Here is a 288,358-nt window from a genome sequence, read left to right as displayed (position 1 = left end):
AGAGAAGAAACTATTAGAATAGAAAGCTTTCTGGCATTTAGGGACATAAACAGTGAAGGGGTGAGATCTTATTGGTTTGTCGGGGGGGTACAAGTGCAATGAGTTCATCAGAGCACATGGCATTAAAATATTTGTAAAACAGGACCAGTGATGCAAAATTGCGGCGATGGGACAGGGGCTGGAGTTTAATTGATAAAGTGTGACCGATTAGATTGTCAATTCTTTTTTATATTAATATTGATTTAACTACTATATATTAGGTTCAATATAATAATCGATAGAGAATTGTGACTATGATAATAAATACGTAATCTAGATGAAGTAGAATATCATATTTTAGTGTATCTTACGACCGGGAAACACTCGGTTGCCTGCTAGTTTTGTTATGATTTTCATTTCTTGTTACCTTTTTCATTCGGTTCGGTAGAAAACTGCTGGTAATTCGACGTGAATCATTGGACCAGCATAGATTTGATTGTCTGCTTAGCGCTGGCCATTGTTTAAAAAAAAAGGCTTAAGTTTGTTTATTTTGCGTAGCGGACAGTGAAAGAAAAAAATGAAACAAGAATAAAATAGTGGACGATAATGAGGAAAACAAAACAGGCAAGGGAGGTAATGCTGTTGGGTATTACGGGGCTAATAACAATACTGGAAATATTCAGATGGTGAGACGAATGGCGAAAAGGAGAGCCGAGAATGTATGTTCATTGTAATCATGCAAAAACTACGTCATCTGAAAAAGTCATGTATATATATATATATATATATATATATATATATATATACTAGCAAAAGTACCTGTCGTTGACTGGGTTCAAAAACAGCCTACAGAAAATGGACTCTGATTTATAAAAGTATGATAGGTTATGAAAAGGAAGGGTTGTAAAGAGATAGCTTCGAATTTGGGGGTATTAAAACCAAAGCAAAATATGATGAAAGTAAAAATAAAATAGATAAACCCCATAATTTACCATAATTTATACCATACCTGGTCACACTGAAACACTTATCACGATATTCTGTGAATCTATATTAAAAAAAAAACTTTGGTAAACTTTGTGACATATTTCCATTCTATGGAGGTCAGGCACGAACGAACACCCCATAATTTTATTATACCATATTTCTTCAGACTGAAACATAATTATCAAAGTATACCTACGTAGATAGATATGAAAAGTCTTTATTAAAGCTTGCGCCTATTTCCATTCTATGGAGGCTAGGCGCGAACGCAGACCCCACAAATTTATTATACCATCCCTATGTAAGTTAAAACATACTTATCAAAGTATTCTTATGTACATCTATATCGAAAACACTTGTAAACGTTTTTTTTTTTTTTTTAATTTTTTATTTCCATACTTTGTGCACTAGGCGCGTCCACAGCCCCCACAATTTTAATGAACCATCATTATGCCAGATCAAACATACCCATTCCTGTGTCTCGATACATCTTCTATCATTATATGCGATCAGTTTTCTCTAATAGTCAACCATATAGGAGCCTATTCGTGACCAGACACACACACACACACACAGACGTTCAGCTTTATATTATAGATATATATCGTTTTCACTATTCATCTCCCCTTCAAGTACTCGGTTCTTATTGTTGAGCACACTAAGTTGAAACAAGTCGGTCACGTAAGCTTACATGTGCAGATCAAGATATTATAATCGTAAGATTACTTTCGCCATCAAATCACATTTACGCTGTATATAAATGTTAATTTCAACTGTATTTCTCGCAGTTAACATTGACCGTCTGGGTTTTTTTTTTGTTTTTTTTTTTTGGAGGGGGGGGTCCTTGCTAATGGAGTCAGAGATGGCTCCGTGGTCGAGTTCGAATCTCCCGACCGGCTGTGATCGTAACTTAAGACATATAATCAAGCTTAATTGCCATATATATTTTCATAACTTACTACCTAGCTCTGCCTATCTATTGAGCACTGTTTCTCGTGTTCTTCGGGTATTAATTTATGTTATTAAATGAAGTAGTCACACGCACACACGCGCGCGCGCATATATATATATATAGTAAGTTATGAAAATACATATGGCAATTAAGCTACACAGAATATTCTGCGTTTCATTCACGTGAGAATTCGTCAGGCTTATATATATATATATATAGTTTAGGAAACTGTTTTCCATTGAAGAAAACATTGTTAATATAACTTATTTATATTGGAAGTTTTTTATTCCGCCCGATTAGATCATACTTGAAATTATGCATTCATGACCGAACATTTCTATCTCTCTGTTGTAGATATTTAATAAAGCAGCCCCTGTGTTAGGCTTACGTCAGAAGCATAGACGTGTCATTGAATTCCTGGCAAAAATAAAAATGCATAGAGCATGGTGGCGACTATGTAGAAAAATAAATTCTGGTGCACAACAGGTAACTCTTTTTAATGGTACTACTCCTGCCTTCGTGGCTCTTCCACATGTTTGGTTTGAAAATAGTTTTACTTTTAGAATGACTGTCGCACATGTGTATGTAAATATATGTAGTTGTATGTGTATACATACGAGACAGTTGTATATTGTGATCATGGACGGAATCAAGAAAATGGAGAAGAAAAGCGAAAAATGGCCATTAAATTTGATTTAATTACAGTTGGAAGTTACGAATGGAAAGAAAGAAGATGAGATGAACGTTAGCAGAAATAAAAGTAAAAAAAAAAAGAGAACCAAATATACAAACAGAAATGGTAAAAGAAAAACACGAAAAACGAAGAAATTCTAATGAAATCCAATCAACAACAGAAAATTATAGACAAATAAAGGCACTGAAATATAAAATATAAAACAAGCAAAATAAAAGAAAATGCAAAATTAAAGAAAAAATAAGAAATGAAAATCCATCGAAAATTTGATTTCGGAAAACAAAAGCAGATGCAGTCCAATATTGCATTTGCCGTGGCTTTTGTTTAGGTTGGTGGAGTTTTAAGATTGGGGAAATTGAGCCTTCATTGTCATTCATGAGAATTTAACCCCGGTCAGCGAAGAAAATCACATTAATAACAAAAGCTTCGTCAGACAAAATGTGACTCGATATCTGACAAATAGGTTCGGAATTGATGCCGGCGTTTAAAACCAACATTCCATTCCGATTTTATTTCGATATCCTTCATCAGGAAACAGGCGATTCCGGCGAGATCAGGAAAATTCATCAAAGTGTGAGATTTCTTTCAATAATGCATGGATCTTAGAATATATTCTTAAAAATGACAAAGTTTTTACTATGAAGGTCGTTCCAAAAAAAAAAGTCTCCTATTTTTAACTCGAAAAGTTGTAGAGTTACAAACGCGGGAGTGGAACCATTAAAACAAGCAAACTGTTTGTGCTTCAGAATTTATTTTTCTACATAGTCACCAGCATTCTTAATGCACTTTTGACGAGGATTCAATGGCGCATCTCTGCTTCTGACACACGTAAATGACAGATTTATTTCTTAGAGTCTCAGACTGTCAATATCTGCAATGGAGAGATGAAACTTTCGAATCATTAATGCATAAGTTCATTCATCATAACAATGCAATATTCAATCCCCCCTTTGATGCATCTGGGCGGAATAAAAAATAGGAGACATTACTTTTTGAAGGCCCGTCATAATTTCAAATGTAAATTGCAACAAGTTTTTCAACAAGCAATGTTATCTACCTAATTATCAATTAGTTAATTATCAACTAGTTAATGATCAATTAGCTAATTATCAATTAATTAAATATTACTGCATCCTTATATAAAAGATGTACTTTGTACAAATATGTAATTTCTTGCCATCCACCATTAATTGTAACAAGACGGACCGAGTGACTTCACCTGGTTTGATGCTATTAATTTATATACACACTTGAAATTTTTTTCGAAAACTATTTTCATTAATATTTAATTTTCTATCTTATCGTTTTTAGTAATTTTTGAATATTTTCATTACTACAACATAAAGATTTGGTAGACATTATTGGTTTCATTTGAAATTCATTATTTCAATTTTAGAATTTCACTACAATAACGAAGAAGAACCGTTTTGTTTTTACAGCATTTTTTTCAGATCATTTAATGCCGAATCTAGTAATTTTTGGAGAAGGTTTTATACTTCAAATTCTATATATATCTAAATATTTATTCATGGTGTTTGGTTTGGTTGTTTTGTAGAGAAAAATTGTTGCTTCTGTTGATTTTGATTGGTTGGGATTTGCAAAGAGAAAGGAAAAATTAATGTTTATGTGCTTTAGACTTAACATGCAACATAAAATTAGCTACTTTATTTTCTTTAACGCTCTCCCTCGACCTAGGACTGTACCCTAATAAACAAAGTCTCTGACAGCATAGATACAGCACTTTCCCTCGACACTAGCGCACAAGTGCGTGTATTTGGTGACTTCAATGTCCACCACAGCAACTGGCTTGGATTTTCAACTCACACAGACGTAGCTGGTACCACAACACATTATATCTCATTCCCTATCACAGATGGTTACGTTTCCAACCCGTTTCCCAGACCAGCATGAACAATACGTATCACTTCTGGATCTGTTTCTGACCATAGTTCCCGATGACTGTGTAACTAATGTCCACATCCCACTTCGGAACGCCGATCATACAGTGATAATGGTTGAAATAGCCCTAAACTTTAGAGCCAACACTGAAGAGTCAGTGCTCAAAACAACGAGATATTATAAAAAGGCTGACTGGGAAGCCATCTAATCAGGGACGCTCCAGTGCAAAATATCTTCTCACTTCCTACTGAACATTGCGCAAATGAGGCCACTGAATGGTTCAAAACGGCAATTGAAGCACATGTTCCCACGCGCAAATTTTATAGCAAGCCCCACTCTCCCCAATGGTTTACTTCTACTTATGCAGCCGCCATGGCGCAAAGGCAGCATGCGTACCGCAGATTTAACCGACATAGGTCCAGTTCAAACAGGCAGAACTATATAGAAGCCAGAAGTAACTGTAAGAAAGAAATAGCGACAGCTAAGAGAGAATTTACTGAAACCACTAAAAAACGCATCAAAGCACAAAAAATTAGGAACCCGTGACATCTGGAAAATCTACAACAGTGTAGTATATAATGCGCAATCAACAATTCCCCCACTATCCAACAATCATGAGGTTGTTTGCTCTACAACAGAGAACCCTAACATGCTTGCCGGTCCGTTTGCTTCCAAATCAACACTGGACTATGCCAACCACCACCTCCCTGGCTTTCCTTTGCGGACAGACGCTTCACTAGACGATCTGAAAATCACCCCTTCTCAGGCGCATGCTATCATAAGAAATCTTGACACTGCAAAAGCATGTGGACCTGATCTTATCCCAGCTGTGCTATTAAAAACGTGCTCAGCCGAAGTATCTCCAGTTCTCTCCAAACTTTACAACAAATGTCTTATTAACTTGCTTTCCGCTTTCCGAACTGCTGGAAATATGCTTCTGTAGTACCAGATTTCAAGAACTGACCCAGTAAATAATCGACTCATTAGCCTCCTCCCACTTTTCGCCAAAATATTTGAGACCATAATTAACCAAGCTCTAGTCTATCACCTTACAGATGCTAAACTTCTGACTGACCAACAATATGGATTTAGGCAAGCCCGTTCCACAGCAGACATCCTAACTGTAATCTCAGAACGTATATACCAGTCACTGGATAAAGCGGAGGAGGGCAGAGCGGTAGCTCTAGATATATCTAAGGCTTTTGACAGGGTATGGCATGAAGGTCTTCTCAGGAAAATCAGATCATATGGTATCACTGGAAGAATGCATAACATAATTAAATCCTTCTTAGATAAGAGAAAAATCCAGGTTATCCTTGACGGCCGTACATCTAAACAATATGATATAAATGCGGGAGTGCCTCAGGGGTCTATGCTTAGACCTCTATTATTCCTAATATTCATAAATGACCTCCCTGACAAAATTACCTGTGAGATGGGTATATATGCTGACGACACCACGCTCTATAACAGACACTACAGGAAAACAAATGAACACATATCTAAAGAAATGGCAGAAATATTAGAGGATGACCTCCGATCTGTAGTGGAATGGTGACATAAATGGATGGTCACATTCAATGCTGCCAAGACTAAACTAGTTTCCTTCAATAATTACAAGAAACTTTCTCTACCACCAATAGAAATGGCCAATGACTCTTTATCTGACAGTACATCTATTAAACTCTTCGGCCTAACGCTCAAAGGAAACATGAGTTGGAACAATTACTTTGAGAGTATCGCCAGGACCGCTACGAAGAAGGCGGGTTCTCTCTACCGTGCTAGACAGATACTAACGTCCGAAAGTATCCTATACCTCTATAAGGCCACCATTCGTCCATATATGGAGTATTGTTGTCATATTTGGGCTGATGCATCTAGCACTAGTCTCTCGCTCCTAGATAAGGTTCAAAAGAGAGTCGCCAATCTGATAGGTCCTGAACTGTCATCTAAACTTCAGCCTCTGCCCTCTCGACGAAACTTTGCATCCCTCTGCCTGTTCTACAAGTACTTTAACGGTGAATGCTCTGACGAACTGCAATCACTTGTGCCCCTTCGACGTAAATACCCCCGACAAACCCGACAAATAGCTAAATCCCACCCACACACAGTAAATATCCCTAGATGTAAGAGAGCCTTCTACTCGTAGTTTCTTCCCCAGAACAGATACTATATATATATATATATATATATATATATATATATATATATATATATATATATATATATATATATATATATTCGACCGGGTTACGCCGGGCATCCCTGCTAGCTTAGATAAATACTTTTGCAGTTTTAACAAAAGAGCTACAATGATATCAGATATCAGAGCGTCTCCATTTACGCTGAATATCTACCGAATGCCAACATCAATATATTACATATGAATGTGTCCCCTGTGGAATTTACACAGGTCCCGCTAGTAATAATGATACACGTGGTGTTTTCCCTCTCCGGCCTTTCTATCCTCATAATTATTTAGTGTGGCGTCAGCCGAGGCTATTACGACCATTTTGGGGGAGGGGGGCGGGCGCAGTTAGCTGAAATATACTCAGTCTCAAAAACTAGAGCTTTAAACCTATTCTATCAGTGTGGCACAATGCCTTCAGCTTTAGAGCTCATATGCTGAATTAATAAAATAATACTAACCCTTAAGGCATTTGATCTTATTATTGCTGCATTTCAATGTTACAGGCACAAAGACTTGTAATTTGCTCACCGTTCCATCTGTCATGGCTACTGTCGTTAAACTAATAATAATCGCAGTTGAATCTACACCTTAGTGATAGATAATTGACAAAACGTCACAGACCCTTTGTTCCGAATTTCTAATTGTTGCTCATAATACGTCATTCTCCGCGACATTAGCTTTTTCTATGAATAGGTGACAGCAACGAAAATCAAGTTATGTCTCGAGTCCTTCATCCAAAGTTGCCGGGTCAAAATGTCTCTGGGCTTGAAATTAAGGACCCCTGCGCTACGCGCCGACAAAAGGCGTCATTTCCGTTTCTTAGCAAGTCGTTACGATGGAGAGATTGTCGAACTAGCTCGTAATTGAATTTGAAATGCGAGAACAGCTTTATAGCCGAGGGTGTCTCTAGACAGGAAGTTAATGGAGTCTCTCTTTATGTGACACGAGACTCGATAGAACAACGCTGACGATTTTACATAACCAATGCATTTTATGAAGTTTTCTTTTACAAAAACAATAACAAAATCAGATAAATAGTTTTAAAATGTATTACTCGGCATAAGTTAAGCGAATGTCTCAAGGGATTATTTTAAAAAGGTTGACAGTTTTACTATATATATATATATATATATATATATATATATATATATATATATATATATATATATATATATATATATATATATATATATATATTGTATTTTGTGTAAAGAAAGTTGTTAGATGAAACAAATCATTGGTACCGTCGGTTTCAAGCCCGATAATAAGGACCGTTTAAGGTATCCTTATCAAGCTCTCTTCAGCCAATATTCGTCTATTTTATAACCGGAAGTGTGAAATACATACACCTCGCGAGTTCACGTTTAAATCTCGTTTTGTTAAATCCCACCCCCACCCCCCGTTTATTTATCAGATGATGATGATTTCATTAACTTAAAATCTAATTTCGAAAAAAAAATTTTCCTTACATTAATCGATTTTAATTTGTAACCCAAATTAATTTTAAAATCTAATTTTTCTTATGCATAAAAACCCTTAAAATTTATATTGGTATCGGTTAAAAACTTAAAATTTCGTTTAATTATATTGAATTACGTTTTAAAATTTCTAAAATGCGTTTAAAGTTTTTTAAAAATTTCGAATCTTTCGTTTAATTATATCGAATAACGTTTAAAAATTTCGAAATACGTTTAAAAAAATTTTTTTTAAGTCCAAATCTTTCAAGGTTTGGGAAAGTGAGTATTTATCTATCCTAAGTGATTTTCCTAGTATAATAATATATTATATTTTTTCTATAGTTTTAAATTCCAAATAGATTGTAAATTACATTTATAAAGTATAATTTTTTTAAATTTATATAATACATTAATTTAAAATCTATAATATAATTACGATTAAGATCCAAGTTTACCGACTATTTACAATTTTTTTCCTATTACACACACACACATATATATAGATAGATAGATAGATATTAGACATTAAGAGGAGATTATAGATAGATATATAAATTCCCGTTCACATACACCTTTCAAGATAAAGCTAGAACCCAGAACTAGATAGAATCGAGCAATTACATCGACAACGGACAACGCCAGACCCAAAGTGGGTTTCGATGTACTGCATCTCATCAATGACGTGCTCCGACATAGGCGCGAACCCAGGTCGTCGCACTCATGAAGTGTGCAATACTGACGACCTAACGATGTGGGCCATGGCGCAATCTATTGACTATGCCTCGATTTTTTAAATTCTTATATTCTACGATGTGCCAAGCAACGCGTCATATACAACTAAGATAGTTACTGCTGGTATGCAGGCGGTAGATATCACATCTACAAACATTAACTGAAATTAGCCGACTCCCCAGACACGATTACGGAACAACCTTATTTGTTGAGGGACATCACGTCCCTACGAAGGATGACCCGCCTTTTCTACATATATTAGACAGTAAGAGGAGATTATAGATAGATATATAAATTCCCGTTCACATACACCTTTCAAGATAAAGCTAGAACCCAGAACTAGATAGAATCGAGCAATTGCATCGACAACGGACAACGCCAGACCCAAAGTGGAGCCTATTCGTGACCAGACACACACACACACACACACACACACACACACACACATATATATATATATATATATATATATATATATATATATGAAATGGATTGAGACATTCCAACGAGGAAAAGATGTATATTTAAATGAGTTATATATTTTTTAAACTTATTTTATTATTTCGTATTTTTATTGTTTATTTTTTTAATTATTTATATAACTAGCATGGGTGCCCGGCATAGCTCGGGTGTTCGGGGGGGTGAGCAAAAAAACAAAAAAAAAGTGGTAGTAAGAAGGCAGGCTCGAACCCGTATCGCGAAGGGGGAAAAGAACGTGACGTCTTTGCTGTTACAACCACGGTCAAACCGGAAGTGACGTAGATTTAAATTAAGGCTAGACAATCGAAAATAGGGGATGACTTTCGAAAATATCGGTGAAAAAAGCGACCCCTCAATGTAGAAAAGTGCCCACTTGAGGGTGAGGAAATTAATATTTTTAGCCAATTTTTCGGTATTTGTCGTCTGCAGGGTCGAGCTCCAAAATGATACTGATTTTGTGAAAATCCGTCCCCTCTGTGGAAAGTTTTAGGTAGACATGCAAACATACATACATTTATATATTGGTAGCTCAAATTTTCGGCCCAAACCAATTAAAAAGCTTGCCCTATCTCTGAATACCCTTTATGTAAAATTTAAAATGTTTAGGTTAGAAATTGTCTAATTTGGTAGAGACCGCAGAGGTTAATTTTTTTTTTTTTACTTTGACTCCTATTATGGCCCCTTAACATTTATTGTTTTGGGGCTCAAATCAAGTCATTAAGTTAGATCCATGTCCAAGGAACCTATATCTAAAATTTCAATTATTTATATCCAAAATTGCCGGAGGAGTTTGGTAAAGTTCTGAAAGATCAAATCGTTGAAGTTTGACCCCTTAGCAGCCAATTTTCTGGCCGAAAACGGATTACAAATATTTTCCCAAATCTCCATACCCTGTATATCAAATTTCGAGTGTGTAGATTGAAAATTGACAGAGTTATTGTGTAGGGAAATGTACACAGATAGACACACACGCACACACACATTTATATATATATAGATTGTAATAATGTTTTTAAATCATTGAAATAGTTTTTAACGCATTTCAGACGTTCTGTGAAGCGTCCTCTTCAGAAAGTATCAAAAATGTAAAATATTTCAGATTTATTTAAAATGTATTTTAAATGTATAAGAGCATTTTCGGAGTCCATTTTGGTGACATTTTTCTAAGAGGTGGAAATATCTGTAAATGATTCTAAAGGTCTTCATGAGTTTGTTCCGCCTCTGCCCTTGCTTATTGGGGTTCAGATCATGGTCATTGCTGTCTTTTGCTTTTCCTTCCCTTTCTAAACGTTCTTCTCTTCTTCTCTTTATCTATTTTTTCTTCTTCTTACTTGAGTGGAAGTGTAGGGCACGTTTGTACATGGTCAAATAAGTGCGTCGCTGTGTGTGTGTGTTTATGTTTGGGAGAGGGTGTATAAGTACGCGCACGCACGCCGTTTTTAATGTGGAGAGGAAAACCAGCTCTCCTAAAACAAGGGGAATTGGTAGGGATGCTTTCATTCAATTTTGCTTTTGCTTTTTTTTTTTTTAGATTTTAATTAATTGTGATTTTCGTTTTAGTCTTAGTTGGTTGCGGTATTCATAATATTATGTTTGTTTACATAAAGAGGCATATTTATAGATAGACATGGGGAATTTTTTAGTGTTCCCATTTATTTGTCTCCCCACGTGCGCAGGGCCAGACATAGGATCGGTTTTCAGTATGGAGAGATCCCGCTCCCCAAAGCGGGAACCCTGGAAAGGCACAAGAATAAGAATGAGAACTGTCTCAGTCACGAAGGATTTCTCTTCCACTACCTGAGGATAGGAGGGGCGGGTGCAGTGTCGGAACAGATACTACACTGTGATTCTAGGTGTTTGTTAGTGTTGTTGGTTTCGTAATAAAGTACGGTTGATATTGTTCAATGTGCCTGTGTGTGTGTGTGTTTTAATGTGTCGGTTCTGATTTATGTGTGGGGGTGTACATGTATATGTATGTGCGTGCGAGTGTGTTTTGCATTTCATTTGTTTGTGTGTTGATATTAAGCTCTGTTCAATTCAGGAGTAAATCTTGTAAAGAAATCTTTTTTCCTGTGTAAGTAAATAAAAGTTCGATACCTTTACGTATTAGTAGTGGTGGATATCGCCTTTTCCGCAGTGTTATTTGCAGTTCATTTAGTCGAGTCGAACGGACGTGTTTGTCTTTGACTATGGTGCAGACTCTGCATATCAGAGAATTCTAGACAGGTTTTGGGATGGTGGCTTTCGAAGTGGAGGTATTGTTTAGTGTCTGTGGGTTTGTGGTAGATGTCGGTAATTATGTTGTTGTTTTTAATTGTTACTAGGGTGTCTAGAAAAGGTAGTTCTGTGGGGCTTGGTTCTAGGATGAAGTTTATTTTGGGGTGTAGATTTTGAAGTATAGTGTGGAGCTCTCTGATATCCCTCATGTAGTTTTCCAGAGGATAAAGCAATCGTCCAAGTATATTTTCCAAGATTTTATGAAGAGTATTTTGATATTGTGTTCGTATTCTGCTCTATCCTTTCATAGTCTCTTCGAGGAAGGTAAGTGTAAGGGTGGTATATATTGGTGCCATTTTTTCGTACATATACACCTCAGAAAACATAAATGCTTTTGCGTAGAAATTAAAAAAATGCATGACGATGTTCTGTCGGAATAAAAGAAAATTGAAAGACAATTCATAGAACACTCAACATCGTGTGATTGTTCCGACAGTCATATTGGTTCATATTATAAAACTAGACAAATTTTAATCCAATCATTTCTCTCTGATAGGTTCATAAGAGTAGTGGTTGATGTGCAAAAATCAGAAGCTCTCAGTATTAATGCTGGAGTCCCTCAGGGACCCATTCTGGGCCCAACTCTCTTCCGGATCTACATCAATGATCTTCCAAACTATATCCTTACATCATTGGTAGACATTTATGCTGACGGCACTACCATCTATTGTAGCATTCCAAAGACTGTAAACGACCAAGCTCTCTCTCTCTCTCTCTCTCTCTCTCTCTCTCTCTCTCTCTCTCTCTCTCTCTCTCTCTCTCTCTCCTCTGATCTTGAGTACGTAATACAGTGCGGAAAAGGTGGCTGGTTACTTTTAATGCATCTAAAACTAAGCTTCTATCTTTACATCATCAACGCTCTGATGCTAAGCTGTCATCAATTGAAATGAATGGCTCTAGTCTTGAGGAGGCTCCATGTTTTGACAAGCTTCTGGGCTTGACCTTTACTACTGACCTGAAATAGAACACGTATATCAAATCCATTGCCAAGTTCCTATGTAAAAACAAATATATATATCAACGTATAAATAAAAGTGTTTGGAATTTTTTTTTTAATTCTATAAAGAAATTATTATTACTATTATTATTATTATTATTATTATTATTATTATTATTACTATTACTGAGTTATACTAATACAAGCGAGTGAGGGGCGCCCGGCTTTGCACGGGCGTAAAATACGTAAATACGCATAAATATGATATTTTAATTTGTCCAGATTTCGTAAATATTATTATAGAGTCGTGATTTCAAAAGTAAAAAAAAAGTATTTAGGTGCCATCAGTTAGAATCGAAACTTTAGCATTCACAGCTGGTGACGTTACCACTGTACCAACCTGAAACGTATAAAAACCGATAAACAATTAAACATTAAAAATCAAAAATAAATTAAGATGAATGTACAAAGTGTTTAACGATTTATTTTCAATTTTGACCCATTTTTTGATCATTTAAAAACTATTTTAACCAGCTAAAGACCCATAAAAGAACGGCCCGTAAAAAATCCAAGGCTCTTAGCGCTGCTCTGCTACTTTTAGTTTCTGGCGGGGGGGATAGAGTTTAAAAATATGGAGACAGGCAGACAACAAGACCGATAAACAGACCGACAGACATATAACCGTTTATATATTAGATTTATTTTCTGAAATTTGTTACCCAGGGTTATATCTAGAAAGGGTTTACATCGAATGAAAATACGAAACTAATTCTGTACATTTGTTGCCTAGATTTAGATTGTTTGATAATTTACTATTATTAATAAGGTGTAGATATATGTATATATAAACATATCTATATTTAAAAGCATAATTGTATATCAAATGAATCAATATACTTTAATTAAGTTTATAGATAAGAAGTAGAAATTATTTCGTAACTAAGGACACAGGTTTCTGCATAACAAGTTACTCTGTCCAGTCATACATATTACAAACACACACACACACACACACACACACACACATATATATATATATATATATATATATATATATATGTGTGTATGTATGTATATGTATATATATATATATATATGTATATATGTATATACTCTTTATTTGTTTTCCCCCAGTAGCAACATAATACTGCTTATGTAAATAAAAACAAATGTAAATAAAAACGAGTAAAGAGTATATCCTGCTCTACTTCGGTATTGAGCACTCTTAAACTTACCTTGCTACACTTCATTGATTACTAAACCTCTGGAAGAAAATAACCTCAGATTATATATACGAAAGTATAGATTTATGCGTAAACTTTAAGTATTTACTTCAAAAGTGATTAATACGTAGGTAGAGCTAGTTAGTAATTTATAAAATGTATATGGCGATTAAGCTACACTGAATATTCCGCGTTTCATCCACTTTAGGATTCTTCAGGCTTATGCGTATAAGACTGAAGAATCCTAGAATGGATGAAACGCGGAATATTCAGTGTAGATTAATCGCCATATACATTTTATAACTTACTATTATATATATATATATATATATATATATATATATATATATATATATATATATATATATTTTTTGGGGGGGGTGTATTGATATTCATATTAAACCCCCTTCTTTCTATTTATTTAAAATTAAAATACAAAAATACGATTTTGTTATCTATGGCGCATGGAATTGAATCTTTCTGCAAATGATCTAGCTAATTTGCATATTTATTCATCGTAATTAATTTGCTATTAGATTTATCGGTTTTCTTATGGGATAATCATCTTTAGTAAACTCTTACGTGTAATTATATTCATGCAGATATTCTACATGATTTACACTTGCGTAATATTTGCGTAAAAAGCTATAGTAAACAAAAATCTTTATCGGTTTATACTAGCATTTCGGCCCGGCTTTGCCCTATGTACTGTTCATGACTTTATGTGCATATATATATATATATATATATATATATATATATATATATATATATATATATATATATATATATATATATATTACAAAGTTTGATTTACGTTCAGTTCACCTACATCTAAAATTTCAAGTGTTTAGACCCAAAATTGGCGGAAGAGTTTGGTAGAGTCAACTCTTTCAACTTTGACCTCTTGGAAGCCAAATTTCAGCCAAAAACCGTTTAAAGAGCTTTACCCATGTTTGAATGCACTTTATGTAAAATTTCAAATGTTTAGATAAAAAATTGGCTGAGTAATTTGGTAGACACCGCAGAAGTCAATTTTTTTTAACTTTAACCCCAATTTGAACCTTTTACCATTTATTGTTTTGAGCTACAACAAATTAAAATGTTTGATCCATGTCCAAGTAACTTACATCTAAAATTTTAAGTGTTTAGACCTAACATTAGCGAAGGAGTTTGGTAGAGTTTTTAAAGGTCAAATAGTTAAACTTTGACCCTTTGACAGACAAATTTCTGGCGGAAAACCGATCACAAAGATTTTCCCAAATCTAAATAGCCCTTATGTCAAATCTCGAGCCGGTAGAATGAAAATTTACATAGTAGTTTGGTAGGAAAATGTACACACACAAATATATAGATTTACGTATGCGTATATATATTTGTTCAAAAAATTTTGCCTACCAAACTCCTCTATCAGTTTTTAGTCTACAGACATGAAACTTAATATACGTGGTATTCTAACTCATGCGAAACTTTATATTTGCGTTTAAGCCGGGAAAATCAGTGCAAAAGTGTGAAAATTAAAAATGTGGAATTTACCAGGTGAAAGCCGAACGACGGCATTACGAATATGCATGCATAACGTAATAGCTATTGGTTCATGTTTTAACTTTTATATTTGCAGAAAACATGTATTTATAGCTCAGGCGTTAACGTCAAAGGAAAAGGTAAATTGTAAGCTAAACGTTTTGGTTTTGTTTCTCGGTGGTAGCATACGAGTCATTTTTTTAAACTTTTTTATATATTGGATCCAATATAATTTAATAATAAATACAAAATCTGCATTAATCAAAATATCATATTTCAGTTATTTTACGATATGGCGGCTTGCTAGCATATATGTATATCTACATATATCTCAGGAGAACAGGAAAACTTCTGGAAACTAAATTATATAGCAGAAACCTAATAAAAGGTATAAATACATAGGCAGTATCACTAGTAAGATACTCTGGACCGTTCATAGGGTGGATTAAAGAAAACTGAGACAGCTCGATCAGAAGACCATGAACCTCATTATCATGCACAACGTCCTACACTCGAAGGACGATGTTGACCGAGTCTACGTGAAAAGGAAAGACGGCGGGAGGGGACTGGTTTGTATAGAAGACTGTGAATGGCACAAAAATAGAACTAGAAAAATACATAATGGAAAACACTGAAAGAATAATCATGGCAGCAGCAGACACTGAAAAAAAATCAATAAAATAGAAAACAGAGAGACAAAGGATAAAACAAGAAAAGAAAAATGGGAAGAGAAAGAACTACACGGAAGATTCATAAGGATGACAAAAAGTGAGATTAACGAAAACACTTGGACATGGATGCGAAAAGGACATGTAAACCGAGAAACTGAATCCCTAATGACTGCAGTACGAGATAACTCGATGAGAACCAACCACATTAAAGCAAATATCGATAAAACACAAGAAAACAGCAAATGCAAACTCTGTGGACAATAAGACGAAACGATAAACTATAGTAAGTGAATGCGGCAAACTAGCCCAAAAGGAATACAAGAACATGCGCGACCAAGTGGGAAGGGCAGTACTCTGGGAATTGTGCAAACAACTGCATCTCGAATGCACAGACAAATGGTACAAGCATAAGCCAGCAACAGTAATTGAAAACGAGAATCACAAAATCCTACGGAACATGGACATACAAACGGATAAACCCATACAAGCAAGAAAACCGGATGTCGTAATAATTAACAATCGTAGACTTTGCTGTCTCAGCTGACCACAGGATAAATATCAAAGAAAAGGAGAACGGAGCAAATACACAGAGCTAGCCAGAGAGCTGAAAGGAATATGGATGATGAAAAAAAAAAAAATAAGACCTATAATAGTAGGGGCGCTAGGAACAATTCCGAAAAACTTTGAGAAGAGAATGGGAGAAATTGGAATCAGAAGAATAGCTGGAAATATACAACGAATAGAACACCACAGGTTGTTTTCAAGGAGAAATGACCTGTGTGAAAGCTCCTTGTAAGCCAATAATAATAATACTAATAATAATACTAATAATAATAATAATATCACGCATCCCCTTTCATTGTCTCATCACCGCACCCCCCCCCCAATAGAAAAGTGATACCAAAGAGCCGAGAAGGGTCAAGGAGGATGGAAAGACCGAGGAGAGAGCGCTGACCAGACATCCGCTGAACAAGCGCGGAGAGAACTGGACCTTGGGGAGGCTTAGTGCCACTCAAATTCCAGTATAGACCAATGGTCACTGTAAGCGGCTGTTGCGATGACGTAAATTTATTTGCACATACTTTTGAAGTAGGTGGAGAGAGCTGGACGTCTGGGGAGATGTTGTCACTCAGCTTCCAGAGAACACCACAGGTTTCTAATCAGATCGTTTGCTGACTTGTGTGAAAGCTCCATGTGAGCTAATAATAATAATAATAATAATAATAATAATAATAATAATAATAATAATAATAATAACAACAATAATAATAACAATAATAATAATAATTCAATTAATTATAATAATTTAATTAATAATAATAATTTAATTAATAATAATAATAATCACTAAAAACATGTTAAGAACGAATTCATGAATATGAATAATTCGCTGAAAGCTTCAGGATTATCTTGGAGAAATTTCCGTGTTGGGAATTAAGAAACCCATTGAAATACCCTGGAGGAAATTCCAAATACTAAAATCAAATGTCTTAAAGGGAATCATGAAACATCTTCTAAATGCCTCTAACTTTATTACAAATTATACCCGTCGCGCCAAAAACATCTGCATTTTATAGTGATGGTGTACAGAAGACCGTGAGTTCACCTTACTTCCTCCAAAAACTATCTGCGCAAAATAGTGTTTGTACATATAAATCGACGCAGTACATATCTTTTTATATCTACCGGATGGTAGATATAAAAAGATATTAAAGTATTGTTGTAATCTTATACTAATCAAAATCTCCCTTTAATAAGAATATCTTCTAGGGAGCTGCTCTGGATTTGTTCATAACTATAAAGGAACTAGCTGTGCCCTGCCACGCGTTGTTGTGGCTCAAATTGGCGCAATGAAAAAAGTTTCAAAATGAGAAAATGCATGTTTAATTTCCCATTTCGTATCGGTACACAGTTTTTATTGATCCATTTTCTTAGCTGATATAGAGATTTTCTGGATTGGTGACTCTTGAACACGTAACATAAATTGTCCATGTGAAAAAAACAGTCAGTGTGTAGCTGTAAGCCACACAATTGTAAAGATTGTTCCCTGGGCTTTGTTGATGGTGATTGCAAACGACAATGAAATTGGAAAGTGCAATTTCCTAAAGTGTAATGGTGTATCCGGTGGAATCATAGGAATGCGTGGAATGAATATATATTAATCTGTGAAAGGTCCTGTTATGATTGTTGTTTCTATGATATTGTTTGTTAATTTTTTACTGCAAGCCGTGTGCCATTGCAAAGCATGAATTGGTTTATATTTCGCAACATGATAATTAGTACGCCAGTTTCCAGTTGTAGTACATGCGGAGGCATCCCTGGCAAATCTAGCTGTTGGATAATTAACTACTTTATCTGCCTCCACAACAGCGTCAATGGATTTGTATTTGACTACCTCACTTGGAATTTTACGTTGAATAATAGCGTTAATTCATGGACGTTTTGTAATGAGCTGCAAGAATAGCTCGTTCACTCAGTCAAGTGGAATTTGTATAATTAATTTGAATATCTGGAAAAAAACATTAAACCAATTCTTTTTATGTAATAAAATTACAGAAGTTAAAAGTCAAAAAATGTCGCCCTTAACTCGGATCAGCCGGCACTTTTCCATACCCAGTTTCCCACAAGTTATTCAAAATTTTCTGTACGGATCGAGCAGTCTGCAACTTTTGCATATTCTGAGTTAAGTTTAATGTCTTCACATGGTACCAAAAAAGTAGGGTATTCGAGGCAAGCATTTATTTCATCTGCTGGTGTTGATTGAGGAATTACAGGTAACATTTGTCTGAAATCTCCTGCAAGCAATATTACTGCATTCCCAAATGGTCTGACATTGCAACGCAAATCTTGCAACGATCGACCAAGAGCCTCAAGTGATTTTTTTACGTGCCATTGTGCATTCATCCCAACCAATAAGTCTGCAGTTCTGCAATATTATGTTTTGGAGATGTTGAACATGAGATTTTTGAAAAATTGAATGTTTAATAGTAGTTTCAAAGTAAAATGAGTAGTTCTTCTACTTGGTAGCAAAATCGCAGGTATTCCACATGAAGCAAGAGCTAAGGCTATGTCTTTTTGTCACCGAATGGCTGCCAAAATCAATTTAATTAGAAGGGTTTTACCAGTTACTTCTGGTGTTCAAGGTAGTAGTAATTTCCAAATAACTTCTATTCTCATAGTAAGTTTTGACGATGCCTTATTCACTGTAATTAATTTAGGAGACTAAAATAGGATGCGGTATTAGAGAGTGATAGATAGAGAGGAGGATATAGAGATAGAAAAGAGAAAGTGAGACGGAAATATAGAAAGAGAAGGAGATAGAGATAGATGGAGGGATTGAGAGAAAGACAGAGAGGGAGCGGAATAGAAGAAAAAAGAGAAGGGGAGAGAGATAGAGGGAGTTAGAGAGAGAAAGGGGCTCAAAGAGACATAGAGAGGGTGATCTAGAGAGAAAGATTGAGAGAGAGAGGAGATATGGATAGAGAGATATTTTAAGAGAGGAAGAGATAGAGGGAGAGAGAAACAGTGAACTACACTTTACCGTTTTTTCCTCGATCAGTACAGGAGAAATTCTTCGAAACTGAAGCAATTTTTATTTTTGTTACTATCCAGAGTACCCTTTTTTCGAGAGCTAGATTTTCCACACATTAAAAAGCGACCGGATTATCTGTACTTACACCTAACAATTTAATAAACAAAAAGGTATTGTAAAACTTGAATTTAGTGTGAAAATACTATTTTAAAAAATAGCTCGGTAACATAAGTGCATAATCGCCACTTTATTTAAAATATTTCTTTTCCAAAGGACTGTTTGAATAAATCCACAATAATTTAAATTTGAAGTGTTATGTAATTATTTTCTCAGCGTTGGGCTCGGCTTTCCCCGGCGCATAACGTCAACAGCCGGATAAAGCCGAGCGTTGTCGATGAAATAATAACAACGCTATGTGAAAAAAAAAGTGAAGTCAAATTTTAAATGTAGAAAATTAACAGAAAAAACACACAAAAAAAACCTACCGTTCATTTGTATTTCTAATTAAATGTTTGTAGAAAATGTCAGTTTTTTATCAAATAAATAGATTTTAAGCAATTTTTGCAATAAATAATAGCAACGTCGTTAATTTTTACGACTTGCCCCAGCGTATTATAAACACCACAAAAACCCCATGTTAAAAACAGCTTTCTGAATAAACACCCCCAACCTCCCAATGTTAAGAACTGTTTTCGAGGTGGGGGGGGTGTTTAATCCGAAATCTGTTTTGAACATGGGGAGGTTGGGGTATTTATAATACGCTTTGGCCAGTCGTAAAAATTAACCAGCAACTCTCTTTTTAATGTATTTTTATAGTTTAGAAAAAGTAAAACACACTTTTTGTGTATTTTTTCAAGTATTTATGTAAACAACAAACAAAACTGGTGTGTGTATATATATATATATATATATATATATATATATATATATATATATATATATATATAGTAGAGGTTTAGAAGGCTATCACAATGCGAGGAATGAGATATAGCCGGTGTTGGTGAGAGAAGACGAAAACAAGTGGCGATTTACAAATCAATAAGTGCATAGATATATCTATATATATACATGTATTTATTCAGTTGTATTAAATACAAATGTCTTACTTGTTATGTCTGTGACAATATCCATAATATATTTCCGAAAAAATTCCCTTTTCAAATGGCGGACGTGACAGATCGATTTAAAACATGCTAGATGATGGAGCGAAAAATGAATTGAATGGCTGTGCGGAGCCTCGGAGCAAATGTAAGGAAGGGATTTATATGTATGGCGTGTTTTAGGTAATTAACATATTTCTTGTTCTTTTCTTTATATTTTTGTATATATATTTTTGTTTGTTTATAACTTGTTGCTTTAGCGTAAACTTTTTTTATTTTGAATATTCTATGTCTATTTCGTTGTCTTTATTTTTTCTGCTGCTATGTATTATTCATTTATTTGTTTAATTTATTTACGTCTTTGCTAGTTCAGTGGAATGACCTGGTGTATCTAGGTCACAAAAGTCGCTAGCAGGCTTGCACGGGTTAATTTTTGAAGGAGAGAAGTAGAGGGAGGATGTGAAAGAGGAGGTAAGGGTGTGTGCAGGATGGGGTTTTCTTAGCCAACTGTTTGAGTGTTTAGGTTATGGGGTGCGGTTGTCAGGAATAGAAAGATAGGTGGGAAGAGGGCACTGGATTGACTTTCCTTTGGAAATTGTTGTTTTATTTATTTTAATAAAACTATAAATGGTTACAGATGAAACATTTTTTATTTAATTCTTTATTATTGTTTGTTTATTTATTTATTTATTTATGTTTGTTGTTAGTGTTTATTTGGGTTTGAATAGGTGGGTTAGCTTAAATCAAAAAATGTTTTCCTTTATATTTGTTTATGTTACTTCAGTTAACTATTTTTTATTATTTTTTCGTATATATTCCTGTTTTTTTACTTATTTATTTAATTTCTTTTTATATATATAATTTATATGGGAGGGGTTTGTAGTAAAGCTCTGTCTGGACTGTGAGTTGATGCATGAGCAGTGTGCAGTGGTATACTTGTTCTAATGGGTTAGGGTTGTAATGGTAAGTCTTTGGTGGGAGCCGTATGCAAAGTTATATAATAAATGATGATCCGAGCTCCAGTCTATTGTTAAGTTCTGGCCGTAATTTGGATATTAGTAATGATTCCTTTATGCGAAGATTCCCAATATTGCGTTCTGTGGTTAAAATATCGACTTTAATAGATATATTGGTGTTTCTGCGGGTGTTGGGATGTTTTTGGAATGATGATGCTTATGCTTGTGTGTGTTCCTTGATTCTTATGCGTAGGGGTCTCGTGGTGCTGCCCACGAATAATTTTCCGCAGGCAGAGCATTCTAGTTTGTAGACTACATGTGTGCGGTGGCAGATGGTTACGGGGTATACGGGGCAATTTGTCAGTGTGCATGGTGGTGGGTCCTCGTTGTGCTTGCGTTTAGAAAGCTGCCGCCTAAGAGATGGTCCGGAGTAGCGTAGGTGCATATTGAGACCCTCCCTTCTAAATCTCTACTAAATAAATATCCCACACAATGTTTCAAGCAAGCTACATATCAATTCTATATATATATATATATATATATATATATATATATATATATATATATATACCAGTTTTGTTTGTTGTTTACATAAATACTTGCAAAAAAATACACAAAAAATGTAAATATATCTATATTGCAAGGTACGGGCAAAATGAATACCGACGCTCAAAATGTATAAACATTTTGACCGCTCCTTGACAAGAAAATTCACCAAAAGTTAGGAAATTAGCCAATTTTAATGAAATTTTCAGTATTTATCAAATAATAATTATTTTTATTTAAATTTTAGTGGAAATGTATTATTTTGTTTAAACAAAAAATACCTTCACTAAAGTTATGATTTTCAGTAGTAAATAAAAAAGCAAGACTTTATTTTTGCTTTTTTATATAAATAAAGCATCGTAATTTGTAACAATAAAAAAAATGAAATAATTATATAAAAAAGCCCCCAATGACTGTATTAATGAATTCGATATAAAAATGAATTTCTCGAACTACCGATATTACCATTGAATTAAGCATTGTTATATTTAATATTTTCACACAAAAAAAACAAATTATAATAGCAATTTTTTTTTTTAATTACAGATTTCGCATAATTTTTATATGCAAAATTTTAATAATTTCCTCGCTCGCAAGAATGTGAAACTTTCGGCGTAATATAATTTTTATATAATATTGTCCAGTAATTTTTTTTAAATTAATTTAAAAACAGGAACATAGAAAAATAATTAAATTAAAAAATGGTAAAATTTATACAAACATTTACAATAGAAATGTACGGATGCCCGTCTAGGGGAAAAAAAGAAACCCAACACCCCTCCTTTCTTTTAATTACATGATGTCATTCTCATGCAGCTTTTCGACTGTCTCAGATTTTGGGCCTCCGTATATTCCGTATTTCCAAAAGTATGGTTTGTTGGGGGGTTTTGAACGGCAAAAACACTTGGTTACTTCTGGTGTTCAAGGTAGTAGTAATTTCCGAATAACTTCTATTCTCACAGTAAGTTTTGACGATGCCTTATTCACTGTAATTAATTTAGGAGAATAAAATAGGATGCGGTATTAGAGAGTGATAGATAGAGAGGAAGATATAGAGATAGATTTTTTTTTGCAAACAAGGTGGGTTTTTTTTATTTAATTCAATATTTTAGGATTTTACTTTACTAATTATCTTTGAAATAGACCCAGAAAACTAATATTTATCTCTAAAAGGATTTTTACAATTAATTTATTTACCTTCAAAATTTAGCTGAATTGGTTAGCTCGCCGTGAAAACATTTTTCATAACTTTTTTTTCACGTGTACAAATATTTTTTTCCTTTGGGAAAATAAGTTTAGTCCTTAATTTTTCAAATACAATCAAAAAGTATTCGGAAACCTACAAAAAAATTATGATAAATCGGCTTCTAAACTAGGTCCCTCTATCCTTATTCGTTTATTTTTGCCCATACCTATATATTGCTGAATCTCTGCGAGTAGGTTTTTTTGTCATGCCAGTGAGGAACATTTTTCTCGGGAGGATGTATTTTAGTGGAAGGAAGGTTTCAGCATAGTCGTGGTTGTATCCACCGATCGAATTGTGTCTTTCTTTGTTTCTTTGTTTCTTTCTTTCTTCTCTCTTCCAATTGTTATCGGAATTCTCGTTTGATATTCGACGCGCGCGCACGTGCGTCGAGTTGAAATTCAGCGCGCGGCATTGTGATTGGCTGATCACTATCTTACGTCAAGCAGCAGCTAAACCCGAGTTGTGGACGTCATGTTCCAGAGAAATCCGAGCCGAACGCTGAGTTACGTCTGGTTCATTAAATACATAAGTACCAAATAATTTTACTTTTATTTATGCTTATATTTATATATATATATATATATATATATATAGAGAGAGAGAGAGAGAGAGAGAGAGAGAGAGAGAGAGAGAGGGGGAGAGAGAGAGATTAGCAGGGGTTGCGTAATCTCTAATCACACCGCTCCTGAGTCGGCATTGTCTGATTCCAGTGGCAAAGAAATGTCCAGAACAACTGGAAGCAATGCAAAGATAAATAGAGAGCAGATAAAGCATCTGGTATTCTTAAGTGAGTTTTGATACTCAATACCGTCCATAGCAAACAGTTAAAGTTCTTTGGCCATTTAATGTGAGCGAACGGCTTGGAAAAAAGCTTGATGTTATGAAAAAAAACACCGGAAAAAAAGCGCAAAGGAAGACAACGAACAAAGTTTATTGACGAGAGTTTCAACAGGTTCACTGGAAAGAAGAGTGTAGATCTTTTCAGAAAGGCCGAATGCAGAGGGGTCTGGAAAGGCATGATCATCGATGTCTGTAGTTACAGACCCGATACCTGAAAAACAAGAGTTCTCAAATGATCGCCCGTTTTATTACTGACCAGGCTCAATGTTGCTTAATTTCAGTAAATCAACCGATTATGTTGGGTATTATTATTATTATTATTATTATTATTATTATTATTATTATTATTATTGTTATTGTTGTTGTTGTTGTTGTTGTTGTCGTCGTCGTCGTCGTCGTCGTCGTCGTCGTCGTCGTCGTCGTCGTTATTATTATTATCATCACTATTATTATCATTCTTTTTCTTTGCTGCTGCTGCCCGACTACAAACTACTTTTCATAGTCTATCTTCTTTAGAGTCACCTCGCTTTTTTTTTTCAAGTGAATATAGTTACAGAGAAAAAAGCTACTTGGTGTCGGCTTCCTCTTTTGCAATCGCAAATTGTCAAGCGGATTTTATTTAATAAAAAGAAAAGTTTTTCACGATTTTATACTGCTTAGATTTTCATGAATTTTTTTTTTTTAATTTCACTAGTCGTAAACATTTCGTTGGGAGATTTAATCAAATTCATTTTACCTCCAGCCCTAAGTCCAAGTTGTAAGGTTGTAATCGCTTTAAAGTTTTATTTGATTATTTATAATTTAAAAAATCTATTCTAAAAACCAGTTTGATTTTCTTATATATTAATAATTAATAGAAGAGATGAACCCGAAATATTCATTTTAGCCACCGCCCTCCTAAAAACTGCTAACCTAAAATATAATGGGGAAATGGTTTTTGATAAACTCTGCTTGTGAATTTTCTATTTTAAAACCGGAAACCGTCACCAAGTAAACTTTTTCTGTTAAACCGTGAATGTAATCTAGTACACGTTGATAGTCAACCAGGAATACTATGTTGAGGCTTTAAGGGAATTCAGGAAGATGTCAGCACTCTTCAAATCGGGTCATTAGTATTTCCACCAGGGCAATGCACCAGTCCTTCTCACGGAGTATTAGACCAAGATAGGCATCTAGGCAGTTCTTTGCCATCTCTATAATTCAGATCTTGTTCTCTATAACTTTTGGTTATTCCCTAAGCTCAAGGAAAATCTTAGATGCTGTCGTTATGAGACAATTGAGGAGATGAAAGAGGCTGTGACGAGGGTCATTGGCACGCTCATACAAGAGGATTTCTATGGGTCCTTCCAGAAGTCGTTGGAATGGTACAACAAGTACATTGCAGCCGGAGGAGATTACTTTAAAAGAGACTAGAGTTTCATGTGTGTACTATCAATAAAAGTGGCCATACGAAAAAAGTCTGGAAACATTGAAGGCACCTTTTACGTTGGAGATCAAGTTTATCAAATGCTTTTGTGGGGTATTTCATTCCGGTTTCCGGATACTGTAGGATAAGCAAAAGAGAATATGCACCATTTCGGATCTTATTTCTTCCGGTAGACTTTTATATTATAAAGTTTATCGGCGGTTGGGGAGGAGGTTCTTGTGGGTTAATTCATTCTGGTATACAGATAATATCCCCTTCTTGGCCTTCGGGACAAGATCAAAGTGTAGTATCTGTTCCGGCAGATGCTGCACTTGAGATGGTTTGTGCCGGTCAATGGAGGGGAAACCCTCTATACTGGGACAATTATTATTTTTGGTAACCAGAGTGACCCCTTTTAGGGGAGCTGGTTTTTACCTCACATTAAAAACGGCCTTGTGCCTAATTTGCTCAGTGGGGGAGCAAATAAATACCATCTGTTCCGGCAGATACTGCACTTAAGATAATTTGTACCAGTCAATGGAGGGGAAACCCTCTATACTGGGACAATTATTATTTTTGGTAACCAGAGTGACCCCTTTTAGGGGAGCTGGTTTTTACCTCACATTAAAAACGGCCTTGTGCCTAATTTGCTCAGTGGGGGAGCAAATAAATACCATCTGTTCCGGCAGATACTGCAAGCTATGACTAGCTATGACTAGCAAAGACCAGATGTGGGGGCAACCCCACATGCCTGACCTTTAACCAGCTCCCATTTCCCACCTCTCGGGAGCTGGTCCCCTTTTTCCCTTCCCCCTCCCTTCACTCCTCACATTAAAAATCGGCCTTGTGCCTAATTTGCTCGGTGGGGGAGCAAATAAATACCATCTGTTCCGGCAGATACTGCAAGCAAAGACCATATGTGTGGGCAACCTCACATATAAGACCTTGGTCAATGTAGGGGCAACCCTTCATACCAATTGTCACTATCCAACTCCCCTACTCCCCGGGGAGTTGGTCCCCATTTCCCCTTCACTCCTCACATTAAAAATCGGCCTTGTGCCTAATTTGCTCGGTGGGGGAGCAAATAAATACCATCTGTTCCAGAAGATACTGCAAGCTATGACTAGCTATGACTAGCAAAGACCAGATGTGGGGGCAACCCCACATGCCTGACCATTAACCAGCTCCCATTTCCCACCTCTCGGGAGCTGGTCCCCTTTTTCCCTTCCCCCTCCCTTCACTCCTCACATTAAAAATCGGCCTTGTGCCTAATTTGCTCGGTGGGGGAGCAAATAAATACCATCTGTTCTTCAGATGCGGCACTTAAGATAATTTGTACCAGTCAATGGAGGGGAAACCCTCTATTCTGGGACAATTATTATTTTTGGTAACCAGAGTGCCCCCTTTTTGCCTACTTTTAGGGGAGCTGGTTTTTACCTCACATTAAAAACGGCCTTGTGCCTAATTTGCTCAGTGGGGGAGCAAATAAATACCATCTGTTCTTCAGATGTTGCACTTCTTTTTCTTGTTCTCTTTCGGTGGAAGAGAAATCCTTCACGACTGAGACAATTTTTATTTTTGTACCTTTTCTCCACGTTAAAAAACGACCTTGGTGTCTAACTCTGTCCCGTGGGGAGGCATAGTAAATAGGTACAGATAATATCGGGTCGTCATAAGAGAATACGAACAGTTTCGAGGCCTACCCTTCGATGGCTTTTCGCGTATTTGTTATCACTCTCACTGATCGGAGACCCCATTATCTAAATTGAATTTAACTGAACTGTTCAATAGACTAAAAACTGGACGCTTAATGATTTCAGCATATCCTGCCTCTATCAAAGGTCCTGTCTCAGGTGGAATTCAAATTTTCAAGGGCTGCGTCTCACACATTCTCCGAGTTAAGACGCGCTGGCATTAAAAAGAAAGAAGAAAAATAAACAACTAAATAAAATAAATAAATGAAATAAGTAAATAAATATATATATAATATTAATATAAATAACTAAACAAAATTAAATAATTATGCATATAAAATAAAAAAAATTAAAAATAAATAAATAATGATAACTGAAAAAAAGAAAAATTCCTTGCACATGTCTGTCATCTTCCTTTATCGTCTTTTTTCCTTGACTGGTATTTTCGTCGATCCTTTTTCGCTCTAAAAAGCAATACAAATTTTGTATATAACGTGACCGCATTCTTCCAACCGTTGATCAAATTTACCGGTAGAAATTCTGGGTTGTTTTATCTCACCCACTAGCCTAATTGCTTGGATATCCTCGGCACTGTGATTTGCGTCCGAGTCTCGATCTTCTGACGTCTTATCTGTTATAATAGAGCACTACGTATAAGTCATTAGATAATTAAAGCATCCCATTTTATCCTGGTGAATCATCATTCCTTTTCGGGAATTAGATTTCAATCCACAGATAGGTTGTTTTTTTTGTTTGTTTGTTTTTTTTTTTTACTCATTATACGTTGTTCTATCTGTGTCGTTTTCTCGCAGTTTATTTTTGATCCATCACCCCCCCCCCCCAACTTCGGTGAATTTGAAGTGAATTTTCTTGTATTTTTATGTGTAGCGTACATTTTATGAACTCTGGATTGCTGGCTCAACGAGTTCTTTTGGTCTTTGGCAATGTCTCCTGTTTTTCCAGGTGTCGCTGGTCTATCTCTAGTCGTCATCCAGTCTATTCCTGAAAGTACGTCGCAAGGAATATAAAACAAGTAATAACTCAACTCCTTTTTTTTTTTTTCGTAAAAACAACTTTATTTCCTCGTTCTCCCGCCATGCGTGACCTCGTTTTGGTTGTGACGTCACCCACGTCTCTAACATAATCGTCTTCTCTAACGTCTTCTCTCTCCTTTTTATAGCTTTCCCTTACAGTGACGTCATTTCGCATATCGTATGCATTTGCATACTCACGTCCGCGTTCTGTTACATGAAATCATTAATGATACTGTACATTTTTTACTTGGCAGTCACCACTCATCAAGGCCTGAAGGCCACTCCAGGATAACAGTTAATGAATATAAGCTGGTAGTGTAGTAATTGTTAATGATGTAAATTGGGTAGAATTTCATTATTTATGGGGATGGCTCAACAAGAAATATACATTGGATTTGAAGGCTATCATGCTGTATACAACCGGGAAGTAGGCCAGTGGAACAGTGTTCTACAGGCGGGCTGTTCTGGAAAAGCTTTGTTTATGGAATCAGCATTTAGATTTAGACACAGATAGAGAGTGTGGAAAATTGTTTATAGTGATTGTAGCTAGTCGAGTGGTTTTTGTGAAAGTTTGGCAAGAGGAACCATAGTTTGGAGTTCAGTCGAGCATTTGCCATGAAAATAACGATAAAGCAGAGACAGTCTTGCAACATATTAAAGATTCTAAAAAAAAGTAAATGATTCTTCATAGCGATCGGTCTATGCCGTCACTACTCAGAGATGTGATTTGCAGAATGGAGAAATGAAAAACTTTTGTGAAGAATTGAAATCATATATAATAATAGATAAATAAACATCTTATGCGACATGTCACCAGCTTTTCTGTGACCTTTCATAACCTCAAAAACGCCGACAATCTGATTTTGACAGTTGGCATAACTTATCACATCCTGAAATAGAAGCTTCATTAAAAGTGATAAAATTAAGATACTATAAACCGAAAATGAACAAATCAATACGAAGATGGTATTAAGCTGATAAGAATTATCAAAAATATAAAATATATAGTTTTTTTAAAATAAATATTAACAATTAGTTTTAAACTTATAGACCCTAGCGATACATGATTATGAAATCATCAGTGTATGAAGTGATAATTACTGCTGATCGCGAGATTTGTAACTCAGTTACAAAACCATCATTGACTTTGTAAACTAGTATCTTTCCTCTAGGCTATTAGCAATTAACACAAGAATTGGAGGGAATTAATTATTAATAAATGCAATATCGGCTGGCGTTTAGAGTAAATAGAGAAAAAAAAAGAAATATATATGAGGGCGAAACTCGAGTCTTGGACTTCCGGTTCTTTCACTGTCTTGGCTCTTGTGGGCTGCAACGTTGTTTGGCTGTGGAATTTATTATATACAATCTCTCACATTCTGAAAATCCTGTCATAAGTTGCTCGCTTGGTTAGTATTGCTGGATGGCATCGTCCTTTCGAGTTAAAACTCCTACTTGTGAGACATCAGCTTGGGGTTATTAGCTGGTTGGATGACCGCGTCCCTTGTTGAGACGAAGTAGGTTCATTTCACAGTCGGATTTCGGTGCGGTTTGCTTGATCTGTGTTGGTTAATTGAAATTCTTGTGTGCAGGGCGTTTCGGATGTGTCTAACTGATGAGCCCAAATGAGGGCGAAACTCGAGTCTTGGACTTCCGGTTCTTTGACTGTGGGCTGCGACGTTGTTTGGCTGTGGAATTTATTATATATATATATATATATATATATATATATATATATATATATATATATATATATATAATCTTAGATCGGGATACGATGGTAAAATAGAATATAAGAGGAGTGCAAACAGTAAAAGTAACAAACCTAACTACACAATATCGTACAACATGGCAATGAGAGCAAGAAAGAAACCGAAGATTAATAAAGGTTACATTAATAAGGATAAAAAGGATGAAAACACTGAGAGTAATATTAGCAGTGAAACAGGTAATCATGAGGTGGGTAATATTAATAAGAGAAACAGACGCAAGAAATCGGTTTGGTTTAATCCGCCGTTTAGCGTGCATATCAAAAATGATATACTTAGGGAATTTTACAGGATAATTGATAAAAATTTCCCACCTGAGAATAGATTAAGCAAAATAATTAACAGGAACTCGGTAAAACTATTTTTCTCTACCTCAGCCAACTTAACTAACACTATAATAAGCTCTAATAACAGGAATATAAGCAGAATAATTAATAATAACGAGTCAGCATCGGATGAAAGTGTCTTAGAGAGAAATTGTAACTGCAGAATACCTGGCAAATGTCCGTTGGATGGTAAATGCTTAACCTCAGAAATAGTGTACAAATGTGAGATTAAGACCGATAATATTCAGAAAGTATATCTTGGGGCCACGGAGTGCGTGTTTAAGGAAAGATACAGAAACCATATTGTATTCTTCAAAAATGAACCGGAGATGGAAACTAATAGAGAATATGTTAGTAATAGAAGCGGGGATGGTACAAGAATTATAATTAGAAATAAAAAGAGGAATACAACTGCATTAGGTGATTGGGTCAGGGAACTTCATAGAAACAAAAAAGATTTTGAATTGAAACGGTCAATAGTAGATAGGGGGTGTAAGTATAGACCTGGGAAATCAAAAAGTTGCAATCTGTGTTTATTGGAAACCTTCTATATAGTCAATACTAAAGAAGAAATATTAGATAAAAGGCTGGATGCTATACAGGGATGTCTTCATTCAATAGATTTTTGCTATCATGTCTTAAATGTAGCTGAGGTAAAAAAGAACATTCTGGGAAAAATAAGGGTTCTTAGGTGCAGAGCCAAAGTTTATATACCGTTAAATAGCTAAGAATTATGTAAATTGGTTGTAATGAATAGTTCAAATCTAGCAAGCAAATCTAGATCCATACATTATAAACATATTTTAGAAATAAAAACCATGGATTACTAGATAAGAAATTTAGATTTATAATAAGGATTAACAAGGATTAGCAATACTGTCTCGAAACTGGTAACACTTTTTTAGTCATATTGATAACAAAGTGGTTGATACCGTTTCCAGATAAATAACAAATAATTAGGAAAAAAATTAGTAATTAAGTAATTGGACTTAATTGATACTGTTTTTGGACCAGTAAAACTTGAAAAATTATAGCTTTTAGATATTAATCTATTGATAACCATTTTAATCCAAAAAAAACAAGGTTAACCCCCACTTTCATTGAAGTAAAACGTACATGGAGCTAAAGATTAGTTTTACTATTAGAATACTTATTAATGGGACATGTATAACTATCGGATAAGTATTTTAGAACTTAATTCCTGAAGCATTATTTTGTATTGAAGCCATGCATAACCTCAGCAAATTATGGTTTGTTGGCAAACGTAAGTTAATTTATGGTAATCAAATTTGTATCATGGTTAAGATATGCTTTTAAAACTTATATTTTGAATAAATTAGCATAGTTCTAATTGGATCCGTTGAATTAAAAACTAAATCATAAATGAATATCAGGAATTTACCAAACTAAACACACCGAACGGCCCTGGTTATTTCCCCTTTATCGTTAGGAATAATTATTAGTATTTGGTATTTTATAACTTCAATTAATTTTTTTTAATTCCGGACTTACAGAATTATCTCCCCTTCTACTTTTAAACTATTCGATAATCATAAATACTAACAGAAGAGGAAGAAGAAAAAGAGAGAAGAAAAATATATATATAATAAAAAATATAAAATTAAAAAAGATAAAAATAATAAATAGATCGAGGTCTTTAATTTTAAATGAAGAATGAAAATGAACTAAATATAAAGTAATGTTTAGACTTTATGTCCTTATTGAATGAGTTTTAAACTTAAAGCTGTCCTAAATCGGATAAATAAGCATGCAGATAATTTTGTAAATAAACAAAGCAAATTCCCGATACGAAACTTACGTGGTTTCGTAACGATTTAACTTAGTCGATTAATCTGATTTAAAAAATAATAAAATTAAAAATTAAAAATGGGAAAAGAAGAAATCAAGAAGGAGAGAAAAAATTACAAAATAAGTTTAATTAGATAAAGAAATATAGAAATCTAATTTAAGAAATCAATAAATCGTATTAATAAAACATATTTAATGGACATCGGTAATTAGTGGTAACATCGTTTGACATTTAGTTTGAAATTCGTTTTTTTAAATAAAGATACGAAAATAGGTACAGTATATAAATCTTTAAAAAGATATTTAGTTTTGAATTTTTTTATATAAAAATACGAAAATAAGTAAATATAAAAATCTTTAAAAAGATATTTAGTTGGATTTTTTATATAAAGATACGAAAATAAGTAGATATATAAATCTTTAAAAAATACTTTACAAAGGATTAGAACGTCGGCCCAGAGTGAAAATTCTTAATTTTAATGAGATGTAAAAGGGGTGGGCATGATTTTTGGATATAATATGTATAAAATCATAAGAAACATGGAAAAAAATTTCACAAGCAAGATTATGGTGCATTAATAAATAATTTTAATTTTAATGCACAAAAAAATGCTAACTGTTAAGTTGCCTTCGTACAAAAAAGTAGCCATTCAGAATACTTCTTTTATTTACTCCTTACAATCTACCAATCACAATCATCGTAGTGCGAGTTAAAAATTCAATATGGCTGCCTCCAATGAAGAAGAAATGTTTGTAAACAAAGACAAAAAAGAGTGCGTTATGTGCATATTTCCAACTAAAACATTGAATGTTAGATCTTTTTCAGTGAAGACATGGACGCGCTTTTTAGAATATGTTAAAAAATGGAAAGGTTTACATGGACCACAAGCAGAAATTGCGAAAAACTTTGACTTAAGCTGTGATTCAACTGAAATACCACCTCGTGTTGGGTTTCACCAAACTTGTTATGCACGTTTCACGGATTATCAGAAAATTGAAAGAATTCAGAAAAAACTAGAAAAGAATACTGATAACGTTTTCGAAGGTAAGTTTAAGCTTTTAATAATTTTTATTTTTATTGATACGTATTTGGAAAGAGACAATTTTTCTTATACTCCCTCTATTCACTTAGGCAAGTACGTGTGAACTGAACAGCATGAAAAATTTTATGGTAGGAAAAAATGGATTTAGAGTAACATTTCGTATATAAATTTAATGGAAAATCATCCTCCATTTCCTGGAGACTATTGTTAATTTTTTTTTACCATTAACCCTAAGTCTGAGTGCCAAGATTGTAATTTACCCCCTCCTCTCCCAATAAAAAAACGCACAGAATTTATCTTCACTAGAAAAAAGGTCAACACCTCTAAATTCTAAAATATATTTATTCAATTTAATTGATTTTTAATTTTTTTTTTTTTTTTTTTTTTTTTTGTAAACTTCTAAGTTGTACAATCTTTTTTCTTCTCGGGGGAGGGAGCGATTTAAATGAGGGTGTTAATCTACATTAATATCTTTTCAAACAATTGAATATGTACATAAAAGTTGGCATCTGTTTTAGAAAATTTCACTTGTAAAGAAAAAAAAAAAAAACTAGAGTTTATTTCTATTTACTTGCCTCCCCCACGAGAACATAGATACAAAACGGGGTTTTATTGTGGGTAAAATTTAGTTCACCAAAAATGTATTCTGATTGGAACAAAAATTACAATTGCCTCAGTTTAGAAAGATTTCTCCTTCACAAATCTGAAACAAAAGATAACCTGTATTATCAGAATAAAGGGTACACTTTGCTCTTAGCCAAATGCTGTTACTATTTAACAGTTTTCATAATTTCAATAATTTTAGCTATTGGTTTTAATCTGGAAATGTTTCATTTCTTTTATGATTCTAAATATAGATACAACTGTCTATGGTACCATTTCTTGATTCTAGCACTTCCACAATCAGTCACTTGACAATCTATTCCATTAACCTTTATCCTCGTGTGGCTTTTAGCCTTGATAAGTGGTAACTCACTAGTAAAATAAAGTGCATTGCATATTGAATTTACCTACCAATTCCAATGATAAATATATTGCATGATTTTGTAAACATCCCTTGGTCCGATTAATAAGGAGTCACCAGACGATTTAATTGTAGAATGTAAATTAATAACATACAATTTTTTCACAGAAGTTTTATCAGCACTATACAAAAAAAATCTTAAATTTTTAATGAAATGTTTTGGATTTATGAAATAATGATTGGATATTTTTAATTTGAACTTTTCCATATACTTTGTTATTTCAAATGCATATTAAACTCCTAAATATATTTATTTTTACAGGGTCCCCATCTCAAGAAAACATTGATGCGACTACTGCCGAAAATGATGATCCACCAGCTAAAAAAAGACGGGTTCTTCGTTCCAATTTTGATCGACCATCTTTGCCAGCTAGATCAGAGCATATTTTACCAGATGTTTGCATACTATGCCAAAAAGTAAAAACTATAGTGTGCAAAGGATCTGGCAAAAGAAACAGGGAAAAACTTGTCAGATGTTCGACAATAGAAGCTGCTAATTTAAAACGAGCAGCAGAAGAAAATGAAAATGAATCACTCCTCATGCAAATAAGGAATAAAGATTGTGTAGCAATCGAAGTGAAATATCATAACTCATGTTACCGTGACTTCACTCGATATTTAACCAAACCAACCAAAACCGAACACTCTGAGCAAACTTCATATGCTAAAGCATTTGAGGTCTTTGCGAAATTAGTCCAAACAAGGATTATCGAAAACAAGGAAATCATGAGACTTAAAAAATTGAAAGATTTGTTTGTCAAACAGATTAAAGAAACACATGGAGTTGATGCGCATTTATATAAAACAGGATATTTAAAACAAAGATTAATGAAAAAATTTCCTCAATTATGCTTCATCACTCCTAAAATGAGATCACAAGGTGACATCGTGTATGTAAATGACATTACAGTGTCTTCTCTTGTAGAGGAAAAAACAGTACTCCATGAGGAAACACATACCACAACTCCAAGTGAAACAGAGTCGTCAGAAAATGACACAAACCAACAAACAAGTCATGTACGCTCAGATCCAAATCCTCTTTCTAACTTGTACATAACAGCTATGGATCTGAGAAATATTATTCAACAAGTAAAACCTCCTTCGTTATGGCCGCCAACAGCAGAAACATTAAATTTGCAGGAGGCTGAAAAGATGGTGCCCCATATTTTATTTAACTTTCTTGCATGGATAGTTGGGGCATCTGAAGATTTGTGCACAGAAAAAATAATGGACATATCTGCATCCGTCTATAGAAAGATTTTGTCTATTTCACAAGACATTATATTTTTGTCTTCTAACGGACGTACATTAATGCCAAAACATTTATCACTTGGTATGGCTGTACGCCATCTGTCTGGATCTGCCCAAGTGATTGGTTTATTGAATGGTTTGGGACATTGTGTTTCTCATTCGGTGGTTTTAAATCATGATACAGCACTAGCTGAACTTGAAATCAATCGTGGAGAAAATTCTATTCCATCCACCATCCAGGCAGGTATTCCAACAACTTTGGTCTGGGACAATAATGATTTTGGTGAGGAAACTTTATCTGGACATGGAACAACACACAACACAACTGGGATAATAATACAAAATATGTTAGTCGAACCGTGTGCATCTAAGATTGCAGTAGAAGGACTCAAAAGAACACGGAAAAGAACATTGGAACCACCAGAAGTAAATTTGGCTACATACACCGGTGGAAGAAAAGATGGCCCACTACCATTTGCTGAACATGTTTCACTTCATTCAGATCGTGTATTTCTGCAAAATTCTCTAAAACTTGATATAGCGTACTATATCACAAAATTCGGCAGTGAAATTATATTACCATCTTGGACTGGGTTTAACCAACTCCTGTGCAAAAGGGAGATTGCATCAAAATCTACCATAGGTTATTTACCCGTAATTGATGTTAGCCCCACAGAAATGGATACAGTCCTTACAATTCTAAAAAAAAGCATTGACATTGCAGATCAACTCAAGTTAGAGTCTCTTGTTATTGTAATGGATCAAGCAATCTATTCAAAGGCACAATTAATTAGATGGAGAAATCCATATTTCATGAAGAGATTGGTGATTCGACTTGGTGCTTTTCATACAGCAATGTCCTTTCTTGGGTGTTTGGGAAAGCGTTTTCGTGATGCCGGGCTTCAAGATATTCTAATAGAATCAGAAGTTGTTGCTGTAGGCTCAATAAATGGAGTTTTCACAGGTAGACACTATAACAGAGCAGTTAGAGCCCATAAATTAGTGGCCGAAGCAATGCAGCATATGCGTTTGACAACCTATTTAAACAGCATTCCTGAAGAAAAGGCAGAAAAAGTGAAGCATTTAATGACATCCTTGTCACAATCATTCCCAGGACCTCAGTATGAAGAAATTCTGAAGGGAGAACATTTTCAAAGTTTTCTATCATCCTATGAAGAATTTATACAGGTTGGCAACAAAAAGCAAACTTTTGCATTCTGGAGTTCTTATATTGACATTGTAGAAATTCTTTTACTTTTCCTTAGAGGTATTCGAGAGTCAAACTGGGAACTTCACTTGGCAAGTGTTAGACAGATGTTACCTTGGGTGTTTGCATATGACCATGTAAATTATAGCAGATACCTTCCAGTTTACTGGTTGGAGATGTCTAATCTCGCTAATACTCATCCAGTGATATATACACAATGCATTGGAGGAGATTTTGCTGTTCAAAGAAGCTCAAATGCCTTTGCTAAAATTCCTTGTGACCAAACCATCGAACAAACTGCTAATCGTGATTCAAAAACAAAAGGTGGTATGACAGGCTTCAGCACAAACAAGAGAGCCGTCAACAGGTGGATATGGTCCCATCATGCGAGAGGGTCTATTACCTATGAATGTGAAACTATGGCTGGCAAAGGAGAACGAAGTGGAACACGATCAGATCTTTTACACAGTCGGATGAAACATGATAAGCTTGCTATTGGAAAGATAATAGACACAGTAAACAGTATGTTTAATCCATTTGAGTATGAACCAGCTGAGTTGATCCATATTGCATCAGGATTAGTTGCGACACAAGATGTTCAAAATGATCTGCAATTTGCTAAGGCAAGGGGCGAATCAGAATTTGAAAATTTCTGTGGGCAGCGTCTACAAACGGGAGAAGTTGATTTTTTTGCCCCGATGAAAAGAATGAATTTAAAAACATTCTCCAGTATGTCTAAAAAATCAAATCATCATGTCCACGGAAAGGATATCACTTTGGAAGCAGATAGAAATCTCCTAGCAAGATTGGTTGTGATTGGTAGAATCCGGAACATTAATCTTCAAGAATTACTGTCATATTCCTTAGGTCCATTACCATTGTCCCTTGCAAATTCACATGGATCGTTGGTTAAAACTAATAAAGCAAACTTACTTCATGCTTTAGAAAGCCATGCTAACAATCCTATTGTTGAGAACCCTATAGTAGGTGGCATATATATAGTGGATGGTATGTCGCTGATACACCAATTAAATTTGAACAAATTACAAGGAGAGAAAACATTTCTTAATCTTGCTCTTGTTATTTTGAAAAGTTTAGTGAACAGGGCAAAATCGAATCATTCTAAAGAAATTCATTTTGTTACTGATACATACCAGCAGATCTCTATAAAAAATATCGAGAGGGATAAAAGAGCTGCTACTAGCTCTCAGATAAGAATCCATGGTCAGCTCCTTCCTCAGCAATGGAAGAAATTTCTTTCAAATGGAGAGAATAAAAAGTCCTTAATAGAATTCTTGGATGAAACATGGTCTAATGTTTCAACATCAGAGCTTAGAGGAGTGAAGGTATTCTTGGCGCATAACAAGAAATGTCATTCCTTCTCACCTGGAAAAGAGGCAAGTGATATTGTCATCCGGTTAGAAGAGACAAAACTTTGTAGCTCACAAGAAGAAGCTGATACACGGATTTATTTGCATGCTTCTTTTGCAGCCAACACTAGTACGGATGTAATCATTATGAGTCCTGATACCGATGTGTTTGTAATTGGAGTTTCTTTACAAAATCTTATTCCCGCACATTTATACTTCCACACAGGAAGAGGAACAAATTTGCGAACAATAGACATCAAGATGATAAAAGACAACATTGGAGAGTCTGTCAGTCAAGCCTTGATTGGTCTACATTGTTTTACAGGATGTGATAGTGTCAGTTCATTTTACGGAAAGGGCAAAAAGAAAGCACTTAGTTTATTACTGAGAGAGAATGAGTTTTGTTACGCATTCAGTGATCTTGGTAATGAATTTTATGTGAAACCAGACACAGCAAAATCATTGGAAATGTTTGTTTGCAGGTTGTATGGCCAACAAAATGTCACAAGTGTTAATGAAGCCAGATACAACATGTTTAGATTCCAAAGAAAATTGGAAATCACAATGCCTCCAAATCAAGATGCCCTGAGTGAACACATCAAGCGAGCTAACTATCAAGCAGGTACGTTTTATAAATATTTAATTTCCAATTATATGTAAAAATTAAATATATGGAGTTTCATTGTTATTTGCTTATTAGAAAGGATGAAAATTATTCAATATTAATGTTAATTTCTTTCTTTTTTCAGGTGTCTATAAAAGGAGCCTCCATGCAAATCCTGATATACCATCCCCTGATTGTCATGGATGGAAGATAGAAAATGGAGATTTAGTAATCCATTGGATGAATCTTCTTCCTGCTCCAGACAGTTTAATGGATTTAATTAACTGCTCTGCCAAATGTAAAAAAAGTCATTGTAAAGACGTTAACATTTGTACATGTCTCCAAAACAGGGTCCCATGCACAGATATGTGCAAGTGTGCAAGAGATTCTTGTTATAAAATTAGTAAAAACATTGGACATGATGATGATGACACTGATGATGGTGATGACGACGACGATGATGATGAAGTGGCATAAGCAGTGATCAGTTTTAAATAAAAGCATATATGATCTTATTTACTAACATGTTGTTTGTTTAACTTTCATTAAAAATGCCTTTTTGTCCTTTAAATCTGTGTTATTATTCATAGATTCAAAAAAATACTTTTTAATGAAAATTGACAAACATTGTATATTTTACCAAGTTGATGTGTATAAAAAATGACACAAAATCGCAGCTCTACCTCAGGTTTAAACGACCTTGTTACATACAAAATATAGCAATAGATTTGTATGACTAATAATATTGGTAGACTATAGGTGTCTCTACATGAGAAATATCAAAATGTAAATCTATTTCTTTAGTTATCCACAGAAAAGATTGAAGTTGTTTCAAATAAGATGTTTGAAAAAAGCTTTTTTAGAAAAATATTCCCTATTTTGAAGCATAGTAAATATATTAAGTCCAATATTTATGTATTAAATGATGAAGAAATAAATTGGGAATAAAATGTGCTAAACTAGATGTCTGTATTGTTATAAGGTTTAAGCAAGTCATAATGTTCTATTTGATGATTGTCGGCCATCTTTAAATATGGCCGCCGTTTTCATTAATGCGCAACATTTGTGCTTGTGAAAAAAAATATGATGTTCAGGAGTCTATTGGCATTCATTTGACACCATTTTTTCTTCCACCCCCAACCGAGGTCACAGAATCAAAAATCTAGAGGGATTTTGACCTTTGGGCCCATAGCCTAGATGCGACAGAGGTAAAGTGTTCCCGCTTGTTTTCTTTTCCTCATAAATGAAATGTTTCTTTTCCTTAATGTTTCATTGTTAAAGTGTTTTTTATTTAATAAGTCTGAAGAAAGGCTGTTCTTGTTAAAAGTTTCAAACGACATATTGTTTGAATTTGTCTAAATGGTCTTAAAATAATTGTAACTAACAATGAAATACACCTTTTGTTGCTAATAACCCATTTTTTAAGTCTTGGTTTTTGTTAAAACAATGTATATATATATATATATATATATATATATATATATATATATATATATATATATATATAATTAACTTGAATTTATAAATACTTTCAGATTACAGATTGCATAACACTGTAAAATTAAACTTCGAAAATAATCTACAAATCATTCACGTACAGTTCAAGAATACCAAGAACTGCCGCTTGTAGCATTTCATAAGAAGGACATACTAAAAATTTTCTGTGAATAATTTATTGTACCTCCTGTTGTTATATGAATAGGATGTGCATTAGTGTCGTTCACTGAAGTAAATGTTGAGTGATTAGAATCCTTTGGCGTTCTTCTAGAGGTCGGGATGAGATTCTCAGTTGAATGAAATGGAAAATTACGAATTACTTAGGATTTCTACCTGGTCATGATTAAACGAGATCAAGTTGTCTTCGTGTATTAAATAAATTCTATAGTTTTTCCTTACGGATTCCTGAGTAATCTTATTCCTGAGTTCCATAGAAATATTCCCGAGTTTGACAATATACACCTGAAGAAGGCTGGAGGTTATATCGACCGAAGCATTATCAAAATATCACTTAAGATGAAAATAATAATGATCCAAATAATACGAATTATTCTAATCTAAAAAGTTCAGTCGCTTCTATGTGGATATGGTCGATCCTTTAAGTAACTTGACTTATCAATACTTCTCACGTTACCGATATTTTCTGACGTGTATTGATGATGATTCGAGATGGTTCAAAACATAGCCAATAACGGAAATAACATTAGAATCAGTACTTTATTTATGTGTGGATATCCATATTTGATGTTATCCATGAAATCACAGGGCTAGTCAATTCGTAGTTTTTCTCGACACTAGTGATGTTTTTACAGATCAAGAACCACTTCATCTCATCCGCAGGCAAAGAGAATCATTGAACGTTATCGACGGTTACCTTCATCAGAAAAGAATTGTTTCTCAGTTTTCTCTATCATTCATCTTGGTATCATATTAATAATACAGAAGGATTCTAATCACTCAACATTTGTAACCGACACTAATGCACATCCTATGCATATCACAATAGGATATACATAGAAAACTATTTAATATGTTGTTCTTATGAAATGATGTAAGCGACCTTTTCTGGCAGTTTTTGGGCTTTACATGAATGATTTGTGGTTTATTTTCATAGTAAGTCAATTCTTATCATTCTTATCATTTATATATTTCATAAAAAATGCAAATCATCATCTTATATGCAAGAAGAAAAAAACGATTACACATTATTTCTCACGGTACCAACAAACAAATATTCAATTTTAAGCAAGTCAAGGTGATGATATTTACTTCTCTCCTACCTAATGTTACACTAGGGATGGTAGGTGAGATTAAAAAGTCAGCATCCCAGATTAGAAGTACTCTGAATCTGCAAGATATGCTTGTTCAGCCCCGAGGGCATTCCCCGGTACAGACGCTTCAGGCGATTAGCAATCAATTAACCTTTTCTCAAAGCGAGAAGGTAAAGCATGGGAGACTGAACCTCCTAGAACTACACAGAATCAGCATTACATCGCAATCAACAGGTAATAGGTTATTATTATAGCAAGTTCAGGTGATTATACATCTCCCTTCTCTTTTTTATTTATTTTTTTTTTCAGAGGAAATATTTTCTGGGTTTTTTTTTTGTTGTTGTTGTTTTGTTTTTAATATAGCGTTAAACAATTTAATTTTAGCGCTAGTATTTTCCGTTTAATGCATTTCTTAATTTTACGTTTCTTTTTTCTCATATTTGTTTCCTGACTTTTCCATATTAGTTTTTGTAGTGTTTGGTAATCTGTTAGTAGCTTCTTTTATGAAATTATCCTTGTGGTCTCTCAACGTAATGAACGATTCTATCCTAGCTAGCTTCATATAGTATGTCTGTTTTTATTATTTGTTTTGTAAAATTTTCTAACTTAATCGATGGTTAATTTATTTAACATTTTTGTGCCGATTTTAGAATCTTTCTAGATTTTTCGGCTTTTACAATTTTTTTATAAATAATTTATACCCCGTCCCTCTACACCTCGCTGTATCTATTTTAAAGAGAGCATGCTGACGCGTCTTTTCTCGTTGAAATCTCGCCACCAAAGAGGAAGAAAATATTTCCCCCAAAAATGACATGGTTTCGTGACTTCCGCTTTGTGTCCCTCTGTGAATCTTGACCTGTAAAGTGTTCCACTCGCTATATAGCAATAATTATGGTGATTCAAATCACATGGTTTTGTGACTTCCGCGTTGCGTCCCTCTCTGACCCTCGCCGAGGAAAAATGAACATGGAAGAGAAAGAAAGAGAGATGAGAAAAAACGTTCAGCAGATGAGAGCGAGTTGACACGCTTTCTGACCTCTGTTAGTTACTAAGCGAACAAAGAAAGAAAGATAACGATAAGAAAACTACGGAGAAGAGAGAGGGAGAGAGGGAAAAATGGACATTTTGGTACACACACTCGGCTGACCCACCGAGCAGGGTGGACGTGGAAAAATTCCCACTCAACAACGGCAGAGAAAAGAGAACGAACCAACGTCGTCGATATATAGAATGTCTACTCTACGAATACGAGGGACACGGCTCATCAAAAAGACATCCAGCGAAGAATAACCGAAACAAAAAGAGATAGTGCCGACCATAAAATGACGAGGAAATGGCAAACTTTAAAATATATGTTTTAAACCGTCTGAAATGAAACGAAACGAAAAAAACAAAAGAAAAGAAAAACTGTAAGTCCCCTCTCTCTGCATACCTCTTTCTCGTATATGAAGTTGTCAAGTTCATTTTGTCATTGTTTTGTTTGTTTGTACTGATGTATTTTTTGTATCGATATATTTCTCGTCGGCATTTTCAGATAGTAGATAAAGATACCCCTTCCACACCCTTGTTTTTGTTTTTTTTTTTTGTTTTTTTTTTTTTACTTAATCTCATTCCCCATCCTACCATAGTTTAATTTTTATGATAAAATTAATTTTGAAACGTTATCACTGGTGTTTGTCTTCGTCACTTTCACGCGTTGTTCGTTCGTCTATTGTACATTTTCTGGGTTTTGAAAGAGTCTCTCCAGCCTTTCTGTTTCAGCAAGATGTATCGAACCCAGAGGGCACTTTGTTTCATTGTTCATTTGTATTTCATAAATGTCTTTTTAATATTTTTATTACCATTCGTAATAATATATATATATACTAATATAAAAAAAATCAGACGGATCACTCAAATAAAAAAAGATCCTCCTTATTCGTGTAAATGTACCTATTATCTATTTACATTGTAAAATAGTAGATTTATTTGTAAGAAAATTGCGTTAAAATAACTTAAACGTAATACGGAAATGAATGATGTAAAAAAATGCAGAAAGTATTAACAATTGTTTATTTGGATAATTTAAAACGCAAAAAAAAACAAATTAGGCCGCTGAAAACGTACACAGTAAAAAACAAAATACGTTGTCAACAGGTCAAATTTGATTTATTTGTGAGAAAATTGCGACAGTATAGTTGTAATACAGAATAGTTTCAAAACATCCCCCAAGGGGTCAGTATGTTATATTAGCTATGGAATTAATGTATGAGCATGACACTCGTGACGTAAAGAAAATAGTTTTTTTTGTGACATAACAGAAACATTTCTATGAAAGTATATTAAAATGAAAAAAAGAATATAGATAGATTTCTATGAGTCATTCTGTTTATAATTGTTTATTTTTGGGAAAAAAAAACTTACAGCCATTGAATTATAACCAGTAGTAGTAATAGTAGGTTAAGGAAGAGTAGTAGTAGTAGTAGTAGTAGTAGTAGTAGTAGTAGTAGTAGTAGTTGCAGTAAGAGAAGGCGTAGTAGTAGTTGTAAAGAGAAGTAATAGTAGTAGCAAGAAGAGGAGGCACAGTAGTATTAGTAGGAGGAGGATAGTGCGCAAGCAAACAACCAAGAACGACAGAGTTTTAGTATTATATTTTATAGGTGTATATATATATATATATATATATATATATATACACCTATAAAATTAACTTTTTTCTCGTTCTGACATTGATATTAATTACTTATTCATTTTTATGGTTTCTTATTAGATGATTGGTTTCATTTTACCCTTAATTCTATTTATGCATAGTTTCTACATTCTATATAATTTCGTAGAATTTAACAGCAAAACGTTCTAGTACACGTAAATACCATAATACCATATATATATATATATATATATATATATATATATATATATATATATATATACGACCTTGTAAATGTGTGTGCATGAAAAGTCACTACCAAACTTTTATCTGAGTATTTTGACTACACAGCTGAAATTCGATATATTTGGACATGTAGCACACTTTCTCTTATATTATCATGTACCAAAAAGGCACCAAAACTGTATGTTGTATAATCGTCTAAATGTTGATATGCGTCCTTGGGACGAAGGGTTCATCCTGATATTTATACGTGTCACTAAATCTCTATTGTTGGTGATTCTTCACTATTTGAACCCTGGAATTATGTTGTTGTTGTCTATTTATGATATATTCATATCTAATTGTTCATATGCGCGCGTGCGTGTGTGGGGGGTGTATATATGTGTGTGTGTGTGTGTGTGTGTGTGTGTGTGTGTGTGTGTGTGTGTGTGTGTGTGTGTGTGTGTGTGTGTGTGTGATACATGTATTTTGGACATATCTACACTTCATGCGTCGTTGATTCACCTGGAATTCATCTTGTTCTTGGAGGGGAAGCTGGTACCTGTTTGGCCGAAACACATTGACTCCATGACGATGATTAGTTTTATATAGTTTTTATTCACTTTCCAGGTTTTGATCGCAGAAGGATGGAAAGTGAATATCTTTGCTGGCGTGGTTACTTCTAGGTCTCTATTTTCACAAACGTCAGTTCACTCCCCAGTGAAGGGGGACGACCTGTTAAACCGTCCGCTCTGCTCAAAGTCACAATTCTAACTCTCTGATCTCCAGCTAACCTGTTCACGTCACTCACACGTAGATCCGATCAGCTGATCAGACCTTCCGGTAAACTTCGTCTATGATCTAGCTTTTCATATTTTGACAGGTTTTATAAATATTCATCATATCCATCTTTTGTCTAACTCCCCAGCTAGCTAGCTAGCTAGCTAGCTACATAGATAGATAGATAGATAGGTAGATAGATAGATAGATAGATAGATAGATAGATCGAGATGGACAGATAGATCGATCGATAGATAGATAATTCATTCTGTTCTACCTATTTCATAACATTTCGATTTTGTTTTTAACCTGAAAAACTGCTGGTAAGGAGTCACTCTCGAAAACAAAACATAGACCTTGGCCTGGTATAAGTCGATTTATACCCGGGGGGGGGGTTTCTGCGTATGGACTAATTGAACGTTATAGGTAAAACAACGTTTTTTTTTGCAGTTTTTGTATACGTATGGATTTAGGTTATGCGCTAACAGAACAAGGCTGGAGGGCTATATGTGTTTCGCTTCTAGCTGATAATTACACGTGATTTTTTTTTACTTGTAAAATCACTACTATATATTAGGTACAATATAATAATCAATGGAAAAGTGGCTTTATAATAATAAATACGAAATCTACATCAATTAAAATATAATATCCAAGCGTATTTTACGACCGAAAAACGCCGGGCGGCATGCTAGTACATGCATATATATATAATTTTTTTCTCGTTCTGACATTGATATTAAAAGCCTACTATTTAAAAAATATTAAAACGAACTTAATATACTCAGTTATGGATATTCAAGTTACTACATAAAGGTTAACTAATTTGCATATTGCTTTGAAAAAAGAGCGTTAATTAATTACTTATTTATTTTATGGTTTCTTATTAGTCACACACACGTTTTCCTTCCCGATATGGGTAGGATTCTAACACAGTTTTCTTTTCATTTTCGTATAGTCTATAATCATTTTCTTTTTTTGCATTTTTTCTTTTAATGTCATCTGAAATAGGGACGAAACATTGATTATTTCATAAATTCATTCGTTTTTTTTTTTTTCAAAACAATATGTATCTTTCGGAACTTGAGAAAATATATAATTCTTTACACAGTCAGACAACGTCGTAACTCACAAGATCTATGAAAACCAATAAACTGGAAGTCCAAGACTCGAGATTAACTTTCATTTGGACTCATCGGTTAGACATATCCGAACCCGTGATTCGAACCCCGAGCCTCTTGCATGCGAGGCAGGCACTCTGCCAACTGAGCAAATGCGCCATAGACGAGAAAGTCTATTAACTTACACAGATCAAGCAAACCGCGTCGAAATCCGACAATGGAATGAACCTACTTCGTCTCGAACAAGGGATGTGATCATCGCGACCAGCGTCTTTCGATTTGTAAAAAAATAGCTTCTACGTGGTCAAAATTAGAAATAAAAAGTTGTCCTTGCAAGTAGTAAGACGACTAACTTCTGAGTATGCGTATGTATCTATTTTTAGCTTAACCTCGCTTAATTATTGACCTTTTTATATCCATCTGGTGGTAACGACGAAAGTTGAACCGTTTAATAACGATTAAGGCTATAGTGCTGAATGTTTTGGTTTCGATTCCAACTGATAACACCGAAGTCATTTTATTTTTAAATCATTACTATATATATATTGGATGTAGAATTTGCTCTATAATAAAATATATGAAATCTACATGAATTAAAATATCATATTTAAACGTATTTGCGGCTGGGAAGCCCACTAGTATATATATATATATATATATATATATATATATATATATATATATATATATATATATATATATATATTTGCGTTCATGACTAGTTTTCATATTATGTTCCAATTTTTGCCATAACCAGCAAATTCATAGCTTCACTATAATTTTCATTTGATAATATCTTTCCTCTCGAGAGAAAAACTCATTTCTTTGAAACTCCGCGGATTAAGGAAATTTCAATATTTCTTATTTGGGTATCCTATCAAACAATATATTCATGTAAAATATAATTTACACTCTTAAATTTGTGTTCTTATATATACAGTAGTATTCATCGAAATAAGTAATAATTCGAAGTAGAAAGGCCAACAAAATATGTAGGATGGGGCAAGATTTCCCAACCAAATTCTTCTAAGAGATTTTGGGATAATAGTGCTATTTAAGGACATGATGGAAGATGACTCTCTTTTTTGTTGACTAATGAAGATCTTTTTCGCGTCAACAAAAACATGAATGATGCTTTAATAATCTGACAGAAAAGTTATAATTTGAAAATGGTGATAATTTAAGTACCGTATTTACTCGTGTATGTCGATCTGTTTTATAAGTCGATGTGCATTTTAAGATAAAAAAAAAAAATTGTGTCATTTTAGGTATTACCTGTGTATAAGTCGACTGTAGATTCTTGACAAGTTAAATGGTCCGTCTCATGGCGCTTTCTTGCACAGATAATTTCTTTTTTTTTTTTGTGTTTTTTGTTTTGTTTTTGTTTTTTTGTTTTTTGTTTTTTTTTTTTTGCAAGGCATATTATAAATTGTTTCTCACTATTCGCGAGCGATAAGACGTGCGTTTACGCATCTGCAGTCTATTCGATTTTCATATATAGAACCAACCCGCTGCACACTTACATGCAACGAACGCAAATATTGGTAATCAGACATTCTGATAAATGACGTTGTAGATTCCAGGCGCAGTTACTGTTTTTAGATATAATTTATGTCACGTACCATAATAACGTAAACGTATACATTGCCCGATCCGTAATACGCCGTAAAAATGTGAACGCATGCATTAAGTGCCATTAAATGGTTTCATTAAATAGTTGTCATTAAATTATTAAAACTTGTTGAGCTCAGGGGAGAACGACATATCAGAGACACTATATTTCCTAACCTACTATAAAAACGTCATATCATCACCGAACACATCATATCGAACTTATGCCTATAGCCACGTCTGGAGAGTAAGCATTGCGAGAGCTATTCCAATTATTATTAAGCCTCCCACTGAAAAACCGTGCATGTGCTTACATGCAGGCAAACACACTGCAGTGAGGTTCGGAAGGGGTGCGATTAATTACAAGGATTACCGGTATATAACGAGTGCACAAACAAAATGGCGTTTTCTATGTTATAATCGAGCGCCGAGTCGCTCTTTAACAACATTTTCCAAAACATGTATAAGTCGACCCCAAAAAATAACCTTAAAATCGTCTCTCATAAATTCGACTTATACACAAGTATGTACGGTAATAACAATATGCATAAAATAAATTACTATGATTTAAAATATTCCTACAAACTGACAAAAACTTTTACAGCAACCTAATACACATACTATATATATTAAATGATGTAGCTGATTATCTTATTGATTATTTAACACTCATTTTAATAAATATAGAGTAATAATTTATGATTCTTTGTTTAAAAACACACAAATTCGATATAATAAAATCGTCTCGATTTTCTCTTTCCACACTTTCAATATGAAAATAGCCGACCTCTCCCTTAACAAATTTACAGCACTTCCTAAACCGTGTTTCAATAAACCATATGTACACTTCATCCCCATTTTAAAAATTATTACATTTATTGCGAAGAAACTGATTCTCTAAAATATTTAGTCCTAAATTGAAGGTAGCAAAGACCTTACTCTGTCTCCATTGTCCTTTTACTCCACCTTTCTATGCTAACTTTTTTAAAGCATGTCTTTCTATGGGAAGTATTTTTTTTTTTTCCTTAGGTAAATCTTGGAGACAATTGTCTCCCTTTTAAAATAAAAAATGGTTATATACCCTTAAAAACGCTATTTAGTCTAGAAATTGGTGATAATTACCAGCTGGTAACCCGGAAGTGGGTGATAATTTTACCTTACATTTATGCGTGAAAGTAATCTCCGACTCTTAGGTTTAATATGTGGATTGCTTTAAATTCAATTTGCTTTCTTTTCCAGTGTTTACGTGTAATCGCTTTTAAAAAATGTAGAATCTTATTGGATAATATATGAAAAACATATGGCGTGGTGTTCCATTTTTACCGTGTTGTTGTTGTTGTTGTTGTTGTTGTTGTTGTTATTATTATTATTATTATTATTATTATTATTATTATTATTATTATTATTATAAATGAGATTTATAATTAGTATGAGTTTTAGATCTGCTTTGATTTAGAACACGTCTTTTTTCTTTTCGCCATATTCTTTCTTTTTTCGTTTTCTTTTACATGTCGGTTTTTATATTAGTTTGTTTTTCATTTTATTCTCGCTACCTTACCTCCTCCTTCTCCTCATCGTCCCCCCCATCCTTTCTGCATATCCTCTGTGTCCTCCTCCTCTTACTCCCACTTCCTCTTTTTGTTCACATCCGCTACCTCCTTCTCCCTCTCCCTTCTCCGAGCGTTTTTCTTCAATCCCTTCTCTTCTATGCATTACCTTAACGTCTCCATGACGACCATCGAAAAACAAACGCAAAAGAACCCAGCAACATGGTGGTCGGCCAATGGACGTCTTGTCTCCAATGACATCGCAATCCAATATGGAAACAGAATTTAATAGATTCAAATGCAGACGGCAAAGTTTACCTGAAATAATAATGTATGCGTTTCAGTTTACCGTTCAATTGTAGAATAGGGTCCATTGAAATATCTCACTTAACTAAGCTTACATTTTACGCACACGTTATAAATAAATAACACATCCTATATTATATTCCTCATTAGTTTGCATGATGTGGCTATATATATATATGTATATATATATATATATATATATATATATATATATATATATATATATATATATATTAATACAATAGCATATGTGTTATTTTGTGTGTCACGCTTAAATTATTTTTCTTTCGAGTGACTGTCGTTTAATTGTTATGAACTTCCATTTCTTGGAATAAATAATTTTACCAAGAATTCTTCATAAGTTTTGGTTTCGATTTCGATTATAGCTGATGGCTCTTGACTCATCTATTTATTTTTATAAATAATTTTAACATTATTAGATAAATACTTTGGCAGTTTTAACAAAAGAGCTACAATAATATTGGGGCGTCTCTGTTTACGCTGAACATCTACAGAATGCCAACATCAATGCATTACATATGAAAGGGTCCGCTGTGGAATTTCCACAGGTCCTGCTAGTCTATATATTAATACCGTAGTTCTTTTAACGTACATACGTACATGTGTCACAGTTTCCAGATTATAAATTATTTGAACGGGAGATCCTATTTATTAAAAAGGATCATAGAAGGCGATGCTATGATACGAACATTAAATTAGTATATAGATACGTAAACTTAATATTTGTAATATGTTATCATCTTTTATCCTCCTTTTTTAATAAATAGGATCTCCCGATCGCCGAAGACGCAACGCAAAAAAATAAAAAATAAAATGATGTTGCTTTTGGGCCGTACATGAAACTAAAATATACCTTTTTGGTCTTCTAACCAGAATTCAAGGTCGTATCTGTCTTGTCTAAAACTGATATAACGATATTGTGGGGTGTCCGTTCGCGTCGGTCGTCTATACAATGGAAATCTGTCACAGACTCCTATAAGGATATTAGAGATAAACCGTAATAACCAGATATATTCTGACACTATATCAACCAGATTTAGATAAATATTTTTACATTTTTAACAAACAAACGGTATTTATTCACGCTGAATGTCCACAGGATGCCTAGCAGCAATATATTATATATGAAAGATGGCTCTATGGAATTCCCACAGGTCCAGCTAGTGTATATAAATATATATGCATGGATTTGTTTTTTTTTTACAAAGAGAAAACAATACATTCATACTAGAAAATGACATTTTGGAGGGAAAAAAGCAGTACTCAATTTAGATATTTAGAGGTGTAGTTTTTTAGGATTGTACTCACTTTTTACAGGTGTAGTTTCTTAGGGGTGTACTATATTTTGTTGCTAGAATTTTTGCTTTTAATGGTTATTATTTGAAGAGAAAATAAATTAACTCTGTTATACATGCTCCAGACAGACTACTTTTCATTGTGTCAACGTACTGTACTTGCAATAACCCTTATCCCTGAGTGGCTTCCGGGCCTTGATAAGTGGTGACCACCGTGTAAAAAAAAAATAAAAATAAATCATTTTTTCGGTGTTGTCTCATGAAGAGATATGCCTAAATATTTGAAGAAATCTGAGGCGTGTACTTACTTTTGTGATACACTGTATCTATATGACGATATATCTATATGACGATATATCTATATGACGATATATCTATACTCGTAGTCAAATTGAATGCTGAAACGTTCATATATTTGGTTCTATGGAACAAAACTACATGAAAATGTGATGGCTTTTTGAAGATTATGATAATATTTTATGGCTAATATTTTATGACAATTGGTAAAAAAACGAACGTATATTTTCAAACCTATAAAATATGCCCAATTTTGCCTACATTTGTATGTATTGTATCATGGCAAGCCGGCTTTAGTTTTACTGCTTTAGGATGAATTTTGCTTATTGTTTTTTTTTGTTTTTGTTTTTTGCTTGATTGACTCCCCTGTGGCCTTGCTAAGCCACTAATATATATATATATATATATATATATATATATATATATATATATATATAAAATTTATTTAAACAAACATAGCTACATATGTGCATGCATGTTTCTGTAATCACCCGCGTTGGGGGATTACGTCTTCAGGCCAAGAATTATCGTCGAGAACTGATAGCTATCAATGTTTGTTTAAATAAATTTCATATACCTGCTCTGTTTACTCATTGAGCACTCTTTGGTAGACACATGTCGTTTCATTGGATGTACTTCTAGGAAACTAAATTCTACTGGCTAAATATATATATATATATATATATATATATACTAGCAAAGATACCCGTGCTTCGCACGGAGCTTTGTTGCGCACTCGGGTACCAAAATCTGTGGGCACCTTTCCAGTAAGTTGATGTTGTAAGAGCAACGATTGCATAAGGTGATTAACATTTTAACTACCTCTTGTAGTGACTGAAATTCAATCAGGAACTTCACAAAACATTTTCATCAAAAAGGAAGGTTACTTGATGTTAAATAGTAAATTTTTCATTGAAGTAATTTTCAACTCTTGCTTAAATTTTATCTTGCACATTCAATACTAAAAACTTACCACAATCAGATCATGTCAGTTTTTCCTCATATCCATTTCTCGAACTTTTCACTGAAGAGCCTCAGGGTAAACTACATTTCTGCTGCTTTGATTTGGAGCCAGAATGTAGAGTTTTTCTGAACTTCCTGTCCGGCTGATGGAGACATAGAACATACCGTGACTGAAGCAGTCTGATGTCAAGTCTACGCCAATGGTGTTAAATGTCTGACCTTGACTTTTGTTTATGCTCATTGCAAAACACACCTTCACAGGAAATTGGAGTCTCCGGAATTTAAATGGAAGTTCTGAGTCCGATGGAACTAAGGGGATCCTTGGCAGTAGAACGGTTTCGCCTTTGTAGGGACCACAGGAAATGGTGGCCTCAAGTACATTGGTGTGCAATCTGGTGATAACACATCTGGTTCCGTTTGTTGTTTTTGGCGGTTCCAAGGATCGAAGAATCATGATTGGCGATCCAATTTTGAGATTTAAAATGTGTGGAGGCATTCCAGATATCTCCAAAGAGTTTAAAAACTCCACAGGGTAGTGAACAGCTTCATATTCATTAGTAGCCGAATCAACTGACTTGTATTGCTTTGTGTCTCCTGGAAATTCATCCATTATTGAATTGTTCAAATGATTCACATTGCTGTTTAATGGCGAAATAATAGCCCTCTCAGCAAGCCAATCCGGTGATTTTCCATTGTTTTGCAGGTCTGGGTACACTTTGTCTTTCAGTTACTTCTGATTACCGACACATTTACCAAGCGCAGTTGGAATCTTAATTGTGTCAGGTGAAGAAGTGATAGGAAACTGACCATTACCGATTTGGAGAAGCAATTTTGAGAAGTCTGCTGCAGCTGTGTTATCAGAGATATAGGCTCTCATATTAGTAGTCAGTCTCTTCACTATAACGTGCCTCCAGAGATAGGATTGTTTCAAACTTGCATTGACAATGTTAGCCCTTGTGCCATTTTTAACCACTGGGAGGATTTGACGGAAATCACCGCAAAATAAGGTTGGAATGCCACCCATGGGATTCTTGTTTCCTGTGATGTCTTGCAGTGTTCGGTCAATTGCTTCATAAGCACTCTTGTGCGTCATTGGGGCTTCGTCTACAATGATTGCAGAGGTGTCTCTAATTACATTTGCCAAGGCTGAGTTACAAGTAATTTTGCAAACTGGCTGATCCATTCGATGAGTATCCAAGGGTACTTTAAAAGTGCTGTGAAGAGTGCGGCCACCTTGTAGTAGAGTAGCAGCAATGCCACTGAATGCTGTTGCAAGCACAATCTTTCTCATGGATCTAATCTTTGCAAGGATCAAATTGATTACAAAAGTCTTGCCCGTACCACCTGGAGCATCAAGAAACATCATGTTTTTGTTCATTTCACCTTGTGCTTCCAACATTGCCATGAGTGAATTGTAAACTTCTCTTTGAGAATCGGTCAGTTTTTCTTGCATATTTTCTGCTTGTAGGGAAAGTTCTTCAAGATTATAAGTAACTTCACGTTGATACTCTCTCGCGAGTCTTTCATCTCTCCCTTGCGTTGGTGCAGGTAATCCATAGCTTGCCAATGGTTGACCGCACATAAGGAGAACTTTTTCTTCAATTAGACAAAGAGTTTTATTGTAGATGTCCTCATTAAAATCTGCTTCTGGATTGTTAACTTCTTGCCTGTATCTGTGAAGAATGTCTTCAGATATTACATCACGAAAAGCCATCCAGATCTCAAGAGGATTTCTTGGCTCACAGGCTGTTAAAATTATCACAAATAGGCTTCGCAAATTTGAAGGTGATTGAGTGGCACTTGCCTCTCCTACTGCTTGATGCAAGTGATGGTCATTTTCTAGAAGGCCTCGAGCAAGGCACGCTGCTCTGTATGTTTCAAACACCTGACCATTGTATGCTCGCAAATTTTGAAATGAAGTTGGACCAGCAACCTCATTGAGCAACAGGCGTAAGAAATAACACTCCCCTGCTTTTGGACTAATCGTGTAGATTCTCCCAATGCATGGTGCCTTCCATACATCATCATTTTCAGTACCTTCAACTTGTACCCCACGCATTCTTCTCATCCATTTCTTTGTCGATTTGTTCCAAGTGTAAAACTCAGGAACTTCTGCGTATTTGAGACCCCTTGCAAAGTCATCCTCATGGCAGAGTTGAAAAAATGCTGTCAAAGTTGTGGCTGGCGGTGGACCTTGGGCTCGTTCCAGAGCAGTATCAGCTGAGAACATGACACGCTGCCCATTTTCAAGATGAACAGAAAGTTGTACAATTGGGAGGAAATGTTCATAGATGGGATGTTCCAATATCCTCCAGGCCGCCTCTGAACTGCCGACATACCTTGCATTCTGGAACTGCTGGATCTCATCCACAATGTGACTTTGTACTTGGCCTTGTTGGTTAGCTGCTCCATCAGTTCTTTGTAGTTCAAACACTGCTTGATCACATCCTTTATTCACGTATTTGAGGACATATTTGATGCTTTGGATCGAGCTGCAAATTTCTACGTTAATGTGAGCGTTGAACTGCTGAAGGAGGACCTTGTTGTACGGAACAATCCACTGGTTTGTTATTTCTTGATTAACATACCGACCATTTCTCTTCATCCTTATTGTACCAGTCTGGCCTCCATCTTCTGGTTTTCTTCGCCTGTACTTGGGGTAAGAGTCTTGGCCTTGCTCGGTACACTGAAGAAATTCTTTTGGGTATTTTTTGGAACATTTGTTGTCAATCATACATGGACAATTTGGATTAAATGGTCCACAAGGTCCATGCACCATATGTGCCATCACTTTAGCATGAAGATCAGGATCTTCCTCTTTGTCAGGGATCTCTGCAGATATGCAGAGATCCATTTTTTCTGGTAGAAGTTTGTCCTCTGGGGCCTGACAGGTGAGGATGTGTGCATGCGGCAGTCCTCTTTTTTGATATTCAATACTGTACAGGAAAGCCCTCAGCCTGCCAAATCCTCCCTTTTTAATAAATTCAAGTAACTTTTTTAGCTTCTGCCTGAAAACCCTGGCAACAATATCTGGACGATCCTGAGGGTCTTGCCCTTGAAGACAATTTTCTGTAATTTCTGTCCCCTTTGGATTTGTTGTGAACGTGATGAAGAGGTCGGCTCGGCCCATTCGCCGAACATATGCCATGGCATCACTTTGACGCTCAAACATGTATCGAGGGCCTCCTGTATAAGTTGCCGGAAGTACAACTCGTTGACCAAACTGTTCTGGATTCCCATCCTTCCTAAGAATTGAATCTCTCAAGTTGCTATAATTGTCAGCTCTCAGGGTCTGTTGCTCACGCCTCAGGAACTGTAAACGTTCTGTTTCAATCTTGCAGTACACATCCACCAGCCATTGTTGAAATAGCCTTCGGTACCAGAGAAAATAGTTTCCAGGCCAAGTCATTAAATGGTACGAATAAAATTGCTGTTGGGTAACTTTTCGCCCATTGGATGCCTTCATGTAGATGTTGTAAGATGGAGAACCGTAGGGGTACATTAACGGGTACATTAAAGTATCGTAGAGGGGATGTAGTTCGGAGATCCATTTTAATGTATCATTTCTAAAACGCAAGACAATATCCCGGTTAGCTGTTGGTTCATTCTCCATTAATATTCCAATCTCATACGTTGTTGTTGGAGCATTGAATCGCCGTGGATGCTCTTCTTGCGGCCTTCGGTCTTCCCTTATGACAACTTTATGTTCTACCAAGTGTTCTTCTTCAATCCTCTCCTTTGTTGTTTTCAGCTGACAAATAAAGCTGTTGTTCTCATGTAAAAATTCAGTCAGACTTTGGAGAATGTCTCTATTGAGTCTACTGTCACGTCCCCGATTATGTAGTTCCTCTTCCAGACTATCCAAGAAGTAGACTTGAATAAACTTTGCTGTTTCATCTTCAGGTGGTAAAAGACTCCCAATCTGGTGGCAAACCTGGCTTCGAATTCTAAAAGAAGGATTCCACCCATGTACTTCTGCAATTTTGTGACCAAATGATGTCATTGCAAAACAATTGTTATAACAGCGATGGGACCATTGCCGGAGAGCAAATCTTGAAGCAACTGAGGCAGTGGTGGAAAGCTATCAAGCACAACTTTGCCAGAAGAACAACAACAACCAGGGGTTTCTCCTTTAAATTTTACAGCTGAGCAATGTTGACATACTTTGTCCATTTTTCCTATATCAGCTGTAGTGAGAGAGTCATTTTTGTTGTAGAGCAATCCTTTTCTATTGCAGTGTTCTATTTCATGGTGTCTCAAAGCAGTCATTCGTTGTCTAGCTGCCTCGTTTTCTGTCAATTGCTGGGGCAAAGTCATACTCTCTCTCCATGCAGCCTCTCGTTGTTGCCCTTGGTATAGGCGAAAGCTTCGTTGGGTTTCCGATTCATTCTGATGTCGTTGAGCCACTCTCAACTGACCTTGTGTACGTCTACTTACCTCATATAATTCATTCGATCGTAATATTGCTTCTCTTTCCAGTGCATATCTTTGCCTTTCTTGAATTTCATCTTGTGATGAATTTAACCGCCTTACAGAATGTCTAGTTCTGTCAGCTTCACGTTGGGTTTCTCTTTCCAAATCTGACAGTCTTGCTCTCCTTTCTCTTTGACGTATCCTGTTAAGTTCTAGACGTCTTTCTCTATCTGAATTGTTTTCATTGGAGCGAATTGCAGCAACTCTTAGTCTATTAGCTTCCAATCTTTCCATTCTTTCTTCCTCACTTTCGTTTCTACTTCGTTTGGGTGGCATAATTTCGGTTTTAAACGGAATTGTTTAACGATATTAATGATTGTAAATTAATTAAGCGTAAAGGAAATGTATACAAACTGAAATGGACGAACTATAAATAATATTTCTGAATAGTACAATTATAAACAATTATATTGTACCTATTTACTATGCCTCCCCACGGGACAGAGTTAGACACCAGGGTCGTTTTTTAACGTGGAGAAAAGGTACAAAAATAAAAATTGTCTCAGTCGTGAAGGATTTCTCCTCCACCGAAAGAGAACAAGAAAATGAAGTGCAGCATCTGAAGAACAGATGGTGTCTATTTGCTCCCCCACCGAGCAAATTAGGCACAAGGCCGATTTTTAATGTGAGGAGTGAAGGGAGGGGGAAGGGAAAAAGGGGACCAGCTCCCGAGAGGTGGGAAATGGGAGCTGGTTAATGGTCAGGCATGTGGGGTTGCCCCCACATCTGGTCCCTGCTAGTCATAGCTAGTCATAGCTAGTCATAGCCTGCAGCATCTGAAGAACAGATACTACACTTTGATCTTGACCAAAAGGAATGAATAAAAGCGACCTACGTGTGACTCATTACTTCCGGGTGTAAACGTCACAATCTAAAAGTAATAATTAAAAAAAAAAAGTAAATGTAAAATAAATGTAATACCAACTTAGGTTAACTAAGTAAACAGTACAATTAAAACAGTTCTATTAAAACAAATAATTACTAAGATCTAGGTAATTGTTAGTCTCATTGTTATGGTTTTAAAGAAAAAAATGTGTAAAAAAAGTTCTGCTTTTGTGAGTACGTGTATTTCTTTTAAATTACATAACCTTTTTATTTTATTAATTATATCTCTTTTAAATTTATATATTTTGTTAGTAAACTGGAAGAAATTCAGTTGAATAAAACCTTGTTCGTGTTCTTTACGTTAAACTCATATTTTTATAAAAGGTTCATCCGGTTTAAAGAAAGCGCTAAGTTTAAATAAGACTGGAAATAACTAATTCAATATATAAATAGAAAAATGAAATAAATATAAGCTTTAAGTCTTAAGATAGTAATAATCAAAATGTAATAAATTATTTGTAGTTCAAATCTATGATAAGACAGGCTTTCGAAATAGGCTCGACCAGAAAGATTAAATTGGAACGAAATTATAATCTCCGTGCCATTTTCAAAACAACCCCACAAAAGTAACGATATCCTGCAGTTGGTTAAATGACAATGGTTGTAAGAAAAATGTAAAAGAAAATGCGCTTATCTGTTTATTTTGACCTGTTTTATTTAATTAAAAAAACATTGGCTATAACTGGAAGAGAGCGTTATGTTTTGGGGGTTGTTTAAAAAATAGAATGGAAATAAAGTTAGTTCCGTTTTAATTGTCTTTAATTGCGGCAAGCGCTAACAAAATCGAAAAATCACTGTTTACATTCGAAATGTTAACTTTTATAGGTTTACAGGTTTGCTGACAAGGCTGGGGGTGTTTAATACAATTATTTTACTAAATTGATTTTTTTCATTTAAAAATAAAATTATTTCTTTTTTAATAAAGTTTTATTTTAAAATATTTGTTTTTGTTTATTTATATAAAATTACGATAGTTGAATTGTATTCTTTCAATTATATTGGCAAGTAAAATATAAAAGATTAAAACGGAACGAACTTGAAATTTCCATTACATTTTCAATACAATCCCAAAACATAAAGCTTTCCTCGCCAATGAATTGTTTTGATAATATACGTAAAGTGAAATAAATCGAATATAAAATTAAATGAAAATATATTAAATAATTAAATGTTAAATAGATTTTGTAAATAGTACAGTTGAAATGATTAGAATATTTCCAATATGTAATAAGGTCGAGGTAATTAGTTAAAGAGATTTAATATAATGTGATATGCAAATGAGCATAAGTCATTCGATATGGGGGTGGTTTGTAGACTAGTATATAAAGAAATTAGGCATTGATTCTTATGTCTCCTATAACAGAAACATCCTAAAATGGGTTCTAATGTTTCTCTACCAGGAGAGATCCACCCTCTTACCTCCTTTATATTTCGTTGATGATGGAGAGCTGTACACACAGACAAAAACACACGAACCCTATTACTTTATAAAAATAAAGATATATATATATATATATATATATATATATATATATAAATCAAAAAAGAAAGAAAATGACGATATAAAACTATATACTAATATAAATAGATTTATTCATTTATTCAATAAGGTTATACGTCAATTAGGGGCGTAGAGTAAGTGAGAACTCTTTATACCATGATCCTTCCCGATAAAAAAACTATAACATCCAACAACCTGCAGTCGTTATCTAGCGAGACACCTAAGCAAAAACCACCCTATCTAACCTAGTAAGAAACTTAAAAGAAAATAACATAAATTTCTCCTTAAAATAGAAAATATTAAGAAAGTCTTGATCATACAGCTTAGGTTCAAAATACTGCCTCCTATGCAACGCTGAGGCTACAGTGATTATAAGAGGCACAAAAAAATTTTTTATGGAAACACCCTAAGCTCTGCCGATAACCTTTCTCCAAACCATGACTAATATCTGTATCAACTGTTGGACATAAACCCTACTTGTCTTCCTAATTACAATTTTCTCCATTGCTATAAACAGTTGACTAACCTCTTTCACATGCCCAATCTAGCATCCAGTATGTAACACTGGAACCCCCCCCCTTTTTTTAGTTAATTCAACCACTGTACACTTGCCCATCTATACAACCTCTACTTTGCCTATTATCCCACTAGACCTCAGCTATAGGGACTCTCTCCCATTCACTCCCTCCATCACAACATTAACTTTTAGCAACAAAATAGAAATATCACCAGAACATTCTCAGACCATCACTGAATACATTTTCTCCTTGTCCTATTGAACCTATCCAACAACCACCTATCTAGACTCATGTTGATATATATAGTAACGAAATATCCTTATACATCCTCTTTATGTATTCATCATCACTAATTAAATTCTTCCCAATACGCCTCCTAGACAGCTTTTACTCATAACTCCTTTATTTTCTTCACTTAAAGCATAAATTAAAATGTACCTGTGACCGCCGCCTCTCCTCTTCGAATAAATCTTAATATCTGAAAAAAATCATCTTGGTCTCCCCCTCTAGAATTTAACCTTCTCCTACAAAAAGACCTCATATAATTGCTATCTCTTTATACAAATTCAACATTAATTCTTAAAAGAGTTGGCCCATTCTAACTCGATATATTTTAATTATGATGGAGAATTCTCACAGTTACTACTCATGACATATAAATTCAAATATAAGCGGCTAAACCGGGGGGGGGGCAAAAAGAAAATCTTGATAACTCTCTCCCCTTAACTAAACTGACCTAAACTTTAAGATTAATCGCCTCCCTTTACTAGTGACCTTTAGCGCACTCTCTTCCCCACTCCTCCCTCATCTTTTTGTTCCTATCTTCACTCGGCTATTGATACTTTATAGTCCTGTTTCTTTTAACACGGCTCTCCCTACCTATTTTCCTTTCCTTCAGTTCCGAAATTTGTTGCAGTTTATTCCCAAAATTTTGGCTTCCGCTTTTTTTTTTTTATTTTTTTTACACAGTGATCACTACTTATCAAGGCCCGGAAGCCACTCAGGGATAAGGGTTATTGCTTATCTATAACCAAGAATTAGTCCAAAAAGTAATTATAACATTACTTGGATCTTTTTTGAGATACGCAAGTTGAAATCAAGAATACCTACATCATCAACCAAGTTGAAATCAAGAATACCTACATCATCAACCAAGTTGAAATCAAGAATACCTACATCATCAACCAAGAATTAACGAATTTTCACTTTGGACATGAGAAACTTGGAATCAAAAACTATACTGAAATCAATTGCCGCTACAAACTATTTTCTTCCGAAAAAGTGAGGTAATGCTCATTCGATATATTTTCATTCCAGCCTTAATATCCTAAAAAACTGCAAACTTTCCACCACAAACCGCAACACGATTCCTTTAATCATCATTTAAACTGGACGGAGGTTGTATTTTTCATAGATTAACTTCTATTTAATTGTTTTTGTTAAAAAAACATATTTTTTGATACCTCTTTGCATTCAGCAAGGACCTAAAAAAATCTTTGCAAATTTTTCACTTCTCTGCTTTCAAGAACTTTCTCCTACAGTATATTTTCTCTGTTGTCGTATTTTCATTTTATTTCTTTTGTTTTTTTTTTATTCTTTTTGTCACTTTGCTCTTTATATCTTTATACCTTTGTAGTCATTTTTTATATCTATTTTATTCCCTTATTTTTTATTCTATATTTAATAACTTCGTATTTCTTATACCTTTATTATCTATTATTATAATTTTATACCTATTTATCCCATACCCCCTTGTATTTTATCCTCTTATTCTACCATCTATTCATCCTCCATCTTATTCTTAAAAATCATTCTATACAATATCCCTTATAATTTGTCCCATCAGATTTATTTTTTATACCTTATTCCTAATAATTTATATTTCCATTCAAGTACTGTTATAATTTCAGATACCCCTTTTCTAAAACATACTGATATAGCATAAACCTCCTATTTCATATAAACCCCTTCCATGGCTATAACTCTCGGAAATCAACGCAAATGATTTGTTTATAATGGTGAGGGCTTTGTGTAGAACAAACCACAATTTTTGGTATTACTGCTTATCTTTGCCGGTACAGATTACTGCGACATGACAGTAGACTGCAGATTTTTTACATCAGAGTTTCCTTCTCCTAGATGCATGTCTTGATGAAAACTGGGGGTGCATCTTGCCCAGTGAATTAATGCGCCCCCAGATACCAACCTGGAAATTTCTACGACTCGGTGCTATCCATACAGCGCCCAGCCTTGCCAAATGGTCAACCATCACATTCACATACGAAGATAAGCATCCTCTGATGAACGACACACGCACGTACACACAAGTATATACACACTAATACCTACACATATACATACTAATACCTACACGTATACATACTAATACCTACACATATATCTGCAGCGTCAGTCTGCAATAAAAACATGGTGCTTGTTCAGATGGGCACTATAAATGGATTTAAAATTGAAGAAAATAAAGAAATGTCTATATGATGTGCAGACTAGTCACTGAACCAAGATGAGAAATTCCAATAATCATGTAATTTGGTACTAGCCAGGATTAACGTTGTTTAACTTCCGGAATCTGGCGAGAATTGGTGTGTCAATATATATATATATAATCCAGCTAATTCTGCGTTAACAAAGTAAAGTCTAGGTAAGTTCTACTTTTATTACTTGTGTAAATAAAAGTGCTCAATAATAAATAGAGTTATTTTCTAATCATAATTTTTTTATTCATGCAAACATTTTGGGTTACATAAATATAGATTTCTTGGCCTTTTGATCAAGATCAAAGTGTAGTATCTGTTCTTCAGATGCTGCACTTCCATTTCTTGTTCTCTTTCGGTGGAGGATCAGTCCTTCACAACTGAGACAATTTTTATTTTTGTACCTTTTCTCCACGTTAAAAAACGACCCTGGTGTCTAACTCTGTCCCGTGGGGAGGCATAGTAAATAGGTACATATAGGCAAATAGATTTCCATCGTTACATAACAACAAATATATTTCCATCGTTACATATTAGCAAATAGATTTCCATCGTTACATATTGACAAATAGATTTCCATCGTTACATATTGACAAATAGATTTCCATCGTTACATATTAGCAAATAGATTTCCATCGTTACATATTGGCAAATAGATTTCCATCGTTACATATTAGACAATAGATTTCCATCGTTACATATTGACAAATAGATTTCCATCGTTACATATGGGCAAATAGATTTCCATCGTTACATATTGGCAAATAGATTTCCATCGTTACATATTGACAAATAGATTTCCATCGTTACATATTGGCAAATAGATTTCCATCGTTACATATTAGCAAATAGATTTCCATCGTTACATATTGGCAAATAGATTTCCATCGTTACATATTAGCAAATAGATTTCCATCGTTACATATTGACAAATAGATTTCCATCGTTACATATGGGCAAATAGATTTCCATCGTTACATATTGGCAAATAGATTTCCATCGTTACATATTGACAAATAGATTTCCATCGTTACATATTGGCAAATAGATTTCCATCGTTACATATTAGCAAATAGATTTCCATCGTTACATATTGACAAATAGATTTCCATCGTTACATATGGGCAAATAGATTTCCATCGTTACATATTCGCAAATAGATTTCCATCGTTACATATTGACAAATAGATTTCCATCGTTACATATTGGCAAATAGATTTCCATCGTTACATATTAGCAAATAGATTTCCATGGTTAAATATTGGCAAATAGATTTCCATCGTTACATATTAGCAAATAGATTTCCATCGTTACATATTAGCAAATATATTTCCATCGTTACATATTAGCAAATAGATTTCCATCGTTACATATTAGCAAATATATTTCCATCGTTACATATTAGGAAATAGATGTCCATCGTTACATATTATCAAATAGATTTCCATCGTTACATATTGGCAAATAGATTTCCATCGTTACATATTAGAAAATAGATTTCCATCGTTACATATTGACAAATATATTTCCATCGTTACATATTGGCAAATATATTTCCATCGTTACATATTGGCAAATAGATGTCCATCGTTACATATTGGTAAATAGATTTCCATCGTTACATATTAACAAATATATTTCAATCGTTACATATTGGCAAATAGATTTCCATCGTTACATATTAAGAAATAGATTTCCATCGTTACATATTAGCAAATATAGTTCCATCGTTACATATTAGCAAATATATTTCCATCGTTACATATAGGCAAATAGATTTTCATCGTTACATATTGACAAATAGATTTCCATCGTTACATATTAACAAATATATTTCCATCGTTACATATTGGCAAATATATTTCCATCGTTACATATTAGCAAATAGATTTCCATCGTTACATATTAGCAAATATAGTTCCATCGTTACATATTAGCAAATATATTTCCATCGTTACATATTAGCAAATAGATTTTCATCGTTACATATTAACAAATAGATTTCGATCGTTACATATAGGCAAATAGATTTTCATCGTTACATATTAACAAATAGAGTTCCATCGTTACATATTAGCAAATAGATTTCCATCGTTACATATTAGCAAATATATTTCCATCGTTACATATAGGCAAATAGATTTCCATCGTTACATATTAGCAAATAGATTTCCATCGTTACATATTGACAAATAGATTTCCATCGTTACATATTGACAAATAGATTTCCATCGTTACATATTGGCAAATAGATTTCCATCGTTACATATTGGCAAATAGATTTCCATCGTTACATATTGGCAAATAGATTTCCATCGTTACATATTAGCAAATATATTTCCATCGTTACATATAGGCAAATATATTTCCATCGTTACATATTAGCAAATAGATTTCCATCGTTACATATTAGCAAATAGATTTCCATCGTTACATATTAGCAAATAGATTTCCATCGTTACATATTAGCAAATAGATTTCCATCGTTACATATTAGCAAATAGATTTCCATCGTTACATATTAGCAAATAGATTTCCATCGTTACATATTAGCAAATAGATTTCCATCGTTACATATAGGCAAATAGATTTCCATCGTTACATATTAGCAAATATATTTCCATCGTTACATATAGGCAAATAGATTTCCATCGTTACATATTAGCAAATAGATTTCCATCGTTACATATTAGCAAATATATTTCCATCGTTACATATTGGCAAATATATTTCCATCGTTACATATTAGCAAATATATTTCCATCGTTACATATAGGCAAATAGATTTCCATCGTTACATATTAGCAAATAGATTTCCATCGTTACATATTAGCAAATATATTTCCATCGTTACATATAGGCAAATAGATTTCCATCGTTACATATTAGCAAATAGATTTCCATCGTTACATATTAGCAAATAGATTTCCATCGTTACATATTAGCAAATAGATTTCCATCGTTACATATTAGCAAATAGATTTCCATCGTGGCCATAAAACAGGAAAAGATTTTCCAGCACCGTTTCTTAAAGCTTAAGTGAGCAAAATTATACAATCAGTAGATGCGGGATTCAGTCCAAATTAATTCAGATGGACCAACTAATCTGAATATCTACGTTGTATCATTCATTTCTTTTAGTTCACCTTAGACTCTTGCGCTTTTTATTTCCATTTAAAGATTTCAAAGTTCTTTTTTTATTTATTTTTGCATCGAATGTCATGAATTCCAAGTCACTTAGTCGTTTTTTTTTTTTAATCTTTGGACACCTTATGACAGCTTACATACAAATACATTTATTTTCTTAGCGATTGCGATTTTTTTTGTGTGTGTGTGTGTGTGAGTGGGATGCTGCACATTCACATACGAAGATAAGCATCCTCTGATGAACGACACACGCATATACACACAAATATAGACACGCTAATACCTACACATATATCTGCAGCGTCAGTCTGCAATAAAAACATGGTGCTTGCTCAGATGAGCACTATGACGGCACTTAAATATGAAGCAAATAAAGAAATGTCTATATGATGTATGTACCAGTCACTAGACGAAGATGAGAAATTCCAAAAATCACGTAATTTGATCAAGTAGTGCATTTTATAGTCAAGAAAATAAAATTTTACTCTGTTGATGAAGGTGAAAAAATCTCCAACGAATCGATGGACAAGGGCAGACAACCCTAATGCACGTAGAAAGTGTCAAAACAATCACTGATTACCTCCCTTTGTTATGTTCTCTAGCGAAACGTAGCCTCGTTTGTCAGTTATCTGTAAGAAAGCGACAAATTTATGTTTTTGTAAGAAAAAACAACTAGATCAATTTTTGTGATTTTTGGAATATAAAATATTCAGTCCGTGACAAGTGGGTACAATATAAAGTTTTTCTTCATCTTTGTTTATCACCATCAGTGCCAGTCTGAATAAGCACCAAATATATTTACCTATATAAGGGTTGGTCACTTGTGGAGAGAGAAAAGTACACGTTTGATGCTGCTGACAGTTTCTGGTTTTCTAATTTTCAACTTAAAAGCAATCCACATCGATCCGTGACACTTATTGCGTAGGATAACGGAATCAAGGGATTGTGCAGGTTACCAGAGAACAAAGAAAAACCAGGTCGGACGTTTTACACACATATTGACCTCTGGTGGAACAACGAAAGAATTTGTCAACAAAAGTAAGAGTTCCAACAAACTCAAAAGACAGAGAGATGGAGAGATGCGCGCGATCGTGACGTCGTTTGCTCGTCAACACCAATCTCCACTTTTCCCCACCCTTGCTCGACACGTCCTCCAACCATTGGTAGGCAAAAAAATAATTAAACAAATAGTTTTGTTATGAAACTGTCTCCATATTTGATTGTCAAAACAGCTGGAACAGGCAGTCCGTATGTGTTTATTAGTTGCACACTTCAAAAACGTCCGTCATGATGGTTGCTGGTTTCATTTACCAAGTCGACACTACGTGTTTTTCGAACCGAATAAATGCTTTAAAATACGTTAAAACATACAAAACTTATCCAGGTAAATAGAAAACTAACTTATCTTGCTTTTGAAAACTTTTACTTGTTATATATTTGAATTTGTTACCTTTGTTTTCGTTTTTGTTGTTTTTGTTTTGTTTGTTTTTTTGTTTGTTTGTTTTTCGTTTGTTGGCTTTTCTGTTAAATCTGCAATGATTTTAATCGTGTAATTTTAAACATTGCATAATATTATTTCGTTTTCTAAACTTTTAAAATATTGTTTTTAAAGACTTAAGCAAGTTTCTCTATTCAAAATTCGCGCTAACCACGCAACCCACATCGATTCAGACTTTTCGGCAGCCAGCAACATTGCGCATGTGCCTTTCTCTTTCTACAAAGGGTCGATTAATAGGGTTAATACCACAAACAAAATGAACAGAAAAAGGTTTTCTGTGAATAACTTGTTTTAATAACGAAATCTCAAACAAAAATAAAGAAAGCATATTCCCAAATGCATCCACGAGGAGGCGATTCTTTATCACTTTTGAAAAGGTGTCAGTATGGTCATGAATGATAGTTTACGCAGACCCTGTACTAATCTTGGCTTCTTGAGCTATTTAACAAATATTCAAGTGTCAATCTTCCAAAATTGCATCATCAACTTCACTGGCAAATGCCTCATCAATGGCAGAAAGGAAGTAATCAGGTCTGGGAGCTGTTTACACAGACTTTTGGCCACAGCCCACTCGGGAATGCTGATCACGCTGTGATAATGGTAGAAATCAGCCTAAATTCTTGCCCTAACACTGAAGACACACAACTCAAAACAACAAGGTATTACAAAAAGGCTGATTGGGAAGCCATCAGGGAGCTCATCAGAGATGCCCCATGGCAAAATATTTTTACTCTTCCAACGGAACAGTGTGCAAATGAGACCACTGAATGGTTCAAAACTGCTATTGAAGCACATGTTCCCGCACGGAAATTCTATAGAAAGCCCACTCTCCCCAATGGTTTACTTCTGCTTGTGCAGCTGCCATTTGTCAAAGGCAGCGTGCGTTCCGCAGATTCAACCGACATAAGTCCAGCTCAAATAAACAGAAGTTTATAGAAGCTAGAAATAATTGTAAGAGAGTGATAGAGACAGCTAAGACAGTTTACTCTGAACCCACCAGAAAACGCATTGAAGCACAGAAATTAGGAACCCGGGATTTTTGGAAAATCTACAACAGCGTAGTAAATTATGGACAGTCAACTATTCCCCCACTATCAAACAATCATGAGGTCTTGCACGGCAACTGACAAGGCTAATCTGCTTGCCAGTCGGTTTGCCTCAAACTCCACACTGAACTCGGTACACCACTCACTCCCTGATTTTCCTCTGCGAACAGACGCCACACTAGATGATTTGAAAATCATCCCTTCTCAGGTACATGCTATTATAAAAAACCTAGACACCTCAAAAGCATGTGGACCCGATCTCATCCCGGCTGTGCTATTAAAAAAATGCTCTGCCGAGGTTGCTCCAGTTCTGTCCAAACTTTACTATAAATGCCTTAACGAATCTTGTTTTCCCGACTGCTGGAAAACCGCCTCTGTGGTACCAGTCTTCAAGAATTCTGGTGAAAGAACTGACCCACTAAATTATCGCCCCATTAGCCTCCCCCCGCTTTTCGCCAAAATATTTGAGTCCTTAGTTAATCAAGCCATAGTCCAGCACCTAACAGCTGCTAAACTCCTGACTGACAAACAATATGGATTCAGGCAAGCCCGTTCAACAGCAGATATCTTAACTGTAGTTTCTGAACGTATATACCGTTCATTGGATAAAACAGGGGAGGGTAGAGCGGTAGCCCTTGATATATCTAAGGCTTTTGACAGGGTATGGCACGATGGTCTTCTAAGGAAAATTAGATCATATGGAATCACTGGAAGAATTCATAATGTAATTAAATCCTTCTTAAGTAATAGAAAAATCAAAGTTGTCCTCGACGGTCGTACATCCAAACAATATGACATAAATGCGGGAGTACCTCAGGGGTCTATCCTTGGACCTCTATTATTCCTGATATTCATAAACGACCTCCCTGATAAAATTGTTTCGGAGATGGGTATATTTGCCGATGACACCACTCTCTATAACAGATATGAGGGAAAAACAAATGAACACATATCCAAGGAAATGGCAGAAACACTAGAGGATGACCTCCAATCCGTAGTGGAATGGGGCCAAAAAGTGTTGTTCACATTCAATGCTGCTAAGACTAAGCTTGTTTCCTTCAATAACTACAAGAAACCTTCTCTACCACCAATAGCAATGGCCAATAACACATTGCCTGAAAGTACTTCTTTTAAACTCCTCGGCCTAACGTTTACAGGGAATATGAACTGGAATAGATACATTGAGCGCATTGCCAAGGCTGCTGCAAGGAAGGTTGGCTCCCTCTACAGTGCTAGAAAACTACTTACGCCTGACAGTATCCTATACCTCTATAAGGCAACCATTCGCCCATGTATGGAGTACTGTTGTCACATCTGGGCTGGTGCATCTGCTGCTTGTCTCTCGCTCCTGGACAGGGTTCAAAAGAGAGTCGCCAACCTGATAGGTCCTGAACTGTCATCTAGGCTTCAGCCTCTGTCCCATCGACGAGATGTTGCATCCCTCTGTCTGTTCTACAAATACTTTAATGGTGAATGCTCTGACGAACTGCAAACACTTGTACCTCTCCGACGTAACTACCCCCGACAAACCCGACAAGCTACTAAGTCTCATCCCTTTACAGTAGAGATCCTTAGGTGCAAGAAAGCCTTTTACTCCAATAGTTTCTTCCCCAGAACTGCGGGTCTTTGGAACTCCCTTCCGGGATTCTGCTTTCCCAACTGCAATGATATGCAGAAGTTCAAGTGTAATGTTAACAAACATCTTTCTACTCATCTCCCTTCATAATGACCCCGCTAATTAAGTCCCTGATAGTAGCCCCCTGCTTCAAAGTGGCACTGTGCCTTGTTTGGGGTGAAAATTGAATAAAAATATTTTTTTTTTTAAAAAGTTTGAATTTACAATGCTGGCGTTTTACAGGGTTATATTTAGCGATGGGACGATTCCAATATTTCCCCCGATTCTGATACAATTACCAATTCCGTACTAAATTTTCGATTTTGATTCAATTATCGATTCCGATACCCCGAATGGTTCCGATTTTTCCGATTCCGAATAGTCGTCCCAACACTAGTTATATTGTGAGGCATCATTACTAAAAGTTTCTTTCATTTCATCAAGTCTTCTGTGGTGTGCGTCTTTTCAAATAAAAATCGGATCACTGCGCGACACTCAACAGGATCCGTTATATACCTGACTAAGTTCAAACAGCTGTAAATCGGAAAACATAATTAGTTCAGAGTTGTAATTTGTTATGTAAGCCATCGAGATATAAAAAGTGTAGATGTCAAATTTCAGCTAGATCAGACAACTGAAAGCGCGTCAGGAGTATTACTTTTGGACTTTTCCAAATTATCAATCCTCATCTAAAAATTCCGTAATATATTTTACAGACTTGTTAAAACAAACTTTGAATTTGGATAATAAAAAAAAAAATGTAAATAATATTTTAGCGAATGTTTGTAGGCATCACCACATATTGAATAAGTAATTGTTCCTATTTATTTGCCTTCACACGAGGGCAAAATTAGACACAAGGTCGGTTTTTAATATAGGAAAAATACAGCTCCAACAGAAGGAACAAAAATTAAAATTGTCTCAGTCACGAAGGATTTCTCCTCCACTGAAGGAATAGAATGTTCGAAGGAATAGAATGTTCGAAGGAATAGAATGTTTTAAGGAATAGAATGTTCGAAGGAATAGAATGTTTTTAGGAATAGAATGTTCGAAGGAATAGAATGTTCGAAGGAATAGAATGTTCGGCTATGTGAAGTTAAGCATGGAGTTTCCTCGTGAACTTCTGTCGGTTACCTCATGGTGTCGATCGGCAGTTATTTTTGGTGAAATCGTCGATGCCGGAAGACGAGGGAAGGGAAAGAGAGAGAGAGAGAGAGAGAGAGAGAGAGACAGACAGAGAGAGACAGAGAGAGAGAGAGACAGACAGACAGACAGAGAGAGTCTGTCTTTGCTGGTGGTTGGTATCTCTGTCGAACCCCGGGCCAGCGGCCGGGTGAGTTTTATTGCGTCTAGGAGAGAAGTTCGGGACAGATCGGTTCCACATGGAGTTGTTTTCCGTCCAAGATTTGGAAAGAGAGAGAGAGAGAAAGAGAGAAAGAGAGAGAGAAAGAGAGTGATTTAGCTGTTATAAACTTGGTCACGTGACTGAGGGCTGGCTTTTGATTGGACAAGCCAATAAGATAGTGTATTCAAAATCTCGAGCCGCGAGGATTTGCCCTTGGGTTCGCTGCAATTGTATCTGCTACAACTTCTTTTCTCACTTAAAATAATTGTTTAGTTTGTTTTTATTCATTTTTTTCTGTTTGTGTCTTCATTTTTTCTAGAAAAAGCGAATCGCCATCTTTTTACACAATAACAAGAACATTAACTCTGTGTCTATTGAAACAACTCGATTCAACCAACTCTTAATCGAGTTATCGCCATTTGCTACGAAACTTTCCAAATTTTCACGTGTCTTTCTAATATTCCACAACAGTTATCGAAATTTCATGCAAAAGGTAACGTGTATGTCTGTCTGTTTGTCTGTATGTAAATATTTAACCGATAAACCCTTAAACTACTAGTCACATAACGCTGAAATTAACAGGAAATACTAATCATACACCAAGGATGGTTTACTATGTGTAAAATCTTTGTTTGGATGGATAAATAACGCGTACAGACATATATCGGTAAGTTGAAATGTAAAACTGGTCAACCTCTGCGTGATCGAAAGATCACTCAAAGGTTGACCAGTTTCGTCTATCGTTTCGTGCATCTATATGTGTGTAAAAGAGAAAGGCATTATAGACTAAAAATTAAAGAATTAACTAATATTATTATACATATTATTATTTTTATGGAAATTGCTCCAGACAATGCATGAAACCACTAAAGAGTGAAAAAAGATGAAAAACTAACAGTAATTATTAGATCAACAGATTCTAACCCCAAAAGACAGCGATTTTACCTCCTTTGTCACAAACATCGCTCATGGAATGTGAGGACTAAAGGACAAAATAAGGAAAGCGAGAGTTACAATGCTGCCGAAAGTAAACGTCAGATTTCCTTTCTACTTTCTCCATTATTTATTTGCTCACTAGGTCATCATCAAAAATTTCGATTTGAGAACAATTTGTGGTGTTACCTGGCGTCTGGGTGACAACAAGTCTCCCTAGACTCCTAGTACTCTCTACCTTTTTTCGATAACCAGTTGAATTTGCACTGTCACGACAACTGCTTAGCATTGATTTCTCGTTCGCGACGACCATTAGTCTTCACTGGAATTTGGGTGGCCTAAAGCCTCCCCATCATCATCATCATCATCATCATCATCATCATTATCAGTAGATGTAGTAGTGCATTCCCATGAACTTAACAATACAATATGTCCACGTGCCACAAAACAAAACATCCGAACAAAGATACAATGGCAACACTTACGAATTCGACTTAGCGTTAGTTGTTGGTGGGAATAATTGATGAAAAACGCTCGTCTTCATTTTAAAATTTCCAGTCTTCCCTTACCAGACATGACTAAACCGCTTATTTACATTTGGAAACTCGATAAGACAAATTAGTATTTAGAAAATAATCTGAAAAATCAGAAAAATATTTTCTGTTTGAAAAAAAAAAATCCACAAAATTAATGAAATACATTATTGTCTGTTTTATTTTTATTCTTATCATTATTAGCAGTAATTATGTTCTATAATTGCAGGTTGGGCATGAAATGTGTAGACTTATACTAAGAAAAGCCAAAATACGGGACGTATATGTATAAGATAGAGAGAAAGGTAGTTTGCTTGAAGCATTTTTGGTAAATAAATCTGGAGGGGTGTACGAAGGCTATAGCAAACAGAGAACTTTCACACACTTCAACACCAGGATCTCTGCATTGTTATAGCCTTCTTATATTCCTCCATATAGATAGATAGATAGATAGATAGATAGATAGTAGGTAGGTTACTTTTTGCACTGACGAGTACGTAAGCATAAAACATTAGTGAATGTCAGTAAAAATAATTAAAGTGAAAGAAGATGTTTTGTCTGCAGGAAAATATTTAGTAGAGGTGTTTATTTCGGGTGTCGTCTCGTGCGTTTACGTGTGTGTAAATGGAGAATACACTATAGACTGAAAAATAAAGACTTAACTTGTACTCATCCCCGTCGACTCGATTTGACTTTGGGGTCGGTTTCTACATAACCCGACAATTTTTTGTCTCTTAGAGAAAACGGCATATTGTTAGTGTCATTCATGCCGTTCGTATAATTAATTCGTCTTGCTCCCAGAATTATTGTTATAATGGAGATCTTCCTAAGATTCTAATTTCTTTTCATATTGTACATAAGACTTTGATATTTCGTTATTTTTCTCCTCTCAGCTCTGTTTAATCATTGCTTCATTGGGGAGACTAACGTCTACTAAGGTTGCTTTGTGTACTATATAGCTATGTCAGGTTTAATAGCTTCGTTTTCTATGTACATGGCTGTAAGAATCGCATAGTTAAAATGGATGGTGTATGACTTATTTCCAACTGTTCTTTCTGGTAAACATGTTTCCAAGACTATCTGCTTTATTCAATATTCAACTTTTTACAAATAGTCCAGTGGAGATATTTACACACTCCATTGTGTTACATTTTATAGCAGCTGCTTTCCCTTGAATCATCGAAGTTAAGCATAATAGAGCATGATCAGTACTAAAATGGGTGACCATTTCGGAATATAAGGCGCTGTATGTGTTCTTCGCTTATCTCAGCATTGTTTATAATTGTCCTAAACTTCTCCTTGTCTCTTACGCTCGTGGATCAAGCAATGGCGACCCAGAAGAGAAGTGGGTAGATATTGCGAAACCTTTGCTTCATAATTTATCCCACGAGATCCATCGCACAACATCTGTCCAGAATGATCATATGTTCTTCGTTGTTTCAGCGAAAGAAACATCCATAGTAGCCGTCCCCCAGCAGAGCCTTGCAACTGTATGTCAGGTGGCTCACACTTTCTGCTTCTGTCTGGTAGAAATTGCCCTTTTTATCACTGCTGAGACCAATAATCTTCTTTAAAAGCATTGGACCATCAAGCATTGAACCGGACACGCGTGTGTATGCATGTACGAGTTATATTTATTTATTTTTATTACATTCTCACCACAAACAAGGCACATTGTTACTTTGGTGTAGATGGCTACTATCAGGGGCAACAGCTACTATAGTACTATGTAGGGAGTTGGGCAGCAAGATGTCGGTTCACATTACACTTCTGCATATCAGTACAGTTGGGGAAGCAGGGATCTAGAATGGAATTCCAAAGTCTAGCGGTTCTGTGGAAGAAACTACTGGGATAGAAAGATCTTTTACATCTAGGGATCTCTACTGTGTGTGGGTGGGATTTAGCTGCCTGTCGGGTTTGTCGAGGATCTTTACGTCGGGGGGCCACAAGTGCTTGCAGTTCGTCAGAGCATTCATCATTAAAATACTTGTAGAACAAGCAGAGGGATGCGACATTTCGTCGATGGGACAGAGGCTGAAGCTTATATGACAGTTCAGGACCTATCAGATTGGCAACTCTCTTTTGAACCCTGTCCAAGAGTGACAGACAAGCAGCAGATACACCAGCCCAAATATGACAACAATACTCCATACATGGGCGAATGGTGGCCTTATAGAGGCACAGGATACTTTTCGGTGTTAGTAGTTTTCTAGCACTGTAGAGAGAACCTACTTTCTTCGCAACGGTCCTGGCAATGCTTACAATGTAATTGTTCCAACTCATGTTCCCTGTAAAAGTTAGGCCAAGGTGTTTGAAAGATGTACTGTCAGATAAAGAGTCATTGGCCATTGCTATTGGTGGTAGAGAGGGTTTCTTGTAATTATTGAAGAAAAAAAGTTTAGTTTTGGAAGCATTGAAGGTGACCATCCATTTTCGTCCCCATTCAACTACAGATTGGAAGTCTTGTTTTTCCCTCGTGCTTTTTTTTAGAGAGTGGTGTCATCAGCATATATACCCATCTCAGAGGCAATTTTGTCGGGGAGATCATTTATGAATATCAGGAACAGTAGAGGTCCAAGGATAGACCCTTGAGGGACTTCCGCATTTATATCATATTGTTTAGATGTGCGACCGTCAAGGACCATCTGGATTTTTCTCTTATCTAAGAAGGATTTAATTACGTTAAGTATTCTTCCAGTGATACTGTATGATCTAATTTTCCTGAGGAGACCCTCATGCCATACCATGTCAAAAGCCTTAGATATATCTAGAGCTACCGTTCTACCCTCCCCAGCTTTGTCCAGTGAATGGTATATACGTTCAGAGATTACAGTTAGGATGTCTGCTGTGGAACCGGCTTTCCTAAATCCATGTTGTTCTTCAGTCAGAAGTTTAGCATCTGTAAGGTGATGGACTAGAGCTTGGTCAATTATGGACTCAAATATTTTGGCGAAATGTGGGAGGAGGCTAATGGGGCGATAATTTAATGGGTCAGTTCTTTCGCCAGAATTCTTAATAACTGGTACCACAGAAGCAGTTTTCCAGCAGTCCGGAAAGCAAGGTTCATTAAGGCATTTGTTGTAGAGTTTGGAGATAACTGGTGCTACTTCGTCGGCGCACTTTTTTAATAGCACAGCCGGGATGAGATCGGGTCCACATGCTTTTAAAGTGTCAAGATTTCTTATGATAGCATGCACCTGAGCAGGAGTGATTTTCAAATCGTCTAGCGTGGCGTCTTTCCACAAAGGAAAGTCAGGGAGGGGGCGGTTGGAAGGGTCCAGTGTGGAGTTGGAGACAAACCGACAGGGAAGCATGTTAGCCTTCTCGGTTGCTGAGCAAACAACCTCGCGATTGTTGGTTAGTGGGAGAATTTTTGATTGCCCATTATTTACTACACTGTTGTAGATTTTCCAGAAGTCACGGGTTCCTAATTTTTGTGCTTCGATGCGTTTTTTTTTTTTTTTTTTTTTTTGTGGTTTGAGTAAATTCTCTCTTGACTGTCGCTATTTCTTCTTACAGTTACTTCTAGCTTCTATATACTTCTGTCTGTTTGAACTGGACTTATGTCGGTTAAATCTGCGGTACGCATGCTGCCTTTGAGCAATGGCCGTTGCGCAAGTCGAAGTAAACCATTGGGGAGAGTGGGGCTTGCTATAAAATTTCCGCATGGGATCATGTGCTTCAATTGCAGTTTTGGACCATTCAGTGGTCTTATTTGCGCACTGTTAAGCAGGAAGAGAAAAAATATTTCGCCACGGGGCATCTCTGATAAGATCCCTGATGGCTTCCTAGTCCTAGCCTAGAGTTTCGGCCGATTTCGACCATTATCACTGCATGATCAGCGTTCCCAAGTGGGCTATTTGCATTCTTTATACGATCATCGGGAACTGTGGTCAGAAACAGATCTAGAAGTGATGCGTGTTGTTCTTGCTGATCTGGGAAACAGGTTGGAAACGTAACCGTTTGTCATAGGGAGTGAGATATAGAGGAGCTATGTGTTGTGATGCCCGCTGCGTCTGTGTAAGTAGAGAATCCAAGCCAGTTTCTGTGGTGGACATTAAAGTCACCAAATACATGTATTTGTGCGCCAGTGTCGAGGGAGAGTGCTGTGTCTATGCTGTCAGAGACTTTGTTTATTATGGTGCAGTCCTGGGTCGAGGGAAAGCGGTAGAGAAAATAAAAGTAGCTAATGTTGTGTTGCATGTTTAGTCTAAAGCACATAAAGGTTTGATCGTCCGATTCTAGGTTTGTTTCTCTGGTTAAGGGGAGGGTATTACGAATGTAGACTCCAAGTCCGTGCATATGTCTGTCAGAGCCCTTACGGCAGAGTGGGAGATATCCAGGCATGTTAAAGGAGTTGGATTAGTCTCACTTAGTGCTAAGATATCTGGGGTATTTGTTAGGAGAAATGATTCAACATCAGCTAAATTAGTTCTAAGCCCACGGATGTTCGTGAATGCGAGCTTCAAGGGAGGAGGCAAGTTGGATTTTTTTTAACTTAAGCCTGGTTTAAGCTTAATTTTTTATTGTACTGTCATCATTTTTTAAAGAGTTTCAGTTTAGGTAAGGGGGAGCTGAACAAGAGGTTATGCAACACAAGTAGACCATTAGCTGACCTTTCATCAACTAGGATTGTGGCCTCAGGAAGGCCCACCGGGGATGAGTGCAGGGTCCCTTTCCATGCGCGACATGGCACTACAAACATCCCGATATTATACAACTGTTGATGGAGTTAGGGCTTCTGTATTACCAGTCGGAAACAGCAGCCAGGAACTCTCAATCAGGTATCCTCAACCCATCAGACGAAGGTCAACCCAATCTAATTGCACAGGCATGTGTGGAACTCAAGCACTCCCAAGTGCCCAGCTTTGAGGGGTGGGATGTGTCGGGTGTGGGAAAAACGGCGTTCATTGCCCTAGACAAGAAACAAGATCTACCATTGAGTGTTTCTATCGAATCTCTGTGATAGCGTCTCTGCGCCTAATTAATAGGCAAAGAAGGGGTATGGAAGCCGGGCGATAGACAGAGGTTATCTACCTCTTAAGCAGTTTAGGTTTGCAAATCTGTAATTTATTTGAGTCACCAGCTCTAGGAATGTTGTTATCCAAGACTGGAGAGGCCTCTCTCCCCTTAGGTTTAGTTTCAGAGTTTTCCTTCTCCTAGACTGATGATCTGGGAAGATCTACTGGGTCGATCAGCACCGAGAGGGTTTGCTTCGCGCCTGGTTTCTAATCCAGGTATTTTTGCGACCCCGCGTGGTTAGTTAATGTTACTGGGTTAGTTTGTAGAGGTTATATATCTACTGAATAGTTACACTCCTCAAAGTAATTTAGGGATATTGCTATTTCATTGTTACTGGATAAAAGGAGGTAAGTAAAGCTCATGCAGTGGAAGCAACTAAGTTTGTAAGTAGGCTTGTTAGAAAGGAGTTAATGTGGTTTAAGACTTTTTTTCCTTTAGATTTTTTTTTAATTTTTTATTTTATTTATGTTAGCTTAGGTATAGGATAACGTTACAGTATGAGTAGGTATTAAGAATTGAACTAAGAATTGTTGTGCCCAAACTCTGTATATTTTAGATTACAGGAGGGTTAAGATGTAAGTGCAATACAGTACGGAAAGTGATGGACTAGTTTAAACTGGTTTAAGCTTAATTATCGGATTGCAGGACACGCCCCCTCCTCTTCGCTAGGATGAGAAGTTGGAGGTAAATTTTAAGTCATGGCGTATTCCGTATGTATAATTAAGTAAATAGATATATGGGAAGTTTTCAATAGATGCGAATAAATAGAAGTTGTAGGTATCAAGTGTGTTTCTAGTATTGAAGGAAGATAATTTCAGCTTTCATTTAAGAGTCGTGGAGCATTTTGCATAATAAGGAGTATCGGTTCAGTTTCGTATTAATCGTTGCAAAACTATCTAGGAGGAGACATAGTTATGTAATGCAGATCGCTTTGCTTCTGAGTACATACTTTGGCTGTTTAGTACCTAACAGGATAGGAATGAACTCAAATACATGTATTAGAAATGTATAAATGTTTAGTGATGACTATTAAGCGGTCAGCATGTGAAGGTTAAGGGCTGGAAGTTAAAGATTCCACTATAAACGCGTGTGTAATATAGGAATTTTAGTGGCAGCTAGGGGGGTAGAGCAGATTGTTAGCTTTCAAGATTTCAAGAGACGGGTTATTAACTTACAGTAGAGTTTCATTAGGATTTAGCGTTTAAAGTAAAGTTTAGTTTGGAAAAAAAAAAATTTTTTTATTAAACGTGCAAGTTAGACAAACGCCCAAAGCTTCATAAGGTTCAGCAAATGCTAAATCCGAAACATTGTTGGCGTTCATTAATACGCACGCATATATTTCGAATAATTCGAAACGGTGTTACACAATGTGAATTGATAGGAGAGGTTTAATTTCAACATCATGGATCCACAATATGCCTTTCGCGGTTACGTCTATTTTTGTCTCAATAAACCAAAAACACATTGCAGACAAACGGATTAAATGTCGAACCAATGTTGAATATCCACTGTCTTCGAGAAATTTAACACTCCATCAGTTCTTTTTACAGGAAGCCGTGCAGACACGAAAGACAAATTATTGCCTGCGATTCAAAATAAATACATGCCCAATGGCGGAGGCTGGCATGGTAGAGATGAAGAACACATGTTCGTTTGTAATTCAGCATCAAGACGACATGTGTATGTGTGTGTGTGTGTGTTTATTAGTTATATGGTTTTCAACTAAATAATAAATACATTCAACTAAATAACTGAACGATACTTTAACAAAGCGGATGCTAAACAAGGTTATCTATTCACGTAGGAGAAACATACAGTGATGAGGATCACAAGGTAGAAAATAGAAACATAGCAATGATCAGAATAGTTAGCTAACTAGCTACTCAGCCAGATACATAAAATATATAGATGTGTACGTGGATAAGCATGAGCCTACCGGAATAGATACCTAGATATATTGGTACGTATGGAAGTATATGTAACTCTAGTAATAAATTTCACACCTACATAGTAAATATCCTTACAAGCCAGAAAATGTTCTAACTCTAATACAATTACAGGCATTATTGTTTGTATAAACAAATAAAGTATTATATTATGATAACCTTTGCTTGCCATTGAGGAATTTAATTTAATTCAGACGAAGGTCTCAAAACTCAAAGGGTCCCACCTTGCTGAGGTTAACACTTGATCTCTACATGAGATACATAGATATTCGAATATTTCATGGCTGTCCTCTTTTATCTCTCAAACGTTGACTTAGAAAGGAAATTATGATCGATAATTTTTATCTCACTTATTGACCAGTAAACTATGTTATCTAATATATAAACGGTTAAATGTCTGCCTGTCGGTTTGTCTACATATTTTCAAACTATATCTCCTCCGGAACTAAAAGTCGCAGAGCGGCGATAGGGGCTTCAAATAATTGGATTTTTTGCGGGTCGTTCTTTTATGGGTTTTTCGCCGGTTAAAATTGTTACTAATGAGTCAAAACTGTGTCAAAATTGAAACAAATCGTTAAACATTTCGTGCATTTATTTTAGTTTATTTTTAATTTTTAATCGGTTCATATGCGTATTACGTTGGTACAGTGGTAACGTCACCAGCTTTGAATGCCACTGTTTCGCTTTTGATTCTAGCTGATAGCACCTAAATACTTTTTCTTTTTACTTTAGAAATCACGACTCTATAATAATACTAGCAAGGCACCCGGCATCGCCCTGTCGTAAAATACGCTTAAATATGATATTTTGATTAATGCAGATTTCGTATTTATTATTATATTATATTATATTGGACCCAATTAAAAAGTTAAAAGAAAAAATGACTCGTGCTCCACCAACGAGAATCGAAACCGAAATGTTTAGCTTACGATTTATGTTTTTTTTTCTGGCGTTAATGATTGGGCTATGAAGACATGTTTGCTGCAAGGCTAAAAATTAAACCATAAACTAATAGCTACTGCGTTACGCATGCATATTCGTAAGGCGGTCGTTCGACCTTTGCCTGGCAAATTTCATTTTTTTTTTTTTTAATTTTCACACTTTTGTACCGATTTTCCGCGGACAAAACCCAAATACAAAGTTTCGCATGGGTTTCAATACCTTATATCTGGAGTTTCGTGTCTGTAGACCAAAAACTGTAGGACGAGTTTGGTAGGCAAAATATTTTAAACTAAAATACATAAATATATATAGAAAGATATTTGTATTTACTATAAACTTTTTACGCAAATATTACGCAAGTATAAATCATGTAGAATATCTGCATGAATATAATTACACGTAAAAGTTGACAAAAGATGATTATTCCATAAGAAAACCGAAAAAAAAAACAATAGGAAATTAATTTAAATGAATGTTTAAAAGAATATGCAAATTAGCTAGATCTTTTTCTAGTTAATGCAATTCCAAGGTCCATGTATAAGAAAGTTGTATTTTCTTTTTAAATAAATAGGAAAAGGGTTTTTAATATGAATATCAATACACGAAAATAGCCCAAATTTATAGGAGTATAGAAGATATACAAAATTTTGACAAATTTGAATAACATATTTAAGCGTATGTTACGCCCGAGCAAAGCTGGCCCCTCGCTAGTATTTTATATTTCTTTTGGTCTCTTAGTCTTGCTGGTTTCCTAGACAAGAATTAATCAAGTCTGGTTAGTATCCAGCTTAATGTTGTTTCTATAGACAATATAACTTAGAGAGGGCGCACTAATCTTCGTATAAGCCAGTGTATGGTAGCCATACCAAGGGGATTTTATTTGGATTTCGAGAACTGTAGGTGTGATAACCAATCTGAGCAAGAGCTGACTTTCAACATCAAAATCAGGGTTACGTCTACGGCACTGAGTCCTGGGCCACTTACACACGTCGGGAAAGCCGTCTGGAGAGCTTTCATCTCCGCTACCTGCGTCGTATCATGGGCATAACAAGCCAGGGCAGGGTCACCAATCCGATGTGCTGGGGCGTGTTGGATATCTCAGCATGTACTTCTTCCTCTGCTAGCGCAGGCTCCGTTGGCTGGGCCATATTCACCGGATGGATGACGGCCGTATCCCAAAGAGCGTCTTGTATGACGAGCTGGCAACAGGACAGCGCCCCAGAGGTCGTCTGGCTCTCCGCTATAAGGACTTATGCAAACGCGTTTTGAAACTGATGGTCATCGACCCGGGCAGCTGAGAGCGGCTGCCAGACGACCGCGGCACCTGGCGGGGTGTTGTACATCGGAGGGTGGGAAGAGGAGAGGACAACAGAAACCTGATACTGGAAGACAGGAGACTGCGCAAAAAGAATCGCTAAAAGGCCGCAGACCCCATTACACTTTTCTCTTTCCTGTGCTTATGCGGCAGAGACTGTCATTCCCGAATAGGGCTCCAGAGCCACGCTCGAAAATGTCCGAAGACACTCTGCTAAATCAGCATGGCATATATCATTATCTTATGAAATAGAAATTTGCCTACTACTATCTAATGCTGCCCTACACAAGCTCGTGAGTAGAGATTGCTTAGTTGATATACACATATTAGAAATCCAAGAGATGTATAGATACAGTAGAACCCCGGAATACGGCATTAAAATTAGTAACAAAATACAGTACAGTGTATAATATACATGTCTATAATAAAATAACATTATAAATAACATCGTAAGGCGGGGTAAATACTGTAACCATGCACCGGAAAACATCGTATTCCATATCGTAACCTGAAAAAAAACGTATCCTAGGGTCACCGTATCTCGGGGTTTTACTGTATATAGATATGAAAATAAGTTTTTAACTAACGGTTCGCTGGGGGGGTGGGGCATGCAGCTGATCTCCACAGGAAAAGGGTTATGAGGTCACGTACAAGGAGGTTAACGGGTGCAAAATCCTTGCAGCGGGGCTCCGATTCGTGAGAACGAGAATTGGTGAGAGTTAACGAGATCATGTTTTTCTGGAATGAGATTTGGAGAGAGAGTTGACAGTTTGTTCTTGGAAACGAGTAGAACGCACACGTGTTTTAGGATGTAGCCATCGGATTGCAGGACACTCTGTCCCCCCCCTCCTTCTCTTCGCTAGGATGAGAAGCTAGCGGAGAGAATTTTTGTGTCGAAGTCCAATGAAGCCAACTGTATCAAAAAATTTTTAAAAAAACACAGAGAATGATTGTGTTTCTATTGTTGCATGTTGTGAATGGATTTCCTTGCAGAGGGGAATCAAAGCGGCAGTGAGAAATAGACGAAGTGAAACGAAAAGGAAATACAGCGAACTAAGGTGCGTCGCACGCACACATTTACACATAATAACCATTTGATGTCCGTAGAAAAAGAAGTGACAAAAGACGGCGTAAAAATAATTTTGCAATGAATATTTGTTTATTAACATGCAACAGTGGTGTGGAGTTCAGAGCTGGGGGCAGGGGTCTCTTGGGTCACTTAGATTTTTTTCAGGCAACTGAGGCGAGCACGCTACTCTTATTCTTGTAACCAGATTACAAAACATCAATTTCTACATTTTCTATTTTTATATTGCTTCAGAAATGTTGGACTTTTTTTTTTACAATCCTGGACTATTTACTACTTCTCCTTTTTAGCATTTGATGTTGCGATAAATAATGTAATCTTTTTATCCCCTATCAGTTAAATTTTCGTTTAGATGGTTTCGTGGCTGGGTTCGAATCTCATGACGGGCAGGAATTGTTACCCTACACAGATGATTGCGTAACATTAAAGACTAGTGCTTCATTATATATATATATATACATATATATAACCGCGAGAAATACAGTTGAAATTTAAACATTTATTTTTGAATGTCAAGATGATGATAGTGATCAAATGATTAGGACATCATGATCTGCGTGTGTAAGTTTAAGTGACCGACTTTTAACTTCAATTTAGAGTGCTCAACAATAATAACCGAGTTCTTAAAGTGGCTGACCTAAGTATTACTATTATTATTTTTTTGATACATACAGACACTAGTGTTTCATCCTTTTGGGAATCATCAGTGCAGTAAAAATATGAAACAAGAAAGACAAGGAATTAAAAATTATTTCCTTAATCCATGAATTTTCAATGCATTGGTCATATCTTCAAAGGAAATGTATTTATCAAAATAATCATTATGAATAATATAACTCTTGCTATTCAGCACAAGTATTAAAAATTAACTAAAAAACTACTTTTTAAAAAAGATGCATAAGGGCATCAATTTAAGGCGACCCAACGCGAGAATTGGATTAATCAAGTAAAATATTTGAATTCTGAGATGCACGGTTCGGATGGTGTCCCGGGAATAGTGATGAAGATTATTTTTATATTCCATACTGGTTAATAATTTCAATATCGAAAGTAAAGTCAAAAACTGTAGAATCCAACTTCCAGAAGAAATCGCAAAGATCCTTGGCAACAGTAAAATTTTAGAGATCATAAATTCCATTTGTTTTGATATTAGGTAATCCGCAGAAAAAATATATAGTAAAATTCAACCGGAATTTGTAAATTTGCCAATTAGGAAAAAAAGTCATCATACATATATAATTTTATTTATAGGTTAAGCCCCCTCCCACCCGTTAGTTGTAAATATAGTTGTTGCCTTGCAGCTGTATATATATATATATATATATATATATATATATATATATATATATATATATATATATATATATAAATGTAATTCTTGGTTCGTTCTAAATCGATAAAACCATATTTCTACATTACCAATTTAATTGAAATTTTCAGAAAATCTATCTGTAAAGTCAAAGAATGTTTACATGTTATTAAAATAATTTAACATTGCTAATTATAAAAATATTAATTAAAATAAAATATTTTTCGTAAGTCGTTTCTGCGAGACTGCCCGGTTTTATTTCCGGCAACTTCCGTTTCAACTACTCTCGAATTACAAGATAAGTAAAAAAAAAAAAAAAAAAAAAAAGGTACTCATGCAGAGAGTGATCCATTCTGAAATAATAACGTTATTATTTAAACAGCCCTTCTTAACATGGGGAGGGTGTTTTGTATCTATTTTGTACTTTAACCTTACAATTGAATAAAAACATATCATAAAACTTTAATTAAACGTGGAAATACGATTTAAAAAATAGAGCGGATCACTCTCTGCATTAGCACAAAAAAAAACTATTTTTTAAATTTAAATACATTTATGTATCTTACCATTTTTTTTTACTTTTAAATTTCTTTGTTTATCTTAAGGCTTTTCACTCATCAAACATTACGTTTTAATTGTTTGGTTTCTTTCACGGCATTGTTTTAACTTTTTCTAAACTGTTTAATTTTTTACGACATGCCTCAGCGTATTATAAACACCCTAATCTCCCCATGTTAAAAACGGCTTTCAAATTAAACACGCCCTTCCACAAACCCCGAAAGCCGTTCTTACATGGGGAGGTTGGGGATGTTCATTCCAAAAGCCATTTTAACATGGAGAGGTTAGGGTGTTTATAATATGCTGGTGCGAGTCGTAAAATTAATGAAGTTGCTATTTATTATTTATTGCAAAAATTGCTTGAAATTTATTTATTTGACAAAAAAATCTTGATAATTCAAAAGAATGTTTAAAATTATTTATTTGTTCGAAAAAAAGAAACAAAAAACTATTTTATAAAAGTCTAATGTTGCTTTCATTTTAAAATTGTTTTCTTAAAATTATATTCTTTTACGCAAACTTTTCAATCAATGTTTTTACAATTATATTTCGATTCCCAGTAAAAAAGTAAAAATAAAAACAACTCACTTCTCCGTTAAAAAAAAACAATCATTTAAATTAATTTGTTGTTGGCCTTTCAAAGTTGCTTTAATTAAAAAAAATGTATAAAATTATTTATTTGTTCGAAACACACACACACACACACACACACACACACAGAAACGAAAAAATAAACAAACAAAAAAAACTAATAAATGTTTGGGTTTTCAAATGACGCTCGCCCAGTTTAAACTATTATGAATATGTCATTTCAATTTTCTGTTTTTAATAAAAAAAATGTTCCATGAAAAACTTTCCCGTTCTCATTAATTAAATCGAAACATTTCCAATTAAACAATTATGGATATATGTTCTTTTTCGCTTTCTTTATTTACTTTTTTTCATAGTTCTTTCCGGAAGTTTTTTTTTTTTTTTCGAACAAATAAATAATTTTAAACATTCTTTTGAATTGTCAAAATTCATTTTCTCTAGTAATATCGGTTTACCAAGTTTCTGGAAGTAATAAATGATAATTTTAGTTTAATTTATCGTTTCCGGAAGTAATAAATGTTAATTTTGGTAAATTTATTCTTTCCCTTTCCGGAAGCAATCGTTCGACCATATAATAATGTCTCACCTAGATTTTGATAGCTAGTGCGTGAAAAAAAATGGCGTCTCCCTATTTCGGCAATAAAGGGTAGAAGCACCATTTTATCCATTGTGGATTTATTCAAACAGTCCTTTGGAAAATAAATATTTAAAATAAAGTGGAGTTCTCCTTGGGCGTTGAGTTCCATGGCGACCAGCAGAATTATTTAATGGTCGCTCCCTTAGCCCCCTTAGTCAAGGCTAACGCATGCGCACGTAACATTTATCATTTATTTACTTACGTTGCCTTTCGCACTTTTACAAACATTATTTATTTACGTTGGCTTAACTCTTTTCATGAATAAAAAAAGTAACTAAACCTTAATTTATCACTTTTACAAACATTATTTATTTACGTTGGCTTAACTTTTTTCATGAATATTGGAAAAAAATTTTACTCTTTATGAATATTAAAAGAAAAAAGTTATTAAACATTTATTAATAATTTCTCACTTTTACAAACATTTGTAATTCATGTATTTACTTACGTTGGCTTAACTCTTTTCATGAATATTAAAAAAAAATAACTAAACCATGTATTGACAATTTCTCACTTTTACAGACATTTTTAATTTACATGAGTGGATAATTTTGGGGGTAAATATTTACATTTAGGTCCATCTCCACAATTTTCTTTCTTAAATGACGACTTTTATTGATAAATAAATCTACTTCTCTGCACTGAACCCCTCCTTTTTTAAATAGTATTTTCGGGTGAGTATGCTGACAACAAATATCAGTTAAATTTTGAAAATATTTTTCACCCCCCCCCCTCCAAAAATGGTGTTTATTCCGGAAGCTGTTCTTAAGATGAGGAGGTTGGGGGTGATTATAAGGTGGACCTAATCTAAAAAAAAATACCAAGTTTTTTAAATGATTAAAATAATTTCTCACTTTTACAAACATTTTTACATGCGCACATAAGCAACTATATTTTTATTAACTTTTTTACCTTTTTTATTTAAATATTAGTAACTTTCAATGAATAGAATAATAAATCATTTATCATCATTAATATGTGTTTTTGGTTTTGTGTTGAATGTAACTTTTTTTTTTCATTACAACAATGATGAACCAATTTAAATCTTCCGGCATGCGTTTAAGGGTTACGAAATTATCAATAAATCGTTTAGTTACTAAGCCAACGTCAGTAAATAAAAAAAATGTTACGTGCGCATGCATTAGCCTTGACTAGGGGGAGGGGGCTAAGGGAGCGACCATTAAATAATTATGCTGGTCGCCATGGAACTCAACGCCCAAGGAGTACCTAAAGTGGCACTTATGCACTTATATTATCGTGCTATTTTTTAAAATAGTATTTTCACACTAAATTCAAATTTTACAATATCTTTTTCTTTTATTAATTTGTTAGGTGAAAGTACAGATAACCCGGTCGGATTCTAATGTGTGGAAAATCTAGCTCCCGAAAAAAAAGGTTACTCTGGATAGTAGCAAAAAAATAAAATTGCCTCAGTCTCGAAAGATTTCATCTCTACTGAACGAGGAAAAAAACGGTGAAGTGTAGTTCACCTGTTTTTCTCCCCCTCTCTCTTCCTCTCTTAATATCTCTCTCTATCCATCTCTCCCTTTCCCTCTATCAATCTATCTTTTTCTCTATATCACCCTCTCCATCTCTCTTTGATCCCCTTTCTCTAACTCCCTCTATCTCTCTCTCCTTTCCTCTGTCTCGCACTCTCTGTTTCTAACTCTCCCCCTCTCTCTGTCTATCTATCAATCCCTTTATCTCTCTCTCTATCTCCTTCTCTTTCTCTATTTCCCTCTCATTTTCTCTTTTCTATCTATATATCTTCCTCTCTATCTATCCAGCTCTAATCCCTCATCCTATTTTAGTCTCCTAAATTAATTACAGTGAATAAGGCATTGTCAAAACATGGATAAATCCTATTTTAGTCACCTAATTTACTGACTGTGAGAATAGAAGTTATTTGGAAATTACTGCTACCTTGAACAGCACCAGAAGTAACTGGTAAAACTTTTCTAATTAAATAGATTTTGGCAGCCATTCGGTAACAAAATGACATAGCCTTAGAACTTGCTGCATGAGAAATACCTGCGACCTTGCTGCCAAGTAGAAGAATTATTTATTCTACTTTGAAACATTCACTTTTTCAAAAATCTCATGTTTGACATCTCCAAAACATCCAATATGAGGAAAAATATTGCAGAAATACAAACTTATTGTTTAGGATGAATGCACAATGGCACGCAAAAAATCACTTGAAGCTCTTGGTCGATCCTTGCGAAATTTGCGTGGCAATATCACACCATTTGGGAATGCAGTAATATTGCTTTCAGGAGATTTCAGACAAATGTTACCTGTTATTCTTCAATTAACACCAGCAGATGAAATAAGTGCTTGCCTCAAATACTCTACTTTTTGGTGCCATGTGAAGACATTAAACTTAACTCAAAATATGCATGTCCAGTTGTAGACTGTTCGATCCGCACATAACTTTTTGCATCACTTGTGGGAAATTGGGTACGGAAACGTGCCAGCTGATCAGAGATAAGGGCAAAATTCTTTGACTTTTAACTTCTGTAATTTTATTACATCAAAAGAATAGTTAGTTTAAAAGGTTTTTGCAGATATTCAAATTATAAGAATTCCACTTGACTGAGTGGACGAGCTATTCTTGCAGGTCAATACAAAGACGTCCACGCTATTATTCAATGTAAAATTCCAAGTTACTATCTTTAAGAGCATATCTGAGAAAATAGACCACATACTGTCTGCACATCCCTCGGCTAACATCCACATCTGTGGTGACTTCAACAACCATAACGTGGAATGGCTGACCCATTCAAATAAGACAGATGATGAGGGGAGGTTTTGTCATGATTTTGCCATTGCTTATGACCTCACTCAGATTGTTCGCGAACCCACCCGTGTGCCCGATACACCCGGTCAATATGCAAGCCTCCTAGACCTTTTCCTCTCAACTTCCCCTGAGCTATGTTCATGTTCCGTTCATTCTCCTCTAGGATCCTCCGACCGCTCCGTCGTATCAGTTAAGATAAAAATGAAATGTAATAAGTCCCCAGATACTCTATGGCAAACTGGGATAGCTTCCGTACATTCATATCTGATTTACCTCTGCACTCCATGTTTAAAAAGGAAGTGTCCTCTATAGTATCAAATCTGACCGAATGGTTAATTGTAGGCATAGACCAATTCATACCATCTAAAATATTCCAACAAAAACCTAACAGCCAGCCATGGTTCTCCCCAGAATGTGCTGCTGCTATCGCGCACAGAAATCACTTTTTCCATAACTACCAACGTAATAGATGCACTGAGACTAAAGCTGCTTTCAGGACTGCCCGCAACCACTGTAAAAGAGTAATAAAAATGCAAGAGAGCTATATGCCCAGTCTGTTAAATCCAAGGTAGCTGATCAGCGGCTTGGTTCCCACCAGTTTTGGCAAATAACAAATAGGATCCTGAACAGAAGTGTGCGTTCTATCCCAACCATTATCAATGGACCAGAGGTCATCTCGTCAGCGTCAGAAGGCCAAACTAGTTGCAAAGAACTTTGCAGCTAATTTTACCCTATGCGACGAAGGCCATCAACTCCCCATATTTCCTCCTTTAACACAGAACAAGCTAGGTAACATACAAATATCCGTGCATGAGGTCGCCAAGCTAATCAAGAACCTTGATTCCAGTAAAGCAACTGGCCCTGATGGCATCCCAATTATAGTGTTAAAAAAGCTTCAACCAGAACTTGCTCCCATACTTACGAAACTATTTAAGCGCTGCCTTAAGGAGAAGTGCTTTCCGACTCCCTGGAAGACCTCATCAGTTTGCCCTGTATTTAAGAATTCAGGTGATAAGTCATCTCCCTCTCAGTACAGACCAATAAGTCTCCTGTGTGTTATGAGTAAGTTGCTGGAATCCATATTAAATAGAGAAATAGTCAACCACCTCAGCAGGAATAACCTTCTTAGTGGCACACAATATGGTTTCCGCTCTGCAAGATCTACCGCAGATGTGCTGACGGTTATATCCCACGGGATTAGTGAATCTCTCGACAAAGGCTTTCTTTCTAGGACAATTGCTCTTGACATATCAAAGGCCTTCGACAAGGTATGGCATAAGGGTCTACTTCACAAGATTTCCAGCTACGGTATAACTGGAAATGTTTTCTCAATCATTAAATCATTTCTCTCCGATAGGCTCATAAGAGTAGTGGTAGATGGACAAAAATCGGAGGCCTACAATATAAATGCTGGAGTCCCTCAGGGGTCAATCCTGGGCCCAACTCTCTTCCTGATCTACATCAATGACCTCCCTAAACACATACTTAAGTCATTCGTTGACATCTATGCTGATGACACAACCATCTACGGCAACACATCAAAGGCTGTAAATGACAAAGTTCTCTCTAATTCTCTCTCCTCTGATCTCGAGCGCGTGGTTCAGTGGGGGAAGATGTGGCTGGTTACCTTTAATGCATCCAAAACCAAACTCCTATCCTTACATCATCAACGCTCTGATCCCCATCTGGTATCAATTGTGATGGATGGCTCTCGTCTGGGTGAGGCCCCGTGTTTTGACAAGCTTCTGGGTTTGACCTTTACTCCTGATCTGAAATGGAACACGTATATCAAGTCTGTTGCCAAGGAAAGATGGTGGGATCCTTCTACCGCTCCAGAAGATATATCACTACTGATGCAATTCTCTATCTATATAAAAGCCAAGTACATCCAAGGATGGAATACTGTTGCCATATCTGGGCAGGAGCTGTTAAAAACAGCCTATCCTACCTTGACAGAGTACAAAATAGACTTCGTGGCTTAGTGGGGGGGTGCCCTTTTTTCTACCCTGCAACCTCTCTCCCAGAGAAGAGACGTTGCGAGCCTATCCTTGTTTTATCGTTATTTCCATGGCAGGTGCTCGTCTGAACTCCAATCTCTGGTCCCCCTCGCCAATCTTTCACGAAAAACACCCGTCTAGCTGAATCCACTGTGAAAAATTTCCCCCACTCTATATCTATGCCTAAATCAAAATGCAGATTCCATGAACAAAGCTTCTTTCTTAGAACTGCACGCCTGTGGAACTCTGTTCCGTCTGCCTGCTTCCCACCGGACTACAACTTGGATGTCTTCAAGTCCAACGTTAACAAATTCCTAATGAACCGCCCCCTTAAGTAAACACTTCATTAAATCTCCACATTAACGTAATGTACTTGCAATAACCCTTATCCCTGGGTGGCTTCCGGGCCTTGATAAGTGGTGATCACTGTGTAAAAAAAAAGAAAAAAAAAGTGAGGTAGTCAAATACAAATCCATCGACACTGTTGTGAAAGCAGATAAAGTGGTTAATTATACAACAGCTATATTTGCCAGGGATGCCACCGCATGTATTGCAACTGAAATTTGGCGTATTAATTATCATGTTGTGAAATATAAACCAATCCAAGCTTTGCAAAGACACACGGCTTGCAGTAAAAAAAATTAACAAACAATATCATAGAAACAACAATCATAACAGGACTTTTTACTGATGAATATATCTTCATTCCATGCATTCCTATGATTCCACCGGATACATCATTACACTTTAGGAAATTGCACTTTCCAATTTTATTGTCGTTTGCAATAACCATCAACAAGGCACAGGGAACAATCTTTACAATTGTGTGGCTTACAGTTACACACTGACTGTTTTTTTTCACATGGACAATTTATGTTACGTGTTCAAGAGTCACCAAACCAGAAAAGCTCTACATCAGCTAAGAAAATGGAACAACAAAAACTGTGTACCCATACGAAATGGAAAATTAAACCTATAAGAAACATGCTTTTTCTCATTTTGGAACTTTTTCCATTGCGCCAATTTGAGCCACAGCAACGCGTGGCAGGGTACAGCTAGTATATATATATATATATATATATATATATATATATATATATATATATATATATATATATATATATATATATATACGGTGAAACTGTATTTACGTTTTATCAACAATATTTTTTTTTCTTTTTCATTTTCCTTGTCGAATAAGCGAAAAGTTGAATAACTTTTAATTTACATCCGGGTTTTTGTTTGTCGAGACATAAACTTGTGTGACGTCATCAATAATTAGTGATTTCCATTAATTTGTGGCTGCGTAATTGGACAGAAGTAACTGGCCGGAATTCATCGAAAAACGATCAAAACGAAAAATAAATTAAAAACGTTTAAAAATACAAGACTACCTAGTTTTAAGATTCACAAATAAAAACATGGTGCTTATTCAGATTGGCATCTACGACGGCATTTAAAATTAAAGACGATACAGAAATGCCTGTATGATGTACGTAAATTTCAAAAATCATGTAATTTGATCAAGTAGTTTTCTCTCTTTTCATTAAAGAAAATCTAATTTTACTCTTTTTCGATTCCAGTAAAAAAGCGCCCAACGAATTGTTATACAATGGCAGACAACCCTAATGCATGTGGAAACTATCAAAATAATTACTGATTACCTCCCCTTTTTATGTTTTCTAAAAATAAACATCGCCTCGTCTGTCCCGTATCAATAAAAAAGAACGCCAAATTTGTGTGCCGTAAATAAAATTAAAAAAACTACTTGGTCATTTTTTGTGATTCATTGGAATATACAACTTTCATTCTGTGAAAAGTAGGTACAACCTTAAAGTTTTTCTTCATTTTTGTGCCAATCTGAAACACCAAAACATCTATCTTGGAGAACTTATAAGTGAATTAACAATTAATATTCCAAATAATAGCATAAGCATTATATATATAATTAAGAAACTTCTTTTCTCCGCTTCGTTGGAATTCCATTTCCTCCCCATTCTTCAAAACAAGGAGGTTTTGACATGAACGTCTGAACTCAAAGAATTTCCAACCAATGGAAATATTTCCAACCCCAAAAAAGTAACATATACATGAGAAATTAGTAAGCCAGTGCGACGTTAGAAATTCTTATAAGAAGAGATAACCAAAATCAGTTTTCTCCAAACTTTACCAGCCGGTGAAAGACATCAGACCGGGTTACGATGAGGGGGCAATCGCAAAAGGAAAAGACCCATAGACTCATATATCAGATTCATCAATTCGCGCACATCTATGCACGCATTAACAAGAGCAAGGTAAACGCATACACATGCACAATGCCACGCTGCCAAATACTCACATACGTATATATTTTACACTGTGAAGATTTTAACTTATGACTACTAACCCAACTTTTTTCACCAAACGTGTTTGTATAAATGACTGAAAAATTATTTTCATATTCTTTTCTTTTGTATAAAAATGTTTTGTTACAAAATTTTGTATATCTCCAATTTTTCATTTACAAAACTGTTTGTTTTAAGTAAAACTTTCTATTAATACCTGATGACTTTTCTATTCTTTCCATACTTCATTTATTTCCAGTTTCATATGCATGCATGCTCGTACCCATATATAAATTCTTCATTTTCTTCCTTAGCTGAAGCAATAACCCGAATATATTAAATGTCAGTGTGGTTTTGGGCTATACACAAATAGGTTTTTGTATAAATGACTGAAAAATAACTGTTATATACTTATCTCTTATATAAAAATGTGCTGTTATAAAATGTCGTATTTCTCCAATTTTTAATTTATACATCTCTGTTCATTTTTGGAGTAGAACTTACTACCTGGTGACCCTTCTATTCTTTCAATGTTTCATATATTTCCATGTTATATGCATTCCCATATATATATATATATATATATATATATATATATATATATATATATATATATATATATATCCTTCATTTCTTCCTTCTCGAGAACATATCTTTTATACATCTATTTCTATAAAATGTCAGTATGGTTCCTAACCCTATCCAAAGACGCTCCAAAAGGGTTACAACCAAAGGCAGGGACCACTCCACAAAAGCCGTATTTACTATTTTACAAAATGGGCCGACAGATTTGTGTTCAGTCTTCGCTTGAGTGATACCAAAGACATAAATATAGTATTTGATATATATATGGAACGCTTAATCTGAATATACCTTTGCTGCTGATAATAAAGATGGCGTTTATTTTTATTGAAAAATATTGCACGTAACAAAGATCGTTTTGTAACGTTACAGACATGTTTACACTCACGTTAACATGTAGACATCTCAGGGCCCAACGCGTTGTAGCGGAGTACGTCACAAGGAACAGAAGACAAGTAATAACTCTACTATTTTTTTAATAACGAAATTGGTAATTATACACTTATGTTACCGTGCTAAAATAATAACGTATTATTAAGAAAGCCATTCCGCACATGGGGAGGGGAGGGTGCTTTATAATTATTCTGTACTTTCACCTAACAACTTAATTGTAAGACTTAAATTTAACTTGAAAATACTATTTTTTAATAGTACGGTAACATAAGTGCATAAGCACTACGGCATTTATTTCCATATCTTCCCGCAACGCATGACTTCTCGTTACGACTGTGACGACACCCACGCTTCTTACGTGATTGTCGGCCTGTGCACACGCTCATATTTATAGTCTTTTTCTTCGCACACGATTCGATATTTCTATACGTGCATCCGCGCTCTGTTACACTTTACTTTGCAAGAATATTCCTAGTTGGTTTAAGTATTTTCGAAAAGAAGATAAATTGAATTAAATTATAATATATTATTCGGAAGAATGTGTTTGACACGAACCACAAGAAAAATGGGCTAAGCAGAAGCAAATATTCATTTAACAGATGCAATGTTACAAGGGACAAACTTTGAAAAATAAACTGACTTTTCTTTACATATTAGATACGCGTGTGTGTTTATATTGTGACCCAACCAGCAACGATGGTAAAAGATTACCCCAAAGTGGGGTTGTTAAGGAGATCTGAATTAGGGCCATCGTTGAAAATGCCCCAAAAATGGACCAGCGAGAGATTAATAAGCTTTTTATTTTAGTGGCAGTTCCCGGAAGATAGCAGGTAACCCTACGAGCCTGGAAGAGAGATGACGTGGTCGCTGATGTAAAATACATTTTTTTTTTTTTTTGTAACGGAAAAGACAAAGTCGAAAATATGAAATAATATTGCTTCGTCTACACCACTCAATTGGTCAAGATCAAAGTGTAGTATCTGTTCTTCAGATGCTGCACTTCTATTTCTTGTTCTCTTTCGGTGGAGGAGAAATCCTTCACGCCTGAGACAATTTTTATTTTTGTACCTTTTCTCCACGTTAAAAAACGACCCTGGTGTCTAACTCTGTCCCGTGGGGAGGCATAGTAAATAGGTACACCACTCAAAACGGAATATATCGTCGACACGACTCGGCACGATCCCAAACTATTCTGTTCACACCATCCGGCACGGTCTCGAACAATTCAGTTGAAACGACCGACGCGATCTCGGACAACTCCATCGAAATGACATGATGCTGAACAACCTTAACCCAAACGACACGATACCAAAGCAACCTCGGCAGTTACTCGCCGAATAACTCTGGCGTCAGATTTTTATAGCCCTTAGGCAAACTCATTTTTCCTCGTCGGTAGACCCGACTAAGACATTAACACAATTCTTGAGCGCTTCCACGCATGCTTGTCATAACAGGTAACAAATCTGTCTGTTATACATGACCCTGCCAGAAATCGGAATTCTAAAAGGTATAGCTCTGGCAGTATCACGGCGAAGAACGGTTGGAATTAATAGGATGGCTTAACAATATAAGCATCTGTGGCATCTGTAATTGTAAATAAACGAATTCTTGATGGATTTTTGCGTTTCTGACTTTTCTTCCAGTCGTTTTGTTTTGTTTTGTGTTTTTGTGTTTTGTTTTTTTGCTTTGGTTTCTTTTTCCTTTTTATGAATTGTAATTCTTTTCTCAGTGAAAATGCAACATTTGGAGTAAACCGCAACAACCGACCAAAGAAAGACAAACTAAAATAACGTAATAGATTACCGGCTATTTCAACTTTCTATCGCTAATGCCGTCATTATCATATCTGTCTAACATCGCAACCGTGTGTATCGTATCACATTAGTCATCTTAAAATGCAAGAAAGTATTTTTTTCCGCCTGCGAACACATAACCTCACCTAATTGCAGGAGTGGTGCTTGCCACCAAATGTTAAGAATTATCTCTAAAAGAATCGAATTTTTTTTTTTTCTTTTACAATCCAAGAGTAAAAACATTTAGTTCTAAACAGTTGGAAACTAGGGAATACGTAAGAAATAAAAAAAATTACTTAAAAGATATATATATATATATATATATATATATATATATATATATATATATATATATAATGATTGCAACGTCTTGCCAGACGAGTGCCACTCCCTCGGACATTTAAAGTCCATGAGCCCCAATGCCTGACGGAGTATCTATACAAAGATAATGTTACAGAGTCTTAGCTTTGTACGACAGCTAAATCTCTCTCTCGGTTCAAAATGTTGAGATCCAGTAACAAGCAAGAGCAAGATAGCCAACAACAAGTTAAACTGCAGACCAGCTTAATAACAGGGATTAAAAGAGGGTCGCCAACCTGATAGGTCCTGAACTGTCATCTATGCTTCAGCCTCTGTCCCATCGACAAATGTTGCATCCCTTTGCCTGTTTTACAAGTACTTTAATGGACGAACTACAAGCACTTGTACCCCTCGACGTGAATACCCCCGACAAACCCGACAAGCAGCTAAATCTCCTTCACAGTAGAGACCCCTAGGTGTAAGAAAGCCTTCTACTCCAATAGTTTCTTCCCCAGAATTGCTAGACTTTGGAACTCCCTTCCGGAAATCTGCTTTCCTAACTGTACTGACATGCAGAAGTTCAAGTGTAATGTGAACAGACATTTTGCTACTCATCTCCCTTCATAATACTCCTGCAACTTATGTCCCCGAGAGTAGGACCTTACTTCATAGTGGCACTGTGTTTTGTTTGGGGTGAAAATTGAATAAAAAATGTTAACAAATAAAAATTTTTTAAATCTTATTTGCCTCTAGATTTTTCCTCGAATACTAATCTAAGGTGACACCAGAATTTCACAATATTTCGGGGTTATAACCCTTCTCTTTATCAACTGTTCCTATATTTTTATCCCACGACATCTTATGATATTTTGGGATATTATTCCCTTGCTAAGATTTTTCTGTTTCTTGGCCACGGTATATTTCGTGGATATTACTTCTATGTCAGGCGTTCCTATTCATTTTCTTTGCGATATTTCGGGGATATGACAGCTTTATAATGTGTTTCTATTTCTTGACCTTCTAATATTTTGACGATGTGACATCTATATAAAGTGTTTCTAATTCTTGACCTCACAATATTTCGGAAATATAACCTCTTTGTCAAGTGTTTCTATTTCTTTGCTTTCTAATTCAGTGTGCAATGAAAATAACGATAGAGCAGATATAGGTTTGCGACGTCTCAACTGTAGGAAATAGGTTGCAGAGAAAAGGGCATCATCTCCTGGGTTTCGAAGTCGGTTTTGAACGCTATCAAGGCAGGATATGGTACGTCGAATAGCTTCTGCTCATATGTAGCAACAGTACTCCATTTTAGGGTGTACAAGGCTCTTATACAGATAGAGGATTGCATCGGCAGTGAGATATCTATTGGAACGGTAGAATGATCTAACCATTTTTCCAACGATCTTGGCAACAGATTTGATGTACGTGTTCCGTTTCAGATCAGGAGTAAAGGTTAGTCCCAGAAGCTTGTCAAAACATGGAGTTCCCCCGAGACGAGCGCCATTACTTTCAATAGACATAAGACATATTTACGTTGAATCAGCGAAGTTAAGCAACAATGATCCTGGTCAGTATCGGATGAGTGACCATTTTCGAATGCTAGTCATTGTATGTACCGCGCCGGGATATAGAAATTTTCAGGTTTGTACTTGGGAGCGCGTTAAATGCAGTGATAGATGCACTCTAAATCTTTATAAGACATATACCTGTGAGAAGGAAACTCTGATGTAAAACCTGAGGGGCACTGTCTGCTCTGTCTAGTTGCAGCTGTTGCACCGACTGAGATTAGCAGTTGTACTAAAAAGTGTGGTTGGTTCTGCATCTGTTGTTCACCATTATAAACAAATTATCTGTGTGGATTTTTCAACAACTTAGTTGTTGTAGCGAATTTCATTCGTCAGAATCGACGGGATGATGCCATTAAATACGCAGATTGCTCTTAATTATATTGGAAGATTAATGAAAGTATCCATTGTTGAAATAGAATATAACTCGCTGTACGTATATAGTTACATTCAGTATAATAATCCCTTTACGTACTTGTCATATATATATATATATATATATATATATATATATATTATTTTTTATTACCGTTTTGTCTGTTTAGTTACACATGTTTCGGTTACCGAATCGTATTGACATGTGTAACTAAACAGATAAAACGGTAATAAAAAAGTAAAACACATATTTACTCTGCAATAGTATTGAGCACTTTCTTCAGGTTTTTTACTAATTACCATTTTTGCTATATATATATATATATATATATATATATATATATATATATAACTACTTCCTTTACTCACAAAAAATTAATATACGAAAGTATAGATTTATGCGTAAACTTTAAGTATTTACTTCAAAAGTGCTCAATACGTAGGTAGAGCTAGTTAGTAATTTATAAAATATATATGGCGATTGAGCTACACTGAATATTCGGCGTTTTATCCACGCATAAGCCTGAGGAATCCTAGAGTGGATGAAACGCCGAATATTCAGTGTAGCTTAATCGCCATATATATATATATATATATAAATATATATATATATATATATATATATATATATATATATATATATATATATATATATATATATATATATATATATATATATATTTCATTATTTGGGGGGGATACAAACCTTTATTATAGCTATTAAAAAGGGAAGACTGAGTTTTCTTGCATCTATGGTAAAAGAAGGACGACAGGAAAACATCTGATGGAGGTTTTTCAAAAAAAAAATCAGGCATATCAGGAATGGAATCTACCGACCAACGTATGTTTTCAGCAATACGTATGGTTCTGCTATACGGACCATTTGCTTAAAACACGCGATGTGCAATGAATTTCAGCAGTGACTTATTTTCTCATTCGTTATTTCATCTGAAGGTCTTGGAGATTATTTACGTCCGTTTAAAGAGACCTTCTCTCTGTAAGCAAAGGCATTGTCTTTTGGATCTGGACGTGATTAGTCTCTAAGGCGTTCCCTCTCCATTGTATGATTATCATAACGGTAGATTTATTTTACTCTCCCCCCCCCCCGTATTTTTTCTTCTCGATAGTTTCATTTTATTTTAGTCGTCTCCCCGTTAAAATTCGTTTCCCAATACAAAAAAAAAAAACTCGATTCGGCTTTGAAAAGTGAAGGCGAAACCTGGTCGGCTAACTTTACTCCCCTTATTCATATAACTTTTTTTAACCTCCATCGAATGATTTTCCTTCCGTCCTTCTTTTTACCATGGATACAAAAATACTCGGTTTTCCCTTTTTCATAGCTATAATACATAAGAACGTAAACATTGGATATTTCCTTCCCTTGTCTCATCAGATAAAAAAACAGACTTCTCAAATAGGAAAATGCATTATAATGTAATATGTAAAATTCAGAAAAAGCCATTATCTTCGTTGCGGAAATTCGCTTGTAATTCACACGTTGTTATGTTACATAAGAAGAAAAATCGAGATTACTTGATATTATACATAAGATGTTTCCAAATGAGAATTATGTAACGTATAACAAATGGTTATGCATGACATTGCTTCTTATTGTTGTATGTCATGTGAATATTATTTTTGTTGTAGGGTATATATATATGTGTGGGGGGGGGAATATATATATGTGTGTGTGTGTGTGTGTGTGTGTGTGTGTGTGTGTGTGTGTGTGTGTGTGTGTGGAAATATTCTTTTTTTACTCATATTTTCTTTAAGAAGCTCAATGTAATTACAGAGCATATAATGAATAAATGACAAAAGTCTATATTTAAAATTTCATGATGTTGACACTCTTACAATTTATTCCTTTAATTCAGTTGGCATTTACACTTCTTGACAGTATCTGTTTCGTAGCACAAAAGCATTCACTTAATTATCATAGCAATCAATGAATCTATTTTGGCCTTAACTCATCAGAATAAATAGCAACTATCAATCCATCAAAAGGAAATAAATTGCGTTTGAATATGATAAAAAAAATCCGAAATTCGGAAGAGAACTTGCAATTACCTCATTATTTACTTACATTACGCCATTTTTAACTTCATGTGTGTGTGTGTGTGTGTGTGTGTGTGTGTGTGTGTGTGTGTGTGTGTGTGTGTGTGTGTGAGGGGTACAAAATTTCATTATGGCTATATAGAGACCAGATTTATTTTTGAACATAATGAATTAAAAAAAAAAACAACGAGCTAGCTAACTAGTTTCGAACCATGTTCAGCGGAGCTAAATCGTATGATTAAAATACAATGGAGATCATTGCTAGGAAAAAAGGAGAACAGCTAAACAAATAGAAAGCACATTTTCTTTTCTATTTACAATAATGTATCAAAGAATTAATGCACTCAGAATGAAGAATAAGTCAACATTGAAATTGGAAGCATGGGAAACGATCCACTGTAAGATACTCAATAATGGACGAGCTATGGATATCATTCAAAACATCAAAGGAAGGATAAATTATATATATTTTTATTTAAACCCAGCGGATATTTTTCAAATTTTATATATATATATGTGTGTGTGTGTGTGTGTGTGTGTGTGTGTGTGTGTGTGTGTGTGTAAAAATTTATACGAAAAGTGGATATGTTTACATATTTTATCTGTCTATTTCTTAATTAGTGACGTGTATGAATACAAAATATCTTTTGAAAAATAAAGTTTTTTTGACAGAGCATTATTTTCAACCGTACCTTTGATCGTCTACAGTGTAATATATATATATATATATATATATATATATATATATATATATATATATATATATATAACACAAATATATATATATTACATATAACACAAATATATGTGTGTGTGTTTCCTTTCTGAATAATAAATATGTGTTTAATTCTTGCTAAAGTGTTTCTCAACACACTTTATTAAACCTATGTACTTGCATACATTTTTCAGAGGAATCTCAATTCAAAGAGATTAATCAGGTAAAAAAAAAGTGGCGATATTGAAACAAGAGTCAAGATTACATTCGCATTTAATAAAGTGTGGTTTGCGCTCAGAAAGAAAGTTAGATCTATACTTTGTGAATGTGAGCAGTAGAAGTTTTGGAAGGAGGTGTGGTAAAGAAAGCGAGTAGGGGTTTAGTAATGGAAGTAACAGGGTAAAGTACGATCCCGTATGGTCAAGCTGTCGCAGCGGGGAGATATTAGTATTATTTATGTATTTACCTAATAATCTCCATATATAATGTTTGGATTGCAGAAATTTCACTTTGCACCAAATTACCGTTGTTTTGCAATAACAGATGCCACATACAAATTTATTATGTCTAAACTATTGTCCGCCATCTTATGTAACTTTAGAACGCCGTTTTATGCACATTTATTTGTAATAGTAAAATCCTATATTACATCTTATGAGAAACATCGTCACGATCGCCAACATCTTTAGAGGAAGCACTTACTACTTTTCCTTCTCAATCTAAAATCCTCATACTGCCACCAGTCAACACCGAAAACTAATATACACATTATACATATAACGCCCTGTCTACATTCGACACTGGCTCATAAACTCATGCATAAATCATTGCTATTCCTTTTCCAGTTACAAAAATAATAATTTCTCCCTCATTCAGTTCCGGCAATTCTTATTGGCTGCGAGTTTAAAAAATCCCTTGTTCTGGAATACATATCATAAATAAACAAACATGCCGGACCTTAACAAACATGGCCACTCTCTCTACGACCTGCAATTATTTTAACCTAAAACAGACCCATTGTTTTTTTCCTTTATTTTCAAAATATTTGATTTTTATTACACTTTTTTCCTATATAAACAAACATGTAAGCACAAACATGAAGATTTTACAGAACAGCGACCAAGTGACTATCGAAGCAAATATACGCGGATATATATATATATATATATATATATATATATATATATATATAGAGAGAGAGAGAGAGAGAGAGAGAGAGAGAGAGAGAGAGAGAGAGAGAAAGAGAGAGAGGGGGAGCGTTGTCATCATCGTAGCCATGCTAAATGTTGGAACTCATTTTATTTGGTTAAGCGAATCACACGGGGATAGAGAGAGAAGGGGGACAAACAGAGATAGAGAGATAGAGAGATAGAGTGAGTGAGAAAAGCGTCGTGATCATCGTAGCCGTGATAGACTTTTGAACTCATTTTTTGTGAAGCAAGTATACACGAAGATAGATACTGAGAGAGAGAGAGAGAGAGAGAGTGAGAGAGAGAGAGAGGAGCATCGTCATCATCGTAGCCGTGCGAAACTTTTGTACTAATTTTATTTGGGCCGCAAAGTCATTCAAGCCTTCTAATACGCTTTGAAAGTGTTATTTTGTACGCCTGTAACATCAGAACTTCACCTTTCTCAAGTCGACTAAAGTGTTTCTTAATCTTCATCTCCTTTTCCTCTTAGCGTTACACGTTCGATCCTTGCTACTGATGGTAATTTCTTGCGCTTGAAAGGGTACTCGATGCTATTTTCGTTTTTATAGGGACTGCTACATTTTTTATTTTTATCTGAGAACTCGCACGGGTAATAACTAATATTAAATGTTTTGTTTTTATTGTTAAATGCAAATAAGTCACAGAGCAAAATACAATTATAATTTGATTTTATGTATATATATTAAAAAATACTTGCGTGTACTTTAAATACGTAATAATAAATTTAAATTCAAATAGGTCACAAACCTAATTAACTTGCTGTGAACAATATTTCTTTCCAAAATAGATGTTTCTGTTGTCTAAACTTAAAATATAAAAACGTTTACATTGTTTCAAATTATAAACTGTTCTATTTATATTGTTTCTAATATGAACAAAATTCTGAATATGTTGTTTAAAATAAACAATAATTGTTTATTATTTAAAGAAAACGTTCTGTTTATAGTGTTTTTTTTCAATGTCGATTACATGTTTACATGGTAACTTTACAGGAATTTAGTTCCTTTTTAGTGATAGAGGGTTCGAGAGTATTTTGTCACTTAAACTCCAGTCTTGCCAACATAAAGACTATACCCTGAACCATACCCTTTCCACCAGATTAGTATGCACGGGCCGATCAACACTGCAACCACCAAATTTTTTCGTTCATAATATTTGCGCGTAGGAATCCTGACAGCGATTATCAAAGTTACATTTCGGGCAAAGTTTTTGACAATCACACCGCCACACACAAAACAGGGTGTCTATTCCGAAAGCCATTCTTAAACTAGAGAGGTTTGGGGTGTCCATTCAGGAAGCCGTTCTTAACATGGGAAAGTTGTTGGCTGAGTTACAACAACAACAACAACAACAATAACAGTCTTACTTTAATTTTTGACGTGGTGGGCGGCATGCTGCCATCGGAAAATGCCAGTTTACGGATCATGCTATAATAAACAAACTACATACTCTGTCCTCCATTTAGCACGCTTTAATAAGCACGCAGATTTCATTGGATTAACATCTAGGAAACTAATCTATGCAACCATTATACACACACACACAAACACACATATACATATATATATATATATATATATATATATATATATATATATATATATATATATATATATTTATATAAAATGGGTTAATAAATTCCAACGAAAGAAAGATGTAAGTTTTTTTCCTGTGTAAGTAAATAAAAATAATTGTCTGTTTGGAAGATTGGCATTATTTTGAAGCTGTTTCCACTGCATGTGTGTACGTGTTTTGAAACATAGAGGTGTCTGTTATCTGCAATTTTGATGTTGCTCTTATGTAAGGCCACTCTATTGCTGAAATTTTTGGTGGCGCCTGAAACGTACGTAAACGATTTCAATGACTTAAAAACATTATTACAATGATCCAAACATAATTCTCAATGAAAAACCAAGACACGGAATAATAAAATAATGTTAAAAAATACACATTGTTGGTGACTACTCCCTTATTTAAATATATATATATATATATATATATATATATATATATATATATATATATATATATATATATATATATATATATATGAATAAAAATCAATAAAAAAATATATAAATGTTTATATCTTTTTTGTATTTATTTCCTATGTGTTGACGTGTAGGAATACAAAAAGTCTTTTTAAAAAAAAACAAGAATATTTCATTCAAAAGCACATAATTTCGACCGATCCTTCGGTCTTCCTCAGGGTGAAATATATATACATATATATATATATATATATATATATATATATATATATATATATATATATATATATATATATAATATATTTTAGTCATCGACATACAGTCCTGTTTCGTTGTATCACAACTCATCAGTGCCGCTAGACTAGCACCTATCCCAAGCCTAGAACCGTCGTGATGACAGTCGGCAGTTTTGACCCCTTGACCACGGAAGCGGTGCCCGCAACTAATCTGTCTGTCTATTTAAATAAACATCCGTCCGCCACTCGTAAAGTGCTCAAACGTTTGTTTGTAAACAACCGCGAGCTTCGCATTTTTCAGCCAAATTAAGTAGCGAGTGAGATTATTTACGATAGTGCTCTACCCAAAGAGGGGGGCTATATATAAAATATATTTTAGTCATCGACATACAGTCCTGTTTCGTTGTATCACAACTCATCAGTGCCGCTAGGCTAGCACCTATCCCAAGCCGAGGATCGAACCTAGAACCGTCGTGATGACAGTCGGCAGTTTTGACCCCTTGACCACGGAAGCGGTGACAGTCAAAACATATATAAGGGGTTTCCAAATAGGAATGCTTTTAATGTACTTCAAATAGTGATGTGTGACATTGCTTCTTATGCTAATGTGTCACGTCGTCATTATGTTCGCTTTTAATGTTTGATAGCTGGCACAAAAACTAGTATGTTGTATAGCAACGTTTACCAATGACCAAATCGACGTATGTTCATACTGAAGTCTATATAAAAGGGTGTATATAAGTTTACTTGTGTCATTTTACGTTCGTGTGTATACGTGTTTATACTTATGTGTGTGACGCATGTGTTCGTCTAACTATTTCATGCTCGTCTTTTTTATTATTATTCGTTGAATTGAGGCGTGTATAACATTTATATCAGTGTTTCTATGATCGTCTAGTGTTGGTATGTGTTTGTATGTGTCGATATATTAACAGATACGGTTAAACAACGGATATACAATATTTACAACAAAAAGGGACAGATAACAGTTCTCTGTGGATTTAACATCTGGCCAATCGGGGGAAATATACCTTGCCCACTTTGATCTAGTGTTGACGGAAAACTGCAATGAAGATTCATCCAAAAGAACCAACAAGTCTCGGGTTGTATTTCCAGTAACTTTTATTTCCAGAAATGTTTCTCCCCTAGAAAGTTGCACGCTTGTCCTAAGTTCTATATTCTATCGACATTTGCTCTGGCAGCTTTTTCAGGGTTCAGATCCATTACAACCGGTCGCCAGCTCGTCTCCACTCGACTGCCTCCCTCAAGCTGTCTCTACTAACACCAAATTCTACGTGTATATCAAAAATCTTCTTTTTATAAATTACCTCATCCATACAGGTAGCCTATAAAGATCATCACCTGATATTTTTTTTTAACATAATCGATACTGTTTGTCTAGAAATTCCTAAGTTGTCAGCTAAAATCCCTCTGTTTGATAACATTCGAATGTTAAACACAATAAATATTTTATTCTAAAATGCCTATTTTAGCTGACATTCCATTTAGACTATGAAACATAATAATAATAATAATAATAATGATAATAATAATAATAATAATAATAATAATAATAATAATAATAATAATAATAATGAAGAAGAAGAAGAAGAAGAAGAAGAAGAAGAAAATCTTCCCATCTTGACTCAGAACCGACAAGAGTAACTCACCAAGATGACATATTACACAAAAAACTCAAAATCTGCAATTACTTTGACGGTTGATTCTAGTCGTTTACTCCAACAGAAAATAAGAAAAACTCTATGACTATGTAGAGTTAAACAAAATAAGAGGTTTTAATATTGGATCCATCCTCATAGCAATCTTCACCTTGGGTACTTCAGTTTGTTGCATAGTCGGTTCTCTCTATAACAATTTATCTGTTTATTACTGTCACGTCTGTCGCACTTCTACAAAGATGCGTGCAGCTAATAAATATATACACCCTGGCTTGTTCTAGCCGTTTTACAAGCAAACAAAAAGGAATTTGTGCTGTTTAATTTTTATTTCTTATAGTCACACAGGAGGAACAAGTCACAGCACATCCTCGCTTCTCAGAATCGAGTAATCCACTGCCGCGTTTTCTGATCAGCTCAACGTCTGTAACAATAATCTGTTTGTATTTTATGCACAATCCATTTCGAATTATTCTAGCAGTTAACGTTCTTTCTTTTTGCGTTAATAACAGAAATAACTTGTGTTTGAAGAGTCAATCGTGCCGTTAACTCATGGAGTTTATTTTACTCATAACTAGAGCAAAATTAATTGCACAGAATTAGTTGGGAGGTGACGATAGTTAATAACACGGACAGAAATCACAAATACTTCCAAAATAACTTGTTTTGTAAGCCTTGACAGTTTTCCTACGATAAAAAAACGGTACTTATATAGGTCAAGACCCCTAGCTCAGTAAAATCTTCAAAAATATATTATTTCTCTCCTTGACGGGAGGTTAGACACAAAGTCAGCTGTGATTTTAAGAAACCAGCGCATTATGTTAAGTTGACTCTGGTCTACAAAAACGGCTGAGCAGCTTCATCAATATTCCCCAGTTGGGGTGTCAATGAATTAAAACCTCTTAGGCGATTAACAATAAATTTGAACCTCCTAGAACCTCGACAGCAACAAATCCACTGTTGAACTGATGTCGGCAACCTTCATGTAGTCCCTCCTATAATTACTTAATGTATTTCAAAAAGAATTACAAAGATATCGGGGAAACCAATGCTAACAATAGAATCATTTGTTTCATACAAAATGTATGAATGAGCAGTATCAGTTGTTCAATTTGCCGATTTCAAAGATAATTTCAAAGATAACAAGTTAATGTTGGTAGCTCTATGGAAAATATATGAATTCGAATTGAATAAAAACCAAAATCGAAATTTAAGCAACTGTCCTCATTGGCTGATGACAACAAACGTGTATTTATAAGAATATTTTAATTATATTCCCACAATCTACGAGGGGGAGGGCATTCCAAAAATAATGCCTTCCATTCTTTATTCCGCCTGAATGGGTCAGAAAGGGATTGTAAATTGCATTGTTATGTTGACTGAACTTATGCATTCATGACCTGAAAGTTTCATTTCTCTGTTGCAGACATTGACGGCGTTAGATTCTAAGAAAGCAACTCGTATTGAACCTGCATCAGAAGCAGAGATTCTTCATTGAATTCTTAGCAAAAGTGCATTGAGAATAGTGGTTACTATGTAGAAAAATAAATGCTGGAACACAAAAAGACGCTCGCTTTAATGGTACTACTCCCGTTTGTATAGTTGTTCAACTTTTTGAATTAAAAAAAAGTAGGAATCTTTACTTTTGGAACAACCCTTGTATGATAAAACACTCTCTGGACGCCCATGCGCATCCATCCTCCATCGCTGACAAAAGTGCATGGACAATGATAGTAACTATGCAGAGTTAAAAAAAATAGGAGGCTTTAATATTGGATCCACCCTCATAGCAATCTTCACCTTGGGTACTTCAGTCTGTTGTATAGTCGGTTCTCTCTGTAGTGATTTATTTGTTTATTGCTGCCGCGTATATATAATCATGTCTGTTACCCTTCTACAAAAATGCGTGCTGCTAATAAATATATACACTCTAGCTTGTTCCAGCCGTTTTGACAATCAAACACGAAGACGGTTTCATGACAAAACTATTTTTATTCAATTATTATTTTGCCTTCAGTCTCTCTCTCTCTCTCTCTCTCTCTCTCTCTCTCTCTCTCTCTCTCTCTCACACACACACACACACACACACACACACACACACACACACGTTTGTCGGACCTCTTTCTTTTATTGATAATTTATTCCTTTGTCCATCAGAGGTCAATATATGTGTACAAGTCCGACCTAGTAATTTCTTTGTTCCATCATCAGAGGTCAATATGTGTATACAAAGTCTGACATAGTATTTTCTTTGTTCTCTGCTAACCATGAATTTTTGTGTGTGCACCATCTCCAAGTTCTTTTATCTAACACTGTTGACCTCGGCTGACCTTTCAATTTCTGTTATTTTAAACGATTTTATGTACTAGTGGATCTACTTGCCAAAATCTAACACTTTTTCACAATAGAAACACAGTGGTCAAATAAGAAACCCTATGTACGTAAATGAAACGATATTAAATTCCTCGTTCTTTTGTAAACTTCCAGACAAAGGCAGCTTTTTCTATAGGGAAACAAAGAAAATGTATTTATACTATATTTTAGTAATATCGTATAATCTTCGATACACTGGATAGCTGTTTGGCCATCTTTTCTAAAATGTTACCGACTTCTGCTTTAACGACTGAAATATGTAATTACTTAAATTATATAAATATATTTTTTCAGTATTTGCAAAGAAAATTTTTCTTTTCCAAGACGAATAAAAAATTGTGGACGGAGGCATTCTCTCTCTCTCTCTCTATCTCTCTCTCTCTCTCTCTCTCTCTCTCTCTCTCTCTCTCTCTCTCTCTCTATCTATCTATCTATCTCTCTCTCTCTCCACATTTGTCATTATCGGAGTTCCATTTTAATCTTGTTCATGTTAAAATCGTTCAATTTTGCTTCTTTTTTTTTTCTGTTTTCGAAATAGGATTGAAAACTCGGCCCAGCCTGAAGTTGAGAAAGAACAATAGTTTGTTTGAAGCAATCTCCCAATCTATAATAAAGAGCAATGTGTATATATTAGTGTTTGAATGAATATATAAATACATGTACATCTATCCTGTCAGACGAAAGTTAGCAAGTACATCAAGTCTGTTGCCAAGGTCGCAGGAAAGATGGTGGGATCCTTCTACCGCTCCAGAAGATATCTCACTACTGATGCAATTTTCTATCTATATAAAAGCCAAGTACGGCCAAGGATGGAATACTGTTGCCATATCTGGGCAGGAGCTGCCAAAAACAGCCTATGATGCCTTGACAGAGTACAAAATAGACTTCGTGGTTTAGTGGGGGATGCCCTTTTCTCTACCCTGCAACCCCTCTCCCACAGAAGAGACGCTGCGAGCCTATCCTTGTTTTATCGTTATTTTCATGGCAGGTGCTCGTCTGAACTCCAATCCCTGGTCCCCCCTCGCCAAACTTTCACGAAAAACACCCGTCTAGCTGAATCCACTGTGAAAAATTTCCCCCACCCTATATCTGTGCCTAAATCAAAACGCGGATTTCATGAGCAAAGCTTCTTTCTTAGAACTGCACGCCTGTGGAACTCTGTTCCGTCTGCCTGCTTCCCTCTGGACTACAACTTGGATGTCTTCAAGTCTAATGTTAACAAATTCCTAATGAACCGCCCCCCTAATTAAACACTTCATAAAATCTCCTCACTAACGCGATGTACTTGCAATAACCCTTATCCCTGAGTGGCTTCCGGGCCTTGATAAGTGGTGATCACTGTGTAAAAAAAAAAAAAAAAAAAAAAAAGTAAAATACGTGTTTTATTTTTCTAGCCTCCCTAACAAAGCCATTTCAAGCGATAACTGGAAGCAAGGAAGTAAGTTAGATAACCACCTCAGACGAATGTCTGAAATGATTTTAATGATTTCACTATTATAAAAAGTCGACTGTGTATATTTTGTTTAGGTTCTCAGAAATGATTTCTTTCATTTATAAAAAATAAAATTGACAAAATTCTTTTATTTTATATGAATATTTTAATTATTTGGATTCATCGGACTACTGTTCTCATCTTGAATGTAATTTTCACAACGTTTCGGTCGATGTAACCTTAGACCTTCTTCGGGTGTATCATGTCGAACTCTGGAAGGTTCCTGTCAAACTCTCTTCCGCTTGCCTGTTTTCCACCTGACTACAACTTGGATGTCTCCAAGTCCAACATAAACAAATTCCTGATGAACCACCCCCTTAAGTAAGACACTTTATCAAATCTATAATACAAACGATTACTACGACACTATCCCATTGATTACTGTATATGCAATAATCCTTATCCCCGAGTGGCTTCCGGGCCTTGATAAGTGGTGATCTCCATGTAAAAAAAAAAAAAAAAACTCGGGAATTTGGACGGAATTTCGAGCAGAACCTTTTATTTACTTCACGGGGGTAGCATGCTCTTGTTCCGTCCGCCATGACTGGATAGAGGTCCTAAGTAATTCGCAATTGTATTTTTCAGTCGCCCACACTGAGGATTGAACCTTCAACCTTCGGGTGAATATCACATTTTACAATTGATTTGTCCAAGTACTCAAACCACTGTATCACGGGTCCATGCGTAACGTAAATAAAGGTTTCCATTCGCAATTCCGTCCAAATTCCCGAGTTCGAGAGAAACATTCCCGCTTTCGACAAACACACCTGAAGAACGTTGTGAAAATAACACTCAGAATGAGAACAGTAGTCCGATGAATCCAAATAATACGAATAACCAATCCTCATCTCAAAAATTCAGAAACGTCGTTTTAATTATTTATTGCGATAAATAGTAAATGCAAACACTGACAATTATTTTTGTCAGTTTATGAAAAGGTGCTACTATATAATAATATACTGCTTATTCTTTCTTTAGTTAGTCTGTATGTTAGGCTTTGAAAAAACCGCTAAAGTCAATTTTTGAAGGCCAAACTGCTTAAAAAGAAGCTAAATTCACGAGATTTAGTTTTTAAGATCAATCTGGTAACCCTGAACAAGAATATGAAAGTGACCTTGTTTTTGAATATCATTATAATAATATATGATCGTTATTGTAACTCGTTAGTCCGATGTGCAACGGTTCTTCATTGAAGAAAGAAGTCAGCAAAACGTTAAGAAAAAAAGGGAACATTCGAAAGAAACAAAACAAAAAAAAAAGAACATTGTCTGCCAAGAAGTGTTGGACTGAAGGAATAAATTAAAGATTGTCTCTTACAATGTTATTTTATTATTTGTATTGAACTATGTAGCACAATATTACTTTCTGTTTATTTATTAGCATTCGATTAATCTCATTTGGGTCAGTTCTGTATTTAAAATACAATGGATACTATTTTCATAGAAATGTTAAACTCATATTGGCTGCATGATATAGAACTGAATTAAAAAATTTTATTATGTGAACAATCCAGGACAATAGTCAGCGGCCTTACTGGCCAAATTGTCGGTTGGAGACATAGAATACAAGAGAAGAAAATAACTTCGGAAATGAGGAATCTAATAATCTTACCTGTTTTGTGATGGAAACCGAATAGTAATGTTTTGTCTTGAATATGACCTTGAGGTCAAGGCTTTCATTTTTTGCCTGTGTAGAAAAAATGATAATGGAAAACTTAATTCTATTAGGGAAATCACCTAATTAATATGCACAAATGATTTGGCGAATTAGCTAATCAAGGCAGAGTATGACGTAATGGAGAGGGATTGGCTGGATGAGAAACCCAGGCTACTCAAACAGTACACTTCTACCTTCCAATAAAAGGATTGGCAGTCGAGAGCAGAAAACCCTGGTTGAAGTCAAAAGTCGGGTCTGTCTACTCCACTGACAGTTCGATAAAGAGAGAAGAGACAATCAGTTGTCGAAAAAAGATCTTGTTGAGTTACTGTCAAAGCAGACTGTTGAAAGAAAAATGCTTGCATTTTTTTTTTTTTTGTAAAAGTAACCTTTTTTCTTGTTTTCGGAATTTGTTTAATAATTAATCTTTTTAAATGAAAATCCAAGATTACATCTGAAGTCTGAAATCAATTATGTGTTGCGGCTGCATTCATGTCGACCCCACGAATGAATGATACCAATTGAAAGTAATTTCTTTCAGGAGACAGCAAGCAAGAGAGAGGTTGGCTAACCTAGCGCCTGTGAATTGCAGCCCAAGATACATGTATAATCTAAAGACTTTGAGTAGTGCACTTGTGACCTACTGTTGGGGCAGGAAATGCAGGAATCTCACATCAACCCTGTCATCATAGAACCGACCAATACCATGCCATTGAACTTTCTTGGGTGTTCCGAAATCAGGACCACCTAAGACTATACTTATGTACCGGTGAACACTAGAGTCTTCACTGTGTTATAAGCCAACCTTCTTTGCAGCAGCCTTCGCAATGTCCTCAATACATTTGTTCCAGTCCATATTGCCTGTCAATGTTAAGCTGCGGAGTTTGAAGGAAGAATTTTCAGGAAGGTTGTTGTCATGGATATCGGTGGTTGGAGAAGCCTCTTGTAGTTGTTAAAGGAGAGCAGCTTAGTCTTACTAGTATTAAATGTTACTATCCATTTATAGTCCCATTCCACTATGGTCTGGGGGTCATTTTCTTACGATTCTGCCATTGTTTTGTATTTGTGTACATCCATTTTTCCTTTGTGCATGTTATAGAGCATGGTTTCATCAGCAAATATACCAATCTCAGATACAATATTATCAAGGTTATTTTTTTTTTTTTTTTTTTTTTTACATATACATAACCACTTATCAAGGCCCAGAAACCACTCGAGGGTAAGGGTTAAGAGTGTACAGTAGTCATTTGGACAATATAGTAATCCTTAGTAATGGAAATTCAGTAAATTTGTTAACTTAAGTGGAACTTGATGTTGGACTTGAAGACAACCATATTTTAGTCAGCTGGAAAGCATGAAACCGAAAGACAATTCCACAGACGTGCAGTTCTGAGAAAGAAACTTTGTTCATGGAATTTAGGCACAGATAAAGAGTGTGGGGGGGGGGAAATTATTGATAGTGTTTTCAACTAGACAAATGTTTCTTGTGAAAGTTTAGTGAGGGGGGACCATAGATTGAAGATCAGTCGAGCACTTGCCATGAAAATAACGATACATCAGAGACAAACTCGCAACATCTCTTCTGAAGATAGAGGTTGCAGGGAAGAGAAAAGGACATCTCCTATGAGGCTACGAAGTCTATTTTGAACTCTATCAAGGCAGGCCAAGTCCTTTCTAGCAGCTCCTGCCCAGATGTGGCAACAGTACTCCATCCTTGGACATACCTGGCTCTTTTATAGATAGAGAATTGCATCAGCAGTGAGATATCTACTGGATCGATAGAAGAATGCCACCATTTATCCAATGGCCTTGGCAACAGATTTGATGTATGTATTCCATTTAAGATCAGGATTAAAGGTCAAGCCAAGAAGCTTGTCAAAACATGAGGCCTCCTGAAGACGAGAGCCATTTATTTCAATTGATGCCAGATGGGGATCAGAACGCTGATGATGTAAAGATAGCTTGGTTTTAGATGCATTAAAAGTAACCAGCCACTCCTTTCCCCATTGTACCACGTGCTCAAAATCAGAGGAGAGAGAATTGGAGAGAACTTGATCGTTTACGGTTTTAGATGTGCTACCCTAGATGATAGTGTCATCAGCATAAATGTCTACGAATGATTTAAGGATTTGATTTGGAAGATCATTAATGTAAATCGGGAAAAAACTTTGGCCCAGGATGGACCCCTGAAGGACACCAGCATTAATACTGTGAGCTTCTGATTTTTGCCCATCAACTACTACTCTTATGAACCTATTAGAGAGAAATGATTTAATAATTGAGAAGACATTTCCAGCCATACCATAGCTGGAGATCTTGTGAAATAAACCTTTATGCCATACTCTATCAAAGGCCTTTGATATGTCAAGAGCAATTGCTCTAGAAAGGTTGCCTCCATCGAGAGATTCGCTAATCTTATGAGATGTAACTGTAAGCACATCTACTGTAGATCAAGCAGAACGGAAACCATATTGCATGTCACTAAGAAGGTTATTTTTGCTGAGATGGTTGATTACTTCTCTATTTAACACAGTTCCAGACGCACAGGAGACTTATTGGCCTGTACCGAGAGGGGGATGAGCGATCACCTACATTCTTAAATGCAGGGCATACTGATGAGATTTTCCAGGGTGATGGGAAGCAATTCTCCTTAAGACAACGTTTAAACAGTTTTGTAAGTATGTGCGCTAGTTTGGGAGGGAGTTTGTTCCATTGGCTCTTAGGTGGATTTGGAGGCAAATAGCTGGCCAAGCAGTTCCGCCTACTCAGATGCTGCGCATGCAACCTCCTGGTTGTTGAATTGTGGGAGAATTACTGATTGCCCTTTATTCACTAATACTATGATACGAACTCCTGATTCCTGGAAAATCTATCTTTTGCAATTCTATGCGTTCCCTCATTATTTCAGCATGCTTTCTTTTGGCTGTAGCTGTTGGTTTACATTTAAACGTCTGCATATCATTAGAGTCAGAAGCAGATGGCAAGCATTTAGGGACCTCAACAGTGAAGGTCATTTTCTAACGATTCTGCCATTGTCTTGGATTTGTGTGCATCCATTTCTCCTTTTTTGTTTATTTTAATGTTAAACATGAAATGAAATTTTGTAAAAAAAAAAAATTGTTCTTATAATTAAATAGACTTTACTTTATTTTGATACTCATGGTTTCTGATCCAAGTTTCTGTAAGCATGATACTGCCATTTTTTTTTATGACAAAGAAATTTAAATTACAACATCTTTTTTCTATTAATAAGTAATAATAGATTGATCTTTAACTTGAAAACATTTATCATTTAACAATATTTTTTTTTTAAATATTTATCATCTACACAAATTTTGTTTTTACCGCATTGTTGTCTAATGCCAATCTATATGATTGCCAAGTGAAGACCCTGGGAAGCTCTAGCAATTTAAATGGATTTGAAAAATCGGAATTCAGCTAAAATGTAGAGAATTCACAACATATAAGACTACACAGTTTCAAGGTGGTTTTTTTTTTTTTCAAGAATAAAATCTTTTTACAAATAACAAAAATTTGGTATTTTATTCCAATGTGATACTATCAGCATTCCTCGCCTAAGTGTTGGGAAGTGGAGCAAAGAGAGAAAAAAATGTAACAAAAGAAAAGCAGTAATAAGTTTAGTAGGCAGAAAAAAGCATATGAAATAGGGTTGGTGGAAAGGCAACAAATAGGAAGGTATTCATCATGATAGACAAAAGAAGCTGAATAGGATTTTCAGTTAATTTGTGGCAAACAAAAGCCCAGACATTAAAGGTAGGTATGTTTAGAGTCAGTTATCGCCAGTTTTTAGCTGTGCGCAACCATTATTCATCACTGGCAAAAATGCACTGAGAATGGTGGTGACTATGTGGAAAAATCACTTCTGGAGCACAAAAAGTTGCTCATTTTAATGGTTCTACTCCTGTCTTCATAGCTTTTTAACTTCTTTACTTCTGCTACTACTCTTATATATTTGCTAAAAAAGTATTTTATTTTTGAAAATTTTAACCAGTATCATAGAAATGGAAATATATGACAAACTGAACTTTGCAATTGTCTGACTGCAGCGTAATAACAGATCCATGATTTAGACGGATCTGCAATGTGAGATCATAGGTAGATATGTTTAGAGCCAGTTATTGGAAGTTTTTCCATGTGGCCGTGAATTTTGCAACAGGAACAATTTACACACAATCTTAGGTTCACAACAGTTGACAGGATTTGTGAGTTTGACTCGGTCAAAGGTAGATCATAGCTTGGACGAAGTCGGGAGAGCTTTGGGAGATTGAAAGGAGCTGATATTAAATGATGAACTTTGCCTCAACAGAAAAGCTAAGATATGAACATTAGTGTTTAGAGAGGTGTCACACATGCACCCAAAGTGCAACAAATATTTACAGAAAGTGTTGGAGTTTTCATTTTGTTTCATTTTATTTTCTTATACTTGTGCACTCCCCTCAATAGTTGCAAAAACAAGATAGCCAGAAGAAAAAAAAGAAAAATTAATCCACAGCACACAACGTTGGGGGCAGCAATGTTGTCGGTATGGGGGAACATGTGGTATCACACTGAGTCACTTCAAAAAAAAAAAAAAAAAAAAAAAAAAAAAAGAATTTTTTTTTATTCAGAACATGATATAAAAATTTTATATACAAAATTGTTTTACATTTGTAGGGGTGTTTTGGGGTTGTTTTTCTTTAAAAGAAATCACAAAATAAAAAAGAAATAAAAATGATTTTTTTCGTCTTCATTGCAAATGATTCTTTGTTTTTTTTTTCTTTTTACAGTTTTTAGTTTTTCATAATTTCGTGTTTTATTTTGGTTTTTATTTTTAAAGTTTAAAAATTATAGAAATAATGTCAGCATTTTTTCGTTCTCACCTAAACATTGGTAAAATTTATTCAAATAAAAGATGAAAACGGTTGGAAATTTTTTAAATTATAAGCGTAAAAACTTAGTTGAGGTATCCAGATATATCAGATTCAAAACTTTAATTACAATATCTTAAAATCATACGTCATTTGGGCCTTTCTTGTTATAATAGATAGTTTAGCTAAATCAAATACTAAAACTTTCATTTTTTTTTCCTCTAAAAAGATATTAGAGCAATTCATTATGCGACAGAACATGTGGGGAGTTTCAAAAGTAATAAATCATTTTTTTTTATTCTGCCGAAATGGATCAAAGAATTGCAAAGTGCATTATGTTTAAACTTATGCATTCATCACCTAAAAGTTTCATCTCTCTTTTGTAGATGTTGACGGTGTGAGACTCCCAGAAAGCAACCTCTATCATGGACGTGCATCAAAAGCAAAGATTCATTTAATTTCTGGCAAAAATGCATTGCAAATGGTGGTGACTATGTAGAAAAATAAATTCTGAAGCAGAAAAGTGCACTCGTTTTAATGGTAGCACTCCCGTCTTCATAGCTCTTCAATTTATTTAGAAAAAAAAAAAGATATACAAGACTATATTTTTAGAATGACCCTCATATTAAAAAGCGTGTTCTAGACGTCTATGCACAGCCATAATTTATCACTGGCAAAAATGCATTGAGCACCGTGATGACTATTTAGAAAAAGCAATTCTGGAGCACATAAGGTTGCTCGTTTTAATGGTTCCACTCTTATCTTCATAGCTCTTCCACTTTTTTAGTTAAAAAAAAAAAAAAAAAAAAAAAATAGGCTTTACTTCTGGTACTACCCTTATATATATTGCTAAAAAAGTATTTATTTTAATTTTTGAAAATGTTTACCAGTCGCATAAAAATAGAAGTATATGGCAAACTAAACTTTGCGATTGTCCGACTGCAGCATAATAACAGATCCATGATTAGAAGGATCTGCAATTTAGAATCTGACAAAATCCATATCAGGGGAGAGGATTTGTTGAACGCACTACATTTTTCCCCAAGATAGACATTATTCTACGGACAAATTGGTTGCGTTGGTAAAAATCACATAAGGTGCTCATCCTTCTGGATAAAACATTGCAGTACATATGAATGTCTTCAAGCACAAGAAGATTGGCTGACCAAATAAAACTTGGAAACATAAGATCATACTAAGTAGTTTGGAGACAATTGACCCGCTGAAATATGACCAGAGAGTGAGTTTGCGAAAATATAAAAAAGCATTCAACTCCACAATAAAAGACAATTGGCGTTAAATAAAGAGAGAAATGTGGTTATCCATCCTGTTGGTCTCGATGGATGTTACAATCTACCTTAAGGATACATAGATAATTGTTAAGGTTTAATTGAGCATTGGAAACCATGAAAGTCATACAGAAAACATTTGTTTTTTGGCCTGTAAAAGTTAGACTTGTACAAAGAAAAATCATAAAATAGACTTTCTTTTTTTTTTTGTTCAAGAAATCTTGGTACAAATCCAGAATTCAACCTAATAAAAAAAATAAATATACAGAAAAATCCTTATGATGTACATACCCATCATGGAACAAAGATGTCACATACCGAAAATCATATAATTTGATCAAGTAGTTTTATTTTTAACCAAAAAAAATCAAAGCTTATCAGTAAGGAAAAAGGAACTGTCTTGCATACCCATTCTGAAAAAAAAAAAAAAAGCAGATAACTCCACAATAATTCAATCTGGCAAGATCAGCCTTGTAATGCTAACGATTTCACATTAAACTCATTAAAAAGATTTTAATTATTAAAAAAAAAAAATACTTGATCAATTTTTGTGATTTTTGAAATATGTCATTCTCATATTGACAGGTAAAAAAAAAAAAAGCCAACGACATTCACCCTAAGTGGATTGAACCCCCACCCCACCCCAGTAGGAAGTTTCATGGGAATATTAAGTTCATAAGCATTCTCCAGTCGCATGTATATCCTGGTTAAGGGCGATGACGTTAAGTTTTTGTAGTTTTTGCAGGGAAGTGTCAACGTCCTCCTGGTATTCCCAAATGTTCATCCATCTGGTACTGACTAGGCTCAACACTGTTTAACTTTGGTGATCCAATGTGAACTGGTGTATCAACGTGATTATGTCGTATATGACAAGGTTCGTACATCATAAAGATTTTGGGTTTTTTTGAAAGGTTGAATTTTGAATAAGAACTGAAATTTTCCATGAATTCTCCAGAAATTCTTTTTAAATGAACAAATCTGTCTCGCAACACATTCAGACATTAAATTAAAATTGAAAACTAGATTTTCATTCTTGTAGAAATCCATTTTTATTTTTTTTAGGTTTCAATAAAAAAAAAAACGGACACGAGTTGAAAATTGGTATAATATTTTACAATATCAATTCTTGTTATAAAGAAAAAAAATTAAAAACTAAAAAAACCAACATATTTCTTTATATGTGGCGTGTAGATACATGTACACTGAATAGTGAGCAAGGACATCTTATTTTGAACTATTCATGATGATGATGATGATAATGATGATGATGAAAATTGTTGTGATGATGATGCTTTCTTTTGTCATTTTGTTTGGTTAGCTTTTTAATAATATCCTGTACATGACATTGAAAGTTTTACATTTTTGTTTGTCCAATTTTTTCTTTTTTAGTTTTCTTTTTGCTCATACCTTTCATCCAACATTCATTCAATTATCCCCAATTACACAAATACAAAGCTTAACACAGAGCAGCACTTGTCTTATCTTTTTTTTATTTTTATTATGGATTTTTTCCTCCTTTTTTTTTTATTTTTTTTATTTTTTTTGTGCATTTAAAAGGGGGGGGGTCATTTTTTTTTTTTTTTACATTATTTTTTGATGGAAAAAAAAAAAAAATGATTTCCTAGTATGAATAAAAAAAAATTAAATTTACTGCTAAAGCCCGAAAGATGTTTCCGGTACCAGGAGTGATTCCCAATTATACCTGACCCAATCTTTCCCCATACACCCTTATTCAAAAATGTTACATTTAAATCCCTGTAACATCTCGCTAAAGTAACATACATCATTGTAGCATTTTTGAATTTTCTTAAAATCGTACCATGATAATGTATTAATAGTCCTGTTTATTTTTAAGGGAGATGGAGACGTCTTTTTAGCAAGCGTATTCCCTTTTGTGTATGTTATGTTTTATGTTGCATATTTCATTTATTGTCTTTTAAGTCAATGTTTTCCAATTATTCTCAAGTAGCTTATTATATTAACACTTGCCTGAGCTGTCGTCAATTTTTGTATGAAACTGTGTCATGTAATGAGAGAACTTTTTAATGTCATCCTCAGGTGATCACCTTTAATAAGTACTGTTTTCTCATTTTAAAGTAATTCTTTACAAGTTGTCTCCCTTGAATGAGAAACATTTCTCTGCATGTTAGAGGGATCAAAAAAAAAAAAAAAAGTAAAGTAGATCATTTTGATCTCTGCAATTATTTATCAACAAATTACCAGTTAAGCATTGGTTTTTGTACAGATGCAATTAAAATCAATTTGTTTCATCTGTTAGTATATATTTGTCTTGAGAGCATTGTAAAAAGTGGAAGCTACAAAGTAGCCACACTAAATTCACTTCATAAGTAGCCTTGAAGATCTTAAAAAAAAAAATAAAATAAAAAATAAATCTTCTGAGCAAATAGAACAGGCGCTATCACATAGTGATAATTATCAGAGGCTCAAATGGAACCTACTACAGTGATCATAATCCGAGGCTCAAACATATCTTATTACATACTAAAACTCAAGTCATTTTATATAGTGATCAACAGCAGAGGCTCAAACAGACCCTCTTACATAATGAACATTATCAGACATTCAAACAGATCCTATTAACTAGTGATTGTCAAAGGGATCAAACAGATCCTCTTATGTGATCATTATTGAAGGATCAAAAGAACCTATTACATGGTGATCATTATCAGAGACTCAAACAGACCATTTTTCGTAGTGATTGGAGGCTCAAACCCTTAGTGTTCATGATTTAAAATTCAAACAGGTCTTATAAAATGATTATTTTCAGAAACTCAAATAGACACTCTTACATGCTAACATTTGAGGCACATGAATAGATGTGAGAAAAAGGGAGAACTGAATTTATTTGTGTGGAGTGACAGATTTTTGCAAGTAAATATAATTTATCAACTTGAGAACAGAAGAGAATGAAAATAAAGACAAAGATTTAAAAAAAAAAAAAAAACACAAAAAGAAAAAAAATGTCTAATAAAATATCAAAATATGTGGCATAATTTTCGGTGAGCCTTTCTTCATTCCTACTCTTCCCAGCAAAACATAGGAGATGTGAGAATTGAGAGAAGATACCATAAACTAACGAGAAATGGCAGTAACACCATTCTGTTCACCATTTTGTGGTAGAATTTTATATTCATTTTTTTTTTTTTTGAGAATTTCTTTATTTCTTGCAGAGTTTTTTTTGTTTGATTACTTTGTTTTTTGTATTGAAAGATAAAATAATTTCTTTTAGTTTCATAGCAGACGATGGTTTGAGTCTTTCAATGTTTTGCGCTCGTGTGAAAAATATAAAAAGAAATTTTCATTGTTGTACGTTTGGACTTTTAAACATTGGGCAGGTCGAGTTGGGTCGCATTTCACAAATTATCTGGTGAATCATCATCTCCGTGGCGGAGGCGATAATCCTCCAAAGTTTGCCTGATAGTGTCAGCTGAGTACTTGCACTTAGGAGAACCACAAGCACATGTGAACTGCTTCCATTTGATAACCCAAAACTTCTCGCCGTAGTCAAAGCTGGAAAGAAAAAACAAATTTAAAGACGTATGAGAAAGTGACATTCTTGAAATACCATCTATTAACAGAATACTCATACAAAAACGGATATTCTGCTATAAAATTAATTCACAAGATTAGAACATTTTATGTCCCTATTACAAAGATTTATTTATATATATATATATATATATATATATATGTATATATACACACACACATACTTATCCTTATAGATAGAATCTTTGTTCTAATTTTAATCAAAACTCCATTAAATGATTTTGAACTATGAAAATTCTTGAGTGGAGAGCCATCCTTGTAATAGAAAATTGATCAAAAAAAATGACGGCAAAAGAAATATTTCTATCGAAAAGAAAATTATCCAATTAAATGTAACTGCCTCAAACAAAACTTGGCAACATCAATCCAGTCAGAGAAGCTTTAAATTGTAAAGAATTCCAAGTAAAGAAATGGTAGTGTTAATCTAGTCAGGATCAATAGAGTTTGTTCCTTTCTTGTGTCAAGATTAAAATTGGATTTAAATGATTATATTTATAGCACAAATGATAAGAACAAACCAATCAAGTGCCAAAATTGATGTATAAAAAAAACTGTATCTCTTTGTGATCGTACCCAATATTATTGCAAAAAAATATCTAAAATTTGGATCTAAAGGAGAAACTAAATTTCAAAGAATCTTGCTTGAAATTGGTGTCGAATAAGTACATGTCAAAATTAAATGGTGTCGAATAAGTACATGTCAAAATTAAATGGTGTCGAATAAGTACATGTCAAAATTAAATGGTGTTGGAGAAGTACATATCAACATTAAATGGCGTTGAATAAGTACATGTCAAAATTAAATGGTGTCGAAAAAGTACATGTTAAAATTAAATGGTGTCGAATAAGTACATGTCAAAATTAAATGGTGTGGAATAAGTACATGTCAAAATTAAATGGTGTCGAATAAGTACATGTTAAAATTAAATGGTGCCGAATAAGTACATGTCAAAATTAAATGGTGCCGAATAAGTAGATGTCAAAATTAAATGGTGTCGAATAAGTACATGTCAAAATTAAATGGTGTCGGAGAAGTACATGTCAAAATTAAATGGTGTCGGAGAAGTACATGTCAAAATTAAATGGTTTCGAATAAGTACATGTCAAAATTAAATGGTTTCGAATAAGTACATGTCAAAATTAAATGGTGTCGAATAAGTACATGTCAAAATTAAATGGTGTCGAATAAGTACATGTCAAAATTAAATGGTGTTGGAGAAGTACATATCAACATTAAATGGCGTTGAATAAGTACATGTCAAAATTAAATGGTGTCGAAAAAGTACATGTTAAAATTAAATGGTGTCGAATAAGTACATGTCAAAATTAAATGGTGTGGAATAAGTACATGTCAAAATTAAATGGTGTCGAATAAGTACATGTTAAAATTAAATGGTGCCGAATAAGTACATGTCAAAATTAAATGGTGCCGAATAAGTAGATGTCAAAATTAAATGGTGTCGAATAAGTACATGTCAAAATTAAATGGTGTCGGAGAAGTACATGTCAAAATTAAATGGTGTCGGAGAAGTACATGTCAAAATTAAATGGTTTCGAATAAGTACATGTCAAAATTAAATGGTTTCGAATAAGTACATGTCAAAATTAAATGGTGTCGAATAAGTACATGTCAAAATTAAATGGTGTCGAATAAGTACACGTCAAAATTAAATGGTGTCGGAGAAGTACATGTCAAAATTAAATGGTGTCGAATAAGTACATGTCAAAATTAAATGGTGTCGGAGAAGTACATGTCAAAATTAAATGGTGTCGGAGAAGTACATGTCAAAATTAAATGGTGTCGGAGAAGTACATGTCAAAATTAAATGGTGTCGAATAAGTACATGTCAAAATTAAATGGTGTCGGAGAAGTACATGTCAAAATTAAATGGTGTCGGAGAAGTACATGTCAAAATTAAATGGTGTCGAATAAGTACATGTCAAAATAAAATGGTGTCGAATAAGTACATGTACAAATAAAATGGTGTCGGAGAAGTATATGTCAAAATTAAATGGTGTCGAATAAGTACATGTCAAAATTAAATGGTGTCGAATAAGTACATGTCAAAATTAAATGGTGTCGGAGAAGTACATGTCAAAATTAAATGGTGTCGGAGAAGTACATGTCAAAATTAAATGGTGTCGAATAAGTACATGTCAAAATTAAATGGTGTCGAATAAGTACATGTCAAAATTAAATGGTGTCGAATAAGTACATGTCAAAATTAAATGGTGTCGAATAAGTACATGTCAAAATTAAATGGTGTCGAATAAGTGCATGTCAAAATTAAATGGTGTCGGAGAAGTACATGTCAAAATTAAATGGTGTCGGAGAAGTACATGTCAAAATTAAATGGTGTCGGAGAAGTACATGTCAAAATTAAATGGTGTCGAATAAGTACATGTCAAAATTAAATGGTGTCGGAGAAGTACATGTCAAAATTAAATGGTGTCGAATAAGTAGATGTCAAAATTAAATGGTGTCGGAGAAGTACATGTCAAAATTAAATGGTGTTGAATAAGTACATTTCAAAATTAAATGGTGTCGGAGAAGTACATGTCAAAATTAAATGGTGTCGAATAAGTACATGTCAAAATTAAATGGTGTCGGAGAAGTACATATCAAAATTAAATGGTGTCGAATAAGTACATGTCAAAATTAGCTTAAAAAAATTTAAAAAAACCTCACATTGTGATTTGAGGAAACACAGGTGCAACAAGAAAATGTAGCTTACCCTAATTCTTCTCTCGCTTTAATGTCCCGAGATGCAAAGAAGCAAATCCGAGGAAAACGCATGTCCTGATGATCAACAAATACCTTCACAGGTATCACATTTGGTTCACATAGATGGTTAATAAAGCGACTGATATTTCCATACCATCGTGCATCAATACAATAAGTTTCTCCATCCTAAAAAAAAAACAATGAATATTAAGAATCAATACAGAATTAAATGGTTAACAACAGACAATTTCAGAAAAAAAAAAAATTATGAACAAGTTTTTTATATATATAATGTTGATGTTAGATTTTTTATTGTTTCTTTTAACATAGTTTTTTATTTTATTAAGATGTGTTTGGAAGGGAGAAATAATAACTATGTAAATTAAGCATTTTGTTTTTTTGTTTAAGAAAAAAAGGGATATTTACTTTGTTATCTAAATCAAACAAGTAGGAATCATCTTCTCGGCGATCCGCTTCTGAATCTGAAATCAACTCTCCTATGTATCTGTGGAATAAAAATATATATATATATATATATCAATACAATTGTATATTTTTATGCTTTCATAGGAGGAATACAGATTCCTGCTAGAACAATGCAAAAAGTTTCAAAAAACGCAATTTTATATTATCAATAATAAAAATAAACAATAAAAAATGTCATCAACAATATTCTAAATTCTATTAAAGCTTGTTTTAATAATTTATAACCAACATTTATTTTACTGAAAGAGATTAATGAAACAATTAATAACAAATATAATATAGAATAGATAAATTCAACATTTTCAAAATATAGAAAAGTATAAATTACTAGAAACTTCCCTTTTCAATTTAATTTTTAATTCTTTTCTCCTTTTCTTTTTTGAATTAAGAGGCGTACTAAATGAACATTTTTCTTTTGCTTATGTTATCATAGAGGAAATAGGAGTAGCTAACACTCTCAAAAACAAAGTCCTCTTCCTGTCACAAAGGTTTTAATACACTAATTTCAAATTTATGTGAAAATTACAAAAGGTCCAATTCAAATATATTATTACTGAAAATAATAACAAAATAATCGTGATATTTTTATAAGTTTATATTTTAAAATATTATATTTTAGAATATTATATTTTTCACTATATTTTTTTGACCATCAAATTTACATACTTTACTATCGTTTGAGATGAGAAGTATTGTTATTCACATGATGTATAGGTTTCAGATTGTTAACCTCATCCCAGGATGTGTTATATTAACAACTGCAATAAAATCTACCTGAAGATGCATCAGAAACGTGAACATAACAGCATTAAATTTTAAACAATTTCATTCAATCCATTTAAAAACCAAGATACGCAAATAAAATTAATGAAACTTTTATAAAAAGTCCAAATTTTATAAAATTAATTAAAAAAATAATTTAGTAAAACATTTTTAAAACCTATATTTAAAATACCTCCAAAGTTTTTATTGTTAACATTAACATACTTTTTACACATTTAATTCAATTTCCCTGTTTTTCGCCTTCTTTGTGAAATGAAAACATGTAAATCGGATAGATACAGCTGGTTACACACATATATAGCTCTTCATAAATCGTCAACAGATTCTCTTTTGTTAACAGCACCAAAAATCACTATCAGACATTAAAAAAATAACAAAATAACACAGCAAGAAAAATTTGTTTTTGATTAATAGAAAAGACAACTCACTCGCATATGAAAGATCCCTGAGGAATGTCACGTAGGGTTCTAACTCCCCAACCTCGGCCTAAGGTTTTGAACAATTGTAAGCGACACCTGAAAAAGAAATACAAGTGTTCAAATTGATAGTTTTTTTTTTTCTTTTTAAGAGTATGCAAAAAGCAAATTCAATAAAACAGGGAATTGGGCCACTATATAATCGACAACACAAATCTACTAAAAATTGCGATGAACATAAATGAATTCTCTTTATACTATAAAAATTATTATTATGGGGTGTCTTCAATAAGTTTCCAGACGTTTTTGTAGAGGCATTTAAAATTGTCGTAGTCTCTTGAAATTTCAGTATGTTATTGCTGTACATCTTATGAGATGACTGACCAATTTTTATGATTTCAGGTTCAATTGAACAACTACATCAGAAATTGAAATACACCCTACCAAAGCCCGATTGTCACAGCTGGTGAATTTAAAAAATGCAATCTGGATGTGAGGACACTTTAGAAGAACAATGTGCAATAAAATTTTGTTTTAAACTTGAAAATAATGCCACAAAAACGCATGGAATACTTCAGACTGCTTTTGGCCCATCTTGTATGAATTGAGCATCAGGTTTGGAGTGACATTCAAGGAAGACAGGAAATCTGTAAGGGATAATGAGATGTGTGGGAGAAATAAGGAAGTCAGAACACCAGAGTTGATTGGCCAAATAAAAAATTTCATGGATAAGGACCTTTTTTTTTTTTTTTTTTTTTTTTTTTAAACAAGGAAGTCACCACTTATCAAAGCCCGGAGGCCACTCGGGGATAAGGGTTATTGCATGTACAATAATCAATGGGATAATATCGTAGTAATCGCTAGTAATAGAGATCTGATAAAGTGTCAATGGGGCGATTCATCAGGAATTTGTTTATGTTGGACTTGAAGACATCCAAGTTGTAGTCAGGTGGGAAACAGGCAAATGGAAGAGAGTTCCACAGGCGTGCACGTCTAAGAAAGAAGCTTTGTTCATGGAATCTACGTTTTGATTTAAGCACAGATAAAGAGTAGGGAAAATTACTGACAGTGGTTTCAGCTAGATGGGTGTTTTTCGTGAAATACTGGTGAGGAGGGACCAGAGATTGGAGCTAAGTCGAGCACCTGCCATGGAAATAACGATAAAACAAAGACAGGCTCGCAATGTCTCTTCTGTGAGAGAGAAGTTGCAGGGAAGAAAAAACGGCATCCCCCACTAAGCCACAAAATCTATTTTGTACTCTGTCAAGGCAGGATAGGCTATTTTTAGCAGCTCCTGCCCAGATGTGGTAGCAGTACTCCATCCTTGGATGTACTTGGCTTTTATATAGATAGAGAATTGCATCAGTAGTGAGATATCTTCTGGAGCGGTAGAAGGATCCTACCATTTTTCCAGCGACCTTGGCAACAGACTTGATGTACATGTTCCATTTCAGATCAGGAGTAAAGGTTAATCCCAAAAGCTTGTCAAAACATGGAGCCTCTCCAAGACGAGAGCTATCCATTTCAATTGATGCCAGATGGGGATCAGAGTGTTGATGAGGTAAAGATAGAAGCTTGGTTTTAGATGTATTAAAATTAACCGGCCACCTCTTCCCCCATTGTACCACGCGCTCAAGATCAGAGGAGAGAGAATCAAACCGAACTTTGTCATTTATGGTCTTTGATGTGTTGCCATAGATGGTCGTGTCATCAGCATAGATGTCAACAAATGATTTATGTACGTGTTTTGGGAGATCATTGATGTAGATCAGGAAGAGAGTTGGGCCCAGGATGGACCCTTGAGGGACATCAGAATTAATACTGTGGGTCTCTGATTTCTGCCCATCAACCACTACTCTTATGAGCCTATCAGAGAGAAATGCTTTAATAATTGAGAAAACATTTCCAGTTATACCGGAGTTATTCCGGAAAATTTGTTCTAGCAAAATTTACTTTCACCATGACTAATGTTTGCAAAATTTTAAAAAATCCAAAGTAGAAAAGTGCACACAAACAGACAAACGGGAGTGAATTACTAGGTCCAATACTTCCTTTGTCGGGAAACCAACAAGATGCAGCTGACGAAGGTCGGAGGTTACATCGACCAAAATGTTATGAGGAGAATAAGATTCAAGATGAGAACAAATAATCCAAATTAACATAAATATTAAATGTCCTTTGCGGTAATCAATTGAGTCATTAAAGATATTCTAGTGCTTCTACATAACTTCCCATAAAAAAAAACTTTCTGATGTACATATCTACAAGAGAAAATATTGCATTTCTAAAATGACGTACATTGATTAAGTAATTTTATTTTTATAAAGAAAATCATTTTTAAACAAATTTTAATTTTTCCAATGCTCTGTCCCTTCCCATGCTAAGAATAGCTTTCTAAAATCTCACAAAAGTTTAAATTCTTTGGAATTATTTCCTTTCTCTGGCAAAAATTATTATTTAGCAATAATTTCGATTTTTTAATAAAACTATTTAATCAATTTATGTCATTTTTGAAGTACATTTTCTTTCCATCATGGGTATGTATTAAATATTTTTCTTTATTTTTGGTTTTTATGAAGAACTTATGGACTTACACCGATGTACAAATATTTTTTTTTAACTTTCAAAACTTTTCCAATATTATACTGTAAATGCAAATATTTCTAAATAATACAAGGAAAACAAAATGCTCAAATTATTTACAAATCGACAATAACTTGAGTGGAATCCATGAGATGAAATTTTGTGATTTACACATACAAATTTCAGACTGTTGTCTTCATTTTTAGTTGTTCAAATGTTTCGGCCATTGTACATTTCTTTTGTTGAAATTTTCAAGGAATTTCACAGTGAACCCTTTATTTAACAATCAGAGGTAGAGTGCTTTCATCACGTATTTCATGAGATCTAGTATCAGTTCATTTTTTTTTTTTAAATTCCTTCAGTAAGGATTGAACTTGAAACATCTCAGCAGAATTCACTTTTTTTTTTTCATATCTGTTAACATATTTATCCACTTGATCATATGTAGAACAATCTTGGATTTATGTTTTACTTATAAACATAATAGCATGATAGTTCAGTGATGATCATACTGCATTATTTTTTATACATAAGAGGTCACTGTAACCTAGCATATGCAAGAATTCTTGGAGTATCTGCTCTTTATTTCTTAATTATTGGTTCTCATATTGCATTACTCTCTTTACTTGACCTATTTAAGAGGTCACGATAATCATATTTGGTTTAACATCCATTTTATAATATGTTGGCAGGTGTTGGACAGCTTTTAGAAATTGACTTTCAAACTAATCAGCTTTTTTTAAATTTATTCTTTTAAATCCATTTTTATCACGTCTTCTCATGTTTTCTTTGGATGTCCCTTGCCAATTCACCTTTATACAAAAACTGTTCTACATCTAACGTAAGAACTGTGATCCATTTCTTCAATGTGACCATACCATCATAATCTACTCTTTTGTACACAACTTACTGTCCAGATTTAATCTTCCTCTCATCTCATCAGATCTAAGCCTGTCTTTAAAACTCAAATTACACATTAATCGAATGATTCTGATATCATTTCTCTCCATACAACGCATGTCTTTAATCCTCATCGATCAGATTTCCCTGCCATACACCATCACTCTGATAAATTATTCCCTTGCTTGACTGCGATGGTGTAGTCCAAAATATCTTCTTAATATGATGTTTGCAATATTTCTACAAAACAGTTTTTTCTATTCAAAAATGATGAAAGAATTTATGCTTACACTATGCCATTCTGCACAACCCTGTTGTTGCAGGAAGTCCAACAACGGCAGTTCCTATTGCACTCAAATATGTAGGGAGGCTCCAGCTGATTAAATTCCTGTATAAGACGACCCATCTGAAAAAGAAAAAAACTAGCATTAAACAAAATGGACAAAGCAATTTTCATATAATTTTCTAATAATGTGATGAGCAAAATTATCCATTAGGAAAAAAAAAAAACTGAATATCCTGATTTGTAAATAAAAACTTTTGTTACAAATTAACAAAAGCAAGAATCGATTTATTTTAATTAAGATTTGATCGTTTAATAAAAATCCTTACCTGATCATACCAGCATTTGACACTATTTCTGCTGCATACACAAAATGTTGAAGCACAATTATCTTTGCAGGTGCAACTCTGAAAATACAACAATAAAAATTATAAGAGTTATAATTAATGATGGGTCAATTCCAATATTTTCACCCCAAATTCCAATACAAGTACTGATTCTGTTTTTAATTCTTGATTCCGATTCTTTTATAACCTATATTTAGCTATGTTTTGTTTTGTTTTGTTTTTTCACTAAAAACTGATGCAATATAAAAAATAAAAAACATAATACTCTTGTGGGTGTGACCTATAAACATTAGTTTTACTGGTAGTTTAAAACCAATTAATATTTATCGTTTTTATCATTACTATTGCAATGGAAAATTAAGTTTGAAACAAAAAATAAAAGAATTATTTTTGGCATTTAAAAAAAGGCACAAATTTTTTTCCGATACCAATACCACAAAAAGTTCTGGTTTTTCAGATTCTAATAAACCATCCCAATACTAGTTATAATGTTGCATATCTCATGAGGGGAGGAGTATGGTGTTGGTCACATCTATTTTCTGTGAGCCAGAAGTAACATTTTTCTCCTATCTCTTCTCTCATTGTTAGCTAAAGTAAATTCATACATGAAGAAGAACGAAGATGATTTATCCAGAATATATTTTATCCAACTTAAATATGGATTCATTTTCTTTAACCGTGAGTGGCTTCTGGTTAGATCATCATTACTCATATCTAAACATTTGATAAAACAGATCCTCACTAAATATTTCTAGGTCACATGATCAAATTAGCCAATCAGCTAAACATAAGGGTCAAACTTCAGTCATAATCATTTGGCAAATAATTTAAAAAAAAAAAAAAAAGCTTCCAAACCTATTTCTTGGCAGATATTTATTTATAATTTTTTTCTTTCAAATTTATCCTTATTCACTGCCTCTTATGTTTTCCTTAGCCTTCCCCTGTCAACTAACCCTGCTATCTCAACTGTTCTGCAGCCTACTAACCCAAGCACATTGATCCCTTCTTTCATTATCATATTCAGCTTCACATTTGTTATACAAGGTAGCAAGTGTTGGACAGCTTTTTGAAGTTGACTTCCAAATTAACTCTCGCCAGATCAAGGATTTCTCTTTATAAGTGACAACAGAACAGATACTACACTTTTGAGAGCAGCCTGAAAGTGTTTATCTCCCTCTGATGGCAGGTAGATGTGCCACAAGGATCAGAAAGTGCAATCAAAGAACCGGTACCCCAGAGGTGGTGCACTCTGGCCTGCAAAAAAATGCCCCGGTAACCCTTAGTGATGGGACAATTCCAATACAATTACTGATTCCGATTCTTTATAAATCTCTAAATACTTTATTATATAATTGTTCCCCCCCCCTCTAAATTACTGTAAAAAGACACATTAAATGTGCAGATATTTTTTCAAGTATATAAATACACTTGTGAAGGATAATCTATAGATTTTAGTTTTACTGATAGTTTAAAATCAATAAATATTTATTATTTCAACATTACTAGCAACAGTGAAAGATTTTACTTTAAACAAAATCAAATTTAAAAAAAACAAAAGAACAGTTTTTAGCATCGGAAAACTGGCACAATTTCTCCCAAATTCCGATACTCTCAAAAGTTCTGATTTTTCCAATTCCAGATTCCAATTAATCCTCCCAACACTGATAGTCCTGTTGGTATTCCCCATTGGGGGTGCTTCAGGCAACTAGCAATAAACCAACCCCTTTTCAAAGGGATAAGACAAAGCCTGGGAGGGTGAACCACCTAGAACTGCACAAAACCAGCAATATACTGCAGTCAACAGTGTAATAAGAATGGTATAGATTCTTTTGGCTTTTGATTTGAGGGAGAAAATTTATACTTTAATTTTTACGAGTGAAAGTAAATTTTTCAGTTTTTCAAATTTCAGGAATTGGAGTAAAGCATCCTGTTTGTATTGTGTGAATTTTAAACCTAAATTCATTTTCCACTTCCATGATGCCATCAGATATAAAATATGTAGATAAAAAAAAATATGAAAGCAAATGTTATACTAAATTGTGTAAGCCAATTTGAAATCTGACTGACCTGTAAGCTTGAAATAACTCTGTTTATGCTGAGTGGTGTCGTTTCCACGCTTTCCGTGACATACTGATAATCTAAAGGTGGGCCTTCATCATCAACAATATTAACAGCAGCAATTGGAAGGTTTTCTCGGCCAAAAGATACATCTCTGAAATATACAGGAAACAAAATTACATCATGCATCCAGTTTTCAAATACCTCCGTCATAGGCTAACCACTAATTTCAGCAACGTATATTCAGTCAACAAAAAAAATGAATAGAAAAAAAAACTTTTAAAAACAGTAGATATGAGGATGTATTAACATTACATAAAAATAAAAATATTTTAAAAAATAAGGAAACAAAATATAATCTCGTTCAATCCATCTTATAACATCAACACAAAATCAAAAATTGGCAAAGTATTCTTTCGTTCCAAAAGTAAAGCCTCCAATATATTTTTTTTAAACTCAAAAAGTGAAAGAGCTATGAAGGTGGGAGTGGTACAATTAAAATGAGCGATCTTTTGTGCTTCAGAATTTATTATCTACATAGTCACCACCATTCTCAATGCACTTTTTACAGGAATTCAAAGATGCATCTCTGCTTCTGATGCAGGTCTATGAAAAGGTTCCTTTTTTAGTCTCACATTGTCAATATCTGCAACAGAATGATGAAAAGCAAATATATCAAATAAGAAATACATAGTATTTTGTTTGAACTTGGTTTATAGTGTAAACTTTACCTGTGGACAAGTTTTTCTTGCCGCTCAAGTCTTTTGGCCGCAAGTCCTCTCAGTTGTTTGTTTACTTTTAGTGCCATCCAAACATGACTTTTCTGATCGAGACAACACTGTCAAAGGGAAGACAAAGAAATCACTTTTAATATTCACAAAATCATAAAAAGATTGCAAACAAATTACAAGCTTTAGTTTTAGTCATTTTAGAGATTACCAGTCAAATAGCCCAACATTGACAGAGAATATGTCGAACAGAAACATATATATATATATATATATATATACACACACACATACAGGTATTTACTTGAAGAGTAATCGTCTCTGGACAGGTAAAATTAATACCCTGAGTAGAATAGTCTAGCACCACTTTTTTTTTTCATTTTTACAAAGATTAAAATAAAGATTCAAAGCTACTAAAACTTGTGTCTAGAATCCTTATTCCAATGTTGATCAATATCCATTACATGATCTGAATTTTAGAAAATGTTTAAAATTTGAGGCCTAAACTTAAAAATTGAAATTCAGAAAATCTTAATTGGTATCTAATGATTATACCTAAAATTTAATGCAAACCTGAAATATTTAAATTTTGAAATTGTTCTCATTTTATGCCCACACACACGAATGTTTATTAATGGATGTCTAATATGTACTGTTAAAATTTCATTAAAAAAAATCATTTTTTGAATTTTCATACAAAACTAATACTCCCTTTTTACATCCTTTGCATAAAACTAAATATAGCGCACATTGTCCATCAATATGCTAAGCAGCTGGGTCCCAAAAATTTATAATGATCATTTGGTACGTATAGTTTAATCAAGACATTGAAAAATGAAAATATCGAGAGAAAAAAAAAGGGGGGGGGGGTTTACATTGTATGTATCCGTTTTTAACTGAAGATCTCTGGAAAAAAAATTCACTTAATTTGATCAAGTAGTTTTTTTTTTTTTTTTACAGCGGAAAACAAGTTTTTATGACAGCACGTTGAAGACAGACATCTTGGATTTTTAAAATTTTTGTTTTGAGTTTAGAAACGCCACGGGGAGATAACTCCAGTTAAAGCGCCGACACTCCCTCCCCAGCTTTAATACTAGCTTTTCTTCTTAAAAATCGAACCTTTTGCTCAGTATCATAACAAATTGTTTTTTCGCTGTAAAACAAAAACTACTTGATGAAATTAAGTGAAAAAAAAAAATTTTTTTTTTTTTTTCGGAGAATTTCATTCCATAACGGATACGTACAATTTAAACTTTTTTCGATATTTTCATTTTTTAATGTCTTGATTAAACTATACAAGTACCAATCATTTAATTAGTTTAGGAGTGGATCCTGTTAACACAAGGAAATAAACATACATACTTTTATATAAACGAAGATATATATACCTAGCTTGTAATATTTTCAGAACCAAATATTTATAAGACAAATAACTCATTATTTTTCATTTGCTGCTGTCATACCATGTTATTGGCAATATAATAACTTTGTTAACTACAATTTATTGTTTTAAATACTTGGTCAGGCTCTGACAAACTGACAATATGAAACATTTTAAATAATCACCAAATACAGGGGAGATAACTCATACTTTTATTTACATGGTATAAGAGTTGTCATTCCTACAATTGATTATTTTACATTATATGGAAGATCAGATAAACATGAATTCATAAGACCAAAAAAGTGAACCTTGATCGCCCTTCGGGGCCCAAGGCGCAGTGGATAGACAGGTTGAATCTACGGTTCTAGGTGAGAATTATCTGAAGATAGCGATTTTAATCCTACCTAAAGCCGGCCATAGTCTTACTTGGCCAAAACGTGGAGAGACGACAACAACTATGGAAGATGCAGTGGATGCAGTTAGGAGATTCTGAGTTCGTATCCAGTCGTGGTTACCACCTGACGAAGGCCAGAGGAATAGTTGGCCGAAACGTGAAACGATTAAGAAAAAATGAGGTTAATAATCCACAATAAATAAAAATTAATAAATAATACTCATCTCAATAATGAATTCCTATTAAATAATATACTTGATCAATATATGTTAATTTTTGAATATGAAATGTTCATTTCATCACAGGTACATATATCAAAGATTTTTCTTTTTTTGTTTTTTTTAATATAGGGAGAAATCTAGACAAGAACCGAGATGTTTTATATCTTTTATTAGTTTAGTCACTTTGTTTAATGCACATTCTAATTTTAATATGCAAATTCCTCTGTCTTACCCTTAGTGCGCACTAATGAATGTAACAGGTGTAGAATCTTTTACTTACGTCAGTAGGTAATTGATTAAGATTATTCCTGGCCTCAACATCAGATCCACGCACAAGACATAATCTGAAAAAGAATGATTTGGAGCAATCAGCAAAAAAAAAAAAAAAAAAAATAGAAAAAATATATTTCAGAGTGAAAGTTAATTTTACCACTATTTCAGAAATGCTTAACTTTATAGACTATGAAATAAGAAATCCTAAGGAATGATATTCGGTAAAAGTATTTAACTGTGATGAAAAAAAATTCTGTGTGGCTATTAAATTTATTTTGGGAGAGGGAGGGGTTATGTTAAATATTATTATATGACACATCTTTTCAAGTTAAAATATATTGAGAATTACACATTTTAAATGTATACACCTTCAGAAAATTATTAAATGTGACTCAAAAGAAACGGACATTTTGGATAACTTGTTCTTATTTAGCTAATGTTTACTTATTTGAAGTGTATTTCTCAATACAAAGTGTGTATTTCTCAATAGATTTTAACTCAAAAAGGTCCCTCATATAATAATTTTTAACAAAAGATTCTTTTATGCCTACAGTTTTTCTCGCAATAAACTCGTACCGTGATTTAATGACTTTTCTCAACATCCTACATTACGACTTTTGCTCTTCGTATTATTGGAAACATAATCAAGGTGGTTGCATAATATAGCTGACCTGCGAGTAGAAAATATCTAGCTAAGAAAAGAATGATCACTGTTTGAAATAATGTCTTCTGCTGTGATCATGACCCACTTGAGACTTTTCAAAAGTTATGATCATCCCAACTACACTTGGAAATAGGTTTTTATTTCATCTTCAGTAAAGTAGTATAAGCCACTGTTGAGATGACTTGTTCTCTGTTGGCTGAGGTATGCTGCTGCACAGTTCTAGAAGGTCCACCCATCCACGTTTTGCCTTCTCATCCATTGAGAAGGGGTTAGTTTATTGCTAATAGCCTGAGGCACATCTCTTGTGGAATGCCAATAGAGTTGCCCAGGCGCATTTTGTAGGCCAGTAAGCTTTTTCTCTAGAATGCTGGCTTCCCAACTCTTACTTTCTGACCTTGTATCACCTCTTTCCACCATGTGAGAGAAATAAATAGAGTAATAAAGCAGATTAGCCTTTTCAAGTGAATGGCTGTGTGGTCTACTTTAAATGACACCAGTATATATATATATATATATATATATATATATATATATATATATATAACTACTTAATTTACTTACATAAAATTAATATACGAAAGTATAGATTATGCGTAAACTTTAAGTATTTACTTCAACAGTGCTCAATACGTAGGTAGAGCTAGTTAGTAATTTATAAAATATATATGGCGATTAAGCTCCACTGAATATTCCGCGTTTCATCCACTCTAGGACTCTTCAGGCGGAAGAGTCCTAGAGTGGATGAAACGCGGAATATTCAGTGTAGCTTAATCGCCATATATATTTTATGAATTACTATATTCCAGCAGATTGGGAAGAGGAGTCAGGTTTCTGTGTTTCTCGGGCACAAATGATGTGTTTGCGTTCAGTTGAACTTATTTCTTGATCCGTCCAAGCTTGGAGTTCTGATTACTAGTCTTCTGTTCAGTGGAGAAATATTATCACAAATTCATAAAATAAACCTTCATTACTTGTCGTCTTAAACTGGAGTTGTGGTTCGTTTGGAGGAAGAATCCTTCTGTTGCAGCACTAACTAGGACAACATGACTGACACTAATGCCATTTCTGAAATCCAGCACCAAATTTGTGCAAAAACAAGCAAACAATCAAGGCCTGTGCAGTAAATGCAGATATGCATACTCATATTATTGACAGAAACTTTTCACTTTGCAATCCTTGTAAAAACATGATTCTCAACCAATGTCAACATTAAAGAATAAATAACACATTTAATGAGAAAATATTGGCACTTTAAAAACATTGTTCCATATTTAAATTATAGTATAGAAATTAGAAAGCCAAATAAAAATGTGATTTTTTTTTTTTTGTCATTTTCTTTAAAATAAAGTATTTATCTTGAAGAATCAACAAGCTTATCTTATTAATCAATAGTATGGAGTCACCTTGTGGCACAAGACACTTAAACAAACTACTATCTACAAGAAATTTTATATCTCTGACAGGAAAGATGATTTACAAAAAAAGAAAATGTCAGAACTTGATAAAGACATTTTTAAAGTCGAAAGTTGGTTTATTCTTTAAGACAAATAATCTATTTTAGAAAAAAAAGCATTATTTGGCTTTCTAATTTCTAAAATTAATATGTAAATATTAAATAGTATGCTGTGAAAATCAAGTCACAATTGCCAAATGATAATATGCCAGAATTGTGATAGGATTGTGGGTTTTAAATTGGAATGTTTTGTCATATGAGAACCCATGAATGAAGTTCTTAAAAACCATATATTTGATTCGAGTGATGGTCATCATCATGATGATAACAAATACTGACAAGTGGTCGAGTACTCAATCAAAATTTATTTGGAAAGAAATGTTTACATGTTTTTTATTACATCATCTTTCAATTTTGATTTTTTATTACTTATATCATCTTTCAATTTTGATTTTTTATTACTTATATCATCTTTCAATTTTGATTTTTTATTACTTATATCATCTTTCAATTTTGATTTTTTATTACATCATCTTTCAATTTTGATTTTTTATTACATCATCTTTCAATTTTGATTTTTTAAAAAGTTAATTCATGTAATGAATGACTTTAAATTTAAATTTTGTTTGTTTATTTTTGAAAGAACTTGAAAACATTTTCTTCCGATTTCTACAATTTTACGTGATAGCACAACAAACATCTTTAAGAAAAGAGATTTTGAAATGTAACTGACCAAAATAAGAGCCAATGTAGATGTGAATCAAACAAGATACTTACACAACACATTTATAATTGTCCTGCCTTGCTGCTATATGCCTACAAAAGATAGAAATATTCGTTGTTAGCATCAAGTTAAAATTGGCACTTTTTTGTAGAGCATTTCAAAATTTTGAGATCGTAAATACTTTTAAGATTTTGTTCTGAGATTTTGTAGGCCAACTAGAAAAATACCTGTCCCAGGACAGGTAAAATAAACTTATCTCAAACTGTAAAATGCACCACTTTTACGTCCCTCTTACGGAGATTTAAGGGAAGATATAATGAGGTATTAAACCTGATGTCTATAATACTTACTCTGATTTGGATCAAAATCCATTACAGGATTTTGATTCTAGAAAATGTCTAAAATTTAAGGAGTAAGCTTAAGGGGTTTTAAGAATAAACTGAAATTCAGAAAATCATGCTTAACTGGTATCTTACTACAATGGATCAAATTTAATAAAAATCTGAAAGATTTCAATTTTCATATAGGAGATTGTGTCATTATTATTATTATTATTATTATTATTATTATTATTATTATTATGCTCCCTAAAAAACATGTAAAATACTAAAAAAATAAAAATTAAAAATAAAAAAGGAAAAAATATTAATGTCTCATGCATATTGTAACAATTTTACAAAAAGTTAAGAATTTTTTTAACTTCACAAAAGTGTTTTTACTTAGTATTTCCTTATCAGCAGAAAACTAAAACTAAATACAGCCTATATTAATCATTTTACATCTAGCAGCCATATTCCAAAGTCCATAATGATCAGTAAATTAGTTTAGGAGTAAATCTGATAGATAGAAACATACAAACATACACACATACCTAACTTTATATAAATAGATTAAATGGGTTTTCGTATTACGAATCTACAAGGGTTGGTTCAAAAGTAAAACCTAAAAAGTTGAAGAACTACGAAGATGAGAGTGGCACCAATAAAACGAGCAATCTTTTGTATTCCAGAGCATATTTTTCTACATAGTCACCATCATTCTCAATGCACTTTTGCTTTTTTAGAGTCTCATACAGTCAATATCTTCAGCAGAGAGATTAAACTTTCAGGTCATGATTGCATGATTTCAGTCATCATAATAATGCAATTTGCAATTCCTTCATTCAGGCGGAAAATAGGAGGTATTATTTTTTAAATGCCTCTCGTATAATAGAAATGTGTTGTCTCTCTAAGGATAATATTGTAAACAAAGCTCTATACCAAGGTCAAAAAAGTTTTCTAGAGGAGTTGTTTTTGAAATTATAACATGCCTCCACCGAATGGGGCTACATGTTTAAAAAAAAAATTTTTTTTGTTCTTTCTGAAGATGAAGCATACCTCGAAAATTTGATCAATATAACACCATTTTGGTTTGACACATAATGTTGATAAGTTATAATTGAAAATTATTGAAATCTTTCAAGAATTTTCAATTATTCTTTTTACCTGTCTCATAGTTAACAGTGTTTTTTAGTTCAAAACTACATTGTCATAGCCTTCAAACAAAACTCTTTACAGACTGCATATAATGCTTCAAGCAAACTACATCCTCCTCAAGTTTTCCAGAGTAAAATTATAAGAGAAATTATTCAATGGTTGTATTAATTGTATATTGAAGGTTTTTTAAAATGTATTGTGAGGTCTATATTTCTGCCAAACATCAATTTTATATCTTGAAAATTATAGATATTAAATAAAATAAGGTATAAAATGTTAATATGGAGTAGACAGAGGTCACCTTTCTGGCGATGTCAGATAATATTTGATGATAATGTGGCTATATTCTTTTTAAAATATCAATGAATTACAATTAAAATATTATACGTCTACATTTAGCTGGGGAGCATACATTTGACAGAGTTTGTGCTGTTAATGTTAGCATTTCATTGCAAATAAGGTAATCCAGTTGGCTTTTGTTTTTAAAACAAAAAAAAAAAAAAAGAATAGTGGTGTGATACAATACAAAAAAAAAATCACAACTTTACAAACGTTTTTTATATAGAAAACAAAAAAAAAAAAACGTTTTTTTTTTTCAATATTATAGACTGGCAGGGTTGCTCGACCTTGCCCGGTCATAAAATATACTTAAATATATTTTAATTCATGTAAATTTCATATTTATTATTACAGACCCAAGTCTTTATTGAATATTATATTGTACCTAATATATAGCAGTGATTTCAAATAAAAAATAACTTGGTAGCCATAAGCTAGAATTGAAATCAAAGCATTTAGCGCTCCAGCCGCACTTTCTACCGATGTAGCTATCGAGATAGAAAGAAAGATTTAATATTAAATGACTTGAAGAAATTAATTGAATTTGGGCATGCACAGAAAGAAACAGAAATATGTTGGAAATGAACACTTTGCCTTAAAACTTGCCGATATATGTCTGTATGTGTTATTCATCGATCCAAACAAAGATTTTACTCATTATAAAGCATCCTTAGTGTAGGATTACTATTTCCTGTTTATTTCAGTGTTATGTGATGAGTAGTTTAAAAGTTTAGCAGTTAAATATTTATACAAATACAGACAGACAGACAGACACACACATGCATACATCTACTGTTTTATTTATATAGAAGTGAAATTCATTTATTTTAAAATTTTATTGGGTACATTTTTGATATAGCACACTTCAATTCTTCCTGACAAAAATCTTAGATTTCAGTATCATCTAAAGTTGTACCCCAAAACAAGAGCATATCCAGAACTTCCCTCCATGAAAAAACAAAAAATGATTTTTAAGAGAACTGGAGTGTTTCTAATGCCCTTTGTTTCCCATGTTAAAAATTGCTTTCTAAAATTTCACAAGTTTTAATTATTTGGGGTTATCTCTCTTGTTCCTTTAGACTATTTTTAAGATGGCTTTGTGATATCCTCACTGTTTGTTTAACCACAAAATTTGATTTTCTTATTTAAAAATAAAACTACTTGATCAATTTACATGATTTTTGGTGTACAATATTTTCTTTCTGTCATCATACAGATTTTCCTTTATGTTTCTTCAGAAAAGATGGGGGACAGGGTGTAGACAAGCGCTTTGAAACATTATCTTCGATTTCTGGATATGATTGAATTGGATTCATTTATAAGATTAGCTGCATCTACCTAACATTACTTGTGAGTAAAAGAAAAAAATGACTAATTTGTTACCAGTCAAACAGCAAAATCAATGTTTCTTTTTGCTTTTTTTTTTTTATGATATGCATTAAAATAAATCAATAAAATTTTTTCTATAGATTAAGTTAGGATCTAAAAACTAGATAAACTAGTTTTGGTTCTTTTATCTTTTCTTTATATATATATATATATATATATATATATATATATATATCAGCACAAAGAATAAAACAATAATTGAGAACTTATGCTGAACTTGTTCCAACTTACAGAGGTCGATCTCCATGTTCATTAGGAGATTCTATGTCACAGCCATGATTTAAAAATATTTCTGCAATTTCAACGCTCCCTGAGAATGCAGCCCAATGAAGTCCTGTATTTTCCTCCTAGAAAAAAATAAATATCAAAGAAAACATCCATTAATAATGTATAAGAGGAAAAAGAAAAAAATACATTAAAAGAAACAGATTTTATTTTATATATATAGACCGGCATTTCAGCTTGGCGTTACCCAGGTGTTTGGATGTGTCTGTTGAGCAAAAAAAAAAAAAAAAGTGGTAGTAGGAAGGCAGGCTTGAACTCATACCGCGAAGGAGGAAAAGAATGGGATAAAAAAAACCGACGTCTTTGCTGTTACGACCACCACCAAACCGGAAGTGACTCATGTTTAAATTAAGGCTAGACAATCGAGAGAGGATGACTTTAAAAAATATCGGTGAAAAAGCGATCCCTCCCCCCTCTGTAGAAACGTGCCCAGTTGAAGGTGAAGATATTAATGTTTTTAGCCAATTTTTCGATATTCGTCATCTGAAAGATCGAACTTCAAAACGATACTGATCTTGATAAAATCCGTCGCCTCTGTCGAAAGTTTCAGGCAGACATACATACATTTATATATTGGTAACTAAAAGTTTTTGACCCAAACCGATTAAAAAGCTTGCCCTATCTCTGAATACCCTTTTCGTAAAATTTCAAATGTTTAGACCAGAAATTGTCGGAGTAATTTGGTAGAGACTGCAGAGGTCAATTTTTTTTAACTTTGACCCCTATTATGACCTCTAGACATTTATTGTTTTGGGCTCAAATCAAGTTATTAAGTTAGATCCATGTCCAAGGAATCTATATCTAAAATTTTAATTGTTTATACCCAAAATTGTCAGAGGAGTTTGGTAGAGTTTTCAAAGGTCAAATCGTTCAACTTTGACTCCTTAATAGACAAATTCCTGGCCAAAAACCGATCAAAGATTTTCCCAAATCTCAGTACCCTGTATATCAAATTTCAAGTCTGTAGACTAAAAATTGACAAAGTTATTGCGTAGGGAAATGTAGACACACACACAGATACACAGACATGTTCACTTTTATATATATATATATGATATTGAAAGCAGAGAAGCTTGGATTAAACTGAGTAAGTTTACTTTTAGGACCAAGTTAGAAAAACAAGATAAGCGAGATATAAAGAACACGTAATAATTTTATTTCGTTTTTCATTGTTTCCTTAATCATGTGTTATATTATGTCTAAGTTTTCCTAACATTTCTAGGTTAATACCTCCTTTTCAAAGTAAGTCCATATAGAATCCCCATGCATTTGCAAGATGCCTATCTATATAGAATGAACAATGCTTCAAGCAAACTACAAGATTTTCATTATATATATATATATATATATATATATATATATATAATAGTAATTGTATGGATGACGTTTCCTAGATGTTAATCCCATGAAACTCCAGTATTTAAGTGTGTGTGTGTGTGTATATATATATATATATATATATATATATATAACTCCAGTGTTTATGTGTATGTGTGTATATATGTATCGAGATTATATATATATATATATGCAAAATACAATGCATGCCATTTTCAAAATATTTATGTTAAGATCATCAATATCAGTTACATCAATTTACAACATCTTACAATCAATTTTCACATAATGCTTAATGTTAACCTTTTTGTAGGATCTTGTTTCTTGATTTGAAAAAATTGGATTTATAGTGTTTTACATTCAAATACTTCATAGAAATCATCTGATATAGAAAGGGCAATTGTCTGTGTATATATGTGGTTACATATCCAGCTAAAAGTCAAACACTACAAAACTAACACCCACAAAGTTGATATATTTTGAGGGATTGGCATTGCCCTTGAAAATATCTAAAATTTTAAAATAATTATTCATTCTTTAAAGCAAAACCAGGCCAGGTTTCGCCAGGAGGAACCAGTTTTTCAGCCATTTTCCAAGGTTATTTATTATACAAAGGAGATGCGAATGACGTCATTATTTTCAATACATTAAAACGAGAGAGAGGAATGGGCTGAGCATAGATGAAGAAGAGGTGGGGGATAAGGACGTGGAAAAACAGGGAAAAGAGAAAAACAGATTGAGAAAGGTAGAGATGAAAGTTTTAATGTAAAAATGTTACACTTTTTAACCTCTTCTATTTCATTTTGTATGGCTCTGGTAACCTGGGTAACCCTGCAAATGGTAGATAAGAAATGCAAAACGATAACAGAACTTGGAAATGATGAATCCAGTCTGTGCCAGTAACTGCCAACCGCTTTCAAATATCACACTGACAAATGCTTAGACGTGCAAAGTATTTTGTTAAATAGATACGTGGCTATCGAGTTGAAAAAAAAAAAAAGCAAGACTTACATTGTCTTTCAAAGTAGGATCTGCTCCATGCGCTATAAGGAACTTTACTGCAGCAACATTACGATGTTCAGCCGCCCAGATGATAGGAGTCCATCCGCCATCATCCTAAGATTTAAAAAAAAAATAAATTTTTTTAATTCACATGAAAAAAAATCTGAAAAAAATTACAAATAGAATAATCTTTTTCTCACTATTATGTCTTTGTTCTTTTGTAGTTAATCCAACGTGAAAGATTTTGTCCACTATCAACAAATGCATGTAGATATTTGTACACAATTATCAACTGCCAAGTTTATGCAGATATATATATTTTTGGTGCTTGTTGAAATGCACTTGAGAGATCGATTTTTTTTTAAAATATGTCGTTTCAAGTAAAAACAATATTATGTACTCAATTGTCATACTGAAAATAGTAATATATCCAAAAATACAAAAAAATCATTGAGTAACAATTTATTTATAGTTAAAAGTAATCTTTACAAAAAATTGGGTAAAATCGCATTTTCGTAGATGTTATAAAGTAGGCAGTAGGAAACTAAAAGCAGGGGACATAACTCTCAAAGGAATATTTTAGATTATTTGTGTCATGGCTGCAATATTTGTTGTCTATTGCAATAGACTTTTTTTTACTAAAAAAAAAAAAAATACAATAGCAGTTGTTCTACTCAACGAATTTTCGTAATTTTTGGATATATTACTATTTTCGACATAGCAATAAAGTATGTAATATTGTTTTTGCTTAAAATGAAATATTTAAAAAATCAATTTGTTGACTATGTCTTAACAAGCACTATTTTTTTTTTTATTTTACACTTCCATAGACCTTTTTAGCCTTCATTAAAATAAAGACTTTTGTAAAATTGATTATGGGAATTTTAAACCTCTTTACCAAGAGTTGCAAAGTCGGATGATAAAAATCTGACTCCAACTTCTAGAATTCCTAGGATGCCAACTCCGACTCCTTTGATATCTTCAACTCAGACTCCAGACTCCAACTCCCACTCCCAACTCCTATGTGGAAATCTATTTTGCAGATCCATATACCAGCATCCCACATCTATTCAGCAAGCATTTTATAAATACTTTTCATGTATATTATTTTTTAAGTTTAACATTCACTGTATGATAAATACACTCACATATACACTCAACCAGCTTTATAGAATAAGTTAAGATAACAAAGGGATAAAAAATTTACAATTAAATTTTTTTTATGCTATCAATTCAAAAAGGAATACAATAGTTAGGGATAGGGAAACTTCTTTAGGCCATGGCACTTCGAAGCCAAACACTTCTCATCAGAAGATGAGAGTAAAAACATATTATACAGTGAAGAAATTTTTTAAAAGATAATATTGCCTTTATGGAAAGAGGATCAAAGGAAAACAGGAAAAATCTATAGAGGGCTATAATAACATGGGTTTGCCCCATATTGATTTAGGCCTTGTTTTTTGTTTTTTTTTCAGATGATTGTAATTCTGGATCGATCCCAGACTAATCCAATTGCCAAATTCCATTTGATTCAGGAACTGGATAACTTTCGGATTACAATCCGATTGTTATCCAATGTAATCCAGTGATCTCACTCAAAGACAGAATTTTTATTGATCATGTATGATGTCAAAACCAAAATGTAAACAGCTGTCCAGACAGGATTTGCAGTTATCCAATGGACTGAAATATCTTGATGAAGTAAAAGCATTGCAGTACAGTACAAAATATGATATATCTCCAAAAAAATAAAAGCAAAACCATACAAAACTGTTAAATTGTGCAACTGGTAAAACCAAACAGGAAAACCATGTAAAAAAATAAATTTATTGGACTTAAGGAGTCGTAGTTGAATAAAAAATTCATTACTCATTTAAAAATGATTTCTTTTTTATAAAAATAAAACTACTTGATCAATTTACATAATTTTTGGAACTTGATATTTTCATTTCATCACAGGTACATATCTCGTACAATTTTCTTCATTTTTGTTTTTTAATATGGGGGAACAAGAACCAGGTTTTTTTAAAATCAAAGTTTGAAAAATATAAACTGATATCAAGATACTAAAATGGACACATTCATGAATTCACTTGAAATGTACGTATCAGTAATTTTCTTTAAAAAAAAGAAAAAAAAAAAAGCTCACCTGAACATTAACTTGCACTTTCCTCGTACTTAATAAGAATTCCATCAGTTCTATGTGACCTCCTTTGGCAGCCATATGAAGACATGTCATTCCATCTTCGCCCTGGGTAATGAGAAAAACACTTTCAAAATAGATTCAAAACATAAATCGTCTAACAATTATAAATTTATATACATACGTTTCTCTTCACAATAGAAAACTGTTCATGCACATGTAGATGATTGATCTGTTTTTATGGCACATCAAGCCTTTTTTTTTTCATCTTTTTTTAGTAGTGGTCGTAGATCATTTTAATGGCAGTATATCTGGTAAGCTGGAGTATTTGTTCTGAGTAGTCCTAGAATGTCCCTCACAGACCTTGTTTATTATTTATTGCCCGATACGCTCCAACGAGGGAATGCTGATGGGGCCAAAATGCTCATCCTTAGGGGTGCTGGCAAAACTCTCCTCACTTTCCGACCTGGTGTCACATTTTCCTGTGGTGGAAAGGAAGCAAATAGTGGTAGTGACGTGTTTACCCTGGTCGATCTGAAAAGATTTCTTCCTAGACCTGCATCACAGAAATCCTGGAGAAAGGTCACATGAGATGGCTGACTAATCGTGATTCCACCTGTGAACCTGAGAGCTCAGTTAAGTCCTCCTCAATAGTTGTAGAACACCGCACGTATGCACTCACCAGCCATGATCGTCTTACATGTTGTTCCGGGTTAAAGATCGTTTGTGGATCCAGTCAACATTAATCCTCATAGCAAGCAAGCCAGAAGTCCAGTTTAATAACAAATCATATTTATTATTATTTTAGTTTACAAATGGTTCCCTTCTACCTGAATAAATGACACACTTGAATCTTTGCTTGACGAAACCAACACAAGTTCTATTACAAAGTCTCCTGGCTGAAAGCATCCATTGCATAACTTTAGCTCAACAACATAAAACCAATTCCATCAAAGTAACAATGAAATATTCCTGAATATGAGAGTAAAACTTGATCAAAAATCAAATGTTTTAACATTAATTTGATTGAATTGGATTTGTGCTAAGCTATTTGTTTGGAGACAATGTATGTCATAGATTCAGAAAGGAAAATTAAATTTATCTGCTTGCCTTCAATATCATTACTTAAAAGGATTTATAAAATAATTTACAAAAAAAAAAAATGATGTAATGAAGAAGGGGGGGGAGCAAATGGCCATATTTTCCAAATGTGTGTCCAGATGCCATTTGAAAAAAACAATGGACGAGTAACTCAACAGAAATTTGTCATGTTTATGACATTTACCATTTCAGCAATATAAAATTATCATATATTATCATTATTATATAAAATTTCAAGTCAAATAAACATTCATATTTCACTGTAAAAATGCTCATGGTCAATGCAAACTGTTTGTTATGTTATCAAATGTCTATTATGCTTTCATTGAAAATAACAATCTAATACACAAGCACTGCGAACTAACAAATAATTTCAACTTTATAATCACATACTATGTTTATATGAAAAATGTTCTGATTGAATACGCGGATCATGTAAACCTACGATACGAAATCTCATCTAAGTAAAAACATCATACAGACAATAGATGTCAAAATTTTGAAAGGGGAATGTGACAGGAATTTACAGCCCAAATCAAGTGGTTAACAGCACGGATTGAAAACCTGGGTGTTCCAACTTCAAATCCTGTTCATTTCACAGAAACACTTCCATGAAACCCACACCTGACCTTGTGTCAAACTTCCTGGAGAGGAGAAAATTAAATACAAGCCAAATTCTATTCTAGTTGATGCGGTGCCCTCTAAAGAATCTCCATCCTGCCCTTGAAAAGGTCAAGCAATCATAACATTACAGTCTCAAAAGATAGTGGCGTTTGAGGGCATTAGGATACAATTTATTTAAAGTATGCACACACAACAATAACATTTCTAAATCCAATATGGACGCCACAATCAATTACAAAATCTTACAAATTAGTTTTCTTTCTTTGCTTTATTTGTCATTTAAAAAAATCTTCATGTCATGTTTTTTTCATTCTTTAAATTTCAACAAAAACTTCTGATACAAAAGATGTTTCTGGAATTTTTCTGCTGAGAATCTATATATCTATAAAAGTGAACATATCTGTATGTCTGTGTATATTTCCTTACACAATAACTCTGTCAATTTTTAGTCTACAGACTCGAAATTTGATATACAGGTTACTGAGATTTGGAAAAACCGATGTGATCGGTTTTGGGCCAGAAATTTGGCGATTAAGGGGTTAAAGTTCAACGATTTAACCTTTGAGAACTCTACCAAACTCCTCCGACAATTTTTGGTCTACGCACTTGAAATTTTAGATATAGGTTCCTTGGACATCGATCTAACTTAATAACTTGATTTGAGCCCAAAACAATAAATGTCTAGAGGTCATAATAGGGGTCAGAGTTAAAAAAAAATTGACCTCTGCAGTCTCTTCCAAATTACTCAGACAATTTCTGGTCAAAATATTTGAAATTTTACATAAAGGGTATTCAGAGATATGGCAGGCTTTTTCATCAGTTTGGGTCGAAAATTTTTAGTTACCAATATATAAATGTATGTATGTATGTCTGTTTGCATGTCTGCCTTAAACTTTCAATAGAGGCAACGGATTTTACCAAGAACAGTATCGTTTTAAAGTTCGATCTTTCATACGACAAATATTGAAAAATTGGCTAAAAACATTAACATCTTCACCTTCAACTAGGCACTTTTCTACAGGGGGGGGGGTCACTTTTTTCGCCAATATTTTTTAAAGTCATCCTCTCCTTTAGATTGTCTAGCCTTAATTTTTAAAAATGTCGCTTCCTGTTTGGCGGTGGTTGTAACAACATAAACGTTCTTTTCCTCCTTTGCTGTACGGGCTCGAGCCTGCCTTCCTACTACCACTTTTTTTTTAATTTTTTGCTCAACAGACACATCCAAAAACCCGGGCAACGCCAGGCGCCCATGCTAGTTGTAATAATAAGTTTGTATTATTTTAAGGATTCCAACTACTGTTCTCATTCTGGATATTATTTCGGCTGATATAAGCTCAGACCTTCTTTAGGTGTATTTTGTCGAACTTGGGAATCTTTCCGTAGAACTCACAAGGACTTGTAGCATAACGGGTAAAGTACTAGGTGACATTTAGTTATAAGTGACACTCTTCTAGATCTTGGATATTCAATCCTCAATGCAGACGATACTAAGAATATGATTGCAAATTACTTAAAACTTCTACTCAGTCATGGCTGACAAAACAAGACCATGTTATCTCCATGGATTAAATAGAAGCTCCCGTCCAAAATTTTGTGTAAATTCCAGAGTTCAATAGAAATTCGACAAGATACACATGAAGAAGGTCAGAGGTTACATCAGTCACAAAATTGTGCGAATGACAATCAAGATCAAAACAGTCGTCCAAGTAATCCAAATAGATAAAAAAAAAAAATTTTTTAAATACTCACTTTCACGTCTAAGAATGAACCAGCTTGGACAAGATAATGCACAATCTCCATGTGGTTGTGTTCACATGCATAAATGAAAGGGCTGTTCAATCTACTGTCAACTGTATGAATGTTACCGCCAGACTGTAAAGAATAACGGATATTTTAGACAGAGACAAAAAATGGGGTCATTTATATCGATTTTTTTTTTTCATAACAGGAAAACAAATAATAAAAAAGGGAAAAAAATATATGTTCAAGATGCATGAAGAAAATAGTGTAGAAGTGAGAGGATTTATTTATAAATGGTAATTTCTTATAAAGAAATAATTTAATTTGTATAATTTGTTCTCTTCTTCGTTTTACGTTTCTTTTTTCCACATCCAATGTGGATTTTATGTGGAACTGTATAGTAATATCTATATTATATATCTGTCTATCTGTCCATTCTACTTTTCTTTTTTTTTTTTCAGAAACTACTGGGCCGATCTGGTTGACATTTTCTATGAACCTTTGCTATGATAAGGTATAGCAAACTAAGTATTATGGGATATATTTGATGAAGAGTTAGGAATTAATAGGGATTCATCACCACAATGCCACGTTTATTCAATAAGTTTGGTATAAGGCATTCATTCAAGTCGACGGGGTATAACTTTTTGCCAATTATCAAAAACTTACAGAGTTTAGTTTATAGATAATTTATATGCTAATATAGAAATGCAAAAATATACTGGGTTGTAAAAATGAAGACTGAATAACAAGGTGATCTTTTATTTCTTAATGAAATTACTTTGTTAATACTTGTTTCCAGATTTCTCTCTGATTATAAATTTGTATATGCAATGCTGAAATATCACAATATTTTGGAGATAGCATCTGTTTATTAAGTGTTTTTTTTTTTTCTTTAAATCACAGGCTACTTTCCACCTTGTGTATATATTTTTTTGTTTTTGGAAACTGATTTCAAGTAAACAGTTGCGGAGGAGTTCAAAATATGTCCATTCAATCGCCGTGGTTAACCATGAAAAAATGTCAGATCAAAAAAAAAAAAAAAAATTATCCCAAACAAAATTGTGACAGATCGATGGATAGAGATCCTGACAGAGATGCATTGATACATCTATAAGATAGTTTCTGAAACATGTACAGGTGGTCTTTCTCTATATTTACAAGAAAGTATACAAATTCATTTGGTTGCATTATTAATTCAACTTTTCCAGTTTTTTTTCTTGTGGATTGTTGAAGTGTTATGTTATTTAGAATAATAAAATGCAATTCGATTTAATCCCTTCCAGAAAATACTTTGTCTAGATCAGAATTATTTCCATATCATCTTCAGTCTTAAAATAAAAAGGGGACATAACTCTATATTCGTTACATCCCTTTGATTAAAATATATATATATATATATAGATTTAAAAAAAGTGGCAACAAAACAAATCAAATGGCAAGTGAACACGTTACTGGGAAATGCCAAGCAGGTACTACTTGTAAATTAAAAACTATTCTACATGAACCGAAGAAAATTTTTTAAGAAACTTATAGGAACTGACAAAATTTTAACGTTAAAAGCTACACACTATGCAACCACATGACATGTTAATAAGTAAGGTTTTGAAACTTTGGTTCTTGTCCAGAATTCTCCCTATATTAAAAAACAAAAATAAAGAAAAGTCTGTATGACAAACATAGCTGTGACGAAACAATATTATCATATTCTAAAAAGCACAAATTCCTCAAGCAGTTTTATTTTTAAACAAGAAAATCTAATTTCATGAGTAACAGAAGAACAGCTGTCATGTCCGCTATTTTAAAAACAATCACTCTAAAAAAAACAAAGCGATTTGTATTGTAATGCCCACAAATTCCCATTAATCACTTAAAAATCTTTACAAAATTAGAACTAGATAAATCTATGTGATTTTTGGAATGATGACATTCTAAACAAGAACCAGAACTACTATTTGCATCCTGATTTTGGAAACCAAAGCAATGGTGCTGGTACCGTATCTCCTGTCTTGCAAGTGCTTACATCTGTACGTTGCTCATAATTCTCTTTTTCTAAACTGTTAATTCAACATTCAAATTAAGATATTTTAGTCACAAATTTAGTATTAATGATATAGCAACATGTCGTTTTCCTCTCTAATAATATTTCAATATAGAACTTAAAAATTAACAAACTTAATCGAAACTGGTTTCACTACTAGTTTTAATATGTATTTTCATGTAAGCACTTCGTTCTACTCACCTGTATAAGCACATGCAATACAGATAAATGCCCACCAATAACAGCTGCATGGATTGCTGTCTGGTCGTCATTGTCAGGATCAGGCTTGTTCGGGTCAAGACCATCAACTGAAAAATTAAATTTCAAAAAGAAATTTTTACTAACACGAAGAATGAGAACATAAAGTGATTTCTAATTATGTATTATACAAAGTACGTTCCTAAAGTAATGCCTTTTATTTTTCTATACTGCCTCAATTTATAAAAAAATAAATTTTGGAGCACAAAAGGTTGCTACTTTCAATGGTACCACTCCAGTCTTTGTTACTCAAATATTTTGAGTTAAAAAAAAGGAGGCTTTATTTTTGGAATCACTTTCGTATGACAAAACTTTCTAATTATGTATTATATTTTAACCATTTCCTCCTTGATCTGGTAAATTATTGTCAAGGCAAATTTCAAAAACTAAATTGAATATTAAATTGGATGTTATGTTTTTGATTTTTGGAGATGAGGATCAATTATTCGCATTATTTGGATTCTTCGGACTACAGTTCTGGAGTGTTATATTCACAATCAGAAATCTGCATAGAAGTTTGGATGGAAAATACATATGCAGTAATAATATGTAATAATAAATAATGATGTATAATGATAAGTAGTAAGATTGTACAGAAACAAAATAGGTTTATGGCTCCAAAATTCATACTAAAATTGTCCACAGGGAGCTGTGGCATAGTGGATATGGTATGTCAGTTGTAAATTACATGCAGGTGACACTCAAAAATACAATTGCAAATTGCTAAAGACATCTATTTAGTCATGGCTGATGGAACAAGTGTATGCTATCCCCATGGATTAAATAAAAGGTTCCGTTCAAAATTCTGTGCAAGATTCTCAAGTTTGACAAGATATAGCTGAAAATGGTCGAAAATTACATCAACCGAAATCTGAAAATAATACTCAAGACGAAAACAATCCAAATAATATGAATTCAATTGGATATGTTTTTTTTTAATAGAGTAATATATTTTCAAACAAATTATCAGATTAGATTGTGGACCATAATGGAATAGGGAATTTCAAGATGCAATTTGAAATATTCAGAAATCATGGCAAAAAAAAGCAAAGAAATTAAGAATCGTTCTGTGGAAATATCAGGTTATCTTATTCTCTTTTACATGCAGACATCTATTGGTTGGCTTGAAGTAATTAATATATCTCTGGCCAGGTTTGTATTTATACCTCTTTCACTTAAGTACATTTTCATCAATTCCTTACATGTTTTCCTTGGTCATTCCCCTTTGAGCTGAACTTGTTACTTCAACTGTTCTACATAATTAATCCAAGAGCCTTGATCATTCTTTTGATGTGACCATACAACTAAAATCTCTTATTTGGCACTGTATCAAATGTTTAGTTTTAATCTTCCTCTGGGGTCATCAGATCTAAACCTGTCTTGAAGACTCACATTGTTGCAATATTTTTGACTCATAATGGGGTATGGTCCTTCACAGTTGGGAGATTCTATTTATAAACGCTGCTGCTAAGAACTGATGAATCAAATTAATTCACGTTCTTCTAGCAACCAATCAGAAACCAGAATTGTTCCATAAAAATTAAAACTTTTTTTAGCAACCTTGCATGTTTTCTTCGTGTCAACACGGGAAGAATCTTTTGTTCTTTGGCTACAAAATTATAAAGTCTGGAACCCGTACAGAACAGCTGTCTCCTGAGAACTCGTCATCTCCAGGACTTGTATAGAACAACTAACCATCGGGAACTCTTCTGAAACTAAACATGGCTTCCAACTCAAGACACGGCCATCTTATCATTCTTATATCACTTCTCTCCATACATATCCTTACCACCTCAACAGCCAGGTTTCACTTCCATATGTCATACAATCTACATATGCTTGATAGGCTCTTCCCTTGCTTAACAGGGGTCTGGTTTAGTAATAGCAGAAGTTCCTTGAACTTATTTCATCCACTTTTAACTCTCACTATTACACCTACTCCATCCTGTACGCCTAGGTAACAAAACCTCTGAATGACCTTCCATTTAACAAGATTTGATGAGTATATTGATAGTGTATATGCTACATGCAATAAAAATTTTTTCAGGCTGATATGCTAAGATTATTAAAAGTGGAGATAATCGAAGACAGCATAACAAACAATGAAAATTAATAAAATTTTTGACTGTGATGATCATGATTATACAAAATGGGTGCTGTTGGCATTCCAAAATAGTTAAATAATATATTAAAAGGTATGTTATGTACACATTAAAATTATTATTATTATTATTATTCCATGATAGTTTATTCCATTGTTTTATATTTAACAAGTTAGATTAGCAGACACTTCCAAGAAACTAACTATCAACAATGATAAAAAAGAAATTTAAAAAAAAAAACTACACTTACCAAGCATATAAATAACTTTGGTCAAGTCACCATCTTTACATGGGTTATACAAAGACTTAGGTAAACTTCTGTACTTTTTAGGCCTGCAAAGTAAAAGCCATGAAACCACAAAATAAGATTCCAAGGTTTGATAAAACTGATTTAAAAACAAAAACGTTGAGACCTAACCTAATTTTTATTTAATTATTTAGAATTCTTATTGAAATGGGTAATTTGTATTCTTTATTCACTTATTTATTGCGGACTATTATCCTCATTTTTTGGCTGTTGTTTCACAACGTTTCAGACGACTATTCCTCTGGTCTTCGTCAGGTGGAGATAGCGGTTTCAATCCTATCCAAAGCCAGCCAGAGTTAGCTAAAATGTAGTGAGACGACAACTATGAAAGGCAGTAATTGCTGAGGGTGCAGTTAGGAGATTCGGTGTTCCTATCCCGTTGTGGTTACCACCTGATGAAAGCCAGAGAAATAGTTGGCCGAAACATCATGAAACAACAACTAAAAGATGAGGATAATAGTCTGCAATAAATGAATAAATAACTTAATTTTGTTGTACTAATTTCACACAGAATATTTGGTTTCAATATTTACATTTAACTATATTTTATATATATATATATATATATATATATATATATATATATATATATATATATATATATAGTGTTGGAATGATTAATCGGAATTGGAAATCAAAACCATCAGAACATTTTGGGGAGTCAGTCAAAAAAAATTTTAGTCTAATTTGCAAATTCTAAAAATTATGCTTTTAATGTTGCTGTTGTTGTTGTTGTTTAAAACTTAATTTAAAAGAAAAAATATAGATGAAAAACGATTTTCTTTATGAAAATCAAACTATTATCTGATCATTTTACGCCATTTTTGGTGTATGATATTTTCTTTCTATCATGGGTACGTACAATTTTAAAAGAAAATTTTTTTTTTCTTCTATTTTCACCTCAAACAAGGCACAGTGCCACTTTGATGTAGAGAGCAACTATCAGGGACGTGAGTTGCAGGAATACTATGTAGGGAATTGAGCAGCAAGATATATGTTCACATTACACTTTAACTTCATTATGTCAGTACACTTGGGAAAACAGGAACCTGGAAGGGAGTTCCAGAGTCTACCAGTTCTGAGAAAGAAATTATTAGAGTAGAAGGCCTTCTTACATTTAGGGATCTCTACTGTGTAGGAGTGGGATTTTGCTGATTGTCGGGTTTGTCGGGGATATTTACATCGAGGAGGTACAAGGGCTTGTAGTTCGTCAGAGGATCCACCATTAAAATACTTGTAGAACAGGCAGAGGGATGCATCATTTCGTCAATGAGACAGAGGTAGAAATTGGTTCAGGACCTATCAGGTTGGCAACTCTATTTTAAACTCTGTTCAGGAAGGAGAGACTTGTAGCAGATGCACCAGCCCAAATGTAACAATACTTTTCTTTATTTTTTGTATTTCTTGGTAAGAGGACTTATGTCGAATATGAAACCTGATACATGAAGGGGTGAAAATTAAAGACATAATTACTAAGTTAAAGAATATGCTAATAATGTCCCAACACAATAAAACAAGCATTTTTTAAGTTAACCAAATAGAGAGCAAGATGTATAAATCAGTAAAAGGTGTGCCAAGATGGCAGCCTGTCAGTTCACATCCGATGCCTTGGGTGACAAAGCCAAAAAGAAGGTCTATCTAAATTACCCATGTCGGGGGGGAATAAGATATCTGAAAATAGGAGAGTACATTGTCCCATTGGTCAGTATAAATAAGACGAGATAAATTGGATATGGTTCAAAAGAGACAATTCCTGATATTCTGTGCCAACACAGTTCTTATCCAGAAAAATCAAGAAAAATCTGTATGATGTATGTGCCCGTGACAAGACAAACATGTCATGTTCCGAAACTTGCATAAATTGATCAAATAGTTTTTTTCTTTTATCTAAGAAACTCAAATGTTATGAGGAAGCAAGTACAGAGTATCTCACTCCGCGATCTTGAATAAAAGAAGGAAGAACTCAATTTGAACTACCAAATTTGGTTTTGTTTATTTTAAGCCTTGTAATTATAAAAAAAAAAATGATTTTCTTTATAAAAAAAACTACTTAAACAATTTGTGATTTTTGGAATATGCTCTTTTTGTTCCACGATGGGTACATACATCATAAAAAATTTTATATATTTTTATTAATTTTAATACAAGTGGAATTCTAGGAACCACCACACAGTTTTCAAAAATCATGCCGAAAAAGTAATAATGCATATTTTTTTAAGCATTTCTTTTTTTTTTCTTTTTGTAGTGCAGTGCAGCTAGGACCAGTTGACACACTATTCTTGAGAGGGAAAACAACAAATAATACTCTTTAAAAAACAGGGACTAAAAGAGGCCAATGATTACACAAATAAAAATTTATCAAAAATAATTATTAAAAAAAAAAAAAATTTTTTAATCAGAAAAACTGACCTTTCTTGTTCCAATGTTGTAAAGCATTTTTCTAAAATCTCTTGATGTTCGCCAACCGGAATACCAGCTAAAATGAAAATAAATTAATATGGAATAAGAATATTTTTTTTTTGGAATTCCAACTCTGAGAACTTGTAATTTAGAAACATTTTTCAATTATGGCCGAAAAAAAATCAAAATTAGCAAAGAGAATAACTCATACTTTTTCCATATAAGTTTTAAAATGTACAAAGAAATAAAAGTGAAACGGACAATGTCACTTATCCAAAGTTAGTATTTTATCAGATTAATCTAACACACATCATATTAAAAAACACTTATAGAGATACAAAGATTTATGATGTCATTAAATTGTTCTTATACTGCAAGAATAAAAAATATGAGAAGATGGAAACAGATTATTTTTTTTTATAATATACAACCATTTCAAAAATATTTTTCACTTAATCACATAAACTTGGCTTGTACCACTCAAAATACTATTCGATGACCAAAGTATCATTGTGCAAAACTTTGGCTATATGGCAATAATAATTCCAATATTTTTGGTTTTCTTTTAATATTTATATACTGTGTCACATATTTCATCCTATTTCCCTCTCAAAAAAAAAAAATATATATATATATATATATATATATATATATACTTGTTTATTGTTATATAAACATGCTCACATCCCGCTGCTACAAATAGCCACTTGTTTCAATCAAACAACAGATATCATCAGGCAGCGACTTGACTATTCAAAAGTTCAATAGCAGCGGGATGTGAGCATGTTTATATAACAATAAACAAGTATTATCAGCTCTTTTTATTGAGCACTATCTAACAACCTCGTTGAATTCATTAGTCCATTACTTTTGAATATAAAAAAACCTGAGTATATATATATATATATATAAATATATACTTGTACTTTTTTGTAGAAAAAGAAATCCCATACAGTGCTCTATTATTAGGGAAAAAACCTTTCTCGAAATATATATATATATATATATATATATATATATATACTAGCAAAGACATCCACCCTTTACACAGGACTTTGCTATACGCTCAGGTATCCATTTCGGTTCAGTGGTGTGAGTTGTAGGAGAGTATATATATATGTTATGATCTTGACCTTTGACTTAACCTTAAAAAATTGTGTGCACCATTCCTAGGTGGGGAACTATCATCATGCTAAGTTTGGTCATTATCGGTCCAGTAGTGTGGGCTGTAGGAGAGTTGTACATACAGACACACACACGAACACTACTACTTTATATATAGAGATATATAAAGTTTACTCCACTTATAAGAGGAAAGAACACACTAACGGTCGCAGACACCATGTGGACAGAGGTGTCAGATAGACGGTAAAGGCAACTATAGTCCAGTATTTGAATTCTGTAAGCAGTAGTATAGTTATATATAGCCATACTGATAAGGATTGTTTAAAACAAAATTTCTTCATGAATATTAAAAAATATTTATTATAAAATATAATAATAATGAAAATATATATATATATATATATATATATATATATATATAACACTAGCAAAAGTACCCGTCGTTGACTGGGTTCAAAAACAGCCTACAGAAAATGGACTGATTTATGAAAGTATGATAGGTTATGAAAAGGAAGGGTTGTAAAGAGATAGCTTCGAATTTGGGGGTATCAAAACCAAAGCAAAATATGATGAAAGTAAAAATAAAATAGATAAACCCCATAATTTATTATACCATACCTGTTCACACTGAAACACTTATCAAAATATTCTGTGGATCTATATTAAAAAACCTTCTTAAACTTTGTGACATATTTCCATTCTATGGAGGTCAGGCGCGAACGAACACCCCGTAATTTTATTATACCATATTTCTTCAAACTGAAACATAATTATCAAAGTATACTTACGCAGATAGATAGTAAAAGTCTTTATTAAAGTTTGTGCCTATTTCCATTCTATGGAGGCCAGCAGGCGCGAATGCAGACCCCACAATTTTATTATACCATCCTTATTTAAGTTAAAACATACTTATCAAAGTATTATTATGTACATCTATATCAAAAACTCTTGTAAACGTTTTTTTTTTTTTAATTTTTTATTTCCATACTTTGTGGACGAGGCGTGTACGCAAACCCTACAATTTTAATGAACCATCATTATGCCAGGTCAAACCTACCCATTCCTGTGTCTCAATACATCTTTTATCATTATATGTGATCAGTTTTCTATAATAGTCAACCATATAGGAGCCTATTCGTGACCAGACACACACACAGACGTTCAGTTAAAACCCCTTTAAGAGATTGAAGCTAAGCCTTATTTAGTGAATTGAGAAAAAAAGCAGTCATTTAGCATACATGCATCATTTCAAACTTCCCATTTGTAGAATACTCTCATGACCCATGACCATGACAGGCTGCTTACATATCTAAATTTACTTCCATTTAAATGGTAATTTCTGATGGCTGAAAGGAAAAAGCTAGCCCAAAAAGTCAAGGTTAGCTTTGTTGACTGGATTTCAATCTCCTAACAGCAGTAATTATCCCTTCATACACTGATGATTGCATAAGCATGAAACACTAGTCTGTCTAGGCATAAAAAGTATTAATATTTATTGAAAAAATATAGTATATATAAGACATTAATGATTGTTGAGCAACTACAAAATTGCAACCATATTTTTACTACAAATTTCTTCAAGTCACTACATGTCACATTTTATGATGTGATAAGAAAACAGGATAATGGCTTAATATTTATTCAAATAATATCTGATTAGTTATTCAAATATTTTCACTTATTAAGTAAATTAAAAAATAAAATATACACTAAAGAGCAATAATTTAAATAAGATAAAAGCATATTTGATTTCATCGTATTTGATTTCATCGTATTTGATTTCCTCCCTTTGCTGCATTTCTCTTATTGGTGTCTGTCTGCATGCCTCATATTTTCATAGGATCAGCAACCTTGAATTCTCCACTCTACTTGATGGCTCCACTTTTGTATCCCTTTTTTGCAAATGGGAGGATATTTCCCATATTATCAAAGGTGTTACATCATCCCGGATATTTTTTTTTTTTATTAATGTTTAGCAGTAACTCTCATATTTACTGATTTGATATGTGAAAGATCTTTGGAAAATTAAATAAATTTTGTAAAGATTTGTAAACCAAATATTATCTTTGTTTTTGTTCATACTTTCTTTCACCATTCCAGTTTTTTCTGCATTATCTGCCTTCATAAATATCACATGTACATTATATATATATATATATTATACACACACACAAGTGATGGAACAATTCCAATATTTTTTCCAGATTCCGACACAATTACAGATTCTGTTGTAAATTCTTGATTCCAATACAATTACAGATTCTTTTAAAATATTTAATATTTAGCTATTTATTTATATTTTTAATTTTCAAATTACTATAAAAATCCATGTTATATGTGCATATATTTTGCATATCTTAAATTACACTTTTCAAGTGACCTATAAATTTTCATTTCACTGATAGTTTAAAATCAATAAATATTTGTCATTTTATCATTAATACAAGCCATGGAAAATTATATTTTAAGCAAAAAAAAAAAAAAAAAAAAATTAAAAGAATCGTTTTTGGTGTCAGAAACTAGACACTTTTTTCATGATTCTGATACCCTCTAAAGTTCCAATTTTTCAGACTCCTGATTTTGAATATGATAAATCATCTCAATACTAATATATATACACACGGGTAATTACAACAATCTAAAAAGCATATATGTACATACCTGATGTAAAAGCAGGACACCCCGTGGATTTGAATATGAAAGTTTTTGCATCGTTCACAGTAACTTTTGAATTATCAATGACTTTTTCAAGTTCCCGATATGTACGAGTATGAATTGCTAACTTCGCCTTAGATCTGAAAAAGCAAACAAAATTTTAATTACCAGCCGCAAACATATAAAAAATAATGATGACCTAATTATTACTTTTCAGCATAGTTCAGAGTAAAATGACGTAATTCTAACTTGCTTGTAATAAAAAAATCGAGATGCTAACGTGTAAATTAACATAAAATACTGGATAGATTTGTGCCACGCTGATCCAAATTTCAGATGATTTTAGAAGCAAAGGTAAGATTTGGTCTCTGTGAGTTGAGGAATAAACAGGTTATTTTGATGAGAAGCGACACATGAAGAGATGATATTCAAAATCAATTCAAGAGAAAACATTCTGAATCATGTTAGGCCTGAGCATAATTAGAAACAAAAGTGCACAAGACAATTCCAGAACACAAGTCGGAGGAGTAATTACGTGCCATACACAATCCAACCTACCCGGATTATAACTTCCTCTTTATTCGCTTTACAGTCTCAAATAAAAAACATCCACTTAGGAAATCGTTAGATATAAAATAAGGACTTCATTTCATGTTTGTGCAATAAAGAAAGAAGAAACACTTTAAATTGTTTATGTTCTGCCATTTTTTTTTTGTTAGCAAAAAATAATTTTTTTAAATAAAACTGGGTATTTAATATATTCATCACCACATTCAGTTTACATGTTGGCATGTGTATGGCTTTGAGAAATCGATTTCCAAATTAACCTATCTCTGATCAGGTCTTTATTAATCTCTCTTTCAAATCCATCCATATGGCTTTGAGAAATCGATTTCCAAATTAACCTATCTCTGACCAGGTCTTTATTAATCTCTCTTTCAAATCCATCCATATAACTTCCCACCAGATTTTCCTTGCTATTCCACTGGCAACTGACCTGGTTATCTCAGCTGTTATACATCTACTAAAGCAAGAAATTTCATCCAGTCACAAAAAAATTGAAGTTTTTTTTAAATTTTACTGTATATTTGGCACAATGGTAAGTGTGTTCACTAATGAGTTGGGAGACTGGGGTTCAATACTCAATCAAGTCATACTAAAGACTTTTAAAAAATGGCACTTGATAACCTCTTGCTAGGTAAGTGGAATAATCCTGGGAATGGAGTGGCACCTTGATATAGTAGCTAATTAAAAGGGAGCCTTTGGGTCGTCCTTGACTAAAATTAACCATTTAGCTGAAAAAATGTAACTTCTTTTAAAATTACACTCTCTCTCATGTTGGTTCATTTTTAAATTATGAAAATGCTTTCATTTTATTTCAGTTCTTGTAGCAGACAATGTTATGCTAATCTCCAAGAATAAACTATTTGCAGTGGCAACACCAATCCTGGAAGAACCAGTTTGTAGAGTTTAGCTTGAAACTGAACACCAAGAAGACAGGTAACTTTATACTCAATAAAATTGAATGTTGGACCATCATAGTAATTTTTTCAGGATATCTGGTTATGTCTTGGTTCAACAGCAACTACAGGATCCTCATCTAAATCACTGCACAAATCCATGTTACAAAGATAAATTGGTGCATTGGTACTGGAGTTCTCTAATCAACAGAGTTAAATCCAAGCTCTACTAGACTGTAGTACAACCTGCTGCTCTGTACAGCTCAGAGTGCTAATCATCAACGAAGAAGCGCGAAAGGAGCATCAGTCATGAAGACAAAGATGTCGCATTTGACTTCAGGTTTGACAAGACTCGACTAAAACTGTAATGTTGATATGCCAATTGCAGACAAAATAGGAGAAAATTGTTTGCACTTGTATGGCCATGTACTGCTACATGCAAATGACAACACCATCACGAAAAGGAAGATGGAGGACAACCAAAACAAAGGTTGTTGTTGGAATCAAGATCTCAAGATAGTTAAATATCACCTTGATTAAGTTCTTTAACTGTGTACACTATAGAGATAAATTCAGTACAGACTTTACAGCATTACTTAAACTACTTTCATTTTTTGTGTGCTATTTCCAACTTCATACCTATTGAAATTTTGTTTGTACTGCAGGTCATCATCAACTGACCTCATACATGTCTTGGGCAACCTCTTTCTTTCCCACCCTTTTTTTTGGTACATTGTCTTTAGCAAATTCAAATATCTTTAGAAAGCAAAACCAAAAAATACCTTCATCAAAACAATAGAAAAATGGTTTTTTTTTTCCATATGAGCTCTTGCCTTATAACTTTCTTTCTTTGTTTTTTCTCCATTTGTAGCGATCGGTCTTTCAGTCACTAGCGATATTTGTACAACATTTTTATATCAGTACTATTTTTTTTCGTTTTCTCACTTTTATCGCAATTCTCGCATTACATCTTTTTGTCTTTTTTTTTCTCCACTTGTAGAGATTGATCCATCAGTCACTGATAACATTTGTACATTTTATGTCTCTATTTTTTTTTTTTCTTGCTTCAATGTGAGCACTTGCATTATAACTTTCTTTGTCTTTTTTTGTCACCATTTGGGGGGGGGGGCGATTTCTGAGAGCACAAGCACTGGTTTACAAGTATTAAAAAAGAAAACAATGCAAACTCACAAGAGAAAACTGAATTATTTTGGATTATTAATAACAGCTGACATCGCAATAGCAACTAAGACATGCAAGAAAATGTTAGATGTTTTCGTTTGCATGCAAATGAAAACCTAACATTTTCTTGTGTACAACTGTATTACTGTTATTGGTTTTGTAACCCACCAGTGTAGTATCAATGCATGGTGGAAGAACGATGTACCAGCTGGCTCGACTTGGTGCAATTGTGGGCAAGTGCCTGGGTAACATAAAAGCTTTTCCTTGTCCAATCAAGAATGTTGTCATCCCACTTCTTCTGTTTGTCCAACCTTCTTTTTTACTGGGCTGTTTTTGCAGAATGCTCTTTGAAAGTCTTTCTGGGTATGTCACGTGCCCATACCATCTGAGTTTCCTCTTTTTCACCATAATCAGTAAACCTTTATTGTGACACATTTGTTGAGTGAGCTTTCTGCAGATTTCATTGTTGATGACATGGTCCTTGTACGAAATGCCAAGGAACATCTCATTTCTGATACTGGGATCCTCCTTTGTAGATCTCAGTTCAGTATCAATGGTTTATATGCATAAAACATAATTAAGATGACAAGGGCATTTAGTAGCTCCATCTTAGTTCCAAGATGGATGTTTTTATTTCTCCATATATATCTGTTTGTATATGTACTCGTACACATGTGGATAAATCATAAGAGATTCTGTTACTAAAAAGTAAATCTAATGCCATTCCAATGCAATAAAAATAGAAAATATATTTTTTTTTACTTACGGACGAGGCACTGGAGGTTTTGGTTTCGTAGGTTTTTTATCTTCAAGTGAACTTGGCAGTCGTGGTTCGTTAAGTGTTAAAGTGACTTCGTACTGTGATGACTCTTCTCCGCAATGTGGACAATAATATTTGTTATCTCGGAAAACTTGGCATTGTTTGTGAAAATTGTGAATTACAGAACCACCTTCTTTCCGACATTGATAAAATCGTCCCTGGTTTAAGGAGAAAGAAAAAAGTTAAAATTAAAGCAAACCTTTGAATTTTTTATTTTTTTAAATATTTTATTAATAAAGGCAAACATAGAAGTTGGTTGTTTTTGTGATGCAGCATATCAAACATTTTGGGTTATCCAAATCTAGTAAATTTTGAGAAGTTTTATACTTCAAGTTATGCATATTTTCAAATATTTATTCATAGAATTTGGTTTAGTTCAAACATAGGGAAAAAACATTAATAAAACTGAGTGGTAAAATCTATCAGATGAAAGTTTTCTAGTGAAATATGGAAAGTTGAACCTAAATAGCATTTAAGCTGACCTATCAAACTTTGATTCAAACTACATAATGTTCATATGTAGTTTATATTTGTATAGCTCTTTAGTAATATATTTCACTGTTTTTTTTTTTTTTTTTTTTTTTAACTATTTAGTCCCATTTAAAGAGTTGATAAAAAGGAAAAATCTTTCAATTATGACCTAAAACTTTAAATCATCAAGAAGGGGAATAATTCATTTTATTGAATATAAAATGTAATCTCTCTTAGAAGTAAAGCATTATTCCAGTTTTCTGTCTAATTGTAAAAGAAAATGTGCAAACAAATAAAGATTAATAATAAAAATGATTTCACTGGATTCCAGGCAGAGCCAGGTAGGGACAGCTAGTATGTTATTAAAAAGGAGCTTTTATAAGTCAAATGTTAACTATTTTTTTATAAGTTCAATTTTAACTGTTTTTTTTTTCTTTTAAAATATTTTGTAAAAAAGTAGATAAAAAAAAACTCAACAAAAACGAAAATCTCCATTTTGGATTACAAGTAAAAGCAAAATTTTGAACGAATACATTTATGCGTAACTAATAATTTAATAAAAAGTAATCAGAAATTTCTTAAGAGGTATATGTTTATTAAAAAAGTGGTAATAAATAATATTCAATTTTTGTTATGTTGTGATGTTTAATCTACCCAATTTTGGGAATAAATGGACCTTTGCATGCACTATAAACAGAGTTACTATGGCAGTCATAGCCACAGTACAGCACGCAGACTTTCCTTAACATAACATTTCTGAAAATATGCTCCTGTATGCGTCTTAATTACGATAGGCTATTCAAGATCACAACAATATGCAAATGACTTATTTCATTTGTCTGTTTTAAATACAACACAAAAGAAAAGGATTACCTCTAACTTACAGTATTTTACATTTGAACATTATGTTGTTTAGGTTAAAAACAAATGATTGAGCCGCTTAATGATTAAAAAATAAATTAGTATATAATGTGGAATGTTAAATATAGATTTAATTGAAAGTGTTTGTTATATATATATATATCAGGATTAAAAATAATGGAAAAGTTTTGAGAAGATGGTGAAAAAGATAAACAGTGCAAAAGGATTGAGCATAAAGTGACTGTAGGATTGGATATTGCAAATATATTTGCATGAAAAAGAGAATAAGTGAAGTCAATTTAGTATTTCTTCTTTTTTCATCTCCAAAATTTGGAGTTTACTGAAAAATGGAAACATTACCTGTTAACTATTTCATTTTTTTTTAATTTTACAATATTCATTTAAAATTTGTTTTATTTTATTTTGTAGAGAAGAAAGGCAAATTAAACTATCTGATCAAATAACGATGAAAGTTGGGGATTTTACAAAGTCTGATTAAAAAAAACATGGAAACAAAACGGATAATTACCTGCATGCAAAAATGTCCGCAACCAGGACAGCACTGATGTTGTTTAAGCGATTGTCGATGAAATTCGCACACTGCCATAAAAGGAATTTTCACAGCTGATCGTACAAGTTGATTATTAGTAATTTTATTACAGCAACCCATTACCTACAAAATAAACATCAAAAATAGCTATAAACTAGAAAAGTTGCCAGGCATGGACAACAAAATTTTTTTTTAAAATGATTTGTTAATGAAACGACTGAAAAGAAAAAAAAAAAACATTGCTGAACATCAAGAGTACACATGCAGAAACGCACAAGGCAAATCAATTGAAACATAACATTTTCCTGTACATTAATGAAAAGGGAGCCTTTAGGTCGCCCTCGACTATGGTAAACCACTTTCATTTTACTCATAATTAATACTTATAGATAATCAAACAAGTAAAAATAGTTGGCACAAATGCACTTTAACTCACAGGAACTATCTTTTTGTTTTTACTTTCAGAAGAGTAATACTAGCAGAAAGAGAATGACTTACATTTCTTAATACTTTTATTTTATTTAAGTAAATTATTTTATTAAAGAAATTTATATTTTTCGTAAAAAAGAAAAAGTTTTATACAAAAAATATCCATTTCATAATATTCTAAACTGAATGTTATATTTTTTTTGTGCATGATAAAAAAATATTTTGAAACTAATTATTTGTAAAATATAAAATATTATATTTCATTTGTAAATTTTAAATTTATTTGGAAATATTGTTGCTGAATTTTTAACAATTTAAATTAAATTCCAATTATAGTGCTGAAAAAGCTTCAACCAGAACTTGCCCCCATACTTACAAAACTGTTTAAGCGTTGCCTTAAGGAGAAGTGTTTCCCAACATCCTGGAAAACCTCATCAGTATGCTCTGTATTTAAGAATTCAGGTGAGATGTCGTCTCTCTCTCTCTCAGAACAGACCAATAAGTCTTCTGTGTGTAATGAGTAAATTGCTGGAATCCATATTAAATAAAAAAAGTAGTCAACCACCTCAGGAGAAATAACCTTCTTAGTGACATGCAATATGGTTTCCATTTTGCCAGATCTACAGCAGATGTGCTAACGGTTATATCTCATAGGATTAGTGAATCTCTTGACAAAGGCTTCCTTTCTATGGCAATTGTTCTTGACATATCAAAGGCCTTCGATAAGGTATGGTATAAGGGCCTACTTCACAAGATTTCCAGCTACAGTATAACTGGAAATGTTTTCTCAATCATTAAATCATTTTTCTCTGATAGGCTCATAAGAGTAGTGGTTGATGGGCAGAAATCAGAGGCCCTCGGTATTAATGCTGGAGTCCCTCAGGGGTCCATCCTGGACCCAACTTTCTTCTTGATCTACATCAATGATCTCCCAAAACACATACTTAAATCATTTGTTGACATCTATACTGATGACACGACCATCTATGGCAACACAGCAAAGACAGTAAATGATTCTCTCTCCTCTGATTTTGAGTGCGTGGTACAGTGGGGGAAGAGGTGGCTGATTACTTTTAATGCATTTAAAACCAAGCTCCTATCTTTATATCATCAATGCTCTGATCCCCCATCTGGCATCAATTGAAATGGATAGCTCTTGTCTAGGGGAAGCTCCATGTTTTGATAAGCTTCTGGGCTTGACCTTTACTCCTGACCTGGAATGGAACACATACATCAAGTCTGTTGCTAAGGTCGCTGGAAAAATGGTAGGATCCTTCTACCGCTCCAGAAGATATCTCACTACTGATGCAATTCTCTATCTATATAAAAGCCAAGTATGTTCAAGGATGGAGTACTGCTGCCACATCTGGGCAGGAGCTGCTAAAAACAGTCTATCCTGTCTTGATTAGAGTACAAAATAGGCTTTGTGGCTTAATGGAGGATGCCCTTTTCCCTTCCCTGCAGCCTCTCTCCTACAGGAGAGAGATTGCGAGCCTGTCTTTGTTTTATCGTTACTTCCATGGCAAGTGCTCGTCTGAGCTCCAATCTCTGCTCCTCCCTCACCAATCTTTCACGAAAAACACCCATCTAGCTGAAACCACTGTCAAAAATTTTCCCCACTCTTTATCTGTGGCAAAACCAAAATATAGATTCCATGAACAAAGCTTCTTTTTTAGAAGTTCACGCTTGTGGAACTCTCTTCCGTTTGCCTGTTTCCTACCTGACTACAACCTGGATGTCTTCAAGTCCAACACAAACAAATTCCTGATGAACCACCCCCTTAAGTAAAACACTTTATCAAATCTCCAATACTAACGTACTGTACATGCAATAACCCTTATCCCCGAGTGGCTTCCGGGCCTTGATAAGTGGTGACCATCTTGTAAAAAAAAAAATAAAAATAAATAATTGTTTCGTTATTTTATGTTTTCTCGTGTGATACTTTCTAACTTGTTTTGAATTACTACAAAAGTTTGATTAGAAAACAAGTATTAATTTTGGATTGTCTTCCCTTTTTTGTTAGTATAACTCTTCTGAAAATTAAAAGACGAAAATACTTCCGACAAGTTAAAATGCACATGTGCAAAATATTTTAATGTTGTTTAGAAATTGGAGCGATAGTTTCATGGGCTTATTTTTCTGGGGAAAACACCCGTGAAATAAGAGAAAAGAACATCAATAACTACAAACAAAGAGTGCACCTGAAGAAAAGTGCAAGACAAATCGCTCGAAATGCAAATCACACTAAATAAAAATACAAAATTCTGATTTCCACATTTTGTAATTCTTAAATGATATATTTTTGTTTATGAGAAAAAGAGAAAAATGTAAACTTACTTTGCCATCTATAGAATCTAAGGCCTGGCAATACGTTAAAGCAGGTAACTTTTTGAAGACGGCACCGTTGATTTTACAGCAGCAAAGTGGGATGACATCTCGATCTGAAGCTGTTGTAGAACGCGGAGAGGCTGCTTTCTAGATGATAAAATAAACATTTTAAACATTTATAAAGATAATATACAATAACATAGTCGTTACAATGCATAAATAAAAACCTGCTGACAACAAATACAGATTTAAAAAAATTAAATGATATGTTCAAAACTTTTCATCCTAATAATTGTAATATTCAAAATCTTTTAGCACTGATATGAGATATGAAAGGTACATTGAATGCAGAATGGAAACCATCTACACCAGTGAATTAAATAAAACAGCTTTTTAGTTAAAATTCTTAGAATGATTAACAACTATAAGAAAAGGCACCTACAGAAGGTAAGTATTATATATATATATATATATATATATATATATATATATATATATACTTAAAAATAAGTGACCTTTTCTGTTTGAGGAAGGGTCTCTATCAAATTCCTTTATCAATTTGGACCTGTGGAACAAATTCGATTTAATTTTTAGCCAGTACAAATAGTTACCAAGGGGTCAAAATTGAAAAACATTTGAAACTTAACAGGCACAAGTCGACCTAAAGTGCTCTTCTATACATATGTAAATATGAATTTATATGTTCAACTGTTAATTTTTAACTAACAGCAATGAGTAAGGCTGGAGCATTAAATATTTTGGTTTCAATTCTAGCTGATGGCATCTAAGTCGTTTTTTTTTTTTTTTACTTTTGAAATCACTACCATATATTGGATATAAAACAATAATCAATAGATTATTGATTCTATAATAATAAATACAAAATGTGCATGAATAAAAAATATCATATTTAAGTGTATTTTATGACTGGGTAATGAGAGGGGGGTGTATTATTATAAATTGCTACAATAAAATAATCAATAGAGAATTGGCTCAATAATAATAATAATAATAATAATAATAATAATATGAAATTTGCATAAATCCAAATATCATATTTAAACATACATTAATACCGGGCAATGCCGAGCGACCTGCTAGTGTATATACATTCACTTTTTGTATTCTTGTTTTACGCTGAATGAAGGTAACAAAGAGAAACTATTTTTAACTTATGCTTAACAGATAACAAATTAAGTGTTCTCATGGATTACTTCCCTTGCATCATGAAATAAACATGAGAAAATCATCTGAACTTGGATATGACAAAGAAAAAAATTTTGATAAAATATTTTGCAAAAATGTTTTTACCTGTGCTGTCATTAGCACAATAAGAATACTAAATACACATAAAAAAATGTAATACAAAAAACATTCTCATTTTTAAATAAAACTTTTTGCTTATAAATTAAAATTGCTTCAATATTTCTTTCCAATTTTTCTTTCTCAACCACATCAGCAAATCTCAAATTTGCATTCTTTTAAAAACCTCATTTGAAAGTATTCAACACTGTCAATGTAGTGAATTCGTTATGTGATGAATATCAAATCTGTCAAAATCATCTTCACTTTAAATTATTGAATGCATCATAATGGTGAGTTTTTAAATACTTAAGTAGAAGATTGATAAGCTCAAATAAAAATAATTACATTTTTATATACAAAGTTTAAAAGGAGAGTTTGAATTATCGGGTGTCTTCAGTCTCTCTTTGCAGAACAACCTGAGATGAGAATACTTCACTCTACAAGTAAATCTTAATCAAATATTAAAATAACAGTATTCGAAGCTCAAATAAGATCCTTTCAGCATGGCTCAAATGAGGAATGATGCTGCTTCTCTTAGTGATGCTGACTTAAATAATACTACTTCTCTAGATATTCTACCAGATCAAATGAATTCTAATCCTGGAATCTAGCAAGAGAAAGAAACCGAAAGATACATTACATGGTTAACTGGTCAATTGGGAGAGGAAAATTAATGTTCTTCATTTTTTTACTGATTCAGTGTTTTCAGGGATAGAGAAGAACCTTGCTTGAACACTCAGATATCTATGTATCTCATATCAAAATCAAGTGTTATCCCCAGGAACTTACTGAAGTAAAATGAAAAATAATTTAAAGAATCAATGTTTATATCATATCTATTAATATATAATACTTATTATGTGGCGTGATTTGAAGGAATTCATTATTTTGAGCAAGAATAAAAATTATTCCACCATAGTTTGGGTATTTCTGGTCAGTTGAAATTTTCAAGGTAATTTATCATCGTTATCAATTTAATGCTTGTTTTACATGCTGACATGTGTTGGACAGCTTTCAGAAACTGACTTCCAAATAACCTATCTATAACCAAATCTTTGTCCCTATTTTTCTCAAATTCATTTTTATCACTGCCTCATGTTTTCCTTGAACCTGCTATCTCAACTGTTCAGCATCTACTAACTTAGGAACTCTCATCCATTCTTTTAATGTGGCCATACCATCAAAGTCTCCTGTTCTACACACATCTCACTATACTATCCAGCTTTAATCTTTCTCTGAGGTCATCATATTTAAGCCTATCTTTAAAACTTAACTTATCGATTATATCATACTCACATCATTTCTCGCCATGCAACATATCCTCAACATTCACTGGTACGGTTTTACTTCCATACATGATCACATTTTAATATGTGTAAACTTTTCTGGCTTAAAAAGTCAAATGTATGAAATTGCTCTTTTTTGCAACTTATTTCTATTTGAAGTGTTAACAACAAGATAAAGATTTTCAGTTTTTAGTAAGAACTGTTATAAGAGGGGAAAAGGACGGCAAGGTGAGAAGAAAAAAAGAAAAATAAACAGGTGAAAGAAAAATAAAGCAAGAGAGAAAAAAAGAGAAATAAAATCCAGCTAAATAGCAACTAAAAAAAAATAAGTAATTTGGCAGAAATCAGTTTTTTCTTATTTAAAAATATTGATTTTGACCAAACAAAAATAATTCACATTCATGGGAGGTTCAAGCTATTTAAGCCGAAATCTTATACTGGATTTAAAAAAAATAAAATAAACATCAAAGAACTCACATCTCATCTTGAAGTTTCACTACTAAAATTGAGGTGCTGCATGTACATATGGTCCAAAAAAAAGTGTAAAGTAGCAGACACTTACTGTGCTGGTCTTTGGCTTTGTCTTTTTAGGAACTGTCTCTTTTGGTGGTTTTGGAGATGGTGACTGCTTATTCTCCGGTGTCTTTGGAGGGGTGACAGGTAAGCAAACACCATTTGGCCCAAGTAAAGATCGGAGACCAGGTGATGATAGGGATGCGGCGGTTGCAGGAAATTTGGACGTTGCAGCCACCATCTGACTGAGCAAAGACACCTTGGCCCCTTCGCTGGTCATGACAACATTAATGGGCATGGTTGGAGGATTTGGCAGTAATCGACAGTTTGCGGGAAGATTAACTGAAGATGGATTTGCAGGCACAACTGTTACAGCATTTTTCTGAAAGAAACAAAATCTTGGTTAGAAAGAAAAGAAAACAAAAGAACATCTATATACACAACTAAATTGTTGGTAATGTTATCTTGCTGGCATATTTGTCACCATGCACATTTCAGTTGTATAAGAATGATTTTGATGGTGGTAGGGTGAATAATGTTAATAAAGGGAGAATGATGTGATGAGGAGAAAAAGAGGAGAGTCAAAGAAGGAAAAAAGAGGAGAGTGAAAGAGAGAGGAAGAAACAGGAAAAAGAGAGGGAAACAAGGAAGGAAAAAGGAGAAATGAAAGAAGGAAAAGGGAAAGACTGGTTATAGTATTGTTAGACTAGCGTTCCAATGAGATTGAGTGGATGAAAATTATAGGTTATTTGATCCATTGATAATCATAAAGGTTTGATTGTTCTTAAACAAGTACTGTTCACAAATGGTACGAAAAACAATCATCCACTAATCTACCAATACATGATGCTGTTATACAGTATGTTTTGAAAATATGGAGTTTGTTAGTGAGATGTTATAAAATCCTTTATCAGAAAAGGTTTTCTAAATAATATTATTCATAAGTCGTATTACCTTAGGAGATGCTTTATTTAAAGATGATTTTGGACTTAATCGAGGAGGCTTTGGAAGAATACTTTGTAAACCTTGGAAGACTGACGGTTTCTTTTTATCTGAAACAAGAAAAAACAAACATTATTGAAAGAGCATGGACGATCTAGAGGAATAAACTCCAAATAAAAAAAACAAACCAGTAATTATCATTTCTGTGGTGATCAATGACAGATGGATGCATCGTAATTTTGTGGAAGATCATTCTTGATGAGAAGATGTACTGCTCGAGTGAGCAGAGAATCATAAAAATGAACAAGTTTTGGTGAACCTCATACTTATCCAACTCGGTAAATCTACACGTGATGATATAAAAAAATTGACCCACGACTTGCAAAACATACAAAAATGTGGTGAAGCAGGCAGAAACGTTCTTCGGAGTATATATATATATATATATATATATATATATATATATATATATATATATATATACTTAAACTAACTTTTAAACATTGAAAACAGGTGGTATTACAACATAAATGAAATAAATTCAAGCTAGAATTAAGAAATTTAATCACAGAAAAGAAAAGAAAATGAAATCTATACTTTAAAAAAAGTTATTCACAAAAAATTTTAAAAAACTAATAAAGCAAAAAGTTATGTTTTTTTTTTCAAATAAAAAAAGATAAGCATTAAGTTACTTACTTGAATGCCGATCATGGGCAGCATTGGTCCCACTGTTTGATTTTTTCTGACTACTTTCTTCTAGATAGGAAAAAAGAAAGATACAAAAGTGAAATTTAAAGCAAAAAACATCAATTTATCAAAAGTAGATTTTTTTTTTTTTTATCAAATTATTCAAAATTTTGTACTGATTTTTAATTATGTAACAATTTTCTTTTCATTCACGAATAAATGAGCAGATGTCAAAATGACTTCCCTGCTCAATGTTAAAAGCTAAGAGCCGTTATAGAGTTCTGTACTTTAAGCAGGACTGCAGAATCAAATGGAGTCAGAATTTTGATAAGAGTTTGACTCTTATAGTTAAGACTGTGCAGTCAGTAAGCCAAATACTTGATTCCTGAAATGTTCAAACATCTGAATGATTCAACAGCCTTGTTTTCAAAAGAGAATCTAATAAACATATGCAAAAAATTCAACAAGCGCTTCAGGCTTTAAACCAGAGTTGAAGTCGAAAGACATAAGATCCAATTCAGATTCATAAAATTCCAAAATATTCAACTACAACTCCTTACTTTAAGGCATTCCCATATTCAGTGCCTGTTGATTCTTTGGAGATTAAAAAAATCTGTGTTTAACTTATTCTTACAGATCCAATTCAGATTGACTCCTCCTACAACTTCTGACTTCCTTTGAAATTTTGCTTTAGACTACAATAAAATGTGGGAGATTGACCTGCGATCTTAATTAGAATCCAAAAGACGGAAAAGAATTGGTAAATTCAAATTAAATCGATATGCCTTGTAATAGTAACACCTCAACTTCCGTATACAAGGAAAATACAAGATTTTAATCAGAGCCAATAGGTGCATAACCAGTAATCAGTTGATGTCATGGCTTTGAATTAGCCATTGCCGGGCTCACAAAATGATTGAATTACTTAAATTTTCTAAATTATTTTTGCTAGGTAACAAAAGATGAACTGGATGGAAGAAATAAAAGTTTGGTTCAAAAACTTTTGACTGATGATGACATTTAGATTCATTATTATGAAGCAAAAGCAAAGGCAATTAATGGAACCATCAAATCTCTTCAAAGGCAAATGAGTCATCTGAAATCGTCATGGTGAATAGAATGCTCAAGGTGTTATTCTTGTCAATTTCTTGTGAAGAGGAGAAACAGTCAAGAATACATTAAAGCCTTTAATAGATATATGGGAAAAACCTGCAGAATGAGGCCAAATTTGAATAAAGTTCTTAAATGCAATAACAGCACAGAACAAGTTAGGCAATTATATCTTAAGTCTATAACTTTGTTCCAATCCTCCTTGATCATCTGATTTAACACCCTCAGACTTTCATCTCGTTGCTCCAATGAAAAAGTAAAACATTATGGTGGTGATTAAGAAATAAAAGCTGCTGAATGCAATTGTTAGTCAGAATATATTTTTATGAAATTGGGCTACCTACACTCGTTCATAGGTTGAATACAGCCATTGGAAAAAAACAATGAACTACAGATGTGAAACTAGGCATAGATGCATTTACAAACTCCCTGGTATGATAGACAGATATCATTCAGCGGGTTTCAGTCTGGCAAAGCCCATTTTCTCCAGGCCATACTATCTGACAACTTCAAAACACTTATCATACCTACTTTCATAATGCTTTCTTGAATTTGATTTACTCTTTAATCACAGACACACGGCCGTTTATCAAAACTGCCATCTATGTTTTCTAGTCAATAATCCACAACAACAAGCAAGGGACATCACTCTAAGAACTTAACAAAAAAAAAATACTAATACAAAAGGAGAAACTTAATAGAATTGAGCATGAACAGATACGTTTTCTTTTACTTATATAAATAAGAAAGTTTTGACAAACAAAAATGATAATCACTTACCTTTTTTTAATTCTGGTATTTTTTTTCCAGTATTTTCTATTGAAAAAAAAAAATTGAATAAAAGAATATTTTTAAATAAAAATGCAATACATTCAGATTATTTATGCTAGTTGTAAAATTCTGTTATTATCAACTAGCGGGGGTACCCGGCGTTGCCGAGTGTTTGTTTCCGGGACGGAGGGAGTTTTAAAAAATGTTATGGTAGGTAAGTAGGAAGGATCAAACCCGGAATCATGAGTAAAAGTAGGAAAATAAAGTGTGAAAAAAAAAAAAAAAAAAAAACCATCTGCAACGTTAACAGTTCGCCCACCAAGAAAAGTCCATTTCAGTTGTTTAGGAAAAAAAAAAAAAAAAAAAAAAAAAAAAAAAAAAAAAAAAAAAAAACGACTACGGTAGGTCGGCGCGAACGTGAAAATATAATGTGAATTGTCCAGCACGCTAACCACTACGCCACAGAGCACTGCAGCTTAGTTTAGTGATTTTAAATAACTTCACATGAAAGAACTACGAAGCCAAACCGGTGTTCTCTTCTCAACTGTTCCTTGTGAACGATCCCCAAACGGTGTTAAGTGGTGGCAGGGGGAGGAGGAATTTATTAGAGATAAAATATTTTACCACTTCCATTGATCTTAACCGATTTTGGCCGTGACTTCTCAGCAGAAAAAGTATAGAAATCTAAGATTATCGAGGAATTTGAGAAATAATAAGCCTATAACACACCTCAGATATTGTTCTGCCGTTTGTGCATATTATATTTGCATGAAATATCTTGATTTTTAATCCTATTAATGTCAAAATCAGACGGGAAAAAATGAGTTCATTTTATTTATATAGAGATTAAAAAAATATTCTTTAAACGATTTTTTGCTTTCTACAACTGTTTTCTTTCCTATCACTCAACATATGACCTCTTAGATCAAACACTGTTATTTACATCATAAGTTTAAACATGATAATGTTTTTATTTTTATGCTTAAAAAGATTAAATAATGAATTTTTACATTTAAATAATTGATTAAATTATCATTACTTGCGTTTGTCTCATCATTCACCCTGGAGCGAATGATGAGAGTTCCATTCAGAGAATTTATCATGTCTCGAATGAATGCTAAGTGTGATGGTTTACCGCAGAAGCAGTTACAAGCGTCAATCTATGTCGGTTCCAACAGCAAACTTCATAAAGGAGAGGACACAGGATCAACCTGGTATCCTGTTTCTGCATCCTAAGAAACATTTTCTGCATCATGAGAAACATTTTCTGCATCATGAGAAACATTTTCTGCATCATGAAGAAAAGCTGGATCGAAGGTTTTATGGATGAAGCTATCTAGAAGATGATGAAGAGCATGACCGAATCAACAAAGACATTCCTTCAGAAGAGCTTGTTGAAGAGAGGATATGTTGCAGCAAGAATTAACAACAGCATTTGAGATGAACACGGACAATGCGGCATAAACAATATTGATCGAACAACTCAAGTTTTTGTCGGTCCTTTGCTTTCATTGGCCAGGTTGCATGGATGAAGATTTTAGTACCAAGTTTGATTTAAGGTTTGGACCAGAGCAGAGATTGAAGAGAGCAAAAAGCAAGACAAGCACTGCTGATACAGTTGTTCATATCATCCTTTTCTTGACCTGTTGCAATGATGATAGAGCTAAAAGGTATTTGAAATGATCAACTTCTTCAAGTATTTCTCCGCTGAGGGTAATTGGTTGTCTTTCTTTTGGGAGAAAACTGGCAATCAGGAGTTTCATCTTTTAAACATTGATCTTTATACAGATCTCAGAGACATAAAACTGCATCTTGTCTATCGCAGATTGGATGTCAGCAAACCTTTCACCCAGTATGGTAATATGGTTTGCATAGTCAAGGTTTGGCAATTGAAAATCACAGTCCACAGTTATAACGGAAAAGTTTGCCAAGACTTTGGAGATAATCCAATCAATGGCATAGTTGAACAAAATTGGTGTTAAGATGCATCCCTGACAAACTCCAAACTGAATATCGAAAAATTGTTATTCCTGGCCATAAGCAGGACTTCTTGTGCAAGTGCAGCGGTAATAATTAATCAGATTGAGGAGTTTGGGTGGGACATTGTTCGCCTGCAAAATCTGCCAAAGAACTCCAAAGTCAATGAAACAAACAAGATTTTTTTTTTGGTAGCACCAGCAATGTTCAAGCATGTGACAGAGAATGAAGATCTGGTTACTGATCTGGCCAGGACGAAATTTGTATTGGTTTGGCCTGGTGAGATTAAAGTCGCTTCAGCATAATAGCAAAGATTTTAGCGGCAATATCAAGGAGACTGATACCTTGATTATTACTGCAGCAGCGTTTGTCTCCTTAAGTGAAGAAAAACAGCATCATTCAACTCTTGTAGAAGGTTTTCAGATTCCTAGGCATGGGAAATAATCTAGTGTAGAAGTGGAGTTAGGGTTTCAGGAAAAACGCTTATAATCTCGGCTGGAAGGCCGTCTTCTCTGGCCGACTTGTTGATTTGTTTCCATAATTTAAGCAATGGATGAAGAAGTAATGATACAGTAATAAACATCAGTGGGGATCAAGTTTGATTGGGGTTGTTTGAACGGTTAAATAATGCAGCAAAGTGATCATTTCATCATTGAAATCAATCATCAAGGTTAGTCATGGGTTCCCCTTGCTGATTGAGGATTATTTTGCTGCTGCCCCCGACTGATTTTGTGCTTGCGCGAAGAAGGTTGTAAATCTTTCTTGAGTCCCAAAAGATGATGTTTGCTCCATCTCTTTGAACATTTTGTTGACCATTATGTGTTATCATATACTGATGTTGATAAAAAGCATACTTATTTGTTATATTTCTTGAACAATTATCTTTTTTTACTATTATATCTTTTTACTACATTATTATCTTTTCTTTAATTTCAAACAAAGACAAAACCCAATACAAGTTAGATTAGTAAATAAAATGCAAATTAAGTTTTCATTAGGTCAATTACATTCAAAATAAATATTTTAAGTTGTCCCGTTCAATGCAGAGATTCTTGGTTTTATATATGAAAAATGGTTTGGTTGTTTTCTTTTATGGCATATCAACCCTTTTCAGGTTATTTAATGCTGAATCCAGTAATTTTAAAAGAAAAAAAAAAAATTATATGCTTCAAGTTCAAATATTCATTTATGGTGTTTGGTTTAGTTGTTTTGTAGAGAAACATTGTTATTTCTAATTTTGACTTTACAGAACATGATTGAGTTTTGCAAATGAAAAAACACAATAACATCAATGTTTGATGCATTTTAGATTAGGAAGTCAGTATCTTCAGACAGCCTGATCTGGTAAAAGCAGGTATGAAAAATGAAAGTTTACTTTCAACTTGCAGGGTATTTCACTTTTAGGGACCCATGGATTTGCTCTTTCTTTTCAATGTTATAATGAAATATTTTTCATGTTAATATTTTTAAAACATAATGAGTATTAGAAAGTGATTGTTACCAAGATTAAAGTGATTGTAGTGTTGGAAAGAAGCATGTTCAGTTTGTGATAAAGGGGTCCAGTGCAACTCAATTTTTTGTGGTACTTATAAGCATTGTGTATCCATAAAAAAAGTGTAGTGGAATTACATAATTAATAATTAATTTGTGTATGAAACGTAAAACAATGGAGATTGATTATAACTCAGATGTGGAGAATATAAATTTGTATGCCAAGGTTATAGAGGTTATTCAGAAGTTTTGTTATCCTGATATTACGGGAATACAGGGAGGAGTAGGTGTTTGTGTGATTGCAAGAGTTGCATCTGATTGCTTAAGATGTTGTTTAGTTTGTTGTTATTTGTTTATCTTTTATGTTAAATTTTGTTTTAGTTAGTTATTCACAGAGTTTTGTTTTCCTTAAAAACATCCGCTTCCCGTGACTCACCCTGTATAATGGGAGTCTTAAAGACAAGCTTAGTTTTGATTATGTCAGAGGATGATTAAATCCAGACAAAATGGGGAGATTTAATAAGAGATTTTGTTGGTTTGGCCACATTGAAAAAAAAGGATGTGAGTGTTTAAAGTTAGTAGACGTAGACCAGTTGAGGTAGCAGAGTCACTTAGAAAAGGAAGGCACATAAATAATATGTCACTCAAAAGTCTTGAACCTAACTAATAAAACAACTACTTTTATGCATTAATATTTTATATCACTCGAGAGTGATATATAATGGTTGCAGTGCTCATTCAACAATTCAATGCATTTCTGTAAAATGATTTGTCTTTGGCCTCAAAATATGACAATGTTTCCAGTAATACTTTTTCATGGGAGACAAATCTTTCCCAGAGCAATTTTTGAGATCTGCAACTAACCAATGATCACAGAGAGTCAAGTTCTGAAGTTCTGTAAAAGCAATTCCAAGTGCACTCATATTTTTACCATTGTTGCGATCAACTTGTGATACAGTATATTATATTAGTACGAGTACTTTTTTTTTCATTTATGATCGTTTTTGGTAATTTTTTTTCTTCAAATGTACTATTAATGATATATAATATTTATTAATGGTTCTTCCATTTTTTTTTTTCAAGGTAATCAAACAAAATACCTTACGAGGGCCTGTTTGCATCTTTCAAATGTTGAATCCATGTTTCATCTATTGTCACATATTAACACAAATCATTTTTATTGCCCTGAAACCGTTGCAAGCAATGCTTTGAATCGTCGACATGTTGCTGTTTTTATTCATCTGAAACACGACACCGTTTTTGAACACCTCTTCCTCGTTGAAAAATCTTCAGACAAAATAGTAAACACACTTCCTTCTGATATTTTCAACTTTTCTGCTATTTCACAACACTTTAATTTACAATCAGTCAAAACAAGTTTGTGTACATTTTTTTTTTCCTAAAAAAAACTACCATATTGAGGCAACCTTAGCATTCAACATCATTTGTATCTGCAAACCACATTTTAACTCAGCATAGCACCTTTTAACTGTTGTTTTAACACGTATCAAAACATTGCTTTGCTTGAACAGTATTTTTCTCCCCATCAGACAGCAAGGTTTTATTAACACACAAAATTCAGATTTTTATGTTGTTTTAAAAACTTGCAACATTACTTTATTAATTATATACGTTGTAAACTAATCATCCAATTGAGTTCAAATTTTGATGTATGCCATTTGAAGATTAGTACTATATAAAAAAATTATAGACTGTTTTTTTTTATTGGTGGCACCATCTATAGGGCAGGCCTGAAACTTATTGAGTGGTGTATAATTTCTTCTACTGTCAGTGTTGACTTTATTATTGGAATGGATAAGACATGTCACTGTATATCACATTCAGATGTGGCGAGGCACCTGGGTTTGTAATTTTAGCATGGCTATTCTTGCTACATCTAGCCACACTGATAAATAATAAACAACGAAACCACTGCCTGTGAGTAACTATAGTTAACAAAGATGGCAACCTAAATAAGCACACGGTGCAAGTTCTACTTGTTTAATTTTCAACATTACATGGTCATGTTCTTTTTTTTTTCTAAGAAAATATAACTCTTTTTTCTGATGAGTATACATAAGGAAAAAGTCAATATTAACATAGAAAACATTGATTGTTCTATGTAAACGAAACAGGTAAAATAAATAAAACTTTGGAACTTAGAATATATCTAAATTGTTATTCATCTGTTGTATTTAATAAACACAGAGCTTCTAAACAAAAAGGATTGGAATACACAAAGAGTGAAATATAATAGAAAAAGCAAATTTTCCCAAAACTTATATAACATATATATGATTACTGAATATGAACAAACAAAATTGGAAATGTCATTTTGATGATTGAATAGTCAAAGAACTCTTTAGTTTATGTTGATGGCTGATAAGTGGGTTTAGGATTAATGCTAAGAAGTATGTCCTAGAAATAAATACTAAGAATATGTACAGATGAAACACAATCTATAACTGGTTGTTTCAGAATTCCACTTGTATTAAAAAAAAAAGAAAGAAATATGTGTATGATGTACGTAGTTGTGATGAAATGAAAATATATTCCAAAAATCACATAAATTGACCAAGTAGTTTTATTTTTTAATAAAATCAAATTTTATGAGTATTGAAGGAGTGGCCGTCTCACCTGCCATTTTGAAAAAAAAAAAAAACTTAAAAAACAAGGTATATTACTCAATAATACAACACTTTCAAGATTTATGTTGTAATTTCCATTAATCACGCAAAAACGATTTCCAAAACTAATGGATCAATTTACTTGATTTTTGAAATATGATATATTCGTTTTGCAACGGGTACATACATCATGCAGATTTTTCTTTATTGTTAGTTTTTAATATACGGAGAATTTTTGACAAGATCCATATAACTTTCTAAAACAAGAATTTTTAGGAACAAATATACATGTAGGAATATCTATACGGAGCTCAAGAGTATAAACTACAAATTTATGTATGAAAAAATTATGATAAAATCCATGAATTTCGAAGAGTTATCATTATTTACATTGTCTTTATCAAAATAAAATAGAAATATTAATATTCCCATTTGTAATGCAATACGACTTGGTGGGTTAAACCAGTTTTTTCCAATGATGCAACAACATCAGAAATAACACAATTCAAATCTGGGTAACAATGTCAAGTCATTGCTTCTTCTCACATTGGATTACATAAATTTTTGGTCTGTAGATACTTTTTAGGTAAGGGTTTTTAGCTAGCCGCCATGCCCTTTTCACCAAAAGTGTAGGGTAAATGTTCGCCTTTACCCATACTCTAGACAGAGCAGAGTGTGATGTATCTAAACCAGCAGGGATTCTCCAATCTATGCTAACTGAGCCAGTTTAACCTTGGAGTTGGTGATGTGGGAAGTCCATCTCGTGTGTATGATTGGACAAAAACATTAGTCAATTACATCTCATACGCACCATTCAAGTCTCAAAACCATAGTAGAGAACTGATCACAAGATATGTAGACTCAGTATTTAGTTGAACTTTAACTTTTCACTTTGACCAGAGATTGTGCAAAAGCATATAAAAACAAGTCACACAAGATTTCTACAACTCCATGTGCCATCTGTGGTTATTATAGTATTCAGATACTTGAAATTGAGAACAAGATATATATTTCCTTAGACATTATTTCTTAGGGAGTGTTTTTGAATTTCTAGACCTTATGTTTTGCTTTTCTTGAAGCAAACTTCTTTTTGTTTCCCTTTTATTCCAGCCACTTATGTGTAACTTTATATATATATATATATATATATATATATATATATATATATATATATATAGCACGAGAGAGAGAGACTGGGGGAGAGAGGGAGAGACACATATTCCAATTACTTACAAAAAGTCAATCCAAAATCATGATTATTTTATATATTATCTACTTTCAATTATTTATTTTAAATTACCAAACATATATCCACATTAGTAGTAGTAGTAGTAGTAGTAGTAGTAGACGTTACACATTATTAAACCAAGTTAAAAATATTTATTATTCACGGGATATTATAGGAAGAAGACTTTGGACTTACAGATTGCTTATAACGAATCGTTATCAGAATTAGTTCAACAATCAGAGTTGTATCTATCACTTCAAAAGGCAGGTTAGAGCGGCCACTAAAACTGAAATTACTCAGGAATGTTATCGCAAAAACAGCAGTAAAATATTGTTGTAAAAAAAGCAGTATTCAAGATGGAGACTCTAGGAAAAGGTTGAGGATTTTTTTTTTAATGGAAATCATACTAGACAAGGCATGAAGCCACCTGATGTAAGCAGTACTTCATGGTCAAAACTAGCCAATAGAGTTTGACCCAGAAAACAGCAATTCTTCCCCATTTGTCATAAAGACCGCTCATGGAATGTGAGGATTAAAGGACAAAATAAGAGAAGTGATAGTTACGAGGCAGCCAAAAGTAACCTCAAGGTTCACTTTCTACTGTTAATAATAAAAAATAGTCGGATATCCTACACCAAGTTCTCAACAGAGCCCAACTCCACCTTGAGCAAGCTTTTCAGTGTGTAGAGTTTGAGGGGCAAATGCAGTGCAGATTCTGCTACGCATGATAAATGCAGAAGTAAATGATGACCAATTCAATGAAAATTAACTTCTTCACAAGTTTATATTTCTAAAAAGAAAAAAAAAAAAAAAGGTGGAATATAAGATGGAAACTTACCTTTTCCGCTATCATCTAATTTTTGCTGAAAAAGATGAAGAGTAAAATATAAATTTCAAGAAGTTAATGCAATTAAATAAAATTTTAATACGTTCTAAATTTTTGAGATGAGAATTGCTTATTCGTATTATTTAGATTAATCGGACTACTGTTCTCATCTTCGGAGTCAAGATGAGAACAGTAGTCGGATTAATCCAAATAATACAAAAATTTTAATATATTTTTATTTTTTTATAATTTATTAATAAAATAACAATTATTAATTAATATAACACATATTAGGGATCTCAAACCAAAATTTTATTTTTATTATACAGTGTTATGCAAAGATTTACAAAACACGCTTATGCATTTCTAATACAGAATAATGAAACTTTTATTGTGTAATAATATATATGTTTAATAAACCTTTAGTCAGTTTTTAAAAAAAACAATATCCTATGGAAAACAATTATTTATTAAATCATCTCAACATTTTCTCATCTTTATTATATACAAGGGTATAAATTGTTAGCAGGGCTACCTAACATTGCTTAGGGCGAAAGAGTAACATTTCCATTAAAACCCCTATCGCTCTCTTTTATTCTCCAACCAGCCCATTCCTCTCTCTAAACATGCATGCACACTAGATTCCTTAAGGGATGAGTCAACATAAGGGGATTAACTCCTTGATTAAAAAATCAGAATTACTTCCCTATACTTAGTACATAACCTGGTTGAAAAAAAAAAAACGACATCTCCAACGAAATTTGCATTAGTTTAGGGTCAAACACTGAACATTTTTTACAGAATTTTAGATATTATTCATCTGGGCAATAAGAAAATACCAACTTTGTGGATATTTGTTTCGTCTTTTTTTAGGTTTAACCAAATATACAAACATGCACACATACAACTGCCCTTTATATTATAGATGTAGATGCTTAGTTCCTTACCAATCTATTGCAGGTCTCTGGACTAAAATTTTTCCATTCTTCAAAGGTTTTGCATGTTTCTTTGAATTCTTAATTTCAGATTTGTCTAAAAAAAAAAATTTCAGTCGGGTTGAGTTCTAGAGATTGCCTGTGAGATAGTATTCTATTTGATTTTGTAAGCTTTGTCATGCTTATGATTGCAGCAAATATGCACTCGACATGAATTTCTCTTGAAAATATCGCTATAGCATGCTCCATTCATCCTCCCTTTCACTATATGTTCCTTGTATTTTGAATATTAAAACAATATATGTTCCCTGTACCTTGAATATTAAAACAACCCCAAATCCTGATTGATCTGCCTCCAAATTTTTTCTGTTAGGATAACATTCTTTGCTGAATATTCAATATTCTTCTTTCTTCAAACTTTGGTGACAACATTTTTGTTAAAAGGTTTGTGTCATCAAAGTATGAAGGTCATTCTAAAAGTAAAGCCTCCTATTTTCTGGTGCATGTTAATGACATGGGTTGCTTTCTTAGAGTTTCACATTGTCAATATCTGTCATAGAGAGATGAAACTTTAACCATATGCATATATCATGAATGCATAAGTTCAGTCATCATAGAAATGCAATTTGCAATCTTCTCTCATCCATTTGAACAGAATAAAAACAGAAGGCATTAATTACTTCTGGAATGTCCTTCATACATTTTACCAAGATATTGTGGATTTAAAACGATGCTTTGTTAAAAAAATCCAATCTAGTACAAATGTGTTTTGCTTAAAAAATGTTTTCTTTTATATTTTATGGAGTCTTTGAAAAGATGCTGTATTAATAAAGTCAACAACAGGAAATCCTATCTATACTACCTTTTTACTCCACTGATTTTTAGTCCTTCCTGAATCTCTTGAATCAGATCTTGGCAGTAAGTGCCAACTTTTCTCACCAATAATCTTGCTCCACATTTTATTACCTTTCTTAGACGACCAGAACTTTTTGGGGGGAAACGAATAGAATAAAACGTGTCCTAATGACAAGCTATAATGCTAACTGAACTTAATATCACATTTAACTAATTTCCTGTATTTCAAGTCGATTTGTTTGAGGGTCAACAATATGTTTACAGATATCTTGATCAATTATTTTGCTTTTCCCTATTTTGTTAATATTTAAAGGAAGGTTGACAGAAAAGAATGATGCAATAGTTTTTTATTCATTTAAGTAAGAAATTAATCTAGAACAAAAAAACACAACCACATCCTAATAATGAATATTAGAGTAACATATGAACAAAACTTTTACCAAAATATCATTTTTTTTTTAATTTTCTTATTTTGTTTCAGCTGGGAATGGGGCATCCTCTCAGACATTCAGCCACTATCTCATACATTCAAATCAAGAGATCTAACTGTTCTTTTAAGTGTAATTGTTTGTATCTCTCTTGTACCTAGTCCATCAGATATATTTGCTAGGTCGTTTTTTTATGGTTTTTTTAATTCTTTTTCAGGAGTTTGATAGTTCCTACAATTATTAGACTGATTGTGAGGAGTGTTTTTTGAATATTCCATATTAATTCTATGAATACTAGGACTGTGACAACAGAATATTTTTTTTCATTCTTTTGACCCTCAAGTATATATATCCGACACAGTAAGATACAGTCAATCAACCAAGAACCATGTCAGTCTAAAAACATATAAGATATTAACGGATATATACTCAAACGTACAAAACAATGAAAAGAATATGCTGTTGTCACAGCCCTAATGATTACTTAACTTTTTGTCATTAATAAAAAAAAATGTTATAAACTTTTGAGTTAGTAAACATTGTTTGCGTTTTCTTTGTGGAATCATTTTATAAGTTATAATTGAAAAATCTAATTGACTGAAGAGTTACATACATGCTCTACGAACAGTAAAAGTTGAATTAACTGTTTAGGAAATATATTTTAATAATGTTGTGTAAACTTTTGCATAGCATTGTATTTAAAAGCTTTTTTATGGGTGCACATAGATCTTTGCAAAGCATAAACAATGACACCAAAAGAAATTAAATATTTTGTGTGTAAAATTAATGATCAGAATCATATTGTAATGGATGTCACAAATAATCTATAAGATTTCTCCATGAACACTTCTAGTCCAATCTAATATTAAATCAGCAGTGACAATAAAGAGATAAACATACAATACACATACACTGCTGATCCAAAATTTAAGACCATTTAAAAATCTTTAAAAAGAAACTTTTTTTTAAGGATAGATTTTAAACTCTTCCGACTTAAGGTTACTAATACTACAATTTAAAAGGTTATGGAAACAAAAAGGTACATTCAAAAAATTTTATTTAAAAATTTGCATTTTTATTAAATTAGGCTTTTTACACATGATCAAAATTATAAGACCAAGGGTATAAATTGTTAGATTTATGGTAATTCTAATGTTTTTAGTTCAGTTAGAGATTAGCAATCACTGTGTAAAGGTGTTACCATGCCGAAAGCAAGAAAACTAACCGAAATTGAACGCTTTCGAATTCTAGGTTTCCATGGGCAAGGTTTGTCACAGCAAGCGATAGCGGCTAAGGTAAATTGCAGTAAAACTGTTATTTGCAACTTTCTAAAGAACACTGAGAATTATAGAAAAGCAAAATTCTTTGGTAGACCTCCCAAAATTTCTCCTGCATTGAGTAGGAGAATCAGACGAGTTGTTATGAATGACAGAGAACTAACTTCTAGTCAAATTAAGGTTATAGATGCTGATTGCAGTCGAATAACCATCACACAACACTTACAACAAAAAGGCATGGTAAATAAAAAGCGTAAACAAATTCCTTGACTGCTTCCACATCACAAAGTGGATCGCCTAAGATTTGGTCATGAATACCAAACCTGGGACGTTGAGAAGTGGAAGAAAGTCCTGTTTTCTGAGGAGGAAAAATTCAATTTAGATGGTCCTAATAGCTTCCAGAAATATTGGCATGACAAAAACATGTCCCTTGAAATTTTTTCCACACGTCATAGTGGTGGAGGGTCCATAATGGTATAGGGTGCCTTTTCTTACAGAGGGACAATGGAGCTCCAGGTGGTGCAGGGTCATCAGACAGCAGCTGGTTATGTTAGCATGCTACAAAAAGCATCTTTGATGATGGAGGGTCATCGTTTGTGTGGGGATGGATGGTTATTCTAACAGGATAATGCTGCAATCCACACTGCAAGACAGGCCTTAAGCTTTCTACGAGAAAATGGAGTCCATCTCTTGGGACATCCTGCATGCTCACCGGACTTGAACCCAATTGAAAATGTTTGGGGATGGATGACAAAAGAGGTTTATCAAAATGACACACAATATTCAACAAAAAATGAACTTTGTGAAGCCATCTTCAGAAACTAGAGCAGGATTCTCCGCACCTTAATGGAAACCCTTATTTCTAGCATGCCCCAAAGAATTTTTGAAGTCATCAAAAGCAGTGGAGGTAGAACTCATTATTAAGATTGATTGTTGAATGTTTTCATACACTTTTTGTACAATTTAATAGAATTTTTGTCTCTGGTCTTATAATTTTGATCATGTGTAAAAAGCCTAATTTAATAAAAATGTAAATTTTAAAAATAAATCTTTGGAATGTAACTTTTAGTTATCATAACCTTTTAGATTGTAGTATTGGTAACCTTGTTTTGTTTTTTGTTTTTAAAGATTTTTAAGTGGTGTTAAATCTTTGATCAGCAGTATATATATATATATATATATATATATATATTGTATATTTTAGTACCAAGTCATTACTCAACTAGATCTTTTATATTTTAGCTGACATGTTGTATATTATGTTATTAAGGATATGGCCGAACAACAATTCCTGGGTACCATAATATACAACATGCCAGCCGAAATAAAAAAACATGAGGTGAATTGAAAAGTTATCCCAAAAATCGGAAGAAAGAAGAACTTAGTCGTGTTCAGACGTACTTGAATATATATATATATATATATATATATATATATATATATATATATACACTAGCAAAAGTATCCGTCGTTGACTGGGTTCAAAAACAGCCTACAGAAAATGGACTCTGATTTGTGAAAGTATGATAGGTTATGAAAAGAAAGGGTTGTAAAGAGATAGCTTCGAATTTGGGGGCATCAAAACCAAAGCAAAATATGATGAAAGTAAAAATAAAATAGATAAATCCCATAATTTATTATACTATACCTGTTCACACTGAAACACTTATCACAATATTCTGTGGATCTATATTAAAAAACCTCGTTAAACTTTGTGACATATTTCTATTCTATGGAGGTCAGGTGCGAACGAACACACCATACTTTTATTATACCATATTTCTTCAAACTGAAAAGTAATTATCAAAGTATACTTATGCAGATAGATATGAAAGGTCTCGATTAAAGTTTGTGCCTATTTCCATTCTATGGAGGCCAGGCGCGAACACAGACCCCACAATTTTATTATACCATCCCTATTTAAGTTAAAACATACTTATCAAAGTATTATTATGTACATCTATATCAAAAAACTTGTAAACGTTTTTTTTTTTTTTTTTAAATTTTTGTTTTTCCATACTTTGTGGACCAGGCGCGAATGCAGACCCCACAATTTTAATGAACCACCATTCTGCCAGATCAAACATACCCATTCCTGTGTCTCGATACATCTATCATCATATGTGATCAGTTTTCTATAATAGTCAACCATATAGGAGCCTATTCGTGACCAGACACACACAGACGTTCATCTTTATATTATAGTAAAACCCTGGAATACAGCATTAAAAATTAGTAATAAAATACAGTACAGTATACAATACACATGTATATAATCAAATAACATTATAACACTATAAGGTGGGGTAAATACCATGCCCAAGGGCTGGAAAAACATTGTATTCTGCATCATAACCTGAAAAAAACATATCCTACGGCCACTGTATAGACATATAACATATTTTAATGAAAGAAAAACGAATGTGGACATAATAATTTATGAATTTTTAAATGCAAAAAAAAGAAAAAAAATAATCTTGATTTGCATCTTGTTTTTTTTCTGTCAGGACTGGTGTGACATGCACTGATGAAGCAATTTTTGTGAATGTAATATAATTTGAATAAACAAGCATTATATCATGTTAAAATAAGAGCTCTAGTTGTATATACTGTTGACTTTTTTTTTTTTTTTTTAATTTTCTTCCTTTGAAGATTGTAATGCTGGGTATGGGGCAGCCAAACCAGCTGCCAACATTGCCCTGCTTTTTATTGAAACCAACCGAGAGCTCTTTTTAGTATCCTCGCTGTTCCCTTAAGTGCAATTGTCTGGATCTCTTTTGCACTTGGTTCACCATGAGTTAAGTAAGACTTCAGGTTCTTCTTCATAAGCCCTGTGGCATCTAAATCTTTGCGTTTAAATTTATTGTAAAATATTTATTCTTTGAAGATATGTAATTCAAAATTCTACCCTTTTTTTCACTTCCTTTTTTTTCAATGTACATTGTTTCTTTCTCATTTCTACTTTCTTTAATAAAATTAGAGAAAATATTTTTGTATAGAAATAATTAATATTCTTGAGTTTTGTCTTAAGACACTTGGCCTGAAGACATGGTGCCTCTGAAAAGCACTGCACAAATATGTATGCACATATGTAGCCAATAATGTTTGTATACTCGTAAATAAATATACTATACATTCAGTTCATGGAGCACTTTTTGATACACAGAAGTTTCAATGGATTTACATCTATGAAACTAGTACTGTCATATGTGTGTGTGTGTGTGTGTGTGTGTGTGTGTGTGTATATATATATATATATATATATATATATATATATATATATATATATATATATGCCATTAACAATGTTTTGATTTAGAACTAGTTTACTAACACTCATCCAGTAAATCAGCAGTGACAATAACGGTATGGGCATAGAATATACATTTAAAATAAGTGATGCTAAGATATAGTTCCATTACAGATAGAATGAATATTTTTTACCATAATCAGGGAGGGTTACACTGAATTCAACAATGTAAGGTTTGTAAATGTATCTTGTATGGTTTCTGACTTTTACACACTCTAATAGATTAGGGCCTTCTGCAACAAAAATGAAATGTGGTTTCAAAAATAAATTCACGTAGGAACTCTATCTAGTTGGAAATTATTTTATTTAACTATTGGAAAGGAGGTTAGGTGAAAGTTGGATGTATTTCTGTGTAACAAACTTCATTCGAACTAGATACACCCAGGATTTCAGTCTGTGCCATTAACCACTTATTCATTGAAATTTATGTTACAAATAGTTTGACTTCTCTTAATTGTTGCCATTTTTACAATGTTTTGGACTTCATCAGCTGATTTCAATGCAATTCGGCAAAAAAAAAAAAAAAAAAAAAAAAAGTTGAAACTGAAATGGATTTTCCAACCTAGAGCCATGGCCCATACAAATTTCCTAAACCAGGATGGATGCATGTGTGTGTATGAGATTGGGGGAGGGGGATCCTTCTTACAAATTAAGCCAAATGACAAACAAAATATATATATATATATATATATATATATATATATATATATATATATATAAAGCTCTAGTGATTTAAAAGAAACCAGTCTCTACTAAAAAAAAAAATCTTTTTGTTAATTTAAATAAAAAGCAGAATTCTACTATGACATTTGTTGTGATTGGTTAAACGATGTGAATTTTGCTGATATTTTGCATGCTGATGATAAAAGGAAATAATGAAGATGATGGCAGACAAAGCACTTTTGTGTCTTGGTAGGTAATCAACTCAAAAAAAAAAAAAAACAAGATACTGATCCACATCACCTTATTTGTTTAGCATCTGAAAGAACATTCAACTAAGGAAATGACAATTACATTTCAGTCATTGTATTTTAAAGACCTGATCAGAAGTAAGTTATATTAGACATGTCAATTTCTAAGAGCCGTCCAACACATGCCAGCATGTAAAACAGACATTCAGTTAAACATGATTATTTGCACTATTCTCACGTTTGGCACTTTTTTTTGTTATTTGTTGGCTATCATAATTCTCAGGTTTTCTTTAAACTTCTTTGATTGTAACCAACAATGTTATAGAAATTTTGAAGTGGTTATGCTAAGAACGGTTATGCTGGTACAGTTATGTGTTGTGTTCATCCTCCTAGATAAACTGTTGCAGAATCATAGATGTTCTGAATCACAGGAAGGTTTGCCATTCAAGGAAAACTTGGAAACAAGTAATTGAACAAGACAGAGTGGAATTGGAGATCCGAGTAACAGTTTTTTTTACTTTTGGAATGTTGACAAAATTTCTACAGCTGATTTAGAGTATTTTTGCTGATTTAGGATATTTTTGCTGATTTAGGGTATTTTTGCACTGCTGAAACAGGAAATGGCATCTGGTTTTCTTCATCAGGTCAGATTTTTATGTCAAGTGGATTTGAAAAATTCAGATCCTGTGACAAAATTTTGGTTTCATTTTTGTGTCATTATCAGCTGGTTTTTGTCAACACATATCATCCTAAATATGTTTTTTTAGAGAAAAATATGTTTTGCCAATAACATATATTGATTACCTGATAGAAACATTGATTACTGTTAAATGAATGATGGACGTCGATAAAGCTAAGTACACGTAAATTGCATGTTGCTTCACCATTGTTCAAACTTCCGTTTCTTCAAACTCCTAGAATGCTCAGTAGCAGGGAGGTCTCCTTTCAGATTCCAACAGTAGTCAGCCATCATGACTGCATCCCAGCAACCCTGATACTTAGTCTCCATCTCTTTCAGGTCCTGATGGAATTTCTCTCCTTGCTCATCACTCACTGAACCCAGGTACACAGGAAATCGGTCCATATGTGGAAATAGATACTACATCTTGATGCTCATGTTGCAGCCCAGGTTTCTGAAAGCAGTTAGCATGTTGTTGATAAATTCTGCATAATTTCTGGCCTTATTGTTGCCAAGGAAGTTCTTCACTACCAGAACAAATGTCTTCCACGTTTCCAGTTCCCCTTCATTCAGCTGAAAAAATGCAGACAACAAATTTGTTGTTGACTAGTGTAATTCACCCAGTGAACCACAATAAATGAGCTTCCACAATATAAAAAACCGTTTGACCCCTCAACAAGAGAAAAGTGACATCAAATAAAGAAACTCTTATCTACAGAAAGGATGTAGATTACTTTTCATTCAAAATTTCTCCAGGAGTCTACCAACTTTTACAAAAGATATCTGAAGAAGTCGTGTGTAGAGGAGGCAAATGTGATGAAAATGACAATATCCAAGATGAAGACAAACACATGTGAATCAAATATCATAATTGCAGTTCGAGAGACCAAGAAGACATGATCATGGTTTTCATCAGGATCGTTGTCTAATGTTATCACAAAGACTATGTGATTAGTTTTATTGGTTCTTTTATGACATATCGACCCTTTTCAGATTATTTAATGTCGCATCTGGTCATTTTGATAAAGGGCTTTATACTTTAAGTTATATCTTTAAATATTTATTCATGGTGTTTGGTTGAACTGTTTTATCGAGAAAAATTGTTGTTTATGTTTTCTGATTTTGCAGAACATGATTGAGTTTTGCAAAGGGAAAAGGAAAAAATAAGGACATCAATGTTTAGTGCATTTTAGGTCAGGAAGCTGGTATCTTCAGAAAGCTTGATCTTGTAGCACCAGGCATTTTGATTGGAATATTTTTGCAACTTATTGACAATAATAAATGAAGATTAATTATTTTCATGTAATTCTTATTGTTAGAATATTTTAAACTCTAAATAAAACCTCAAAGACATTTGTGTTAAATCCTTGGCACCAACAGCTAGACATGAGAATTGGGACAATATTAAAACAGGAAGGTGCATAAAGAAACGTTACATAACTAATAACAGTATTAAAAGGCTCTCAATTATAAGGATAGGTTCAAATACTAAAGTTTAACTACTTTACAAAACTAGGGAGAAGAAGGGATGACGTAGGCCCTTCAATATAACTGATGGAATTTCTGAATATTCAATCCCTTCTTTTAATCTACCTCCTTGCACATTTCAAACACTAAATCACACATTCAGATTTTTTTTTTCAAGTATTTGACTAAATATGGAATACAACTTTTTAATGTTACTCCTTTGCAAGAAAGATTTAAAATAATAAATTTACCAAAACAATTAAGACTTATTTTCTTACAAAATCATATATTTTAGGGAAAATCAGATTTAAAATAGCAAATAGGTTAATCGCATATTTACTGATCCAAGCGACTTCCTGTTTCGAAAGTCGTCCGCACTAAACGGTGTAACTTAATCTGAAATTACCAACAAAAATGTAGGTCAACACATAAGAATATGCGAAAACTTTATTTTTTCATTGAAATATGTTTTGTTATAGAAAAATTTGTTTTTATAAATATACTATTTTTAAATTAAATGTTTACACAAATAATTAGTATTGAAAGTAAAATTAAAAATTTTTTTAATTAAAATAAATGAAATGAAGATAATGAATGTTTAGTTAACATAGGTAAAAAAAAAATGAATTTTTCACATACAATAAATTAAATTAAATAAACGCAATGAAAAAGAAACGTTGATTTGTTCAAATATAATAAAACTACTAATAAAACAGTAAATGATTTTGCCGAAAAGAAAAACTGTTTTATTCGGTTGCGAAATATAACCTCAACAATTTTATCAATACTGATGACTTGCTGGAACGTAATATGGCGAGGTCTTCAGAACAAGCTACACCATTTAGTGCATATGGTTTTCAAAATAGAAAGTCATTTGGATCGGTAAATATGCAGTTATACCAGCAAATCTAATGTAAATCATTTTAAAAATCAACTGGACAAATTCATAAATAATGGTAAAGGAATGAATTTACAAGGACATTTTCGGGTCTGTCGAAATATTTAAGAGAAGTTGATTCTATATTTCAAATTGACATAAAATTATTGATTTTTTTTTTTTTAATAGAAATCGCTCCAGACAGGACATAGAACTATTTGATGTATGGAGCTAAACAAAAATTTTAAATACCACTTCAAAGTCAAAAATTAGCCAAGCGTAAATGTTGATAGATTCTGATCCAGAAAGCAGCAATCTTTCCCCCTTTGTCAGAAACACCACTCATGTAATGTGAGCACTAAAGGACAAAATAAGGGAAATGAAAGTAATGAGGCTGCAGAAAGTATACCCAACAATTGTCAACCAAATAGGCTTAATAAATAGTTTAAGGTTAAATGATCTCCACACAATAAAACAGTTATGGTGTTTTGGGGGAGTTTGTTTATAAATACAAACAGAAACCTGATTGATTGACACAAAGAGAAGGCAGAGTACTCATCTTAGAATGTCAGATCATCAACACTGAAAATTAAATAAAAGTTCTTGCCGAGTTTGAATCTGATATAAGTCTAAAGGATTTTTTCTTAACTGGATAAGTATTTTATTAATTTCAAGAAATTAATATAACATAAAAGAAAACATTACTTACATCTTTCTTTTAAATATGTGATATTTTTCAATTAAGTGATTTTATTTTTTCAAGTAGATATAAAGGACATTAGTTTAAAGCATATTTTTGCACAAAAATATAATTTCTAACAGAAGAACTTGGTCACATTTTTGAACACATCATTTCGAAAGTTTAAATTGAAAATTAAAAAAAACGACTAATGTTATATAGTTTTTTTATTAAATGAATAAAATCGTTTTTATTCTGAGAACTTTGTTAACAAAATTTTTCAAAGATTTTTTTTCTCTCTGTATTTTGCTGGTGTTATTAACCCCAATTTAAAGTAAAACATGATTTGGTATTGTTGCATATTATAAACCAGATTTCTGTAAATGTTCGCTCAAGCTCAATCGGCAGGTGATGTAAACCGCCGAAATATTTCGAGCACTGATTAAATTTTAAAAAAAAAAAAATTGCTAAAAAAAAAAAAAAAACGAACAACAGATACTAATTACAACATAAAAAAATCAAACAACAATAAAATAAAACAATAAAATTTAAAAAAAAAAAAAACCTACCCTAAGTTTTATGAATAAATATTTTTTTTTGTTTAAAATAAATAGAAACATTTTATTTTCATGTGATTAAAAACTAAATGGGGGGGATAGAGTAAGGTTTAGGATAAGGGATAGTTCCTCCAATCGGTAACAGTATGTTCCAAACCCATCCCACATTATCTCTCCACATTTTTTAAGTGGCCATATCTTGTGTCCACAAGTAAATGATCTTGAGGATTTATAACTTGCTCTATCATCTGTAAAAATTGATCCAACATAATTAGATTCATTGTTGTGTGTTCCATTATTTGAAGTCGTCTGCTTGGCTTTTTATTGGCTAATCAACTTGATCAGTGCTATGCATATTCCGGAAATTTGTGTCAATTTCTGGTCGGACCCTAGCAAACATTTATGAAAATCTGGTTCGTAAGGTGCACCAATAGCAATGATTTTAATCATTTAAAAAAAAAAATATATAATTTCTAATGTTTGCCCAAAATAAAAATGAGGCATTCATTATAATTACTCTCTCATGCAAATCCTACATAGCACATAAAATTTCACATTTTTCTTTATACTAAGCTATAAAGCGATAGAAGTTAATTAAAGATGAAAATTGACATACTCAGGTACTGTATTAACTAGTATAAAAAAAGGAAATTAGACAACTCACCTGTATTTCTATAATTTTATCCGTCGTTTCCTTGTGTAAGAAAGGCGCAGACTGATGGACTACTTTTGTGTTATGGAATTCTTTCGCTGCCAATTGCTTGGCCTGACTTTCGCGTAACAGTTCTGCAACGGTCTTGCCCGTATGCCCTGACTTGACGGAAACCTTCTGATGCAACGACTGTGCTTTCTTCCGTCTAAGATGGGGCATTATCGGGCCAGAGTTTTCATCTTTAGAAACCGTATGGGTCTGTTTGGTAAGCAACTCCAAAATCGTTGAGGAATTCTTTAGCATTGGGCTAGCAGTGTACGGCTGTTTGTTGTCGGTCTGAATCGGTTCCAAAGAAGGTTTCTCATTTAGCTCGTCACCATCCTTTGCAGTGTCTTCGTAGTCATAGTCATCATCGTCGTCATCATATATGTCGTCCCCAGCACCATCATTTTCACCACCACGTTTTCTTTTCCGTTTCTTATTTGGGAGATCGTATGTACCCCAACGCCTTTTACGAGGACGGATATTCTTGCCCAACTTGTTCTTCTCCGAGTCGGACAGAGAAATATTCTGGTCTTCTTTGTCAGTATCAGTCTTTGCATTGATCTTGTTCATTTTCGGAGTGGCTGAAGGGGGCGGAGTTTCAGGTTTTGCATTGTACGATTTCTCCATCACAGGTAGTTTAACTCTGATGTTGGCAATGGGCGCAAGATTCACAGTTTTTACATAGTAATTTGATTGATTAGCTGGGGGGCCGGATTTGCGAGCCTTTGGGGTTGGCTTACTTACCTGACCTGAATTTTGTAAGATGTCACTTGAAAGAGGTTGTTGGGTTGGGATGAGGGGTGGGGCTGCAGAAAAAGGGGCGAGCATATTTGCATTAAGTTCTGAAGGCGCCAATGAATTTTCATACCTGCTTATCACTGTTGGTGGCGATTGCATATTCATATTGCGAGTTGCATCAATATTAGTAATATTTTTATAGTTCATAAGACCAGACACATTATTGATCTGATCATGAACGACTGTCTTATCTGAATTAAATACCATTTGGTCATTATTCATGACACCCTGTATTGGCAACGTTTCCTGCTGAAGTTTAGGTATTGATTCCGACGGCTGTGTCAACAACGACGACAGAGATTGCATCCCCAATGGCTGCTGTTGTTGCAATACAGGTGGTGACGACAACGATGATGACGTTAAAAGAGAAACTGAGAGCAATGAGTTGCTCAACTCAAATTTCTGACTTGACTGCTTCTCAGCATACACATGATCGTTAGCAAAGCCATCGGTACTCTCTTTGTTACCTATGAGATCACATTGACTATTATTTAAACTAAACTCCTTTGTACTGTCCATTTTTTCCTCGGATGGAGTAGATTCCGAGGGATTTCTTGAAGTCAGCTTATCGGTGTTACACAGTTTGCTGACAATGTCCGTGTCGGGAGTTTTTGTTTCAATCACCTTATCTAAATAGTCCTTTATGGATTGCTTAGGCGGCAACACAGAAAATACAAGCGGTTTTACGGATGGATCCGAAGTTAGTTCGTCGTGTCGCTCATTACTGATGAGTGCCACTGGAGTCTTTGAGATCATGTTTGCATTTGGCAGGCTGGTCGCAGCAACGGCCATATTTTCGATGGCTTTCAAAGCTGGCAGTTGATTCACATTGCAAGCATTGTTTTCACCATTACTTTTCCGTTCTTCTGCAATAGGTTCACTAACCCCGGTTCCCAGTCGATCCGAATAGCCACAATTAGCCTTGCTATATATGCTGTCACAATTATTTCCAAAGAATTGCAGACCGCTTTCCTCACCTGTCGCCATGACGAGAGGCTGTGACAAAGTTTTTGTTTCCCCCGAGTCCATATTAAGGAGAGCAGTTGTTGTCACTGCAGGTGTCAAATTCTCAACAGTATTTGGATTTGTGCAAGAGTTCAGATTGACACAGGATGAGGAGGAGATCTCTGGGAAAGTGGGAGTGCTACTAAGGATATCCTCATTTGTGATGGGAGTAGAAAAAATGGAATTGGTCAGAAAGAGACTGCCAATAGAATCATCAATGTTGTTCATCTCGAGTATTGGTTTTAAGCCCTGGTCAGATTCTTCTTGACCTGACAACAAGATGCTATCTCCATTCAATGCTTTAACCGGTTCTTCCGTGTAGACCGTTTTGATATCTTTGACAATATTTTCTATTGGCAGGACCTTCACCACAATGTCCTCCTTGCTAGCACAACCCTCAGCCCCGGAAAACTGCAAAGATAAAACAAAAAAAGAATCTATAATATATATATATGCATACATACAGGTTTGTGGACAGTTTTGAACTAAAAATAAACACTAGTATTTCCTAGATCAAGATAAAAGCCAAAACATTATAATAGATAAAAAGCAAACAGTTTCTTGTAAGAAATTAAGTTTCAAATAGTAAAAAATTACTTTATTGATTTTCTTTGTAGTGGATGATCACCTTAGCAATACTTAGTATGCTCTACAAAAACAAGCTTCATAAAATGTCCCTTTCTCCCCATATGTAAAAAGTGAAAATGTAAAAAAAAAAAAAGGTTTTGCGAGAACAAAGGGCTCCAAATCAAATAAAATTATCTGTTACTACCTACACCAAAAGATCCATACATAATATACATATTATTTATATATATGTGTGTATGCATATGTCAGTGGGTAATTCCTCTGTATATGAATATGTCAGCAGGCAATTCCTCTAACTTAAACTGCTTGTAAAAAAGTAGACTAACTCATTACACAGCACAGCATGAAATCATGTAACTTTCAAGATCTGAATCAATAATATATGCAAGGTTATTTGGGTCATAAAAGCAAAATGATTGAGCCACTAATTAGCACAATTTGAAGTTGATATAAAAAAAATAGTAAATAAAAGTTCTACTAGTTAATCAAATAATGCTATTTATAGTCACAGCAAGAATATTCTGTGCTATTTTTGTTTTTAGGCAAAACAAATTTCTATAATATCTATAAAAGTGAAATTGTCTGTGTTTGTATATTTCCCTACCAAATTACTCTGTCAATTTTCAGTCTACAGACTCGAAATTTGACATAAGGGGTATTGATATTTGGGAAAATCTTTTTAATTGGTTTTTTGGCCAGAAATTTGGCTGTCAAGAGGTCAAAGTTCAACAATTTGACCTTTGAAAACTCTACTAAACTCCTCTGCTAATTTTGTGTCTAAACACTTGAAATTTTAGATGTAGGTTCCTTGGACATGGATCAAACTTTTTAACTTGATTTGAGCCCAAAACAATAAATGTTAAGGGGTCAAAATTTGAGTCAAAGTTAAAAAAAAAAAAAAAATTACCTCTCAGCCAATTTTGGTCTAAGCATAAAATTTTACATAAAGTGTATTCAGGCATAGGGTAAGCTTTTTAATCGGTTTTTGGCCGAAAATTTGTCTGCCAGGGGATCAAAGTTCAAAAGACTTTACCTTTGCGATCTCTACCAAACTATTCAGCCAATTTTGTGTAAAGGGCATTCAGACATGCAGCAAGTTTGTTAATCAGTTTTGGGGCGAAAATTTAGCTGCTAAGAGGTCAAAGTTGAAAGAGTTGACCTTTGCAGACTAACTCCTCCATGCATTTTGGGTCTAAACACTTGAAATTTTAGATGTAGGTTACCTGGACATTAGTCAAACTTTATATATATATATATATATATATGCACATAAAGTTATGAACAGTACATAGGGCTCAAGCAAAGCCGGGCTGAACCGCTAGTATAATATAAAACTGTTTCTGATATCTGTAGTTAACATGTCAGATTTCCAAGTCACACTCAAATAGCATTTAAGTTGAGAAGTCAATATCCATTTGTTAGTGCTGTACTGTGTTATTGGCAATAAAATTATATACATCCCTATAATATTTTTTTTTTTAAAAAAAAAAGAAAAAAAAGAAAAAAAGAAAGATGCTTGATCCAGCTCAGACAACCTATACAGCCAAACAATTTTTACTATTAAAAAGAAAAAGAAAAAAAAAAGAACACTCTCTGTAAGGGGAATAACTTATCAACTGAAGAATATTTCTTTTCTGTTTTAAATTAGGGTAAATAAAAAAAAAATAAAATAAAATAAAAAGATTGCATTCCATACAGGACAATGTAGGTAGGTAGAGCTAGTTAATAATAAAACCATAAGATATCCAAAACAAATGGCAGACAGAATGAGAGCAATTGATCTTATTTGATGAAGGGCTTAATTAAAAATACGCAGACTAGAAGAAATATGACACCTGAAGGTTGGGGAGTACAACAACCGAAATTATATGATCATAAAAACAACAAAGATGAGAACAGCAATACAAAGACAGCAAGAATATCTATCCCCATAGAATACAAGTAAAATAAAAATCAGATGATTCTTTTTTCTTTTAATTCTGACGATTTCGGACTTTTATTCAAAAGTCTCTTCTATGTAACAAAAATGAAATATTTTTAATGCCAATATTATATCTACAGATTATTTATTATCATTATATTAAAAAGTTGAGTTATCACTTTATTTCTCTATAGCTTTTTTTTTTTTTTTTTTGCTATATATTTTAATCACACAAAATACATGTTAGAATATTCCTCAGTTTTGGGATTGACTTACATTTAAAAAAAACTCCAATATATATATATTTATATATATATTGCAATTATGAGAGAAAGACATGATTTGATATTCATGATAAAAAAAAATGAGAGGCCAGCTGCCCGGTTTTGCCCTCATTCTTCTAGGACAGAACTGAGAAGTGAGATTAGCCCAAAAGGGAAAAATATGTTTAAAATAATATGTACTAACAGGGAGAAAAAAAATCAGGAAAATGCTATATCTCTAAAATAAACCTGAATGTACAATGAAAGAATCTTGTAGGGGCTAATCACGTTCAAACCTAAGAGACATTCTGTTTACAGAAAGATGGTCTCCTCAAACAAACATAAAATAATCCAATCCAAGATCACCAAAGTTAAGCAACGATGAGCCTGGGCAGTATCAGATGAGTGACCATTTGAGAATACTAGGTGCTGTATGTGCTTCCAATCTCTGCATTGTTTCCAGTCACCCTGAACTTATCTATACTTGCAACCGAAATTAAAACGGTGCCAACTCAAGAGAGGTGTGGTTGGAGATTGCAAAAATCTTGCCCAAAAATTCCATACACAGGCACCCTTCAGTGAGTATTCATAATCTGTCAAGACTGAACAGAGCCATATATATATATATATATATATATATATATATAATTATTTTGACAAACAACACCACAGCTCACACAAACTACGAACGCCACAGATTTATATATATATATATATATATATATATATATATATATATATATATATATAGATAGAGAGAGAGAGAGCATTAAAAAAAAAATCATTTTAAATTTTGTTTTTATTTATTTTACATTTAACTAACTTTACAAACTCCTTTCCCTTTCCCCAATTCGAACAATAAACAGAGCTCAATGGACGACTCAACAGAGCAATTTCTTTTTTAAGCATATGAGATAGCATACTAACTACATTCTTAAACTTGAAATATAAATGATAATCGGTTTGGTGTTTGGTTCTTTTATGGCATAACAACTCATTTTGGATTATGTAATGCCAAAATACAATTTTTATTGGAAAAATTCATTATAAACAATTTACTGCGGGGTCAAGATCAAAGTGTCGTATCTGTTCTTCAGATGCTGCATTTCAATTTCTTGTTCTCTGTCAGTGGAGGAGAAATTCTTCACGACTGAGACAATTTTTATTTTTGTTCCTTTTCTCCGCATTAAAAACGACCGTGGTGTCTAACTCTGTCCCGTGGGGAGACATTGTAAATAGGAACAATTCACTGAACACAAGTTGTTATTTTGCCTATGACTGGGCAGAGCTGATAATAGTTAATAATGCAAGTAAACGTGATAGAGTTGACTGAACTTGAACAAGGCTTAGCAAATTTCACAGTCAGCATCAGTAACCATTTCCCTACTTCTGCACACACAATTTTTGAAGAACAAATGTGAACAGATCGTTATAGAAACAAATCTCCTAAAATATGTTTTCTTTAATAATAAAAGTGCACCAATTCAAAGCAACTTTTTTTCTTAACAATAAAACCAATGCACAATCTAAAACAGTTTTTAAAGAAATGCAGCTGCACTTCTAATTTTAAACATGAAACAAAAAGACTAACACAATGTAATTATATATGTATAATGCTCTTGCAGCAAAAATGGTATATTAAAATCGGTATGCATATGCAAGATATTTTTCGATAAGAATAATCATTATCATCAATAAAAGATATCACAAAAATATGAGCATTTCAGAAAGTTTTAAAAAATCTTAACACAGCTAAACATCATATCAAGACAGAGGGATTCACATTAAAGGAAAACGAATAACAAACAAAAATAATAAAAACATTTTTTTTCTCTATACATAAAACAGAAAGAATGCAAAGAGACATTAGAAATGGTGTTCTATGAAACAGATTTTTGCAATTTACAGATGTGCATCCTTTCATCAACACTTTCAAATTAAGATCAAAAAATCAATTTGGAAATATCTTAAGTTTGACAACCAGAAGTGTAAATGCGGTATTATAGTTACCGAGATGATTCTAGTTAAAAAATAAGATAGACATTTTTTTTATTATCTGTGACCCGGGACTTTCAACAACACACTTTTGATGGCCTTGTACCTAATTTGTTATAAATATAAATTTTTTATATGTCTACAAATAATTCAAAGTGTAGTATCTGTTTTGTTTTGGCCAAAGGAATAGAAATCTTCCTAGACCGAGGTAAATTTTATTTTGGTTCCTTCTTTGGGTAAACTGGACTGGTGATCACATTATAAACCTATCATGTATCTAAGTTTGTCATCATGAGAAGACAGTCTCTCTATGATTATCACTGTCAGACACAAAAAAAAAAAAAAAAAAAAAATGTCTATCAAAGATCAGTTTTGTTCAAACAAAAAAAAATAATAATAATTTTTAAGACACAAAACACTCAATCTCTCGTACATAAACACACACACTTTTACAATCTCAGAGAAAATATCTTAAGTCTCAATTTGCCTAATGAAAGAGACAGTTGAAAACCCACAATCAAAGTCAGCCATTTTAAAGCATAGAAAAGGTTCCAAACAAGTACTAAGGAAAGTATCAATGATTTGGAAACAACAGATGCGGACATCTTTTACACACACACAGACAGACAGACAGACAGACAGACAGACAGAGAGAGAGAGAGAGAGAGAGAGAGAGAAATATGCTAAGAGCAGAGAAACAATTTTCATCAGTTTCCATAGTTTTCCAGCAACTACAGCATTTCTCTTTCTCAATTAGCATTTAGTAGACAGGTTTTCCCCCTTTTCTATCCATCTTTTTGTCAGTCACAAAGCTTGGTAAAGGGGTCGTATCAAAAACAACGACACTCACTCGCTCCCTAGTCTTACTCACCTATCGTACGAACCTATCACCGCCATAGCACTTTCATGAAAGAATATGTCATAAGACTGTACTATTGGATACTTTTTCTGCATATTCAATTTCAAAGTCGATGATAAAATAGTACAAACACACGCACACAATATATTATACAAAATGTTAATTGATCAACGTTTTTTTTTTGTTTTTGTTTTTTTTATATATATACTTTAATAATGCAAAATGTATACTAAATATAAAGTTTAGTTCTGGGATCGAGTTATGTTTGAAGAAAACTTCTGTTTTAATTGTTCCTAATTAGTCATAATTAATAACCAACTAAACAAGAAATCTATCTTTTCCCTAAGCTATCTCTGTATTTCTCTCAACCTTCATGCTCTAACTACTCTCTAATATTCTTTAAAGACTCTGTAAAGATGTAGAGAAATAGTGACTCTCTTCCTAGCTAATTTACATATTGGTTACACACGTTAATTAAATAATAAAATAATATATATAATAGTTAAACTTTCAGTGTTTAAGCTCAATATATATTAATTCATAGTTACAGAGCTTTTATAAATAGACAATAGAAAAAAACAGATTCCAACAAAATAAGGCATTAATTTTTTGGATAAAGACATGGTTTGGAGAGAAAAAAACGCTCTATGAATCCTTTCTAAAGTAAATTTGAGAAAACAGGTACTTCTTTGTTTACTTCTTTTTTTTTCTAACGAATCATTGTTCTAAAAAATTCAAGATATGCTTGAAAACCTCGACTGTCTGAATAAGTTGAGAAATGGCCTTCTGGTCTTTTTTTTGTTTATTTGTTCACAAAATTTCCATTAGGGTTTTGGAGAAAATATACTGAAATATGCTTGAATGCGCCCTAACCACATGGATAGAGCCATCTTAATCTATCCTGTGTGAAAGCCGTTTAAAGAAATATATATTGAAAACCGTACCAGTTATTATAGGTGCCACGGGGCTTATGAAGTCCTGAAGTCTTACCTAACTAATATTCCTGGTGAACCAGGTGCAAAAGAGAGCCAGAAGGATACTAAAAAGAACTCTCGGCTGGTTTCAATAAAAAGCAGGGTAATGTTGGCAGCTGGTTTGGCTGCCTTATACCCAACATTACAATCTTGAAAGGAAGAAAATTAAAAAATAAATAAAAAGCTTATAAAATTTCATTAAAAATCTGTGGAATACGTTTGCTTTGCACAACATTAATTTCAAGTAAACAAGGATTTCAGTATTTTTCACAATTCTAGATCTTATTAGGATTCTTTAAAAGATTTAGTCTTAATATAAAGGCAAAGGCGTCTCCAAAAAAAAAAAAAAAAAAAAAAAAAACTAGGCTTCATAATCTGCAACTGCCTTGATTACGTTTTCACTTACTCTCTCACTTCATCTTTGTGTGTATATAAGTTTTCTGAAAGTAGATACAAGACGAGCAACAGCCAGTCACCATTTGCTGTTGATTGTCTATGGTCTACCTTATAAATATCACAACGAAGACCCCGTTTCTTTGAGGGGATCAAAGTACTGAAGAACTCTTTAGATGGAGACTTATTGAGATGATAAAAAGCTCAACATGTAAGATGGCTTCGGATTAGGCTTCGAAATATTTAAGTATAAAGAGCATTTATAACTCCTCTTCCCATCAATGTACTCCCTTATTGATTTGATAAATAAATTTATATACACCATTATATTTTTTTATATTGTCAATGTTTTTCCTCATATTATATATATATATATATATATAAGATAGAGAGAGAGAGAGAGAGAGAGAGAGAGGACAGACAGACAGACAGACAGACAGATGTATAAGTTGTAGTTGCTATCTTTAGACTTATATGGTTATAGAAATCTATCTCAAAATCTCTAGAAGTCTAAATAAGCAGATAGCAACTACAACTTATACATCTGTCTGTCTGTCTCTCCTCTCTCTCTATATATATACACACACACTGAAACTACATTATCCAGATTACTTGAATAAATATATTTCATTTTGATCCAGAGGTTTATATGGTGCTTCATCACCAAAAGGAAATACAACATTTTACTTTATTGGATTTAAAACTCGAAAATCATAGAAATTTGACTTAAATCAGTAATGCATAGATGTCTTTATTATTGTTAATATTGAAAAGAAAAAAATATTTAAATTGTTAAATTTTCTTTATTGGCTAACATTTCAATCAATCAATATTTTTCACTTAGATTAGTTTACACCCCATAATATTATACCCTGACAAAGATCCCATTGGCTAAAACGTTGGTTATATAAAACAAAGAAATTTTAACATTTTTAATATTTTGTTTGAATTTTAATATTATTATAAAATCTTTTTTTATGTTTCATCAAATCATTAGATATTCACAATTTGATTACAAATGTATTATTATTATTTAGTTAAAATGTGTCAAAGCAACTTCCTGGACTCTGTTTTTCCAATCCCATATATATTACAATGAAAAAAAAAATTAAATAAAACAGACATCAATCATTTTCTCACCCTTTATTCTGATCTTCTCTTTCTCTCGCTATTTCCTTAGCTAATATGTTTTCTCAGAGTTAATGCCAGTATTTTCTATGCTTCTATCTAACGATAAAAGTTTCATTAAAACGTCATAGGAATTGTTTTAGGCGCAAATAAGGACTTAGGAATAATGGAAATGAAAGTCCATATAAAAATCATTCAAGTTCACTGACTATTTTAACAAACACATTGAGAACTACTACAAAATTGCAGAATTCTTTGTGGACATCATTAAATCTATTGAGTATGTATTGTTGTTTTTTTTTTGTTTTTTTTTTAAAAAGCTTGAAAAAGATTTCCAATTTAATATAACAGCATAAAACGTTTGCTGTCTTGGATTCAAGGTTTTAAAACAATTTTCACAAAATAATAAAATGTTAATACTAGTAAAATGAGTACAAAATATAGCTTCATATGAAAAATTATTAAACAGGGGGAAAAATGCATTGAAATATCCACAAATCGAATGTTTATTCATGAAAACCAAACAACTCAAATAATCCATCTCTCCTGAACTTTAGCCCAGTTTAATAATACAAATAGAGTAGCTCTTAGACAACTGTCATTAAACATTTGCATAAATATTAATGAGTAATGTTAAATAACATCATTACACTGAAATGATATTCAAAGTTTCGATTACATAAAAAAAATAAAAAGGAAAATATTTTTGTTCATTGTATGCATAGTTTTAGATGTTGGTTGGTTCTGGATACACAAAAAGATAGCTTAACAATTATTTACTAACTGAACTTGTTAAAATTTATGCAGTATTTGAAAATTTTTTCCCTATCTGTTCCATTTTTTCTCAGAAAATACTGAGCTGATCTGAACTAAATTTTGTACAGACTTTTATGATCAGGTACAGAGAATTAAGTAATATGGTATCCAGTCGCTGCATGGTTATGGATTAATAAGGGTTAGAATTAATGTAAAAATGAGCACAAATTCAACAATCAATTTGGCATAAAACACTAATTTTAAGTCAACAGAATATTACTTTTGCCCGTTTTTCACTAAAATGTTAAGCACTTAATGTAAAAAAAAAAAAAAAAAAAAGTTTCTTAATCAACTCAAACTGATAATTGAAATAGCCAGGATTTATACAAGAAATTACCGTAATTTTAATAACTTAATGTTTATTTAATTCCTTTTCAATAATAAAAATAAAGTGAGCTAAAAAATATTTCCCTCCTCCTTTATTAACTCCTCAACCGGAAGTGTGCTCCTCCCACTTGTTCACCCCAAGTCCCCTTATTCTCTTTACCAATGAAAGCATGAGAGAAACGGAACGTATTAGGAGATTAATATTAGGACTGACAAGCATTTCTGTATAAGTAAAATAATTTTGACTCATTTTTTTTTCAAATAAAATAATTTTGGTTAGCGATTTGCTCTAAAACTTTTACAGATTTATGCAAAATTTAGCTACGATTTTTTGAAAAATAGACGTAACTCTATATACATACAAGTTTGAAGTAAAAAAAATAAAAAAAAAACTCTTTATAAAATAACCAACTATTCTATTGCTAATTTGCTAGTAGTTGAAAGGGACATTACTCATGTTTAACTATTTTGAAAACAAGGTAGAAATTTCTAGTAAGAATTTATAATTATATATATTTTTTTAAATTATCATAAAACGGTTAAAAAAAAAATGACCTCAAATTTTTAAAAATATGTTAAAAATGTTTTTGTTTTCAAACATAGCAACTCAATCAGAAGGGGGTTTTATTTTGAAAATGAAGCAGTAAAATCTTTAAGATTTTGTTTTATGTCCTCTCAAGCCTTTTGCTGAATTCTGTTTTGGTCAAAAAAACATTTACGACTTAGTTTTTATTAAACTGCTTATTTAGGTTTAATATTATATTATCTAGGTTTATTTAGGATGTAAATTTATATAGGTTTTTAATATAACTTTCAAATAACATGCATTTATACATAAATAACGTCCCAAAAATAATACCTCCTATGTTTTCTCTGCTGAATAGATCAGCTGAATAGAGAGAAGGGATTGTAAATTGCATTGTTATGATGAGTAAACTTATGCATTCATAACCTGAAAGTTACATCTATCTGTTGCAGATAGTCACGGTGTAAAAATCTACGAAAGCAATGCCTGCTATGGACATGAATCAGAATCAGAGATATGTCATAATTATTGGCAAAAGTTCGTTGAGAATGATAGTAATTATGTAGAAAAATAAATTCTGGAGCACAAAAGGTTGCTCATTTTAATGGCACCACTCCCGTCTTTGTAGCTCTTCAACTTTTTTAGTTTAAAAAAAACAGTAGGAGGCTTCAATTTTGGAATGATCCTTGTACTTTATGTTTGTGAAATTTAAAATATTTAGCATTTAAATAATTTTTTTTATTCTTTTTCTTAATGTACAAGTGTTTAGCAGTTCTTTGAGAAAAAATAAAACAAATTAGTATCCATTGTTGGTTTCGGGCATTCTAATAAATTTTACTAAATCTGTTGAGTTTATGCTTATATGTATATACACATGTATATGTTTTTCTTTTTTTTTTTTTTTAAATAGGAGTGCCTAATAAAAAAAGACATTTTATCTGAATTCAGCAAACAAAACTTATGTTAAGTACATATTTTTATCCTGGTTTCTGTAATTAGTTTGCATGCCTTTCCCTCAATTAGTAAGGTTTTAATTCAATGGAATCTCTTCCTGTCTTGCAATGCAGAAACGTAGACACCTTTTAATGTAATATTCATTATTATTATTATTATAACAACAATGTCAGAGAATACCACATCATTTATATATATATATATATATATATATACATGAAAACAGGCTCCTTCAGTCTTTGACAGACTATGGATACCCATGTAGGGGTGTCTGTGCATGAAATTTTTGTGGCAGGAGGTGCACAATCTCCAACCACACCTCTCCTGAGTCGACATTGTTAAATACCAGTGGCAAGTGAAGTGTATGTACAGGATGACTGGAAACAAATGCTGAGATAAACGGATAGCACATCCAGCGCCTATAATTCGCAAATGGTCACCCATCTGGTAATAACCAGGCTCAACATTGCTTAACTTCGGTGATCTGACGAGAAGCGGTGTGTCAACATGATTACGCTGTGTGTGTGTGTGTATATATATATATATATATATATATATATATATATATATATATATATCAGAGCTCTACATTGCGAATGAAACGGTCGCATTTGCGAGTGATTTTTCAAAGTGATGACTAGAAATAATGAAATCTTTGGGCGATTTTATTTCTTTCACTGACAATCTTCCAAAGCTGCCTGAGTAAAAAATATCTTTTCAACTATTTTTTTTTATATATAAAACGAACACAGTTAAATTATTGAAACAATGAAGTTTAATAGAACAATATACTTTTTATTTAACGAAGGCTGTTTAAAAAAATATCTGAAGAAATTAGAATGTTTATATCTTCAGGTATCAACATAAAATTTGTTGTATATTTAGAATCACACTTGTTTAAAAAAAAAAAAAAAAAAAAAAAAACAGAAAATTTTTTATTATGTATAACTCGTCACAGAACGAACATGTCATATTCTAAAAATTATGTGGGGTTGGCTTGTAATTTTTTCTATTTGGCTAGTGAAAGAAAATATTTACTTGTTAAAGGTCAACTAAAGATAAGTTTGTCCATAGAGCACTATATATATATATATATATATATATATATATATATCGAGAGAGAGAGAGAGAGAGGAAGGGTGAAATCTCTAGTAAGAGAGAAATAACAGTTTCTCCTTTGCATAAATCATTACCCTTTGTAATTAGAATGGAGTTCTCCCGGTAATTAGTAGTACGAATTTAAAAAAAGAAAAACATTCCTACTACAATTGCCATTGCTGTTAAACAAACACAATAGTGCAAGAGTAAAATGCCTGACTGCTGATCAGTTTCAAATTTCAGCATGAAAGTGCTTGCCACGTCTAGCCACACTGAAGAACTGTGACACAGAAAAATAGTCGTTTAGTGGATTACAATACACATGTACCTTTGTGTGTAATAGCTTTCACGGTTAAAAATTAATCTTTTCACTAAGAGGTTACAGAAACAAGGTCAAAACCTAAAAATAATGTTTAAGAGTATGCAAGCACAATAAAGAAAAAAGAAAAACAGCTTACAATTTAATTCCTGAGCACGTCAATTGCTATTGAGGTATTTTACAAAAAATTATTAAAAGTCAATAGTTTTACTTATTTTCTGAACAAGACTGAAAATAAGAATGAGTGGGTAGTGGTTATACTTAGGATTACAACAGCTTTTCATTAACATATAATAAACATAAAGTTAGAACATAGGCAAAGGAAAGTTCACACACACATGCATTAAAATAACAAATGTGGCTGAATGTAACACTTTACTGCAGTTTCATTGGTTTTTCAATGACCAGGACTCTATAATAAATCCTTAACATCTCTTTTCATTCAAATTCCTTTATTCAAATAGAAAAAGACGTTTCTGAATTTATTAAACAAAATTCTGGTGATCAGTAATCCTGTGAAACTGCAGTAAAGCATTAAGTCATATTTTGTTTGTTTTGCTTTTCTTTTTTTAATATTATTATAAAGTTCTATTTGAAAGGATAGTCGGCTTTTTTGTGCACAGAATCTGCTGTCTTGATTACAATTTAGAGAATTAGATTATATATATATATATATATATATATATATATATATATATATATATATATATATATATATGCAAGGATGGCTTTAGACATAGACAAAAGGTAAAATGCTATGGCATGCATGTTGCCATAGAAAAAAAAATGCCATGTCAAAATCAATTTTTGTTGTCTTGATAAAGACAGCAAAGGGAGAAAATTTACACATTTTTTTTTTCATTGCAAAATTGTTTTCGTATCCAAAACATTTCAGCATGGAAACCTAAAAATCTATTTGCTACATAGAACTTATGCACATACATTTCGTTTTTAAAAATGCAACATTTCAATTATGTCTATCCTAACACAATATTAACTACTCAAGAATAATTTCAGAACTATAAAAATTGTTAACTTAATAAAAATTGTTACATTTATCCAAATTGTTAAATTTATAAAAAAAAGAAAAAAAAAGAAACAAAGAAGCATGCATGGTCCCCCGTGAGTGTACAGTGAACAAGGCATAAAAAAAAATGACTAAGTTCAGCATTTGCCACCACCCCACCATTTAGCTCAAAAAGTCCCCAGGAAACATTAAATCCTGGTGAAAATTAACAAACGGTGCAGTTTTAGGCCTTAGCATATGCAAATTTGAGTTCTGCACCATGCAATAAAAAGAAACGATAAAGTACATCATTTGCACCCCTTCCCCATTTAGCTCAAAAAGTCCCCAATTCTTTTACATATTTAAATTTTGAGTTTTCGGAGTTTTCCCGGAAAATCCGCTCCGTTACGTTTTTTTGCTCATCTCATGTTTAATATTTGTACAGAATTTTAAAAACTACCAAGACATAGTTATTGAGAAAAATGCAGACGGACGAACAGACAAGGGTGAATTGTCGGAGGAGGGGGGGGGGGGAAATTCTTTTCTGTTTTTAATTAATCAAAATTTTTAGTTTAAAGCTTTTATATATATATATATATATATTATTCCCTATGTATGTGTGCATATATGTAACGGAAACAAGTAAGCAGATCATTGGCAAATGACCAGATCATTCGTTATAGAAAAGATTGACCGTGAATGCTGGCTAAAGTATAGTTGTATCCAATTTACACAGCACTACAAGGACTCTCACCAACAACACCAATTGACCCCGAGAAAAACATATGCGAAATGCCTGGATTAGTATTAAAAGTGGATGTTAGGTTTTCCTTCTTTAAGATAGATCCCTTTACGAAAAAGTTGAAGCAGTCTAATTTGCAAAATCTATTCGTCTAAAATTAACTTCAGGACAGACACTAAATAAAAAAAAAAAAACTAATTGGTGGCAACAGATGACAATGAAAAAAAAATGCCAAGTGAAGCTGTTATGTGTGAATTTCTGTACATGTATGCTGTGCACTACAATCTCATGTTTTTTCACATTCAAAAATGTAGACCATAGACTTTCTAACCAGTTAAAAACGGACAAAAGTTATATCCCGTTTACTAAGAATTAGTGCTTTATGCCAACTTAATAGTTTTGTATGGTTAAATCTGTGCTCATTAAATACTAATCCATATTAATCCCTAAATATGCATCAGACACCATAATACTTAGTTCGGTGGACCTTATTATAACAAAGGTCCATACAAAATTTCAGTCAGATTAGCCTAGTAGTTGCCAAATGGTCATCCGTCTGGCACTAAACAAGCTTAAATATAGCTTAACTTCAGTGATTTAACAAGAAAAAGTGCATTCTTGTATTAGTTTATTGTTCAGGTGTCCAGGAAATAATTGCTAAAAAAAAAACAATAACAAAAAAAACGACGTTTCATAATGATCATGTTTTTATATTTGTTTTTTACATGTTTTTCATATCTAACAATCGTTCCTAATTCGTGACATAAAAAAATGAAAGAAATATTCAAATTGTTATATAGATTTATTTCTGTCACAACTTGCATAAGTCATCAGGGTGTATCTGATGTACTGTGTGCACACCTAGATTATGATCAACATAATTTATTTCGGTTTTCTTCACCATGGACAACAATTAACATAAGATGTATACAAATCTTACTAACGTCATTGTTCGAAGTAACAGAATTCTCTAGTACAAATGTATTCTTTATTGTAAAAATATAGAATACACACAAAGAACTTAGATAAATTGTGAAATCTCTGGAAAAAAAAAAATTGGTAAAACTGCAACCTTTATGAAGTGTCTATTTCTATCAACACTATATACACATAGAATCATTTGGAATTTTAAGCCAGAAATTTACTTTCAGCTAATACTGCAGAAAATACTTCTCTATGTGCTGTTTAATTGTACTATCCACTCTTAAACAAATAATAAATGTAGTTTATTTTAACACTTCTTATAAAGCCCTGTCTGAAAGAACATTGAGCCCTTTGTGTAAGGTCTGTCCTGTTGTTTTGATTTGGTTGTATAATTTTAAGTAGATTTTTACACGATGTACATACACACACATACATCTGTATACAAATATGCATATAGAAAGAAGAAATATGTTCTGTTAAACAGATGAAAGAAATATAAAATTTACATATATATATATATATATATATATATATATATATATATATATATATATATTGTGGAATCACCTTAAAACTAGACTTCTTGCTTATTTTATAAAGAACACTAAGTGAGCTTTTGTTTTTAACATAATTTGTTCAAAATAAATCTAGATATGTCAAGATATTTTGTAGCTAAAAAAGTATCAGACAAAAAAAAAACCTCTTATTTATTAGGTCAAGTTGTTTAGTTACAAAGAAAAACCACAAAAACAAAGAAAATAATGACAGGTTAAGGCATGACTCCAAAATATTTTGAATAAATAATCAACTTAAAAGACTAGTCCAAGGAAGGTTTAGAAATATATTTTAAATGAAATTTACAAAAATGTTACAAATTCAAGTGGTAGTCACACACACACACACACACACACACACACACACACACACACACGATTGTGAGTAAAAGGGTGGTTAGAATTCTAAAAAGGTCTAAAACAAAACAGAAAAATCATGAGATTGCAAATTTAAAAACAATAATATATCTGAGAAATTAATAGTCATTAACATATGTTATAAACTGTACTCAATTCATTCCATTAATTATTTTAAATCCTCTCATATTCGTTATCCTACAACTGACAATCTATTAATCACATTAAATTTTATCCTCAGGCGACTTTTAGCTTTGATAAATGGTACCTCATTGGTAAATAAAATATTTTAATTATAAAATATACTACCATCTGAGTTACACACAATATTCCAAGGTAGCATGCACACGCACACACACATATATATATATATCAAGCATATTCCGGTGAATAATATATACATTATATAATTAGTTGATACTTAAAAAAATAAATAAATAATAACAACAACAACAACAAATCAAACAAAGGCAAATAATCTTTTTCCCCAAGGGTCATATTTACCTTGGCATTTGACAAACTTATAAATGTTCGAATTTGTAATGGAAGATCAGCATATCAAATAGACAGAGAATGTCGTATTTTATGAAATATATTTAAAAGAAAAGAAAAAAGAAAGAAAAGAGAAGAATTCTAGCTACATAGAGAGGGGTCATCTTAATCCAACATGGGTAAATGCTGCTTTTTAAAGAAATACATACACATACATACATACATACGGTATAAAAAAAAGAAAAATACAGCCAATATAAATAATTATTTTTCCTAAATAAAATAAAAATATGATTAACCATTGTTTAAATTTTGAAAAATAAATAACCTTTTTCCATTATAATATAAAAAAAAACGTATAAAATTTCAATAGAATCTGTAAATGTCTGTCTTGCACAACACTAATGAAAATACATCTACAGTTTTAAGCAAAAATCAAAACCATTTTACCATTGAATTAGTTCAGTGATTTAATTATTTTTACAATCCCATATCTTATTACGATTCTTTAAAAGATTTGATTCAGTCTTAATAAAAAAGATTCTTAATGCTTTCTTTTCACCTTCATTAAAAACGGGCTAAGATTACTAATCTGCAACTATCTTGATAAACTTGTTTCTTTTAAGTTTTCTGAAAGTAGACACAAGGCAAGCAACAGACAATGGTCTATAAACTTTTCTCCAATATGGAACACTCTACTCTTATAAATATTACTAAGATGACTACTATATGGACTATTCAGAAAATCCAGAAAAGAAAAAAAAACATAAAAAAAGAAAAAAATTGCCTTAATGAAAAAATCTTAATCTTTAACGAGTGTTCATTACACTAGATGATAATTAACTTTAAAGCAATTATTTATGATTCATTGTTAAGCTGGGGGGGGGGGTTTATATAATAGGAAATATAGTCTTGGGAACTAGAACAAAGCTAAATAAAATATAGGTTTATAATAGAATTAAAACTGTTTTATTATTAAAATTAAATAATTAGATAAATTGATTTTAATTAATTTACAGAGATAGTTTTGTTGTATCACAGTTTTTCAATGTAGTTAGTCAGGCAAATGCTTAAAATCGAGTTTAAAATTCTACCATCTCTTTCATATATTAAAACATGCACACACGCATATGTGTGTGTGTGTGTGTAAATCAAGATATATATACATATATATACTGTGATTTTGTTCAGTACGAACAAAGACAACAGTTACCGATTTAATAAAGCATGATATTTATTAGAAATGTTACAGAAGATCTGATACAAATGCGTGTATATATATATATATATATATATGTATATATATATATATATATATATATATATATATATATATATATATATATATATACACACACCCACAAAACGAGAAATAGAAAGAACACACACAGTATGTAAATTTTATTAAAATACTTTACTAAAATAAATTTGGTAGATAAAAATGTGATTAAGATTTATGTGCCTCAAATTGTAAAACGTGGTCTATTGAATAAAAATTTTAAGTAAAACAAATTATATATATATATATATATATGCACACACATTAAAAATGTTGCTTTTCTATTAAAACGCTTTTATGGGGAAAATATAAAGAAAGAAAACCTGCTTGTAATAAGCAATACAGGAGTTTAAATGAGATGGGATATTCATCAATGGATAAATGCTACTGTGTGTAATGTGAGAAATTTTGCCTCTTGAGTTATACTGACGTTGTGTGAAGGAAAGTAGGTCATCATCCATAGCATGCTACAACAAAATGGCCGCCGCTTAAAGGTTAGGGAAAACCAAAGAAAGTTATTAACACTTTCATGTTCAACAAACAACCTATCAAAAATTGCAAGAAAAAGACACCAATACGCTTCATAGATATTGCCTTGTTTACAACATAAATAATTAGTCAAATTAGTTATAGATTTCATAGATTTAAACCAATTAAAAAAAAAAGTAAAAATGGTATTGAACTCTTTTTCTCTTAATCAGAAAATTTCATCATTTAGTTTATATTTCAGAAAGATTGATTGAAATCACGTTTTAAAACATGTGTGTACTATATATATATATATATATATATATATATATATATATATATATGACCAATGTTTATTTGAATCTGATTGTCTCGTTTTTCCTTGTCCTTCTGACTGAATTTACAATGTGAATATAAATTTTAAAGCTATTTTGTTATATATATATATATATATATATATATATATATATATACACACACACACACACACACACACAGATTAAACATCAAATGTCTCTATTAGCTCATATCGCTAGCATTTTAGCAGCAAGATGTTCCACACAGACAAGTTATGTGCATCCATTTCTTAATAATGAAAATATATCTTTAAAAGTATACCCAGAAGGTGGTCTCAAGACCAAAATGTGAGTTATTAGCCAATAAATATCTTTTATTTTTTCTAATTAGTTTCTGTGCATGTGCATATATATACATATATATATATCCTAATGTGTCAAATTATTTATGACATTTTTCTATATTTTCTATATATGCAATTAACGTAGAAATTAATTCTTAAATGGAAATAGATTGACAAGATTATACTTGTAAAATCCATTTTCTTTTGTAATCACTAGGATATATGCTCATTAATTTATTATAGTATGTATCAGAAGTTGTCACATAAGATTGAAAACTCAGAGGCTTGTAGTTATCACTTTCCTGGGCTGATAAGAAACATTCCTGCATAAATTAATTGTCAAAAGTAAAGAACCAATCAATTTTGAAACTCTTTTCTGAAATGTAAAATACCAAATAGATGATCATATTAATCATTTTAGAAAAAAAACAACAACAATGTTTTTTAATACAATGTAAAGGCATTTGAAACTTATGGTAATCATTAATTCTTGACTTTGTCGGATATTGTTATATCGTGTTAGGATATATAGGATTTTAATTTATAATCTCTTTTGAAAAAGAGTTCGAATTGTAATAGATTGATTCAGATTACCATCATGGTCAGAAGTTTTAAAAAGAATCAGAGATGGACTCATAAAAATGTAAGGAATCCGAGTTTGATTTTTAATTGATGAGCAATCAACAGACAATCTGGATATTGGAAGACTTTAAAATAAGGAGCCAAAGTCAAAATTTTGAAATCAGACTCCACAACACTGGTTAGAGATTTTTGTCATCTCAAATTATTTTTCCATTTTCTACTTTTTGCAAAAGTGTAGGGGGGGTCGTTTTGAATAGATTTAAATATATATTGTTGATATCATTTCCTACAAAACTTGAAAAGTTCAAATAATTTAAAGATAATTTACAGCATTTCTTAAAATATTGCAATTAATAATTTGCTTCCAAGTTTTTTTTTTTATTATTTAATCAGTTTTGTATTTATTTCTACTTTTTGCTTAACATAAAATATTTTAAAGCATTTAAGTTATATTGAGATGAATCATATAAAAATTTGTCTTAAATGTTTTTCAATTTTGAATCATTTATCAAGAAAAATAATTTCATTTTTTTTTTTTTTTGAACAAGAGAAATAAAAATATTTTCTTGCCTAATGTCTTTTTTTTGTGTGAAAATTCCAAAAGGAACATTTGTTTTTAAATATATTTGATTTGTAACAGTGATAACATTTTATACTGTGATTGACAAAGATTAAGTCTATTAAATTGATTTGGTCAAAATGTATTAAATATCAATCAGGTCAACTTGACCTTTTTGCAAATTCAATATTTCAATATCATTTTTGGGGACTTTCTTACAAAATGTAATTTTTTTTTTTTAATTTTATTGTGACACTTAAGTTTTTATGTATAAAAATTACTTAACATTGTTATTGTTACCTGCACCAACTTTCAAATAAAACAAGGAACCAGTTCAATAAAAAGATTTTGAAGGGATTTTTTTTTAAGAATTTCTTTGAAATTATGTGCACTGTTTCTACTATGTTTCTTTCGCATTTTTGTTCCAATCGTTTGATTCAACTAATGAAAAAAATAAAAACACATATATATAGCGCAGACCGTTCAACATTGCTCGGTTATAGAATGTGCTGTAATATATGTTAATTTATGCAGATTTCATATTGATTATTATTGAGCCAATAACTCCCTACTGATTATTATATTGTACCCAATATACAATAGTGCCCTCCCTGATATAGCCTAGTCATAAAATATGCTTAAATATATTTTAATTTATGCAAATTTCAAATAATTTATGATACAGCCAATACTCTATTGATTATTACATTGCATCAAACATATAGTACTGAGCTCAAAAGTTAACAAAAAAAAAAATTGACTTGGGTGCCATTAGCTAGAATTGAAACGAAACCATTTAGCACACCTACTTTGGTCATTATCGTTTGAACTATCATTAAATGAATAAGAAATTGAACCGACTTTAATGTATAAATGTATATTTGCACATGTGTACAAGAGCATTTTAAGTTGGCATACACCTGCCAAGTTCCAATGTTTTATCAATTTTGATCCTTTAGCAGCTATTTTTACCAGCTAAAGACTAAATCGAATTTGCTCCAAAGATCCAAATCCCCTATCTATCAAATTTCAAGTCTGTAGACCAAAAATTGACAGAAGAGTTTGTGTTCCTCAGACAAACAAACAAGTTTTCCAACAAAGGAATTAGGACATTTTTTTTAAATATAGTTAAAAAAAACAAAAAAAAACTTCAAAGGCTAATATCTCTCTCTCTCTCTATATATATATATATATATATATATATATATATATATATATATTCGATATATATATATATATATCGAATATATAAGTATGTAAGTTAAACTCCTAAATATTCTATTAGATAAAACCCTTAAATGGGTTTGTAAATTCAGTTTTACTATTATTCCTACATAGTTTATTCTTAAAAGTTTCTTCACACATTTTTAACTGAAGTAATTTATAAAAACATAATTACTTTGTTTAAAAAAAAAAAGACAAATCTAATTATGTGGTAGTTTTAGAGTTTTTTTGGGTTTTGATTTTTACATTTTCCTAGGAAATAATTTCCAGTATGTGAAGAGATATTAAAATATTTAGAAATCTCAATTATTTTAATTCAAATCTATTCCCCTTCTCATATCTAGTAATTATTCTAACCTACTATGTTGGTGCAAAAAAAAATGTTTTTATATATAGCTGAACGTCAGAAAGCGACATTATTTTTGCACCAACCTAATAGTTTTAGAACTAAGCTGTTTTCTTCATTTTTAATCATTATTCGTTGCCCATCTTCTGATTATAATATTATATCCCAATTCCAATATCTTGTTACTGTTAACTTGAATACAATATATGAACTTGTATTATATTAAGAGATTTTATTCCTTTTATCAGTTCATACATTTTTCTTTGTACATTTTGATATTATATTCCAATACAGGCGCAGTGATAATCCCACTATTTCACATCCAGATAGAAAATGTCACAGTGGAATCAACCCAACCTTTTTCCATATACTTATATAAAAATCAATAAAAATGACAAAATTATTTTATCAGATTAAGATCATTAACTGAAATATAAAAGTATTCATTCATCTCTTTCTTGCTAACTGTTATATCTTTGCTCCTCTCCAACCAAGGAATACAATAGATAAATTAAATGAGAGATTAGAAATATGATATAAATTTTGTAATGACTTTATTTTTTGTGTAAGGTTTTCTACAAATTAATAACAGATTTACTTTACTCTTCGTTTTTACAATTCTGATGAAAATGTAAATTGTACCCAAATACCAGATCTATAGAATAAAGCCTTTTTCACATAAGATTTCATGGTTAATATTCATACCCTTGCTGTCGGATATTTCTCCCCATAATATATTATAATTTTATTTTTTTATTTTTTCTGGAAATCATTCCAGACAAGGCATGAAGCCACTTGACATAAGGAACTAGAAAATAATAATAATACTTCAAGATCAAAAGCTAGCCAATGATAAGTGGTAAACAGATGCCAACCCCAAAAAACAGCAATTCTTTCCCCTTTGTCAGAAACATTGCTTCTCGAATATGAAAACTAAAGACAAACTAAAGGAGTTAACGAACCTGCCAAAAATAAACTCATGGTCCACTTTTTATTCCCCTTAAATTATCCATAGACACATGTCTCATCATTTATAGGTCATCAACATTAGTTATCTACAAACATGCTTTGTCATTTCTATAACTCATCAGTGTGGCTAAACCTAGCAATGTGTGTGTGTGTGTGTGTATATATATATATATATATATATATATATATATATATATGATAGTGCATGTATTTATTCTTGTATTTATTTCAACAATGCTCAATACACAAATAGAGGTTAGTATGCAAGCACATTTATGGAAAGCTATACAGAAATTTGCATATTTCACTACAGTAGGAGTTCATCAGGCTGTGCAATGATTACTATGTTCCTTCCCCTTTTATAAGTTACCTGGGTTTATCTTTATTACTACCCCTATGTAATAAAGTGCTTAGTTTATTGCCTTACCATGGACATACAACCCCTACACCTCCTTAAAAAACAAGAATGTTATTTGCACATCCTGATGAACTCTTACAGGAATGAAGAAAATGTTTGTGCAACTATTAATAAACATATTTTCACACAACTACACTTTGTATGTTTCAATTGTCATGATTATAAGCATTAGAGCAAGAGAGTTCTCTTTAACTACGATTGGTTAAGCCCAAAGACCAGTCTTTGCAAACTGTGCCAAGATGGAAACCCCAAATATACATATGTGCATATTATATGTCTATGTATACTATATTAATTTGAAATGTTGGCTACATTTTTAGGTAAAATATAAATTAAAAAAAAAAAAAAAAAGAGGTGGGGGGGGAGTATCTTAAATCTTGATAATCACTCATTTCTGAAATAGATAAATAAAATGTGCTTTGGATAACTGAAGACAAAGCGACACACTAGAAATTGGCTAACATGAGTAATATAATTTTGTTAAGAAAACATCTGAAAAAATAATGAGATATAAACCACATATAATTCATTACACAAGGAAAGAAATATAAAATATTTTCGGGTCTATATTATCATCATGTAAAAATTCAGTTTGATTTAAAAATACATATTTGAACTCGTAAAAAAAAAATCATGAATAAAATATTTGGGGTACATGGTATGGAAATTTTGGTATGGACATTGGATTGTGCACCCTGAGTGCACAGAAGTCCCAGCGAACCATTGTGTTGACTTGTGGTTTAAAAAAATGGGCATGCACACATGTGTGTATACAGATATTATTTTAAGAAACACTATATTTTAGTTTGATTGCCCATCGATACCTGCGGTTTCACGGAAACACTGGAATTACATTGATTAAAAATTAGATTTCTTTGATATCTTTAGCAGAGTTTCCTTGAAACCGAAGGTATCAACTGACATATTAAACATATGCATTGTGTTTTTATTATTAAAATTTTATGCTTTTACACACGTAATTGAGAGTTTTGGTCATTTCTCCTATACTAAAAGTAGAACATTATTGCAATATATATATATATATATATATATATATATATATATATATACACACACACACACACATACACACACACATTAAAATATTCCAAGTAGTCTCTGAAACGATCTTACGCCAGATCATTGTTGACCAGAATTCTAGGAACACCACCAATAAATAAATAATGCTGAAAACTGTACCTCTATTCATTCACGCCATATATATATATATATATATATATATATATATATATATATATATATATATATATAAAACAGAGATTGTGTTTCAGTAATTACTTAAACAATGCTCAATATCTCCAGAGCTTAGTAGTAGTAATAATAGCGGTATAAAATTATACTTATATAGCAACTGTCAGCTTAACTAAACAGAAACATTTGCGTTCCATTTTAACGAAGGAATTCGTCAGGCCAACTAAGTTCGTGTGTGTGTGTGTGTGTGTGTGTGTGTGTGTGTGTGTGTGTGTGTGTGTGTGTGTGTGTGTCACATGCTTTTTACTAATTATTGGGAGAGTAAACAAAAAAAAAACCCGCTTCTGAGCGCAAACAAACTAACAAAGTATCGGAAGAGGAGTAATAATAAAAAGTAAAAGTAAAAAAATAAAAATGATTTAAAAAAAACGAAAAATCTAAAAATGGACGTGAGATTAAATGATTTACCAAATGTGATTAAAAAAGTTGATTTTTTTTTTAGATCAAGTCATATTTTAAGTTAAAATAAAAAGTGTTCGCTTTGTTATTGTTGTATATGTTGCATGGACGGTGGATCGTGAAAGACGTGTTGTTGTTGTTGTTGCTGTGTGGGATCCTGTGTTCAGCACGAGATTTGATTCTATATCTGAACAAGCCAAAAACGCTGGTTAGGTTTACTTGAGTGTTCTTGTCACCACGCTGTTCAATAAGCAAGTGCCCGTGGAGAGAGAGAAAGACAGAAAGAAGGGAAGGCTACGATTGGTGAATAATCACAACATCGACGAAACTGAACGAGGGAGGCTGTCAAGCTGTTGGAACAGCCAATAGGCAAGAACACACGCACACACAATACGAAACGTAAATGTGTAGAGATATAAGACTATATGTATATATACATCTATATAATACAATATTTGCATACACACCAAGACCGACAGAACAGAAAAGGAGGCAGGATTATGTATATAATGCTTCAAAGGGGTCGAGCTTAACAGTTATTTATTAGTGTAATAAAGCTCTATACAAAATGATTTGGAGCACTTTGTGTGAGCAAGGTGTTCGTTGGGCTCTGTTCAACTTAACACAGGTTTTATTAGTTTGTTATAGTTCTACTTTATTGAGCAATTTTTTTAAAACGTATTCATGATACATTTTAATACACACACACACACACACACATATATATATATATATATATATATATATATATATATATATATATATATATATATATAACTTATAAAAGATCGCGATCATGGAAAAATGCTACAAACATCTATTTGGACATTAAAAGTATATTATGTTGTTGTTTTAGTTAAATATTACTAAATAACAAATCATTTTCATTAAAATCCAGTTAGTATAATCCATTGAAAATTGAGAAAAACGCGCTTGAAAGTGTAAACGTTGTGTGAAGAAGCCGAAGCAAAACAAAATGGCCACCGAATTTTGCCTGACGTAGTGCTTATTTAACAAATTTTAACTTAAATGTTTTCTCATTTAATAACATAAAGCAATAATTAACGAAAGCAACAACATAAAACTACTTTTAATGCCTAAACAAGTTGTTTTGTTTTTTTCTCGTGGTTGCACTGTTAATGGATAACCGTGATATTTGTAACTTGCGATTTATATATATATATATATATATATATATATATATATATACACACACACACACACACATATCCGAGCTGAAACTGTTTGATAGTTAAGAACTGGTATCTGTGGATTGTAGATTGGCTCGGGGGGGGGGGCTGCATAGACAGAAATCTCATCTTGTCGTTATAAGCCAAACAACCCACAAATAATATATATTGGAGTTGGTGCTCTCGCTGCGTTTAGCTACACTGATGAATCTTAAAAAAAAACGATGCCGTTGTTAACGAGTTTATAAAAATCATTGTGTAATCTGCCATCAAGCAAACAAAAAAACTTGTACATGCTAACGTAAAGGTCAACGCCACGCCACAATAATTTCTAATCTTGCAAGTGTAATTTTTAATAAGGCATTTGTTTTTAGAAATAGTACGAACGACATTCTCAAAGCACAAACACCATTGAATTGAAGCGAATCTTTTAAAAGAAGAAATATATAATTTTTTTCTCCATTTACTATTTAATAGAAAATATTAGGTGCTTCTAAAGAGAACTAATAACGGTTCGAATGTTTGCAATTGCGAAACAAACCGGAAATGGTCGAAGCAATTTACGATTTGCAAACGAAAAATGAATATATAAAAAGGCAGACGGCACTAAAAGTATATACAACTGCAAACAGAAATGCACCCTTTTAAGTTGGTTGGACTTAAAAAAAAAAAAAAAAAAAAAAAAAAAAGGGGGATAAATAGTCAGATTAGGTCCACCTCCACAATTTTCTTTTAAATGACGACTTTTAAAAGTTTTCGACTATGCTGAATTCGAAAATCGCATTGAAATTTTGCAGAAATAAGTAGTTATCGAGATATAAAAAGTTGTATTATGCATTGTATTCTTTGGCGGCCATCTTTTTACGCGTGCGCCATAAACAAATCTACTCATCTATGACGTACACTGCACGCGCGTAAAAAAGATGGCCGCCAAAGAATACAATGCATAATACTTTTTATATCTCGATAACTATTTATTTTTGCAAAATTTCAATGCGATTTTCGTATTCAGCATAGTCGAAAACCTATAAAAGTTGTCATTTAAAAGAAAATTGTGGAGGTGGACCTAATCTAAAAAAATACAAAAAAAAAAAATCTCTCCAGAAGTTGAAAAAAATATCTAAAAAGAAACAAGAGATAAAGTTGATTCACTAAGTGATTTAAAAGAAAAAAAATTATTAAATTCATTTTTGAGCAGGGAGGGGGGGTGTAATTAACCCTCATCTTAAGTCATGGAAAAGATGAAAAGTGGATCCTTTTACTATAGGTATTAATTGACTGTTCGGCAACGGCTGGGGGATCTCTAATCTGTTCCAGAAACAGCAATTAGAAACATTCGGGCTGATATGGATCCCATCTTCAAATTTCTTGATATAAAACAAAATCCTTCAAGCATATAGTTGGAAATTAAATTCAAAGGAAAAGAAACAACTGCCTCCTTTTATTCGAGTGAAATCCTCGACTCTATAAATATATGCATCAGAAAAAGTTAGCAAGTAAAATAGGAAGCTTTTCCTAGCCCACGAACGAAACCATTTCAAGTAGTGAGGAGAGTCAGTTTTTGTTTGTTTATGTCATCCAGGAAAAAATAATTTGTATATGAAAAATTTATTTATTAGCATAATTTACACTGGAAAAACAATCCCCCCCCCCACCTCATCCCGCCACTTTTTGACAGAGGGTGCACACAATAGTACGTTTTACTAAAATCGTAATAATGGCTAAGCTTGTAGAAGACTGTCAAAAAAAAAAAAAATAAGATTCTTTTTTAAATTAAGTTTCGGGTTTGAGTTACTATACACAGATTCGAAAAAGTTGTCAAAAAAAAAATATATATATATATAACAAATAAATGTTACCAAGATGAGTTACTTTTCTACCTAACTGGACAATTTTTAGTGTTTTTATTTAATGTAACATGTTTATTCAGCTCGTAAAACATACAGCGTTTACCGATGTATTGGAAAATTTAAAATGGCGCCCGACTCTCTATTGAACACGGTAAGTTTGGGAAAATGAGTTAAAAATAAAAGACTACACAAAATACTGTTATAAACCCACTCAATATATGTTACTGTGACAGACTGACATATATTCGGTGGGTTTTTAACAGCATTTTGTATAGTTTTTATCTTTAACTCATTTTCTTAAACTTACCGTGTTCAATAGAGAGTCGGTCGCCATTTTAAATTTTCCAATAAACGGTAAACGCTATATATTTTTCAAGGTGAATAAACATGTTACATTAAATAAAAACACTAAAAAAATATAGCTAGGTAGAAAAGTAACTTATCTTGCCTTTGATAACATTTATTTGTTATATCTTTGTTTTTTATAGCATTTTCGAATCTATGTGTATAGTAATACAAACCCAAAAAATGTAATTATTAGCATAATTAACACTGGAAAAACAATCTTCCCCACCCCGCCACTTTTTAACAGAGGGTGCACACAATAGTATGTTTTGCTAAAATCGTAATAATGGCTAAGCTTGTAGAAGACCGTCAAGAAAAAATAAAATAAGATTCTTTTTAAATTAATTTTCTTGAAAACGTGGTGCTGCTTTTTCTCAACTTCTAACAGAAATATTCGCCATTTTTTTTTTCTTCTTTTTGGTTATAGTCAACAAACGTCTTAATTTTCTGGGAGCGCAACCGGAAGCGGTGACAAGGCAAATCAGTTTATTCACTTTTTTTTATTCGGTATTTGTATTTTGAAACAATTTATTGAAATAAAATATAAAAAATGACATTATTGAAAAGTATACAATAAAAAAATAGCAAAATTAAATTTATACAGATAAAAAACACAATTAGTCTTTATTTGCACTTTTAATAGAAAAATTTTTAAAAGTTTTTATTTTAATTAAAATTTTATAAGAAATATCTATTCATGAAATTATAAAAAATAAGATTTTATTTAAAATTTCATAAATATGTAATGAAATTGAAATCAAAATAACAAAATTTCAAACATAAAAAATATATCCCAAAAATATCAGTGTAACCCGGATATAAGAGACTTACCTTATCCCCCTCCACAGCTCTCTTATATCCGGGTTACCCTCTACATTAACACAGGCTCTGATTTGGGACTAAAGAAAATCTCTTATATCCGTTTTTCTTATATTTGGGTCTCTTATATCCGGGTTACACTGTACGTACATAAAGGGAGATAGAGACGTGAGCCTGATGAATCCTAGAGTAGATGAAACGCGGAATCTGTAGCTTAATTACGATATATATTTTATAACTTACTACCTAGCTCTACCTACGTATTGAGCACTGTTGAAGTAAATACTTAGTGATTAAATTAAGTAACCATATATATATATATATATATATACCTGCACAAGTTCTCCACAATTTTATTTTTTAATAGTTTGTATTATGTATGTATTTTATGATTGTTGAAAATATTTACATCAGAAGTTGTTGATCATTTTGTTGTACTTATCGGGTTGACCGTTTTGTATATTGACTAGCAGACCGTCCGGCATTGCCTAGTCATAAAAAAAAAAAACTAAATATGATATATTAATTTATGAAGATTTCGTATTGGTTATTATTATTAAAGAGCTAATTCTCTACTGATTATTATATTTATTGTACTCAATACAAGTGATTTCAGAAGTTTATATATATATATATATATATATATATATATATATATATATATATATATATATATATATTGGCTAAAACCCACATTGATTTTGTTCCACAAGTTCAAATCCCCTATATATCAAGTTTCAAGTCTGTAGACCAAAAATTGACAGAGTAGTTTGGTAAAGACCGTTCCACAAACACCCAAGGTCATTTTTATAATATATACATAGAAAGATGGTGCCAATAATTATTACTCCCCACACACCAAGGTCAAATGAAGAAAACAAGTGAAGTAGATAATGTATGACACATTCATTTTCTAAAGTTAAAGAGTTTTTGCTGGGATTGAAAATCAGTATTTTTTTCTTTTTTATCCGGACCCAAACACAAGACTTAGCAATCTAAACCCTTATTCTCGAATAACCTTCGGGCCTTGATAAGTGGTGAATCCCTTAAAAAAAGAAGAAAAAAGAAAACGATAGCAAGAAAAAGAAAAAAAGAAAAAGAATAATTCGAGGAGAACATCTTAGTATAGAAATGTAAACTGCAAAGTTACTTTTAACACTACATTATATTTCTATTGGTCTATCTGTCGGTTCGTTCTCCTTGGAAACTACTGGTCTGACCTGGCTAAAGATTTGTATGAACCTTTGTAATGAAAGGTGCAACGAACTAAATATTATGGTATCTGTTCGATGCACAGTTAGGGATTAATATTTAGTGCAACAACCATCAATTTTGTGTAAAGCACACATCTTAAATTAACGGTTTATAACTTTCGCTAGTTTTTAACGGCCTAAAATCTAGTAGATAGATAGTAGTTTTGCATTTTAGTCTGATGATCCCTATGGTGATGAAACGCGGAAGCTTAGTTTAATTGCTATAAATATATTTTCATAACTTACTCCTTCAGATAAGTTAGGATATTTTGATTAAAATATGTTTAATAAGCTAAAGTCCAACAGTCAACGTCTATGAACTACTTTGTACTAGTCAGTGGCATACAGAGGAGGAAAGAGAGAACGCATATAATGATATTCAAACTATCGCAGTTTCTCATATTTCTCAGTATAGACTTATACATGAATCTTTGACGAGTACAATCAAAGAGTTGGCCCCATGCATCGCCAGACTTTTGTCATGTAACCGATGACAGTAGAATTGTAGAAATTAAGAATTATCTAGAAATCAACCACTAGTCATTAGTCTCTCTCTCTCTCTCTCTCTCTCTCTAAGATGTTTTTTAACCTTTTTTTTTATTAATAAATCCAACACTGTCTATAAAGCTCCAACCCCTGCCCCACCACCGCAATGTTGCATCCGTGTGTCTGTTTTACAAATGCTCCAACGAACTTGCTGCACTTGTGCTTCCTCAATGTAAATACACCCGACAAACCAAACAATCAGCAAAATTACACCCCTTCATTGTAAAAGTGCTCAGGTGTCAGAAGGCTTTCTACTCTTTAATAGCTTCTTTCCTCATTTGAAATCACCTCCCTGTTCCCGGTTTCCCCAGACTGCACCAACAAGCAAAAATTTAAATGTAATATGAACAAGCATCTTGCTGCACAAATCCCTAGCTAGGATGACCCTATAAATCTGGCCCCTAATTCATAGTTAGACCCTTACGTTTCTGTGGTAGTGTGCCTTGTTTAGGTTGAATAAAAGTAAAAAATATAGTTCGCCAGTGTTCTGAAACGCTTTAACTATTTTTCTTTTGTTTATAATTAATTTTTCTTGGGGGGGGGGGGGCAAAATTTTTTAACATATATAAAAAGAGTTTAACGCTTTCACAATAAGTACCATACTGTAATACCAAAATAAACGCCAGCAAAATTTGTTTAAAATATTTCTTTTATAAATAAATGGAAAACGAAAATGTTGTCATATCATAAAAATCATGTAATAACTAAAAAAAAAAAAAAAAAAATTTTTTTTGAAATCGTACATATATAAATTTCAGCCCTTTATTCACTCAGTAAAATTCAGTAACGAGTTGAAAAACGACCACAAAATTAAATAATCAGGTTAATGAAACGGAAAGATAAACAATCATTTATTTACATAACTGATAAAAATCTACTGTTTAAAAAAAAAAAGGAAAAAAAACGTTAAACTGCACTTCTTTTTTCTTTACATTTATTTGCATATTTTTTTTCATTTATTTAAATTGTTGCATTGTATATTTTTTATAAACTTGCTTTTCATTTTTTTCAAATAACATTAGAAAACAATTTTAAAAAATTAATTACAAAAATATACAAGGCAACAATATATATATATTTCTAAGAAAACTAAAATTTGTTCAGAATCCCAATTTAATTTTGTGTGGTCGCCTTTCAGATGGTCTAAGTTTGTTTCATAAAATTATGATACAATCAGTTTAACAGTGAATTTATTGCTGTCTGACCTGTGGTTCTGTTCAGTTTTAGGAGGTTCTAATTTATTGCTAATCGCCTTAGACGCCCCTTCTGGTGAATTTCGACGGGGCTGCTCAGGCATTTTTGTAGGCCAAAATGCACTTAGCCTAGTACGCCGACTTCTTAAAATCACGCCTGACCTTGTATCTAACCTTCTGACAAGGAGGTAAATAATATGTTAGCAGATTTTACTGAGCCAAAATTAACAGCCATGGGGCTTGACCTATATAAGCATTTTTTTTTTTTTTTTTTTTTATCGTAGGAACATTCTGAAGACTGACAAAAATAAGCGAAATTTATTTTGAAGTATTTGTGATTTAATAAACTATACCGTAAAACACATTTTTTTTTTTAATCTGAGGGTTTTTTTAGGATCGTTTAAAAAAATTCCAATTTTCCAAAACAATAAATTACTGTTATAAAAAAGACATAGAAAAGTCCGTACTTATAGATAGAAGACTGTACAGAACGGGAAGGCAGACAATCTGCTGAACGTAAAGGTTTGAGACATTCTTTACGCTTTGTGCAGGCGAGAGAAACGCGAGCGAGAGAAATGGCGGCCATGTTGAATGTTTGTTCTCCTGCTATGTTATATACCGATCAGGCAATCATTACCGAGTCGAGACGGTTTTTCTATGGGCTTTCCTTTTTTTTGTAATTTTTATTAGACATTTTTATAGTATTGTAATTTTGATTAATATTTTTGAAAATGCATACATTTAACTTATTTATTATTTTAAAAAAATATATAAAACAAATTCTTTTACATTTATTCTAAAAATAAAATCTCTAATCGTATTATTTTTTGTTGGCCTGTGTCTATTGGTTCTTCGACTGTAATCATTCATTATCGAAAGAAAAGTAGGTTAAATTTTCTAAATTTCAAACATACGACGTATAGAGGGGGGGGGTATATTGTTAAAAATAAAAACAAAAATAAACATCAAGATATTAACAAAACTTATAATTTTCCAACTACAATTTAGATAATATTGTCACACTGTTAAACTGAAAAGGACACTTATAAAAGCCAAATATATGGCCTGAAATATTTAGCCGGTCAACTATATACGTTTATTGCTCTAGCAAACCTACTTCAGCCAAGCAGATGGAACAATTCTATTGTAATATTCATACTTGATTCATTTTCTGAATAACAAGAGGGGGGAATTACTAATGATAGGGGATTAATACTAAAAAAAAATTATTTTCAACCAAAATCTAATTTAAAATAGATTAAATTTTATCTAAATTTAGCCTTCATTGGATTAGTTATTTCAAAATAGTAAAATTAATTGTTTTTGTTATATATATATATATATATATATATATATATATATATATATATAATATATATATCAACTAAAAAAATAACGAAACGTTTCCCTGCAAAGATATATAAAACGAATGATCATTTTATTCAAATGACAATATTTTTTTTTTAATTTAATCACAAAATGCTTTAAAAAAATTTTTAAATAAATAAATAAAATGGACACTTCTGTAATAGAACAAAAATGGCGATGGTAGAAATATTGACAAAACATTGTGTAAATCTCAAGATTATTAAATTAATGTATTGATATGTGTAATAAAGTATCTCTTGAATTAAAATACTAATTATTATTATTAACAAAACAATAAACCCTAAAAGCCAGGCATTTTAGCATATTCAGCCAGCCAAATATACAGCATCTCTTAAAATTCAGATGAGAATAGCATTGACATGTACTTTCACAAGATAACAGTTTTAAAACAATTCAAATTTAGATGTAATTTTAAATATAAAAATAGCAAAACTAAAATAAAGATTGGCTTCATATTGCATTAAAATTAAATTTACAATTATAGAACATATTTTATTCAGTACTTTAGTTATCTATTAATTTGTTTTATTTTTTTCCTTGAACTGTCTGCCTTTTAAATTCTCTTCCTGCAAACCGTACCAACATCCAGAAATTTAAATGTAATGCCGCTGGCCGTTCTGCTTGTGCGATGATAAAACTTCTCAAATGCATTTGTGATGTTAAGCTGTATAAGGCTGTTTGGTCAAAATCAGAATGTTCCTTTTTTTTAATATTATTTTTTTTTTATTGTCGAATTTCAATGTTTATCGGAAGCATTAATATATATAAAACCTATATAAGAACACTCCCAGACACAAAATACATTTGTGTGAAATGAAAAAAAAAAAAATACATAAAATCAATCTGGCCGTTTTGGAAGTCCATAGGAAACGAAATCACAGACATACACAAAGTGACTTATAAGTAGCGATATAAAAAAAAAGTCTAATTTTTTTCTTTTAGATATTTGTATTATATTCTTATTCGTCATGTTTGGAAATGAATGTGCGCAGATGAGATCAAAAGTGTTTTTAAAAGTTTTTTTTAAATCACCCGATTATTCAAAACACTTGAAACATGTCTGAGATTTTAATTAAAAATACATGAACTGCTTTGTAAACATCCAAAATGTGTTTATTAAATCAACCAATTTTGAACATAATTTTACATAGTTTTATACTTTCCATAAAGACTATCTTTGTTAAATATGAATAAATTCACTTTTACATATTTATAACATTAGTGGGCGAGAACAACAGCAGAGTCCTCAAGAATAATAATAAAAATGTGAAAGTGCACTGGGGGACCATCCGAAGACGGGTCAATGTGCATTGGCTGTCGAACTTGCAAAGATTTATTCCGAAAGCCGTTTTTAACATGGGGAGGTTGGGGGTGTTTATTCCGAAAAGCATTATGTTATTTTCAATCTCCTCGTAATAAACTTCTTCGGGTGGTCCCCCAGTGCACTTTCACCTTAAAAAGAGTGAAATATTTATACCAGTTACAGAAGATCAACACAATATAGTTTGGATTTGAAACCGACGGTACCGATGTTGTCATGATCTTCTGTAATACATTTCAAGCTGGATAAAATAAAAATAATCTATCCATTTCTTAAAACCATTTTGCTTTTGTTATTCTATAACTGAAGAAAAGAAAAATTGCCATAAAGATGTCTTCGCAGTTATATCTATATATCCATCGTTCTCGTTTTTATGTAACAAACATTATTTCAATAATGCTATGCAGGAAAAATTAAATTTAGTTAAGAAATTAAAAATGCACATTCTTTTTAAGAAATCTTTTATGTAATCATAGTTAACTAGCGGGACCTGTGGAAATTCCACAGGGGACTCATTCATATGTAATATATTGATGTTGGCATTTTGTAAATGTTCAGTGTAAATGGAGACGCTCTGATATTGTAGCTTTTTTCTTAAAACTGCAAAAGTATTTATCTAAGCTAGCACGAACACCCGGCAAAACCCGGTCGTAAAGTACACTTAAATATGATATTTTAATTCTTGCGGATTTCGTATATTATATAGAGTTAATGTTCTATCGACTTTTATATATTATAAAGTTGCGATTTCAAAAATAAAAAAAATATATCCATAGTTCCTTCAGCCATAATCAAAACCGAAACCAAAACTTATGAAGAATTCTTGGTAAAATTATTTATAACAAGAAATGGAAGTACATAACAATTAAACGACCCGGATGTAGGCGTGAGACAGAAAACAACACACATGCTATCGTACTAATATATAGATTCAGTGCTTATAAAAACAGCCTTCATAAGTTACATATCGTAGATATAATAAAATACAGGTAAACCTGAAGATTATTAGGGAAACCGTTTCTATGGTTTTGAAATCATGTCTATATAAACAACCAAACCAGAGGAACAGAGTACGAATAAATATAGATCATTTGGTGATTTGGCCTTTCTTCTTTGGTGCAATGGAAGAGGTGCAAGTTTTTAAACGATGAAGGAATAAAAAAAGAATTTACAATAATTAATGTTTTTTTTTAAGTCGAGAGCAAAAAAAACATAAAATAAAACTGTAAAATCATGGAAAATAGCAAAAAAAAACTGATTGCGTTTTGAAAATTGCGACCTATTAAAAAAAAAAAAATTTTTTAATGGATTTTTATTTTACCTAGAGAGAACCAGAAAACAATCAAGTCCAAACAGAAAGCCTTTTCAAGAAATTATATAAATTTTCTTTCTTTAGAAAAAAATAATAAGATTACAAGATTTTTTTGCAGGGATTATTTTCGACGTAATATTTTGATAGAGACGTTTGAGAAAAATATAAAGGCTAATTTAAAAAAAAAAAAATCATATTTTAGGGAAAAATCGATCACCTATTAATCCGCCATTTTGAAAAGTTCCTACGCCCCCCCCCCCAACCATCACCGCAAAAAAAAAAAAAAAAAAAAAAAAGTAATTCATTAAAAAACACTTTTAGTAGAAACTAAAGGTCTCAAAGAATGCAAAACTATCTAAGTATTTTGTATAAAAATGAACAAAATAAAGTTAATAAATATTTGCTGGACAAGACAAACAATAAACATCGCTTGACTTTTTGATTGGCAATGTTTTTCTTTGCCGACATAAAAATAAAAACCGATGGTAATTTTATTTAAGATTTTTTTAATGATGACAAACAACTAGTCAATGGGATTGATGCTCTGATTTATTAAAAAGTACACAAATTCTTTTTGTAACTATTAGTTTAATAAATAAAATATAAGCACGAAAACGATCGGAAGAGAATGAAAAGCTCCAACAACAGTATTTTAATTGGACGTAGCAGCAGCAGTCAACAATGGCGGAGGAGAGATATAATGTCGATAGCGATGGAAGTGAATGAAATAAACAATGGGGAATTTTTAACATTAGCTTTCATCATAATATGAGTGTCATACAAGGTAGTGAAAGGGTGGGGTATGGCGTTGAAAGATTGGGGGTCAGGATCAACACTAAAGTGGTATGGACAGAATCCTAAGACTGCATAATGGGAGCCGATTTCCTCAGCTTCTGCAAAGACAAGCTTAGAGATGATTGTTTAATGTTTTCTCTACGGCAAAACTTTTTGGTACGTATACAGATCGACACCCCCATGGCTACGAATATTAGGCCGGTAAAATCCAGTAACGAGTTGTGACAACAGCCAAAAATAAACTTAAATTTATAGAATATAATAGAAAACAGTGTTACTTTTTATTTATTTATTTTTGTATATTGTTGCTATAAATTTGTTTTAATAATGAAGGAATAAAAAAAAGAATTTACAATAATTAATGAATATATATATATATATATATATATATATATATCAGTTTCGTGGAAATTTTTTTGACTGATGAACCATACGTTGAAACGGGAAAAAAAGAAGATATTTCAAATAATAGCAATAAGCTTCGTTTTCTGACAAAATAACACTGGAAAACAACAACAATAAAAAAAAAAAATACAAGGTAAATATACGAGTAAAAAAAATGTAAATAAATCGGCTTTTTTCGTTTAAGGAAAACGATTTTAATTCTATGTGATTGCATTTTGACTGTTATCGGACTTTATCAAGCTAATTTTGGCAGCCATAATATCTAAGTAAAGCTTTGGTAATGGGTTCTCCCCGAGCCAACTACATAAAAAATTAAATAAGTAGCTATGAAATAATAATCCATAACATGTAATATGAATTGTCCATTTTATAAAAGGAATCATTGAAATACCAAAATGCAGAAAGCAAAGTTACATTTTTTTTAAATAGACATTTCCAAAAATGATTATTTACATGTCTTTTCTAATTGCAAAATTAGACATGAGGTCCGTTCGATGTGGAGAATCCAACATCTCTAAAAAGAGATAACTCTGGATGAATACAAAATGTGCCGTAACTAGTAATAAACCAATCCCCACTTCAAAAGGAGGAGGAGGAGGTAATGACCAGGAATATGACATCCTTAGACTGGAGAAATCATATTTCAATCTGATATGAAGACATGCCCCAAAATGATGCTATCTGAGAGTTAATTCTGGAGTTGTAGACATCCTCTTAATCCTTCATAGGATTGGCTATATGTCAAGCTGGCTGAGATATGGCTTTCTTCAGTCCTAGGTGGTCCATACTCCCAGGCTTTGCATTCTTTCGAGATAGATTTGGTTTGTCGCTGATCCCCTGAGGTATTGCTACTGAGGAGTGCCAACGAGGCTGTTCTGGAATTTTTGTAAGCCAGGGTGTACTGGCTTCTCAAAACTACACCTTTGTGTCTAAGAAGATAAATAATGTCGAAGATATTAGGTAGACATTTTTATTTTTAGAACTTAAAATTTAATATCTTCAAACTTGCTTTGTGTCAATTAAAATATCGATTTTTACTAGTGATGGCACGATTCCAATATTGTTTCAGATTCCGATTCTTTTTAAAATATCTTAACATGTAATTCTAGAGTTATTTTCTTTTTATTATTTTGAAATTACCATAAAAACCCATGTATTATATTTCCGCAAATGTAAAACATACACTTTTGAAAGTGATCTATAGATTTTAATTTTACTGACCCTTCAAAGCAAATAATTTATTTATCATTTTATCTTTAGTGCCATCAATATAAAATTACATTTTAAACAAAATAAAACCAAAAAGTAAACAATAAATGGAATTGTTTAGGCACTAATTTTTACGATACCCCCCCCCCCATATTTTTGGGGATTAATCACCTTCAACAATAATTTTTACCGAAGAAATTCGTGAAGTTACAATTAATAACTTATATTTAAATGAATAATTGATTAATAGTAAATAAAAGAAAATAATAACGCTTAGATCCGAGAAACACACAGACAAGGCCATAAAAAGATCATGCAAATTAATACGGACGTTAAGCTCTAAAAAGAAGTTATGCCCACTTAATTTTGAATTATCTTTATTTATATATTGACTAAAAAGTCACCCACCTACCCCCACAAAAATAGCTGGCCAAAACATCCGTTAGTCAAAATAACCAACAAAAGAAGCGGACGAAAAAAAAAATATATATATATATATATTTGTAATCATCGACATACAGTCCTGTTTCGTTGTATCACAACTCATTAGTGCCGCTATACTAGCATCTCTCCCAAGCCAAGGATTGAACCTAGAACCGTCGTGTTGACAGTCGGCAGTTCTCCCACTCGACCACTGAAGGGACGCCCGCAAATAACTCGTCGGAATGTCTATTTAAATAGACATCCGCCACCACTCTTACAGTGCTCAAACCGCCTGTTTGTAAACAAACAAACAACGAGCTTAGCATTTTTCAGCCAATTATTTACGACAGTGCTATATATATATTATATATATATATATATATAATATATATATATAAATTTATTTCTGAGATATATATATATATATATATTATATATATATATCTCAGAAATAAATTTATTGTATATTCTTTTCACCCTTTTTTTGTTTGTTTAGTTGCCTATTGCAAAAAATGACTTTTTTTATTTATTCAACATAAACGAAAATAAAAACCACGTTCATCGCAAGTCAAATGCTTACAAAGATTTGTAAACGACACAGAACTCAAATAAATAATTTAATTATTTCAAAAGATACATTTTTCCATTACAAAAAAAAAAAAAAAAAAAAAACAGAACTCTCTTTCCCCCCACCCACCCCCACCCCACCCCCGCAAGATGGAAATAAAATACGATATACAATCAAAAAAGCATTTATGTTACAATATATAACATATTTACTTAGATCGACTTAAATTTGGGATTGGTCACAGGAAAAAAAATAAAGCAATAGGTAATAAATAAGGCTAGGACAACAGCATATTCTTTTCATTATTTTGACTCTCGAATGCATATCTGTCGATATCTTATATGCTTTTATATACAGTGATGTATGTGGTTCTCGATTGATTAACTGTATCTATGTCTGATATATACTCGAAAGTCAAAACAATGAAAAAAATATTCTGTTGTCATAGCCCTAGTAATAAATTAGGATTGGTCACAGAATTCGTATGACATCACAACTTTTGGACCAGAGGTCCTAAGTCGTAAGCAGGTTTTTAAAAGCAAAAAGGAAAGTTTGATTTGAATAAAGCATGTTTATATTTGTGTGTAGAGGATTCACTCTTAAACTAATAATTATACATTTTGAAACACAGTTGTTGGCTGTAAGGGGCCGTAATGTCGGCTATATTTAGTTTAATTTAGTTTTATGCAAATGGTGTAAAGTATGGAAATAATTCATGAAAATTCTGATATTTTCGATTTTTGTGAAACTTTAACAAGAATTAGACATCAATAAATATCCTCAATTTCAGTTTCTGTGAAAATCAAATATTTCAGAATTACATCGAATTGGATTTCTAATCATCAGACACCAATTAAGCAAGTGTCCTTGAATTTTAATTTCTTCTTAAGGTCCTTTAAATTTGAGACATTTATTTAGAATCAAAATCATGTAATTTTTTATCCAACTCAGAATAAGAACTCTAGACATAAAGTTTAGTATCAGATGTTTGTAAGGAGGGGACATAAAGTGGTGCAAAACTGTTCCTGGAATTAATTTCTTCTAGTTATACCTTATATATAAATAGAGATTTTGTTCGTCTGTCCGTCATACATGAGTTGATTAAAAAAAAAAAAATTATTGCACTTTCACCCCCAAACAAGGCACATTGCCACTTTGATGTAGAAAGGCAACTATCTGAGACATAATTTGAAAGGATACTATGTAGGGAGTTGAGCAACAAGATGTCTGTTTACACTTGTGGTATTTGTCTCATTTCGAAATATCAAAGACCTTAACTACTTTTAGAAATGGAAAACATTGCATTAAATAGTAAATAATAAATTCTTAACAAATAAAGCAGATGGTAGGACCAATAATCGAAATGAGTTTGAGGTTCTATCAACAGACCCATTGGAATTTTTTCATAAATAGAATTTTCAACCGTAACAAAATAATTATATCTTTGGCATAACATCATCTATAATATAAATCTCATCTGTCTGTTTAAATGTATGTATGTTTGTATATCTGCCTAAAACTTTCGACAGAAGCGACGGATTTTCACAAGATCAGTATCATTTTGAAGCTCAACCTTTCGGACAACAAATATCGAAAAATTGGCTAAAAACATTAGTTCCTTCACCCTCAATTGGGCACATTTCTATAAAGAATGGTCGCTTTTTTCGCTGATATTTTCGAAAGTCACCCCCTCTTTTCAATTGACTAGCCTTAATTTAAACCTTTGCCACTTCTGGTTTGGCGATGAACACAACAGCAAAGACGGCATTTTTTTTTTTTTTTTTTTTTTACATTCTTTTCTTCCTTCGCGGTACCGATGTGATCCTGCCTGCCTACTACAACTTTTCTTTTTTTTTTTTTTGCTCAACACACACCTCCAAACAACCGGGCAACGCCGGGCACCCAGGCTAGTAGATTCATATATTTCAAAAATTCAAACATAAGTGATACTAATGAATAAATGTTGGGAATTATTTTAAATTATTCTAATAATTTTGCTTTAAGTACAATTAATAATCTATAATCTTCACTAGCCTAGCAAAAATATGTGACTAAACGAAGCATGTGATAGTACATTAAAAATATCCATAAAATGTTGGTATATGCTTAAATTCTTACAAAATGGAAATAGATTCCAACCACCTAAATACAATTTTTTTTCTTACATAAAAAAGAAAAAAATTGTCCAATTTTCTTTATCTACTTTGAATAAAATATATGCCACCAAAAATGACCGTTACAAATAACCAATTAAAGCAGAAAGTTCATTTCAAATAAAACTTAAATTAAAAACAGTAGTTTTTAAGATGCCTCAATTTAATTTGTTCATTTAGCAAAACAAAAACATATTTCAAACTAGCAAAGGAGGAGAGGGGAGGCATTGCCTGGTCGCAAAACATGCTTAAATATATTTTAATTCGTGCAGCTTTCATATTTATTATCACAGAGCACATTCTTTATTGAATATCATATTGTACCTAATATATAGTATCGATTTCAAAAGTTTAAAAAAAAGAAAATGACTTCGGTGTCATCAGCCAGAATTAAAACCAAAACATTCAATGCCCCAATTGAGTTGCCTACTGTTTGACCTATCGATTGATAGATAAGAAAGATTTATAATTAAACCATTTTAAGCTATGAATGAATTTGCGCAGGCAAAAAAGAAATAGAAATATGTTGGTAAGTTGAAATGAACATTTTGCATTTCAACTTGCCAATATATTTCTATACGGGTTATTCATCCATCGAAACAAAGATTTTACTCGTTATAAAGTATCCTTAGTGTATCATCACTATGGCTGTGACAACAGCATATTCTTTTCATTGTTTTAACTCTTTAGTATATATCCGTTAATATCTTATATGTTTTTAAATAGACTGATGTGGTTCTCAGTTGTCTAACTGTGTCAGATATATACTCGAGAGTCAAAAGAATGAAAAGAATATGTTGTTGTCATAGCCCTAATGATTACTATTTCCTGTTAATTTGGGGGTTATGTGACCAGTAGTGACCAGTAGTTTAAGAGTTTATCTGTTAAATATGTTCATACACACACATACATCTACTGTTTTATTTATATAGAGGATATAGAAGGAAAAAAAAAGTCATAATTTTTAAATAACCCCAAAACTATTAAACTTATCTATGGAACATGTTACCACAAGATTGCTCCCCTGAGGGTTACAACATAGTCAATTTCAGATTTAATGTCAATAAACACTAGGCATGACTTATCCTCATATTAAGTCAACCAATTTTATTTTTTTCCATTCATTATCATCATTCAAGTGTCGATTTAGTCATCTTATTAACTCTTATTCCCGAGTTGCTTTTAGCCTTGATAGTAGCAACTCATTAATGAAAAATTTTAAAATTTGCAGGCACATATTCAGCAAGATTGTGAAGTCGAAAGTTGTTGGTGGAATCAGAGGCAAATTGACACTTAACATGGCTTAGTTTATGCTCCACTCAATAATAACCAATATGATTGCAACGTCTTGTCAGACGAGTGCCACTCCCTCAGACACTGAAAGTTCATGAACCCGAAAATGACATTTAGTCCTGCCGGCGAATTCACATGCTCAAGCAGACATGACACTGAAGACGGTCATTGGTATACAAACATATGTACACATACATACATACACACACACACACACACACACATACATATCACACACATACATACATACATACATACATACACACACAAAGAAAATAATAAAATTCATGTTTGAATCGATTCTATTATTTGGAATGGAATGATAAATAATTATATCTATATATACACACAGAAATATATTAGTGAGGGAACGGTTCTATTATTTTTCTTAATTCTGATACAATTACGGATTCGGTTTTAAATTCTTGATTCTTATTTTTATGCAACTTATAAACATATAGTTGTTTACTTTTTTGGGGGGCGGGTCGTTCTTTACTGTAAAAGCTATGTAATATGTGCATATATTTTCGCAAACATAAAAATACACTTGTAAGAGTGATCTATAAATTTAAATTTCACTGATAGTTTAAAAATCAATAAATATTTATCATTACTACGAGCTCTGGAAAACTAAGTTCTAAACAAAAACAAATTAAAACAATAAAAAGAACTATTTTTTTTTTTTTTGCACTGGAAAATAGGCACAAATTTTACGATTCCAATACTTCAAAACGTTCCAATTCTTTCGATTCCGATTAATTGTCCCAACCCTATTATATATCTATCTTGTCAAACAAAAGTGAGCAAGTAGATACTGTCAGACAAATCCATTTAAAATATTTAGAGGAAGTCAAACCCTCCATTTTCAATCTATTTCCATCATCAGACGTTTTCTTTCTCCTTTATACGTTTTTCCCTTTATTCTTTTTTTTTCTAAAACTTTCAAGGTTGAGACGTTTTCATTTTGCATTGTTTTTTTTTTATAATTTCATTAATGCAAACATCATTTTATAAGAATATCAGTGCCAACACTGGCAAAGAATTTTCTTGTTTCCTTTTTCTTATTAATTTTGACAAATTGTGTACAGTTATTCTTTAATATAAACCAGTTCTCAAAAGTGTACACTAAGACTTTAGGTCATAAATTATGTAAAGAGAAATTCGCAGTGCTAAAAATATAGGAGACAAAGTTGAAGGTTCAGACTTCACAGGCTTGTATTTAATATTAATGTTCACTTGTCAATTGTCACATATATTCTCATATCGCTAAACTTGAATGCCTACTAGATATTGTCATCTGGTGTCTTCAGTCCCTCTGAACAGGAGTTTGTCAGAACAACCTGGCATGAGGATACTTTTCCCCTATAAGTAAACCCTGGCTAAATATTTAAAATCACATAGTAATTGCAGCCCAAATAAGATCTCTTTGGTATGTCTAACCTACAGTGGCTTTTATAAGGAACTAGCCTGGGTGCCCAGCGTTGCTCTGCTCGGGTGTTTGGAGGTGTTTATTGAGCAAAAAAAAAAAAAAAAAAAAAAGTGATAGTAGGCATGCAGGCTCGAATCCATACCGCAAAGGGGGAAAAGAATGTGAAAATAAAAAAAACATGAAAAAAATATGTGACATCTTTGTTGTTGCGTCCATTGCCAAGCCAGAAGTAGCAAAGGTTTAAATTAAGGCTAGTCAATCAAAAAGAGAGGATGACTTTCGAAAATATCCTTGAAAAAAGCGACCCCTCCTTGTAGAAAAGTGCCCAGTTGAGGATGAAGGAATTAATGTTTTTAGCCAATTTTTCGATATTTGTTGTCTGAAGGGTCGATCTTCAAAAACAATACCGATCTCGTGAAAATCTGTCGCCTCTGTCAAAAGTTTTAGGCAGACATACAAACATACAGACATTTAAGCAGACAGATGAGATTTATATTATAGATGGTGCATCTTCTTTCAAGTGATATTGCCTATAGAAACAACACTAAGCTGGATACTCCACCAGACTAGATGTATTCTTGTCCTGGAATCCAGTATGAACAAGAGACTATAAGAAAGACATACTATATTTAATTGATTAATTGGGGAGTAGAAAATTTATATATGTAACTTCTTTATTGACTCAACATTTAAGAAAGGAGATTTAATGGAATATTCAAATAGCTATGTATCTCATATAGCGATCAAGTGTTAACTCCTAGAAAGAGCCTCTTGATTTTTGAGAATTTCAATTGAAGTAAAATTTAAAAAAAATAAAAAAAACTAAATATTAAAACACTCAGATTTATTGAAAAAAAAAAAAAAATGAAGTGTGACAGATGACACTTCTGATAAGAGATACATGCATCATCATCATCAACACCAGTTGTAACACCTAATAAAACGATTTCATTAAAAAAAATCTGTTGTTAAAGTACACAATAGTTAACACTTCTGTCGAGAATTTCTAAACAAAATAAAAACAAATAATTTAGAGCAAATGCAGTAGAATTTTATCCTTTACCGAGCTGTATACTTAGCATATGAAAAAACAATATGGCTGCCAAAATCATTGCAGACGATTAAATGTTTTTTTTTTATGAGGGTTTTTGTTTGTGGTGGAGGGTTTGCTACTCGGAGTTAGAGGTAGTGTAATTATGTTTTTGTGTTTCTTACTATCCTTTCAACATAAAGGTAACTGAAGTTATTTTGGGGTTTTTGCATGTTGATAAGACATGGATATCAGAATAAAATTCTGAAATAAAATAAAAATTTTAAATTTCCAAATGATAAAATTATACGAATTGGTAGAGAATTTAATTCCACTGCATTTGCTATAGATTATTTGTTGCTTTGGTTTGTTATTTATAAGTTTTTGACTTAAATATTCAGGAGTTTTACCAAAAATGAATTACAAAAGAATTTATTTTAAAGCCAGAAATAAATTCATAAAAAACACTCCACCTTAAAATAAATTACTGCTTGACATCATTCAAATGTATATAAGCATATAATAGCAAAAAGAAAAAAAAATGTATAAAGAGAACAAATAACAAAAACTGCTATTTCTATAATCAGACATAACATGTGTTTTTGCCAATTAGCATTTATATTGAAAATATAAATAAGTCACACTTTCAAATCATGCCCACAAGATATACTATCTATTTAAAAAAAAATTAGTAATTATAAACCAATTTGGTGACTTGTGGATGCTTTCTTTATCTTTAAATTGAGAAAAAATATTAAATCTCTGGCAAATGTTCATAAAATGCAACCGCCATTAGTCATCCGTTTTTTTTTGTTTTTTTTTTTATTTATTTCCAACAACGTTTGCTTTAAAGAAATATGTGCTGCTTACATATAAAAAAGAATGAACAATGAATTATAGAAAACTTGAAGTTTTTCATGAGAAATGGTCAAAAAACCATCGTAGAACAAAACCGGTTTGTCCTTTGTTTTAAAAGTCTAGGTTGATTTTTTTGGTTCTTAAAGCGATATTGTGTCATGAAGCCTGTTTGATAGTAGCAGGCAAGATGTAGTTCACTGAAATATCAAACATGGCTGCCCTACTAAATGCTCTGCTGTGTTTAGTCAATCTGAAATCATCAGACTATCTAGTTTTCTCATAAAAATTAAATTTGTACAAAGAATAACACCACTTTCAATTGACACATATTGTTTTCAGGATAATATTATTTAGGTGGATTTGATCATTTTATTTGATAATGACTAAATATATTTGTCTTTTTTAAGGTATTATATTATGGACACAAGCATAAAGAATGAAAAAGTTATATTGGCAGGGGGGAGGGAAAAGGAATGTAAATACCAAGAGAGTCAGAGATTTATTTTGGCAGGAGTCTGGAATTGGATTTATTTAAAAAATAAATAAATAAAAAGATATAGTTAGATTTTTGGTGCTTCTTCGTTATTAGAGCAAAAATCGAATTTCAAGTAAAACCAATGGTGTCTATTTAATTGCCATGCCACAGTAATGAATATATCCAAAAATTGTGAAAAACGATGAGGTAGAAAATTAATTAATGAAAATATCTTTCAATGGCAATTAGTGAAAATTGAGTTTTGTTTAAAAAAGAAACAGAAAACGTTTAATCATAACAAGGAAGGTATTTTTTTCTTGAAAACTGAAAATCTTAGCCTGGAAAGAAACCTCAAATTTTGCTAATTATCTTTGAATGAAGAAGCACCAATATTTTTTTCGGTCAACTCCCTACCTCTGCATTCAGTAATTTCCGTTATCACTAAAAATTAAAGACTCTTAAGTTTTGAGTTGGACTTTTTTCTTTTTTAGTAGACATCCAAATACTCCTATCCACTCAAATCAATTACAGAAAAAATAGATTTATTGAAAAAAAAAAAAATAGTTTTATAGAAAAGCTTATAATAGTTAAATAGCATTGAAATAATTCTACTAATGCTATCTCAACACTTTGGATTACACAAAATTCAGTTTTATAAAAAATCGTTTGGGATCAAACAAAACCCAACAAAACATTACTTCACTAGTTTAAGTTTTTCTGACGTTAACAAAAATGTAAGTATTTTAAATCTATAGTAAAAGTTGCAAATTTCTAGAAATTATGAAAACCAGGTTCTTGCAGTTTTAGGGGGATTTGTTTACTTTTGTTTTAACAAGTTATTTTTAATGTAACGGTGTAGATCCAATAATCAAAGCACATAAGATTGAAATATCTGAAAGAACAATATAGACATAACATTTTTAGGCCTACAAAAACTGTGAGTAGGATGAGCAATCGACATACAACCATTTCCCCTTGTATGCAAATCTCTAGTCATAAAAAAAGCCAGCAACATTTATCCCATATCCATTTCATGAAAAGTCTGGTAAAATATCCAATTCTATTTAATATATATAATCTATATATCTATAAAAGTGAGAATGTGTGAGGACACCTCTAAACTTATATACTCAACAATTTTTTTATCTCCAAACTTGAAATTTGGTATAAAGAGTATTCAGACATGTGGAAAACTTTAATTCGTTTTCATCCGGAAAAAAGGGCTGCTAAGAGGTCAAAATTTAAAAACTGGTACATAAGAGGCTACCAGATTTTTATCTGTTTTCAACTCTTTCACGACTGTGCAGCTCCCTTAAAAGTATGATTTGGTTTGAAAACAATATTTAAAAGTCATGTCCAGGTTATCAAACTTAACTGTCTTTTGGTTTTGCTTTTTATCTCAGCTCCAGTATTTTTTTTTCCTACAAGAAAAAAAAAAAACATAATACTCGCATGTCTCTCCGCATTTTTTTTTTTTTTTTTTACTTCATTATTTTTTTTTTTTTTTAAAGGAAATTAATGTTATATTTAATACCTACGGTATTTCTTTTTATAATCAATAAGAATTCTGCATTTATTAAAAATATAATATTTATGCATATTTTATGACTGGCTAACACCGGGCAGCTTACTAGTTAATAATAAAATCACTGAGAAAACCATTTTAAGAGATTAAAAGTCAATAAAAGAATATTTTTATCTACCATTTGGTTTTATTTTAGTTAAAAGAATTATTTCATTGAGAATTGTAAGTTATTGGGGAAAAAAGCACCAGGGTTTTATTTATCTAATAGAAAAACAAATTGTTTGCTCTTTTGCTGCAGTTAAAAATAACGCTTTCAAATTCTTTCAATATTAATGCTAGTTAGAAATACACTTGAAGGCTATTAACATTCACCTTATTAACAGGAAAGGATGACTTTTTAGTAAAAATCCTGACACAAAATTTTCGATCAATTCAATATTTGCAAATACATTTTTACATGATATTATAAATATGAATATAATTGTTTTTATTATTATAATTATATTATTAGTATTTAGTATTTTATTATTATTTCAAAATTTTATCCATATTTTAGTTGGTATTTGAAAAGGTTTTCTATATAACAACTTTAAAAAAGCTTGTCCACTTCTGGGCTAACAACTTTTAGAATATATCTAAAATAACCATAAATACCAGGTTTTTGATAATATTTTTCTTAAAATTACAAAAATGTGAGCGGGCAAATCCATATCCAGAGTCAACAACAATACTTAAAAAGGATCTTCTTTTTTTTTTTTTTTTAACTTTTTTAATTAACAAAATGTGATTGTAGATAATCAAATACATTTGTAAAACAAATATTAATTCCCTGAAATATTATATTAATAAACTAGAATAAATAAAAAGAAAAACTATAGCAACATCAGAATTTTTCTTTATATACAGGTGAGACCACAAGACCAGGATTCCAAGTACGAAAATGATAACAGTCATAAAAAAGTAGAAACACGGTTACTAGTACATAAATGAATTAATTAAAATGAAAAATATTTTACTGAACAAAAATAAAATAAATATATATATATATATATATATATATATATATATATATATATATATATATTTGATTAGCCTCGTTGAAAACATTTGAAAGTTTAAAATTTGAAAATTTTAAGAAACCCTACAAAAGCGATTTTTTTCTTTTTTTGACTCATAAACGTGTGCCAGCGTCCCTCCTCGGATTTACATAAGAACAGAAGCTCTCATTATATCCGAGACTGCCAAAACAACACCAAGACTAAACGATGACGAAGAAAAAAAAAAAAACACTTTAATATATTCCTACCTGAAGGAGGTTTCTTTGCAAACCGAAAATTTATATTTAAATAAACTGTTTATTTACTAAAAAAAAAATTTTTGTTGGCCTTCTTAACATTTTCATATATATATATATATATATATATATATATATATATATATATATATATATATATTATATATATACCCAAAACCTCTGGCTTTAATAGAAGGGAGACTAAAATTTGTTGCTATAGTCTCAAATGATCTGAAATAACAGTAAGGGGAGACTTGGTTCCAAATATTTCCCATACATTACATCTCCCCTCCTTTGGAAATAGGGTATGATTATGAATATCTCCAGTACCAAATAATCTTTATACACTGTGAAATCTAATGTAGAGGGAGACATAACATATAATAAATATTTGGAATCAAGTCTTCCCTGGCCGTTATTTCAGATCATTTGAAACCATAACAGCAAGTTTTAGTCTCCACTCCATCAAGGCCAGAGGTTTGGGGGAAATATCAGATATTTTGTAATTCATATGCAGAAATAAGAAAACAAATGATTATGATTGAAAGATTTTATGACAGTAAAAAAGTGCAAAAAATAGACTCTGAATGATCCCCATAATGTGCGACTTTAAGGGCAAATGTCACGTAGCCCACTACACAATTCAGGTCATTAGCTTTCCAATAAACCTTCATTTGTTAAATTCTGATCAATAGTCGCTGGAATTTGGATCTTATAAAATTGCCAAAAAAGGTTTTATATATATATATATATATATATATATATATATATATACTTGTAGCCAAATTGAATATTGAAATGCTCATATCTTTGGTTCTATGAGATGAAACTACATAAAAATTTGAAGATTATAATGCTATTCTATGGTTAAAATTTTATGACAATTTGTAAAAAAGAACCCATATTTTCAAAACAATAAAATACATCCAAATGTGTATACATTTGTGTATATAGTGTCCTAGCAGGTAGCTTCTTCCCTGTGAACTTTCCAGGCCACTAATTATATATAGAAGGAGATTATACCTTCTTAATAGTATTAGAAAATACATCATTATCAAAAATGAAAGTTAACCTTAAAATAGCGTCTTACCACTTAACATCATCAACAAACTGTAAGAAAATTCAACAAAGGAAAAATGGTTGCATCTTCACAGAGGAAAAAAAAATACGAATAAACAGCTGAGGTTGTTTCCTACATGCAAAATTTGCCAGTCCGAAAACTAGAAATTGGCATAATTTCAATTTAACCTAACATTATATATACTTTCTTTTTTTTTATCAATACCATCAGGAATGGTGAATCCATATATTCTCTCACAAGCTATAAATTAAATAGTTAAGGCAGTCTAGATTTGTAATCATGTGAACCTAAGAGAAGGAAAACTGTTTTTCTTTGTTCATCCCACCCATTGTTTCCAGTCACCGTGGACCTTTACTTGTCACGGAATACAAGCAATGTTGATTAAGGAAAAAATAGTTGGGGATTATGCAACCTTTGCTTTGCTATGAACTACTAGACATACTTACAGAAGGCAACCATTATCTCTCGAAGATGAATGAAAACATATATATATATATATAAACACAGTGTGATCCGAATATAAGAAAAACGAATATAAGAGAGATTGTCTCTGGTCCCAAATTAGAGCCTGTGTTCATGTACAATTTAACCCTGATATAAGAGAGATGCAGTGACCTTCTATTCCCCTCCAGGGAAGAAGTCTCTTATATCCGGGTTACACTTATATATATATATATATATATACACACACACACACATACATACACAGCATAATCACCCTGACACACTGATTCTCAATTACCGTCAGATCAATAGTCAGTCTGGGCCTCCACTTGCCACTGGACCCAAGCAATGCTGATTCAGGAGAGATGTGGTTGGAGATTGTGCAACCCTTGCCTTGTAATTACATGCACAGCTACCCTGACAGAAGTGTTCATTGTCTCTTAAAACTGAACGGAGGCATTGCAATATACGAGAAGAACACCCGTACCACGATGGGTAAAATTCTCTAGACAGAATAGTTTTGCATCACTTCCATATCATTTTACGAAGATTAAAATCAAGATATGATAATACTAATCCTTATTCTAGTTTTGACCAAAATCTATTAAATTATTTTGATCGTAGAAAATGTATAAAATTTCAGATTGAAACAAGTTTTGAGATGCAAATTCAAGGTACCTAATGACTACGGATCAAATTCAATGCAATGTATCCTAAAAATCATTTAAATTATTTTCAACAAACTTAAATTAATATTCTCATAATTTATGTCTAATAGTTATTACTGGTTTTTTTTTTTTCACATTTGGAGATATTTGAATTTTTGTGAAAGATTTCCATCCATTTGCATGAAATTAAATATATCCCACATTTTGGCCCCTTATACATAGCAGTTGTGTTCCAAAATTCATAATGATCAATTTATAATTGTGTTCCAAAATGCATGATTAGTTTACGAGTGACTCTTGTACATAGAAATACATAAACATATCTAACTTTATAAAAATTCTAGCAAGCTGCCCAGCCCGGGGCTTAAATATGATATTTTAATTCATGCAGATTTTGAATGTACTATTTTAAAGCCAGTTCTCAATTGATTATTACATTGTACTCAGTATATAGTAGTGCCCTCTCCAGTTGCAAAATACACTTAACTATATTTTAATTTACACAGATTTCATATTTATTATTATAGAGCCAATTCTCTTAGAGAAAAACGTGTATACCCTCCATTAGAAATGATGGGAAAAATTATTGTTTTGTATTTGTTCGCATAATATTCCGACAAAATAACATTTAAATCAATGAAGTTTAAAAAAAAAAAAGAAAAAGAAAACGTCTCAAACTGGAAAGTTTCAAAACAAAAGAAAAAAAACTATCAATTGGTATGAAAAACAACAAAAAAAATTAATTATAGAAATAGAGTGGAAGAATTCATTTCAGAAGATGGGGGGGGGGGTCTGCCTTATTGCTTTTTTCCTGCCTCTAAACACCTGAAGCAGTTTCTTCAGGCACATCTTATTTTTCACTCACTTTGTGAAAGAAATAGTCTCCAGAGCTAAAAAATAATAAAACAAAGAAAAATAATTTATAATGTCTTGCATTGCTTACAATGCAAGACATTATAATCCCCTATGAATATTTAATTGAACTGCTATGAAATATTTCCTTTTGTAACTATAAGATAATGAATTGTATACATTGCATTTGATTCTGTCAACAAATGATAGTATCAGCCTTGCACATCTACCTATCTGCATTGTACAAACGAAATCTTTCAATGTCTATTTTTATAATCGGATAGAAATGGATAAAACTTTCTATAAAAGAGATTTATTTCAGAACTAGCAAAGCTAACCAGCATTGCCCAGAAGCATAGATAATAAAAATAGAAGTATTTCAAAACGTGTACAACATCTCCTCTCTTTCTTTTGGAATGTCCTGACAACCGGAAAAAAGTAAAAGAAATTTAACTGACCTAATTTCAGTGCTGTTTATGAAACTACAACCAGTAAGTAATTTTACTCTCTCTCTCTCTACCCACACACACTGGTGACCCTATGGGAATGAGTATTATAGTATTTCCTTTTTACAGTAACCAGGTTGAGACCCCACTGAATCCAAGGATGTAGAGTTTGTAAATGTATCTTGTGTAGTTTCTCATAGACCAACACACACAGAGAAAATTATGATTTTTTTAATCAACATCAATTTAATACATAAAGAGATAATATTAATTCTTTGATCAATTATAATATGAACAAATTCTTATTAGGAATGACGGAAAATTGGTTGAAAAGAAGCCTCCCATTCTAGAGTCCTTATTTATTTACATCCTTACAAATCCAACATTAAGCATGGCTAGATTTTTAATGTGGGTGGAAAACCCAGGTCCTGCCCCCCCCCCAAAAAAAATAATGGTCAATCTGAATTGGGACAAAAATAAATATTGCCTCAGCCTAGAAGGATTTCTCTTTCACTGATTGAGGACAGAACAGATTGTAAACTTAGATCCTAGCTTGATTCCAACTGACTCTTGCAGAAATATGGAAACTCCAGCTATCAATCTCAAAAGAGAGTTAGCTTTAAAAAAAAAAAAAAATTTAAATAAAAAAAGAAAAGTCCTAGACTTTCGGGTCAATTAAAAAAAAAAATGACTTTGGACTCTTGCAACTATTACTGGCACTCAACTATGATCCCCCATCCTTTGCTTATTATTATTAGCAATCATCTCTCTCTCTTTCTTTCTTTCTTTTAACATCAGGAAAACCCGAGCACGTTGACAGCTTTGCTTGTGGAAATACAAACGCTAGAATGTAAGCAGTAAATGAGAGAATGACTAATAGACAACCTTAGTTTTGTAGAATGCTAGGAAGGAAAGGGGCCAATGGAAAAGACATCCATGATGAGGTGGGAGGGATGTATGTGTTAGAAGAGAGAGCATCGTTGAGAGAATGAATGAAACGGAACGATGTCAATTAATGGAAATTGCAAAGAAAGGGTCACAAGTCATAATGCAAAAGAGCCCTTCTAAACAAAAGTACATATTAACAACACAAAAACAAAAATATACACACACGATGTAAGAATGAACTAAAAATAGAAAAAAAAATGAACAGGAAAGAAAAAGAAATGCAGAATAAGAGTGAGCAATGCTGTCACCTCTCTTTCTCATTCAGTCAGACATTCTTTCTACTGCCTTCCACTTTCTCTCTTTCCTTCATAAACAGAAGCTCCTCAGCCTGCTATGTTCGTAGCCTGATCAGCTAAGACATGGATCAGCTCAACTATATCCACGGCTTTATGTCTACAACCTCTTCTATTCTTTCCCAACTAGTTATTTATTTATTTATTTTTTCAGTCATTTACTAAATTCAGCAAGGTGTACACTTCCCAAAAAAAAATGAATAAAGGGGAGGGGGCGTCACTGGATATTTCCACACAGAAATAGAACAGATACATCTTGGGAGAAATGTTTTGTTTAAAAGTAAAAAAGCAACCAATATTCAAAGAGATTATCTGAATTGTAAATAAAGGCATTGATTAAGAAGAATTCTAAAATGGATGCGAGTTCAATCTCAGGTGATGGAAGTTAAGAAATAAATAATTAACTGATACTAGATGTAGAAAAAAAAAGTGGAATGAGAAGAATCTAACGCAGTCGATTAAATAAATGAATCAGTTCGAAATTCCATTACGGATTTTGGTTACAAAATTTAGCGAGGACGTAAGTAGACAATGATACACAAAAAAAAAAAAAAAATCGAGAATAATGTCTTAAACATACTAATACACAATTGGTTTTCCTTCATGCTGTCTAAGATCGACATGACATTGTAACGATGTCAACTATCAAGAATTTAGACCATAGTCAAGTCTGGATAGACCAGAAGTTGAAAATAGACAAAAAGATGTAAACAACAATACCAATCTCAGAATAAATTGTTTACATTTATATCTTGTTTTATAATATACTAGCGAGGGGTACCCGGCGTTGCCCGGGTGTTTGGAGGTGTGTGAGGGGGGGGTTTAAAAAAAAGTAAGTATGAGGATCGAACCCGAACCGTTGAGGCAAAGTTGTAAAAAAAAAAAAAAAAAACGTGCGACGTTAACCATTGCCCCACCGCGACATGCTAATGGAAACACGTTTGAATTTATTTAATTACTTGGATTTAGCAGGTGCGCGTTTTAATGAGTTAATGAGGTGAAGTTTGACTGTGGAATTTCATTTACTGCTGAACGCCCCCCTCCCCCAAGATGTTATAAGAAAAAGACTAACCCACATGCGGCGAGCGACAAATGTTGGATATTTATCTTCCCGAAATCGAGCAAATTAAATAGGCGATCTTCGTTGTTAACTGTGAGATATTACGATTTATATGTGATATAAAAAGTTTTAAAATGTTGTGAAGCGAGCGACGGCTTCTCTGAAAGAAGCCTTTTGTAGACACACAGAAAAAGCGAACACACATACATACATACATACATACATACATTTTCACTTTTATATTTATAGATTAGATGTACTCGTGACCCGCTGGGTCACAATAACTCCAGTTATTTATTCTACTTTGACAATTCATAAACTGTGACATTAAAGAGACCGGTTAGAATCTGTTATGGGACTTTTACCTACTTATTAATGGATTCTTCCAAATCCAATATCCACAAGAATACTTGGCTCTAGATTCTGCGTTAGATTCTTCTCAATCCATATTTTTTTTTAATGTCTAGTATCAGTTAATTATTTCTTTCTTAACTTCCAGTGAGATTGAACTCACATACACATTAGAATACTTCCTAATCAATGCCTTTATTTACAATGCAGAGAACCTCTTTGAATATTGATTGCGTTAACTTTTGAACAAAACATTTCTCCCAAGATGTATCTGTTCTATTTCTGTGTAGAAATAACCAGTGATGCCTCCTCTCCCAACATTTATTGGGGGGGGGGGGGGGTACACCTTGCTGAATTTAGTAGATGAATGAAAAAAAAACTAACTAGTTAGGAAAGAACAGAAGAAGTTGTAGATATAGTAAACATAAAGCCGTGGATATAGTTGAGCTGATCCATGTCTTAGCTGATCAGGCTACGAACATAGCAGGCTGAGGAGCTCCTGTTTATGAAGGAAAGAGAGAAAGTGGATGGCAGTAGAAAGAATGTCTGACTGAATGAGAAAGAGAGATGAAAGCATTGCATTTTGTTGTTCTTCCTTTCTTTTTCTTTCCGTTTATTTTTTTCTACTTTTAGTTCATTCTGGCATCGTGTGTGTATATTTTTGAAAGATTCCATCTATCAGTGCCCGTAACAGAATCTTAAAAAGATCTCTTGGTTGAAGTGACTGAAATAGTGGGTGAATGTCTGACATCTGGCACAATGCCTTATCCCAACAAAAACAAAACGATAAGAAAATTAAGACATTACTTTTGCAGAGAGTGAGGGGGAAAGAAACAAGATAAGAAAGTGAAGGGGGAAAGAAAAAAGATAAGAGAGAGGTGGATCACCTTCCCTCTCTATGAACCTTTCTTCCTACTTTTATGCCATGTATATATTTCTTTCTCTAAAATATGTTAGTTTTCATAGAAATTTTCTATGAAAATTAATTAACATAAATATTGTAAGAAAGTTTTTGGAAATTTATCTTTTTTATTAAATCACTTTAATTAATTACTGTTTAACATCAAAACTATCGCAGATATATAGGAAAATATAACAATAAAATTACAAATGAATAACACCAAACATTAATGTGTATATATATATATATATATATAAAAGGTAAATGCGGCACGCGCATTTTTGTATGTCTCGAACAGGCTTTTTTCGCCGACGGTCCCGGGGATGGGGGGGGGGGTACTATCGCTTAGAAGTGTTTATATACCGCCAAGATAATAATATCGAAGATTTGGGAACGCAAGTCGTCTCTAGATTTATTTACGGCGACTTTTATGAGATTCGCGCTATTTCGCCGTGACGCCTGTTTGCCCTGTGTTTTAGTATAAATAAAGTGAAAGTAAATTTGAACATTGCGTGTTCTCGGCATCGCGCCGGTTCTTGGCCTTCAGGCCGGGATCAAAGTGTAGTATCTTTTCCGGCAGATACTGCAAGCAAAGACCATATGTGGGGGCAACCACACATAAGACCTTGATCAATGTAGGGGAAACCTTTCATACCAATTGTCACTATCCAGCTCCCCTACTCCCCGGGGAGTTGGTCCCCATTTCCCCTTCACTCCTCACATTAAAAATCGGCCTTGTGCCTAATTTGCTCGGTGGGGGAGCAAATAAATATTCTCAGCTTTCGCGCCGGAACGTCCAGAAAGCAATCAGCTTTTGATCAATACGGTGGAAACCTTATATCAGACAATTGCTTTCATATGGACACCCCTATTTTTTATGGGGAACTGGTTTTCAGCCCAACATCTTGGAGAAACTAAACCAAAGCAAAGTTCACTGCGTGATCGAGGTTTGACCTAATTCATTTGTAACTTAATTCATTACGTTTTTTTTTGTTTTGTTTTTTCGCTTTCGCCTAATATTAAAACAGGGTTATTTTACCCCCACCCCACCCCCACGCCTCTAAAAACCCGGGCAACGTCGGGTACCTCCCCCGCTAGTTTATAATAAACTGTTCACAAAATAATTATACAAATAGCTGCATTTGGCTTTTTGTTTTCTACTATATAAACATTATTTCAAAAAACTATATTAAATTATTGACACAAATAAAAAGAAGCAGTTTTGATGAATTTGTTTTTTTTTGTTTTTTTTTTTCATTTTTTATCTAATATAGATAAAAAAAACTTTTGCATTTATTCCTTTAGGTTATTTAATGTTGAAACACAATGTATGCTGATAATGATTAATTGTATATAATTGAAGACAAGTTGCTACAAGGTGCCTTAAATAAGTTTCCAGACTTTTATTTACTTTTAAACTGTTGTAGACTCTTGAAAATTGAATATGTTATTGCTATACATTTTATGAGATTACTGATTAATTTTTTTATGATTTCAGCTACAACAGGAATTGGAATATACCCTAGTAAAGTCTGATTGTCACAGTTGATGAATTTCAAAAATGCAACTTGGACGTGAGGACACTTTAGAAGAACGATATGCAATAAAATTCAGTTTTAAACTTGGAAAAAATTCTACAGAAACGTATAGAATGCTTCAGACTGCATTTGAACCATCTTGCATGAATCGAGCATCTTTTTTTGAGTGGCATACAAGATTCAAAGAAGGCAGGGAATCTGTGAGGGCGGATGAGAGATGTGGGGGAATAAGGAAGTCAGAACACTAGAGTTGATTGGCCAAATAAAGAATTTCATGGATAAGGACCGTAATGTATGTATAGAGACAATGAGTGCACAGTTTGATGTCAGTGTGGGAACTGTACACAAAATTATTCGCGAGGAACTGAAGATGCGGAAAATTTGCACGAATGCATCAGTCCACAACTCTATCTTTGTCACAATTTGACCAAAGCGGGGATCAAGACAGTTTTTTACTCCCCCCCCCTATAGTCCAGACCTTGCTCCCTCTGACTTGTGGTTATTCCCTAAGCTTAAGGAAAACATTAGAAACTTTTGTTATGAGATAATTGAGGAGATGAAAGAGGCTATGACGAGAGTCATTGACACGCTCACACAAGAGGACATCCATGGGATCTTCCAGAAGTTGTTGAAACAGTACAACAAGTGCATTGCAGCTGGAGGAGATTACTTCGAAGAGTTTCATATGTGTGCTATCAAGAAAAGTCCCATCCATCCATAGCCTTGAGCCCCTGGAGAGGCATAGGCCATCCATAACTTTGTGCTGGCCCCACGCCCAACCTTCCCAGAAGGTACATACAGTGCAGAACTTTCTCAAATGGTCACCCATCTGGTACTGGCCATCGCTTAACTTTGGTGATCTGACGAGAACCGATGTGTCAACGTGATTGTAGCGTACTATCAATTAAAGTGCCCATACAAAAGAGTCTGAGAACTTATTGAAGGCCCCTCATATTTTGCCCATAGAGGAGTGGAAATCATACTTTTAACATTATTAGTATGTAAGTGATAATAGATCCGTGAAAATTCAATAAGTCTATGATGTAATAGAATTAGAGACCTTTTTTATTGCAACATCTAATATAACAACTCATGATGGGAGACAATTCCAATATTCTTTTTCCAAATTCCAATACGATTTCCGATTCTATTCTAAATTCCAGATTCAGATTCAAAAATCGCCTAAACAAGGTAGAATTTCATTTGGGAAGGACGGGGGGTAGATTTAGCGAAGTTCTTTTTATTTTGATAAACTTGATGTTTCCCCTTTATGCATTGTCACCAAACTTTTTATAAACTATTCATCTATATTTTTCACAGGTGCCATTTTTCATATTTATCCATTTGTGGCATTTTTACCTGTGCTATTTTTACCTAAATTTGTTATTATGATCTATAGATTTTAATCTTACTGGTAATTTAGATCAATAAAAATTATTTTATCATTAGTATCAACAATTAAGTTAAAACGAAAAAATTATAAGAATCATTTATGGAATCAGAAATTAGGTTTCATTTTTCTAATTCCGAAACCCCCAAAAGTTCTGATTTTTTTAAATTCCATTGAATTGTCCCAATATCTAATATAGCAACTCATTCCAGGTTTTAGCATAGCTGACATCTGGAGTCTTTCAAAACAGATTAATTAAATTCACAAAATGAATAAGTTTCTTTAGTAAAAGAGTAGTATTTGCTTTACACTTTGTTTCTGTTCTCAATCAATGAAGGAGAAATCCTTGGTTGGAGCAATTTTTTATTTTATTTCAATCCAGCATGCCCCTTTTTGGGAGCTGGATTTTCCATATATTACAAACCAATCTTGCATCTAACTCTGCCCTCATGGGGAAACAAGTAAATAGAGACATGTGTAAATAGTTAAGTTTTTGTAAATTTCTTATAAAAATTTATGAAGTACAGCAAATATAACAAGACTGGAAAAACAGACTAAAAATTCAAATTTCCACTTGCAGAAGAAACACTTTTGCTTGTTAAAAAAAAAAAAGCTTTTATTCACTTTCATCAGCCACAACAGTCTGAATGGAAAAAAAATTAACATAAGTCTTCTGATACTGAAAGTTGCTGATTTTAGTTAATAATTTTGTTTTTTCTTGAGCAAACCACCCACAAAACACTCTACTTTCACTCAATTGTTTGTCTTTTAATTTCTGAAGACAATAATTTAACTATAATTGAAGAAAAAATTGGAATTACAATAAACGATTCTCAAAATTAATGATCAGATGTTAAAAAAAACAAAATCTATTAAATCTCAAACTGAAGAAATCCAGGTGGCATAATAGAAAATATTAGATTGGCAATAAAACAATATCGTTTTCTCATATATGTTACTTTTTTATATGATTTCTGAATTAATTCATTGATATATATATCCATGTTATATATCAATTCGAAGCGTGTTTTTTGTTCTATCGAATCATGTTATTCATTACCATTCTCAATCTCTTCATTAATTTTTTTGCAGGCTTGTTGACAGCATGGACAAAATTCATATCTGCACGATTTTCTTGTTCCAGTTCAAACTAGGCTGAAAAGCTGTCGAGATAGCTCATGATATCAATGATGCATTTGGCCCAAGAACCATTAACAAACATGTGGCACAACGTGGTTCAAGAAATTTCACAATGGTGACGAAAGTCTCGAAGATGAAGACAGTCGCGACTGACCAACTGTGGTTGATAACAAACATTTAAAGGAATTGAAGGCAATCCTTGCAAAACCACAAGAGAAGTTGCTACTGAACTCGAGGTTGACCACTCAACAGTTGTTTGCTATTTAAAGCAAATAGGAAAGTCAAAGAAGTTGGATAAATTGGTGCCGCATGAATTGAAAGATAATAAAAAAAAACTGTCATTTGGAGGTGTCTACTATGTTCCTTCTGTGTAACAAAAACAACCCATTTCTCAAGCGGATTGTGATGTATAATAAGTGGATTCTCTACGACAACCGGCGACATTTGGCACAGTGGTTGGATGCTGGAGAAACTCCACAACACTTCCTGAAGCCGAAATTGCACCAAAAAAAGGTTATGGTGACTGTTTCGTGGTCTGCGGCCAGTCTCATCTATCACAGCTTCTTGAAAGCAATTACAGCAGAGAAGTACTGCCGACAAATTGACAAAATGCACCAGAAGCTCCAATATATGTGCCCGAGATTAGTAAATATGAAGGGACCAATTCTCCTCCATGACAATGCTCACTTGCCTGTTCCTCAACTGACCCTGCAGAAGCTGAACGAATTGTGCTATGAGACTCTTTCTCATCCGCCATATTCACCGGACCTGTCGTCCACCGATTTTTCCTTTTTCAAGCATCTTTACAATTTCCTGTGCAAAAAATGCTTCAAAAGCCGAGATGATGCCAAATCAGCCTTGAATGACTTCATCGCTTCCAGAACTCCTGATTTCTATGTTAATGGGATAAATAAACTTGTTTCTCATTGGCAAAAATGTGTAGATTCTAATGGTTCTTATTTCGATTTATTATGAAAAGAAGTTATGATCTTTTGAAGTTGAATGTCAAAAAACGACATTATTTTTTAACCAACCTAATAACTTTTTTCAAATTCTGCAAAACCATCTCTGTATAATGTTCTTTTATCTAAATATTGATTTACTTGTCCAACATCCGGTGTCACCAAAAAACCATCATCATTGCAAATATTAATTAATGAGAAACGAATTACCTCCCTTTATAGTCACTCTTTATCAGTTAAAAATAATTAAAATCATTTCCTCTCCAAAAATTTTACAAAACAAAACAAAAAAAAACATGGCTTTCTGTTTACAGTTTCAAATTGGCTATTTTATTTTATAAATTTAAAAAAGTTATATTAAGAGAAGACTATGAGTTGTTTTTTTTTATTATAGATACTTTTTAAAATTAAAAAAATAATGTGCAAGTGAACTGATATCTGTTCCTTTATAATACTAAAAAATTATTCAGAAAAACAAAACAATGTATTGTGTATTGAATTTTCATTGAAATTTTTAAAATCAATTCTTTTTAGCTTTAAATGGTTAAAAAAAAGAATTTGCTAAAAAAAAGTTTTATATTCATCATTGTTTTATTTTATTTTTTATTTACAATGTGTTTTAAAATTTTTCAACTACCATGGAATTTCCACAGGTTCTGCTAACTCATAATTTTACTTGCATTAATTTTAGAAATTATTTTATCAAAATAAAGAAAAGAAAATACTTTAAAACTTTTGTTCATTTGATTATTCTTAAAATAAAATTGAAAATATCCATAAGAATATTGTTTGGAAAATAAAATATTTAAAATGTTCCTTTTTCATAATTATTAAAATAAATTTTGTATAGAACAAGAAAAACTTACATAACTCGCACATTTTTTCTTTAAATGAAACAAACTTTTAAAAATCCTACTCAGAAAAATGAATTTAATTACAAATAAAAAAATCAGATAAAATAGTAATTGAAAGAAAAACATGGTTGCTTTCTCTAAAAGAATTTATAAAAACAGATTTCAAGTTCAGTGTGATTTTCTAGAGACCATGTCCCACAAGTGGAGATCACATATGAATTTAATATTCCCTAGAAACTTCCTATTTTTAGAGGAAGCCGGCTTGATGGTCCAAATTAAAAAACATATCAGGTATTGAACTTTGCAGACTGATTCAATCAAAGAAGATTGGTGGAGTATCCAAACTGAGGAGTTTGAGTAAGAGACATGTATTAGAGGCAAGCATAAAGAGATGGTGAGACATGCACAGAATGGCAGATGATTTAATTGAAAGTTTGAAAATAATGAAATTTCTAACAATGGTGGGCATTTTTTAAAGATTTCTCCTTCATTTGGAAGATCAGATTTCAAAAACTCGATTCATTATTTTTTTTTTTCTGACATATTTTGTAATACATTTTTGTGAACAAATTGCCAGATCTGACTGCAATATCATTTTAAGATTGAATTAGGTGAATTTAAAAATAATTGTAACCAAAACAACTATGATACCAACTCATTGTTCAATTTAACGTCAACTTAAGATTTGGGCATGTGTTGGGTGGCTTTAAGAAATTGACTTCAAAACTAACCTATATCTGACCAGATCTTAAGTCCATTTTTATCACTTCCTCTCATATTTTCCTTGACCTTTCCCTGTGAAGTGACCTTGCTATCTCAACTGTTCTATATCTACTAACCCAAGAACTCTAATCCATTCTTTCAATGTGACCACACCAACAAAGTCTCCTGTTCTGCACACTGCATACAGTCCAGATTTAATCTTCCACTGAGATCATAAAATCTAAACCTATCTTGAAGACTCCCATTACACATCAATCATATTCTCATACCATTTCTCGCTATGCAACACATCACTCAAGCTTAACCCTTACTGGCCAGGTTTCACTTCTGTACATCATCACATTGTGTACACATGCTTGAGACTATTCCCTTGGTTGAGAGTGGTACTATTTTGCTGGTTTGCAATGGCTATCAGATAAAATGTCTTGCAGTTTTTAGAAAGAAGATATTGGAATAAGAAAACTATTTTAATGATGTATCAGAATAGCAAATTGTACAACAAAACAGTGGATTGATGGAGAGTATTACAAAACAGTGAATTGATGGAGAGTATTAAAAAACAGTGGATTGATGGAGAGTATAACAAAACAGTGGATTGATGGAGAGTATAACAAAACAGTGGATTGATGGAGAGTATAACAAAACAGTGAATTGATGGAGAGTATAACAAAACAGTGAATTGATGGAGAGTATAACAAAACAGTGAATTGATGGAGAGTATTACAAAACAGTGAATTGATGGAGAGTATAACAAAACAGTGAATTGATGGAGAGTATTACAAAACAGTGAATTAATGGAGAGTATAACAAAACAGTGAATTGATGGAGAGTATAACAAAACAGTGAATTGATGGAGAGTATTACAAAACAGTGAATTAATGGAGAGTATTAAAAAACAGTGAATTGATGGAGAGTATAACAAAACAGTGAATTGATGGAGAGTATAACAAAACAGTGAATTGATGGAGAGTATAACAAAACAGTGAATTGATGGAGAGTATAACAAAACAGTGAATTGATGGAGAGTATTACAAAACAGTGAATTGATGGAGAGTATTAAAAAACAGTGAATTGATGGAGAGTATTAAAAAACAGTGGATTGATGGAAAGTATAACAAAACAGTGAATTGATGGAGAGTATAACAAAACAGTGAATTGATGGAGAGTATTACAAAACAGTGAATTGATGGAGAGTATTACAAAACAGTGAATTGATGGAGAGTATTAAAAAACAGTGAATTGATGGAGAGTATAACAAAACAGTGAATTGATGGAGAGTATAACAAAACAGTGAATTGATGGAGAGTATAACAAAACAGTGAATTGATGGAGAGTATTAAAAAACAGTGGATTGATGGAGAGTATTAAAAAACAGTGAATTGATGGAGAGTATTAAAAAACAGTGGATTGATGGAGAGTATTACAAAACAGTGGATTGATGGAGAGTATAACAAAACAGTGAATTGATGGAGAGTATAACAAAACAGTGAATTGATGGAGAGTATAACAAAACAGTGAATTGATGGAGAGTATTACAAAACAGTGAATTGATGGAGAGTATTAAAAAACAGTGGATTGATGGAGAGTATTACAAAACAGTGGATTGATGGAGAGTATAACAAAACAGTGAATTGATGGAGAGTATAACAAAACAGTGAATTGATGGAGAGTATAACAAAACAGTGAATTGATGGAGAGTATTACAAAACAGTGAATTGATGGAGAGTATTAAAAAACAGTGGATTGATGGAGAGTATTAAAAAACAGTGGATTGATGGAGAGTATTACAAAACAGTGGATTGATGGAGAGTATAACAAAACAGTGAATTGATGGAGAGTATTACAAAACAGTGAATTGATGGAGAGTATTACAAAACAGTGAATTGATGGAGAGTATTACAAAACAGTGAATTGATGGAGAGTATGACAAAACAGTGAATTGATGGAGAGTATTACAAAACAGTGAATTAATGGAGAGTATAACAAAACAGTGAATTGATGGAGAGTATTACAAAACAGTGAATTGATGGAGAGTATAACAAAACAGTGAATTGATGGAGAGTATAACAAAACAGTGGATTGATGGAGAGTATTAAAAAACAGTGGATTGATGGAGAGTATTACAAAACAGTGAATTGATGGAGAGTATAACAAAACAGTGAATTGATGGAGAGTATTACAAAACAGTGAATTAATGGAGAGTATTACAAAACAGTGAATTGATGGAGAGTATAACAAAACAGTGAATTGATGGAGAGTATTACAAAACAGTGAATTAATGGAGAGTATAACAAAACAGTGAATTGATGGAGAGTATTACAAAACAGTGAATTGATGGAGAGTATTACAAAACAGTGAATTGATGGAGAGTATTACAAAACAGTGAATTGATGGAGAGTATTACAAAACAGTGAATTGATGGAGAGTATAACAAAACAGTGAATTGATGGAGAGTATTAAAAAACAGTGGATTGATGGAGAGTATTACAAAACAGTGAATTGATGGAGAGTATTACAAAACAGTGAATTGATGGAGAGTATTACAAAACAGTGGATTGATGGAGAGTATAACAAAACAGTGAATTGATGGAGAGTATAACAAAACAGTGAATTGATGGAGAGTATAACAAAACAGTGAATTGATGGAGAGTATAACAAAACAGTGAATTGATGGAGAGTATAACAAAACAGTGAATTGATGGAGAGTATTACAAAACAGTGAATTGATGGAGAGTATTACAAAACAGTGAATTGATGGAGAGTATTACAAAACAGTGAATTGATGGAGAGTATTAAAAAACAGTGGATTGATGGAGAGTATTACAAAACAGTGAATTGATGGAGAGTATAACAAAACAGTGAATTGATGGAGAGTATAACAAAACAGTGAATTGATGGAGAGTATAACAAAACAGTGAATTGATGGAGAGTATAACAAAACAGTGAATTGATGGAGAGTATTACAAAACAGTGAATTGATGGAGAGTATTACAAAACAGTGAATTGATGGAGAGTATTACAAAACAGTGAATTGATGGAGAGTATTACAAAACAGTGAATTGATGGAGAGTATAACAAAACAGTGAATTGATGGAGAGTATTACAAAACAGTGAATTGATGGAGAGTATTACAAAACAGTGAATTGATGGAGAGTATTACAAAACAGTGAATTGATTGAGAGTATTACAAAACAGTGAATTGATGGAGAGTATTACAAAACAGTGAATTAATGGAGAGTATTACAAAACAGTGAATTGATGGAGAGTATTACAAAACAGTGAATTAATGGAGAGTATTACAAAACAGTGAATTAATGGAGAGTATAACAAAACAGTGAATTAATTGAGAGTATTACAAAACAGTGAATTGATGGAGAAGAAAACATGCCAGAACAGTATTTAGAAAGAATAACTAAAACTAGCAATATCATGTCTGTGAGAGAGAGGTTGCAGAGAAAAAGAAAGGCTGGGGCCAATAAAACCAATTTTTAAAACGAGGATATTTTTGAGAAACTATTGGTTGAAACATTTAACAGACTTTCATGTGTATTTTCATATCATGTTTTCTGCAATGATTTCTTTGGGGTACAAGAACAGCATAGAGTTTTATGCATGCTCTGTCGCCGTACACAATTTAGCAAAGTAGTTCATGAAAATTAAAGTCAGCTTTTCATGCAAGTGTTGACTCCACTATCAAACCAATCCGTCATTTCCCTTGTGGTCGGCTGGTCTAGAAAAATGCTGAATATGTTGCCCACTCAGTGATTGCTACATATTTTGGTGAAAGCAAGATGGGTGGTTATTCCATATATTTAAAGTATTTATTTAAGAAGATTGTTAAAAATTTAAGATTCCTAAAGAGGCATCACAAACAAATATTCTTATACATGAAATAGAGACAGTCTCTCCAATTGTTTATGGTAAACATTAGGCCATGTTCTTAAAAAATAGAATGTATTTTGAATTATTTATTGTTTTTTGTATGAAAACAATTTAACCAAATAAAATTTCCATCTCTGTTCATTCACATAAAGAAGGTGTAAGAGTTATGAAAAAATATATGTAGATAGATAAACCCCTGGAGATTAGTTGGCCAAGAACAGCACAAGAACACAGAATTATAGAATTTTACTTCGCAAATCAACAGTCCATTGGAAAGCTTGTATGACTAAGTATGGAATCGGCAGAATTTGCCCATAATGCAAAATCATTAATATTCTATCAAATGCAACATTTTCAAAAGAAAGAATCCATAAGTGACATTGCATTGGGAGACCAGATTTTATATGAACCAAAAATTTGCCTTTTGTTAAGAAAAGCATTGATCAGCAAGTATCAGAGTTAACTAAATAATATTCACAAGAGCTTTTTTTCTCCAGAAAATCTTGTAGCAGTTTTGAAGATAATGCGATCTTATTCTACATCAGGTGTGACAAGTCAAAAAGGTACATCCAATAAACTGGAGAAGACGTTTCAGTTTTAAAAAGATAGTATCATAACTTTCCGACAACCATACATTTCCATTAATAAGACATAATTCTTCATAAAAGAGAGCATTCTCGGCTGCTGACAATGCTTGATATTAGTATTAAGATTCCAATTTGTAAATTGTGCTGACAGCATAATGATAAGAAGTCCAATTGTGAAGAAAATGGCATGATTTTAAGCTCAGCTTGAATTGCTTGTCTAACCAGACTGAAGAGCTTTGATACAACAAAATACTGCCTGTGGATAACATTACTCTCACACACACGCAGTCATTGATGCGAGAAATAACAATGAATCTGATCAGTTAGTTAGCTAGACTAAACACCATGTGAATACATAAAAAAAAAACAATAACAAAGCTCTGTGTACTATGCCTGATGATTTTCTGAAGGGATGAAATGCAGATGCATCTATGTAGCTTAATTGCTATATTTTCATACTAATATTACTTAATGAGCACTTTTGAATTAAATACTGAACATCTATACACAATATCACAAATTATATGTGTACATACATAAAATAATATATGGTGAAATACATTCTTCAGATGTCTCAAGGGAAATCTTCAGTGATGCATTACCCTCATTGTCGATTTCAGGTTTTGCATCATATCATCTCAGACAACAACCCTAACCTGACTCCAGACACAACAGATCATCTATGTATATAACTTTTGAAGTGTACAGATAATTCTCAAGGTGTAATTGTGTATTTAGGATGACTGATGGTAAATGATGTTAGAGTAAACTAGAATTCCATATGAAAAGTAGATAGTCGATTTGTTAGTGTCATGTACAGTTGTACCTAAATTGCAGCAACTAGAAGCCGATAATAAAGTGAAACAAAACTAAAAGCATGAATATTAGTGTAAAAAAGTGATCATAAAAATTATGAACTTCAAGTGACAGTGTATTTAGCAACAATTGTTTATCAGAGATGAGTGACACCGAAACAACTCTAGGATTACCTAGAACACCACATGAAAAGTTGATTGGTTAGCTTAATCACATGACATAGAAGAGATTTAAAAATTGAAGTTAAATTGAGGTGCTGCTAGAATTTAAGCAAAGATGTCCTTAAAAATAGAGATACTAACACTCATTCACACTATGAAGGGAGTTCAGATCTAACAACTTAAGTAATTAGAATTCCATTTAGTTAGGTAAAGCAAATATGGTTTAACATAATTTTTATTCCCAATGTTTCACTCAATATAAGATGCAACCTTCTTTAGAAGTGTCTTTTTTAACTTACAGATGATCATGTCAAACGAAGAACCTATACTGAATTTTGAACTAATTATGTTATTACATTATTTAGATCAGGATTTCCCACCAGAGATCTTTAGGAAGGGGGAGTACGAGACCTCAGGTGGGCGGCAGTCAAATTTATCATACAGGGGGTGGGGGGTCCTTGAGATCCTTTAGTGGAGCAGTGAGAGATTAAGAACTTTTAGTAACATTACTAGGTGTTTCTCAACCCATTTTCTTTGGGATTCACAATTCATGTTGAAATTGATTGCATCACACTTATTTTTTATTGGAACAAGTGAAGCATGCATGGTTCCCTGTGAGTGCACAGTGAACAAGGCATAAAAAAATAAGTTCAGCATTTGCCTCTTCCCATTTAGCCCCAAAAGTCCCCAGGGGACATCAAATCCTGGTGAAAATGACAAACAGTGCAGTTTTAGGCCTTAGCATATGTAAATTTGAGTTCTGCACCATGCAAAAAAAAAAAAATGACAAAGTCCATCATTTGCCCCCCCCCCCCCCGATTTAGCCCCAAAAGTCCCCAAGGCCTTAACATATTTCAATTTGAGTTCAGCACCATGCAAAACTGCTAAATAGACATACACAGAAAATTTGGGACAAATATGGTAAAATAGTTCCAAAAATTAAGCGTTTTTACAAGCTCTAAAAGAGCCCCTGGGGCACACCCAAGAGTTATCATGAATTATAGACCAAAAAAATTATATAAAAATCAGTTAGTTACAACTTTTCAGAAAGATTTATAAAAATCCAAAGCATCAATTTTTTTTTTAATAATCACAAAAGTGTCAATTTTAGCCATTTTAACCCGAAAGGCACTCCTAGGGGAGCAACCGGAGTTTTCCCAGAAAATCCATTCCATTACCTTTTTTTTTTTTACTTATATCATGTTTAATGCTTGTGCAAAATTTCAAAAAAGCAAAAACAAAAGCAAGTTACCCCCCCCCCATAGATTAAATAAAGGGTTCCGTTCGAAATTTCATAAGATTCCAGAGTTCAACAACACATACATGACAAACATTAAAGATTACACTGGCCAGGAAAATTCATATTATCAATCCTCATCTCAAAAATTCCGAAACATATTGTTGTTCATAATTATTATTACCTGGAGCAAGGATTGAACCTTTAACCTCAAAAAGACTGCCACTTAAAATAGATCAGCTAATCAATGCATATATCTTATTACAGGTTGGTAGTTTTAGTTTACAATATATCACACGTTTGCGGGTTATTTAATGCTGAATCCAATAATTTTGGAAAAAGGTTTTTTGCTTCAACTTGTTTATATTTTCAAATATTTATTCATGATGTTTAGTTTGATTGTTTTGTTTTTACAACATCCAAACTTTTGGGGGGTTATTTAATGCCAAATCCAGTAATTTTGGAAAAATAAAGTGTTTATAATCCAAGTTCTCGGCTTGGTTGTTTTGTAGAGAAAAATTAATTTTGTTTTTGATTTTGCAGAACATGATTGAAAAATAAAGAAAAAACACTCAAGAAGCCAATATCTGGTAGCATCAAAGTTACTAGAGGAAAATAACTAAAAAAGACCATTACTATAATTGTCTGCAAGGATCTGTGGCGCAGTGGTTAGATTACTCGGAAAAATCAATTGTAAAAAGTGATATTCTCCTGAAGGTTGAAGGTTTAATCTTCAGTGTGGGCGACCGAAAAATAAAATTGCGAATTACTTAGGACCTTTATTTGGTCATGGCTGATGGAACAAGAGCATGCTACTCCCATGAAGTAAATAAAGAGTTCCACTTGAAATTCTGTCCAAATTCCCGAGTTTGACAGAAACATTCCAGAGTTCGAAGAAGGTCGGAGGTTATATCAACCGAAACGTTGTGAAAATCACACTCCAGATGAGAACAGTAGTCCGATGAATCCAAATAATATGAATAACCAATCCTCATCTCAAAAATTCAGAAACGTAACTAAAAAAGCATTTTAATTAGCACATCTAATCAATCATGGTTACAACTATGAATTAAATAAAAGGCTTAGTTTAAAATTTTGTATAGATTTGACATAAAGAATTCACAAGTTCAAAAAGACACAGCTGATAAAGGACGGATGTTACATCAACCGAAACATTTTGAAAATAACAACCAAAATGAAAATAATTAAAGTAATTCAAATTAACAATCCTCATCTCAAAAATTCTGGAACATAACAATCATAATCAATAAACAAAAATTAATAATTTTCATTGGACCATCATAACATTTAGACTCAATAAAGTCAACAATCAACAATAATGTAGTTTTCTAAATACTGGTTTGTATTCGTAAACAATTATAAGAACACACCTCTTCATCACAAGGTGGAAAAAGACAAAACACTACTAAATATAGAAAGTATTGTCAATTTCATATTGTTCATTTTTTTACTTTGCATTTGCACCAGTCTGGCACAAACTAATTGGCTCTGAGCACTATTTTCCATACATTATATAAAAATTCTTTAATAGACCAAGCATTGAAGTGTCCATTTTTTTCTTGGCAATCGATATACAGTATAATCATGTTGACACAAGTTCTCATTAGATCAACAAAATTAAGCAACATTAAACCTAGTTAGTACCAGATGGGTGACCATTTGGAAATATCAGGTTCTGTAAGAAGAAGGACCTTGACACTTCCCTGCAAGAACTACAAAAATGTAATATCTTCCCTGATCAAGATATGTAACTGGAGACAGGTTATGAATTTAATAATTCCAGGACATTTTCTCCTTTGAAAGAAGTCAGTTCAACCCACCTAAGGTGAATATGTTATGTGTTTTTATTATTTAAGACAGCTGAAGACCATATAGGCTTCTTATTTATTCGATGATTGCTGGACAAAAATGCTTACAATTTTTGATGGGTCATTCTAAATTACAATAAGCACAATTTCAGTGATAAAATGATAAAGATTAACCTTAAACCCCATATAAAGATCTGATACACCACCTTCATCCACTTTACTAAATAGAAAATAATCGTAATAGCTAATGATCCTATACATGCCTGACTAATGGAGAATAGGCCTGTTTATATGAGCTAAAAAGTAATTGTTCGTCTGCAAATGATTGGTTGGCCAAATTAATAATTTAGATAATCTCAAGATGGGTACAATTTTTTTTTTTAATAAATCCATGTGTGGATTATTTGACCTATTCAAATTTTTGTTCTTATCGGAGTATAAGTAACACCGTTTTAGCTCATGTGACTTCCAACCTTCTTCATGTTTATCTTGTCGAACTCTGCAATGTTTCAGTCAAACTCAGGTATGGCAAACCATCTATACTTTTGTGACAAAGTAAATTAAAGATGACTTAAAGAAGAAGCACATAAATACTAAGCAGACGTAGTATAAAATTTAATACAATATTGGAACCATTAATTATAACTAATAGATATGGTCACTAGCAGGAGGACTCAAAATTACCTAGAATTGAATAAGGATCAACGGCTGTTCCACACTTTCAATACTTTTATTGTCATCGAAAATGGTGAAATCGCCCATTTTTCAATCAAATCAATTGATTGCCTACTCTAGTTGGAGACCCCTCACAGTGTACCGAGAGGAAGCTACACATTCCTCTCGCAGTTACTTAGTCCACAAAACATTGCAATCTATATTGCACTGTAGAGAACTTACAGTTGATTTTATGAAACTATTTTATATAATGGTTTGAATTTAAGTTTAAAATGCATAAGTCAAGTATGATGGTTCAATTGTGCTCTAAACAGGAACATTCATTTCAAATGCCCCTCTATTTTATCAAAGAACCTACTATTGATTTAATATACCTGGCCATTCTGCTTATGCGGTGATAAAACTTCAGAAATGTTCTTACAATGTTAGACTGTATAAGGGTGTTAACTTTGTCAAAATCAGACTGTTACTTATTTAATTGGCCAGCTAATACAAAACCTATCTAAGAACACTCCCAAACACAAATTGTATTTGTATGAAATTTCAAAAAGCTTCAGCCCGGTGGTTTTTGAGTTCATAGGGAACAAACTCACACACAAAAGTGCTTTTTAGAAATAAGTAGAAGTAATATGTAGTAATAAGTAGAAATCTTTAGTGATAAGTCATAAGATTGTATATCTAAACACAAAAATAGGTTTAAAGCTCCGAAAATTCATACGAGAATTCTCTGCAAGATATTAGGTAAATTCAGTTGTAAGTAATATCCTTCTGGATGTTGTAGTTTCAATCCTCAGCACGGGCGTTACTAATACAATTTGCAAATTACTTAAAACTTCTTGGTCTTGGCTGACAAAATGAGAGTATGGTATTCCCATGGATTAAATAAAGAGTTCCATTCAAAATTCCATGTAGATTCCAGAGTTCCACAACATACACCTGGCCAAAACCGTGTGAAAATAAAACTTAAGATGGGAACATTTGTCTGACAAATTCGGAATCCTCATCTCAAAAATTAAAAAACAAAATCAATGTGTAAGTTTTTTTAATCACTATAAAATTATTCACTTTAACAATTATATACATATAATAAAATAAATAATATCTGAGAAAACACACAACATATCTGCTTGCGGCAATTCATTTTCAAAGGTAATTTTTTAAAAATCCCTTTTTTGAAATACAATATAGTTGAATTCATTGTAAATTACAAATATAGCATCATTTTAATTTTTATCTGCTGCTGATAGTAAATATGCTATCGATCAGAAAAATAGTCCTAGTCTGGTAAAGTAATTTTTTAATTTGTTTATATTAAAAACATGGTGGAAGAACAAAAAAAAAAAAAAATGGCTAGTAAGAACCAAATAGCAATTTGTGAGTTGCATAGTTATATGGATCTAACAGAAAATCTTAATCTTATGGAATACAAGTCTTCAAATTTAACACTATAGCAGTTTTCAAAAGAGCAGAAGTTTCACAGAATTAAAGTTGAGTTTGATTAATGCACATTCAAGTAATTTTATCCAACTTTTTTGTTATAGTTAAAAATGACTATAATTTATGCCAACGACATTTTAAGTAAAGAATCAAAATATAAAACTATGGAACCATCTTTTCAATGCCTCCATTGATCAACTTGTGTGAGGTTGTTTGAAAATAAGTAGCATAAACACTAAACAAGATTCTAGGTTGCAAGGATCATTTTGGTGTGAAGATTTGGTTTGAGGAAGATTGAGAAATAATATAACTAATGGAAAAGTATCTTTCAAGATTATTTTGTTGAATATCAGTTTTCTATGTAGGCTGAAATAACCAGTTGTATTCAGCAGACTATCTTTGTATTGCATGATTAAGTTTATATTTGTTGGTCTGACGTCTAGCTAAGCTAAAACTATGGAGAGCATATTTTTTATGTCAGATCTGCTTAATGTCTAATAAAAAAGAGGTTGATTCAACTTTTGTTCACTTTTAGTTTCTGAAGCTTTAAAAATCTATTTGATATTAGCAATTTGTCTGCTCGTATTGTTTTAAAGGTCTTTTATTCATTTAACTCTTTACCGCCAGAATTTTCTTTATGTAATAAATTTTTAATCATGAAACCCAAGCATGACAAAAGTTAGCGTGCAACTGATACACAAACGTAAACAAACCCCTCATTCACTTGTTGAACCATGCATAGGCCTGTACAGTTGGGCTGACAACCTATAAGAGTAAGAAATATTTTTTTTTTTTTTTAAACGCAACTTGAAAGTACAATTTGGCGGTAAAGGGTTAACATCACTTTTCCCTTTTCTGGGGTCAGACATTTTTGGTATTTCACAAGTTTAATCTATAGTTCTTGAGGTTCAACAGTCTTCAAACTCCACTCTTTCACATCCTTATCGTATCACTCGCTTCCAAGTTTTCATTGGCCAGCCAAACTTCCTGCAATTCAAATCATCCATTCTTCTGTAACTGTTTATCCCGAAGAGTGAACGCGCCACATTACATGGCCAGTATAACCGATTCAGCCTTAGGGTAATGTCTATTCTGAGCAGTGTAGTGCGCTGAGCAAATCTTCCAACTTATTGTGTTGGGTGTGGTCGGATTTCAGATTGTAGATTTATCTGCACATTAATTTCATATTGCGTTTTTTGGCTTTATCTAATTTTTTTATGGAAATCATGAGACAAGACATGAAGCCACTTAATGTAAAAAAAGAAAACAAAAAAATACACTTCAAGGTGAAAACCTAGCCAACGCTAAGTGGAATACGGATAGATTTTGATCCGGAAAATAGTAATTCCTTCCTCTTTGTCAAAAACATTGCTCATGGAATATAAGGACTAAAGGACAAAATAAGGAAAGTAAGAATTACAAGACTGTCAAAAGTAAACCCAAGGTCCACTTTCTACTCTTTTATTTCATACCTGCACCAGTCTGGCACAAGACCATTGGCTCTGAGCACAGTATAACAATTCTGTAATTACATAAGCAAATTGCCATATATAGCAAACTAGGCAAGTTGCAAGCCGTAACTCAAATCATGGAGTAACATCTGTGTATTTCTAAGGATCAAATTTTCGATTTTTTCTCAATTTTACTTAAAATATTGTTTCAACTTTTAGCAAATTTTTTTTCAATTTTTATAAAATTTCATGAAAATATGCTAGAATTATGAAAGCAAAATTCAAACTAGAAATACATCTAAACAGTGATATCTTCATATCACCTCTTTTCAAAGTCCTAACATTTCCTGTTTAGCAATGATCTCCTACTGCTCATTCTATCTGATTACCTAATTACTTACAAAAACTAATATTTCCCTCAGAGATTAAATATTTCACCTACTTTTTTTTCTTTATTAAATTTTTAAAATTTTGTTTTCCTTTTGCCAGGTCTTACAATGAAAAATAAGGACTGATATTTATAAAGCCAACTTTTAAGAAAATAACATTGTTTGTTTATTCAAAATTTTAATTCAAATAAAATCTCAATGGTAGTAATTTATTAAATTTAGAAATATTTTTTTTAATACAAGAAAACATTTTTAAAGCAAAATTCAATGCTAAGAGATTTATTTTCATTTATTCATTTAATAAATGAAAACATAAATAAAATTCCTGACCATCTTCAGTGAATTATAGATATTTGTTTTTCCTCACTGTCAATCTGTAACAACAGATGCTGATAACAGACAACCTCTCCTGTTGCTGAATGGAAACTATTATTGATGTCTTATCTTTTATCGCAATTGTTGTTACAAATCGTCAATGAGAAAAAAAATGTTTAGGATTTTATTTTTTTTACACTACTGAATTTTTTAGATGAGGATTGGTTATTTATAGTATTTGGATTCATTGAACTACTGTTCTCATATTAAGAAAAAACTTCTTCTGGTGTATCTTGTCAAACTTTGAAATGTTTCTATTGAACTTGAAGAATCTGGACAAAATTTTGAACGGAACTCTTTTTTATTTGCTTCACTGGGTGTAGCATGCTCTCATTCTGTCAGCCATGACTGGATAGAGACCTAAGTAATTCGTAATTGTAATTTTTAATCACCCACACTGAGAATTGAACCTTCAACCTTCAGAAGGTCACTTTTATAACTAATTTTCCAAGTACTCTAACCACTGCGCTACGGGTCCTTGCGAATTACATAGGACCTCTAACCAGTCATGGCTGATGGAATTAGAGCATGCTACCCCCTCCCCATGAAGTAAATAAAGGGTTCCGTTTGAAATTCCGTCATCCAGATTTTTGAGTTCTACCTGAAAAAGTCAGAGGTTACATTAACCGAAACATTGTAAAAATGGCACTAGAGATGTGAACAGTAGTCCAATGAATCCAACATTAATTTTTTTTTTTTTGGGGGGGGGGGGGGGTTGTTTTCAATTCTCCGGTTTTTAAATGTAGAAATATTGATCTATTCCAATTGAAAAAATGTTTAAATTGTGAAAAAAATTAAATGATCGAATTTGTTCATTTTGGATGATTGCATAAAAAAAAATTCCATTTCAGATTCATGATTGCCACAATACAATGATCACGGATGATTGGTGGTCATTTAAATTCTAACTAATGTCAAAGGTTGTTTTGCTGAGCACATGTTTTATTAATGATCTTTCACTACTGTTTGGTTTCTGTTTTATCACACATCAGCCCTTTTTTGGGTCATCTAACACTATTATGCTATAAGTGAATGCAGTAGATTCAAATGAACTAGTTTAGCTGATTCCAAAGTTGATGTCCATTACATTAGTTATGACACTCCCCTCTTTTTACTTTAACAATTTTGTTTTTTGTTGAGAATGGGCCATCTTACTAGATGCCAGATATTTACCGGCTATTTCATTGACTCCAACCAAGAGATCGTTTTAGGATTCTCTCTCTTTAAGCACAATTGTTTGTATCTGTCTTGCACTTGGTTCACCTGGTATATTTACCTGGTATTTTCTTGTTTCGTTTTTTTCATGCCTATCAGTAATTCTTTTAAGCAAAGTGAAAATTTATAACCATTATCATTCCTTATCAGATTACTGAAATTAAGCAATATTAGGCCTGATATCGCTTTTTGGTTTTAATTTTATCATTTTGTTCTTCATAGGGATAGAACATCCTACTAGATGCGCGACATTCACCCACAATTTCAGTCACTCTTACCAAGAGATCCTTGTAAGATTCTAACAAATGCAATTGTTTGTATTTCTTTTGCACTTGGTAAGCCAGGTATATTCAATAGGTAGTTTTGAAATTCTTTTTCATGAGTCAGATTGATGCTATAATTACTGGAATTATGCAGATCTTCTTATCGTACATATTGGCCTTGGTTTTAGAATACTATGTGCTGTAAGAAGTCTATGGCTAAATTATGTTGACACACTAGATCATCGGATTAATGAAGTTAAGCAACATTGCATCTGGTCAGTACTTAGATGGGTAAACATTTGGAAATACTCAGATATATAAATGGATATCAGCTTTGTTGGGGAAATATAACCAATGACAGAGCATGGCACACTAGGTTTCAAAGTCGATTTCATATTGTCAAGGCATAAAGAGGTACTCTGGGCAGTTACTTCCCAGATGTAGCAACAGTACTCCATCTTAGGACATATTTGGCTCTTATACAGGTAGAAGATTGTGTTAGGAGTGATAAAATGATCCAACAATTTTTCTTATGATCTTGGCAACAAATTTAATGTAAAACTTCCATTTCAGGTCTGGAGTGAAGGTCAGTTACAGAAGCTAATCAAAGCAGAGAGCTTCCTCAAGACAGGAGCCCTTTATTTCAATTTGAGTCAAATGAGGATCCGAACGTTAGCTGTGAAAAGATAGAAGCTTGGTTTTTAGACACGTTAAGCATAAACAGCCACCTTTTTCCCCATTGTACCATCTGTTCAAGTTCAGAAGAGAGAGAATCAGAAAAATCTTGGTTGTTGTTGCACTTTAAAGTATTGCCATAGATAGTTGTGTCATCTGCATAAATATCAACAAATGATCTAAGAATGTGATTTGGGAGATCATTGATTAAAATCAGAAATAGAGTTCGGCTCAGAATAGATCCTTGAAGCATGCCAGTATTGATTCTATCAGCCTCAGACTACTGTGCATCAATGACTACATTTATATAAACCTATCAGAAAGACAGGATTTGATGTTTGAGAAGACATGCCCACATACTTCTATAGTCAGCAATCTTGTGAAGTAGACATTTATGCCAAACTCTATCAAAGGCCTTTGATATGTAAAGAGCTATTGATCTACAAACAAAGGTCCCGTCAATAGGTTCACTGATTCTGTGTGATATTACAATCAGCACATCAGCTCACAAAACGAAAACCATATTGCTTATCACAGATTCAAACAAATTAAGATGCACAGGCGACTGATTGGTTTGTAGTAAAATGCAAAAGACTAAATACTGGGCAGACTGACAAAGTTTTCCAAGATGTTAGGAAACCTGTCTTCTTTAAACAACCTTGGAACAGCTTTTTAAGGAGGAGATCTAGTTTCATTGTAGCTTTTCCAACATTATGATTGGAATGTTATCAATGCCAGCTACTTTAAAGTGTAGTATCTGTTCTTCAGGTGCTGGACTTCCATTTCTTGTTCTCTTTCGGTGGAGGAGCGGTCCTTCACGACTGGGACAATTTTTATTTTTGTACCTTTTCTCCACGTTAAAAAACAACCCTGGTGTCTAACTCTGTCCCGTGGGGGAGGCATTGTAAATAGGTACTTTAAAGTTTCTTGATAAGTTTGGCAACATGCTGGACAGATATATGGATGTCACTCAAAGTATTTTCAATCTTAAGAGGAAATTCAGGCAGTAAGTGGCCCTGATCGTGAAGGGTGGCGTTTGATGCAAAGTTCTTAGCAAATAGTTTGACTTTATCGGATACTGATAAAATCACCTCAGGTCCATTGATGATGATTGGGATGAAGGTCACACATCTGTTTAAGACTTTGCTATTCACCAAAACTCACTAGAACTAAGCATCTGCTTAGCTACTTTAGATTTAACCGATTGGATATATGACTATTGCATTTTCTATAACACTTTTGTGGTGGTTGCTGAAAGTCCTAAAGGCAGCTTTAGTTTCAGAACATCTATTTCATTGAAAGCAACTGCAGTGTACTATGGTTGGCTGTTTGGTTTCTATCAGAATTTCTTGAAGGGTATGAATGGTTAACCAATCAGCTAAGTAGGATGCGATAGAAAAGACATTCTTTCCAAACATGGAATACAAGTGCATTTCTGATACGAATGATGTCTTATGAATAGGCTGTCCTAGTCAGCCACTGGGTATTAATACACTATACGATGGAGAGAGGCATTATAGATCTTGTTTTGTTTTGTTTAGATCTTAGTTCAGACAAGCAAGTGATACCAGCAGAGACAGAACAGTGAATGAGCACAGTTCACGACAATTGGTGAGAAAAGGATCAAGAACACTTGCAAATTCATCAGCATTGGGTGTGCCAGTGACTATAACAATAATCTGTGTTAGATCAAAATGAAGAATATTATGAAAGGCTTGAAAATGATGAATGGAATGAACTAAGTTTGATTACTAATGAGGATTGTTTGTGATAAGAATCTGTCAACATTGGCTTTGAAGGCCACTATGTAATTTGCAGGGAAGCAGTCTCATGTTAATGTGCATTTGTGAAATTCTACCTGATGTTAGGCGCACAAAGGAAGAAATTAAAGTTTTTTTCGTAGTAGAAAAACAGAGCCCTGCTGTGTGATTTGTTTTACAAACAAGAACCCAGTCGAGCATGTTCCATAAAAATGATGATAGAAAAAACGAGAAAACCATATAATCCGTGAGAAATAAGCTGTAAGGAACAGAAGAGATCATCTCTAGATTGCAAAGTATATTTTGAACTTGAATTAGTCAACAGAAAGTACTTTGAGTGGAACACCTCTAACAGTACTTAGGACGAATCTGACTCTCATACATGTATAAGATTGCATCAGGAGTCACCTACTTTAATTTACGTTATGCATTACAAAACATTTCTTAATGAACATGAAAAAATTTCCCTCTTCAATTCAAGCTCAAGCAATTATGAAAACAATGAAACAAGACGGGTCGATATTTATAGCGACACTAAACATCAAAGGTTGAAACGAAGAACGTCCCTATCTAGTTTTTGAGTCCGTTATTGGAACAGTTCTAAACACCTTGCAAATAATTGTGAAAACTAAACCAATGTCATATGGATGCCCTAAATATGTTACTACACTGACATTGTGATGTTTCCTCAGAGAGACAAACCTATATGTAGTTACCATCGTGAGAGAGACTTATTTCCACACAAAATAAGTCTAACACAGGAAGATCTGGGTAGTATCTTGAAAGTGATTAGGTGATCAAATACCAGCTATGTTGAAGAATATCACACCCTAACTAACCGAAAGTTGAATACTTGCAACCTACAGGCAGGTTTTTACATAATCTGAAGGTATATGGTTCAATTCTGATTCTTAGAATTCTGATGGACTTTTTTGTTTTCAAATTTTCTAATACTCAAACTGCTTATTGATTCTTCAGAGTTTAAAAATATACAAATCTAACTCTTGACATTTTTATGACTGACTGATCAAAACATCCAACTTCCTAAGCCTTCCTACAATAATTTATAAACAACAATTGGTGGCTAAGTGATTAATGACATGGACTGAAAATCTGGGTGTGCCAAATTCAAAACCAGTTCACTTCATAGAAACACATTAATTAAACACACAAAAGGAGGTAAATAAAAAACAAGGATCAGTTACTTCTCTATTCTGAGAAAGAGCTCAGGTTCATTAAGTTGTTGATCTCACTAATGGATGTGCTATGATAGAATAAAAAAAAGAGGTTAGTCATGTTATGACTGAACCGCAATGAACGGGTGGCTCATACACTGACAATAAAGACTTTTGTGTGCAAAAATCTGATGATGACAAAAAGGATTACATGTTGCCTGGCTCAACCTATGCAGAGCATACTTACCAAACAGCAAAAATATTGTCTTACCCATTGAGGATTTATTTTTCAGGCTGTTAGATATTGGCTTCCTGGGTAAAAATGCACCAAACATTAGATGCGAGTGGGGGCATCCTGTGAATTTAATATTCCTTTGATACTCGAGGGGAAGCCGGTTCAACCTGCCTAGGATGAATACCATACAATACCAAACAAATTTGGTCAATTGTCAATGCCATGCCGTCATTCATTTGTTAATGAAAGCTATACATCTTATGAGATGACTGACTAATTTTTATATTAGGTTCAAATAAACAGCTACAGCAGAAAGCCTGATTGTCACAGCCGATGAATTTCAAAAATGCAATCTGGACGTGAGGACCCTTTAGAAGAATGATAGGCAATAAAATTGTTTTAAACTTGTAAAAAGTGCCACAGATACGTATGGAATGATTCACTGTTTTTGGACCATCTTGTATGAATCGAGTATCAGTTTTTGTGTGGCAGAAGAGATTAAAGAAAGGTAGAGAGTCTGTGAGGGACAACGCGAGGTGTGAGAAGAGTAAGGAAGTCAGAACACCAGAGTTGATTGACCAAATAATGAATTTCATGGATAAGGACCGTCGAGTTTTCATAGAGACAATAAGTGCACAGTTTGATGTCAGTGTGGGAACTGTACACAATTATTCACGAGGAACTGAAGATGTGGAAGATTTGCACAAAATTTGTTCCAAGGGTGCTCATAGAAGATCAGAAAGAAAGATGTCAGCAGCAAGATGAGCATCAAGACAGTTCCTCACCCTCCCTATAGGCCAGACCTTGCTCCATGTGACTTTTTAGTTATTCTCTAAGCTCAAGGAAAATCTTAGAGGCTGTCGTCATGAGATAATTGAGGAAATGAAAAAGGCTGTGACTAGAGTCATTGACATGCTCACACAAGAGGATTTCCATGGAACCTTCCAGAAGTTGTTGGAACGGTACAAGTGCAGAGAAGATTACTTCGAAGGGGAGTAGCGTTTCATGTGTGTACTATCAATAAAAGTGCACATACAAAAAAAAGTCTGAAAACTTATTGAAGGTTCCTCATAGCAACCTCCTATCTACGACTATGTGGTCGAGTATCTTTTATATGTGTGTGAAATTAACCAAACTTACCAGTGTACATCTCGCTCTGTTTCAACTGCATTTGTTTCGCACACACTAATGATCAGTTTGGATGATAACGTTCAAAGTCATTTTTTTTTTATTCATATGCAAATTGACATCATCATCATCACCAAAGTAATGTAGAATGATCAGATACCTGGCAATTAGTGTATGCATCAATGAATATAAAATCACAATGTGGGTTTATGCTTCTAGCTAGCTGTGTTATGGTAGTACTGCTGGCTACACCTAAACTTGCTCCCTAACAACGAGGTGTCGTTCTGCAGGAAGAAATTCAAAAAGCTTGCAAGAAACTAAGGCATCCATCTATGTTCCATCAAAGAGCAGTATTTTTGAAAAAGATTTTCAAACAAATATCAGAACACAAAGTTCCATTGTGAAGTGACTATATTAGCATTATGTAATGCCTAAGATGAATGCATCTACCTAAGAGTCTTGGCAAATAACGCACATCTCAATAGGTCATGATGTAACACATCACTCAATAAATTCCAAGCCTAATAATATAAAACAATTTCTATGCAAAATTCAGCTTTATTTATCAACATAGTGTATTTCATAGAAGGAGTCCTAATTCCAAAGCTTCTCTAATAATTCATTTCTTTTTCTTTTTTTTTTTTTTTTTGTAGAATGATTTATCTTAGATCTCAAAACGCTTACAAAACTCAAAGGATATTGATGAGTGATACAATATGCATTTTGTAAACCAATCAATCGATTTATGCCAGTTGGATACATTTCTCATGGGCAATACTGTGAAACTGCAATAAAGTGTTACAGTTTGTTTCCATTTATTATAGCACTATCAACTGCTTTGATTGTTCAGCATCTGCTATTTTAACATATTTTGGTTCAAATGACAAGTTGGTTTTCTTGTTTCATTTACTTCAATCAAAATCTCTCACAAATCAACGACACTTCCCCCCCCCCATTTTCATATATAAAAGGCATTTTGTCTGTCTGTGTGTGTGTGTGTGTGTGTGTGTGTGTGTGTGTGTGTTTGCGAGTTCGTTCCCTACAGACTCCAAAACGACTGGGCTGATTTTTTTTTTAAATTTCACACACATGTACCTAATGTGCCTGGGAGTGTTTTTAGATAGGTTATGTATTGGAATATCTCCGATAAGTATCAAAAATCGATAATCAAAGAAATCTGATTAAAGAAGAAACAGTCCAATTTGGGGCAAAGTTAACACTTTTATGCAGCCTACCAGCATAATTGCATTCAAAAAGTTTTATCATCACACATGCAGAATGGCTCGGCTTATTTATATAAGCCAGTAAGTTCTTTGATAAGAATTTATATAATATAATATTGATAAGTATTTATATAAGCCAGTAAGTTCTTTGATAAGACGGAGGCGCGTTCAAAATGAACGCTTCTGTTTAGAGTATAACTGGATCATTGTACCTGACTTTTGCATTTTAAACTTAATTCGAGTCATTATATAAAATTAAAAATAATTTCATAAAATCAACAGTAGGTTCTCTACATTACAATGTACCTATTTACTATGCCTCCCCACGGGACAGAGTTAGACTACAATGAATTGTGGACTAAATCACTGTGGGGAGGCATGTGAAACTTCCTCCCAGTGCACAGAGGTGAGTTTCTGATCAGATCAGGCAATCAATTGTTTTGCTTGACGAATGGGCGATTTCACTGATTTCGATGACAATAAAAGTATAAGAAGTGTGGAACATTTGTTAACCCTTTTTAAATCCCAAGCTACGTCAGGTAGCCCTGCTAGTGGCTAACATGTATGATAATCTGCATGCATAAACTTGTATGATATTATATAAAGGGCAGTAGTTTTTTGTATTTTACTTCAGTTAGTTTTCAGAGATCAAGGAGCTCCCTCCTGGAGTTTAAACTTGATTTCGTTACGATTTAAATTTATATCCGAGGGCTCTTTTAAGAATAGACTTGAAAACGACCATGTTATAGTTAGCTGGGAAGCAGCCTCAACAGACGATGAGTTCTAAGATATAAACTTTAGTCATAGAATTTTCATTTAGCTTTAGGCATATATAGAAATAGAGAGTGAAAGAAATTGTTAGCAGTTGTTGTAGCCAGACGAGTATTTGTTGAAGTGGAGAGGCAAGAGGGAAACAAATTAGGGTTTGTATTACAATCCACAGAGGTGCGAAAAAGTTGTCAAAAAACAAATATATAACAAATAAATGTTATCAAAGGCAAGATAAGTTATTTTTCTACCTAGTTGCATGTGTTTTTAATGTTTTTATTTAAGGCTAAATGTTTATTCGGTTCAAAAAAACAAGTAACATTAAGAGCTACCGGAAACCAAGAAAAAAAAAAGCCACGGGGTCTTTATACATCTTTGAAGTCTTGATAATCAATTCAAACTAAGAAATAAAAAAAAAAAAATGGTGCTAAAAACCTACCCAATCACGGTAACAATTATTGGGTGGGTTTCTGCCACCATTTTGCTTTATTTCTTATTTTGAAAAAACATCGTGACCATTTTTTTTCTTGTTCTCCGGTAGCGCTTAATATTACTTGTTTTTCGAACCGAATAAATATTTAACATTAAATAAAAACACAAAAAACTTATCCAGTTAGGTAGAAAAGTAACTTATCTTTCCTTTGATAACATTTATTTGTTATATTTTTGTTTGTTTTGATAAGTTTTTCGCACCTCTGTGGCCCATAAATTAAATTAGTCATTTTACAATTTCTTCAAAACTGGTTTTAGTTTTCCTTATTTTCATTTAGTAATTTTATTTGTTTTTATGATTCCATGTATATTTATCAAAGGCGAAAAACGCATAGACAAGTGATTTTGTCTGATCTCGTTCTTTAATGTGGAGATCTCAGATTCGACCGGGGAAGAAACGAATGAAATGTATATTAGATACTTTCCAATAATAGCGAAAATACAACTCGCATATTACGCTAAAGCATTATATAAAAACAAATATAACATTGCATATCACGCTATGGTTAAAAAAAAAATTTAAAAAAAAAAAAAAAAAGACCTTACTGTTGTAAAGACGCACGTGTAGGTTCGTGTTAAGTATGTTTAGTGGAGAATCGAGCTTCCTCCAAAATAGGGTCTCTGGATGTGTGCGAAAACTTGCCGTCATTGGACCAGTCCTTATTCCTGTAGAGGTGCTTGTTCAAAGAGAGACGAGAGATCGATTTTTTTTTTTTTATATATATATCGTTTTAATTTAAAAAAAAAATTTAAAAAAAAGAACAATATTACTTACTGAATTGTCCATGTCGAAAATAGTAAAAAAAAATACAGATTCATCGAGTAGAACACATACTATTATGTTTTTAATATAAAAAAAAAAAAAAAAGGTTTTGATATCGGCTACACATGTTGGACGCCATTACGATGTCATATAAAACATGCCGAGTTTCTGCAATCTTCACAGTCTACTCTAAAAAAATCTACGAAAAATGCAATTTTCCCCTATAATTAAATTTTCTATTCGAAGAAATTTCGTAATTTTTAGATATATTTATATTGCCGGCATGACAGTTAAGTAATATTGTTTTTGCTTAAAAGGACATAGTTTAAAAAAAATAAATAAATAAATAAAATAGATCTGTCGTCTCTTTTCGAACAAAAACTTAAACCAATTCTTTCCACTTGACGGAGAAGGTAATGCCTGCAGAATCGGCCGTTTAGAACCAAACAAAACAATACTTTACTCTGATCCAATACCAAGTTCCGGTTAAGTCATACGTAAAAATAATTTACACTTAAGGCAGGGACTCTCTAGTGAATGAAAAAAAATGTATTTCAGGTGATAATTGCCTTATTGGGCAAAGTAGGGCATGCTTCCGGTTCGTTTTAGGAAGTCATTCTCTCAGGCATTACCTCCTTCTAGACGATTGATTGGTTTATTGGATTGGTTTTTGAACTGGATTCATTACATTTAACTGACCTCGTGTCAAATCTAGTCTTTCGTGCGAAAAAAAAATTACAAAAGGGATTTTTTAAAGGTGACAAAGTGGAATTATAAAAAATGCCAGAAGTAGGGGCAGAATTGATTTCAATTTTTCCGAGTTACAAATAATTTGCTGTAGAATTTTTTTTAATGTCGAATCTAATTTGAACTTAGAATAATATTATAGTGGGAAATGACGTATGTAAGTAAATTGTGGATGCAGAAAAAAATAATGAAGTTGAAATTGAAAACGATTTCAAGGTTCAGGTTCTTTTTTAGAAGAGAGGCTGAAATCATAACTTTCTTTGGGGGAAAAATTAATAATATTCGACTCTCTTGCCTACAAACTTCAATTCTGGAAAGAAACTACTTCATATACGCCACTTTAAAGGTCCCAAAATCACTTTCGAATGCCCAAGGCTTCGTAGGAAATAATTTCTTTTTATTTATTAGCTGTATTTATCCGGCGTTGCCGTTGCTCTAGTGGAGGAAAAAATAGTCAGGAATACGATACCGTTTATAGGATTCTTTTATTTTTATTTAGTTTTATTATTTCATTCAATTGAAAAAAAAAATGTTTTTCAAACAAAATGGTATATATTAATTCAATGTGCTTGATGCAGTCATGAGAAAAAAAAAAAAAACAGACACGTGAAGTTATTTCATTAATGTAGACACTATATATAAGTAAAAAAACAAAATATTCAACACGATGTTTACGTTATAAGACATGGACATTTGAAAGTTTTGAAGCCTTCAAAGTGGCGAACAGAAATTAATTTCTGACTAGAATTAAAAGTTTATTGTCGACAGGTATAATAATACACATGTGCTCCTAAATTAAAATAGTATTTTTTTTTTTCTGGGGAGATACTATTCTAGAAAGGAACCCTACAACATATTAAATATAATAAAAATTGTTTGATACAAAAGTTTAATTTTAAGTAGTAATTATAATGGGGAGGGGACTTGTTTTGTTATGTCTATAAGTTCGTTTTTGTTTTTATTTTTTTTTTGTTTTTCAGTCATGGGGAATTTTAATAAAGGTTTATTACACCGGCAACATACGATGTAATTTTATCTGCATAGTGCATCGTTACAACATAAAAAAAAAAAGGCAAGAAAGTATATTATTTACTAGTGAAAGGCAAAAACACATGTTATCTTTTTTCTTTTTCTTTTCGTGTTGTTTGTAATTTAGAAATTGAAATAGAAAGGTTACGTGAGAGAGAGAATGAAATAGATCAACAACAACAACAATAGGACCATCGAAGAAGCAAAATAGTGAGGTCAGGACGCTGCTGATGATGATGATACGAAAATATTAATGCTCGAAATCGGAAAACAGTCTCTGTTTAATCGCAAAAGCTTAATAAATTGTTCTGCATCCTTTCCGGCCATGGTTTGACCGATCGGATGGACACAACAAGAAATTGCAACTTAACGTTGGAGATTTGCAAAACGACTTTTTACGGTACCTGTTCTTCCTCTTTCTTCGGAGCGGCCATCGTGTGGTGTGCGTCTACGCATGCGTCAAATCTCTTAGTCTCGACACCCAAATTTCGCGCGTTTTTTCTTCTTTTTTTCCCGACAGCTCCACTTTCAATAGTGAATAACTCAGATTTTTTACCATTTCCAGAATTTCCAGACTTCTTTGAAGATCCATAAACCCTTCCAGAAACCAACAAACGTTCTGTAACTATGCCCTTTTTTTTCGACCCGTTGCTAAGGGGGCGAAGACGGGCTGTTCCAGCAGGTGTCCTTTACACCCCCTGCACGTGCACATATTTAATGAGCTGAATCGGTTTCTCTCCCCACGAGGGCAAAGTTAGGCACAAGGTCAGTTTAATATGACGAGAGGATGCTCAGCTCAATCCAAAAAGCAGCACACTTGATTAAGAAAAAGATTGCCTCAGTCTTAGAAGGATTTCTATGCTTCTTGCCGAATACAGAACAGATGCTTTACATTGATACTGGCCCGAAGGCCAACTGTCTTTTGACCCTATTAACTACCTACACATGATGGTTGAAGTTCCGTTTTAAGAACGGAAACTCCTGTTTGACCAGTCGAGAAGAAATGTTTTTTTTTCCATTAAAAAAAAGACATACCTAAAATTTCTTGTAGATAGTACCTTTCTTGTTTCATAACAATTTTTTTATATTATAATAAATTTATGCATGACAATGTATTTTATAAATTATTAATGATATCATTCAATTATGTGATGATTATCTCTTCATGCCGGCGGTTTCTTGGACTGTAGGTGTTTGTAAACTATTCAACCATCGGCGAAAATTATTAATTACTAATTAATAATGTCCTTATTTTTCCTAGTTCCAGAATAACCAGACGAACGAAACAAGGTATCTCCGAAGGATGCAGAAATCTATGGCATTTAAATCAAATAATTGTTCTTGCATGACTTACAATCGAACACAATGATTTTTTTTTTACGCAAGATACATACCACACACACACACACACACACACACACACACACACCTATATATTCTCCAACCGTTTATGTTAAGTGAAATCGCAAGCTAATATTAGCGATAATGCAAAGCTCGTCGAAAATAAATAGGTCATCCTTCCTGGATGATATTGTTCATATAAACATCATCATGCCCCTTCCTCGTAATATATGCAAATGGCGTAGCTGTTAGAAACTCCGGTTGTTGAAAAGACACCTTGAAGCAGTTACATGTCTAGCCATATTGCAAAGTTGAAATACAATAATACAACGAATCCGGCCCCTGTTGATTTTTGCGGTGCGAGTAAAATTCTGTGCAGTTCTAGGAGGTCAACCCTCCCAGGCCTTGCCTTCTCCTCTTTGAGTAAGGGGTTAGTGCATTGCTGATCGCCTGAGGCGCCCTCACCAGGGAATGTCGACGGTGGTGCCCAGGCACTTTTTTGCAGGTCAGAGTGCCCTTCCTCTGGGGCGCTGATTACTCAATTCCACTTTCCACCTCTGGTGTCACAGTTCTTGCAGTGGGAGAGCAGTAAATACCAGTTAAAAGTAAGCTAGCAAAGAATATATCCTATTATTTTTACCAGGATTTAACTCACTCTCAATTCACTTTAACCTTTTGGAGTTTTAAACAGTCTCTCTCTCTCTCTCTCTCTCTCTCTCTCTCTCTCTCTCTCTCTCTCTCTCTCTCAGAAACCCCTTTGTAAGGATTTTGCTTAGACTTTTATAAAATTTGGAACATTTTAAGGACTTTGCTGTAGTTTTCTTTATTTGGGGATTTTCCATTCCTTCACTTACGGATTTTTTAATTGTTTCTTTTTTGTTTACTTTTTGTCATACGTATAATTTCTTCCTTATATGTATTTCCGGGTTTGTATTACTGTACACATAGATTCGAAAAAGTTGTCAAAAAACAAATATATAACAAATAAATGTTATCAAAGGCAAGATAAGTTACTTTTCTGCCAAACTGGATATATTTTTTGTGTTTTTATTCAATGTAACATATTTATTCAGCTCGAAAAACATAGTATTTACCGATGTATTCGAAAATTCAAGATGGCGTCTCACACCCTCTTTAACATGGTAAGTTTGGAAAAAGGTGTTATAAATAAAAGAACTATACAAAATACTATTAAAAACCCGCCGAATATATGTCAACCTATGTCACGGTAACATATATTGAGCGAGTTTTTAACAGTATTTTATCCGGTTTTTTATTTATAACATCTTTTCCCAAATTTACCGTGTTAAAGAGAGAATCAGACTCCATCTTGAATGTTCCAATAGATCGGTAAACACTGTATGGTTTTCGAGCTGAATAAACATGTTACCTTAAATAAAAACACGAAAAATATATCCAGTTTGGTAGAAAAGTAACTTATCTTACCTTTGATAACATTTATTTGTTATACAGGGTGGGCCAAAATAAGGGTCCTATATATGTATATGATTATATTTAAAAATATGACCCTTATTTTGGCCCACCCTGTATATTTGTTTTTTGACAACTTTTTCGAATCTATGTGTACAGTAATACAAACCCGTATTTCCATATCCCTTATTTGCTTTTGCTATCCCTATTCTTACTTTCTTTACCCTTTCATCTTTCTTCTTCCTCCTTTCCTTCTTTTTTTTATTATCTATTCTTCTTTAATATTATCTCTTAGTGATCCCTGTTTTCTGTTCGCTATTACTTATATTACTTATATACTGCCCTTCCATTTTTCAGTTTAAAATTTGTCTTTTTATATTTATGATTATTTTTCTTTTCTGTTGTTAAAATGTTTTCCTTCTATTCACGCTTGCTTGATTTCTTCTCTCTAGCTATATCTTAATGTTTTTTTTTTATTCTTATATTTAATATATCTTAATACATATTTCCATCATTTCTAATCTAAATGTTCTGAAGCAGCTTTCTATCTTTATTGTATAATAGGGGAGGGGTCGTTGCCAGGGCGTAAAACACGCTTAAATATTTTATTTTTAATTAGTCCAGATTTCGTATATATTATTATAGAGTCGTGATTTAGGCACCATCAGCTAGAATCGAAAGCGTAGCATTCAAAGCTGGTGACGTTACCACTGTACCAATGTGACACGTATATAAACTGATTAAAAATAAACTAAAATGAATGCACAAAATGTTTAACGATTTTTTTCAATTTTGACTCCTTAAAACCAATTTTAACCGACCAAAGACCCATAAAAGAATGGTCTGCAAAAAATCCAATCATTTGAGGTCCCTAGCGCCACTCTGTTACTTTTAGTTACGGAACAGATAGAGTTTGAAAATATGGAGACAGAGAGACAGACTGACAGACAGCAGACATATAGCCGTGTATATATTAGATTTTGTATAATACTGGCCCTTTCCCTTTTCTGATGAGAAGCATTTAGCTTTGAAATGTCATGGCCTAAAGAGATTTTTCTGTCTTATTATTTCCACATTGGTCTGATCATATAATGAAGTATTATGTAACTTTTAATTCTCATCTTTTATTTAATAAATATATATATATTTTTAAAATAATATATATATATATATATATATATATATATATATATACATATATATTATATTTGTATAGCATTCACTCCCAAACTAATTGCCAGATCATTGTGAATTTTGAAACACAATTGCTATGTGTAAGGATCGGTAATGTGTACTATATGTAGTTTAATTTATATGTATATAAAAGGAGGCAAAAAAAGGATCGAATCCGTGAAAATTTAGAGACTTTCAATTTTTGTGAGATTTCTAACAATAAGACATAAATTAATAAATTTAAGTTTTGGAGAATATATTAAAATAAAAAATATATTTCACGGTTCCAGTAAGTTTTATGTACAACTATTGGACACCAATCCAT

General features: G+C 32.8%; 2 protein-coding genes across 5 annotated transcripts; one reads left to right on the top strand and one right to left on the bottom strand.

The window, feature by feature from the left end:
• Positions 1 to 32,749: 32,749 nt before the first annotated feature.
• On the top strand, positions 32,750 to 39,720 carry LOC145241390 (uncharacterized). Its single transcript, XM_080104313.1, has 3 exons — positions 32,750 to 33,302; positions 34,587 to 38,774; positions 38,902 to 39,720. The coding sequence occupies exons 1-3, from the start codon at positions 32,981 to 32,983 to the stop codon at positions 39,231 to 39,233; spliced, it is 4,842 nt and encodes a 1,613-aa protein (XP_079960439.1). The 5' UTR covers positions 32,750 to 32,980; the 3' UTR covers positions 39,234 to 39,720.
• A 79,284-nt stretch (positions 39,721 to 119,004) lies between these two features.
• Positions 119,005 to 285,070, bottom strand: LOC145241388 (uncharacterized). Of its 4 annotated transcripts, none has more exons than XM_080104309.1 (28): positions 284,493 to 285,070; positions 195,223 to 197,469; positions 182,596 to 182,620; positions 174,444 to 174,479; positions 172,563 to 172,622; positions 171,879 to 171,976; positions 170,974 to 171,306; positions 167,830 to 167,967; positions 165,043 to 165,186; positions 163,128 to 163,339; positions 159,726 to 159,859; positions 155,949 to 156,015; positions 153,483 to 153,565; positions 151,074 to 151,180; positions 148,841 to 148,963; positions 145,373 to 145,474; positions 143,233 to 143,337; positions 140,830 to 140,945; positions 137,449 to 137,487; positions 134,562 to 134,625; positions 132,286 to 132,392; positions 131,564 to 131,708; positions 129,479 to 129,556; positions 129,157 to 129,272; positions 125,396 to 125,482; positions 124,125 to 124,203; positions 123,709 to 123,884; positions 119,005 to 120,934 (listed from the first exon to the last, which is right to left on the bottom strand). In XM_080104309.1, exons 1-28 carry the CDS (start codon positions 284,520 to 284,522, stop codon positions 120,778 to 120,780), a joined length of 5,208 nt encoding a protein of 1,735 aa, XP_079960435.1. In that variant the 5' UTR covers positions 284,523 to 285,070; the 3' UTR covers positions 119,005 to 120,777. The 4 variants fall into 4 exon arrangements, with proteins under 4 accessions (XP_079960435.1, XP_079960436.1, XP_079960438.1 ...); XM_080104310.1 differs by having other exon boundaries at positions 172,563 to 172,619; XM_080104312.1 differs by lacking the exon at positions 284,493 to 285,070 and adding an exon at positions 229,114 to 229,263.
• Between the last annotated feature and the right edge of the window lie 3,288 nt (positions 285,071 to 288,358).

The sequence above is a fragment of the Euprymna scolopes genome, chromosome 20, assembly GCF_053919585.1.
Source record: "Euprymna scolopes isolate OS-2025 chromosome 20, ASM5391958v1, whole genome shotgun sequence".
Classification (NCBI taxonomy): Eukaryota; Metazoa; Mollusca; class Cephalopoda; order Sepiida; family Sepiolidae; genus Euprymna; species Euprymna scolopes.
The sequence above is the reverse complement of the archived record's forward strand: the minus strand, read 5'-3'. Positions and strand labels throughout refer to the sequence as shown.

Excerpts from the sequence above, each read along its gene's own strand:
- LOC145241390 (XM_080104313.1), top strand. The coding sequence starts at position 32,981 with ATGGCTGCCTCCAATGAAGAAGAAATGTTTGTAAACAAAGACAAAAAA. Across the intron at positions 33,303-34,586 it reads TACTGATAACGTTTTCGAAG|GGTCCCCATCTCAAGAAAAC; the intron begins GTAAGTTTAAGC and ends TTATTTTTACAG. Across the intron at positions 38,775-38,901 it reads GCGAGCTAACTATCAAGCAG|GTGTCTATAAAAGGAGCCTC; the intron begins GTACGTTTTATA and ends TTCTTTTTTCAG.
- LOC145241388 (XM_080104309.1), bottom strand. The coding sequence starts at position 284,522 with ATGGCCGCTCCGAAGAAAGAGGAAGAACAG. Across the intron at positions 163,340-165,042 it reads GCGGACATTTTTGCATGCAG|GGACGATTTTATCAATGTCG; the intron begins GTAATTATCCGT and ends TCCTTAAACCAG. Across the intron at positions 143,338-145,372 it reads AAGTGCAAGTTAATGTTCAG|GATGATGGCGGATGGACTCC; the intron begins GTGAGCTTTTTT and ends TTTAAATCTTAG.